General features: G+C 41.4%; 7 protein-coding genes and 1 long non-coding RNA gene across 13 annotated transcripts; 5 read left to right on the forward strand and 3 right to left on the reverse strand.

The window, feature by feature from the left end:
- Nucleotides 1-2,781: 2,781 nt before the first annotated feature.
- Nucleotides 2,782-19,625, forward strand: LOC101168908. The gene is made up of 12 exons (XM_023951954.1): nucleotides 2,782-5,264; nucleotides 6,024-6,084; nucleotides 6,287-6,352; nucleotides 6,409-6,574; nucleotides 7,747-10,595; nucleotides 11,515-11,751; nucleotides 11,870-12,207; nucleotides 13,805-13,978; nucleotides 15,795-15,968; nucleotides 16,547-16,717; nucleotides 16,938-17,111; nucleotides 19,214-19,625. The coding sequence occupies exons 1-12, from the start codon at nucleotides 3,337-3,339 to the stop codon at nucleotides 19,218-19,220; spliced, it is 6,345 nt and encodes a 2,114-aa protein (XP_023807722.1). The 5' UTR covers nucleotides 2,782-3,336; the 3' UTR covers nucleotides 19,221-19,625.
- On the forward strand, nucleotides 5,806-6,217 carry LOC105357004. The gene is made up of 2 exons (XR_911035.2): nucleotides 5,806-5,937; nucleotides 6,024-6,217. It is a non-coding gene; the product is annotated as an uncharacterized LOC105357004 (long non-coding RNA).
- Nucleotides 19,626-23,040: 3,415 nt separating the features above from the next.
- wdr35 (WD repeat domain 35) lies at nucleotides 23,041-43,541 on the forward strand. The gene is made up of 28 exons (XM_011490795.3): nucleotides 23,041-23,416; nucleotides 23,490-23,607; nucleotides 25,217-25,288; nucleotides 25,743-25,835; nucleotides 25,910-26,038; nucleotides 26,111-26,244; nucleotides 26,626-26,788; nucleotides 26,864-27,009; nucleotides 27,112-27,237; nucleotides 27,452-27,637; nucleotides 31,523-31,558; nucleotides 31,649-31,709; nucleotides 31,978-32,122; nucleotides 32,423-32,492; nucleotides 34,569-34,622; nucleotides 34,703-34,812; nucleotides 34,916-35,129; nucleotides 35,242-35,322; nucleotides 35,957-36,093; nucleotides 36,249-36,452; nucleotides 36,533-36,679; nucleotides 38,373-38,505; nucleotides 38,613-38,723; nucleotides 39,643-39,807; nucleotides 40,917-41,057; nucleotides 41,185-41,341; nucleotides 42,157-42,394; nucleotides 42,500-43,541. Exons 1-28 carry the CDS (start codon nucleotides 23,393-23,395, stop codon nucleotides 42,645-42,647), a joined length of 3,543 nt encoding a protein of 1,180 aa, XP_011489097.1. The 5' UTR covers nucleotides 23,041-23,392; the 3' UTR covers nucleotides 42,648-43,541.
- A 9,283-nt stretch (nucleotides 43,542-52,824) lies between these two features.
- On the reverse strand, nucleotides 52,825-58,910 carry fosl2 (FOS like 2, AP-1 transcription factor subunit). The gene is made up of 4 exons (XM_004082796.4): nucleotides 58,103-58,910; nucleotides 56,176-56,430; nucleotides 55,950-56,057; nucleotides 52,825-55,206 (listed from the first exon to the last, which is right to left on the reverse strand). Exons 1-4 carry the CDS (start codon nucleotides 58,229-58,231, stop codon nucleotides 54,667-54,669), a joined length of 1,032 nt encoding a protein of 343 aa, XP_004082844.1. The 5' UTR covers nucleotides 58,232-58,910; the 3' UTR covers nucleotides 52,825-54,666.
- Nucleotides 58,911-80,943: 22,033 nt separating this feature from the next.
- On the reverse strand, nucleotides 80,944-181,430 carry babam2 (BRISC and BRCA1 A complex member 2). Its single transcript, XM_004082797.4, has 12 exons — nucleotides 181,308-181,430; nucleotides 180,756-180,911; nucleotides 179,565-179,641; nucleotides 166,768-166,862; nucleotides 148,274-148,468; nucleotides 146,413-146,487; nucleotides 104,625-104,734; nucleotides 88,401-88,500; nucleotides 82,853-82,923; nucleotides 82,685-82,767; nucleotides 82,452-82,605; nucleotides 80,944-81,684 (listed from the first exon to the last, which is right to left on the reverse strand). Exons 2-12 carry the CDS (start codon nucleotides 180,890-180,892, stop codon nucleotides 81,621-81,623), a joined length of 1,161 nt encoding a protein of 386 aa, XP_004082845.1. The 5' UTR covers nucleotides 180,893-180,911; nucleotides 181,308-181,430; the 3' UTR covers nucleotides 80,944-81,620.
- LOC110017533 (mitogen-activated protein kinase kinase kinase A) lies at nucleotides 125,965-130,298 on the forward strand. Of its 4 annotated transcripts, none has more exons than XM_020713783.2 (9): nucleotides 125,966-126,131; nucleotides 127,220-127,402; nucleotides 127,701-127,775; nucleotides 127,870-127,967; nucleotides 128,118-128,162; nucleotides 128,253-128,390; nucleotides 128,742-128,952; nucleotides 129,729-129,899; nucleotides 129,976-130,298. In XM_020713783.2, the coding sequence occupies exons 1-9, from the start codon at nucleotides 126,092-126,094 to the stop codon at nucleotides 130,131-130,133; spliced, it is 1,119 nt and encodes a 372-aa protein (XP_020569442.1). In that variant the 5' UTR covers nucleotides 125,966-126,091; the 3' UTR covers nucleotides 130,134-130,298. The 4 variants fall into 4 exon arrangements, with proteins under 4 accessions (XP_020569444.1, XP_020569442.1, XP_020569441.1 ...); XM_020713782.2 differs by having other exon boundaries at nucleotides 125,967-126,131; nucleotides 127,698-127,775; XM_020713784.2 differs by having other exon boundaries at nucleotides 125,973-126,131; nucleotides 127,698-127,775; nucleotides 128,742-128,916.
- A 137-nt stretch (nucleotides 181,431-181,567) lies between the features above and the next one.
- On the forward strand, nucleotides 181,568-228,102 carry rbks (ribokinase). Of its 3 annotated transcripts, none has more exons than XM_011490797.3 (9): nucleotides 181,568-181,665; nucleotides 185,929-185,989; nucleotides 192,500-192,632; nucleotides 193,568-193,631; nucleotides 193,988-194,050; nucleotides 194,704-194,868; nucleotides 203,358-203,449; nucleotides 210,986-211,174; nucleotides 227,649-228,102. In XM_011490797.3, exons 2-9 carry the CDS (start codon nucleotides 185,931-185,933, stop codon nucleotides 227,820-227,822), a joined length of 939 nt encoding a protein of 312 aa, XP_011489099.1. In that variant the 5' UTR covers nucleotides 181,568-181,665; nucleotides 185,929-185,930; the 3' UTR covers nucleotides 227,823-228,102. The 3 variants fall into 3 exon arrangements, with proteins under 3 accessions (XP_011489099.1, XP_004082847.1, XP_020569445.1); XM_004082799.4 differs by lacking the exon at nucleotides 181,568-181,665 and adding an exon at nucleotides 184,769-184,971; XM_020713786.1 differs by lacking the exon at nucleotides 181,568-181,665 and adding an exon at nucleotides 185,292-185,310.
- Nucleotides 227,910-230,242, reverse strand: mrpl33 (mitochondrial ribosomal protein L33). Its single transcript, XM_004082800.4, has 4 exons — nucleotides 230,109-230,242; nucleotides 229,758-229,776; nucleotides 229,295-229,401; nucleotides 227,910-228,069 (listed from the first exon to the last, which is right to left on the reverse strand). Exons 1-4 carry the CDS (start codon nucleotides 230,128-230,130, stop codon nucleotides 228,020-228,022), a joined length of 198 nt encoding a protein of 65 aa, XP_004082848.1. The 5' UTR covers nucleotides 230,131-230,242; the 3' UTR covers nucleotides 227,910-228,019.
- Nucleotides 230,243-260,748: the final 30,506 nt, after the last annotated feature.

Here is a 260,748-nt window from a genome sequence, read left to right on the forward strand (position 1 = left end):
CGTACAGATTTTTCTTTTTCTCAACCCTCCCCGAACCCTTCAGAATGGGCAGGGAGACCGTTAGTGCGGTTCAAGGAATATGTGCGGCTCCTAATGAGCAGTGTCGTAGTTAAAAACGAGGAAATTAGATGATTAGAGCACAGTTTGTGTGGGAGTCCTACATCATCGCCTGCACAAACCATGCATGCTGCATGCGCATGGTCAGTAACGGGCCAGTACTCAAACCTTACTAACGACTAGAGTGTGGCATAAGAACACTGTATGACAGTACCTCCTGAACATCATGAGTACGTTTAACTTACATTATCCTTACAAGTACTTCATGATACACTTCCCACACGCATGACAATGGTACGATCCTTAAGGTGGCCCAAAGGAAACTGCCTTTGCTTGAGATGTGTCCGCTCCTCTCTGTGACCCTCCCCAACCACACAAACCTGAAGCACCCGCACTGGTCAACCTCCATGAGCGCGCATGTGACTAAGGCTTTCAAAGCAGCTGTGCATGAAGTCAAGTTTCTCTATTAACACAACACAGAGGAACAACCGAAGGCCAAAGAGATTCACAAAGAGCAATGAAACAGGAAACTCAAACACACAAAGTTTGACTGAACTTAAAAGGAGTTAAACACACAATCAAAAATGTTGAAAGACAGTGGGGCTTGAAAAAATATTTAAATACTGACCCTCTAACAGCAGGACTTAAATGTTTCAAACTTTTACACATGGACACCTGAAGAGTCGTTCCCCACCCCCCATCTATAAATAAAAATATATAATTTAAATAAAATCAAAAGAACACAGCAGTTTTTATAGAAGAAAGAACACTGGCCATCCTCAAAATACACAGTTTTTCTGAATAGGGAATCAAGCAAAACGTAATAAATAAACTTTTGTAACCAGACTGTCTGTCTATTTTTTCATCAAAAATCTAACATTCTAGTCAATGGAACCTCCCCCCCCCCCTTCAAAACCTTCCTGGAAGGGCTTACCTGGACGAAAAGCTGCAGTTGCTTTGAAGATGTTTGTGTTTGCAGGAGATGTCAGCTTGGACCAGAAGCCTGCTCTTCATCATCCAGCTGTGCGTCCATGAGGAGCGATCTATCCAAGGATAAAAACCCTCACTTCAGCCGTGAACCTTCAGACGGGAAGTAAGAGATCATCTCTGCCTAACTGAGATCAGAAATCCTCTTATCTCACTGTTCAAATCCACTGCTTCATTTCTAAAATTGTTTCCACGTTTATGCAACATTCATGAGGAACCAGAGAGGCGTTTCACCAGCAACCCATCTCTGAGATTTACTATTTATTATTATTGCTGACTTAAGAAAGAAAAAAAAACATACCCAGTTTTTATTTTCCAACCAAGATGCAGAACAAAGACTTTTCTTATGTTTCTTTGATTTTCTTTGCAGTAAGTTTGATTCCTAATGACCTGCTCAGATTACAAAGCATTTTAAGTAAAGTAAAGCATTTTAAGATCTGTCTAATGGATTCCTCTGTCCAAGATTCAGCCCAGAAAAACGACCACAGAAGCCGGGTGACTTTCCTTTAAGCTTTAGTCACAACTGTCCCTATGGCTGGATACGGGTGAAAAATGATCAAACCTGCACTGGGCAATCCGGTGGCTCGCAGAAAATATTAGGTTGTAGACCTGCGGGGGGCCTACAGGTACCTAAGTATCTAAGTATCACCTGCATCTGACTAATTACTAGAGTTTGGTGTTAGGACACCATACGACAGCATCACCTGTACATCATAAGTGGGTGCAACATCCGTTGTACAAATACTACAAATACTTCACAATACACTTACCACATACACAACAATGGTACGATCCATTTTCATGCCGTCCATTAACCCTTGTGCTATCTTAAATGACCCACCCCTTACATTGACGTGTTCTCCCTACCATGACAAAGGTGGATAAAGGTGGAAAGATTTCATGTAATCCATGGACACCAGTGAAGATCACAAATCATTGAAGAGAAAAGGTTCAGAGCACTGTCTAGTGGGTCTAGATGACCCAACTCCCAATGTTAAAGTGCCTAGGATAGCACAAGGGTCACAGGGGACCTATGGGAACAGCAAGACACACCTGCGCTCCCCTACAGATGCGGCCGCTCCTCTCTCTGACCCTCTATGGATCCGGATAGTCCAAAATCCACAGTACCCCTACGTGTCAACCCTCCGTCCAGCCGCATGTGACGGAGGCTTTGAAGATGCAGCGCCAGCACCAGGAGTCGGTTCAGTAACATAGTCATTTGTTTAAAGTCTGCAAAATACGTAGCTCAAAACCACAGAACATTTCTGTAGTTTCCTCTAGTGTTTCTGGACATCACCTGATCCACAAGAGTTTTCTCTTTGATGCCACCCCCAGGGCAGGAAATACAAAAAAATGAACCATGGACACGGACAGGATAGGGAAGGCTGATGCAGTTTTCTCATTCTGCTGAATGATGCTGTGGTGCAGAGGTAGAGCAGTCAGCCTCTGACTCGGTTTCCGCCTGACCTGCCCACGTGTTGAAGTGTCCATGGGCAGGACACAGAACCCCACATTGGTCCACATTTGTGGTTATAGGTTGGCTCCAGTGTAAGGCTTCAGTGTGTGTGTATGGAGCCAAATCTGAGCCAAACGTTTTGAAAACTGAAACACAACAACTTGAAACTGAAAGCTGAAAAACTGGTGTTGAAACTCAAAATAAATACAAAACAAAGACAGACTTTGAAAAAGTGAATGATGATTTCTACAAGCTGAATATTTCCTTTATTTGTTTCAGTTTCAATTTTTTTACATCTAAGTTTCAAAACTCCAATTTTCCCTTTAAAATATTTTTGTTCACTTTCAGTTTTTTTTTTATTTTTAATGCAAAGGATTGTCAACAATGCACCTATTTCCAACATCGGAGTCTTACCTGTCCTTCGGCAGACCATCGTCTTTTGGCCCCATATGTGTTTGCATGGGACTTACTGTAAAGCACTTTGGGCCTTAAACCAAGATAGAAAAGTGCGACATGAGTATATGCCAACTTTTCAAGCATAAAGTTAAACAAACTTGGTCTTTGAGTAAAAGTATGTAACTTCTATATTTCATGCCAAACCCCGACAATCTTTTTTAGCTTTAAAGCAGCAGAAAACTCGTCCTGTCAAGTCATAGCGTCAGTTTTCTCAAAACCTTTTCTTCTGTAACTTTTTTACAGAGAAACGAAGAACAGTGGAAGCTGTGCTGAGGAGCAGCTGTCTGGTGACATCATCACCTCCCTCTGTGGTCAGTCTGTTGACATCACGTGCCTCATGTGTGTCAACACAAATGTTTTAAGCACTTCCAACACACATAATGCAGTGTGTTTCTTGTTTTGCAGTTGTTGAAATGGAGGAGCTTTTAGAAGAACATCACACCAATCTAAAGAGGAGATACAAACATGTGACTGAAGGCACTGAAGAAGCAGGAAGAGGGACACTTTTCAATTTGGTCTACACTGAACTCATCATCACAGAAGGTCTGAGGGAAGAGGTTAACACCCAACATGAGGTGAAGCAGCTGGAGACAGCCTCCAAAACCATCATCTCCAGTGACGCTTCAATCAGGTGCCAGGACGTCTTCAAAGGTTTACATGACCAACATGGATCCATCAGAGTGGTTCTGACGAGCGGTGTCGCTGGAGCTGGAAAGAGTTTCTCAGTGCAGAAGTTCATTCTGGACTGGGCGGAGGGATTGGAGAACCAAGACATCAGTGTTGTGGTTCCTCTTTCCTTCAGGGAAGTGAATTTGATCAGAGATGAGCAGCACAGTCTTCTCACTATGATACAGCTTTTCCATCCGGCGCTGCAGAGGATTCCAGCAGAACAGCTGGATGTCTGTAAACTTTTGTTCATCTTTGATGGACTGGATGAAAGCAGACTTTCTCTGGACTTCAACAGTGGTCAGGTGGTGTCTAATGTGGCCCAGAAGACTTCAGTCAACGTGTTGCTGACTAACCTCATCCAGGGACATCTGCTTCCTTCAGCTCTGGTCTGGATCACTTCCAGACCTGCAGCAGCCAGTCAGATCCCTACGTCATGTGTGGATAGACTGACAGAAGTACAAGGTTTCAGTGATGCTCAGAAGGAGGAGTACTTCAGGAAGAGATTCCCAGATGAAGAACTGTCCCACAAGATGATCTCCCACATCAAGAGTTCCAGGAGCCTCTGCATCATGTGTGAAGTTCCAGTCTTCTGCTGGATCACTGCTGTGGTTCTGGAGAATGTGCTTTCCAAAAAGCGGAAAGGGGAACTTCCCACCACCCTGACTGACATGTACTCACACTTCTTAATGGTCCAAACACAACGGAAGAAGAACAAATACCAGAAGGAAGACGAGTCATGTCCACAGAATGTGACAGAAGCTGACAGGGACGTTTTCCTGAAACTGGGAAAATTGGCGTTTGAACATCTGGAGAACGGAAACATCATGTTCTACCAAGAGGACCTGCAGCAGTGTGGTCTGGATGTCACCGAGGCCTCTGTGTATTCAGGAGTTTGTACTGAGATCTTCAGAAGGGAGAGTGCTATCTTCCAGAAATCGATCTACAGCTTCATTCACCTGAGTGTTCAGGAGTTCCTGGCTGCAGTCTACATGTTCCACTGTTACTCCAACAACACAACAGAGGTGACAGAAAACTTTTTAACACATGATAGAAACTCCACAGACTCTGGACTAAATCTTTTACTGAGTAATGCTTTGAAAAAATCTAAAACTGACAAGAAAAAGGTCTTGACTTTGGACGAGTTTCTGAAAAGAGTGATGGAGAAATCCCTCCGAAGTGAAACTGGACATCTAGACCTGTTGGTGCGCTTCCTTCATGGCCTCTCTTTGGAATCCAACCAAAAACTCTTGGGAAGCGTCCTGGGAAAAACAAGAAAAAATCCAAAAGTGAATCAGAAAGCAATCAACAACCTTAGGCAGATGAACGCTGATGCAATCTCTCCTGACAGAAGTATCAACATTTTCCACTGCCTGGTGGAAATGAAGGACCTTTCTGTACACCAGGAGATCAACAAGTTCCTAAAGTCAGAGAAGAGCTCAGAGAAGAAGCTCTCAGAGATCCACTGCTCAGCGCTGGCCTACATGCTGCAGATGTCAGAGGAGGTTCTGGATGAGTTGGACCTGAAGAAGTACAACACAACAAGTGAGGGTCGATGGAGGCTCATCCCAGCAGTGAGGAACTGTAGAAAGGCTCGGTGGGTCTACAGGAGATACTCTTTGATAACTCAGATCAGATTTCAGTGTTTCAAACCCTCTTTAGAATCTTAAAAAACTTCCAGCTGTTCAGGCTCAGCATTTCAGCAGCAGAGGGAAAGCAAGTTTCTCCTAACCTCTTTTTTCAAAAATAACCAAGCGGTTCTTTATGCTTGACGTCATACACGACTCGCAATACATTAGGAATGTTATGTCCATGAGTGCTTTTCCTAATTAGTCTGGATTGTAATGAAATATTTAAAAGTTCCTTTATATATTATTAATAATGAATGAGAAGAAACACAATTTTTATTAGTTTGATATTTATTACAAATTATTGTTATTATTTGTTATTACAAATAAAGATCGCCCGAAATAACAAAAAGTTGACCATGTCAGTGGTGAGTATTTCCACCATTTGCTGCAATGACAGCGCTCTATATAGTTTGGTCATTGGACACACTGATGATGGGTTCTATAATGTCTCTGAGGTAAGAACCTGCAGAGAAGGACCATCTACAATAACCAAATTGATTATTCAGTCTTCAGACTGCTGCACCTCCTCTGCCAAAGCAAACCCATTGTCACGGTGCCCCCGGCCGGGTCCTCCTCATCAGCTCCACCTGATGCCTCCAGCTGCGCCTCCTCATCCTCATCAGCCAGCAGACTCTTAAGGAGACCACGGACCTGTAACCGACGCTAGTTCGTTGTACTCCTATGGTGCATCTCCTGGCCTCTCATAGATTCTGGCCCTTGCCTGTCTCTTGCTTACCACTAAACTGCTTTTGTCTCCACATTCATTCCAGGACCTCGCTTACCGGAGGAGCATACCTGATCACGGGTCACCTCTCGCCGTCTCGCTCGGACGTTCTCCAACCCCAGTCTCGGATCACGCGGTTGCTGCCAACAATACCCTCCAACCACTCCTTGGACAATCTGGAAGGATACTGGAGCTCAAGTCCATCCTGACCTTTTCTAATTAAAAACCTCATTATTCTCACCTCACTGCCTGCCGAGCCTCCTTCCGGGTTCCAGCACCTGAGTCGACCACGCTTGCTAATCATGACAGAACGAACTAGCCATTCCTCCGACTCAGCTGACCCGGAGGGACTCCGCCTTGCCATCGCTCAACAAGGTATGTTGCTCAGTCGTCAGTCTGATGCCCTCTCACAAATGTCCGCTGCTCAACAGGAGTTATTCCGCCGCCTGGACAGCATCACGCACACCCTAGCCGGATTTTCGGCCCAAGCTTCTAGCCCCATCGCCGCTGCTACACCTCCCGCTTCGGATGACATCACCACCGTCACTTCCGTCTCCCCGGAGGAAAACATCCGGTCGCAGCCGGAACCTTTTCACGGTGACGTAGAAGCATGCGGTGGTTTCCTATTACAGTGCCGACTGCTCTTTCAACAAGCACCCCGGTATTATCATTCAGATCAGAGCAAGATTTCCTTAGTTGTCAATTCCCTCCGCAGCAAAGCTCTTCAGTGGGCCCAGGCCTTTTTGGCCACCCATCCACTCTCACATCTCCCCTTTGACCGCTTCATAGGTGAATTTCAACTAGTTTTTGACCAACCACGCAAACAGGAGGAAGCGACCCGGCGGTTACTCAGCCTTAAGCAGCGTAACCGTCCGGTGAGCGACCACATTATAGACTTCCGGATTTTGGCGGTTGAAGCGGGCTGGCCGGACATTGCCCTCAAGGGTGTTTTCTATCAATCCCTGAATGACAAAATCAAAGATCACTTATGTACCCAACCCGAAGCGGATACTTTTGAGGAACTTGTGACCGCCGCGCTCCGCTCTGACATACGGCTCCGTGAGCGCCAGGCAGAACGGAGTTTAACCACACGCCGGCCTTCCTCTGACGTTCCTCACCGTTCCTTTCAGGTTCACCATCCTACGACCGCTGGCGCTGACGCCTCTAGCAGCTTCACTGACGAACCCATGCAGATAGGTCATTCGAAACTCTCTCCTGCTGAAAGGCATAAACGCCGCAACGAGGGATTATGTTTTTATTGCGGAGATGCCAGCCACACTCTTTCACATTGTCCCATCCGTTTAAACTCCCGAACCCCTCGCTAAGCGACAGGTCGCGAGGGGACCTGTCGGAAAAGACCACAGAGCCTTTCCTGTTCATGCCTGTCAAGTTTTCATGTCTGAATCATGTCCATGAATGTAATGCCTTAATTGACTCTGGAGCTGAACACAGCCTCATAGACTCTAATCTCGTTCGTCAACTTCAACTACCGGTTGAAGCTCTAATCACTCCCGTTAAGGCTGCCGGTTTGGGGGGTAAATTACTCTCAAAAATCACTCAACGTACGGAACCTATTCAGCTGATTTCGTCCGGTAATCACCGCGAGTACCATCAGTTCTTTATTACCGACTCTCCTCAAACCCCGGTTATCTTAGGGTTTTCCTGGTTGCGCCAACATAATCCCCAAATAGACTGGTCTAAATCCCGGGTAGTTAACTGGAGTACCTTCTGCATGGCTAATTGTTTACATTCTGCTCTTCCCACCTCAGGCGCTGCCAAATTCCCAGAACAGGAGGATGTTGACTTGTCTAAGGTTCCATCCTGTTATCATGACCTCAAGACCGTGTTCAGTAAGTCTAAGGCCTGTGCTTTACCACCTCATAGGCCTTATGACTGCGCCATTGAACTCCTCAGTGGAGCCCCCCTTCCCAAGGGTAGGTTATTTAATCTGTCTGGACCTGAGAAACTCTCCATGGAGAGTTACATTCAGGAGGCGCTCTCTCTCGGTCACATCCGCCCTTCCACGTCTCCTGTTGGAGCGGGATTTTTCTTCGTTGAGAAAAAGGATAAGACCCTCAGACCCTGTATTGACTACCGAGAGCTAAACCAAATAACGGTAAAGGATAAATACTCTCTTCCCCTTATTTCTTCCGTCTTCGACTCCGTCCAGGTAGCCAACATTTTCACGAAACTAGATCTGCGTAACGCATACCATCTCGTTAGGGTTCGAGAGGGGGACGAGTGGAAAACCGCCTTTAATACCCCTCTCGGACACTATGAATACTTAGTCATGCCCTTTGGTCTCACCAACGCCCCTGCCATCTTTCAACGGCTCGTAAACGACGTCCTGCGGGACTTTCTTAACCGCTTCGTCTTCATCTATCTGGATGATATCCTCATCTACTCCAATAACCCAGTTGAACATCGTCATCACGTCCGGCTTGTCCTCGAGCGTTTATTGGAGAACAAGCTTTTTGTTAAATCTGAAAAATGCGAGTTCCATGTCGATTCTGTAGCGTTTTTAGGTTACATTCTCGAGGCTGGCCAAATCAAACCAGACCCTTCAAAACTACGAGCCGTGTCTGAGTGGGAAGTTCCCCAGTCTCGCAAAAAACTACAACAGTTTCTGGGTTTCGCCAACTTTTATAGGAGATTCATAAGAAATTATAGTAGCATCGCAGCCCCACTCACTCAGCTTACCTCCATCAAGGTTCCCTATGTTTGGAACAACGCTGCTGACTCTGCCTTCCATGAACTTAAAGAACTGTTTACTTCAGCCCCCATCCTCATACAACCTGATCCTCACAAGCAATTTATTGTTGAAGTAGACGCCTCGGACTCTGGGGTAGGGGCTGTGTTATCCCAGCGTGAATCACCTTCCGGCAAACTCAAACCCTGTGCCTTTTTTTCAAGAAAACTCAATCCTGCTGAGCGTAATTACGACGTCGGCAACCGGGAGCTACTGGCCATCAAGCTGGCACTGGAGGAATGGAGACATTGGTTGGAGGGGGCAGAACAACCGTTTATTGTGTGGACTGACCACAAGAACCTGGCCTACCTCCGTTCAGCCAAGAGACTCAACTCCAGACAGGCCCGTTGGTGTCTGTTTTTCGACAGGTTTAATTTTACCATCACCTATCGTCCAGGCAGCAAAAACGGCAAACCCGATGCCCTGTCCCGAAAATACAGCACCACCGACGGATCTGCTACACCACCCATTATTCCGGACTCTCTATTTGTGGGCAACCTCACGTGGGACATAGAAGCGAGAGTGCAACAGGCCCAAGGTGAGAAACCCGATAATACTAACTGCCCGCCTGGTACCCTGTTTGTACCCGATAGGCTCAGGTCTGATGTCATCACCTGGGGCCATTCGTCTAAGATCGCTTGCCACGGTGGGGTTCGCCGCACCCTCATGCTCCTTAAACGCCGTTTCTTCTGGCCTTCCATGGAAAGCGACGTACGCGAATACGTCTCTGCCTGTACCACCTGTGCCAGGGCCAAGTCATCCAACTCACCTCCTGCTGGTCATCTCCATCCTCTGTCTACGCCCAGCCGACCCTGGTCACACATCGCCGTTGATTTTGTCACTGGACTGCCTCCTTCTCATGGTTACACGGTCATTTTTACCATCATTGATCGTTTTTCTAAATCTGCTCATTTCATTCCCCTCTCTCAACTGCCCACAGCCACCGAAACAGCCCAGATCCTGATTAATTTTGTTTTCCGTCATCATGGCATACCATCCGACATCGTGTCTGACCGGGGTCCACAGTTCACGTCCCAGGTCTGGAAGGCCTTTTGCTCCGCCCTCGGGGCCTCCGTCAGCCTCTCGTCGGGGTATCATCCCCAATCTAACGGCCAGGCCGAAAGGGCCAATCAAGAACTTGAGGCTTCCCTACGCTGCCTGGTGGCCCAGAATCAAGGGGATTGGTCGGATTACCTCGTATGGGTGGAGTACGCTCACAACAACCATCCTTCGGCAGCGACGGGTATGTCACCTTTCGAGGCATCGTTGGGTTACTCACCACCCTTGTTCCCTACCCAGGAGCTCGATCTGGCGGTGCCCTCCGTGCAGTTCCATCTCCAGCGCTGCCAGGAGGTTTGGCACCAGGCTCGGACTGCTCTCCTGCGTTCCAAAGAGAGTAACTGCCAGATCGCGAATCGTCACCGAGTGGTGAGTCCCTCTTACCAGCCGGGGCAACAGGTGTGGCTCTCTTCTAGGAACATTCCTCTCCAGGCAACCTCTCGTAAATTGGCTCCCCGCTACATCGGGCCTTTTCCCATCGACCGTGTAATCAACCCCAACTGTGTCCGCCTCAAGTTACCTGCTGCCCTCAAAATCCATCCTTCATTTCATGTGTCCCAAGTCAAGCCTGTCCACCAAAGCTCCCTTTGCCCGCCGTCCGCTTCCCCTCCACCCGCCCGGCTCATCGATGGCGCCCCGGCCTACACCGCCAGCCGGGTCTTGGACGTTCGGCGCCGGGGTCGTGGATACCAGTACCTGGTGGACTGGGAGGGTTATGGCCCGGAGGAGCGGTCGTGGGTCCCGCGCTCCTTCATCTTGGATCCCTCCCTCGTTGACGACTTCTTCCGGGCCAACCCCGATCGCCGCCCTGTTCCGCCTGGAGGCGGTCGTTGGAGGGGGGGTACTGTCACGGTGCCCCCGGCCGGGTCCTCCTCATCAGCTCCACCTGATGCCTCCAGCTGCGCCTCCTCATCCTCATCAGCCAGCAGACTCTTAAGGAGACCACGGACCTGTAACCGACGCTAGTTCGTTGTACTCCTATGGTGCATCTCCTGGCCTCTCATAGATTCTGGCCCTTGCCTGTCTCTTGCTTACCACTAAACTGCTTTTGTCTCCACATTCATTCCAGGACCTCGCTTACCGGAGGAGCATACCTGATCACGGGTCACCTCTCGCCGTCTCGCTCGGACGTTCTCCAACCCCAGTCTCGGATCACGCGGTTGCTGCCAACAATACCCTCCAACCACTCCTTGGACAATCTGGAAGGATACTGGAGCTCAAGTCCATCCTGACCTTTTCTAATTAAAAACCTCATTATTCTCACCTCACTGCCTGCCGAGCCTCCTTCCGGGTTCCAGCACCTGAGTCGACCACGCTTGCTAATCATGACACCCATGTTGGCCTCAACAAATGAGACACACTGTACATAGTGAGACTCTTATGTGGAAAACACTAAATGAGGTGAAACTATCACCCCAATACATTTGCCTCCCTATCCCAAAAACCTGTGAAGTCAAATAAACACTGTTTACGACCTCCACTGAGTTTTTTCCAAAATATCTCTAACTTATTGTGAGTAGTGTATATTTCACTGATTGTTTCCTTGAAGCTATTCTGCATAGTCTAACATAAGAACAGGTTGAACTGCTGGTATAGCCAGATATCTCTGAGCTGCGAAGGTCAGCAGAAAATGGATGAATTTTTTTTTTTCTCCAACTCTCTGAATGGCTTTACCAAAACTTTAAATTAGTGAACTTCAGCTGATAAAAAACAAACCAGATGAAAGCAGCTGGGTTCATTCCAACATCTCCCTGTCTCTGCCTTCAGACTTTCTGACTGTGGACTCTTAAATACTCACTGTGAGGTTGTGGCTTCCGCTCTGAAGTCCAGCCCATCCCATCTGACAGAGCTGGACCTGAGCGGGAACGCCCTTCAGGAATCTGCATTGAAGATTCTGTCTGCTGGACTGGGGAGTCCAAACTGCAAACTGGAGACTTTGAGGTTAGAAAAAGTGCTTGCTTCTCATGTTTTCAGTTTTTTAATGACTGTTTAAAGCTGTTCACACAGCAATTCAAACTGAGCTATAGGGTGATGTTCTGATAGACTCACAGAGGAAATCAGATGTCTGGCTTTAACAAACCATATTACAGTCAGCCGGTCAGGTTGAGGCTTTGTGTTGGAATCAGCTCAGGTTTTGCAGCAGAGGAGAGTTGTTCAGAAGAGCGTTGGGGTTCAAAGACAGAACCCATCAGAGAGATTCATTTGCAGATTTCCACAAAATTTGTCTTAGAATTTCTTTCCTCTTCAGGTTGGTGGACTGCAGTTTGTCAGAGATCAGCTTTGCTGCTCTTGGTTCGGCTCTCAAGTCCAACCCGTCCCACCTGACAGAACTGGACCTGAGCAGGAACAGGCAGCAGGGTTCTGGAGCCAAGCATCTGTCTGAGTTTCTGGAGAGTCCGGAATCCAAACTACAGATTCTGAGGTCAGACTGTATGATTTGGATGCACTGACATCTATGGGGTGGGGAGTGATTGAAAAAACAGATAAAAGTGCTCAACAACTTTATGGCCATAAATACGTTCTTCTGAATTCTTTTTGTTTTCAATATGTATATGATTCACTGTGATTTCTTAATGTGTTAATTTTTTATCTACACTTCTCTGCCGTGATTCCACCGTCTTCTCCCCATAACGCCATCTCTTCTCTTTATCCTCTTTACTCCTGTGCATCGTCCAATTCATTTAAGAATAACTAAAGTATATTCAGTCCTACTTCTTACCTGCAACAAAAATAATCTGGCAATTGTTCAATATTAAAAACAGTTTTTACTTGAAGTAAAGAACGACAAGAAGAGAAAAAACACATTGAGGTAACACCTATTATTTTCAAAGAGTTAAAAATCATATCAATGAGCTTTTATCTTTCGTTTTTAGAATATGAAGTTTAATGCTAAGTTTAACCGATGACAATCATTTCCCAGTAGCCAATAGGCTCAAAGCCCCACCTCCACGTAAAAGTTAGGGTGGACCCCAAAAAGGAAAATACTGAAAATTAGCTTTAATTGAGAACTGAAAGTGAAGAGGAAGAGAAACAGAAAAATTGAAAAAAAAACTATTTTTTTAATTTGATCTTTTGTTTGTTTGCTTTTTTGTTCAGTTTATCAATTTGAATTTGTTTATTCAAATTTACAATTATTTTTAAATGTTCTAAATTTCCTTCAAGTTTACAAAGAGTTCTATTAAGTTTCAAACAGTTTTCACAATTTTAATGTTCTTCATCTTTTAACTTTCTTATTTCTTCATTTTGTTGAGCTCAATCTTCTCCCAAAGAACAGACCAGGGCACAGCATATGTATATTAATCTCAGACTGATGATTAACATCAATGACAACATCTGAGAAACTATTCTTGTTTTTTTTTGTGAGTTATTTAACATAAAAATAGCACAGATGTTGGTGACTCGGTGTGGGTAAACCATGCATTGTTTTAGGTCATAACATAATACTAAATCTTTTTTGCTAGGTTTTTAAGTAAAAATAACTGTGGACTCCGTGGTGCCTTAACATCAGAATAACTCGACATTTATATAAAGTAGCTGGGAGGCCAGTTCTTTTCATCTTAATCCTGCTAACCAGTGTTCCTGCGCAGGTTCCCCATGACTCTTCTTCTTCACTTATCCTGTAAAAACCTGACAAAGCGGATTTGATTAGAAAACATTAACATGCTAAGGATTCTGTCATGATCAATTTGAAGATATGAAAAGTGTCCAAATCCTGATCAAATTTGGCATTTGCACGTCTGAGGGAGGAACCCTGTTTTTATGATCAACACAACAAAAAATATAGTTAGACCAAAATCAGCAGATGTTTAGTGATAAAGAAGAACATGTAAAATGTGTGATGAATGTACAAAGAGAGTTTACATTACTGACTGAGTTTTGCTTGATTTTCTCAAGTCATTTTTATTTGTTTCATTGGAGTCAGAATCCTGACACTGTCACTGACTACCAGAATTTTTTTATTTTTAAATGATCTGAATACTTCTCAGTTGAATTTTAAATCACCTTTTTGGTTTTTGCAGACTTTCTGAATGTGGACTTTCACCGACAGCCTCTGCAGCTGTGGCTTCAAGTATGAAGTCCAACCCATTCCATCTGACCAAACTGGACCTCAGCGGGACCCACCTGCATGACTCTGAAATGAAGATTCTGTGTGCGGTGCTGGAGAGCCCACACTGCAGACTGGGGACCCTGAGGTCAGAACTGTGGAGGTTGCTTTGTGCTTCAGACTTGAGGTTTGAAGTACCAGACGCATTCAGGTCTTTCTCTTTCAGCCAGCCTGCACTGAAAACAGACAAGACTGACAAAAAAGAATCACATCATGACATAGCAGTAATTCTTCTAACAAGGTCCAAAGACAGAAACAACATTGATCAGTTTGGTTCCAGTAGAACCCACTGGCTATGAGAAGCAAGGAGTTGATAGACATTGTAGATGAGACCAACATCTGGGAAATGTGGTGAAAGTATTCTCCCAGATGCCAGCAGGAGAGGATCGTCCCTTCCAGATCCCAGCTTGTTCACATGGAAAGATGGACTCTCGAGTGCAAAGGAAGACCCAGGTTGATTGCAATAGGGATGAGGATTCTTGTGATGTGAAAGGGTCCTATTTAGCAGCAAATCAGTTTTCTGGAGCCCCCTTGTGGGCTCATGTCTGTGCCACACTCTGTCACCCACCCTCAGAGGCAGAGACCCGTCAATAGCTGAGCACCACTGTGAAGCTCTGCAGGTTCTTCAGTAACCACGATGGGAACTTCTTCTTGTTGCCTCAGGACCAGATGGGGGATTCCAACTTATTTTGATGGGGAAAGAGTTGTGGCCAGTATCCATCGGCTGCCTGGAAAGGAAAAAAAACCTGTGGAGTTGACCAGCGTCTTATTGCAGTTTAAGGAATCTGGGCAGAACATGTGTTCCAGTTTTTGGGGCTCATAGCTCATGGTGTAATCTCTAAGTCTTGGTTGAGGTAAACTACCTGGTCATTGGTGTAAAGATCTAACACAGAGCTGACACTGACCTTGAGCCCTAGAACCTTGCAGTACTCTTGCCAGAAGGAGCTATAAACTGAGGTTCATGATGAGGGGCCATGTTTTCTGAGAGTCTATGCAGTCAAAACAAGAGCTGCAGAAAAGAAAGACTAACTCTTTGGCAGAAGATAGTTTTGGTCATGATAATGTCAAGAAGATAGCTTTGTCTTTAGAACAAGGGAAGAACCGTCATGGAAATTAGAGATTAAGAGGACTCAGGCAGAAGCAGTGCATCCACCTCAACATTGAACATTTAGGAAGCATTGGACTGAACCAGGATACATACTGAAGAGTGATTCAGAAAAAGGCCTCGCTGCCTCCCTGATCCCAGAGGCAGTCCCTCTTTACAGAAAGCTCAATTCCCACAGAGTAAGTAATAACTGTTCTGCCCCAAATGTGTCATAATCTTCCACTGGTAAAGACCACCAACCAGTCCCCTCTCTTTTCACCAGACTACTAACATCATGGTTCTGTCTGCTTCACTGTGCCAGGCGATGTAAAACATGGTAAATGACGTATACTTACATAGCGCTTTTCTACCTACAAGGCCCAAAGCGCTTTACAGTCACAACCCATTCTGGATCTGGGCACTCCTCTGGTCCCAACCTCCCACCAGAGGCAAGGTGGGGTTGAGTGTCGTGCCCAAGGACACATGACTCATTGGTGTGCAAGGCGGGAATTGAACCTGCAATATTACGATCATGTGTCGGCCGCCCTACCACAGCACCACGGCCGCCCCCAAGACATAGAGGGGGCAGAATTCCAGAGCAATGGCAACATCAGAGAAACCATATATAACCATATACAAGTGAGAGGAAGGCTGTATGGAGAAGCCAGGATGGAAATGTGTGGCTTCAATCATATCACAAGACAGACTGATGATACATGAGGGGGAAGAACCTCTCCTAAAGCCCATATGAGTGTCAGATGCACCTCACTTTAAAACGAATGATTGATTCTCAGAAAATTCATCTTTCTTTCTCCTTCAGATTGGAGAACTGCAATTTGTCAGAGATCAGCTTTGCTGCTCTGGGTTCGGCTCTCAAGTCCAACCCGTCCCACCTGACAGAACTGGACCTGAGTGGGAACAGGCTGCAGATTTCAGACGTGAAGCACCTGTCTGCGTTTCTGAAGAGTCCAGAGTGCAAACTTCAGATTCTAAGGTCAGACTCCATGATTTTGATGCACTGACAGCAGAAGATGTGGTGACATTAACCTTATTTCACCTTATGGGGCCAAGTAATGTGAGCATTTAATTTTTTTTTTTGGTGTGATTATAAGTAGTCCGGAGAGTTGTTGCTATGATAAGGCATACAACAGTCCTTAATGTCACGAAGAAACGTAAAAATGTTTCGTTTTTTTCTGAAGTACCAAGATAACATAACAGTTTTTTTGAGGAAGAAAGGTAACAAATAATGTAATTTATGTTAAATAAAAATTATAATATAATCAATATTATTTGTTGATCTGCAAACGTAGTTACAGTGGACAGTAATCATTTCAGCTAAAAGAAACAAAGCAAAACCAGCCAAAGAGGGAAATGTTCATCTCTTTAGGATTCATGAGAAGGCCAACTCCAGGGAGGTGTCGTTCCTTGTTGTTGTGCTGAAACATAAGTTGGAGTTGATGCAAGCTGCAGAGCTTCAGAGATGGTGTCTGGACGTCTTTGCTGAAGCAGATTCTGAAGACTAGCTTAATTTCTGTGAACCTGTTCTGCTCTGACCCGACACTCTCTGCTCAGACTGAAAGACTGTAGTTTGTCAGAGATCACCTGCACAGCTCTGGGCTCGGCATTGAGGTCCAACCCATCCCATCTGACAGAACTGGACCTGAGCAACAACTGTAACCTGCAGGACTCTGGAGTGAAGCAAGTGTTGGGGGTTCAGAGGAGAAGCAGACTGAGGACTCTGAGGTCAGTTCTGTTCCTGATGCTTATCTTCCAGATTCAATCCGCAGCTGAAAATCTTTGATGGCTGGACACAAACACCAAAGAATGCTTTAGTTTAGATCTTCTGTTTCTTCATGAAGCACAATTTCTGAACACAATAACAATGACTCTGCTCAACAATGCTAATGCCTATGAGATTTCAGCTGTACTCCTGTGTGGATCAGAACCCTCTGTTTGGGTCCAGGTTGTGGAACTGTGGCTTGTCAAAGATCAGCTGTGCAGCACTGGAATCAGTTTTGAAGTCCAGCTCATCCAATCTGACAGAGCTGGACCTGGCGGGAAACAAGCTCCACCATTCAGATGTTGTGCAGCTCCTGAGTATGATGAACAATTCCAAGTACAAACTGAGGACCTTCAGGTCAGTGAAGCGCAGCTACTTTCAGCAGCATTGCAGTCAACTCAACTTTAACTCTACTGTATCAGATCTGACCTTCAACCAAGCAGCTTTTCATCCCACTAGCCTTGGGTAATACGGTAATCATACGTAAATAAATAAATAAATACGGTAATCAGAGGTTTTGTCGTGTTTGACACGACAAAAGGTGCACCAGGTTTTTAAAGCAAGTTAAAACATCCCGGTAAAACCAGCATGCTAGTGTGTTTTCAAAAAGACAAAACTGAGTTGGTTGTGATTTATTTTTTATTTTTTCAGTCATCAATGAGCATCCAAAAATCCATCAAAGTCCTCATCTTCTGAATGTGAAATGAGCAGCCGTGCGGCTCCTCATGAATGATGCCGGTTTTTGTGAAAGCTCGAAGAACAGTGCAAGCAGACACGTCATTCCATCTACAATCCATTCGCAAATTGAGGCGTAACTCGCCCGGCGCCGCCTCACAGTCTTAGTGAAAGACTAGCACTTGGTAAAAGGAGCAAAAGATGGACAGATTTTCATTGTAATCAGCTGGAAGTTGCTGCACCGCCGTAGTTGTTGCCCGGATAGAAAGATGGCGCCGTTTCATAAAACGAAAGCACCAAAAGGGATCAGATTGAAAACTTTCTATTTTCATTTCCTCTGCCAGTATTACTGCCTTCAGTCAAATGGTGAGTGTAGAGAGGCTTCTCCCAGCTGTTCTCTGATTGTTAATCCATCGCTCGAGTCGGTTTTCCAACTCAGGCCACCTTAGCTTGTTTCCGCGGAAACTCAGCTCCGTCTTCTTCATCTGTCGGAGTTCGTTTTCCAGCTTCCTCCACTTGTGAACTATGGATTCATTCATCTGGAACCCCCCGCAGCTGCTCCCATGTTCCTCCACGTAGCTGATACCTTACAGTTTAAACTGTGTTTTCTTTCACGTCCACACTTCCCTCTGTACCGTTCTCATGCTGTCCTCTCCTACGTCCTCTTTACCAAAGTCGCACAACCACACAACACAGGGCGCACCGTACATTTTGGAAAAGACATCAAGTGCCTAAAGTCCCAGTCACAACTGCCCTTGAGGGTGGATAACGGCTGTCTGTGGGAGGTCCAGATCCTGCTGCAACATCTACTTTAACACTGGAGATGTCGCCAGCGACACCTAAATAAGACAGACTCTTTGACATACTAAAAGTCTTCAACCTTTTGGTGTTAGACTCCAGCCCTCGAGGGCCGACCTCCTGCACTTTTTTCAGAAACCCTGCCTCATCTGCAGGTGATTTCAGTTGTGTTTTGCCAAAAAGAATCTACAATAGCAGGTTAGTTGGAAAACATGTAGGACACCCTCCCTCAAGGCCTGAAGATTGCGGTTTACGTGATCAATGTGAATCAGCTGATTCTGATGTAAAGAAGAGCGACTTTTCACGTCGGCCGCCGTGGTGCCGACATTTACTACCTAAGAAGGTAGTAAAGCACTATTTACTCTAAGTGCGCACCCTTCACCATTTTCACCGATATGCAGCACATTACTAATGTAAAGTGTTACAGTGCATCACACTGTAAAGACGCTTTTCTCCATGACAGAATCAGCTGATTTGCATTGATTGCATTATCATTCATTATCCGCACAGGCTGTTTTTCTCTGCTTCAGAATCACCTGTCAGTCAAAAGAATGCCAACACTGGAGCTAAAGCTCCAATACAAAATTTTCTCTTTGCATTAAATCAAGTTTTTGGAAACTTGTCAGGTCACTTCACCAAATGCCCACAGGGTGGTTTGCTTCACAAGTTTCTTCCAGTCTGGTTCCAAAAAAGTTTTCTTCATTTCCGTAGCTCAATTTATTTTTGTCATGAAAACTGAACCAAGTGTAAAAAAATACTACATCGTCACTTTAATGAAACATGAAATCAAACAGACCACTGTGGAATCCTCAGCTTTAGAACTGCCCCACAGTGCAGGTCCCAGATACTCTCTGCAAAAGCCCAGGGCTTCATGAACTGCTGTTGTAAATCACTTCAATACAAACTGGTTTGCCCCTGTGTAAAGAGGAAATCTTCCTGCTGCTGATTTACTGATGGCTTCTTGGTCTCTCCTGTTTTCTCTGCAGATGGTAGTGGATGTGAGAGGCGGAGCTTCTCCTGATGATCCACAGAGGTGAAGATAAACCCAACTTCTCTTCTAGAAGGTGGGGGTAATGCATGAAGAAGAGCAACAGATGATATAAACAGATCTGGGATCAGGTTGGACTGCTGATGATGTTTGCATTAGCTTTGAAGTTCTAAAACCGTTTTAATTTCAACTATTGGTGAGCGCCATCTTTGTTCTGAATTGTTCCCGTTTCATAGAACTCTGTAGGTCTGAACTCAATGACCGTTTTGTAGTTGTTTGCATCAGTCAGTGGATCCATCTTTGCTGTGAGAAAACATCTAAACACGAATGCGACTCTGACCTGCTGTCATTGTCTGTTCCGTTTTCTTCTGTTGAAAACATGTTATTAAACCATTGAATCCTGTGTTTAATGTTTTGTCCAAAATGAAATCATTTAGAAAATGTGCGTGAAAGGAATATGTGTGGAATTATTGAAACTGTTTTATTATAAAAATATGAAAAAAATGAACAAAATCCGAAGAGCTGTGGGTGTTTTGTGTTGGCTAAGAAATGGAGACTTGCTGAACTAGTTGGATTGTCTGGTTTTTTCTTAAGATAGCTCTCTCCTGACCTCTCTGACAGAAGCTTTAATGTTTTTGCAAATCTGCACATGACTGTATATTAGAACTGTATGGAGTTAGTGTGACGTCTCCCACATGAATAACTTCCAGCTCCAATCAAAACACGTCAATTAAGCCGCCATTTTTTCAAAACACGGGCTTTGCCCTGTTGGAACCAGAAATCCTCAGTAAGCAGTGACTGAACCAAATTGATCGGAGTAAACATTTTTGTAACATCAACTCTCTCACCAATCAGGAGTGAAGTTGTTGGAAGTTTACACCCCTACCGCTTGAAAGCGAGCTACACAGAATGATATGAAACCACACACTTGTATTGAGGCATCTGATTGGTCAGTTTACAACTTGAAAAACTGGCAAATAAAAACCCATGAAAAAACAATTTTATCAAGAAGATGTTAAAAAGGAGCCTGAGCAAGAATACTTATTCTGAAATATAGTGACTGAGTAATAGCTGCTTATTTCTCAATAGAAGTCTCTTCAGAAGGGATTTTGGCTTCTTGAGACCAGTGGTCACTTCCTGTTAGTAACACCAGGGGGGGAGGGGTCACTCAGTCCAGTTCTTATGTACAGTCAATAGGGGTATGATATCTCAAGGTGCAGTTTTAGTACTAAATCATTGTATTGTTTATACACCCTATAGGAGAGCAAGCCTGACAGATCACAGACAATTACCAATCATTTCTATACTTATGACATCCAACTCTTCTGCTCATTTAATAATTCTGAGTTAACTGTTCTGTTTAACTGTTTAAGGTTAAGTACTATCTTTTTTTAGTTGAATTCAGAAAAGTCAGAGACATTAATATTTTCTTCTGATATAGAAGATCCCACTGCAGACACCATATTGGTTCCCTTTTTTCAATCCGTTCAGCCCTCAGAGCCTCACACATGTTTGACTCAGAGATGTCACTCAGTTGCCATGTCTAATATTTTTTTCAGCTGGCTGGGGAACATTTCCAAGTTAGTTTGTCCCACAGACTTTTTCTTTAGAGCTGCAGTTCTTATGTCTTCGTTTAGTTCTGTTATAAGGCGAGTAGCGGTTTTGGGCACGGGCCGTACGGGCGATTGCCTGGGGCACAAATTTAAAGGGGAAACAAACAAACAAACAAACAAAATCTACGCCACTAGAAGATTTTATATTATCTGTTTCAACACAGAGTTTGAGTTCTAAAATTGGCAAATTGGCGTCCCCTGAGCCCGACAGGCACTCCTGTTTTTGAGAAGTTGTCGCAAATATTTGTAAAGGAAAAGGGGAGGGGTGGAGGGGGCAAGCTGCGAGGGGAAACGGCGCATGGAGCGCAGCCTCGATTAGGCAATACCTGGATCATCATGTGCCTTTAGATCACTCAGATCATGCTAATGATGTCATTATTTATTAACTAATGCAGACATTTTTATTAATTGTCTTTATTTTCCATCTAAAATGTATGTTTTATGTAAGGCTGTCGTTTAGTTGGTGTTAGTAACCTTTATGAGTTAAAGACAGCAGGCAGTCCCGGTAGTAAGACAGCTGTGCTTTTTGAGATGATAAATACACAATGAATCATTTGTTTATGAATGTATTGAGGTTTTTGGAGGATTTCGAGTGTTGCACAAAATTAAGAAAATGCCATATTTTTTTTGAGTAATCCCACTGATGAGTTGTATGATTTAGTTTTTAATGTTTTATGAGACCAAAAAATGATATTCACAATAACCGTTTTTTTCTTTAGATCCAATCCCTCTGATTGCTAAAAATGTTGCCAGGAGTCCAGCTCTAAAAAATGAGAAAAGAGCAAAGAAAATGGCCTGATTTGATTTGTTATTTCTTATTATTGTTCCCAGGCTTTGTTTGTTTTGTTCTGCAGCTTTTTCACATTTGTATAATTTTGACAGAATATATTTTTATTATAAAAGATTATACGTTATTTAAGGTTTAACTTGATTACCCGCCCGGGGAGTAAGCTAGCGTGTAATTTTGTGTGAGTATTTAATGTGTCTGTTTTTTAACACTTAGCATTTTTTTTTGAGTACAGTATTTCATTTGCTTTTATGTAAAGTGCTTTGTGCTTCATAACAAATAAAAAGTGCTAAACAGACAAATAAAATTTGAAGCTTTACTTTCTCTGCTACTCAAGGTACTCAAGCTACTTTTTCTATCTAACAATCAACTCTGAGCCGCAGCTGCGCCTCCCGTCATGGAGATGGAGCCGCGTGTGTCAGAGGGAAGGGGAGGGGAGGGGTGGTGGGCGCAGACCATTTTTGTTCATGTTGGTGTTGCACAAATTTAGCGAAATGCCAAATATTTTTGGAGTAATCCCACTGATGAGTTCTATGATTTAGTTTTTAATGTTTTATAAGATCTAAACATATTAATCACAATAAGTTTTTTTTTAGATCTAATCCCTCTGATATGTTTCACAAAGACACACACAGGACGTCACACGTTAAGAAATTATTGCTAAAAATGATGCAGGAGTCCAGCTCTAAAAAAAGGCTCTAAAAAATGGTAAAAGAGCAAAGAAAACGGAATTAATTGATTTGTTATTTCTTCTTATTATTATTATTTCCAGGCTTTCTTTGTTTTGTTCTGCAGCATGTTCATATTTGTATCATTTTGACAGAATATATTTCTATGGAGAGCAAAATATTATAAGTTATTTAAGGTTTAACTTGAGTTACTCTGGATTAATGTTCCTGTTTTTATTCATATTTATGTTCAAAAAGTTCAGTTTAAAAGGTTTAAAAGTTTAGTTTTAGTGTGTTCAGTTAATGTTTCTCTTCTTCGGCCCAAAACCTTAAGCGTGTTTTTAACTTAGGCCCCTGTGTGACTGAGTGTGACCCCCCCCCCCCCCCCCCCGTAATACGAGTCTAGAAAAAGAAAATGCATTTTTTGAGTAAAATGGCTAAATAGAAGATAGGGAACACAACAGGATGTTGTCAAATTTTGTGTGTGTGGGGGGGGGGGGGGGGGGGTTGGGTACTCGCCCAGGGAGTAAGTTAGTGTAGAACCGCCACTGGCTAAACAGCAGAACTAGTGTCACCTTAATATAAAGCCCGTTTGCAAACATTCTACTTTTATAGTTTGAAGAACTAAACCCACAGACCTATGAGGATTTTCTTAATATTTATATTTTTTATTATTACAGTTTTTCTTCAAAACTTCAAAAACAACAGAGGATACAAACTAGCAACTTTTTCAGAGGAACAAAGCCTTCACTTCATGGCTCAATAAACTACAACTACCATCATCACCAGGGACTTCCGGTTTACGGTTGCTACTGGAGACCGCAGGAAAGCCATAAAACTCCACAAGCTTCAGTCTGACAACTGAAGTAACAAAACGTCAGATGTCGATGCTCTTTGAGCGTCAAATTCAAAATAAACATATGAACGTAAATGTTAAATCCTCGGAATTTCAATTTGTTGCTCAGTTTTGTAGTTTTGTTGACATGGTGAACGGGCTATGCTAGGAAGGCTAAGCTAACGCTCTGGGCTTTTTTCTAACAAACCGATTCATGCCGTTTTCCCTCTTTAAATCTGACTATAGACCGTGAATATTTCCTTTTACGGTCACCATGTTCATCTACCTCAGCAAGAAGGTAAGTTTTCAACGCCCTGATCAGTGAATTTGTCGTCAGAAGGAGCGTCCAGCCCGGCTTTGGGTCTGTGCAGATCGCGATTCCGAACAACATCCATCTGAAATGCGTGTCGTGGAACAAAGACCAGGGCTGCATCGCCTGTGGAGGTGACGACGGTCTGCTGAAGGTGCTGAAGCTGGAGACGCAGTCAGGTAAAGTCCTGCTGCTCCACATCATCCTGATCCTTTAGGGGGAGGAAGGGTCTGCAGTCCTCTGCACCAGAAGAGTGATTTCTCTGTGAACAGAACCCGAGATTGAAGCATCCCACACTCATATTCATCTAACTGTTATTTTTATGCATAAACATGTGGAATTTCTTTTCTTTGCATGAGTTTTTCTCCCTTTCATTTCCCCTGCAGAAGATGTCTTGTAGATTTTGTTGAAATGGATTCAAGAAACTGAAAAAAGGAGAAAAACCCCAGAAATATTAAGGAAAACTAAACATTTCTTTTAATTATCAGAATCATTGTTTAGTTTAGACAAAAGGTCATCTTAGTTCCCTTTAAAATTAGACACCCTTTATAACCTATAGGATCGTCCCACTGGAGCACATTTGCACCATTTTTAAACAACACAAATGTTATTAGGGATGAGTATCTAATCCTCTCACATGAATGGATACGCATCTACATATGTGGTCCACAAATCAATACGGAAAAGATTCAACTAACTTTGTGGCAACGCACTACAAGTCCAATTCTTTGAACCTTTAACTAATTGGACTTAATGTATATATTTAATATTCGTTTGGCATAATTCAGTTTGGGATTTGAACTAAAAGCTTCACACCGCACCACTGTGCAGCCCAGGACTCAAAAACCAAAACATAAATCCATCTTTCTACTGTTATCTGATCAAATGACATGGAGATAGTTCCTGTCCTCTGCTGCTGACTAGAATGAAAGTCTTAGACCAGAGGTGTCCAAACATGTAGCAAAGAGGTCAAAGTGTGTCAGGGCCAAACATGCGGCCTGACATTCTTTGAACTATTTTACTAACATTAAATGACAATTAAATGGAACCGGTTTAGCTCGTGCTGGTTTGCGGCGCCTTCCATCTGTGAAACCAGGGTTCGACTCCGGGCTGCTCCCTGTTCCCTTCTCTACTTCTGTGCCGGTCCCAAGCCCGGATGCTTTGAGAGGGTTGCGTCAGGAAGGGCATCCAGCACAAAACATTGCCAAGTTTACCATGCGATTTGTTCGCTGTGGTGAACCCTGATGGGAAAAGCTGAAAGAGAAAGAAGAAATGACAATTAAATATTTGTTTTCTTCACAAAAAATAGAAACACATCTAAAGATGTTTCCACCAAAATGACATCATCCTCCATCATCCGGTCCCAGGTATCGTGTCGTAGTTCTCACTTCTTGTCTGGTAGTGCGTCTAGTGCCTTTAGCATATCCGGCAGATGCAGTTGTTTTCAAATTCCACTGAAAAAATATGACAATTTCCACTTGTTCTTGAAGCGGTGGCCCTCGCTGTCAACTTTTCTTGTTTTTATGTGCAGTTGACATTTTAGAAGTGAGTGAAAAAGTGTCTCTGAAAGGTCGGACGGCAGTGTTGCCACAGGTTTACGAGTTAAAACATCATTTAGACAAGTGCAGTCAAGAAATCGTACCCACACTTTTTAAAGGTGCTCTGGGCAACAGGTTATTCATTTTCTGACAGGAGCCTGCGGAAAATTTGTCAGAGATGGGCCGGACTTTGGACATACCTGTGTTAGACTAACAATTGCAGCAACAATCATGTGTCCTTTCTCCACAGATGATGTCAGGTTCAAAGGTCTTGCTGCACCAAGTAATTTATCCATGAACCAGACTTTAGAGGGACACAGAGGTGAGTCTTTGGCAAAGCCGGGCGGGGATAAAACACGAGGAAAACCATTAAAAAACAAGTTTCCAAGTGCCCAGATATCACATGACGTCATGAGAGACGAAGGAAAGGAGAGCAGGGATTAGATGATGGGAGAGCATGCGGTGGGTGTAATGGGGTGTAATGGGGTGGTGTGACACAATTAGCTTAATAGTGAGTTGGTAAAGTTGCTTATTGTCGGATTTTCTCTATGAAAGGTCAGGTTTTCTGTTTGCTTTGGGAACAGAAAAAGGTTTCAATATCTAGCTTTCATTTTGCTGTGCAGATTCCTGCATGTCATTGGGCTTCAGTTTAGCCAGATGTTGTGTTTTTGAATGTATGGAATGGTTGTGTGAAACTTTTGATTTGCAGCAGTTTGTGCACAAATGTTTAGCGGGTCTCAAAGGTTCTTTTGCTTCATGGCGGAAAACACCAACAGGTGCAGTGCAAGTGGTGACATGGAATGAGCAGTATGAGAAGCTAACAACCAGTGACCAGAACGGACTCATCATCGTGTGGATGTTGTACAAAGGTAAGTCGCACTGTCCAAGTCAAACTCTGGGTTCTTTGTAAGGAAAAGTCTTTAGCCGCTTGTTCCCTCTTGAGGCGCCTGGTATGAGGAGATGATCAACAACAGGAACAAATCAGTGGTGAGAAGCATGAGCTGGAACGCCGATGGTCAGAAGATCTGCATTGTGTACGAAGACGGAGCTGTGATTGTCGGATCCGTGGATGGTACGGTCGATTTAAGAGAATCACAGCTTCCAGGGGATGGAATTTTCCATAAACCTGGTCTGACGCACACAGGAAACCGGATCTGGGGAAAAGAGCTGAAGGGGAGCCAGCTCGCTCATGTGGCATGGTCACCTGACAGCAAGATCCTCCTCTTTGGGATGGCCAGCGGGGAAGTACACATCTATGACAACCAGGGAAACTTCATAGTGAGTGTCTAACACCAACATAGCAGAAAGAGTCAAGGAAATTGTGATTGGTAGATCCATTTATGGTGTCAGGAAGCTTTTTAGAAAGGCTCTGTATCTTTCCCTCTCACATAAAATGAAACACATCCCCATTTATGGTCCACAATTTGATACATAAAAGATTCAACTAACTTTGTAGTGATGTGATACAGTCCCATTCTTTTACCTAAATGGATAGAATCTAAATATTTATTATTCATTTGGCATTTAAAACTATACATGAAAATGCCTTTTAGCAGAAAAACCACACATATCCGTCGCTGTGGTTCATCTACAGCCGACTGAAGTGATGCATATAATGCATAAATGACTACGCCTGTTTTGTTCTGTGTGGTGTTTCAGATGAAAATGGCCATCGGCTGTCTCGTAGCCGCTGGATCGGTGAGTATAGCTGGGATTCAGTGGTATGCAGGAACCAGGGGTTACGTCAGGCCAGACTGTCCGTGCCTCGCCATCTGCTTCGACAACGGGAGATGCCAGATCATGCGTTATGAGAATGATGACAGTGAGGCCTCTGAACGCTTCAGATCCTGACATGTTTGCTGATTTCATAGATGGGTGATCATGTCTTCCTTTGCAGATCCAGTCTGCATCGATACTTTGATGAACGTGGTGAGCATCCAGTGGAACCAGTGTGGCAGCGTGTTAGCGGTGGCCGGTTTCCTCAGAGCTTCAACCAAAGACAAAGAGTTCAACGTAGTCCAGTTCTACACACCTTTTGGGGAGGTGAGGTGCTCCACGTTTTTTATGTCATGCAGTCGGACACAATTTCGGACTCCAGCTCAGCTTTTGGAAAACGGTTGTTTCTGATTTCCTGTTTCTGCGCAGCATCTAAGAACTCTCAAGGTGCCTGGAAAGCAAATGTCTGGGGTTGCCTGGGAGGGGGGAGGACTGCGGATTGCCTTGGCTGTGGATTCCTATATTTACTTCGCCAACATAAGACCAGATTACAAGGTTAATACCATATTGCTCACACTGTAAAACATGGATAAAATAGTACTGAAGTATTCAAAAAGAGTTCATGTTTAAAACCAAGTACCAGTGTTAGAGTTGGTAAAAGGATAAAGTTTACAACGGTTTGGCTGAATTTGATAGCTTTGGAATCCCGTCTCTCATACTTCCTGGAAGTCTGGATGAGTTTCAGCAGCCTGTTCATGTGTGCTGACAGTGGGGATACTGCTGCAGCACGGTGGTGTACGCCTACACCAAGCCAGAGCGCCAGGAGTACTGCGTGGTCTTCTGGGAAACTAAAAACAACGAGAAGTTTGTCAAATACGTCAAGAGCTTGTTGTCTGTCACAACTTCTGGAGACTTCTGCATCCTGGCCAGCAAAGCAGATGAAACGCAGCTTCAGGTATGAAAAGAACCTGCAACAGCCTCATGGAAGCTCATCAAACTGGGATCCAGTGGGGCGCAGTAACATCCAGAATCCACTTCTATGCAGTCTCCTCTCCACGTACTGCTGACTGATTTATGACGGGATCCACATCAGTCCTAAAATCTTTCCAGTGTTTTTCAACTTTGGTAAAAGGCAACATTTCTGACAACTTTAAAAAGGTCCTCAGCACATCCCCGTCTACCACAGACACTCCAAAACATATAACACCTGTCTAAGTCTTAGATTTCTAAGCGTAAAAGGAGACACAAAGACCAAACCAAACCACAGCTCTGTTTAGCCACAAACACACTGAATGCATCAGAGCTCCATTCCTGTTTGCCTTCAGACGTCAGTCATGTGTTTGATGCTCTCAGAAAATGATTCACTGAGGAGTTCAGAAGCAAACCTGACAGGGTGTGCTGATTGGAGTTTCACAGGATTTACTGGCAGGATCACATCTCATCATTGACTGTATACAGAACTGGACTGAGTGAGTGTGACGTCACCCATAGAACACGGCTGACTTCCTGTTCCAATTACATGAAGTAAATTCCATTTTATCTCAATACGAACGTCGCCATGTTGGAGCCAGAAATGGTCAGCAAGCATTGATTGGTCCGAGTGGGGTCTGAATCATTGTTTCTGTGGCAACCACTCTAGCCAATCAGCAGCAAGCTAAACCAATGTCCATCCTGTTGTGAATGAACTTACACAAATGAATGAAAATAAAGAACATCAAAATAGAAACTAAAGTAAAGCAACACAAAATAATTTCTAGTCCCCTGGGCGATGATTTAGTCCACTTAGCTGCCTGCTGAATGTAAGGCCTCTGCTGACTGGCATGCATTGTTTCAGACCTGACTTGATGATTCCAGCAGCAGCAACAATGGTTCCCTCAGCACTGGTAACTCAGAGCACAACATCAAATGAATGAAGCCAATTATAATGAAGTAAACTGAAACGTGTTCATACATTTTATGTTCAAACGTGTGTTTGTGTTGTATCGGAGCAAGAATTAATATTCTGACAAATAGAATGACTGAGTCACAACTGTTTATTTCTTTATATAAGTCTATGGGATTCTGGCTTCTTGGAGCCAGTGGCTACTTCCTGTTTAAAATGCAAGGGGGGAGGAGTCACTCAGTCCAGTTCATTAATACAGTCAATAGATAAAGTGGACCTGATTTGACCTTTACGAAGCCCGTGTTAAGATATAAAAATATATCTTGTTCCCACAGATTAATATCTTGTTCCCACAGGTTATGTCGTTCGCACAAAATACTATTCCGTTCCCACAAGATACTATTCCATTCCCTCGAAATGATTAACTCGTGCGAACGCAATAATTATGTCGTTCAAACGCAATAATTAATCCGTTCGAACGCAATAATTATGTCGTTCAAACGCAATAATTAATCCGTTCGAACGCAATAATTATTCACGTCATAAGTCATTCAGGCAGATATGCTCTCTGTACGCCGGTGTGGGTACCGTATGTTCTCGGGTTGCCGGATGTTCTCGGGGTCCTTCGGGGTCCTTCGACCAATGATGACGTCACACTATTTGATTGGCTGTAAGTTGCCACGACCAATGAGTTAACGTCGCTAAGTTTTTTTAAAAACTTTATTGACAATTGTGGTATCATACATTAACAATGACATTAACGTTAACAACGAACAATAACGATGTAATCAATATTGCCTCGAAGATCAGTCACCATTGCCAAATATAACATATTGACATAGAAAATAAAGAATAGAGGGGAAAAAAAGAAACAATGAACATAACACACAAATAAATAAAAACATAAGTAAAATAAAATAAAGGAACATAGAAAAAATTTAAGTAGTCTAATACTAGTTAAGTTAGGGGTACTCGTGAAGTTTGTATTTCTGAACAAAACTAAGCAATTTCAAGCCATTCTTCTTTTTCATATAATGAAGTGATTGAAAGCAAAAACAGAGCTCTTTATTAAATGTTATAAATGTGGTTTGGTCTTCAAAACTTGACCTCACCAAGATGGCGGTGCTCTCCTCCCATGAGGAACCACGTGATGTCTCCTCTAGTGATATAACTCATTTGAAGGACCCCGAAGGACCCCGAGAACATCCGGCAACCCGAGAACATCCGGTACCTACAACGGCAAAACTAAGCCGCTTTCAGCGGTAACTTCCGTGTCTCTGTGACCCATATTCGTTCAAAAAAGGAACATGAAAAACAAAAATTATCACTTTAATACTGTCTCAATGAATATAAGAAAAATATCAAAAGATTTATGATAACTAGGCTGCTTTGTCATTGATAGCTCCTGTTAGGCTACTACTAGCTCCGCCGCAGAGCTCTCTGATGTATGCCGGCATTTGGGCAACTGGCTGGTCTATTGACAGACAGCTGATATTGTAGTTTAGGGTCGAATAGGAATAATAATATTCAGGACTTGTCTTTTATTAACTTTAGCAGTCAGTTGCTTTACATTCGAAGGCTATAAGGATACATGCTAACTGACTAGCCGATCATTGATCCTGTTATTCATTTACGTCATATATTTACAGCAGATACCTTCACATTTCTGTCTGTGTGTGTCTCATTACATTGCATTGAAGACACGGAGGATGTTTAGAGAACAGATTTATTTATTTTAAAAAGCACAAAAGCATCCATCGTATTCACGTTCATTCACATCCTGATGGTACGCCCTCCTCAGTCATCTTGCTGCAAAAGCCGCTTCCTGCCGCTACTTCCGTGTCTCTGTGAGCATTCAATAGGGGTAAAAATAAAAGCAAGAATGGTCGATCTGTTTTTTTCTCGATGAAAATCTGAAAAATATCATATTAAGCAGGCTGCTTCGCCTAAAGCACTTACCTTTAGCTCGTAGCATAACAACAAAAGCACTACGTCACGTTTCCCAGCGTGCTTTGCTGCCAATCACTGGCCAATCACCGTGTTCCTGTGACCAAATGCCGGCATACATCAAAGAGCTCTGCGGCGGCGCTAGTAGTAGCCTAGCAGGAGCTTTCGTATGACAAAGCAGCCTAGTTATCATAAATCTTTTGATATTTTTCTTATATTCATTGAGACAGTAACAAAGTGATCATTTTTGTTTTTCATGTTCCTTATTTGAACGAATATGGGTCACAGAGACACGGAAGTTACCGCTGAAAGCGGCTTAGTTTTGCCGGCGTACAGAGAGCATATCTGCCTGAATGACTTATGACGTGAATAATTATTGTGTTCGAACGGATTAATTATTGCGTTTGAACGACATAATTATTGCGTTCGCACGAGTTAATCATTTCGAGGGAACGGAATAGTATTTTGAGGGAACGCAATAGTATCTTGTGGGAACGGAATAGTATTTCGTGCGAACGACATAATAACCTGTGGGAACAAGATATTAATCTGTGGGAACAAGATATATTTTTATATCTTAATGTCAGGACACGGGTTCCGTAGACCTTCCTAAAAGAGAAAACCCGTAATCTGTGTTAAATGAATTTCCTCAAATTATTTCCATATATTGTCTACAACTTTCCAGAAAATCCTCCCGATAGTTTTAGTCTATGATTTGACTGCTGTTGGTGTGACCGCGGACACCTCCCTGCTGTGATCAGCATTTTCAGCCATAATTCATGAGGGACTAGCAGGACACCCTGGAGAATGTCTGCAGACAGTTTGCAGAGGCTCCTGGTATTGTCTCAAGAACGACACATTTATCCCTGTACGACCTGGAATGCATGGCCAAACGACAAACTTTGACCCTGCATGCCGGTTTAATGACAAACTTTGACCCTGCACGCCGGTTTCATGACAAACTTTGACCCTGCATGCCGGTTTAATCTTGTTGAACTTGCTGTCACACAGGAGGATGCTGGGTTAGAGACTGGGAGTTCTGCTCGGGTAATGTCCTACCTAAAGTCTCAAATCTTAAAACTGGAGCAATCTTGATGTGTGTTCTAAAGAGGCCCTGCTGTTTGTTGTTTTCTACAGTATGTTCTGATTCTGTGCAATTCCATTGGAACCCCCCTGGATTCAAAATACATCGACATTGGTGAGTCTCATTCTTCTATCATGTAAATGTAAATGTGGTGATTTTGGTGTGTATTTCAGAAAGAAGTGAGTGTGAGGGTGCACACCAGGGTCGCGAGGCCTCCTATAATATTAAAAACTTTGTTGTTTCGTTAAAGAAATGTGGGAAGAAACAGCTGTGTTTTTTTAAAGCGGATAGCTAACCGTTTATGACTGTCAAAGTGTTTTTTACCGCAGAACAGTAGTATTTGCCCCCCTATTCATTTTTGTTGTGTACTTTCTTTACTTAGAGCCTCTGTTTGTCACCATGACCAAAACACACGTCATTGCCGCGTCCAAAGAGGCCTTCTACTTGTGGCAGTACAGAGTGGCAAAGAAGCTGACCGCCATGGGAATTAACCAAGTGGCCAGAACAAAGAAGGGAGGAAAGGAGAAGTGAGTATTTTTAGAGCATTTGCATTTATTATCCAAAGTGAATCTCAAATGGACAAAAGAAAATGAAACTAAGAAAGAGATAAAACCAGGAGCCCGGCTCAGCTAAGTCAGCTGATGGCACCTTAAGCGTACGTCTGACCGTGAAAAGCAATTTCTCATCTGCTCTAGCCTTGTTGGATGTGGTCTCTTGCTCTGCCAGATCTTTTTTTGCGGTGGAATTATGGGTCGTATCTGTGGCTTTCTGTCTGTCCGGCTCGCTCTTTCTTGCTTCTCACGTGTTTTCTCTGGTCGTCTCCATAGTGTCTATCACATTGACATCCACCCATCTGGAACCGGTGACGCCATTTCCGATTTTTCAAAAGCCTTCACAGTAAGAGGAGCTTGAGTTTCTTCTCTGATAAAGTCTTTTAGGCACATTTAAAGACCCACTCTGATGAAAATGGGGATTTTAACAAGTTCTTGTGGATTTTTTCCCATGATATACAGTCAGGGAAAAGTATTGTCAGCCACCAATTGAGCAACTTCTCCCTTTTAAAAAGATGAAAAAGGCCTGTAATGTTCATCAGAGCTTTACCTTAACTATGACAGACAACATCAGACAACATGAGAGAACAAAATCTAGAAAGTCACATTGTATAATTTTTAAATAATTTATTAGTAAATTATTTGATCAACTACAAACAATCAAGATTTCTGTCTCTCACAGACCTGTAACTTCTTCCCTAGAGGATCCTCTGTCCTCCACTGCTTACCTGCATTAATAGCACCTGTTTGAACTGGTTATCTATATAAAGACACCTGTCCACAACCTCAAACAGTCACACTCCAAACTCCACTTTGGAGACCAAAGAGCTGTCTAAGGACACCAGAAACCAGATTGTTGACCTGCACCAGGCTGGAAGACTGAAACTGCAACAGGAAAGCTGCTTGGTGTGAAGAAATCAACTGAGGGAGTAAATATTAGGAAATGGAAGACATACAAGACCACTGAGAATCTCCCTCCATCTGGGGCTCCCTGCAAGATCTCACCCTGTGGGATCAAAATACCTACTGTAAAGCATGGGGGTGGAAACATCATGTTTTGGGGCTGTTTTTCAGCAAAGGGAGCAGGACGACTTAACGTGTAAAGTACAGAATGAATGGGGCCATGTATCGTCAGATTTTAAGTGAAAACCTCCTTCCATCAGCAAAGGCATTAGAGGGAACGAGGCTGGATCTTTCATCATGATAACCATCCTAAACACACTGCATGGGTAATGAAGACGGGCTTTGTTAGAAGCATTTCAAGGTTCTGGAGTGGCCTAGCCAGTCTCCAGATCTCAACCCCATAGAAAATCTTTGGAGGGAGTTGAAAGTCTGTGTTTCCCAGCGACAGCCCCAAAACATCACTGCTCTAGAGGAGATCTGCATGGAGGAATGGACCAAAACATCACTGCTCTAGAGGAGATCTGCATGGAGGAATGGACCAAAACATCACTGCTCTAGAGGAGATCCGCATGGAGGAATGGACCAAAACATCACTGCTCTAGAGGAGATCCGCATGGAGGAATGGACCAAAATACCAGCAACAGTTTGAAAACCTTGTGAAAACTTACAGGAAGCGTTTGACTGCTGTAATTGCCAACAAAGGCTATATAACAAAATATTGAGTTGAACCTTTGTTATTGACCAAATCGTTATTTTCCACCATAATTTATAAATGAATTCTCTAAAAATCAGACAATCTGATTTCTTGTGGGGGTTTTCTCATTGCGTCTCTCATGATTGTAAAATGGTTAACCTCTCACATTTTTTAAATGGAATAACCTGCACAATTGGTGGCTGACTAAATACTTTTTTGCCCCACTGTATAAAAAAATAACTTACCTCAAAATTGTTTTTTTGAGTATTTCTGTATTCAAAATGTTGTGAATCAGTAGACAATAAATGTTATTCATCTTTCAGCGTATCCCGTTAACAGTCGCCACAGCACAGGTAGTTTGGCAGAGAGTTTTTAGCCCAGATGACCTTTCTGACATGACCCTGAATTTTTGAGGCATATAGTTCCAAATAGGCTGTCCAGCAGTGGATTGCGTGTCCTAGGAATTGAACCTGGGTTTCCTGCGTGACAGTCCTCCACCCAGCGCTCATTGGTGAATTAGGAAATACGCTGGGTGGAGTGGGGTTCCTCTGCACCAGTAGTCCCACCCACAACTCTACTGAATGTCTACTGAACAGCTGTGTGCTCATGGGAACTCAAGTTCTAGTAAACGGCACAGTTTGTTTGTTTTTTGGCTCAAAACTGCATACTCGTAGTGAAAATAACCATTGAGAACATTTTTACCAAAAATCAAAAGATGATCAGAGTGGGACTTTAAACTCAGATGGTAAAAAATATTATTTCTGATATAATCAAATGAAATAATGTGTCTCTTTTGTCTATTTTCCTTTTTTTTTTAAAATCCAGTCAACTCAAGATCCCATCTGTTGCATTACAGCTACAGATAAAACACTCATTGTGGTACATGGCTTCCAATTTTACTGAAATTATTCATCTAACTGTGAAAATTATCGTATAAAAATGTTTTTTTGTGCTTCTAGGGCCGTGAGTCTGGCAGCATCCACAGATACAGTCTTCCAACTGTTGCGTTATTGCAAAAGTACACTTCCAGCAATCGAGCCTATTATTTATCTCTGAACTGCAACTCCAGGTTGGTCCAGCTTCATGTCAGTTAGGACGGATCTTCATTCTGCTAAATAAAAGAAGGTCAGACGTTTGTTACAGTTTCTATCGCAAACTGTGTTTCCTGGCAGCCGGCTGGCCATCATCGACATCGCGGGCGTGATGACGTTGTTGGACCTGGATGTCAGTGCTGCCTCAGACGGCGGCACGAACAGGGGGAGTGCAGATTCCTCCAAGTTTGAGCGCAAAGACGTTTGGGACATGAAGTGGGCGAATGACAACCCTGATCTGTTTGCCATGATGGAAAAAACAAGGATGTACGTCTTTAGGAACCTCGACCCAGAGGTGAAAACTCAAGTGTGGTTTTTAAGAGAGTAAAAAGCAAAAATGTTGAGAAAACCTTTCCTGCATGCTGTTTAAACTCTGGGATGTTTTTTGGCTGCTTCTGTCAAAACAGGAACCCATTCAAACTTCTGGATACATCTGCAACTTTGAAGACTTGGAAATCAAATCTGTCTTACTTGATGAAATCATGAAGGTAAACCTTTATTACTAAACATCTGGAATCCCTCACTTCTCCCAAAGCCCTAAAAGACGTTGGAGTGCAGGACTATCCAGTCCTCTGGATGTTAAGTAATTTGGACGCCGTGCTCACTCCTTTTTTTAACAGGATTTATCAGTATCATGTCACTGATTTCCCAAAGTAAGAATCTATAAATATGAACCTTTTACCTTCTGAAGATGAAAACTTAGATGACTTGTAAAAAATGTATTTAAATACTTTTTTTAAATGAAAAATCATTAAAACGCAATGCATTGTGGTCAGGGGCGGAGCTACAGGGAGGCAAGGGAGGGCAGCTGCCCCTTAGCAAAAAGCTTTGCCCCCCCCCACACACACATTTTTGAATCAATATTATTATTGACAAAGACTAAGAAATACAAGCTTCTTTAAGCACTGCAAAAATAACATAAGCGATATTTTTAAATGAAATAAAAATAATAACAATATTAAAACAATGTATTTTTTTGATCCGTTCATTTGTATCGGCCTCAGTTTCTGGTGTTATGCCACCCTTACAAAGTCTTCTAGTGATGCGAGCCAATTGCCATGTTTTTATTTGATTATGTGTGTAAAGGCAGCATGAGAGGATGATCAGAATGTTGCCTTGCAGAACCCAGAGAAGCCAAACAAAGACAATCTCATCAACTTTGAAATCCGCTCCCTGAGAGACAGCCGTGCTCTCATAGAAAACGTCGGCATCGAAGACGCGTCGCAGTTCATTGAAGACAATCCTCATCCGAGACTCTGGTAAATGCAGCCGTAAAACTGCTCCCATTCACATCAGGCCTGTTGCTTTGGGTGGCTATCATCTCTACGTTCACTCAGCTCTTGTTAAGTCTACACTTCCACATGTGGACGCTGTCAACCAAAGCTGAAGCTTTTTGGTCCGCTGTCGTTTGCAGGCGTCTGCTGGCGGAAGCAGCCCTTCAGAAGCTGGATCTGAAGACTGCTGAACAGGCTTTCGTCCACTGCAGAGACAATCAAGGCATTGAGTTTGTCAAGCGCCTGGGCAACCTGCACAGTGAACCCATGAAGAAGGCTGAAGTGGCAGCCTACTTTGGCAGGTTTGAGGAAGCCGACAGCATGTACCTGGAAATGGATCGCAGGTACGCCAAAGCAGATGATTCGGCTCTTATCTGCTAAGTTTGATTCCCGTCTTTGGAGATGATGCTCTGTGTCTCCGCAGTGACCTTGCCATTAACCTTCGGATCAAGCTGGGAGACTGGTTCAAGGTGATGCAGCTGCTGAAAAGTGGTTCCGGGGCTTGTGACGATGCTCTGCTGCAGCAGGCTTACAATGCCATCGGGGACTACTTCGCCGACAGACAGAAGTGGTATTTCATTACATTTGGCACATTTCTTTCTCTGGGAGTTGGAAGCAAACAGATGTTGTATGTTTGGCATAAAAACAATGTCTACCGTGATCATCCAACATGTTTAACCCTCTGAGACCCGGGATGTCGTCAACGTCGCCTAAACAGCACATGAACTTTGACCTACCGTGACTCTTCCACTGTTTAGGCGATCGGCGTGAGTCAGCTGATTCTGACGCGGCTTTGCGGCGTTACACAATACTGTAACACATGACTAACGTTAAGTTTTGCATAATGACACAAAGAGGCTTTTCTCTGCTTCAGGATACGATGGAATTATTTGTGTAAACGGTTGAAAAGTTACGCGATAGTGTAGTGCAGGGGTGTCACACTCATTTTCACTGAGGGCCACATCAGCATAGTGTCTGTCCTCAAAGGGCCAGATATAACTTATACATGTAACTAAATGTAATGAAATATAAATGTAACTAGTTAATGTTAAATAACTCATTACAGAAAACATGTGTTTGCTTGTTCCTCCAGCATAAATCCTTTTACATTAGATTCTGTCAGGTTAGGTTATGGACCGTGTTTAAGTCCTAAGTTGTCCAATCTGATATTTCAAGTCGGATTCTCCCTAGATATGAATAAATACACACCAAATTTTATTTTTATTTTAAGTAATTAAAAACTTATATGCTTTTGCGGGCCACATGAAATGACATGGGGGGGGGTGCATTTGGCCCGCGGGCCTTGAGTTTGACACATGTGGTCTAAAGAGTTTAAACACTGGAGCTGCAGTATTATGATGAATGATACAATGATTTTTAGCTTTCATCATAAGGACATATCAGCTGGTGTCAGTTTTATTTGCACATATTCACTACATAAGTGAGTTTCCTCCTCTGGTTCATAGTTTCATCAAAGACAATGAGATTATTTAAGGAGGCTGGAAAGTTTTGGCTTTCTTTTGTGAAATGACACATCAGCGTTTGACGTGTTGGCCTTCTGATGCCTCATGGTGGGACTGTTGCATCTACATGCCCCCTTCCACTGGGATCAAAGGCGGCATGAGCCAAGCTGCCCTGCTGATGGGCACGCTGGCCCTGCTTGAACCACCAACAGTGTGATTGTGTCACAGCCAGCTGTTTGTATTTGTTGTTGGGTGGATTTCTTTAAATGTTCACCAAACCTCATCTTATTTTAAAAAATGAAAGAGCAAAAGTCATTTTTAATTGAAATGTTTGAAGTTCTTCAATGTCAGCTTGATGAAGGCGTGTTTGGTTGATCAATCAGCTTTAGGTTGAGCTTTTAAAGATCTTTTAAACTATGTTTATATTTATTTTTCATGATTTAGTCTGTACTTTTTTCAAAATGGTCATCTCCAGAAAGAGTTTCCTCTTTTATTTCTCTGATTTTTACCTTTATTTTTGATTGATTTGCCTGTTTAGTTGTAAATAAAGGTCATCCAGTTCCCTGCCATGTCTTAGCAACTGTCTTGTAGCACAAGCTTTAGCCTTGAACTTTTTTCACAGCTTCATCTTTATCCTTATCTCAGTCTCTCAGCTTCTTTTCTCTTAAAAAAAATCTTAAATGAACAAATTTGCAGCATAAAAAACCGTGCAAGAGTTTCTGTGGGAATGTGACGGTGAATGATGAATATGTAGAATACCTGTTAACTATTTCCTCTTCATTGCCTTTCTTTTCCTCCCAGGGTGAATGCGGTGCAGTATTACCAGCAGGGCCTTAACCAGGAGAGGCTAGCCGAGTGTTACTACATGCTGGAGGACTATCCCGGCCTGGAGAGGCTGGCCACCGAGCTACCAGAGAATCACAGGCTTTTATCAGTGAGTCCGATGTTCTCTGGAGGAGCTTTCTGGATTCCGTCTAAGACGGAAAATGCTCCTTTATGCCCCTTCTTCCTTCACCAATAACACTTCATTTACTGAAACAGGACATTGGAGAAATGTATGCCACCGTGGGGATGTGTGAGCAGGCTGTGAATGCCTACCTGAACTGCAACCAGACCAGAGCTGCTATTGACACCTGCGTCCATCTGAACCAGGTGAGCCGGCAGAACACCTGTGTTTCTGAGAGATCCACAGTGTTCATCAGTCACACTGATCTGTGAACAATGCTCAGCAACAAGACGCTTCCAGGGAATAACTTTGATTCAAAAGAAAAGCTCTACCTGTGATTAACTCAGGAAGAGTTTATTTAAATGATTTTTAAGCCAAAAGCAGACATAAGCTAATAGCATTACACACTATAACATTTCTCTGCTATTTTTGTAGAGAAACTATTTGTTAATGACTAGTTACTCTGGAACACACAATAAATGCAAGTCTTGATGGACTCAGAGTGAAGAGATCAACATCAATGGCTGAAGCTGTAATCCTGAATGTCCTAAATAAAGACATGTCTTCCACATTTCCTCATAACGTCAAAGATTTAAAGTTAGCTGTTCAGCCCAGCGTAAAAAGGAGCATACATATCATAGTCCATAAGCATTACACGTGGTGTCCCACAGGGATCAGTATTGGGTTCTATACTATTTCATCTATAAACATATTCAATGTGACAAAATTATTCAAATGGATATTAAATGTTTAAAAATACATGTTGTTCAACAATAATACAAATTGATATATAATATGATTGTAAGAATAATATGTATTTATTCTTAATGTATAATTTAGTGTAGAGTTGTGTTTTAAATGATAAGCATAAAGTTTGTTTTATGTGTTTACAGGCATGTTTATGTTTTTTTTGTAGTTGTCCCCGACGCAAAACTCCAGCTGCCTCAGCATTTCTTTAAAACAGAAAGATCATTTGAAGTTTTTTTTAGCAAAAAGCCAACAGCCAGAAGCAAACGAAATCATGTCAAATGTCTATTCAATGTTATTTGGTCACATTGTAGTCTTGTAGTTTGCCTTTTTTCAAACCTTTGAAGGAAATTCCATGTTGGATTCTTTTCTCCTCAGTGGAACAAAGCTGTGGAACTGGCAAGAACTCACAACATGAAGGAGATTAAGTCTCTCCTTTCTAAATACGCCTCCCACCTTCTGGAGAAGAATAAAGTCCTTGAGGCGGTGGAGTTGTACCGGAAAGCGCATCACTTCCTGGATGCAGCAAAGCTGATGTTTAAAGTAAGTCTATCAACTTAAATTTAGCAGAAAACATTTTTTAATTGCATTTTAAATCCACTTTGACATTTTTCCAACTTTTCCATCTCTGTAAACCAAGAAAACGCTTCATATCAACATTTGCAATATACGATATATATTCAATATACAATATTGCTGCAGCTGTTTGACCCTGAAAAACAACTGAAACCAACTACGACCATTGATGTGTCTGAGAACGAGTGATTCATCCATAGGAAATAGTTTACTTCTGGTTCCAACGACATAAATCATTTTTTTTCGTGATACAGATATGGCCATGTTGGAGCCAGAAATCCTCAGTAAGCAGTGTTTGGTCCAAGTCTGAGTCCACATTTCTATTGCAACCACTCTAGCCAATCAGCTTGTTGGAAGTCCACACCCCTTTCCACTTGAAAGAAGAAGAATCTGTCCATCAAATGCTTGGACTGTTGGGTGTAGGGACCATCAGGCTCCACCCACTTTTATGGAGGCGTCTGTCAGTTTATTACTTGAATAACTTGGAATCAAATATCATGAAAATAATGAGGATTATCAAGAATTTGTTAATAAAATGTATCAGATCCAGAATGGTTCTTCTGACCAATAGAACGACTGAGGAACAGCTGTTTATTTCTCTATAGAAGTCTATAAGATTTTGGCCTCTTGGAACCAGTGAGTACTTCCTGTTTTGGAACGCCAGGGGGGAGGAGTCACTTAGTCCAGTTCTCAGATACCGTAAATGTTCACAACTAAAACTTACCCAAAATGTAAAATGGGACCTTTCCTCTGCTAGTCTTGCAATTGATCATTACAATATTTTCAAATGTCTTACAGTGGTAAAGTTAGAAGTATGGAAGGCAACTTTCTGCTTTATTTTAGCTGAAATTTTGCTTCATTTTAGCTAATAAGCCTTTTTGGAAAACTACAGTAAATCTGATGACCTGAACTTCTCATAAGCAAACTGGGATCATCAGGTTTATGTGTGCTTGTCTGTGAGGAACGGGAATGATCATCTGAAATGTATTAGTGAAGCTTCCAGAGAGACGTGGGATTCAACCCTGACAGCTGAAACTGTGCTGTGGCTTGTGCTGGAAGCGTAACTGTGTTTGTAGATTGCAGAAGATGAAGCCAAGAGGAAGAGTAACCCCCTGAGGGTGAAGAAGCTGTACGTGCTCGCAGCGCAGCTTGTTGAAAACTATCAGGAGCAGGTGAAGACGTCACAGCAGAGCAAGACCAAAGGAAGAAAGTCTGAGGTATTTCACTGCAGGGGCAGAGGGATCCTCCCTTTTCTGACTCCAGTAGACTTTAAAGTCTAGATAAGGTGGCAAACTGAATGTGGAAGCCCCTGTGTTCATGGTAGTTTTTGGTTTGGGGATGTAGGTATCATCAGCCCTTGCAGGCCTTCTTGAGGTGGACGCCTGCTCTTCAGAAACTGGCATTGTGGACAGCGCCTGGCGTGGAGCGGAGGCGTATCACTTCTTCCTGCTGGCTCAAAGGCAGCTTTATGCAGGCCTCATGGAGAACGCCATGCGCACAGGTACACAACAGCTCCACCCCCCAGCCTTCAGGGTTAGTTCAGACGCTGAATTGATCCAAAAAATGACCCGTGAAGACGATCGGCAATAAAACAGCTCCAGCACAAGATTCTTGTGACCAAATAGGGAAACGATATGTTTCATTACTGAAGCTGTGCTGCCTTCACTGTCTTTTCTGTCCATGACCGCCAGAAAGAAAGAAAGAAATCATTTGATCTTGTTTAAATCTCTAGGAAAGAAATATTATTACTATCATTGTTTAAATGTATTTGTTAAAATGCATTTTAATTTTTTTTTACCTTTTCAGAAACAGTTGTGTGTTTTTTCATCTGCTTCTCATCCCCAGCTAGGATGAGGGGGGGTTTACGACCCACTGTCCTTGATAAGGAATGCTGTTAGAACTGAAAACCCTCCCAAGTGGTTCATTATACGACACCCCCTAATGAACTGTTCAGTTTGTCTCTTTGTTGGGAACTTGTACCCTCCTACCTGTGTTCTTAATAAAAGGTGCATGAGAGAAGCAGACCTTTGAGAGCAGAAGGGTGGTGGACGTCTTCCGTCACGCTTGCTTTTCTCCCTCGTGCATAAGAAACGTGCTTCTTGTTGTGGTTTGTGGTTTCTTATTGTGTTTTTCTTTATTGTCTAGATGCATTTATCTGACACGCTCGGTTTCATTTTCTCTCTAAAGTCAAAATTCAGGAAAAGTTTGTCACATTTCCGGGTTTGGGATTTCTTAGCAGCATCAGGCGTTTGGCTTGAAACTGTCATATGAAAATGGTCCTAACCAAAAGTCAAATGCTTTGTTCCTGTTTCACAGCTCTTCACCTGCGCGAGTACGAGGACATCATTCCTGCCGTGGAGATCTACTCTCTTCTAGCCGTCTGCGCCGCTTCCAGCCGGGCCTTCGGCACCTGCTCGCGAGCCTTCATCAAGCTGGAATCTCTGGAAGGTCAAAGCCCCGAGCAGCAGCAGCTTTACAAAGATCTGGCCCTGGAGATCTTCACCAAGCATGCTCCCAAAGACAGCCGCATGGTGGGGGCGGACCTCTCAGACAGGTAAGAGGGCCACCGGGTCGAGTACCAGCGACAAACACCTGTGGAAGCTTCTAGCTTCTATGTGTGCAGATTTAAGGAGCTCACAGTGTGCTTCAATCTTTTTAGCTCAGAGGACAAACTGCCCACATGCATCGTGACGGGCCTGCCGATCCAGGAGTATCAGTTCTGGATGTGCGGCGTGTGCAAGCACTGCGCTCTGGAGCAGGAGATCAGTAAATACAACACCTGCCCGCTGTGCCACACGGTGCTGTGACGCGCCTCACCTGCAGTTTTCAGCAGCAGGAAGACAGACAGTCAGAACTTTGTGGTCTTAAAACATTCAGATGGAAATTTCTCAACAGGTAGTTTCATGGTTCTTATTTATTTACGCAGCTTTTCTTTGTGAAATGTCAGAAATTTTCTTTTTATAAATGTATTCTTTTGTACTGAATTTGTTAGTGACCGCATTAAAGTAGTTACTTTTTCTTTCATAAATGATAAAAAATGTGGTTTAATGGCAATTCTCTCCCATTGTTTCTTTTTGAAATTGATGCATGTTACAGCCTTTTTAAAAGAAGCACACTGTCCAGTCTGCAGGTGATAAAAATGTTAAAACAGCAAAACACCATTTTCATTGGAGTGGTCATTAAGTCCAGGCATACATTCACTGGCAACTTCATGAGGTCCACCTTGCTAGTACCGGGTTGGACCCCCTTTTTCCTCCAGAACTGCCTTAATCCTTGCTGGCAGAGATTCAACAAGGTTCTGGAAACATTCCTCAGAGAGTTTGGTCCATATTGACTTGACAGCATCACAGTTGCTGCAGATTTGTCGGCTGTAGATCCATGATGCCAATTTCTATCTATTGTGTATATTTATATCTTCTCAATCTATTGGGTTGAGATCTGGTGACTGAAGGCCATTTGAGTCCAGTGAACTTGTTGTCTTGTTCAGCAGCGATCAGAAGGTGGTACACTGTGATCATAAAGGGATTGACATGGTCATCGAGTCATCAAACTGGATCACAGAGACACGGCGGAAGCTGGCTGTCATTCAGACGCAGCTCCTGGTGCGGGAGTGAAGCTCACCGCACCGGAATAATCTCAAAATGATCTCATGAACCCAGTTTTTGTAGAGCTTTTTAAAATAAATCAACCTGATCTCTCAATATCCTCTGCGTCTTTCATGCATTGTGAATGAAGTAAACACAGACACCACTCCATGTAGCGATCAGGCAGAAATCATTTGGCAGAAGCTCCTCCCACATGTTGCTGGGGCGTCAAGCCTATGAACACATTTTGGACAGGTGTCAATCAGCGAATTTGCCACATGGCAAAGGAAAGAAAGGCAGCTGACACGAATTTGATGTGCGAATCCCGTTCGGAGGGAACGCAGCTTAAGACAGTTAAAAAAGACAGCTCTCAGGACGAAGTAGGCTCTCGTCATTTACTCCAGAGAGCCATCTCTAAGAGCCGTTTCATTCACGACCGACACATCACTAACGGGAGTGTAAACAGAGAGCTCTCAGTTGTAGGTGATGCGAATGGGGGCGGGGTTGCCCTCTGCAAACAGTCCTGCACACAACTCCAAGGTAAAGTTCTAATGAACTCCTGCAGCTATAACCCTTGTGCTCTCTTGTGGGGTCCAGATGACAAAGGTGGAAAGATTTGATGTAATCCATGGACACCAGTGAAGATCACAAATCATTGAAGAAAAAAGGTTCAGAGCACTGTCTAGTGGGTCTAGATGACCCAACTCCCAATGTTAAAGTGCCTAGGATAGCACAAGGGTTACAACATGAGTATCAGTGTCTACGAGGTGTTGTAGAGTCAATAGCTGACAAAAAGAAAGAAAGTGTTCCTTCCTGCAGAAAGGTGTGGGATCTGGTTTTTTTTTTGTTTTTTTTACATTTTCCTTGTGAAGTTATGTCATGGTCTTCAGCCATGTCATCTCTTTCTGAGCGATTCGATCCGATTCCCAGGCCTAAAATGGATCCAGAACATCTTTAGCCAAAATTTCAACCAGTGTGTTTCATAGATAAATATCTGGTACTGAACAGTGCAAGTGAAGTTTTCCACATTTCTTGGATTTCTTCAAGTCAATCAAGTGTAATGTAAATATGTGTCCAAACAAACAAGTAAACCAGAATGAATGTTAAATAAATTCACATTTTAGTTTCCTAAAGTTCAGCCCGCTGTTGTTTTTCCACATCTAAATAAATCAAATCAAATCAAACTTTATTTATAAAATAGCGCTTCTCATGCACTTTGTGCAGCTCGAAGCGCTTTAACACTAAAAACAGTAAACACACAACATTACAATAAAAACCCCAACCCACCCTTCACCCTTCCCACTCCCCTCCATTAAACCACATGACCCACGGCTCCCATGTACAATGAATTATGACTATGTAACTGTAAAATAAATAAATAAATAAACAAACAAACAAGTATGGCTTGGCTCTGCTGTGAGGAAACAGTATCTGGGAATCCTTTCATACCAGGAGCCAGCCTGGCCACCGGAACATCGCCACAGTGCCCACCCAGACTGGGACAACACCGGGGTCCCCCTCACAGCCAAAAGCTGTAAAATTAGACCCCAGCCGCCCCAGCAAGGGCAACAACTGCAGCAACAACCACCGACCAAGCCGGCAATCCCTGGAGGAAAAGATCCTCACAAGAAACACTGGAGCTAAAATCATAAGATGCTAAAATTAAAAAAAAAAAAAAAAAAAAAAAAAAAAACATAAAATTGAAAATAAGATGCGTAAAATTAAAATAAATACATAAAATACATAAATACATAAAATAGCCTATACTAAAACTAATAGAATAAATTAGAATAAATAATCCAAAGGTAACATTCTTAGAACATTCTAGACACTGGATGGTCACATGACTTACATTCAAAGTGTTTCCACACATTGGACTGGAATGATGGTTGATCATTTTGTGTGTGTTGTCTGCTGTGATGCATTTTTTACATTATAGTAAAATAAACCTAATGTACCTCAATCCAAATGGTATTTTACACTGTAGATTATAAATCGATTCATTTCATTTTGTAATGATTTTTAATGGTTTAGGTCGTTTCATTTTGATTTGATAACTTGCCTCAGACAGATCGATTTGGTCAGATAAATCGAATAATTGTTGAATCGTTACACACCATAACCTACCCATTAAAGCATTGCAAATTACATATACGTTTACATACAGAAAAGGAGGAAGGTTAAAGTTCCAAATGCTGAAAAATGTTGCAAATGTAGAGATTTACAGTAGACCAAAAGTTTGGACACAGCTTCTCATTCAAGGAGTTTTCTTTATTTTCATGACAATGAACATTGTAGATTCACACTGAAGGCATCAAAACTATGAATTAACACATGTGGAATTATATACATGACAAAAAAGTGTGAGACAACTAAAAATATGTCATATTGTAGGTTCTTCATAGTAGCCACCTTTTGCTTTGATTACTGCTTTGTTCACTCTTGGCATTCACTTGATGAGCTTCTAGAGGTAGTCACCTGAAATGTTTTTCACTTCACAGGTGTGCCCTGTCAGGTTTATTAAGTGTGATTTCTTACCTTATAAATGGGGCTGGGACCATCAGTTGTGCTGTGCAGAAGTCAGGTGGATCCACAGCTGATAGTCCTACTGAATAGAGCAGGGGTCGGGAACCTTTTTGGCCAAGAGAGCCATAAACGCCACATATTTTTAAATGTAATTTCGAAAGAGCCATACATTAATGTAGTGTCCCTTTACCACACTGAGACTTAACCTCTTTTAAGGTTCTTTATTCTGGTTACTGCAGACCCCTAACAAACGCCGTACAATTAATTCAGCAACTCCTAAGTCTCTCCCGCCGAGACGAGAGCGCTTCTCCCAACTTTATATTCCCCTGCTCCCGCTCCAGCCCTCCCATTTCTCTTATTCGGCCCATAGCTGAACCCCATTGGTCCAAACTACCTAACAACAGGCTGAGCGACATATCTGAGGGCCAATCAGATCTCTGCTTGATCGATGCGTTCCATGAACTCCAGAACTTTTAATGCGGCCCAACAGCCAAGTTAAACTCAGTCCGCGACAATATGTTTAAAACTAAATATACAAGTGAATGTGTGCATTTGATGTAATTCAACACTTTTAAAGTACAATAAGTCTGTGGATTCTTTTTAATGACATTGTTATGCTGTTGCTAATAAATGATGAGTATTTCTCGTAGTAGTTTTGCTGATAGTCTAGTCTGGTTGATACGTGGTGAGTTTCTGCTTCATGCAGGCGTTGAGACTTTGAACGGGATCTTAGGTCTGAATGTTCTGTAGATGTGAGAAAGACATGGCAGCAAACACACACTCACACGCTGCAGTGAGTGACGGGCAGCAGGTTTTACGTTTTTACAATCCCTGCGCGATTCACCTGCTGCCGGTCCCCCCCCCCCCCCCCCACCCCACCCTCTGCCTTCTTCCTCACACATCCCGTCTCCGCAACTGCGCGCTCTTTCTCAGAGACGGGAGCGCGCAGTTTTAGGCACGGCAGTTCACAGGTTTCCAGATGGTACAAACTCTGTGAAATAATAAATAATAGTAAACTGAGAGTGCTGGCGCAGATTTTTCTCTCCAAGCACCGCTACTACTGCGCGCCTCTGGGATCGCATCGCGCCCGAGAAGGACTGGTCTAATGAAAAAAAAAAGGATAATTAAACATTTGTCTGCGAGCCACATGTGACCATCAAAAGAGCCATATATGGCTCGCGAGCCACAGGTTCCCGACCCCTGGAATAGAGTGTTAGAATTTGGATTATGGCAAGAAAAAAAGCAGCTAAGTACAGAAAAACGAGTGACCATCATTACTTTAAGGAATGAAGGTCAGTCAGTCCCAAAAATTGTGAAAACTGTGAAAGTGTCCCCAAGTGCAGTCACAAAAACCATCAAGCGCCACAAAGAAACTGGCTCACATGTGGACCGCCCCAGGAAAGGAAGACCAAGAGTCACCTCTGCTGGGGAGGATAAGTTCATCCGAGTCAGCAGCCTCAGAAATGGCAGGTTAACAGCAGCTCAGATTAGAGAGCAGGTCAATGGCACACAGAGTTCTAGCAGCAGACACATCTCTACAACAACTGTTCAGAGGAGACTGTGTCAATCAGGCCTTCATGCTAGAATATCTGCTAGGAAACCACTGCTAAAGAAAAGCAACAAGCAGAAGAGACTTGTTTGGGCTAAAGAACACATGGAATGGACATTAGACTAGTGGAAATCTGTGATTTGGTCTGATGAGTCCAAATGTGAGATTTTTGCTTCCAACCACCGTGTCTTTGTGCAACGCAGAAAAGGTGGACGGATGGAAACTACATGCCCGGTTCCCACCGTGAAGCATGGAGGAGGAGGTGTGATGGTGTGGGGGTGCTTTGCTGGTGACCCTGTTGGGGATTTATTCCAAATTGAAGGTATACTGAACCAGCATGGCTACTACAGCATCTTGCAGCAGCGTGCTATTCGTTCCGGTTTATGTTTAGTTGGACCATCATTTATTTTTCAACAGGACAATGACCCCAAACACACCTCCAGGCTGTGTAAGGGCTATTTGACCAAGAAGGAGAGTGATGGGGGGCTGCACCAGATGACCTGGCCTCCACAGTCACCGACCTGAACCCAATCCAGATGGTTTGGATGAGCTGCACCGCAGGGTGAAGGCAAAAGGGCCAACAAGTGCTAAGCATTCTGGGAACTCCTTCAAGACTGTTGGAAGAACATTCAATTCAATTCAATGTTCTCTGTATAGCCCAGAATCCCAACAACAGTCGTCTCAATGGATTTAGTACCGGTAATTGTAAAGTAAACATAAAATCCTTCGTTCCTAATCCTCTCCATCCTGGTCTCCCCCTAAAGAGAACCTCAATATCTTCACCTCTGCTGCCTCTTCATCAGAGTCTCTAAACCAACAACATGCTGCTCTCACCACCACTTTCCACATGCCTCCTTCCAACACTCTCTGTTGTGGACCCTAAGAACTCAAAGTTCTCCACCTTCTCTCTCTTTGTTCCTCCACCTGCTCCCCGCTCTCACTACAGATCACAATGTCATCTGCAAACATCCTGATCCTCAACATCTGACCTCATATGTTACTCTGTCCATCACAATAGAAGCAAGAAGGAGGTCAGAGCTGATTGTTGGTGCAGTCCCACCTCCACCTTAACCTCCTCTTTCACATCTACAGAACATCTTACCCCCGTCTTCCAGCTCCAGTCCGTGTCCTGAACTACTCCAGCCTTCTTCTCTGCCACTCCAGACATCCTGATCCAAACCACAGCTCCTCTCTCTGGATCCTGTCATAGACACCTCCACCTTCACCTCCACCATCAACTGCATCTCTCTGTGCTCCTATCTGCTGTCTCATGTCCTCTCAGTGTCCCACTTTTTATCAGCCAGCGTTTTCTTCCGAAACCCCCAGAAATACACCAGTGCTAACCAATGTATAATTGTGTAATCAAATACTGTACTCTTGTTTTATTTTGATAATTGTTTCTCAAGATCCTAAACATATGTAGTCTGTTATATCTGTAACCATATGTTCAGGCATGTCTTTACTATACATCCTTACACATATAATTACTAACTCTTCTAAAATCTTGTTAGATCTAAGTTTAGCTCCGCAAAAAGAGGTTTTTCTTCGCCACAGCATTTATTGTCTTTTGTTAGTGTGAGTTTGTGAGTTTGTGTTTTTCCAAAGCCCCGTCCTCAGGGCAGACTGTCCTGCATGTTCTCTATCCTCCCCTGCTTAAACACAGCTGCTTTTAAAGGTCTCTGCTGAAGTTCATGATGATCAGAATCCTGTGTGTCTGAGCAGAGCAGCATTGAAAACCTGCAGGTCGGTGCGCCCCGAGGACGGGCGTTAGGAAACCACGCTCCAGAGGCCTCATCTGACCTGACAGTGGATCAGCAGCTGGCTGTGAGGAAGAACAAACTGGAGACTTCGATCTCTTCATCTCTTTATCTCTGTGCTGCATCGCCAAAACACTTTTTGTTGTTGTGCTGCACACGCGCACATGAACAAGTCAACACCACACATTTACTATTGAAATCTGATCATTGGGGCTTTCAAGCACCACCTCCTGCTCCTCACGTTGACCTCTGAGGCTGCTTTCACGCCGCCATCACCCAATAAAGAGAAGCACAGGTAAGGCTTCCTTTATTCCTTGTGTTATCCTAGGCACTTTAACATTGGGAGTTGGGTCATCTACACCCACTAGACCACATGTGTCAAACTCAAGGCCAGGGGGCCAAATGTGGCCCGCCATATCACTTTATGTGGCCCGCCACAGCATAAACGTTTTTAATTTCTTCAATTTTTTTTTTTAGTTGATTACATATTATTAATGTGTAGCTGCAGTTGTGATTATTCAATGTTTGCAGGTCTTGTGTGTATGCAGACAAATTGTTGTCATCAAACCATCAGTTGGATGCATGGCTGTGTGCAGCCTTGTTATGTTGTTATTTATTCACTTGGACAGTTTGATCATGGGTTTTAATAAGAGGACAACATTTAAAAGGATTAATGCTAAAGTAACAAGCAAACATGTTTTCTACGCAACTGTAATTGTCACTTTAAAAAGTTAGAATAAATAAATAAATGAGTTATTTAACATTAAGGAGTAGTTACGTTTCTTTTTCATTACATTTAGTTACATGTATTAGTTATATCTGGCCCTTTGAGAACAGACACTATGCTGATGTGGCCCTCAGTGAAAAGGAGTTTGACACCCCTGCACTGGCCAGTGCTCTGAACCTTTTTCTTCAATGATTTGTGATCTTCACTGGTGTCCATGGATTACATGAAATCTTTCCACCTTTATCCACCTTTGTCATGGTAGGGAGAACACCTCAATGGTCATCTTGACCCCATAGGATAGCACAAGGGCTAAACCCAATCTGCTTTTCACCTTTCAGTAGAGAAATCTGACCCAAGTGGGCCAATTTCTAAACAGAACCATGTGGTTTGGAGTCGGTAAGAGTCCTTGTAAGTCCTAACGTGGTGTACAAAGCCCAGTTTCATGTAGAAACCAGTGTGATTGGTGTCAGAGCTGCTCCAATTCACGCGTCCAGCGGCTTTGATCCCATGACGGCCAGAGAAATGTCCTTTTTTTTTAAATTCCCTGAGCCTCATCGCATCACATTTGGAAACATCAAAAGCCCCAAATGTCCTCTGTAACGGCAGGAATCCGTGTTTGCAGTATTCTGCTTTTTTTGACTCTGTAACCCTTGTGCGATCTTAGTTGACCCCCCCCCTTACATTGACGTGTTCTCCCTACCATGACAAAGGTGGATAAAGGTGGAAAGATTTCATGTAATCCATGGACACCAGTGAAGATCACAAATCATTGAAGAAAAAAGGTTCAGAGCACTGTCTAGTGGGTCTAGATGACCCAGCTCCCAATGTTAAAGTGCCTAGGATAGCACAAGGGTTAAAAAAATGAAGGTAAAAAAAATCTAACTAGAGTATTTTTTAAATAATTGTAGCGTTTGTTTTCATCTCAAAGCTTCTTCAGTTTCTTCTACGATAATTTTGAAGTATTTTTTTTTCTAACAACGACTCCTAAAATGAAACTGGGAGGATGAAACAGACGCAGACATCTAAACCACCTGTGTGATTTTTTTAAATTACTTTGTCAGAAGCAAAGTGTTGCTTATGAGTTTTATTTATGGGGGGGATCACAGGCAGTTGTTTATTTTTTTCTTGAGTGGATTTTTTACAGCAAATCTAAGAACGTTTACACCTGTTGATGAATGTTTCAATGAAAGTGTTCTAAACCACAAATTTCAACTGATGAAATGATGACCAAAAGTCCTGGATCAGCAGGTTCTCCCCCTATTCTGTATTCTTTGTTGGAAAACATGCGGCCCATCAGTTTCTGCGGCCTTCCAAGAGCCACTGAGCAACCTCACGGGTTGCAGGACGCATTCCTGCAGCTCACAAGAAAAGAGATATGCTTTCCAAACGCAAATCAACTGAAGACAACCGGCTTTTAGCAAGTGGCTGCATCTTTTCAGTTAATTTGTGTTTATGTGAACATATAAATGTTTAGAGGAGCATTAGTCGGCTCTGCATGACTTCTGAGAGACCCACTCCCATGAAAGTGGGTGTTTTTGGTGATTTTAACATGTTCCTGTGGCATTTATCTGATGGTGGGCATTTATAAAGAAATTTTGGATTAAAATAGCATTTCTGAGTATTTCTATGATGAAATTGTTGTGAATCAGGAGCAGACCGTTAGTGTTGGACTTTACAGGCCACCTGTGCTCCATATTTCAACTGTTCTTGTTCAACAGTCATTTTTGACATTTTGTTTAACCCTTGTACTATCTTAGATGACCCCCCCCCCCTTCCATTGACGTGTTCTCCCTACCATGAAAAAGGTGGATAAAGGTGGAAAGATTTCATGTAATCCATGGACACCAGTGAAGATCACAAATCATTGAAGAAAAAAGGTTCAGAGCACTGTCTAGTGGGTCTAGATGACCCAACTCCCAATGGTAAAGTGCCCAGGATAGCACAAGGGTTAAAAGATGCTTTCTATGTGTGGAAAAGGAAAGCCAGCACTGAAACCAAAGATCCAAGCCCCCCCAAAAAAGACAATGACGGATTGTCCTCTTCCACTCAGTGCTGCACTTTATGACTGCGACCACTAGAGGGCAGCAAACACCAAATAAATAGAGTGAAAAGAACCAGTTGTACAGTTGGCTGTAGACACAAAAGGGAACTGTCCTCTCGTTCCTTTACAAATCCATCCATCCATCTTCAGAACCCACTGAACCGCTTTGGGGTCACAGGGCTGCTGGGTCCACCCTGAACAGGTCACTAGTCTGTTGCAGGACCACGCACACCTGCACACCGAGGGGCAATTTACACTCAACAATGAACCCATGAAGCATGTTTTTGAACTATAGGAGGAAGCTGCATTGCCCAGAGAAAACCCACACGTGCACGCTGAGAGCAAGCAAACTCCACACAAAAAAAGGACCTACCTGGGATTTGAACCAGGACATCTTCACTGTGATGCAGAAGTGCTGACCACTACACCATTCTGCTGCCCTACCTTAGGCATTTACGCAGCTGAACCATCACATAGCAAAGCCTCCTGTCCATGAAAAAACTCCTCGTGTTAAAAACACTATAATGGACGACCTTCTAGCTGTCATTGATTCCCATCATCGACTCAGAAAGGCCTTTGATTGTCATTTTTTACAAATATTTTTACTTTTATTTGTGATTCTCTCCTGTGCAGCCTTTGAATTTATGCATTTACTACCTAAACCTATTTTCTATGATTCATCTAAATCAAAGTCAAGACAGCCGTTGAATATTTCTCTGAGTAAATCATCCAGATGAACTAGGAGGACGTGATTCCACCCGATGCCAGAACCACAAACCAACAAATAAGAAAAGAAACAATTCCAAGTTGAAAATTATTTTATTATCATTTATCTTTTAAATTAACAAACACTGCTTTACATATTGCTGTTTTTACTCATTTTGAATTATTTGAAACAGTTAAAGCATTTGAAAAAAAAAAATTAACAGTAGAACAGACAACAGGTGACATGTAGAGCAGAAGATCTACAGTCCATGGCTTTCCTATGTGTGTTGAAGGGCTCCATAGAATTCCAGCATGCAGACAGAGTGCTGCGTTGGGGCCGTCCTGCAGGCTGGGGGGCCCCGATAACAGCTAGTCACATTACACCCCAATAGAAACACCCAGCATGTGTGTGTCTGTGTTTCTCCCAAACAAGTAGCAGCTTGTGTTGAATTGCAAAAGAAATGCAGTTTCTGCATCCAGCGCAACTTTCTTCCCCGCTGATCACAGAAAGGGTTCAAGCAAACCTGACGGTAGATTCATTGAAATGTCTCAAGTAAACAAAAGGACAAGATTCAAATTTCACCGGTCTGCCCTTCGTAGTGCGTGGCGTTTAAACCTCTTTGAAAAGGTTGTTGGCTTCCACTCCTTGATGCAGTTTATGGTCTTCATCCTCTCTTGTGTTGGGTTCTGATCCAGCTGAGCTTTGTGTCGATGGCTGGACCCCCAAATCAGAACATCTAAAGGAGATTTTCCCACTCTTTTCTAAAAAAAAACAGACTGAAATACAAACACTGCAGAAGAGGGTTGACATCATTGGCGAGTGGCGACAGTCTGGACCACAGAGGCTTCTCCTGATTTGAGCAAAATCCTCCTTTTAGACACAGACACACAAATCACAGGATTTACAAGAATCTTATTTTTGGCTTCTTGAGACCTGCCTGGCCCCCAAGATGGAGCGCTGAACCAGAGTGAGATGTTTGGAAAACAAAGATGTTTTGCGCAGAAGGAAGGTTTTGTTCAAACGTACAGAACTGTCCGAGGTGGCGGCGGCGGCTGCTGCTGCTCGCCGCACCGCCTCTGGAACAGCCAGAAACTCTGCCGCGCTCTTCAAGACACACCAAACACCGTCCCTGACATCAATGTAAATCACGTACACTTTGTCAAAAAACAGGTCGTAAAGTTCAGATACAGAATCGCTGAGGAAAAGCACACAATACTACTGGAAAGTCAAGCCACTAAGGCGGAACAGGAAGTGCTGAAGGGTTTCTTTCCCCAACACTGAGGAGGGCTCGGCTCAAACTGCTTTTCTACAGGCGGATTGAAGAAGAGAACAACAAAACAGTTTTGAAACTCCATTAGCACAGGCCATAAATACACTGAAAGTCATGGAGAAAACAGCAGAAAAGTCTACACACTCTCAGAGCCTATAGTCTCAATATCGACAGGAAAAGACAAATCTCAATGAAAAAACAGCCAAGACGACGTCTTTGTTTCTCCATAAAACTCCAGCAAAAATGCCGGCCTCGCTTAGTGATTTATTCATTTATTCGTTTTGGCAGAGTGCAAGTGTCAACAACATGGCTTTTAGGATAAAGTCAATAAAAATCTAGGAAAGAGTTGTTCTGTGGTCCCGTCAGTCATGATTGCCGCGTACGTTCAGGCAGGTTTCTTCAGAATCGTCTGTAAACATGATGACCCCTGGAGTTGAAATGGTGACAGGATGATGCTTTAGGGTTGTTGCACACCTTGGGTGGGGGGGTTGTGGCGTGGTACTTATTGCCCCCCCCCTCCTTCAAACCCGGAGGGGAGACGGCTCACGCAGTCGACTTGGTCCAGACTTTTGAATGTGCTTCAAAAACACAGGAGGGGGGTAAAGGGGCAGTTGACCCTGGGGTTTGACCACAGTGTTACTTCCTGGCGTCGGCTGCCTCCTCCACTCAGAGGGCCAGGAGGGTGGGGGAGTTGAGGGAGTCGGAGGACTGATCCCCGCCGCTGCTGCTGCTCCGCCGGTGGGCCTTGGAGCAGGACTCGGAGGAGGGTGAGGGGCTCTCCGGCTCCAACATGTTGGGGTAGGTAAATATGAGGTTGGGGGCATTAGGTGTCGTGGCTGGGGTGGAGGCCACCACCACAGGCGTGTTCAGGCTGTCTCCGTCTGGACAGTACAAGCCGCCGCCACTGATGCAGATGGGCTTGATGACGGAGCGCTGCGGTTTGTTCAAACCTTCGTCTGCGTCGTCCGGCTCCTGCTTCACCACCACTTGGCTCATCTGAGCCCTGGAGCCCACGCCGGGGCGCATGGACAGCGGGAGCAGGTTGCACTGCTGCTGCTGCGCCGAGGGCTGGTGGCGCTCGGAGAGGGGCAGCTTGCACACAGGGTTGTGAGCGACGAGCATGAACTCCAGCTTGTCTTTCTCCTTCTGCAGGTTCTCGATCTCCTTCTGCAGGTCGGCCTTCTCCTCCTCCAGCTTCTCAGTCTCCTGAGGAAAGAGGAAACAGAAGTTGAGCTTTGAACGCTGTCAGCGGTGTTGACGTTTCTCTAAAGCCCCAGAAGAGGGCAGTGTTTACCTCTTCATGCAAAATCAACAAACCCAAACAAGGCTTCTAAACATTATCAAAGACATAAAATCTCAAGCATGATTTGAGCATTCAGCCATGGCTGTGATTGTGATTCATGTCTTAGAATAAAACAGATGTAGATAAAGGAGGCAGACCCTAAAAGTGCTGCTTTCATGCTCTCAGAGAACTTTGGCTGGTGTGCAAAGGTATGAGGAAGTTGTTAACAAGGAACTGAAGAAAGGTGGGGTGAAGCGAAGCTCTTCAGTGCTTTAAGGCAACACACACTGCAAACATTTAGACCGTTTTTCACTCTGAGTGAAAAAGGAACTTTAAGTTTCTGTGGAAGTGTTGCACGGGCTGCGGGGTCGAGCCGGTCGCCTCTTTACAGAACGTCCTGCCTTCCCGAGCCGGGTCTAAATTCCACACAGGGCTCATTTTTATGGTCTGTTAAGCTCCACCTCACTGGGATTTTACTCCATTTAGATGTTGTAGCTGTCTGTGAGGCATGAGCAGCGGGACGCTTCTCCTTCTGTCTGCAGCAGAAACGGCTTTTCATCTGTCAGTGATGCTAACAGGAGGCTCGTACAGGAGTTTAGTTTTTTCTTTAGAAGGAAGGCAAGAACCATAGATGGGCGCTAGAGCCAAAGGCGAATGTGGGACTCACCCCTTGCAGCATCTCGGTGAGCTCTCGCCTGCGATTGCGGCACTTAGCTGCGGCCAGTTTGTTCCTCTCGCGCCTTACCCTCCTCTTCTCCTCCTCCTCTGGGGTGAGCTGTAGCCAGGTTAAGAAAAAAACAGATGGATTTAGTTCACTGTAAAATTCCTCCTTTAAACTTGCTTCACATGTTACATTTCTCATCATCCCGTGCTGTTCTAACTCAATCACCCACCTGCTCGTCTCGCTTGCGTCGGCCTCTGGCGTCGCCGATGGAGCGTATGACTCCGGGTCGAGCCAGCGTGTTGTGACCCAGCAGCCCTGGTCCGTTGGTCAGATGATGGCCATACGGGTGGGAACGAGAGTAAGGGTTGGACATGGAGGTGATGACCGTGGGCTGCACCATCCACTGCAGGTCCTGGCTTGTTGTGATTGCATTGATTGTGGGGATGAAGGCACTATTGGAACCTGGCATGTCAGCCCTGTACTTCTACAGGAACAGAGGAGAGGAGGGGGACAGGTGAGCCAGAATCACAACAACGCCTCAATGGTCATCAATAAATCTTAAACTTTTAAACTTTTAATTCATCCATAGGATTTGTGGAATCATGCAAAATAATATTTTACAACATTTTGCATCAGGAATCTTTGGATGCTCCAAAGGTTTCCTGCAAACGCTGTTTTCAGAGATGGACATGCGTGTGCTGTTCACTCCACGCACCCCTAGGAAAGGTTTTGCATCTCTCTACTCTCAGAACCAACATTAAATTCGCTCTATATCATGTGTATGTACCCCTAAAAGGACGCGCCGCTGCGGGCCCCGTGCGTAATTTACGCACATGCCCACATTTCCCATTATTCCCGACTTTCCGTCGGATATCCCGGCAGTCTGTCTGTTCTGTGGTGAGTCAGTGTTTGGGGGATTTGCTAAGCACATGTGAAATTCTCTGGTTTCCAGTCAGGGGAAAGCAGTCAGTTGTGGCATGCCGGTTTTATTGTCCAGCATGAAATGAAGGATGTCTTGTTTTTTTTTTGTTTGTTCCAGGATAAGAGGAATGAAGCCCCCACGGAGGACAAAATCATATAAATAAAATATCTCTAAGGAAATTATGAAGGACACAAACATCCTCAAACGCTTGTTTGTGTTTTATTTCCAAACTAACTAAAAATAGGGAGAGAAAAAAGTGTTGTTTTCCTCTGACATACAGACGTGAAGTTTCAGCCCACGGCTGATGGAAAACACGCAACACAAGTGATAAGAGGGAAGTAGTGATCGTTTACTGTAATGTGGTTTGCACCGTTTTTTCCTGGAATGACAAAACCTCCCTCAGAAACAACAAGCCTCTTCCCGGATTCGGATCCTAGAATTTGGAGACGGGGCGGGAGCGCACGGCGCCACGCTTCTCCACAACGAGTGACCTTCCGTAAAATGGCGCAGATGAGCTGAAGGAGGGTTTGGCATTAAGCTGCGTCTCCGTCTGAGCACAGCAACCTGACAACTGCCATTTCACCGGCGCGGAAATGCGAGCCCGTGATCGCTCCGCGCTCCCGGCATGAGCGCCGCTTCCCGCCGCAGGAAACTTGTCGTGCGCATCCCGGATCCTGTCTGATCGCATTAGACGGCGCAGCGACACGGCGGTCTAATGGGAGGGGGGGCATTCTAACAGCAGAGATGCCTCCACGTCCATGTCTACGCGGAAGTAACCAGCAGTGTGCCTGTTGCTTTCCCCCCAGACAGCAGTGGAGCTCGCCTTTGGATCTGTGCATGCGCTCTAACAGTCTATCCATCGGCGCCATGAAATATAGAAAAATATGGAAGCAAACGCGCGCGCTCTGAAAATGTTGATCAACGTTTCACAAAGCGCAGGTGGAAAATGTGCGCGCAGGTCCGCGCGTCATTTTCCACCAACATTTTCATCCATTATGTTGTCAGATTTCGATCAAACGCTGCATCTGTTGAATCAACCGTGTTCGGCGGAACTGCGCGCATTCGTTCCCCGCTGAGCAGCCGCTCAGCTACGAGGCTTCATAAAATTATATGTTAAAAACACACACACACACAGAAAGCAGACAAATGACAGATTTGAACTAAAAGAGGACGAGCACGTTTTTTCTGTGCGCAGAGACGCGCGCGCGCAGCAGCTCGGAGCCTCGCGTCTTACCTGGTAGCTTGAGGTAGAGATCGGACTCCCGATCGTGCTGCTGCCGCTCGTGAAGGACTCTGGCTGGGCCGGAGAGGTGCTGCTGCCGCGGGACGAGGTGTCGTAGTTCCCGGAGTAGTCCTGGTACATGATCCAGGGAAGAGGAAGATTTTAGAGAACTGTTTGGAGCGCTGGGGCCTCTGTCACCAAAATCCTCGCGGAACGAAGGCACCAACAGGGAAAAAACAAAACAAAAAACGAGGAGCGAGCTGCCGAGGGGAAAAGTGCAACTGTGTTTCTGAGACCCGATCTAGAACATCCTACTGATGATCAAAGTTAAAGGTTACTTTGTTTGTTTTTTTTTTTTGCTTTATTCCTGCGGGTAAAATCGGATCTTATTAGCCTGAGTCGGAGGTGAATTTTTCTGTCAAAGGTCCTCTCAGGTGCGCAAACTTTAGCTTAAAGTCAGAAGCGCACCAACAGCAAACAGATCCGGCGGGGGCCAGAGAGCCTGAAGTGACTCACGCGCGCTAAGGTTGGCTTTAAAGCCCCGCGTGCCTGTTTTCAGTTTCTGCGTTTTTTCCGTCGCCTGGCCTACTGCTGAACGCGGAGCTGGCTGCTGTTCGCGGAACACCTCGAACTTGTTTCTTTTCCCTTTTAGCCCACTTCCTAGAGATGACTCACTTCAATGGCACTATGAAGAACTGCAACGGCTTTTCAACACCAACGACACAACCCACGTCACGCAGAGGCGTTGCAATTCCTGCCGGGGAGGGGAGGGGAGGGGTCTAGTCTGGATGAGTAGAGAGAGCTCATCCGCTGCTGTTAGGACCCAGCAGAACTCAGCCGAACGCTGGTTCGGACTTAGTTGTTATTTCTTAAAGTCGCATACTAGACTGACCTGAGAACCGCCGCGTGTCTTCGGACACTCCTTTTTTTTGACGAAAGCGCACGCGCTCCGAAGATCACAATTTCTCCGACTTGCTCGCTGGAGACCATTGACGCATGTTTCCTAAAATGGGCAGTTGCGTCAGCGAGCGCGTGTGGGTTTCCTTGGTAAAGGCAGCGTCAGGCACTGGAGGGATTCCCTCCCCTCGCGCGCCTCAGCGCAGATTCTGCGCGCGATCGAGCAATAATCAGACGTTTATGCGCACAACACTAATCAATTAATAATTTCCACACTTTTTTTGTTTGTTTTACAGTAAAATTCACTTCATGGTCGCACTGGAATGCTGTGTGTTCACGCGCTCATCACCCGAGTGCGTCTGCTGCAACAACACCCCTGCGCAATGTGGTTTCTGTGAACTTTGCCACGTTCTGTGCGTGAACGGGAAAAGTGACTCCACGCCCCGCACAACCTGAACGCTTGGATGAAAGACGCGCAGCTGATCACCAGAGTGAAGCTGCGGATTCGGACGCGCCACACAAAAGAAGGGCAACGCGCCCAGAATGTGACACGCCGCCACCGAAAACACCGCATTAGGTTTAATCCAATCTGCTATGGTTCCTGTTTTATCATCCACGGGCTCTGTGCTGGCTGGGGCGCGCGCCTCTGCCAGAAAGAGTCGCGCTGGAAGGAAAGTTTCATTTTCACATGGGGGGAAAGTTGTGTGGATGGGGAAAGCTCAGCGGGGGGGTTTCTGAGATGACCAGAGTGAGTAACGCGCCGAGCTTGCTCATAAAGCGAACCTGCGTCAGTTGGACTGCAGGTCTGGAATATGCCGCTAATATTATTTCCAGAAACAACGGCTGTGATTTTCGCTGCTGACCCGCGCGGGAGAAACGCAGAGCTCCAGGAATCATTTCCTCCACTCAGATCATTTCCCTCTCAAGGTGTTTGCCGGTGCCACAGCTCTTGGATGGCATGTTGCTAAGCGACACAGCTTCTGCTAAATTGCTTGAGGGTAATCTAATCATCCATAGTGCTATAATTAATGCCTTAATATAATTTAATATGTACCCATCGGCATCAATCTGGGTAAGCAAGATTTGGCACTCTGTGTTCCAACACGAGCCCATTTCTGTATTAGAGGATATGAAGCAAAAATACCCGGGATCAACATAAACACGAATGTGACGCCTGTCACTCATCCCATAATACTCGGATTTGACTCCCGGGCGTAAAAAGTGTCACTCCAACGCTGTTGGAGGAGTTTGAAAGCTGCTGCGGCTGCGCACCAGGTCAGGTGTAGGTCAGAGGCGAAAGCCTTGTGGGTCAATAGGGTCACCCGGTGCGCACGCCGCGCGCCACTGACGCGTCAGGCCTCTCCCATCATACATCACAACATGTCAGCTGCTCAGAACATCCTATGCAGGACAGGAGTCCGCAGGCCGTCTGCGCGCGAGAAGAGGCTTACCTTACTGTGGCGACAAGCTTTAATTGCACGTGACGCAAGAAGGCTGAGGCCCTAATGCTGCCTTCAGGTACCGACTGCTAAATCCAAATGAGGAGGGGGGAAATTGAGGTCAGCGGGGCTTTTATTTTGGAGGAGGAAAACACAGATAACAAATACAGTTGATCATGAAATGATCTGATTTGACAAAAGAGTTGACCTCACCGTGTGGTCTCTCCTTTTATCGCATGTCTTTCCAGGAAGTGAAATGACTAACCAGTATACTCTGTCTGCTCTCACTGTTTGTAGTCAAAAGAGCAGCTTTAGAGCAGAATCAGGCTCCAGATGTTCTCTTCAAAAACCTGATTTTCTTTTGATATCTGCTAACAGAGAAAAGATAAAAATGCTCCATTTCCCTCTGAGCCCTTAAAGTGCATAGAAAAGCATGCAGTTCATCCATCCGTACACAGCCTTCCCTCTGTATGGCGGCTCACGGTCTCGTTTTCTGTACAGACACTCACCTTCAGCTTGACAGTTACATAAATCCCTGATGATGATCAGATCTTTGTTTTCATTATATTCTTATTTTTGTATGAAGGTTAGAACTTGGATAGAGTTTAAACAAGAGAAAAGTGTGAAAATGTTCATGTTTGTCTGAGGAGTTTCACTGTTTGATAACATCTGTAAACCTTCTTATCAGTATTATATAATGTAACCCCTGTGATAAACGATGGATCACCCATCATAAGTTTGATGTAGAAAACACTTCTGATACTATCCTCTGCATTTACCGGGCTTTGGACAGGAACAAGCATGGCTTATGTCGTGCGTTTATCTTTTTTTTTCTTTTATGTCCATTTATCTGTCCACCAGTCTGTCTGTCCATCCTTAGATTTTGTTTCTTCTCCTTTATTTTTAATCTTTTTTTATGGCTTTTTATTTGTTTTATAATTTTTATTTCTTTTGTTAAATGTGGATTTTTGTGGGCCTTCACATTTACACGGGCAGTCAGAGTGTTTAGAGGGGTATCGCCCCCTTTTGCCTGTGCCCATCCATCATCCATCCATCCATTCATCCATCCATCCATCCATCCATCCATCCATCCATCTATCCATGCATCCATCCATCCATCCATCAATCCGTCCATCTGTCCATCCATCCATCCATCCATCCATCCATCCGTCCATCCATCAATCCGTCCATCCATACATTCATCCATCCATTCATCCATTCATCCATCCATCCATCCATCCATCCATCCATCCATCCATCCATCCATCCATCCATCCATCCATCATCCATCCATCCATTCATCCATCCATCCATTCATCCATCCATCCATCCATCCATCCATCCATCATCCATCCATCCATCCATCCATCATCCATCCATCCATCCATCCATCCATCATCCATCCATCCATCCATCATCATCCATCCATCCATCCATCCATCATCCATCCATCCATCCATCCATCATCCATCCATCCATCCATCCATCCATCCATCCATCATCCATCCATCCATCCATCCATCCATCCATCATCCATCCATCATCCATCCATCCATCCATCCATCCATCCATCCATCCATCATCCATCCATCCATCCATCCATCCATCATCCATCCATCCATCATCCATCCATCCATCCATCCATCATCCATCCATCCATCCATCCATCCATCCATCCATCCATCATCCATCCATCCATCATCCATCCATCCATTCATCCATCCATCCATCCATCCATCCATCCATCCATCCATCCATCCATCCATCCATCATCCATCCATCCATCCATCCATCCATCCATCCATCCATCATCCATCCATCCATCATCCATCCATCCATCCATCCATCCATCCATCCATCCATCCATTAATGGGCGAATTCTCCAACTAAAGTCACAAAAATCAAACATTAACTAAATTACAAAAACGCCAAAATGAGTCAGATTTAACTGTTGAAATATGAGCAAATGGACTAACATCTGAGGTTCTTCTATTATCAGACACGGCTGTGTTATTTCACATACCTAAAAAAATGATTAATTATTAACTAATATGAGCGCCCTGCGACAGACTGGCGACCTGTCCAGGATGTCCCCTGCCTTCGCCCATAAGTGGCCGGGATAGGCTCCAGCAGCCCTGTGACCCCGAAAGGGAAAAAACGGAGAAAGATGAATGAATGAATGAATGAATGAATGAATATGAGCAAATGCAGCATGGAATAAAACCGCTGGTTGTGTGGTTCGCTGTGGCATATGGGGTCCAAAGCAGCCCAACAGAAATGAGGAGTCAATAACAAAGGTCATGATGTTCCGCAAAAAAGTGAGATGATTCTAGAGTTGGCGTGTTATAATGTTGAACCTAAAAATTCTTTATAAATAGCTTCTATTTTTATTGAAAATTAGTTTGTTAAGAGCAAAACACAAAAATGTCCTCCGTTTAATAAATGACTTTCTGCTGTAAGGAAGTTCCCATCCAGACAACGAACTTGTGGTTTGAGAGAAACTCCTTCAGTTTAGTTCATCCTGCACAGTTTGTCTTCTTCAGGCCGACTGGTATTTGGTGATGTCACAGCCTGCTGGGAAAAAAATCAATAAAACCTGTTGAATGAGAAAACTAAAAGACACTGAAGACATGTATGGAAAGCAGGCATTCTGTGAGGAGCTCACACACCATCTGTGATGTCATCAGGGAAATCATGCTTTTGTCAATAGTGATGGATTTACCAGCCTCATTTGTCAACTAACATTCAATTCATCTTTTTTTCCCCAATAAAAAGAAATCTGGATACAGATCTGGAAGCTCTTCATACCTAAGTCACTTGCCCTCGTGTGGTCTGTAGGTTTTGGGGTTTTCCAGGTCCGTAGAGAGGAGCGGCTGCACCTTCAGGAGCGCAGGACTGTCTGATTTCTTAAGGTGTTTCCTTTTTTAACATTTTGTTTTGATTTTTGTTCATTCTTTTTGTTTTCTGAAACGTTTTGTTCTTTCTTACGGAACGCAGAAGAGGTAGGTACTATGGGATGTCGGTGACTGGATCATGACGTTTGTCTATCATTTAGGCAGAAAGTCATTTGGCGTGTAGTGATGCTGGATGTCATCATCCAATCAGTGCTGTCCCACAGTACCTTCCTTTCCCGGTTTCTCAATGTGTTGGGTTTTTAAACATTTCCTTTTTGGTTTCTGGAATTTTGTTTTGTTTTCTAAATTTGAATGCTGTTTTTTTAAACACTTGTTTTGCTTTGTTAATGGTCATTGTAATCTTTAAAACGCTTTTGAGTTCAGTGATTTGTTGATGTGATGTGCACTTCAGGGCCACCGTAGCTTCACTCTTACATGTTAACCCTTGTGCTTTCTTGTGGGGTCCAGATGACCCCACTCCCAACGTTAACGTTGGGAGTGGGGTCATCTGGACCCCACAAGATAGCACACGGGTTATATGAGCATTCACTACGACCTGTCACCCACAAGATGCCTTTGGAAAAAACAAGTGCATGAGCATGTTTACTCTGCAGGTTCATTAAGGGGTCCACAACCAGAAATGTCCTGCGGACCACCCGCCAAAGGTTTGCCCATTTTTACCCGCAGACAGCCCAGAAGCTCACCTGCCACTAAGGGCTAACCCTAAAACCAAAGGTATCAAGCCAAGAGTTTGTTGGTCTTTTCGTTTTTGTCCTTCTCTCTGGAGTTTGCTTTCCCTGCAGCTCCACTCTCCTCTCACGCTGTAATCCCTCAGCCTGGATAATAGCATGACATGATCAGCGCGGCTAATCTCTCAGCTCAGGTGCTGCCAGTAGGACACGCGTAGGTACCAAACTGCTGACTGGGAGTACACAGAGGTGGTTAAAGAGCAATCAGAGTGACTGACAGCTGGGTTTATTGTTGTTTTTGTTGCTCGCTAACTCATTTAGCCGCAGATTCACTTGGCTAGTGAGGGAACAGAAGCGTTTGCACTTCTACCCATGTCACAAAGTGGGACTATTTACCGATGAGGCCCCAAAGAGGTGCAGATATGCTGGTCTTTGCTGTTGAAAGTAGATTTCCTTTCTGCAGTCAAATGTAGGGAGGGGTCATTGATATGACTCTGTGTATCACTTATTTACATCATAACCTCACACTGAAATAGTAACAAAGACAGCAATTCTGTGTGAAATACAGAAAAATATTCAAGAAAGATTTTATTTTTTTCTCTGAGGAATGCACCAAAGCTTGCATCTCCTCTTGTGCTTGTAAAAACATGACAATGTAATTTCTATTAATGGTTAATTTGTAATGATGCCATCTGAGTCTGAGAGGCAAGGCATGTTTATTTGTAAAGCACAATTCAAAGTGCTTCACAAAACAGGAAAATGCATTAAAATCATGACACATAACAGTGCAAAGATTAAAAACATACATAATCATTATCAAATTTACTTTAAAAGAAAGGAAAGAGAAAAGAACATGAAAAGAGGTTTGGATAAGGACCCTTCAGTTATCTATACGGCTAAACAGGAATGTTTTGAGTCTAGATTTGAACCATAACACCGTAGAGGCCTGTCTCACAACCTCAGGGAGACTGTTGCAGCTTTTAACTGCATAAGACTGAAACGCTGATTCCACTTGCTTAGTCCTGACTCTGGACCCCCGCAGGAGGCCGGTCCCTGAGGTCCTTAGAGGCCCAGATGGTTCATACGGTGTTAACATGTCAGAGATGTACTTTGGTGCGCGGCCATGGAGAGACCTGTAAACCAGCAGAGCTGCAGACCTGATGTGATGGTACTTCCTGGTTCTAGTCAGGACTCGAGCAGCAGCGTTCTGGATGACCTGAAGCTGTTCTACAGCTGGTTTGGGGAGGCCAGTGAGAAGGCCATTACAGTTACTGGAGACAAATGGATGAAAAGTATCTCCAGGTCTGGCTTTGACTGTTTTTAGATGGTAAAATGCTGCAGATGTTACTGACTTGATGTGGCTGTTAAAGTTCAGCTCATGATGAGCCACAGGTTTCTGACGTGATTTGAAGCTTTTACAGACAGAAAGTGAAGCTGACACTTTCTCTTTGTTTCTGTGGACCAAAGACCATGACTTCAGTCTTGTCGTTTAGTGAGTCAGCGTTACTTTAGGACATCACTGGCAGATCCAAATGCTCCTATAAACAGTTTCTGATTTGCAGCTTTGTGCTAGTTCCAAACCCTGGTGTCCTGATTGCACGCTGCAGCGAAGGATCAGCAGGCTGCCGGGTTCTCCGCTGCTCGTGGCATGGCCTCCTCCCTGTCGGTTACCATTGCTGCAGAAATCACTGGTTTCCATCGTCTCTGTGTGTAAAATTAAAGCTTTTCAAGTACAAATCTAAGCTGCAGTTTCATCGTTGTGCCTACTGTGCAAGAGCATGGTTTAAAAAAAAAAACAGCAAACAGGCAGGCAGCTCTTGTGAATTAAAGAAACCGTCTATCAGTGATTTAATTTTCGCGTTGCCTTGGTGACGCATGCAAAGCACAGCAAACTTGACCTCCTAAGAGGCTGATTGTGGAGGGAATAATACCTGCTCCTTTTTCTGCCTGTTTTCCAGATAAACCTTGGTTGGTGTTTGTGTGTTCTGAAGGCAGAACTCATGGAAAGTTTTAGGTTGTCATGTAAAAAAACGGAGGTGGAAGAAGCGTGAAGGTTTTACGTTTGAAAGAACACGACTGTGGAAATGTCTCCGCTGGCCTGCAGCACCCAGACAGTCCGGTCATACATCTGAGGAAAATCTTCAGCTCTATTAGATGCTAGTAAGGCGTTGTGGCAAAAAAACAGCCATTTTTTAAAAACATAAAGCAAAAAAGAGCATGATATTATTCATTTGGACGGATGTTTTAGTCAAAATAAGCTTCATAATTGATTTTCAGGAAACCAAACCTTAGAATTTGTTTGCAGTCTTTGTAAAATCCAGCATCTTCAAAATATTAGCAAATCCAATGACTGGATCTCTCCACGGATGTTTGGAAGAATTTGCTGGAATGATTGAGGTTTTGCATCATTAAAATACTGATAAAATCTGAAGTTCAATGCATTGCAGCTATGTTAATGTATGACCTGCTGATTGTAGTTTCTGTATCACAACTACAAGTTTTTTTTCAAACTGCATTTTTTTGTCTGCTCCTGTTTCACTGTGATTTAAACTGGGAAATACTCAGAAATGTATTAATAAATGTCCTCCATCATCAGAAAAATGCTACAAGAACATTTTGAAAACACCAAGAACACCATCTTTAAAAGGCTTCATTATAGTAAACAAGACTCAACTCTAAGGCCGAAGCAAAAAGTACAAGTTTTAATGAAGTTTATTCCTGGCGTGGAGTCTGACTTTGCAATGTGGAAGCAACAGGAAGTCGACAGTGGTTTTTGGTGGAACTGCAACGTTTATGGTGGAATCACTGCTTCACAAACGTAGTTTGATTTCACAGAAATCCAAAACTGCAAAGTATTGTTGGGCTTCTAAAAACCAAACCTGCATTGAATTTTCTCCAATCTTCCAAACTCTAGCCATGTTATGGCCGTTGTCCCTGTTTGTCCCATACATTTCAACACATATCATGAGTTGAGAAATGTTTATTGTGGACCGCTGCTGCAGCGTCACACGAGTCATGGAGCTCAGCGCCGCTCATCCTGTCCATGCAGGTGGCGAACGGCCATGCGGGCGTCTTTAAGCGTTAACAGAAAAGTGACAGCAGGAAAAGTCTTTCCTGGAAGCTGAAGGTTTCCTCCACTCTGCTGCTGGAGGAGGCGGTGGCGCTCTTTACAATAAACAAACCCAATCCTTCATGATAAAGTCCAGCGCTGGCACAGGTGTTGGGTAAGAGCGGAATCTACAAACCAGTGGGACCTGCTTCCAAACCAAACCATAAATACCTGTTTCCAGTCTAAATACACTAAAAACAGGTACAGTGTTGAAGTCAATGGAATCATAACTATCTTTTTAATTTGCTATCTTTAAATGAAAAAGAGGTCATTGACGACAGTAGTCATTCAAGTTCACTTTGTTTTTCTATTTTCCTGTCTAAACAGCTGAGTTATAAAAATGAAACATTATTTTCTGCTCCTTTCCAAACAAAACACATTTTATGTTGATTTAACACATAGAGGCTGCATTTAAAGAGAAAACTCTGAAGGCAGAAAATATTCAGATTTACTGTGTTTCCCCCCCTATGAGGGGCAGTTAAAAGCCTTCACTTCTATCAATAGAAAACACTACGCCTTAACCCTTGTGCTACCCTGGGCACTTTACCATTGGGAGTTGGGTCATCTAGACCCACTAGACAGAGCTCTGAACCTTTTTTCTTCAATGATTTGTGATCTTCACTGGTGTCCATGGATTACATGAAATCTTTCCACCTTTATCCACCTTTGTCATGGTAGGAAGAACACGTCAATGTAAGGGGGGGTCATCTAAGATAGCACAAGGGTTAAGGAAGAACTGTTGTGTGTACTGACGTCAAACAGGTAAACGGCGCTCGGTCAAAATGTCAGTCGCATGTTTTAACAAGCTTGGGTGTTATTATAAATACGTTAATGTGGCTAACATGCAGCGGGGTCAAATCAGGTTAGGTTTGCCCCCGAATGCCTTCCCTACTCACTACACAGTGCACTATATATATATATATAGTTCGCCATTTTGTAGTGCTCTCCAAATCTACAATTCCAAAATCCATTGCACCTGTAATTTCTCAGAAGTCTCTGTGAAAAATCAGTGTGCATCAATGCTCACTAGATCAGCGGATATAGACCACAATGCATTGCGTCAGAACATGTTTTCCCCGAAAAAATGTATTTAAATGTATTTTTTGATAAACCATCAGAAGACAGTGGACTTACAAATAATCGTCGCAAAACGTTAATTTTAATTCCATTTTAACTTTGCTAAATCGATGACGTCATATCTGCCGTTTAAAAAAAAAAAGTAGTGAGCGTTGTGTCCGGATTGCTTTTAAAAGTCAGGGCACTACATAGAACAGCACTATATCGTTTTTTAGTGGTTAGGGTGGGAATCTGGACACAACCGTTGTCATCATGGTATCAATCTGTTTTTTACGTGTTACTGACAAGGTTGGGAGTAACAGACATTGTGAATAAGCTAACAAAGCTAATGATGCTAACGTGAAACGTGTTACAAACGATTTCTAGTTACTGTGAACACAGTTAAAGTCTGACTGACTAACAGAATCATCTGTGACTCTGTTGTAACGCCTAATGCGGCTTTTATGACATCATTTCTAAAATAGACCACTTTTTCATGCGCAAAAAAACCCTTTAAAGAAAAATGGTTTACAAAAAAGTTTATTTCAAGAAAATAATTGTTGTCACTAAGAGAAAATTTCTTAAATCAAAAAATTTTGCTATGAAAAACTTTCTTATTAAGATCAATTTTCTTGCAAGACAGCAAAGACCGTTTTTGCAGTTGTCAGAGTGGACCTCCAGCAGCCTTCAGGTCCTCGTAGCAGTGCATTATGGGACCAAACTTCATTCCAGTGCACGCTGACTTAAGTGGGCTAAAGGGCACAGCGGTGGCCCAAATCTGCCTCTTCTGTAGCTTCCAATCAACGCGCTCTTGACAGAAAGTGCACGTTTGTAGGTATCAGTTCCTGATACAATGGAAGGAAGTGCGTCACACAGACTCCTCGAGACAAAGAAGAGTGGAACGCTGCAGCAGCAGAGAGAGAGAAGGGAAACGCTGGAGCGTGTGGTGGAAGAAGTGAACAAACATGGGGGTTCGACAGGAGAAAAGTGGCCACCTGGTGCGGGACCCTGACGTGGCTTCCACTCCCACCCGCCCGGGCGAGCGAGTGAGCGAGCGCCTGCTCCAGTGGAAGACAAACAACAGCAGCTTCTGCTGCCCTGATGGCTTTGCTTTGGTTCATCTGTGAGATGTTTTCCTCGCTGTTGACCCAAACAGTCAAGTCAAAAATGCAGCAGCCGTTCTCACACAATGAGTGTGTTCATGTCGGCGTGGCCACAATGACGGCGTGTGTTGGTGATGCTCTGAGTGCCGGCAGCAGTCTGCAGGAATGTTAATGTCTGAGCTGTCCTGTTGTTGGAGCTCAGACCCCAGAACATGCAAAGGAAACCAGCTTTAAACCAGAAAAGATGGAACAGTTTCATGTTTGTGATGATGCGCTTTTTGTTTTGTTCAATGATGGTTTCCATTTTACTTGATTTCCTTAGTTTGAAAACCTCTGATTAAGTCAACATAACACAGTCTGGAAATATTACCTAAGTTTTTGCTCATCTGGGTTTTTTTTCTTTCTCAGGAAGTGGTAAAACTGTCATCACGCTCATGTTTTGAACGTAGATCCATCCACCCAACACCCTCATTTGTTGGTCTTTGTTGAGAAAAGCAGATTTATTTGGTTCTTTCCTCTCCTGCAGAATCATTTCTCCTCATCTGGATCATTGGGGGAAACTCTTTTGACCCCTTCCATCCCCTCAGAGTTTGTCAGATCTGCAGCAGCAGCTCAAATGTGTCCCTCATGATGTGATGTGAACAGAAATCAATCCTTCTAAAAGCTCAGAATGCTTCTCTGGTCCCTGAGAAGACATGAATACATCATTTAATCCAGATTACAGTGAGGAGATTCTGCTCCTCAGAGTGTTTTGGGTATTAATTACTAGCTAAAGGCAATAATCACTTCAGGATTCATGTTGCCTTAAATTATTATTATTAATTTTATTATGAAGTACATCTTTTCTCTTCAAAAATATCCCATTTTTCCCAGATACAACGAAGTATTTGGGCTCATTAAACCCTTGTGCTATCATAGATGACCCCCACCCCAACATTGATGTGTTCTCCCTACCATGACAAAGGTGGATAAAGGTGGAAAGATTTCATGTAATCCATGGACACCAGTGAAGATCACAAATCATTGAAGAAAAAAGGTTCAGAGCACTGTCTGGATCATCTGGTCAGGCCTCCATCATTGGTCACCATTTTTAGTTGCATTGCTGATGTTAGGCTGGGGGTGTGAGGGGCTGTAGGCTAGCAGGTGACAGTGTTAACAAAGGGATGATGGGAAATGAGTGTTGTTTTACTCTGCCCACAGCTCAGAGGTGAGTTTCTGATGAACTCCTGCCACTCTGCAGGATCTATGTCCTAGAAAACAATAGTTTTGTTCATTTGAGCTAAAACCAGCATGATCAGAACTAAAAGAGCTCAGGGAAGACTTTGAAAATAGATCAGAAGATGATCAGAGGGGGCTTGAAGTGACAGCAGAGGGTTCTCCGTTTGGCGATGATGGTATTAACTCTGTTCTGAAGTGACTGAACATTATTCTGTCAAATGTGATGAAGAAGTATTTCATCTTCTTCTTTCTTTTGTAGAGCATTAGCAGCAGGACGAGCTGCAGCCGTCAATCAGGAGCCTGAACTTTACTGGCAGGAGGTGCGGCAGACGTGCATGGGGAGGTCAGAGGGGTGAGGGAGCGGGTGGAGCGGCGCCTCCTTCCTGGTGTCCTCGTCTCTCCTTCTCTGCAGCCTCTTTCTCTTCCAGCTCAGTGGAGGCTTAATGTGAGTGTTGAAAAGTGGAAAATTTAATTAGGCCGCCAAAGGGGCTTGTGTCACTCGGCACGAGACGTCCCCCCACCCCCACCCATTAACACCCCCATCCCCCCCGACGCTCAAACCCCTTGATCTTTCCTAACGACCCCCCCTTCGTTCACACCGACTCTGCTACTCTCACTCGTCCTCGGAGACGTGACCTTGTGGGTCAAAGAGGCAGGCAGAGGTCAGCAGTAGACTGCAGCGGGTGAAGTGGGTGTGAAGGCGTGGGTAAACACTCAATGCGAGAGGTCGCTGCTCCTCTGTCTCTCTGCTCCGTGTGACGTGACATACTGCAGCACCTCCATGCCGCCGCTGCAGCTCCATGCCACTGCTGCAGCTCCATGCCGCTGCTGCCGCAGCTCCATATGCTGGAAGGAAGGAAACTGCTGGAAGGTGATGTGTTCTTCATCTCAAACAGATCCTAAAGATCCATGAAGTCTAACATCATCTGTGCTGTTGCTACAGGATCTGGGTTTATAGATGTCCTGCTGATTACTTGGATCAGGTGTGTTTTGCTAAAACGTAGCTGCAAAGTTTGTGTTACTTTGAAAACAAGCAGGGCAGCTGTTGGAGTCCAGAGGAAAGCTCCTGTGTTGGACTTCCTGCTCTGCTGACTCAGGGCTCTGTTGTGAGCTGATGACAGCCTTCATGTTGTGCAATCCTGTGATGACCAGAACAAGTCCACATCTTCCAAACTCCTTAAAGATTATCGTCCTCATAGTTCTGCCAGCGGTCCAGGCCAGAGCAGATGAAGGTTCTCTCAGCTCCAAAGCGAGGAGCTGCTGAAGGTCCTGAGGGGGTTTCTCTGCCGCAGGCAGCAGCAGACTTTGCAGGGTCTAGAGGTTGTTGGCATCAGGATGAGGCGGGGCTCTTCCGCAGCGCTGCTACCTTTTCCTAACTGCTTACAGCTCAAGTGCTGCTGAAGTTACAAAGACCTCTGCTGCTTGTGGACCTGGCATCATCTCAGCTTCTGGTAAGTTCCCCCACGGCTGTTCCTCCCGATTCTTCTAGTGGGAGGCAGGAGAAGGCAGAGGTTCAGAGAGGCTGGATAAGAACGATCTGGACCTTCTGGAGTCAGTGTTCAGTTCAGGCTTTAGAAACAGGTCACATGTTTGATAGAAGTCTAAGACTAAAGTGTTGTTTTTTCAACAACACTTTAGTCTTACCTCCTAATGCTACGTTCACGCCGGGCAGAGAAGGTGCGTTCAAGCCACCATTTCTAATGAAAAGTCTGACCCACTTAGACAAACTTTTTGGGCTCCGGCGTTCTAAACCGTCTCATTCACGCGTCGCTACATAACTTATGTCCGTTTTCTACGTACAAAACAGAGAATCATTGAACTGGTATTGAAGGTTGACCAATCAGGGACTCAGACTTGGTAGAGATATACGGAAGCACCGTTCAAACATTGATAATGAAGGATAAATAAAAATTGCGGTTTGTGCCCGGCCAGAATTACACAACACCAAGTCTTGAATCTGTAAGGGATAATGGCCGATAAACTGTCCATCATCAGAAACTAACGGGCTGGACTGTCCTCTCTGCGTTCATTGGTTGCTTCCATGAAGTTATAAATATTCCAAAAAACCTGTACTTTATTCCTGTTATTTTTTCAGTTTAAATCAAATATTTCATACGTGGTGCAGCCCGTTATCATGGTCACTGCTGAGGCGGCACCGACCTCGACTACAGCGGCAAAGGAAAGCGATGGATGCGTCACGATGGGTTGACTAAACCATCAGTTCAGAGAGAAAGTTCTCCTCTTCCCGCTTGATTTAGTTTTTTTTAGATGATGAAGCTGAAGTTCGTTTTAGAGAAGCCGGAGCAGTGATACAAAACATTTAAGCTAGCTGACCGGAACTTCTTTTTTCAGGTGTGGGGTCATCACTGTGGATTATGGTAAATCGCCTGTCCGTCCTGGGGGAGGATCCCTCCTTCATGTGGGCACCCCTGAGGTTTCTTCGTTTTTTCTGGAATCCAATTTTTTTTAGGAGTTTTTCCTTACCGCGAAGGGGGGGTCAAAGGGCAGGGATGCCAGTTTAGCTTAGTCAGTTTGTTAGTTCATTTTAGTATTTTTCTATTGAACTCTTTGTATTCATGATCCTTTTGAGTTCATGTTTTACTTTTTCAATTACCGGTACGAAGCCCATCAAGACGACTGTTGTTGTGAATTTGGGTTATACAAATAAAATTGAATTCTCACGTTTTCATCCACACCTAGCAGCCAATCAGAATCGAGTATTGGGCCATGGTAAAATTGGAATTCGGAGCAAGACTGGGCAGATTTGCACCCACTGTGAGTACAGTATACCAGCTTTATATCGGGTAGAGATAGTCCAGCGTGAACGCCGTTTGTTCAAAATGAGTTTGAGAATATGCATCACATGCCTGCTGTCAACGCAGCATTCAGGTCCACTTGTTTTCCTCAGGATCTCCTTCAGGCCTTCAGAGACAGACCCCGTCTGACACCGGATCCTCTGTGATCCACAGAGTTCTTCAGCTCCTTTCAGCGCCTCTTAGCACATTTCAGACTTTGAGAATGTCCAGGTGAGGAACTGGGATGCATCTCAGCTATTCCCATAGATCAGATCTGAGGTCACATTCATTCTGGTCGAACATCTGACCTGAAGGAACCTCCAGCCTGCAGGAGGCTTCAGGTCAGCTGGGTATGTGGGGGGTGCACTGAAGGTTTTGCACATTTCTAACATTCCATGCTTCCATTCAGGGACACCAACCATGCTGCTGCCTTGAACCTTGTATTGCCCCTGACCATGAAGTGACCTTGACCATGAAGTGACCTTGACCATGAAGTGACCTTGACCATGAAGTGACCTTGACACACAGCTTCTGCCGGTTTTCTGAACTGAATGTGAAAAACCTGAAGATCTTTTTTCCTCGTTTTTCCCCAACAGCAGCAGCAGCTGCAGCTCCAGGGCAGCAGAGGAAGAATGAAAATGCTTCTCTGATTGGGAAGTTTCTTTTCAGTGACTGCAGACCCCCCCTCCCCCATTCCATTTTTTTTCCAATTAAAAGTTGCCCCCACAAGACTTTAAGACTGAAACTTCACAGCATCACAAAGTTCAGAGAGATTCAAGTTCAAACTTGTGTTTTCTTTCATTTTTGATGAAAAAGAATCCATTTTCTTGAGTCCAAAGCCCAAAGTTTAGAGTAAATGCACCTTAAAGGCCAAAGCTCTGGCTGAGGGGCGTTTGAGACGTTTCATCCTTCAGTGTGAGGTTTGACGCTGCATGTTGTTCCTTTTTCATGTTATATTGCTTTTAATTCACGATGGAGTAGAACATTTTGTGCTTTCAGCAGGATCTGTTCAGATTTCTGCACTTTTCTGTTTGCCATGAATTCTGAGTTAATGACCTGCAATCATTTCAATAGATTGACAGCTCTAATGATGCAATCCAAACTCTTAAAGGTGAAACTTGGCTTCTGATGGTTTTTCACTTGATGCATCTGCAGATTTTGTGCAGACCAGGTGGAAAAGTATGTGGAAAAGCTTGGCTGACCAAAATAAAAAAACTTAAAGCCGCAAGCGGCGTTGTATGGCCCGCAGACACAACCCGCCTTCCACGCCCAACTCTACGCACCACCGCCTCCCTCACCGCCCTCACTGCCCACTTTTGATAAAGGCTAGTCAAAACAGCATTTGCTAATTATGCTAACTATGCTGATTTGGTTAAAAGTGCTGCCATTGAGATCAGCATCATCAACTGACTCAGGAAAACACATTACCTAAAATGCTAATTATGCTAACTATGCTAGCTATGCTAATGTGGCTAAAAGTGCTAGCATAGCGATCAGCATCATTAACTGACTCAGAAAAACACATTCCTGCATTGGTTAGAGCTATATGTCATAAGTTGATAAAAAAAAAAAACACTTTTTCCAAAATGGCGGCTTTTCTGTTGATTTTATCTCCATAGCAACCATTTTATGTTTTGGTCCCCTCGGGAGGACGAACAGATTGACGTCAGTTTCGGACAAATCGGTAAAAGTAAAGTTTTTGTCGTCCTTAGCAACAGTGGTTTTATGCTAACCACGCCCACATTCCTTATATGTCCATATCCAGTGTTTTTCAATGTATTCTGTTTCAGGCATGAATGCATGCATTCAATTTTCACTGTATTGTGTTGAAAGGCATGGGAGTTATAACAGTGCGCAACTTTGCTAGCTCGCCACGCGCACGCCGTTCCAATTCTACAACTTCTAATTCCAACATTTTGTCCAGAGTAGCTGGCCGTTGATGCCTGAAAAGTTACGAGACGATTGATGAAAATTCCAACGACGAGTTTTCGTTTGGATCTGGTGCTAAAGGTGCTTTTTGGAGAAAATTACAGATGGCGGCCTTTTCCCAAGGTCAAAGGTCAACGACACTTCTGTGGTGTTTGTAGACTGGAGCTGGCAGCAAGTGTGTTCAATTGCGTGAAAATCGCTCAAACAAAAGTGTCGTTTTCCCATATCGTGGGAAAACACGAAAATCGCCAATTCTCAGAGTTCGCCACAAAATGGCCGCCAAGCCGTAGGTCGTGTGGCCGTCCCATAATGCTTTCAAAACATCTTTGGGATATCCCCGACACGCGTGTTTTGGTTTCGCGACTGTATTTTAAAGTACATTTTGTTCGACCCCCATACGCGATTTTCGGCCCATTCATTTTTTTGACGGGATCGCTGGCCGTGATGTCATCGTCTTCGTGGGGGTGACGTTGACTTTGTGGAAAATTCATTTGCAATTTATCCCAGGTGTGTGCACGTTTTGGTGACTTTTCGAGCATGCGGAGGGGGTCACATTCTCGCTGAAAGGCGGCGAGGTCATCGTTCCAACTGCGAAAACAATATGGTCCTTGCAGTCAGTGACTGCTGCTGCGGGCCATAATAAAAGAAATCATGACTGCTCTTCAGAGTGTTGGCATCAAGTTTTCCTCTGAAATGAGAGATAACAGCACAGAAAATATTTTAAAGGGTCAATTGGACCCTTAAAGCTCTGAGGCCTCAGAGCTGAAAATTCATAAAGAAAAGACCCTTTTTTTTTCAAAATGGCAGCTTTTCTGTTGGTTTTATCTCTACAGCAAGCATTATATGCTTTTGTTGCCTGGGGATGACGAACAGGTCTATGTTATTTTTAGAAGAATCTGCAAAAGTAAGCTTTTGGTTTTTTTTGTTAACCACGCCCACATTCCTAATATAGTCATTTTGGGTGCCAAAAGTTTTCAGACACAATTCCAAATGGATGCTTCAGCTTCATTTCATCCCCAAAAGTTTCCCTGCTCTCATCCTTCACGCTCTCTTTTGCTTAATAGATATCCATGTTTCCAAGGTGGGAGGATGGAGACGGGGAGCGGCAGTGAGTGACAGCTGCGGAGGGAAGAGGGAGTCCTGTCACTTCCTGTCGGTACGTCAGGCTCTCATCTCACCTGACAGGTCTATCAGTGTCTGCAGCTGATCAGGAGGCTTCCCTCAGCCTGACAGGCTGAAAGCACAGCCCTGAAATCCAGAGTGACAGCTCCTCAGGTAGCTGGGGCTGCTGGGAGGGGGGAGGCTTCTTTATATCTTAACTTTATGATTTAAGAATGGAAGATTTCTGAAAGAGTTCCATGCAAAAGAAGGACAAACAGCAGTGGTCTCCAGCCTGTTTCAGGCCACGGACCGGCTTTATGTCAGACGATGTTTTTAACGGACTGGTCTGCGTGACGCTGACGTCACGTCTGTCTAAAAAACTGCACAGTGCGGAACTACGTCGGCAATTCGGACACCATGTTCACTACTTTTCTTTTAAAAGGCAAATATGATTATCAATTATTTTAATTAATAATTAAATAATGTGATAATTAAAAATCATTGGATTTTGGCCGAATTTCCAAGGTCCTGGATTTTGGTATTGTAGATTCGGAAACCCTGACAAAACAGCAAACGCCCTAAAACTGGTATTTTCTAAATATAATTGAACAAACTTTATTGGCAGCACACGCATAACATTACACATGATGGAATATTCTGCATTATTATTATGGTCTGTGGGAACAACTGCCACAATAATTCCACACATTCCTGCAGATGTCTTTCATTTTGAAGTCGAAGGCACTTCTTCGGTTTCGTTTCTTGCTCTTTTCTGCTGAAAAAAACTTCCAAACAAGTTTGTTTTTTGTTACCTTTGCTAGCTTGAGGGTTTAAATGTAGCTGTCAGCGCATTAACCCTTGTGCTATCTTAGATGACCCCCCCCCCCCCCCCTTCCACTGATGTGTTCTCCCTACCATGACAAAGGTGGATAAAGGTGGAAAGATTTCATGTAATCCATGGACATCAGTGAAGATCACAAATCATTGAAGAAAAAAGGTTCAGAGCTCTGTCTAGTGGGTCTAGATGACCCAACTCCCAATGGTAAAGTGTCTAGGATAGAACAAGGGTTAAGAAAGTAGCAGATGGATTTTCCACATGTGACTGAACCGAAGGTTGTGGAAAATCCAGGAGTTTTCCAAAATAAAACTTCCTTCAGAATCAGATTATCAATAAAATGTATGTCGTGTTTTTTCTCTGCGTCCCGATGAGCAACTCTTCCATGGGTCAGTGTCGGTCCACAGCCTGGAGGCTGGGCACCACCGCTGTAAGGAGCCTGATGGAGCGGCCACTCTGCAGCCCACGGAGAGCGATGTTCCACACAGGAACAGGAAGTCCTGCTTTAGCTGAGGTCGGATCACTAAAGAAGGCCCGTCTTCATTTTTGGCCACAGAGAAAGGGTTGACAGAAACTCTAACAACAAGCTCATCAGGGACATCATGAGGATAACATGGAAAAAGCTCCAGAGCGAGGGCTCATTTGATCAGCTTAGCGGCGCTCTCCTGGCTTCCACGCTCAAGGAGTAATTAGCAATTAGCAGGAAGCGACTTATCTGTTCAGGTGGGCAGGAGCTTTTTCGCTGTGGCTCAAGTCCTTTCAGCAAACTCTGAGTTTCTATGGAACCTGAGCAGTAATTCTGTCTTTTTCACATCTCTGGGCCATTTTTTTTTCAAAACTTCAAATTCCCAGATCAAACAGGCTGCAACCAAAAGCCCCAAATCCCCCCTCCGCTCTCCTCCTCCTGGTCTCTCTTTCCAAAATTAGTTAAGCCTCTCAGATCCATCATCCTCAACATGGCTCACATCAACAACCCGCCGCTCGCGAGGGAGGAATCTCCCTCCCCCTGAAGGTGAGACGGGGACAGAAATGTCACTTTGACACAACCGAAAGCATCTAACGGTCAGCGAGGAAACAGAAAAGAAGACGGACTGGGCCGACGGGCCGGTCCATCCGGACGTGAACAGAGTCCAACAAAGCGGCCGACTGCCTGCGCTGGCCGCTGACAGATCCAGGCCTTCATCCCTGCAATGACTGTTTGTCCTGTCAGCTCACATGATTCAGGGTTTTTAATCATTCCCTCCTTTTCTTCATCGCTCCTGCATGTTTCCCTCCATCTGCCTTCGCTCTCTTCAGAAGTTCCCGTGACGACTTTGACTTCTGGGTGAAGCCAGGAGCAAACTCTGGGTTGTGGCCCAATGAGGTGCTTGTGGCTAAGCTTTAAATGATCCTGTTTAGCACACTTGTCAGTTCTCCAGGCTGGCACGTTGAGATGGGGCTGCCTATGGGGCTGTCACCAGCGCTGGCAATGCTAATCTAATGCTAGTGTTGATGTTTGCGGAAAATTTGGATTAAATTGTGTTTGTGAGTATTTCTTTATTCAAATTGTTGTGAATCCGGAGGAGCAGTTTGTAGTTGTTACGTACAAACTACTATCAGCAGACAACAAGCAGCCTGCTCTGCTCCATTCTGATTCATCCACAAATACATCCGTGTCTGTCTTTGTTTTCCTCGTCTGAGCTGTCGTTTGTCCCAAAACTGTACGGCTGGATGGCTCCAACGTTGCTCCCTATTTTTGTTGAACCAGTAATGTTAGCTTGGAGGTGTGGGGGGGGCTGTGAGTCAGCAGGAGAGCGTGTAAACAAAGGGATCATGGGAAATCAGCACAGGCCTACTCTGCTCCTACAGTCCGCCCACAACTCAGAGATTTTTGGATTTTGGCTGAAAACATTAAAAGACCATTGGAGACACGTTTACCAAAGATGATCTTCTGAAAATGACATTTTTGGAAAATTGCGATTGACTCTCGTAGCACTCTGCTTTCTTGGACATTTCTTGATGTGTGGTCAGTCCGTTCTCGCTTCACGCAGACGTTAAAATGGCAACTAGCAAAGAGGAGCTTGTTCCGTGTTCTCAGTTCTACTGAACTGGTTCGGTTTTGCCACTTGGAGCGACAATCTCCAAATGTGTCTGAAGGCTGCGGCTACCAGAAGTGGGAGAACGACGGCTTCAAGGCCTGAAACGGAGGCCGATAAGAGACGCTAAAGCTAGCAGCAGCTCCCAAAACACACAAATGTTTTCACAGCTTGGGTTTAGCTGCACTTTGTGTTCAAGAAGAGTTTCTGTTAGATATATTGTCATTCGTGGTTTTTGTAAAATAAATAAATAAATACAATAAATGGAGGGAGAAAAAAATGGATTAAAATCAGAAATCACATGAGATTTGGGGTTCTGGCGTCCAGCCATCAGCAGGAGCAGCGGTCAGAGGAAAACGGCAGTCACACCTACAATGAGCGCTCATCCAATCAGAGTTCGGCGAGGCATGAAATCTAACGGGACAAAAAAGAAAACAGCCTCATCAATGTAATCATCCTACCTACGTCCGAAGCTCGTAAGCTAATTATTCCAGGCTGTAATTATTCCATCTGAGTGCTGCGGTGAGCTCTTAAAGGCAGCTGGATTAGTGGATTTGGAGCATTAGCTCTGAGGGTTGGCAGACCTCTGCACTTTGATTTCAGGGCTGAGAAGCGCATCTTCAAAAGGTGGCGTGCCGTGAGCAGCACCTCTGCAGGATGGATCATTAACAGTGGGTAAAGCCGCGTTAAGTTGCTTAAAAGCGTGTAAAGGTGCAGACACTTTCCACACGAGGCTAACTGGATGTGACTTGAGCATTGCGACGATGACACAGGAGGGAATTGTTTACAAATGACTTAAAGGTCTTATGCCAGCTTCAGTCAGCATCAGCCAGTGAGGAACCTTCCCAGTGAGAGTCTTCTCCTGCCGACAGTCTCAGGTGATCAACTTTACGCAGTCTGCCTTCAGTCACGGCAGCAGGTGGAGACTGCAGATCTCTGGACGTGGATCTGCAGGTTCAGCTCCAAAACCCCAATCGGAAGCGTGGCGCCCGGAACCAGCTGTCCGTCAGGTTAAAGACGCTACCCATCATGCCGCTGCCCCTCGTCTCCTATAACTATCTCCTTCTCAAACAAGCCCCGAGCCCCCAGAAACGAGAGCAGCAGTTCGTCCCGCAGCTGACAGCCGACATGTTTTGAAAGCAGGTCGGGAAAGGTTAGAGCCACAAACATGGAGCGGGGCGGCCAAAAGACAAAAAGAATCTTGCTTTTTAATTATTTTATTAAGATCCCTGATGCTATTAAATGCCCCAGATACATTCACCCTATAGTTCCCAATTAGAGTTGACAGTTGCTGCTTTACCGACAATAAATTTAGCAAAGGGCTGCGCCTGAGGCCAGCAAGGACCCCTAAGTCTGACCCTCATATTTAATGATGAAAACAAGCGGGCGCACATTCCGCCTCCCTCACACGAACACACGCCGCCGTCCGCCGGCGTGCTCCCAGCAGAGGTCTGCCGTTCGGATACATTGGAGGGAGATTTTCAGAGGTTTTTGATAACCACGGCTGTTCCGACGGGCGTATTTTTGAACTCAGCTTCATGAAATCCCATCCTGACAGCGTCACCGTCACAGATCCACATGGAGCTGCACTGCAAAAATAAGTCAATTCTTTTTCTTTCAATGAGCAATAAAGATTATTTTACTGTTGAAAAACTTTCTTGATTAGATTATTCGGGTTCGAGTGTGAAAATAAGCCAAAAAAAAAAAAGAGTCTTTCAGGAACAGGAGATGTTTTAATGACCCATCGAGCAAATAAATGTCATTTTGAACTAAATTCTGCTGAACATGTTTCCTGTGATTCAGTGATGAACACTTGACATGGCGGTCTGCTGCTGCTTCACATCTGTATGTTGCGTCCATGTCTGCTGTGTTAGAACTGGGAGGTTTGTGCCACACCCCCTTTTTTAATCTGCTCCACCCCTTTAAATAAACCTACTAATATTTTTATAGCAACAATGTTTCTTAAATATGAATCAAACAAAAACAACCATATGAATATTGATTTGTTATGCAAACCCACAAATGACTGCAGATCTTAAAGTGGAACAGCCACACTAGTCGGCTTTTCTTCACAGAGCTTCTCCAAAAGACTTTTTCACATTAAGGAAAAACAAGAATACAGGAAATATGTTGAGCTAGAAACCCTTTGTGACTAAACCCGTCTGTTTGTACAGTAACACGTCTGCAGACAGTTCAAGAAAAGAAAGGATGCAAAAAAGAAAAAACATTAAAAATCCAGTGAGGAAAAAAGAAAAGTCTGCATTTGTGGGCATCTTTGCTAAAGTGGAGGCAGGTTATTGCCTGTTTTTCTGACCAAGTCTCTCAGATAAAGCCAGAGTGGGCCGTGCACAAACCCTGTGGCCGGCCTCCAGGCGCCCAGCCACAGGGAACTACAGCTTCCCGTTAGCAAAGGCTCCCTCCTGGAACTGGGGAATGAAGTTCTTGAAGTGGACCCTGCAGGGGGAACACAGACGGGGGGAACGTCAGCATCCAAAAGTGTGGGTACGGTGTTCCCTCCCTATATTTGGGGTTCAACTTTCACAGATTTTTTGCAGGCTTTTGTTTTTTGCCAGCGTTCTGCTTCCTGATTGGCTCGTCAGTCAATCTCCTCTTCGTCCTGATCAGATCTTTGTTTTCATTCTGTAATAATGGACCTCATTTTCTATAAATGTTTCAATTCTTTCTGCTTCAGTGCTGGAAAAACAAAAGTCCATTGAGAAACGCTCAAACCTTTGAAATCAGAATTAGATATCTGTCTTTCAATTTAGGCTCAGAATCAAAACTGTTGGGAAGTTTATGCTTAAAAAAATATCAAAATGCAGAAAGAAAGTGTTTACGAAGTAGAAGAGTCACAGAGAGGAAAAAATGTACAGATAAAATTCAAAGAGTTTATCACGACTTAGGACAGAAAACTAAAGATCCCAGGACAACCGCAAAAAAGAAAGAAATAAAGTGAGGTTCCAGAGCCAGAAGGTCTAGTTTCTGCAGAGGAAACAGCCACAACAGAAAGCTGTTCTTTGGTCAGAGGAGGGTCCTACAGGTCTTTGCAGGTCCTCAACATCTTCAAATGTTTATGCTGATATCTAATAACAGATATTCAACAGGCAAACATTTGAAGATGTGGCGGACACAGACCCGTGTTCTGTAACCATCACCTGTCTGCTTCTTTCAGGGGAGAAAACTCAAAGCCTCATCCGTCTTTGGAGGTATCAGTGACATACTTTGCCCTCTTGGCCATCTCGTTGCCGTCCCACCGCGGGCTGTAGGGGTACGACGTCTGCACCTGGGAGTACAGCTGACCGCTGCTGGTGAAGTGGTAGACAGACTGGAAGGTGAGGGTGGGCTGGTCCCTGGGGAAGTACAGCGGCAGATCCACTGCAGGGCGCAGAGGGACAGGAAACATCAGAAACACCATTTTTAGAAGTATCCGTTTCTACGGGAGGAGGACTCGTACCGTGCACCAGAAAGCAGAAATCTTTCCACATGAGGAGAAGGGTGAGCTTAGTGAATCCCTCAGCATCGTACTCCACCACGCCCCTGCAACATCCACACGGATTACGTCCACGATTACATTAACGCTGAACTCACTGGCATTACTTCAGTGGACGCTTCGCTGACTTACATCCCAAAGTGGCTGAGAAAGGCGGCGATGTACTCCCTCCTCTTGTGGTAGCCTTGAATCACATACTGCACCTGCTCAGGACACAAGAAGGTGTTGGTACCAACAGAACCACTTCTAAAGTACACACAGAGAACCAGTACCATCCGTCAGCAAACGGTCCTGGATCCGCTGTGTTGGGACGAATGACAGCTGCATGTGCACCAAAGAGGATTCTGACATTAAAATATGTTTCAATATCAAACAACTTCCTGCGCATGAAGCAACAATAAAACTATGTTGTTTAAAAACGCTGTGCAATTTGTAACATTTCCAAGTTTTTCTTTTTTTAACCACAAATCCTTTTCTTCTCTTTTACCTTCAAACATAATTGAAATAAACGATATAAAACCCTAACAGAGCTGAGTTTAAAGTTGTAGCTAGTATAATGTGGTGGAGGTATTTGCCCAAAAGAAGTATTCGTGTCACAACAGGCTTCACTGCAGGACTAAGATGCTGCAGACTTCCTGCTCGTCACTGCTAAACCCAACCCTTGGGGTGAATGAGGAAGTCAGAAATCTGTGATACGCCTGACAGTAGGTTAGCTTGATTCAGAGCCTTAAGCCTTTGTCACAACTGCCCTTGAGGGTGGAAACGGGCCGTCTGTGGACGAAAAATGGGCAAATCTGTACGGGGCAGACAGGTGGCCGTAGCAATTATCAGGGTCGTAGACAGTGAACACCTATAGAGAAAATGTTCAAAGCACAATTTATTTTGGGCGGGCGACAGGTTGTAGCAAAGACTTAAGGCCCGTACACACCGGGACGAATATTCGCCAGGCGTTATTCGCCAGCGTTTTTCGCCACGTTTTTTGTGTTCACACCCAGGCGATTTTTTGCTGACGATGAGCCGAGCGAACATGCTATTTCATTCCCTGACACTAGATGGCGCTTAATGTAAACAGAAATACTCCTGTACACAAGGTGGCGCTGCGCAACTTTACGATTCTTAAAGTCGCTTTTCACTCAGAAGAAGAGAGCAAGTATTTACGCGCTTGTCAGAATCATACAAAGAAAACATGAATATTTCAAGCACCAGTAGCTCCAACTGGTACTTGGTTCGGGGATATTTAAGAATGTCCGTCATTATTTCTTCGCGGCAGTGTAGACGCTACTTGGCGTCTAACTTCTTCGCTGGTATGTGTGCTCAGCAAGGCAGTTTTGTGTTTGAGCGCCCCCAAGTTGTGTTTTACTGTAACTTCAGAAGCTCCAGACACGTGTGCAAAAGCGCCATTCTCATTGGTCGAATAGATTTCGACGCGACGCGTCGAAAAAAAAAAACGAACCCGAGGCGTTTTTTTTTTTTGACGCTTTGGCGCGTGGCGTTTTTTCGCCTCGGTGTGCACACTCACATTGGTGCCCTTTGTTTAGTCACGAGGCGTTAAACGTCGGCGAATATCGCCGGCGAAATTCGTCCCGGAGTGAACAGGCCTTTACAGTACAAGTAAGGGTGAAGTAGGTGAGACGCAGGTAAGTCGCACAGATTTTCCCTTTTTTCACACCCTCCTTGATTTCAGCCTGACCTTTAGAAATGAGGAAACCAGACTATCAGAGTGTAGTTTGTGTGGACGTCCTACGGGCGTCTTATGGGCACCTCTGCATCACCTTGACACTCCATGTTTGCAGCATTTGTGCGCGGTCATTAAGAAGTTGCACCTTCCTGTACGTGCAACGTCCATTACCCTTAAAAGTACCTCACGATACCTTACAACGTGCACAACAATGATACGTTTCTTTTTTCATGACATTCTTTAGGTGGCTTTATGAGCCTCAAGGGAACCGTAAGACACGCCTTAAGATGCGATTGCTCCTCTCTAGAACCCTCTATGGGCCCCAACAACCCAAAAACCTGCAGCACCCGTGCAGGTCAACCCCCGTCCGGGTGGGATGTGACCACGGCTTACACAGGAAGTACACCGTGTGTACCTCCCTGTGTGCATGTGTTTAAAGGGATCTCTGGATCACTGAACTTTCGCAAACATACTGGAACCGTTTTCCTGCCCCCATGTCAATAGTAATAAGAGCCAAGTCCTCTGATTGGTTGCCTGAAGTCATTGGTGATGCAAGACAGGTGATCTTGCTCTGCAGGCATCCAGAGCATGTCTGCGCCCACAACTGCCTCGCCTGTACATCCACTTATTGTTTCTACAGTACGTCTGAGTCAAAGTAATCACTGTAACACTTTAAGAGGATGTGAAGAGTTTGTTTGAACTCTTGGAGCCTTTAAAAAAACCCACATACATGCTGCAACACGTGTGTTTAAGGATCTGTTACAATTACGGCCGGTTGATCTAATATTTCATTTAATTTTAAGGTAATGACACTTGACTATCTGTACCCTTACCCAAAAAAGTACCAACACCTTTTGAATGACAACCATCACTGCTTAGTTTTCTCCCACTACAAATCTATTCTTTTTAACCAGTCCTCTGGAAAACAGCCTGATGAGTCATGTGTCCTCTCCTGAGAGTGATAGTGAAAGCCTCATGAAAGTCATTTTGTTAGATTGCGCCTCTGACAAAAGAACATTTTACAGCATGTTTCAGTTCTATTATTGACATTTGGTATTTCTCATTCTAATTACCTTTGAGGGATAAACCCACTTTTTTGTTTTAATTAAATAACTGACAAGTTTGTTCCAGATATTTAGCTGGTAACCATATTTAATTTACATAGGATTGCAAAACTGTATTGTTAGTCTTTTAAATTTTGAGTAACATAAAGTAGTTTTGTTCTGTTAGATATTTATCATCAAATCCTATATTTTCAGTTGAGTTAAATCAAAGGAACCAATCACACTGGACACTTGTGTTTTTTGTGGCGCATCTGTTAGAAGTAAAGATCCATTTTGACATGTTTCAGATTGGTAGTGGCTTAAAGTAATTAGAAAATAAAAAGAAAGAATTTTTCTCATTAAAACATTGCATCATCAATGTGTACATTAAAGCTGTTTCTCTTTGGTCCTTCCAGCATTGAGTCGTCTTTCTGATCTGAGATAAAACGACACGAGTGTATTTTCTGGATCAGCTCTTAGATCTGTTGCCACTTTCAAAGACTCGTTCTGCAATAAAGGAGACGGTAAAATTCCCAAGTTCCCCCCTATTTATGCCCGTTCATGTAGACCCCCTGGGAACCGTAAAAAGCCGGCTTAAGTGTGCCAGTTCCCGCTGTACTACAGAACCAAGAAGGGATTGAGCAGGTTAGACTTCCTGCACTCAAAACACGAACGACGTACGTATAAGAGGTGGAACACAAAGGAGGGAGAGGTGGATCTGTGCAGGTGAGGCAGAGGATGTGGGGCAGATTCTGATGATCAAGGACAGAGATGGAAACGTGTTGACAGGTTCTACTAATCAAATCAAACTTTATTTAGAAAATAAAAAATGCTTCTCAAACATTGCGCAACTCGAAGCGCTTCAACATTTAGAACAAAAAAAAAAGACACAATATTACAATAAAAACCCAACCCACCCTTCACCACTCCCACTCCCCTCCGTTAAAACATACGACCCATGACCCCACACACAATAAATACTGATAAAATTAACTACTAAAAGAAAGTGACTGACAGATGAGGTTAGACAGGAATCTCTGTGGATCAGGATGTTTGCAGATGACATTGTGATCTGTAGTGAGAGCATAGATCAGGTGGAGGAACACAGAGAAGTGGTTTGCTCTGGAAAATAGAAGAATGAAGGTCTGTGTTTAGATGAGAGGAACGTGGAACGGTGAAGTTACGGGGAGGTTACAGGGAGCCCGGGTGGAGGACTTCAAGAACTACAGAGTTTGGGGAAAGAGGTGGAGAGACGTGTGTAAACAGGTAGGAATGGGTGGAAGAAGGTTTCAGGTCACAATAGAGTATAATTAAGAATGAAAGTAAAGGTGTAGAAGATGGTGGTGAGAGCAGCATGTTGTTGGTTTAGACTCTGATGGAGAGACAGGAGGCAGCAGAGATGACGATGTGGAGGTTCAGGATGGAAAGGATCAGGGATGAATCCATCAGAGGAACAGATCATAGATGGTTTGGACATGTTGATAATGAACCTGGGAAATGAGGTCTAGAGAAGACCAAGGAGGAGCTTCATGGACGTAGTGAAGAAGGACACGAGGAGGCGACTCCTGAAGGGAGCAGTAGACAAAGAAGATGAACTAATACTGTAGACACTGATGTTGTGTGCTGCCTGCTCCACATTAACTGAACACTCATTTCGAATAAAGGACAGCACAGATCAGCGGTCTGGATTAATTTTAAAGACAGAGGGGAGACGAGTCGAGACTCCAGACGTGCAGACCAGAGCGTGTAGACATGAACATCAAAACGTCTGGAGGACAAACGCAAACTTCCTTTCAGTTTGCGTGCAACGATGCAGGAAAATGATATTATCTCTGATCTCTTTGATGTTTCTGATCACGCATGGCAGCGGGACCACTGCATCACCGATACATTAAAATGAGTAGGTGATACTCCTGTTTACTGTTTAAATGAGTATTTTTATGTGTCAGTGAGCTGTGTTAACGTGGAAATCAGTACAAATGCTAAATCCATTATATTTGCTGTTCAAAGTGTTTGTAAAGCAATTTCCTTTAATTGTTCTCACACACAGCATGAAAAGACATCAAAAAGAAAAGTTGCTTAATAATGGTCCTTAATCTTAAAGCATTTAAATATGATCACAAAATACCATGAAACATTTTTAAACAAAACCTCTTTTTATGGTTCATAATGGACTCTGTTTGCCCGTGTCGCCCATCAGACAACCTCTGGAGGCGGAACGAAATATGCCGTAATTGGTCTTTAGATAAATATCCGTAGAATCGTTTCTACAGGACGGTATGTCAGCGCCTCAAAGTACTTTTTGGCCCAGCTGTAATACGTCAGCAGAGTTTTCACAATCATCTCGTACTGCTTCTAAAAAAAAATGTGCTGACAGTTTGAACATCATTCCTTTTGTCAAATCCTCTTTATCTGCCGTTGACACAGTTCTACTCAATTAGGGCCTCCTCTAGGCAGGGTTAGCTTCCTCTGACAGAAAAACAAACTTGAAAAACCTGAACCATCCAGACCTGTTGGGTATTCTGCTAGTCAGATACCAGGTGAGCAGGAAGAAATGGAGGATTTTTGTGAGGATTATGAGCTGGCCTCCCTGTGAGGGCTTGGGGGATGGGAATTCTCCCTGAAGGAAATGGCATTACAGCGCATTCGCATTGCATCTACTTGTCAACCTGCAGAGGCCAAAAAACACTCAGACAGAATATGGAGGTCAGCCAGTACGCCCACGCTGGCAGACAACAGCCAAGCGCACTTAAATACACACACACACACACACACACACACACACACACACACACACACACACACACACACACATAGGACAGCTAAGCTTTCACTTCACAGAACAAGCAACAAATGAGTCGTACATCTGCCAATCACCCATATTAGGAATCTGGACACATTTATTATTAAAGAGCTGCACACAGTGCCAAAGGACTTGCTTTCCTTGGAATTCCTTTACCTTGTTGGTGAGTAATTGGCACACTTGAGGGACATAATCAATTAGGCATCCTCCACTGGGAAATGCTGGAATATGAAGTGCTGAAGAGCCTCCCAGAGCACTGGAGAAGGAAAAAACAGCCTGTCAGAGTGGAAAACATTCTCAGTAAATAAAGAAATAACAGACATTAGACGGTTTCTGTTTAGAAGTTGGGTCTACAACTCTGGAAGCAGTCCAAGAGTGCAGGACTAACTTCATTTATGATAAAGACTGCGCAAAAAGGATTTCACGAAGACGCAAAAATGAAGCTGAACCTAAAGAACAAAAAAAAAAAAATTTTAAAAAGAAAAACAAAGACTCAAAGATGCCACTGGCATCCTGCTCAATCTGCTGCCCTCGTTTGGTTATTTTTCTTGACGTCTATCTGATTTAATTCTGCAGAACAGCTCCATTAGTGATTAGTCTACGCTTATTTAATCAGGAAATATGCTGCTGCAGCTCTCCAGTGACTAACCAACCATAGTAGTCACTCCATTTCTCCTGATCTGGGGCAAAACAGAGGGAATACCCCCAGGATGGGTTAAAGGTCCCAGAAAACGGCTTTAATGCTTTAAATGCCCATTTTAAGAAACATAAAGGGAGGAGGAGGGGGGTGTCTTCTGCTACTTAGGACGTTATTGTTCATTATGGAAGCAGAAATATGACATTTTTAACCTTAAATCGACCGTTTACAATGCTAAACATGTACAGATTGTACAGATTTAGTTTACATCACGGAGAGGCGAAGATTTCAGCTGTTTTTCTTTTTTAAATTAAACAGAATTAGACCAAAATGCAGGATTTTGGTTTGATCAATCTTTTAACCTGACAATTCTTCCCTTCAGTCATGACAGAATCTTTCAAATGTTCCTAATGTTGAAAGGTTAAAAAATAACGCCACAGCTGAAGAGTTGCACAAGATCCCACAAAACTTTAGTTCCAAAGAAATGCTGTGGGAGAAGTGAGTAAGGTGGAGCAGAGGAGGGATTGCTTCACCCAACTGACATGAGCTGGAGTCACATTATTTTTCATAACAGAGGTCATAGATGGCCCAACTGGTTCTTTAGAAAGATGATGGAGTGCAGGAAAGGTTTGGCTGACAGGAAACCTGACTTAAAAAAAAAAAGTGAAGACAAATATTTGGATATGAATATAAATCCTTTACCGCCTTGTGCTCTGCTTAACAGTTAATTTGGCTCATTTCGAGGCATGGAATTGCACCATTTGCCCTGTCCAAATGCATTTTCCAAAAACCCCCAACCACCGTTTCCAGCAGGCCGTGTGAGGATAATTAGCATTAGTCGGCACCAACAAATGGTCGATTTAAAAAGGCTTACAGACGAGAGCACAGAAGCCTTTGGAAATGGAAGTCTAAATGATGCTCATCTACCCACCCACCAATCTAAAAATAGCCCTATATCATTCAGATGGAAATGCAGACAGAGGCACAAAATGCATGCTTGTGTGTTTGTCATTCATTTGTCAGTAGCAGGCATCTGAATATTGTAGATTTCAGTTTTATATTTATTTAATAAAACCCTATTAGGGCAAAAAGTGCAGGAAAAAAGACGCTTTGCTTTGCAGTTGAATCCATTTCTGTTGAATCTGAGCAGAAGTGATGCTTATCACAGATTTAGGCATAAATGTACTGATTTGTTTGCATATGACAGGCAGCATTTTGAAGTAGTTTTCCTATGAGCGCATAAATGAGGGCTTTTAATTCCTATTTATTTCAAGGATTCCGTGTCCAAAGTAGTCCAAAGTCATTTAAGGCACAAAAAAAGGAAATGTGCCCCCCCACCACAGCAAAAGGGCAGAATAATAGATCAAGACATCATGTATTTACAGTCTTTGAGCAAGGCATTGAGGTGCAGTTTGACAAACACACAAGCATCATTGGACTGCCTTTCCTCTTAGATCTGAGCAGAGCAGCCAGACACCGCCTGTCACACTCTAATGGTGCAAACAACCAAAGGATTTTAATTTACAACAGACAGAAATGTCTTCAAACCGTCTGGGTGATTTATCATCTCAGTTTTTCGGACAATTTGAACATTTGAACACTGTCAGCAGCTCTTAAAGACAATCAGCTCTTAAAGACATGTTGTTGTGGCATCTGTCTGATGATGGAGGGCATTTATACAGAAAATTAGGGTCAAAATAGCTATTCAGGGTATTTCTTTATTCAGATCATTGTGAATCAGGAGCAGAGGAAAAAAAAAAGAATGTATGTGTACGATAGATGATATGCTTCCTGCTCTGAGCTGTCAGCAACAGGAGGGGAAAGGGGGCGGGGTTGCTCCACGCCAACTGTCCTGCCCTCAACTCAGAGGTGAATTTCTGATGAAGCACTGCTGCTCTGTAGAAACTATGTTCTAGAAAACGACACGTTCTTTGATTTTGTGAGAGTGGGACTGTCAATACATTAGGAACAGAGTCAGCAAGACCATATATGGAGCTGAAAGAAAGAAACCTGTCTCAGCTCACTTCATGCAGAAAATTCAGCCTTTAACAATTCTATTATTATTTATCATTTCTGAAACTCTACTGTTTGAAAAGTTCCACTCCTACAGAGAGCAGCACACATTAGTCATCTTCATTCCCATTTATTTCTTAAAGTCCTTTCCTAAAACAAGAACATATTTACATTAATGTAATGGAGTATGTATATTTCCCTCTTAGTACCTGTCCTGGTTATGACTTACCATTATAAGGCCAAAGATATATTACGATAAACTTTGTTGATCACATTTAGTGCAGCATATCAAGTGTTTTTTGGCTTTAATCTGTGCATTTGGGTTCATCTCATAAGCTTATAGTGATGACTGTTCCTGCTAGTTAGAGCATCACAAAAGCCATGGTTCCATGTTTGCTTTTTCCTTCTTTTAGTTAATTGTTGGATTTTATAAAATGATCTTGATGTTCTATTGGGCTGTACCAATCAATAAAACAAACTTTTATAATTGATATCGCTGTGGCCATAGGAGCCGTTATAGTGTGGGAAGGCCAGAAGGTTCCAGGTTCAAATCCAAGCATTCTAGGAACTCACGCTTCCTTCCACTGCCCAAAAACACGCGTCACAGGTTAAACGCCGACTCCTCTTCTGAAATAAGTGTTGGCGTGTGTGGTTGTCTCTCTGCAATGTGAACTGTCAAGGTCGTCATCTACTGTCCCCCAAAGATAGATTGGAAAAGCTCCAGGGACGCAAAATAATAAGACAATAAAGGATGTATGGACGGTCGGAGTACTGTGGTAATCAAAGCTTATCTCTACTATATTTGGTCAATATTGAATACAAAATTAAGATTAAAGTCCAAACTCACAGTTATCAAATAACATCACAGATAAATGAAGATCAATTCCATTTTCACAGCTTTCAAATCAATGATGAAGGCAGAACAGTTTTATTTTCAAAAGAAAAACTACGAGTGGATTAGGAGTCTTTGGTTTGTAAGAGGATGCAGGTTCTCAAATGTGCTGAATATTTTTTTGTTGTTGTTAGAATAAAAACCTTAGTTATGATAAGAAAGAGACACAAAATACCTGCAGAGATTTTACAGCATCTACATCTCATTTGACCTCATTCTCTTCTGTGTGTCTGAGCTTTGGGCTTCACTAAATAAGAGAAAGAAATGTCCAGTTTAAACAGATCATGTCAGCTAACTGTGCGCTAATCTTGTGTGATGCAGTACAGTAAAGCCTAGTTTTGAAAAAAGCCCATTTCAAAAAGGTGTTGAAGTCCCTCTCAGATCCATCTCTTGATCTATTGTAAAAGCATTCCCAGTTTGTTTTAATTGTTTGATTATTCCATAGCTGAGAGCTCTCTGTTCACACATTCTACCGCTAGCTTACAGCCCCTCACAGGCCCAACCTGACAGTGGGCGGAGCAGGGAGCTTGTGGCCCGTCCACTGAGTTTTCTGTGTCACAGATAAGCTCTTTTTCAGTTTACATGCGTCTTTAGGCAGAAACGTGTTTAGACAAAGAACTTAGAGCTGACAGTTTTAGCCCGCCTGCTTCCATCCACCCGGGTCAAACTCCTCTCAACACCATCCACATGCACTGGCGTGGTCACACTGGCATACCGCTGCACACGACTGCTGTAAGTCAGGTGACTGACCATACGACTTCTTTACAAACACGGCATGCATGCACACATTTCAACGAGGTTCTGTGCAGAGACAGGGACTTCCTGAACAGGAGAGATTCTTTTCAGTGACTCAACTGGATGGTGACGAAGCTTGTTGATCTACATTTGAGGCCTGGAAGAGAAGGTTTGAAACTCAGCAGTAGTTACAAAAATGCAACAACTTTGTTTTGATTGCATTCATTATTGAATAAAGCCTGGAGGGCTCCAGAGTCTGCATGTAGCCGCTTTGGACCAAAACATCCTCTGTTTCCTCTGAGACTCAACAAGGTAACTTTGGCCTTTGGCGACAGGAGTCAGTGACCTCTCTCCCACATTATTAAGTGACCATTTCACTTTATTAGTGCTGGAATTACACGGATTCCTGGAGCATCAATCATTTAGAGAAAATCAGATTAACAAACACTTCTGGCAAAATGAGGCCATATTCTGTCCAGCTGGAGAGTGAAACGCGGTTCCTTCAGTCACCTTTTTATAACAAACAGCAGAAGCTGTTTTTCGGGGCCGTATTTTTAGACATCAGAACTTTCTTAGCTTCCCAAATGGGGCTGTGGTCTGTACTCTTGTCTCACAGCATTAGCCCTGGCTATAGGATCCTTTCTGCCTGGGTTTTCTCCGGGAACTGCGGCTCATTCTTATAAAATAAAACAAAGACTTAAAAAAAAAAATTAAAACAGGCTTGAATTTTGATTGAAAATAAATCCTTTTTTTTTTTAAACCAAACATTTTGGATGTTTTGTTTCAAAAATGCATTTTTTTTCTCGTTTTAGTGCCAAGTGCACCAGTGGGTTGATGTCTCTGCAGGGAAAAACCAGAACTTAGAGAAATGCTGCGTTCACGTGGTGTTGGAATGGTAGGAAAAATGACCGTCCAACTCCAAAAACACACGTGAACGTCAGAAAAGCAGCTAATTTTCCAACTCCATATGAATGGAATTGACAAATGTCAATTTTCTGTACAGCACCACCTATGTGTAGACACCAGAATTACAGGGAAAATAAAACATTCAGGATTATCAATATGATTTATTCCAGTTAGGAGGAACAAATTGGAATGCATTTGGACCAGAGTTGTAGTTTTCCACCCCTGGTCTTGGGTGTCCATCACCTTAAACCTGAAGTAGCTGGGATAAAATCCAGCAGGATGCTGCACTGTACAAATTGTACACAGGATGGAAATATTGCCCTATTTTGCTTTTATCCTATAATTTTTTTATTTATTGTTAATCTTTTGGACCTAATTCAGTTAGTGTAGTGTTTTTATTTCCTTGCTATAGCGGGTACTTTAGAGTCTTTTGTGATTTGCTGTAAAGTTTATGCTTGTAAAGTCAGATGAGTTGTTTTCCAATAGGACTTGTGAGGCAGCTCATCAATCACTGTGAGACCAATCAGCTGTCAAAACTACTATTTTTTGTTAAACTGTGCATTAGATGGATGTTAAAGCTCAAAGTTTCCATTTCAGTTTATTTGGTCTGTGTTTTTTGAATTCATGTTGGACTGAACAGGCTTAGTTTTAGAGGATTTCTGTTAACAAACATCTTCATTTATTGTTTAGCAATCATCAGGATGATTTTTTTATTTCCACGTATAATTCTCTGTTTTTGCCATTTAATTGTTAAAAATCCTCTGAGATATGTGTTGCCAGAATGTTTACTCTGCTACTAAAAACACAGCAGCGTAAGAAATGTAGTTTCACACGAAAAAGAGAGACACAAAAAGGAAAGAAATCTTCAAGAAGACAGCCGCAGTGCAAAGGGGGGGTGTCTGCACAGACATCTTCAAGTTCCATGTGGGTTTCCCGCTGAATTTGTTTCATCGCTCTGACAACAATCTGGAAAAATATGACTAAAATGCAAAGATTTACAAAAGCTGTAAAACACCTATACAGACCCTGGAGAAAGCACACAAAAACACAAAGTTTTACACCCACTCATAATGGCGTGCCCCCCCCCCCCCCACCCCACCTCACCTCACACACAAACACACACAGACGCACACACACCCAGCCCAGGCACCTAAAGGCAAATGCAGATTCATAAACATTAGCCCACTGCAGCCTAAAACTGTCTCTCTGTGTTGATTTTTCTGGGCTCTTAAATTTGCTTTGGGGGCAGAGATGGTGCCCACTCCATTCTTTTATGCAGTGCAGCAGGTTTGCTGGGGAAAGGAGAGATGCATCCATCCAGCTGCACGAGTAGATTAAGGTAGAAGTTACGAGTGAGCAGCAGATCAAAGTCTGCACATTCATGGGTTTTAATGATAATTAAAGACAGGAAGGCAGATCTTCTCTCCAACATCCACTTTGTAAAGGCTAATAGTCTCACTTAGAGGTGGGAAAAAAATGCAAGAAGCCAAGAAACCAGGACAGTTAGGGCTTCAAGAGCAGCTCTTTAGCTTTTATTTTCACAGTTTAAACATTGATCGATAAGTAGAGTAAAAAAATTAACTAATATGACGTTTCTTAATGTCTCAATATAAAAATGAATGTTTCAAATAATATTACAAGCTCTAATTTTACATGCCCAACAGATTCAAACATTAAGGCAAACTAAACCAGATTGATAAAGGAAACAGATGTTATTAAGCTTAGCAACAATGGGAGTGTTTGCGTGGAGCAAACCCTGCCCCCCTTCCCCTCCCTGTTACTGAGAGCTCTCTGTTTACACGCTCTCCTAGCTTACAGCACCAACCTAACATCAACAGTGCCACAAAAACGGTGAGCGATATTATCCAGCCATAAAGTCCTGATCCAGATTCCAGGAAAATGGATCTAAGTGTCTACAAGTGGATGCATCAGGATGTCCTCCAGCGTTAGAAAAATCTGGCAAAAATATGTTAAAGATTCACCAAAACCACAGTTTTCATCAGAGTGAGTCTTTAAATGTATAGTTTAGTCTTTTTTTTAGCATCTCTGTCCTCTCACCTCCCTGAACTGTTAATCTGCTGAAGAGTAAAGGCTGTTTTAGCTGCAAACTGCTGCCTGACAGGTTTTTGAACCCTTAGGATTAGGAATAAGATGTCACCTAAAATGTGCGTATGTGTGTAAATGCAGATGAGTGAATGCTCTTATCAAAATACATTTAGCTCCATGTATTATCATGTCCTCTTTCTTTTTTTTGGGGGGTACATCTTCACAGTAGTGGCACCAAAACTGTGGCATGAGGAGCCTCAGCTCAGCAGAGCAGCAGAAAAACATGGCCTGTTAAAGAGTGGCCTCTAATCACCGCCTCATGGCCTTCCACCTTTAATTGAGGCTTTAAATTCTGCCTAGATGTACTTATATATAGTAAATAGTTTTAAAGAGCTGTGACCCCCTGGAGATGCCCAATCTCTGTTGTCTAGCAGGGTCCGGCCCAGTTAGTCCTCGGATCAAGACTGGCCGCTCCGAAACACCATAAACCTGTCCTGAAACGCAAAACTGAAAGATTTCTGATGATGGACGTAAAGAAAGAAAATTAAACTTCCAATTGCATTTCTGAATATTCCTTTATTCAAATCGTGATGAGCAGACAACAAATGCTGTTTGAAAAACAACAATGCCTCAGAAAAGAACTGTTTTATTGTTTATTATCAGTGCGTGAATGGGTCTGTGACTGTAAAGCACTTTGGGCCTTAGAAGAAGGTAGAAAAGCGCTATATAAGTATAGGCCATTATTATTTTGATCAAAAACAGGATAATCCTAATGGAAACACCACTGGGAACACTTTGAAAATAGATCAAAAGAGGATCGGAGAGGGTCCTTTGGGCCTTATGCGCTTCCACGAGGCTAAAGAGTATGAGTGTTTGTCTCCTAATCAATCATAAAGACAGACGTGAAGATAAACCAGCCTGAGAGTGAGGAAGAGCAGCGTGGTCCTCTATGTCTATGTGTGTCATAAACAATATCAACAGACAATATCAACTGTTTTTAACATACTTCTGCATATTTTTTACCCTTTGCTGCTTTTAGAGGGCAAAAACATTGAACTGAGGATCTATTTGAAAACAGAAGAAGGCAAACAAAACAAAAAAAGTGAGGAAGACGCAATGAAAATAAAGGTAAAACTGTTCTGTAGCGGCTAAGCAGTTTGCGTTCAGAGCACTTGGATGCCGTGGAAAGACAGGGGAAGTGAGATATCAAACAACTCAGGAGTGATGGGAGAAAACAGTGGAGAGGTGGGAAAAAAAAAGATCACACAAAAGAGCAGGAAAAGCTCTCCTATTGCCTTCGCTGTGTGTGCTGCAATCTTTTTTCCTTCCTGCATTTGATTGGAGCAAGGGACGACCTTGTTGGGTAGAGCAGAACACTTCAGCCTTTCAAGTCCCACTCACTTTCCCTGTTCCCTTTGAGGATCAGCCAGAGGGATCAGCAGAGGATAGACACGGAGAGAAAAGCAGAGAAAGACAGAGGAGTAGAAACAATTGGCACACATGTGAGAAACAGCAAGGGTACGAGAGCTAACCCACACAGCAAAAGACTAATTAAAGCTGTTATTTCATTAGGCCGTGTGTGGACAGGACGACGATTGGAGCCAATGATGCACACGGAAAGAACCTTAAAAATGAAATGATGATTAGGATTAAAGGAGAAAAACTCTGGACAACATCCAACAGGGAAAAAGGCTGAACTGATGAGGTTCAGGCCAGTCTATGCCAATGCTTCTGTATTTGTTCAAAATAAAGCTATGACTAATAAAAAAGAACTTCTGCAACTGGTTACATCTTAAGCCTCAGTCAAATGCACCCGTAAGGCGGATTGACCCCTACAGGTGCAGGGGGTGCAGGTTTGTTGAGCTGAGGCCCATGGAGGGTTGTAGAGAGGAGCAGCTGCATCTTTAAGGGAGCGCAGAGGTATCTTGATGCTCTTACGGCCACCTTAAGGAACGTCATGAAAGTGGAACATGCAATTGTTGTGGGTGTGGTAAGTATATCTTGAAGTATTAGTAAAGGTGATATAAGTTACACATACTTAGGATTAATACTGTAGTACTGTGTCCCTAGGCCACACTCTAGTAATGAGTAAGGTGTGCATTGGACCCTTACTGACTGTACACAAATGTTTCACACACAGGATGTGAAGGTGACACCTACGTTCCCGTAGGATGAACACACAAACTACACTCTGACTGTCTAATTTCCACATTTCTAGCAGCCAGGCTCCAAGCGAAGAGCGCACGTTTGTCACCTGAGCAGCGCTAACAGGCTACTTGTGCAGGTTTTGAGAGGGGCTGAAAAAAGTGGAAAACCAGTACGATGTGCCTGCGCCTCACCTATTTCACTATTACGTGTTGTATAAGAGCTTGCTACTGCCCGTCTCCTGCAGCATGCCCATGGCAAAAGTGTGCATGAACATTCCCATGTATGTACCCGTAAGGCCAGTTGTGCTTTATCATTTGTGACTCTTAAAATTGAGGGGTACAGACATTGTAGGTGATGGGAAAAACTGTTCCAAGTTCCAGAATCCTCTGGACCAAATAAAAAAGCTCCTACAACCAGAGTTGATGTAAGTTCTATTATGTAAATTTTTATTAATCTGTTCTTAAAGCAAGTAAAGAAAGTAAAGAAAGTAAAGTCAGTGAAATTGATATTTAACACTACAGTCTTTGTAAATGACTTCTAATAGCTAGTACGGTTATTGGTTTTGATTTCTTTACAGTCTGAGTCATGCAGAGAAGTCAGACACTACAATAAAATAAACAGCAGAATAGCCCAGATATGTTATGAAGAAGATTCTGGAAGATGTAAATCTTCAGATTTCATTCTGTTTCTGAATGTTTCAATATTTGTTTAATGGATCTGCAGCTTTGGTGATGTAAACTGGACTTCCTCATGTCAGATTCATGTAAATTACTAAAATCCAAGAATCTTCTTCAATCTGAAGATGTTTTTTGATCTTTGGAGTTGACAATTTTACTGATTATATTTGTGTTTTTTAATTACAATGTCACGTTGTTTACTTTGCTTTAAATATACTGTCCTTAAAAAAATTCAGGATAATTGCTAATATCCTGTCAATTAGCATAAGACATGGGAAAAATGGGGCGGAGCATATATGTGATACATTTGCAGGTTCTGTCTTTATGTTTTTGACAAGCATTGAGTTACATCAGCAGCATTATTGACACCAATATTCAAACATTTACACACACCAATCCTACCAACTGGTTGTACATAGTCTTAACTTCCATAAGAATTTCAGGAAAACACCAAGATTGGTTGTACTTGGATAAAATTCCAGCATGTCAATCAAATGAAAACCGTGAAGGACCTTCTTGCAACAACTGCGATGTCCTCCTTAAAAAAGAGGCAACTTGACCAACACCATAGGCTAACTGCATCACCGGACTGTAACAATCAGGTCTACAAGAAAAAAATGTGCAGTTAAAATGTTTTTTTCAGGCCAGCGTTAATTATCCAAAGTTTTGGGTTGCTGGCAGCTAATAGTTTTTCTTATTTTATGAAGCAGATCACCTACATAGGTTAATTTTATTTATTGTTATGTAAAACTACTAAATGCATTTTGTAAGTAATTTCTTTCTGCCTTACTTTTTTGTACCGAAAAAATACAGAAAATAGATAAAACTTTGTTAATCTCTCAAGGGAGAAATTCAGGTGTCCGGCAGCAAAACACACAAACACACAATAAATAACAATAAAATAATAGTTCATAAAATAGCAGTTCATATCAGGCAGATTTGTTAAACAGCAGTACCAAACCGAAATGTACCGAACCGAGCCATGAAATTCTGAACCGAACCGAATTGAGATTTTAGCGGATCATTACACCCTTAGGAATTACGTTAATTGCGTACACGCTTGATGAGTTTCGGTAATCCAAACAATGTCAACACTCGAGCTCCAGCGTAAAAAGGTTAGATGACTTCTAATTTCCCCTTTATAAACCCAGATTAAATGGATATAGTTTTTTTGGGAGCTTCAGTGATTCATTTGTTAACTATACAACCACACTGAATAATTTGGTGTCCAGTCCAACTGTGGTGAACTGGGAGTAGCTTTTGACAAAAACAGATGTTACATCACTTAAATAAAGTGTCATGAACTGCCTTTTGTTTTAGTCCAAGTCATACACGTGTAAAATCAGAAACAGCTCGTCTTGGACCTACATGCAGAAATTAGCTTATGCATTGGATACTCAAGATACTATCAGGCTTTTCTAAAACCTCAAAAAAAAAAAGTGTCCGGATTATCCAAAATGCAAATTGGCAGAAGAATTTCTTGATCTCCAATTTCAGAACTTTAGCCTTTAGCCTTTAGTGATGCTGCCAGAGGTTCAGGCAGCAGGAGATCATTTAGAATCCACTAAACATTCATCAATTTTACTGTACAACCTTTTTATTGAGGTAAATATGTTCCAAAAAGGACGCACTTGTAGATTTGCTGTGAGAACTTGTAAAATAAAATGTGAGAACTTACACAGCAAAAACCTGCATCTGTGTGTAAAAATCTTCTGCTGTAAAGTTTGACAAACAAAATCACAACTGACAAATTCCCATTTGCATGTGTTCATGTAGAGTTCCAACGTCAAACCTGCGTTTACAACTGCTCAGCTCTGCTTCTGCGTGAATCTGCTGGTGCAAATCAAATCCTTGCGAGAAACTTGTGTCAAATCTGATCTGTGTCTGAAAATGGAACATGGGGGGGGGGGGGGGGGGGGGGTAGAGGAGGAGGGAGTCAACCAATCAGAGTGCGGCACTTAGAGGACTTGGTGAAGTTAGAAAGGTCTTCACAGATTCTGACTTCCTGCTTCAATAACTATTCTGATAGACGTGAGTATCTCAATCATTTTGTATTAACACAGAGAGTGAACTAAAAATGCATTTCTAAAGAAAAAAGAAAAATTTTTTCCTGCGTTTTAATGAGAAATGATCTCTTTGTGCTTTAAATGCAGACATGCAGCGAGACGGCTGCCAACGGACCGTCAACAGGAAAATCTTCTTTGTTGTAGCAGGACAACAGGGTCATGATAAGTCAGTACAAAAACATTTGGTGACATTAGCATCACTGTGCTCAGGGCTATTGAACACCTTTATTACAAAGCATATGTATTAACATTTGAAAAAAGATATTAGATTAGATCAACTTTATTAATCCCCGTTATCAGCGGGTCGTCTCGTCTGATCAGGGGTTGAAGTCAGAACTGCGCCACAGAGGCGGCGTGGCTCAAGGCCCACATGAGCATCCAGATGCAGCATGTCAAGTTTCTCGCAAGGAATGTGTCAGAAGTCCGAACGCAGTTGTAGCGCCAGCAGATTCACGCAGAAGCACATTTGAGCAGTTGTAATCACAGATTTGAGGTTGGAACTCTAAATGAACACAGTCAAATGGACATTTGTCAGTTGTGATTTTGTCAAACTTTACAGCATGGGGAGTATGGGGTCTTGGGAGTCTTACTGAGGGCTGTCCAGTCTCTGTATGACCGTAGCAGGAGCTTGGTTCGCATAGCCGGAAGTAAGTCAGACCTGTTCCCGGTCCACGTTGGACTCCGGCAGGGCTGCCCTTTATCACCGGTTCTGTTCATAGTTTTTATGGACAGAATTTCTAGGCGCAGACAGGGGCCGGAGGGGATCTGGTTTTGGGACCACAGGATTTCCTCTCTGCTTTTTGCAGATGATGTTGTCCTGTTGGCTTCATCGAGCCAGGACCTCCAGAGTGCATTGGAGCGGTTTGCGGCCGAGTGTGAAGCGGCTGGGAAGAGGGCAGCTAAATCTGAGGCCATGGTTCTTAACCGGAGAAAGGTAGTTTGCCATCTCTCGGTGGGTGGAGTGTCCTTGCCCCAGGTGGAGGAGTTTAAATATCTGGGGGTCTTGTTCAAGAGTGAGGGAAGACCGGAGCGTGAGATTGACAGGCGGATCGGAGCGGCGTCCGTAGTTATGCGGTCGCTGTATCGGTCCGTTGTGGTGAAGAGAGAGCTGAGCCGAAAAGCAAAGCTCTCAATTTACCGGTCGATCTTCGTTCCAATACTCACTTAAGGTCATGAGCTCTGGGTCATGACTGAAAGAACGAGGTCCCGAATACAAGCTGCTGAAATGAGCTTCCTCCTTAGGGTGGCGGGGCGCTCCCTTAGAGATAGGGTGAGAAGCTCGGTCACCCGCGGAGGGCTCAGAGTAGAACCGCTTCTCCTCCACATCAAAAGGATCCAGTTGAGGTGGCTCGGGCATCTAGTCTGGATGCCTCCTGGACGCCTCCATGGGGAGGTGTTCAGGGCATGTCCCACTGGGCGGAGGCCCCGGGGAAGACCCAGGACACGCTGGAGAGACTACGTCTCTCGGCTGGCCTGGGAACACCTCGGGGTTCCCCCAGAGGAGCTGGAGGAAGTGGCTGGGGCGAGGGAAGTCTGGGCATCTCTGCTCAGTCTGCTGCCCCCGCGACCCGGATAAGCGGAGGAAGATGGATGGATGGAACTTTACAGCAGAAGATTTTTACACACAGATGCAGGTTTTTGCTGTTTAAATTCTACAGGAAGTGCGTTCTTTTTGAAAAACCTTCATACCTTTTTTCTGTCTAGTCTCTTTCTTGCTCAATAATGTGTTTGACATTGTTGAATTCCCCAACGTGGGTCTCTTGTCTTCTAGCAGATGTTCCAGTGCCTTTTGCCTTTTGGTGTCCCTTTTTCCTCTCCAGTTGTTGCAGTTACTATTTCGTTTTTGCCATTTTGCCAAATTCCTTCAAAATCAGACAATGTTATTTTCTGGAGTTGAGGCATACCTATGAGGAAAATGACAGGCGTCTCTCATCTGTTTAAGTGGGAGAACTGACTAAATACTTTTCTGCTGTTATCAACAGACAGTCTCTCCTTTGTCTTTAACATATGTTCTGCTGATTTTACGTACGTCTTCAAACTGTTCGTTCATTGTTAAAGGTACAAACATTTCACTTTCATTTTGAGCTTTTCCTGCTCATCTTCCAACAGTTGTTTCAGTGCTTTTATGCTCCTTTGTCTCCTTTCTGGTTTTAGATGAAGCTATCCTCTCCACTGTTGACCATTTCTTGCTCAACACAGGGATTACACTGAAAATCCTTTGGTCATCTATATATGATAACAAATCATGGCGAGATGCACCATAAATCTATCAAACAATATCTTCAGATCTTAAAGACATCTTTTTTTCTAAATATTTGGTTAAGCTGAGGAATAAACGCACTACTGCCAGAAAATGGCACGAGGAGAAACTCACTTTGCTCCCACTGCCGTCTGGTTTACGTCCAGCGAGTATTGATTGTGTCACACCTTGGTAGAGTCTCCAACTTCATGGAGGTCATTGCATCTGGCTTAAGGATGTCTTTAACAGAAGCTGGTATTAACATTGACAGTTCAGAAAAGGGGGCAGTGCAGTGAAGTTAATGTATATCAAAACTTGGGGGGGGGAAAACAATGGAGCTGGGAAGAAATTAAGAAGGTAGAAGTAGCAAGAACTAAAAAGTCACTGAAGAACTGTCAATGATGCCAACAAGGAAACATGTTGAGACAAGAAAATTAAAAAGAGAATGAAAGATGCAGAAAGAGAAAAGGAACAGGGTCGGTGTGTGGAGAAGAGGCCCTTTAACCTGGTTTGACAGGGCGTGTGCTTGTAAATAAACATCAGCCTGAGATTATTCCGAGCACGAAAGCTCAGGCTGTACAGCCCTGAGGTCAGAGTGGGCCCATACCTGGCTCTCACTCACACACACACTCACACACACACACACACACACACACACCGACCCACAATCACACATATTTACATCCACACCTACAAAACATTTGGTGAGGGCAAGGCCATTGCAGCTTCTGGTGCGTCAAAAATGAACACATCAAATCATGCACCCTTGTTTGGGATAAGCAGAAAGAAAGCCACAGCCGTGCATGCATTCAAACACAACCTGCAGATGAAGACACAAATATAAACAACCGATGACTTCATCCATCAATCATTCCAGCAGGGCTGAAGCTAATTATTTATGCAGAGCAATGTGCACGCTGTTGCAATCTCTGCAGAGCGCCCAACATTCCACAGCACTTTGCACACACAAACACACAGTGTTGCCACGCCAGATGACTGCAGACATGCAGTCATTCTCTGCCCAGACACAGTTTGTCATCCCTATAGTTTTTTCTTCTTCTGCCGTTGTGTTCAAGAAAGCAGCTGATGATTCCAGACACTGGAATGTGGGATTACTATTTGTGACATAACACAATATTGAAACCACATCACTGCCTTTGCCCTAACGCTGTCCTGCATTCTGAAAACAGAACGCAAAACTGCACTCAGGACAGAACCTCACACTTACCTTTATATTTTATGTTGTGTATTTTTCAAAAGCATTTGGATTTTTAGGGAAGATCCTATTCAGAAGAGTAAATTACTTGATTCCAGACACTGTCTTCTATTAAAAGCTGCTGAGAGAAGCTCAGCTGAGACAATTACTGTCCCCTGAGATTTAAAAGGTTGATTTGGTATGAGGGGGTTTTGTCAGTGTGGTCCAAGTTTCTTTGCAGTCATTGATTTGATAGAGAAATAATAATGTCAATCAAAATGGGCTTTGTGAGAACATTGTGTGTGAGCCGTCTGGTGTCTGTGTTGACATATGTATGTGTGAAGGTCTTTTTAGGGGGCCAACAGGTATGTTTGTAATTGTGTGAACAGACTCCACCCTTTTAAATAACATCTACACCTGATAGTGTGATGATAAACCTCCAGCAACGTGTTGCTCTGTGATTCTACCCCCTTTACGTCTTTAACTTCCTTAACCCCCCTTTTTCCCCTCTCCTTTCTTTTGTACCCTCATCCCTCATCTCAAACGCCCCCACTCTCCTATCTACTCTTTTCCGTCCGGTCCAACAAGAAATGTATAAACGTAATCAACAAATACATTTTTGCCTCAAATAAAAAAGAAGTTTATACAAATGAACACCTCATGTGTCAGAAGATTAAAAGAAAAACTGTGTTTTGTTCTTGTGGCATTTTTCTGATGATGGAAGACGTATGTAAAGAAAATTAAGGTAAAAATTGATATTTTGGGGCATTTCTTAATTTAAATTGTTGTGAATCAGAAGAAGACGAAATGTGACGAGTGTACTTACTGCTCAATGCTGGGGGAGAGGTACAGTTTAGGGAAGACCTGGGTGGCTTCAGCATCTTCAAAGCTCACAGAAAGAAGGGCCACATCCTCTCCTGGGTCCAATGCTGTGTCCTTAGAGAGAAAAAAGGACTGGTTGGTCGTGTTTAACAGTAAATCCTGACCAACTACTTAAGCCACAAAGAGTTTCATGCTTTCAAAGCAAATTCCAAAGCAAAGTATTTATTTGCTTGGTCAAAACTCAACTCAAACTCAACACATGTACTCATGATCTCCCTTTAGGGTGTTGTGAAACCAGGTGGGACTAGAGTTGTGATAAAAGCATTTCCTGTTCATTGCTGTAAGAAGGTTAGAGTCCCACTGGGATCATTTTTTGATGTATTGTCAAATAAGATTAATGTATCATTTCTTTGACATAGTTTCTGCAGAGTGGCAGGAGTTGAAGTCTTCCATCGCTGGACAAAATGCCACAAAGACATAATTTTCATCAGAATGCGGTCTTTAGGATCTGCACTGCACTCAGCAAAATTGTCTGCAGCCTTCCATTTTTTAATTACAAGAAGCTTTTAATTTCCTACATTTAACATAACAAACGTGCTTCTATTTTCATCAAATACGAACGCTCTGCCAAACAGCTCAATCTATACACCACTGCATACAAATGAGTGGGATTCAAATCACTTTTGCTTCAGGCATTCTCCTCTCCTTTATAGGTTCTTAACGACAGCAGCCCCGTCTTTATTTGCCTGAGTGACGCCAACATGTTGATGCCCGACACTGATGTTTGCCTGAACACTGTCTATAGATGCTTCCACTGCTGCTTTGCGGCTTACATCAGCAGAAGCAAACACGGCATCCCTATAAAACCTCAACCCAATTGCACATGCAAAGTATTGACAGAGGTCTGAGGGATTCCCTTGATAACATGTCTTAGTGCACAAAACATACACAAAAGATCAGAAAGTCTACATCGGATGGAAGCATGAGGAGCAAAGACACCAGAAGAAACATCTGTTTCGTTTCATGCCACATTAGCTTCAACAGCTGCTCCGTGAGACTGAGCTGATGACTGGGAGCACCAATCAAGTCATGTGTGAGATGGATACAGAGGCCACCCGGAGCTGCTGCTGCCAGCCTTTTCCCTCTTTCTGAAGCTTTCATTTCTCATTCTGTGCGTTTTTTCCTAGAGCATGGCTACTTCGCAGAGGCTGTCATTAGTGCAAATATACGTCAAGGCCGTCCAGAACTCCTTTTGTCGACACAGTCTCAGCAGTGTTAATCAAATGTCTTACAGATGGTTTGAACTCATCCAATTGTTATAATCGCTGCTCGGCGTGCTGAGAGGAAATCTAACCACCAAACGTGATGGACAGAGTCACAGTGCAACCAGTCTGCAGCAATGCAACCTTTAATCTCATTGGTTATTAACGGATTACATAGGTCTGGTGATAGCAAAAAAAAATGTTTTTTAAGGAGAAAATATAAGAATGTGCAGAATAGAATACTATCCAATAAATATGTCTTCTATCATTCAAAATGTTTGATTGGATTTTTGATTTGAAATGGTTTATTTCAAGCAACCAAAGCAAGAATAATGCACAAAACAATACAATCAGCAGTATTACATTCATACAAAGACGTATTAAACTTAGAAGAATCAGACATTAAATCAAAGGTTGCTAGAAAGTGTGGAGGAAGTGAACTTAACATCATCCCTGTTCTATCGTACCATTTTTATGACATGCTTTATTATTATCCGGTTCATAACTGTGATTTAAGTATCAATAAATCACATGACAAAGAGGAATTACTTAATTATTATGTAAAGTCAAGGATTGTTTTATTGCTGTGGTTGTCACTGGTTGCTTGGTTTTTCTTTAAGGTCATGGTCGGCTCTCTTTTTTGGAGATCGTTGTTAGATCAGCCGACAGGCTCATGCGTTAACCCTGAACCGGAAGTCCAAAATGAAATGATAGACAATAAGTCGTATCTGCAACCACGATCTATGATATGAATCCAAGCTTTGTTAATACCAATCATTACAGTCCTACAAAAAAGATCAAATCCTCACCTGTTCGTTTTTAGACTGCAGACTGTGCCAAACAAAATAAAAACAAAGAACTCAGAAAGAATTGAATCAATTAAAAGGAGCTGCAGCCTCAAGTGTCTGGCCAAGGCCAAAGACAAACTGAAGCTGAATGGGCAAGAATTAAAATCTTATTGCAGTAAATGTAGACTTGAAATGAACAATGGCTGAAGCTCTGCAGACAGATCCACATCTGCCCCGCTGTGGCACTTCCACTACAGGCCGGGGGTGGGGGAATGAGATGTACAGGCGAGGCAGAAGAACAGGAGAGGCGTGGGGCATCCAAAAGTGTTGCCTGATGAAATCAGCTCACATCAATACTGTGTGCATCAGTAAACAAGAGCTGCTCTCCGCCCGCAGCGGCGCTCCAAGCTTCTGCCGCAGACAATGTGGGACAGATGAGAACAGGCGTGGGGATGTGGGGCAGAGGCGGGTAGTGGGGTTGGAACAAGATTGTTTGTAGCTGTCAAATCCCATTCTAATCTTCCGAGACGATTTAATGGATGCTTCCTTTGGACTGGAAGAAAAGTTAATGAATAGATGAGAATGAACAGGAAGGTGAGAGGGCCAGAAGAGCAGCATGGACAGCTTCAAATAGGCTGCAGCTGCACTTCCCTAGACAGACTAATGGCTATGGTGAAGGGAGAGCTTTTTTGCACAATAATTCTGACTAATCTTGTTAAGGAAGACAGCAAAAAGCTGTCAGAAGTTATACTGCATCAATGATCCAAGCACAGTAAAGTCAGTCTTTCTGTTTTAGAAAATGCCATCATGAATCAACATGCCCTGATGACAGCTGAAGCATACAGACAAAAACAGTTTGGGCTGTTTACTCAAAAGTTGGAAAACTTTGGACTTTGAAACTATCGTGTTACAAATCATAAAGCGTTGATGCTACCATTTTAACATGTTAGCATTATAACCTTCATATTTTAGCTGATGAACACCAATAACAAAGGTTAACTTTGCTTTGGGTAGAGCTTCAGAGTGATCAAATGTTCTTGTTTGGTTTGAGTTTGCTGTTGTGCTACTTCTACATGACTCGCATGTCTATAAACACTTTGCTTAGCTTAGCGCTCTGACTCACAGTGGTGAGCCCTGTTTGAATACCCACGAAGTCCTTCCTGTGTGCAGTTTGCATGCTGTCGTTTTGCATGTGTGGGTTTTCTACACTCTGTTTCTCTCCCACAACCCCGCCTTTGCCAACGAGTAGCTGGGATCGGCTCTGGCAGCACCATGACCCCAAAAGGGAATACTGCGGGGCTCAAAGACGGATGGATGGATGGATGTTGAGAGCACATGTTTGGAAGTATCCATCATCTTCTATTCCCGTTAAGTCTTGTAAAGGCTAAAAGGGTCACTGTCCTGGTTACATCAGGGTCCAGCTGAGTTACAACCTGGACACTTCACCAGTCTCCATCACAGAGACAGACACGTTAAAAAAATGGCTGCAGCATGTTTTTGGACTGTAGGAGGAAGCTGGAGGGCCTGGAGAAAACCCACACAAGAACATGCCAACTCCACAGAGAGAGGACCCAGATGGGATTCAAACCAGGTCCTTCTGGCTGAAGGGCGACGGTGCTGACCACTACACTATCAACCAGTCCTGCTCCCTACTTTGCTCTCCTAAAAGAAATTTTTATTTGGAAGCAAACAGAATCTCCCCCGTAACAAAATAAAAAAAACAAACGGCACTGAACTCTTTTCTTTTTATGCAGAGCAACATCTGCCTTTTGTTTATTTCGTTTAAACAAAAGGCCACACACAACCCCACATTGAAGAGACGTCAGTAAGTAATGACGACTGAAAAAGACTCAGAGTACTACAAACAGTCTGTCCTGCAAGGGTAGTGTTTGGAAGTTGAGGCCAGACTGGCGACATGACCCAGAGAAAGTGACTCAAATGCTCAAAGAGTTGCTTTGGGAGCACACGCCAAGAACACGTATATGTGTGTGGACATCAAGGTCAATCTCCAAGTCAGCCCCTTTCACGTGGCCAGCAGCCTGCATCCTACATCCCCTTGTGTTTTGTAAGCACTTGAGTTCCCATTTAAGCAGACACATTCCCCTGTGTCCGTCCTTGTGATTCCTGATGCTACGGCCTCTGGCATCTCTGCTGTGTGGCGTGTGACAGGCTGGAAATGTGACAGCTGTCCTTATGCTGGACTAAGTCTGTCCAAAGTCACAGAACACACAAAGACGCCTTCGCAAACCTTGTGCAGGCCTCTACTGCAGGGCTCAAAGCAGGAGGTAAGGGCATTCTGTCCGCCTTCTTTGCCCAACTTTAAATGTCATGCGTAGCGTAATGAAGTGACTTGACTGACAGGAAGGTTGCTGCACGGATGTGTCCGGCTTCTGGGCCAGAGGCTGTACACATGCTGGACACAGTGTTTTATTTCTGCACAGCCAGTAACTGAGGAGTTTTAAAAGGCAAAGGAGCCTCCCAAAACAGTACTTATAGGGTTAAGGTCTTCAGAATGTTTCTTGGTGTTCAGAAAAGCGTCAACTGTTCATGTATATGCTGAGGGGCAGATTTTCCCAAAGCTTTAACTCTACCTAGAAATGAAAGAAAATCCTTTTTGTTTAGAAAAAAAAAAACATTTACCGTAATTTATGGACTATAGAGCCAGCCTGGTTAAAAGCCGCATCCATAACATTTTTTTTTTTTTTTTTTTAACTTGTCCTGTCCAACAGCTAGGCAGACAGATGAGAGCTGAGGGCCTCTTGTGTTGGACATATTTTACTTTAACAAGAGGGGTTATTAATCTTCAGACAAACCAAAGGTATGTCTGGATAAACCCCTTTTGTAATTGAGGCCAAACTTTATTGATTTCAACCATGATTGAAAATCTTTGGTGTTGGACCGGACGGAAAAGGAAAGAGGGGAAGAAGAGGGAGGGATGTCAGAGGGGGGGGGGGGGGGGGGGGGGGTGATAGTGAGAGGGGGGGGGTAAGACCATGAAGCAGCATAAAGCAGACAGGTCCATTACATTTTTAAAGGATAAAACATTTTGTACACACATAAGCCGCACCTGTCTATAAGCCGCATGTGCCCACATTGAAACGTGTTGTAGAATGAGGATGTGTATGTGCCGACACCGCGCACCGCGTGTGTAAGAAAGAGGAGAGAACAGGTGCAGAGGAGGGAGCGCTCTCACTCACTCTTGTTCTGCTCGCACTCCTTCCTCTTACACACGCAGCGCGCTAACACACACATACACATACTACAACGCCTCTAGAGTTAGTTCATTAGTTAGATAGTTGGTAGTTAGTTGTTACTGTTATTTGTTAATATAGAATAATGCGTTGTAATTATTACTTGTACCGGTATTTATTCGTGATGCGGCCGCCGGGGGATTTTGTGTTGGGTGGGGGGCCGACACAGCAACTCCTGCTTCTTCATCACAGCGGTGATCAAAAATCCCTCACCATCACAGCTCTATTCCAAACAGTGCCTGTGACACGGCAGTAATATGGTAGTATCAGCACCAACAGGGTTGGTTTAAAAAACATACCGGTAAAAGTCACTGAGAGCAGCAGTGACTTATGGGCCTCTGCGCGGCACGCGCCTCCTGTGCACTGAATCCATGGAAGTCTTCCTCCTCAGTGTCAGATTGGAATAGCATCAGACATTCTTCACCACACACTCTCTGTCTCTCCTTCATTGTCACTGTCAGTCTCACTCTCATCCTGAGGCAGATTCACTCCTAAACTTGCGCTGTTCTCTCCGTCAAGCAGCAGACCGGCTTCTCCAAACCCGTTGGTGATGGTGGATTTTTTTCACACTGCTTTTAATGATTGCTTTTAACTTGAAAGCTGCATTTCTTTTTGCATTTTTCGTGATGAGGGTCTGTTCCTGCTATTCATTCACAAAGCAGGAATTTACATTAAACTTGCGTCTTCCTTGACACATAAACCGTATTCCCCCTGTCTCACTCTTGCCCTTTCTGCTCGAGCGCCCCTAGAGGTCGTTAGAAAACATGCATTAAAAAAAAGAAAAAAGGAAAAAATGCATGAATTAGCCGCATCATTGAATACGCCGTCGGGTTGAAAGCTTGTGACAAAAGTAGCGGTTTATAATTCGGAAATTACGTTAAATCAATTAAAAAATAATCTAACCAATGTTCCCAAACCAACTTAAGAACGGATATGCCACTACACCAATGACCTTCTCCAATTGAGTCGTGCCATCAAAAATGTTCACAGGTTTTAATCAAAGTTTTTTTTTTCAGTGATTGAGTTTTACAAAGTCAATATCTATCTCTATTGCTTTTAGGTTTACATTGTATTTTTATCCACGTTCAATGTTTAGCCATTACTAGTATTCTGTTGTACTTACATTGAGTTATGTAGTTTATATTGTTTATTTAAATGTACATTGTACTTTTACCCTTTAACAATGCTGATATATTCTTATTTATTTTTATATTGTATTTTTGTTGTAATTTCACATTGATTTCAGGGAGACACATTTACCACCTGTCCAGGAATTACAGATGAAAAAGCAGCTTTTTGGCTACCTGGTGCATTTGATTTGTTTAAGATCCCTGTTAAATAAACTAATAAAGTAAAACATAAAAAATCAATTAAAAAATACACAAAGTATTTAAAAAAACGCCAACATTTCAAAGGGGAGACCATGGGCCACCAGGAACTCATGCAGGTCATTTAAAAGTTAAAATCAGTAATATGTCAACTTAAACTACATATCAATTTTTTTTCCATCAGCAGCATATATTAATATTGTTAAAACAATGTCTTTGAAACCATGGTCGTTCTAAAAGAGGGTTTTTAGCACAGTAGTTTAAAGAAAGGTGATGGTTGAAAGATGTTATAAAAAGAAACAAAATCCATTGTAACAAGATTCCTTTAAGTAAAACATTGCTGTTTTTAGGTATTGACTGGTCTGAATTTTTGGGCATTTCTTCCTATCTCTGAGACCAACATTTCTCTGACTTCATGGATTTTCTCTAGGTAGGGTTTCCACCAAGTTCAGTCAAATTGACTAATATCTTTAATAAGGTGGTAAAAACCTTACATTTGTTCCTCTGGAGTCACTATTATTAATCTTAAATCATGACATTTACAAAACATTATCAAAATGCTCTCTTTGGGGACATTGTACCAACAGTTTAATTTGCTGTACTGAACTATCAAATAATGTAAATATGTTGACCAGCAGCTAGAGCTGTGATGGTGTGAGATTTTTGATCACTGCTGTGATGAACCAGCAGGGGGCGCTGAGTCGCGGTGAAACGCAGCCCCCGCCAACCACAAAATCCCCCGGCGGCCACTTCACAAATAAATACAATTACAACGCAGTATTCTTTATTAACAAATAACAGTAACAACTAACTACTACCTATCTAACTTATGACTATGTGTGTGTGGGTCTGCGTGGTGCGTGTGTAGGTAGGAAGGAGCGGACACAGGTGTAATGGAAATGAATACAATGGAAATAAATAATTATAACGCAGTAAATTTATCGTGCTTCTGAAACCGTGCGCATGCGTGTAAGAAGAGGGAGTGTGCAGCGTAGAGGGAGGGAGAGCGTGCACAGTGCAAGGAGACCAGTAATGAAAGGTTCCCCCCAGAAGCCCTTGAAGTCTGAACACAGGACTAACAGAAAAAGTAAATTATCAGCAAATATGAATGTGTTTAATGTGTTTATTATAGTTCCAATCATGCACCATATGCAGAACTTTCCAAAAAAAAAAAAAAAAAACGTGTGGTGATGCGGTTATCATTACACCCCTACCAGCAGCACACGTGAGTCAGCAGTTCAGGAGAATAAAATAAATAAAAGTTGTTAAGGTCATCAAAGGAAAATGGCAAAGAATCCAGGAGGATTCACTCAATAGGAGCTGCTGCATGGAATGCAGTGCCCTGGATGAAAATAAAACTGCTACAATTTTTGCTTTTAATGATAAAATTGCTTCTATTTGCAGAAATAGGATGATATATTTCCCCAAAGAAGTCACAATGATCCATTCATAACATGAAACAAAAAAAAAAAAAGAACACATAAACAAGGCACGTAAAAAAGGACCTAGGAAAAACTCTGATTCTCTCCATGATATTGTAGCACATAAACTGCAGCTTGGTAAATGATTAACCACACCTGTGTATGTCATTACCGGACTTGAGCACTATTGAAAAGAGATTAAATGCACAAATGCTCCACCTAACTGATCTGCCTGTCGGTAGACAATCATCGAAACATAAAAAAACAGCCATGTGGCTACAACGGCTTTGTTCAGAGGGTGTGTTAAACTGAAAAATGCCAGAATGCAGTTTGTTTGTTTTTGTTTTGGTGCACGTCTGTTGGCATGTCTATTATCCAGACAATTTTGCTAAAGATTGCGTCAATTTAAAGCCTTTGCTTCATGGTGTTATGGTCATGTTTTGTCTTTTGCCATTTTTCCGTCATTTGTGGTACAAAGGACGATTGTGAAGCAAAACTAATGCAAACGTTTTTCTAAGTGACCAGATGTGCTGTACTGTCACTCAAATCGAGGTGCAAATTTGTTTAGTTAAAGTCTTTGGTTTACTGTCCAACTCTAAACTGAGGATCATGGGTAAGGTAGGCTTAAAAGTTTTCCATTTGGCAATTACCTTTGCTAGTATTAAGGTCTTTCATTTTTAAGAATATAATATTTTCAACATCAATGGACAGCTAAACTTGTTTCTACGACCTTTTGTAATTCCTATAGTTTTTCATGGATGTCTAAGTATTGCACCAAGTCATTCTCAAATCCTTTGTCCTGAAGTAACAAATACATGGAATATAATCTGCCTTAAAATATTCACTTAAAACATATTATTGAATTAGATAGCTTTACTGAGTAGTACCATAGTAAAAGCTCTCAGTGTCTTACTTAATTAACGCTTCATTCCAGCACCTGTCCAGCAGCAGAGCAAGCCGGTAGGAGCTGAAGGACTCTTGCGTTGGATAAACGACCACATCTCATTGGTTATCGTGATATTACAGCATCACAGTTTCAAGACAGTCTCGTAGCTCGGCCCTTTCTTCCATTATTGGGCTGAATCTCCTTTTTTTGTGACCAGCATATGTGCCAATGATATAAATTAGGCAAGCTGGTAAAATTTCAATCTGAGACGAGTCATCCATGCTACCGTGGCCAAGTGTTGTATGGTAGTCACTAGTAACATGTCACTGCGATTGGCTTATTCAGTACAGCCTGTGCAGTGACTCAGCCTGATGCAGGGCCTCAAAGCCACAGGGGTGACTCAAGCATATGACTTTGGATGTTCATTATAAAGCAGTTAAAATATGCAGCGTATCTATATCATAACACAATAGAGGGTGGCCTCTTGGCCGTACTGATAGAGTGATGAACATTTGGCCCATGTAGTCCAGGGAATTTCAGCCGCCATGACTGTGTCCACATCCCTGCTTTTACTTCTGATTACAGGAGCGGTTTTCTCCACAACAGGAACGTTCAACCCTACTAAACGGTCTGTTGAATCATCGTTAAAAAATTATGCTGGCTTAAAAATGGATACATAATATTTTCATTTGCATTTAAAATATCAAAACACAAATCACACCAACGACAAACATAATCAGTATGTGGGAAAACTAACAAATAGCAACGTGTTGGGGTAAAAGGGGAACAAAATGTTTCTTTAGTGGAATTCTGCCATGTTAAGCAAATGCAGAAGATGATAGGGATGAACATCTAGAGACATTATAGGAAAACAACAGATACTGTACAACTTGTTAGAGAGCGAGGGCGGAAAGTAGGCCATATGGAAGTAATTCCATGGGGGCCTAGAGAACTGAGAGGAGGGGAGTTGAAGAGGGAAAAGGTGGAGGGTGGTGGTGGGTTTATTCTCCTGAGACTATATTGCTGAAAACCTCTGATGCTCAGCTGGGGGTACAGGCAGGTGGGTGGGTGGGAATGTTTGTTTAAAACTGCAGTGTAGGTGGTTACATGGAGGGTGTTGAGCTGAGGGTTCGCAGAGGGAGGTGTGGAGAGAGTGTGACATAGGGTTTTGAGGAGTCACGTTGGGGTGACTGGAGCATCGGGGAGTGAATCTGAGCCATGTGCGCTCTAACCCATCATCCTAAGGCTGTGATTTCTCCTTACCTCAGTTGCTTCACACAGAAAGCGGAATTTTTATTTCCTGTTTAGCTTTAGATCCTTCTAGGAGGCATTAGCTGTTTTAACATCTTCTACTGACATTTTCTGACTGCTTGCTGATACAAAAACAATTAAAAACAAACATTTTCAACTAGCAAAAACCACTCAGGAAACATGCAATCGCTGTGACGCTAATAACAAAAGCTGTACCCGCTGGATATACTTCATATAAGTTGCCAGCAGTGTCATTATCATCAAGGTGATGCATATTGAGAAAACATGTGCCCTGCATGCATATCTACATGACAACATGACACAACAGCTGATTCAGATACAGTGAGGAATACTGTGTTTAATCCAGCACAAACAATTATCAATTCATCAGCGTCAGAGGCACTCTGTGGCATTAGTCACAGCACATGTTCCCTCACCTAGATCATGATAGGATAAAGACTATGAGCTGAATGTGAGCAGAGAGTGCCAACCCCTGATAATGAATTCTCACTTCTGAAGAGGAACACCAAGCCACATTTAGAAGTGTAGCGCAAAGAGAAAATATTATGAAGTAAAATTCCAGAGCAAAATGGGGAAAAACAGAAAATCCCACAACACTATAGAATTAATAGAACATTTACATTTTGGGAATTTTTTCAAACGCTTAGATGAAATCCACAAAACTATAATATGATAGAATTACTTTCATTAGATACAGATAGCATGACTTAGGATACTTTGGGTGAGTTGGTAAGTTTTTACTCTCAGCAATGTTTGTTTAACAGGCAAAATTATTGACATGGTTGCAAAATGTTTTATAAAGAATTAATTATCACAGCAACATATTTTCCATTCTTTTAATACAGGAAGTAGTCCTTTAAAAAGTGAATAAAAATAGAGTTATTCTCTTCATGACGTTTAGAAAAAACAAAAAAACAGCAAAACTTCTCCCGCTATTAGTATTTTTGAGATTTCATGGAAGCAGCAATTTTGAAATGAGCAGGAAAAGCCCTTCTACTGCCTCTAGTGGAATGATGATAAACTACAGGGCAGAACACATTGTCCACATTTCAGGATATCCAATAGGTTTTTAAGGAATCTTCTCAGCATGGTAATGAGTTAGGGATCTCACAAATAAGTATATTAAATGATTATATGATACAAATGAAATTATAGAGTTAAGGGGTTTAAGCGATTAGGAACATGTTAATGAAACCATAAGGAAATGTCCAATTCTACCTCAGTGTACAACCTTTCTTACTGTGACATCTGCTATTGCAGCAGCAGGGTGGCTGAAAGGTCAGTACATAACAGTGGAACCATGATTCCCTGCTCTTAAAGAAATATTGATGTGTAAATAAAGTGTCTGTGTTTTTGAACAACATGGAAGCTGAAGCAAGATTATGGATGAAGGAATCCAGTCAATATGTGAGCAGTACTACAAAGAGAATATGCAGTGGTCCTTTGTTTATCCTGGGAGTTACAGTCTAAAAATAGCCATTGATAGGTGAAATCTACAAAGTAGGATTAAGGCTGTAAAACCCCTCGCTACACACTTAAGACACTTGCTCTGACAGACATTTTCACATATTTCTCTTGTATAAACTTCCCAATTGAATCCTTTATGGAAAAAGACGTCCAGTATTAGAGAATGAAAACAAAGATGCTGAACGCATTCTGTACAGGAGATGCGGTCCGCAGGAGATTGATTGTCAACAGTCTAGAGCCAATCAGGATGCAGAACACAATGGACTTTTAAAAAAACATGCCAAACTGCTCTAAAAACAATTCTGCGAAACAGTGAGACGGCAGAAGGTGAACTAGGTAATAGTGAAGGACCGCAATAGTCCTCAGATGACTGAGAAAGGCACAAAAGTTTCAAAAGTACTGGATAATACAGAAAAAAAAAAACTCAGGGGTTGTCTTAAGGTTAAGAGTTTCAGAAAAACAAAAAAGCTAGAAAAAATTAATTCTAGAGTAAACTATTTATTATTCGATAGCTGAGCCGGTTATGTTGATATTTCAGACAAAGCGTGCAATTTTGTGGTACAAGCACCAAATTTGGCATGGATGTACCGTAGGATCCCCTCTTTCAGAAAAGCTCATTAGCCACAGCAAAAATATAACATGCTTTTCTAAAAGAAGGGATCCTAAGGTATCCATGCTTAATTTGGTGCTTGTACCACAAATGCATTATGATTTTAATAACCAGCTCCACTACTGGAGCTGCTATTACCTTAGCAACGTGTTCTACCAAGATAGAAAGATACAAGTGTGAATACACTGCTGCATTCCAAGGCAAAGTCAAATATTCAGTAACTTACTGTACGGGAAAGTTGAAGTTAGCCCAGTAACCACACGCAATGTGTTGAGGTAACCTTAATGCATCATTTCACGTCATGCTGGTAATTCTTGTTGAACACGTTGGACTCAATGGGACATTGAAGATGATGCAGAAAAACCCACATCCGTTACATGGCTACACAATACCCACTTCCTGCTTATGGTGTGATACCACTATGCTGTTTTATTTTTAAGGCTTTTTTTTTTCAAGAATGGAATAATGGCTTAAAATCGGATTTTTCCAACTTGCACTAAATGGCTCTATGATCTATGATGAACAGATTTTACACAGATCCCCCCTCTTAGATTGTCAGATTTTGAAACAAGATGCACCATCCTCTAAAAACGTTTTAACCAGAAAAAACACCAATGATAATGTCATCAATTTCTAATATTTGTATTTGGTTTTAAGGGTGTGGGCAGAACAACCCACAGAGATATTTACAGGAACATGAATCAACTGCCTTTTGTGGCTTTTGTCATTAGATCTTTAGATAGAAGTTACAGAACACTCACAGTCATTCCAACTCCAGATGATATACAGTAATCCCAATGACATCACGAATAGCTTATGACCAGAGAAGAAATGCCTTCGCTGAGACTCAGAAATGACTACTTTTACTGTGTGGCTTGCAGTTCTGGGAACGGAATATGTGCTAACCTAGTTAATGGCAAGACATCGTTATTAATTTCGTGTTAATGGAAAAAAAAAACTAGAACTGAATTTTTGATAGAATAAATGAAATATTAATGTTGATAAAAACATTGAATATTAGGGTACTACAGGTTAAAAAAAACAACTAAATTTGTTTGTTTGTTTGCATTGTTTTCCTTTGAACTAGGTTTGAGAGAATCCCATTAAACTCGAGCTAAGAATGAGTCTAAAGCCTTCAACTAGAAAGTGCAGAGTTTGGAAAAAATGTTGTGAAGAGACTCGCGTGCACTATAAATACTATCCAAGTTAGCTCCAGACATCTTGCCCTTGCACGCTTCTACGCAGGTGTCCACGGATTTTCATGACTTGGACATAGTTTTCAGTTTGTTTATTGCTTTTCTTCCCCCATGACTGCCTGAAATAAATGCAGGATGAAAGAAAGTTATCATTATCAAAGACAGATCCATCCAGGCTTGCTTTAAGATGTTCACTGTTTGGCATTTTCTCGTAGGATTAAAAGCTGAAGAGGACCAGATGTAAAAGCACCTGGCAGGGAGCCCAGCTGGGTCCTCAGATCTACACAAGCTGAAAATACGACAAATCAGACATTCAAACCTGGATAAAAATTGATATTGAGTTTAAAAGAGCTGAAACATGAAGCATGATGTCAGGTGAAAAAACAAAGGGCTTTAAGTTAAGCTCTGAGGAATTTAAGGAGTTCAAGATAACAGCTGCAGCATTGCAGAAGCACTACAACAAACTGAATGTTGTGTCAAAAGCTGCATAGTCAGCAGTTGCCATGACCAAACTCTGTTGAGCCATTTAACATCGGAGCTTTACCTCCGGTGTTGACATTGTTTGGACTATCTGAACTCTTCAACCGTTTATGCAATTCTGCAGCGGAGAAGCAGCCTTGATTCAATATGCAACACTTTCCAGGAGTGACGTGCGAATCAACATGAAGCCCTTTCTGCTGCGGGGAAAAGTGGCTTTGAGCCGTTATGCAACACTTTGTGTTGCATATCGGTGCTACGCTGATATGAAAAGCTGCTTTTCCCACGTCAGAATCTGCTGATTCATGCTAATAGCGTAAAGGGTTTAAGAGTCACAGGAGGTTAAAGAGCAGGTGTTATTTAAAAGTCCCTGGTAACATCTCTGGTGTCAAAGGGTTAAAAAGGTTTTTATGAACTTTCCATATGATCAGGGGGCTGTAGTACTTTACAGGTTTGTGTAGCTAACTTCCAAATGGTTGATTGGAGTTCAAATCCTAGACACTGTTATCTTTAGCAGGACACTGTACTCCCCCCATGTATAATAATTCTGCAAGTCGCATGTAACAACGTGACATCTACATGAATAAAAGTCCTAAATAAAGTGAACTTGTAAAGTAATATCTGCCTTGTTTTGACACCTCATAAACGTAACATACCGTTTATAAGGTTAAAGAGCCTATATCATGCTTTTCTTAAGCCTTTCAGACTAAATAATATCCATAAATATGATTATATACTACCTTTTATGCAGCTAATTTACTACCTGGAAGTAAGACTGGTCAATCTCTAAGGCACCGCCTTTGGCTCCGTGTGGGCGTCGCCCACTTCATGACGTCAACATAGAGCCGACCTTGGTGACCTTTCCCATGGCTCAGTGCAGCATTTATGCAAATCCATGTCCTATTAGACATGTGTAAGCCTCAGTACCTCACATTTACATGTTTGTGTGTAAATACTCTTATTGATCTTTTAAAAAGATCTGGCTCCATTAAAGGCATTTATTACAACCGTCTGTCTGCGACATATGAAAGTCAATAAAACCTTCTAGAATTTTTTTTCTTACATCCAAACGTCAACATTAGCTACCTAAACAAGGACACTAGCAGTGCTGATTATTGTGGTAGTTTAAACTCAAACACAGCAGGGGGAAGAATTCCTTTCCTGCTGTCTCTCCAAGACAACAGCATTGGTTTGTCATACTACCTACAGTCAACGTGTTCTCCTTGTGTTTTGACTGCCGCCCTTAAGTCAAACAATAATTCTCCGGCTTCCCGACGAGCCAGAAAAGTCTGGAGCTTTCAAGTTCACTTTCAGTGAACTGGGTGTTTAGAGTCTTAATGGCAGAGTTCAGTTCAGGTTTGGAAAAGAAACAGTTAAAAGAAGATTGAAGCAAACGGCTAAACGCTCTATACAATAGGTCTGGCCAATCCTTGTCCTCGTGATCTGTCAGGTGTGTTCTGTTCACGAGAACGTGAAAACACCTGAGTCAGCTGCTCAACAGCAAGCAGGGCAGGGAGAGGTGGAAAACAGACCAAGGAGAAGCCCTCATCTACAGCCTTGTTTGGGAGTTTACTTATTACTTAATCAAATGAACTAAGGTCCTTTTTTGCATTTTTATTTTGCTGTGATAAAGGCTGTACACAGATCTGGTTCGTTGGTTAAGGTGTGCTGTAAATGTAGGCATCTTTCTGGAATTCTAAATTGAATGTAGAGTTCCTAAACATCTTTATAAACTTGACATTTCTATACCACAGCTGTTGAAACATAAGGTATTGCTGTGTATGTTTCCAACATATGTAAAATTTATAAATGAACAACATGTGCCAATGGACAAATACATGAATTTATATTTACAAAAATGATCTGCTGCTTAACCTTCCTTAAGCACACAATGACGTCACATATTTTCTGTAATCAGGTTTCAGGTTAATACATAAAAAAAGTGAACTCCATGTTTATGGTAAGTTGATAATATATCCTTTTGATTCAGTGAATAATTTATAAAAACTCTTTTAATTCACTGATGTTTTACAGAAAAGCTGAACTGACTGACCTCAAACTGGCAAGAGTTTATGTTAATTCAATTCTTTACATTATTATTCAGCAGAGCATTTTAAAGCAACTGACTTTTCTTTTAGCTCAGGACAATGCAGGGTTAAGTGTCATTTCCATCGAGGTTCCTATCAAGACAAACTATGTTTTATTTTTTCTCTAATCAACTGTATTTTCAGATAGATACAACTCAAATATTTGCTAAACTAGAAACGTGTCTGGATCAGTCCTCCAGCTCCACCTGGCTCATAGCAGTCACACAGAACAGACACAATGCTGGCTCTGAAACTCCTCCAGTTTTGGACTTTCCCTGATTTCAGAAGTCTACATTCCAACTACATTTTCTCCTAAAAAGTATTTTCTTAACCCAAATAATTATTGTTGCTGCTGCACATTTTCAGGTAAATAAATATCAGGCTAGGCGCATTATTTAAATAAAAAAGCAAATAAAAACCTTAAAGTAATATATTATATCATATATTATTGGATATCATGTTATGTTATTCCATTATGAAGCCAAAATCACAGGTTTGTAGATACGGTCTAAAATTTCACGTTAAGCACTTTATTTTACTGTCATCTAATTGCAGTTTTACACAATTTGCATTAAATCTACAACAAGCGCATAACAAGTATTGCTTATTATATTACATAAATCATTTCAACTGTGTACTAAACAATCACATAATATTCATTTCAGAATTTTAATTTATGTTTAAATGTTTGAGATTTTTTTTTTAACTTTTCTTCCCCTAAAGGTCAGAGGCCCCCCCTTCCTCCCTTCAATATGAGGCTAAACATTGATGTAACACTTGTGTTACCACAACCCACCAACGTGCTGCTTCTTCTTTTGCTGCTGCTTGCGACAGTCCTTCCAATCTGCTGTCTCTGCAATCTTAGAAAAGGAGGAAGCACTTCCTGCAGCCCGTACAAGCTCAAAGCTTTTATCCCTGTTTGCTCTTGTTTTCTTACATTTGGTACTGGAAATAAAGTTTTTTAAATGTGCAGTAATGCATAAGAAAAGCTGTGTTATAAAATAAAAACATTGTTCTCCACATCAACTATATACTTAAGTTTGGGACTTTTATGCCTGACATTTAAATCTATCTTTAAGAGCATCGCTAACTGTAAAACACCCACCATTAAAAAAGCTACAAAATTGTTTATCTGCATGGAAGCACTGGGTGGCCTTTTAAGATTTCTGCACACTACATTAGTGAAGCTCAAACTGGCAATTAGTTGACAATGTCTTTTAGGCAACTTGATTTTGAGGCATACATGCAACATCATTCAGCAACAGGACTCTCTAAGACCATAAAAAACACATCAGATGATGCCTTTTGCATTTTCTCTACTAGAACCAACTAATTAACAAGGAACTAAACAGTATACTCATACCAAAGCCAAACATTAATATGATTAATTGCCTCTTAAAAAAAGATTTTTTTTTGAAGGAGTATATGATGGAGGCCATCTGAGTGGAAATCATTGCATTTGTAGATAAAAGCCTCTCTTTTCTCTCTGATTGTTTATGTCATTTCTTTCTCTGTTGCTCCAAGTATTGCACTCATCTACAAGAAAAACCTTGATTGCTGAGTGGCAGTGGTTCTGAATACCTACAAATGCTTACATTTATAGGTATTTAATAAACTACATTAAACATACATTAGATATGTTTATTGAAAAAGGGTTTTTGTATCAAAATATGTAAGCATCTATTCTGAGAAGTAGTAACAATAATTACAAATAGCACTATTTTTAACAGGCCCCACGGGGACTCAACAAAACCAAAGATGAGACGGCGAGGAGGCAAAGGAGCAGCACAATCTTCAACATGATGGGAGTAACCTGCAATTATTTTATAGCTCTTAAGATTCCTGAGCTCTTAGTCAGTGTTTACCGTGTGAGGGCAAGGCAAGGCCACAAATTACAACCACTTGCTGTGGCACCAAATCTTCAAGAGTCACGCACAAGCCCAAGTTTGTTGGTTTTTAGTTTTTTTCATATTGGCAGACAGGCAGAAAACCTGAAGACGAAAAGATATTGTAGAAGAGCTTGTTCTTTGTCTTTCATTACTGTGATGTAATAGGCGTGTCCTAACACTCTTTAGGAGTCAAAAATGAATGAATGACGGTTTAATTGACAAGGAGAATTCAAGAAGATGTGATGCAACCGAATCTGTACTCAGGCAGACATCCTGCTGGCAGCAAGTTCATTTATTACCACGCACAAAAGAAGTTAAAGTTTATCAGTATGGGCTAGTGCCTTTATCAGTACACAAAATGTTTGCTTTCAAGTGACATTTCAAACAAGCTTTGGAGTCGTCTTTCAATTTGCATGTGCGGAACATTCAGAGATCACTAAAAATAAAGTGAATATACGGCCTCCTGACGACACTGCAGCCAAACTGTCCTTAGCCACATCCATTTGTCCGAATGGTAACAGTTATGTGTGAGTGGGTATTTATGGAAATGTGTGACTATGCAGTGTTTTTCCAGGTCTGTGCAGAAAATTGAGAAAGATCCAGCATGTGACACCGTGGGCTATCTTGAGCCGTGACTTCTGCAAAAGATCAACTGCCATGCAAAGAAAGGCAGAAAACCACAATGAAACACAACAGCTTCACGGGTTGCTGAGAAAAGGTGCAGATATTTTCCAACAGTAGTAAGAAGCCTAGAACCGCAACAGCCAGATAAGCCTTCTGGTTTATAAGCTCAGGAAGCTGAAAATGTCCCATGTATCCTTGGAAAAAAAACAAAACAGACAATCCTGCAGCTAGCATGTAGAAACCCATCAGAAACAAGCATCTGAGATATTTTTATTCTCATAGTCTCATGTGGAGGTTTGATGGGTCAGACGATCATATAGATGATGCTAGTCTCCCTCCAGTTTACTTAAACCAAATGTTTAAAGTCCAATCACCTTTTAACGTATCGTTAAAGTGTTCCCAGTGGTCTATTAGTGACAATTATGCCGTTTTTTGCCAAAAATGTAAAAACCTGTGTTGTTTTCTAGGACATAGTTTCTGCAGAGCGGCAAGAGCTCATCAGAAATTCTCCTCTGAGTTGTGGGCGAGCCCGTTGGCGTGGAGTAAGCATGCGCTCATAGCTTACAGCCCCTCTCAACTCCAAGCTAAAATCAGCGGTGCAACAAAAATGGCGAGAATATTGGAGCCAATATCCAGCCATACAGTTTTGAGCCAAATAATGGAGCGGAGCAGGGAGCTTGTGGCCTGCCAGTTGTAGTTTATAAGTAACAACTACAGGCTTTTTCAAACTGCATTTTTTCGTCAGCCCCTGATTCACCACAATTTGAATATAGAAATACTCAGAAAGACAGTTTTAATCGTAACTTTCTTTATATTTGTCCTCCATCATGAAAATGAATACTACAAGAACATTTTAAAAACACCAAAAACACAATTTTCATTGGAGTGTGTCTTTAAGGGGGAAACTCTTACTAAAAGAAAACAAATGAACAATATTTACATCATTTTGAAGAACAAACGCTCTTAATAATAGGTGGTTGTGCTTCCAAAGAAAAAACAAGTATACTGAAGGTTTACCCAGAAAAATAGGCATTATTTAAAAAAGTTTCACTAGAAAGTACCAAACACGGTCTCCTAAAAGCTCCTAACACTGAAAGAGGACCTTTCTGTGTGGTGAAAGTGCATCTTTCATATCATTATGTGGATTATAACAGAAGCTCTTCCATCTATTCAGTGTTGGAAGGAAGAGGACGGACAAATACTTCAACAGTATACAGGTATTTGTAATAAACTGCATTATAATAATGGTTATTTACACAAACACATACTCCTCCACTGGTACATTTTCAGTAACAAAATCATTCTCCATCTGAAACCATCATATTTAACATGTTCCCACATAAACAGCAACATCACAGCCTTCACCCTCAGGACTTCCTAACCTTTAGTGTCTCATCAGTATGTACAGAGCTTGGTTAAAAGATAAATAAATAAAAACAGAGGATCCAGTCTGGTCACAATCTGGGAAGAGTTTACTGAGAGGACGGAAAAATATAGGAACTTGGACTTGTTTTCCAAGAATACTTCGACATGTGATCTGTATAAATGATTCTTCCTGTTTAGTGAATCGTCAGTCTTTATAAATGTTATTATTTTGGTAAAACAGGTAATTGTGAGTGGTTATCCTGTATAATTAAAGCTTTGAATTGATTCAGCTTGGTTTGATGTTTCTTGATTGTTTTGTAGCATCATGTTGCAAAAACATAATTATTTGACAGTCATGTAAAGAATTGGTTGATAGAAGTTAGTCATTCTCAATCCAACACTATTCCCAACCAGGATCCTGATGCCAATTCTAACCTTTAATCCCCTTCATGTCTAGATTTTTCAAAAGAACAACAACTACAAGGGAAAATATTGTTTCCCTGGACTTAACATTTAAAACATGCAGAAGCAAAAAAACAGCTTTCCATGGAAGTTAGCGTTAGGGCCTCACAAGAAGGCGACGTCAATTCGCTGCCTATGAGTGAAGCAGTCACCGCTTACTGTTTGATGACAAACAAGTTTTCTTTAGCGCCAAATTAATGTTCACCAGATCTCCTTTTGGAGAATTTAATTTTCTTTTCTCCTCTACTGGCAACGCGTGCAAGATTTGATTTTGTGTAGGAAATGTGCTATAACCCATAGCTGTCTAAGTGAAATCAGAAAACCGGACGCCAACTTCAGCCTCATCCTACTTTTAAGGTGGAACGGCTAAATACAAAAATAAATAAATAAAACAATCACTAAAACGGATATTTTTCAAATATAATTATAAACATAAATCCACCAATTGAGCAACTTTATGAGCATCTTCCTCATAACTTGATTTTATTTATTGATTTATTTCAAGCATTGCAGTCAAAGCAATAAAGAATTTACACAGATTTAGCAAACTCATTACAGAAATGATAAAGAGCATAGATTAAAAAAAACAGAAAATGAAACAAAAAAGGTCACTTACATCAGATTTGTTTAATCAAAAACAGTGATCAATAACTAAAGTCAAGTAGAGCCTGATTTATTGCTTGAAAAGCCGTGGGAAGAAGCGGGCTTATATAATCCCACCCCTACTAACTTTAGGCATTACACTGAACTGGAAGCAAGTCATTTTCCTTGAGTGACATGGCTCTCACTTGGACCAGTTCTCATCTACAGTCTATGAGCACCACTCACACCCAGAAGCAACATAGCAACACTTGATCCAAATGTCAAATGTACACAAATATTACTATTCATTCCAGAACATAAAACTGTTTTAAGCTCAATAACTTAAAAGTGAATTTAAAAAAATACATTGGTTACCGTGTTACCTAGCAACTATAGCGTGATAACAAGACAAACCATAGAGTTTGAACTACAGACGTACGCTTCACAGCCGAGTCCAGATCTGTCCGTTTCCTTCAGTGTTTGTGGTCAAACAGAGGAAACCCAATGGAGAAAGACACTACAGAGAATAATTCAAGTCATACTGGTGAGTGACCATCCCAGAAAAAACTTGTAGCTTCGCTCTTAGCTCATAAGTTCAGCAGAGTTTGATATTTTTTTGTGATGATTTTAAGATTGATTTAACCTTTTAATTAAATCTGGCAAGTTTGAAATGTGTACTGTTTAAGCGATCCTAAAGCTTATTAGCCTGTGTAAATCTTTTAAAATAAGAAAAAACGTTACTTTTAAGGTTGAGAGGCAGATAAGTCTAAATGTGACGCTTTTAAAGGTGTAATTGTTGCAATATTTAAGGTTTATTCTGTCAACATAAACCAAGTTATGCAGAATCGTACGGTTTTGAAACGGAGGAAGTGGGTCTGAACATGCTCAGGAGAAATTAGGGACTTCTTTAATCAACAAAAAGTTTAAAGGAAGTTTTCTGATTTAATGATCAATATATCAGAAATAATATAATTATTTCATGTATGGTAACATCACATTTTGATGAATGAAAGGTTTCACAGTCACTTTCAAGAAATACTTATTTAAATACAAGATTACTTTTAAAACGCCTCTACGACGTCATGACAGCACAGATTGTGTAACCTAGTGACTAAAGCAAAGCAGTTTAAATTCCTGTCCTCCATCATGTGAAGAAATCCTGCAAGAACATTTTAAAAACACAAAAAACACCATTTTATTTGGAGTTAAGGGGAAACTCTTCCTAAAGAAAACAAATGAACATTATCTATATAGTTGGGACATTTTCCAACCATGTTACAAAATCATTGTTATAAAAAATATTTTCTAAACATCAATATTGGCTTTTACTTACTTATTTTCAAACATAACAATGTAAATTAAAATACAGACACAAAAAGGTGTCATTTATATTTTTTTATTTTGTTGAACAACAAAATGATGTAGAGAAAGACTATCTTATTTATTAACCTTTAAGAAAACATTTTGAATTGAAAATGTTGACAAAATGTCTGTTTTGAAATTAGCCTTATTTTATGTTTCTCTTTATAATAATTGGAATAAATATTTGAACTGTCTTAACTTATCTTTCACCTGTTCTGGTAAAATTGTTGTGAACAGCTTTTCTTGAAAACATTGTGTTGTCTGTCATAGAATCTAGCACGACTCTAACACAGCAGTCCCCCAAAAACACCAACTCACAGGTGACGGCTGACATGAAGAGTGCTGAGAGGCGGCAAGAAGAGACGGACGGAGCATCGGAGAACCCTAAGGTTAAGAAGATCAGGGTTTGTTCTGATGTTGGCGAGGACCCAGAGGTCTCCTCCGTAAACACAGGTAAGCTGCACATAGGAGTGGGGCTTAGACCCAACCCAAACGGAACATTTTCAGGACACGATTATCCATGATCAACACTGAAGGCACACTTCTTACATTTGTAATAATTTAACACAAGATGCCAGTTTTAAAAGTTGCTTTTTACATTTTAGGATTATCATTTGTTGATGACGATGCTTCCAGGTAGTTTCTGTTCTAAGGTTAAACCTGGTTCCTATTTGAGAAAAAACAGGCCGTTTTCTGCTGATTGTGCTTGAATGTGACCATCAGAATAATGTGGAGATTTTGTCATCAGCAGTAGAGACCCCTTCCCAGAAAGGAGAAACCCAAGACCGAGCCAAGAGTAGAGCAGACTTTTTTAAAACACAACATGGTCAGAGGATTTAGCAAAATGTTTCTTTTGTTATCATGAATTAGTTTATAGATTTGGGTAACAGAATAACTGCATTTGTTGTTTCTGTTTTCAGATGAGTTTAATGCCAAATATGCAGAGTTCTATCAGTACCGTCATGAAGGCTATGGGTCCATGTTTGCTCCCCGTTGCCATGGTGACTTTCCTAAACTAGTAAGTGTTTTGTATGCAGCTGCAGTAAATTGATAGTCAGACTTTTGGTGTTTGTGGTTCATATGGACTGAGTTGATGTAAAATATCTCCGTTTGTTTCCCAGCAGTCAGCTCAGATTCATGAACCCTAACTCCTGTTTGTGTCTTGCAGCCAGACGTCAAACATTTCCCCAAGACTTTTGTCCTGCATCTTCCGGCAAGTTCATTCATAAACATTAGCTGAATTCTTCTGAGTATCCTGTGTGCAACTCCTCTTCTTCATCCTTTCTTTGTTGTCATTCTGCAGAAGGAGAATGAGAAACCGTCCCCCTCTAAAGTGGACAATCTAATAGGAGCAGTGATCACACGTGAGAAAGAAGCACAACCTGTCGTGGGTTTGGAGGTGCAAAGCAAAGATGACACAGATCATGAAGAAGCCGCCAAGGTAGAAACTCTCTGAGGCTGAACTTTGGTTTATTTAATGCAACCTGGTTTCATGTAGTAGTTAAGTGTTTGCTGCTTAAGCAAAAGCAACAATCATCCAGCTTGAGAACATTAAGAAGTAGAGTAAAACAGCAGCTTTAGAATTCAATTCAATTCATTTCAGACAACTTTATTTATCCCCAAAGGGCATTTCTTTTTAAAGTGCTGACAGCAGTTTAAAAAAAAAAGTACATAACTATAAAAAAACAAAACAACACAATACTAAACACTACTTGAATTCCTCGATATGAGGAGAGAAAGAGGCTTGTTGTTGGCTGCCTAATCTCATGACTTCTTTTTTTATCTCTTTCAGCTCACAATTAAAGATCTGATTAAGGCAGTGATCAACTATGAGGAAAGAAACGTCTCCCTTCGAGACATTCATGTAAAAAAGATCAACGTGTGGACCGACTTTTCTGGTGCTTATCATTGTGAAACTGACCTCCAATGCACCATTGAGGAGCCCCACCCTAACAGAGTGTTTACAGGTAGCAGATCTGCATCTACCAACAAAAACATGAAAAGTGAGCATAAATTAGCAAAAGTAACCAACCACACACCATCATTCCTCCTGCACCAAAGTTCACACTCGGCACAATGTGGTCCAAAATGCACCGTCCTCCTGGTAACCTCCAAACACAGACTCCTTCATCAGACTGCCAGATGAAAAAAACGTGATTCATCACTCCAGAGAAGGCGTCTCCACTGCTCTAGAGTCCAGTGGTGAAGTGCTTTAACCTCTGCATTCAACGCTTTGCATTGCACTTGGTGATGTGTGGCTTGGATGCAGCTGCTCAGCCATGGAAACCCATTCCATGAAGCTCTCTGCGTGCTGTTCTAAGGCTAATCTGAAGGTCTCGTGAACTTTGGAGCCCTGCATCAGTTAACTATGCAGAGAGTCTGCAACCTCTTTGCACTGTGCCCTTCAGCATCTGCTGACCCCTCTCTGTCCATGTATGTGGTCTACCACTTGGTGGCTGAGTTGCTGTTGTTCCCAAATTCTTCCAGTTTGTTCTGATAGAGCTGACAGCTGACTGTGGAAGATTTAGGTGCAAGGAAATTTCACGACTGGATTTGTTGCACAGGTGGCTCCCCATGACAGCTCCTCACTGGAACTCACTGAGCTCCTGAGAGCGGAACATTCTCTTACAAATGTTTGTAAAAAAGGTCTGCATGCCAGAGCTTGGTGTTATACACCTGTGGCCAGGCCAAGTGATTAGGACATCTGATTTTGATCATTTGGATGGATGAGTGAATATTATTTGTAATACCGGTAGTGACTAATGTTCATTTTCTCCAGGCAATCCGGAAAAGGCCCCTCCAGAGACTTTCCTTGACTGCTACGACGCTAGAGCCACCACAGTGTGGCAGTTAGGGGTGGTTCTCTTTGAAATCCTAAGCAACAGACAGACTTTCAACACAATAGATTTCATAGACGGACATCTGACAATTAACCGTGTCTTATCAAAAGGTAAGAAAATCTCACACAATCTTTCTGTAAATGGAACGGGGGCTCACTCTCATCATTTCTCCTTCTCTTTCTTCAGAGTGCAAAGACTTTTACCAATCTTGTTTGGACTTTTTCCCTATGGAGCGCCCCCGGCTGCAGGACCTGCTCCAACATCCGTGGTTCCAGCCAAGCAGCCACTCCGGTTTGCCCCTATCCACCTCCACTTTAGCTTTTTCTTTCTACTCCTCTCACTGACACCAACGTCCCCACATTGGCCCTTCAGTGTGTGAGTAGGCTCCAGGTTCTTCTGCTTCACAGTGGTTTATTGATTCATTGAATTGGAGGCAAAATTGAATTTTGATGAGACATACAACCATAACAGTCTATTTTATTACGCAATAAATTTTGAAAACAGAAAGATTTTGTGTCTCGTTCTTTTGTTGTTGTTGATTGAGTACTTCAAAAAGGCGGGAATTTAAAAAACAAAGTATAGAATGATTTTAAAACGACCAGAGACATTAAAATGATAAAAAAAAATTATTTCAACAAATGCAAACAAACTGATTTGTAAATAGGTTTGAAATATTGTTCTAATAATATGTTGAGTAGTCAAACATGCAAGAGGTCAGTAGAGCTGCATCTAATGTCATTTCACTTCAGACCATTTAGGTGGAGTTGGTCCTTCATGGTCTAATCTTCAGTAGATGCAAAACAATTCTGTAAACATTATGAAGGTTTCGACGAACCGCAGTGCGTCCGCAGAAGGCGGAAATGCTGCTACGTAGTCCTGACAAGCTGTGTACAATCATCAGAAGTTCACAACCGTCACAAAGCCGTCTTCTCTGCCGCTAACACAAAGCTCCACTGCTCCTAGCATGAATGTGTCTGTTGGCAGCCGGACACAAGGAGATAGCACTGACGTCATCGCCCCGCCTCCACGCTGGAAATGCTTATTCGAATTTAATAATGAGACAATGTCCGCAGGGTGGATGTTAAAATGAAAATGCAATTCCCTCTTTGCATTTTCATTTTGTTTCATTTGGTTTTTAAGTAGAAAATGAAAAAGCATTTTGACGTATTGATTTTTCATTTTAATTTTGAGTCAATTGATGCAGTTACATTTAGAAAATTAAAAAGCATTTCTGTTAATCCAGTTTACTTGTCAAACTAGACATTTCTAAATGAATTTTGCTACACATTTACCAGGGACCTTTTTGAAAATGAAATGTCAAATACCATTTTCATTATCATTTTAATTAAGTGGAAGAATAAGCGATGTTGAAGAAGAAAATGAAAAAGCATTTTGTTGGATTCCTTTTCACTTTAATTTTGAGTCAAAAAATGCAGCTTCATTTACAAAATGAAAAAGCATTTCTGGTTTGACTTTTATTTTTACTTATGCTACACAATCGCTTCCATACAGAAGTGGCTGAAAAATATTCTGATAAGTTTAGGAAGATAATTGTGGAGAATAGTTATCATCCTGATGAATGAATGATGGATGAAACAGGCCTCTTCTGTTCCCTAAACCCTGAAAATATGGGGGGAACACCGTATGTCATCCAGTATTTCAGAAAAAAGGATGGGTTGGTGGTAGAATTTGATGGAATATTAACTTTGTCCCTATAAGCTAGAAGACTTTTCTCACCATGTTAGCTCAAGAACAATGGATTTTTACATTTCACTATTATATTAGTTAAATAATCATTCCATTCAAACACTTATCAAGCTGTTCTGATTCAATAATAGTTGGAATGTCCTCTGTCAAAATGATTCTTCTGAACAGTCAAGTCCACCAGCATCAGCAGAAACTGCAGCAGCAGCATTGGTCTGTTAACACTTCAGAATGACTCATTAAAGTTAATGAAGTTAATCATTTTTAACTGTTTTAAGAGTTTGAAAAAAATGATCCCTTTAATGTGTAATGAGAACGGTAGAGAACATCTGGTGTGTGCAGCAGATAAGGATGACTGCTATCAGTCCAGTCAGAGAAGTTTACAAGTTGGTGACTAAGCTATTACAAATAGATATATTCTAGCAAATACTATGAATTTCATGCAAGTCATGTACACTCTACAGTACCGGGTACAGAACCCTCCTCTGGTTTGTCAGGGAGGAATGTAACGGACGTTGAGGAAGAGACGGAACAGAAAGTGAGAGCCCAGAACCACAGATGACAGAGTGAGGACGAGGGGCCCTGGAAAAACTCTTTTCATGGGGCCCATTATACCTAGCGGCGTCCCTGGTGTTTGGAAAGGCTAACAACTGCAAAATGAGATTACATTTTGATCTTTAATGAACTAATTTATTTTAAAGACTTTTTATTTTTAAAGAGTAAGTTTTTAGTGAAGGAAATGGTATCATGCAAATATTGGAGCTGAGGTTTGTCCCAGAGTCCACACAGCAAAGAGTTTAGTTTTTAAGTCATTATTCTCAGGAAATATTGAAGATTTCTTGTTTTTAAAATGCAGTTTTTAGTTTAAATTTAGCAGTTTTCATGTTTTAAAACTTTAAATATTATGGTTAGATTTTAAAAATTAAATTCACCATTTCTTTTGCAGTTTTATCAGATTGTGTCAACTTTTTTTCATATTTGCCGCATTTATTAAATTTTAGTCAGAACCACAAAAGTGTCATGAGTTAGTAAAACTGATGTTTTAAAACATCCAATGAAAAGCGTGATTTTAACGTGCTCTTGTTGCATTTTTTTTCCCAATGGAAGTTAATATAAAAACTGCATTACTGGGCATTTCTTTGTTTAAATCATGATGGATCAGGAGCAGACACAAACCCGCCGTTTGGAAATGCTCAGGTTTGAGACGCAGGAACTGCAATTGGTGGGTCAAAGTCTCCCTGCTCTGCTGCAATTGAACACAAACAGGTACCTAAACATCTTCATGTTCATCTTCCTCGTCTGAGCTGCCATGGGGCTTAAAACTGTGCAGCTAGACAGCTCCGATTGCTCGCCGGTATAGTTTTTTGCTTCGGTAATGTTAGCTTGGGGTTGTGAGGGTCTGTAAGCTAGCGGGAGAAAGTTAAAGGCATGCTGGGATATCCACGTAGGGTTTCTTCTGCACCAACAGTTCCACCCGCAACCCAGAGGTGAATTTCTGATGAGCTAATGCCGCGCTGCAGAAACTATGTATTAAAAAACAACACAGTCTTTTCGATTTTGGTTAAGAAAACGGCATGATCATAATAAAAAAGGGCGTGGGGCTACTGACTATGCAGGGGCCTCAAAAGTGGCCATCGCTGCCTGTGAGTGAAGCAGTCGCCGTTTACTTTTTGATGACAAACAAAGGTGTCCTTTCGCGCCAAATCAGTCTTGTTGTTTCCTTCAGTGCTCCTCCCCTACTGTCAGCGTGCGAGGTACACAAGCGCACGGGATACGAGAATTTTCCTGGAGAAGGACCCCACCATGCACCCCCTGTGCCCGGTACTAGTAGCCTCCTACTGTGTACACTTTTGAGGCTCCTGAACCACACAACCACACATATATTAGTTTGAACAGTTTGGGGGAAGAGCTATATTGAATTTAGCTAAAGCATTTTTAACAACGCTTTAGTCAAACTTGATACACAAAGTAAAGTAAGTAAGTAAGTAGGTAAGTTTTATTTATATTGCGCCTTTCACAGTTAAAATCACAAAGCGCTGAACAATAAACAATATATAACCCAGTAAAAGCAGAAAAAGAATCAATTAAATATAATGTAAGCAAAACTAGATTGAAGAAAAATAAACATAGAATAAAAGTAACAATCAAGCCAGTCAGCTAAAAGCATTTTTGAATAAAAGTGTCTTCAGTTGACTTTTAAAAGAATCGACGGTGTCGGCCACACGAAGGGACAGAGGGAGGGCATTCCAGAGTCTGGGGGCTATTCCCTGGAACGACCGGTCACCTCTGGTTTTATACTTTGTCTTAAAAATCTTTAAAAGATTTTGATCGGAGGATCGGAGGGCACGGCTGGAAGCGTAGGGACAGAGCAAGTCTGATAAGTATTTTGGGGTCTGTCCATTTAAAGCTCTATAGCAGGGGTCGGGAACCTTTTTTGCCGAGAGAGCCATAAACGCCACATATTTTTAAATGTAATTTCAAAAGAGCCATACAATAATGTAGTGTCCCTCTCCCACAGTGAGGCACGGAGACTTAACCTCTTTTAAGGTTCTTTATTCTGGTGACTGCAGACCACAACAAACGCCGTTCAATTAATTCAGCAACTCCTGAATCTCTCCCACCGACACGAGAGCGCTTCTCCCAAATTTATATTCACCTGCTCCCGCTGCAGCCCTCCCATTTCCCTTAGTCGGCCCATAGCTGAACCCCATTGGTCCAAACTACCTAACAACAGGCTGAGTGACAGAACTGAGAGCCAATCAGATCTCTGCTTGATGCGTTCCAGAACTCCAGAACTTTTAACGCGGCCCAACAGCCAAGTTAAACTCAGTCCGCGAAAATATTTTTAAAACCAAATATACAAGTGAATGTGTGCATTTGATTTAATTTCAACATTTTTAAAGTACAATAAGTCTGTGGATTCTTTTTAATAACATTGTTATGCTGTTGCTAATAAATGATGAGTATTTCTCGTGGTAGTTTTGCTGATGGTCTAGTCTGGTTGATACGTGGTGAGTTTCTGCTTCATGCAGGCGTTGAGACTTTAAACGTGATCTTAGGTTAGTATGAATGTACTTTAGATGTGAGACAGACTGATCACATGCAGACGGGGAGCCATACACACACTCACACGCTGCAGTGAGTGACGGGCAGCGGGTTTTACGTTTTTACAATCCCTGCGCGATTCACCTGCTGCCTGTCCACACAACACCTCACCCCCACCCTCTGCTTTCTCCCTCACACACCCCGTCCCCGCATCTGCGCGCTCTTTCTCAGAGACTGGAGCGCGCAGTTTTAGGCACGTCAATTCACAGGTTTTCAGCTGGTACAAACTCTGTGTAATAATAGATAATAGTAACTGATAGCGCTGGCGCAGATTTCTCTCTCTAAGCACCGCTACTACTGCGCGCCTCTGGCATCGCATCGCGCCCGAGAAGGACTGGTCTAATGAAAAAATTAGTATAATTAAAGATTTGTCTGCGAGCCACATGTGACCATCAAAAGAGCCATATATGGCTCGCGAGCCATAGGTTCCCGACCCCTGCTCTATAGGTTAAAACTAGAATTTTAAAATCAATACGCCACTTGATTGGGAGCCAGTGCAAGGAGGATAAAATGGGGGGGGATTGTAAAGGGATTTACAAGGGGAAAAAATACAATTAAGCTTTATTCTTTTAATCAAAATATGTTGGAACATTTTATATGTGCATTCACACCTGTGCATCTTTGTGTGTGAGTGTGTGCGTGCACAAAGTACGGCACACATATTCATATTGTGCAGCAAGTGAAAGGAAAACCCCAGCGACAGCTCACGGCTCTGCTTCACCCTAACCCTCTTCTGTCAGCGGCTGCCTCTGGAGCTACAAAGGTTAGGCAAAGGCGTGTGGTGGGGGAGGGGTCACGAGCGGGAAAAAGCCAAAAAGACAACAACATTTGAGTACAGAGAATTACTCAACCGCTTTTGTTGAAAAATGTACAGCTTGTACAGACATAAAGGAGAAAAAAAGACTTCCTACCACTTAGTGCCACCATCTCTCTGAGTCCATTTTGAAGAAGACAAAAGTCCCTAAAACACTGAGGTTCCATTCTATCAATGAGGTTCCTTTACTGCGCCTCACTGTCCATGAAACAACCTGCTCTATAACACCAAAACAGTTTGCTACGCGTCTGTATTTATGGTGCGATTGTGTTTCCAACTAAACCAGTCTCTTACTCCTAAGTGTAAAACCAGAAGTGTATTTTAGCAATTATTGGAATGCTGTAAAGAGCACTGGCACTAAGCCGTATAATTAGCACTAAGCTAGCTTGTATTGTGAATTTTGCATTAACATCCTGGTAACTTCTTTACCCTTTAACACCGGAGACGTCGCCGGCATCACCTAAATAACAGATGCTTCTTTGACTGTTTACTCGATCAACGTGAATCAAAATCGTCTTTTCATATCAGTTTTGCACCATTATGCAATAAATTACTAATGCATAGTGTTGCATGATGCTGCAAAGCTGTTGTTCTCCGTGACAGAATCGGTTGATTTGCGCAGATTGTGTAACCACCTCAGAATTGTAAAGTGTTGCAAAACCCAATTTTTAATTGACTTGAGAATCTGCTGGAATTACGTTAATTGTGTAAAGAGTTATGTAGTAGAAAGACTGCAAAAATTTAAGGGTTAAACAGCATTTAATAGTAGTATTAAGCAAAACTCTGAGCTAACTATTTTTTTATCTAAACAGAAAATTTTATAGGGATTTTGCTGGATTGTTCATTGCAAATAAGAAATAATGAGTAACTCTTTTGGCCTCATATTTTGACCATAAGGACCCTCAGCATTTATTGATTTTGATTCATTTACACATATTCATCAAACTCATCAAAGTGAAATGCGTAGATTAAAAAGACAGAAAATAAAACAAAACAAAAAAGTCCCTTAAATCACATTTGCTTACCAGTAATTAAATACAGGGATCATTAATTAAAGTCATGCAGAGCTTGATTTATTGCTTGATGAGGAGTGGGAAGAAGTGATCTTATATAATCCCACCTCTACTGAGTTCATTCATTTGATAGTTTTACAGTTTTTGTAATCCGGTTCTGATCTAATAGATTCTCTTCACATTACAAAATCCAGCGCCCATTAATGATTGATTATCTTCAGTAAACATTCATTCATGATTTCAGTAAACAGTAACAGTAACCTATGTGTAATAATAATTGATTATCATTAAAACATATTATCACATTAAACCAGAAATTATTGCTACACATTGCAGATCAAGTAAACCAAATCAGTAGCTTATTGATTGTAATTTAAACATTTCACTCAAAAAACGTTCACTTTGAATGAACATAAAAAAATTATGGAAAGGATTTCCACATGATTAGATTGTGTTACTTGAACAAAAATGAATCATGTTGGTCCTACATAATTACCTACTTAATTTATTTAGGTTGGGTCAACTTAATGTATTTAGGTTCAAACTAATAAATTTAAGTTGATTCAATTTAAATAGAGCAGTTGCACCCAACTTTAAATTGATATTGTTGCTCACTCTAAAAAGAAAAAAGTTGATCCAATTTAATTGAATCACTTCAATTGGTCACACCTAAGTAAATTAAGTTTATTTAACTTGAATTTCTATTTATTTGTATAATTTTATTTATTCATCTGTAATTGATATGTTGTTCCAAAGTTACAACCAATGGGTCTTTTAATTTTCACATCAAAGACATGAATTACCCAGCAAAGTCCCACATCACAAGACAGGAGCTCAATTACTGCGAACTCTGTGTTAAGTATTGGAACATTGACAGTTTACCGCACAAGGGAGTTGGTCTTCATCCTCTACCAAACTTTAACTCATGGTGCAAAAAAAAATAAACATAACAGTTTAAATCACTAGTTAAAACAGAGTAAAACAGCTAGACAATAAAACCCATGGACAAAAACTCACACTTAGACCCCAATCTGCCCAGATAGACAAAGAAAATGGTATCCCACAATTCCTTGCGATTATTAATGCATCCAATTTAATGGTATCATGTTGGATCAACATGATTGAAATAAGTAACTTTTAAATGGATTATTTTTATGTACAATCGACATGATTCATTCACGTAAGATTTACAAACATAAAATTTTCTGGTTGAAATGACAAGTTACTTTTTTGTTAACTTAATTGGCTGGTAATTTCCTTTTTTTGAGTGTAATCATTAATGCACATTACAATGTAACACTCAGTCGGTTGTAATTAAAAGAGCTTTGATTATTTTACCACAGTCAAGTTCACACATGGATTTGGAATTATTCAAACACCTGTTGATCCTTAAATCCTCTTATCTTCATATCCTAAAATCAGAGTTTCTTTATCCATTTTCTAGAATATTTGAACATTGTTTGAGCTCATTACTGAACCTGTTCCAAAGTTTAGTGCCACACACCGACACACAGAAACTTTTCTTTGTGGTTCTCATCAGTTTGATCTTGAAGTTCCTACATCCCCTCAGTCTGTAGCCTCCTTCATTTTCTAACAACTGTTTTTGGATTTTGAATGGTAACGATTTCCAACTGGCTCTGTACAAAAGTTGCGCAGTGTAAAAATCAACAAGGTCATGCAGTTTTAAAAGTCTGGATTGATAAAATAAATATTTTGTATGATCAAGATATCCGGCTTTATGTACAATTCTGACGGCTCGTTTTTGAAGTGGAAAGAGAGGATGTAGTGAGCTCTTTTCCCCCCAAATTTCTATACAGTAGGTGAAATATGGTAATATTAAAGAACAGTACAATAAATATCTACTGTTGTATCCTAATATATGTTTAGATTTATTTACGATTGAAATACTTTTTGAGACTTTAGTTTGTATGTGTCTGATGTGTGGCTTCCAACTTAGTTTTTCATCGATAAAAACCCCTAAGAATTTGATTTCTGTAACACTTTGAATTAAGATATTATTTATTTCAATTGAGAGCTCTATGTTGTAGTTACCAAAAAACATCACTTTGGTTTTATCTAGGTTCAAAGATAATTTGTTGTAATCCATCCATAATTTTATTTTAACTCTGTGTTTACCACATTGATAAGTTCCATATGATTATCTGTAAAATAGAATATATTTGTGTCTTCAGCAAATAATATGAGTTTCATAAGCTTTGAAACATTGAATATATCATTTATGTAAATATTGAATAGCAGCGGGCCCAGAATTGATCCTTGTGCATTTGTGGTATGTCATACCTACAGCAATAAGATTGGATACGTCAGAAAAAAAAAACAGAAAAATGTCTAATAACCATTAATATTGAAAAGAAATACGTGTATGCTTTTGGCTTATTCATCTATTGTTACATTATGAGACTAACTACTTCTACTTATAACAGTCTGCCCCGCCAAAAACATGACCAAAATAAAGAGCTGTACAGTCATAAATGTATGCAGCACCTCGTGGATCACACTTTTCCCAGTCATGCATGCACTCAAGTTCCATCCACAGTTGCTGATGTCACCCCACCTGCCATCTCACCGGCAACAGTTTCAGGTCATTATTACAGGATTTTCATTTCACCGTGGCCATCGGTGAAATTAAGCCAAAGAAGCTGCTAATTTTTCTTTGGGGCGCATTAATTCAAATCACCCGTTCTTGAAGGCTGATGTGGAAAAGTGGAAGTGTTTACATAGGAGGACAGGGTCACAGTAAGAGCTCTGTGTGAATGGACCCTTCCCACATGACGCCTTTGGGGGGAAAAGGCTCATTGTGAGAAGAGAATTGTCACTCAAACCTGACTTTTTTGTTTGTTTTATACACAACAGATCAAGTACTTATTGCTGTCACACCCCCGAGTACGACTGTCGTTCCCTCCCCCTGCCAACTTTGCGACGCGTGCCCCAGGTTGCCGACCCCTGCTATAAACATTTGGAGATAATGTGGCTGTATTTATCCTGCAGTTACTCTGGAATCAAAAATGGAGCAAAAGAGTGAAAAAAAACAATATTTTTAGTTAAACCTGTGACTAAAGTGAAAATAATAAAGCTTCTAAAATGTAGGTTTCACAAAATATAGGCAGTATGCAAAAACCTCTTTCTTGAATAAGAGGTAAAAGACAGAAGATGAAAGAATTAAATAAGTGACAGGCAAGAGGTCAAGGTAAGATCAAAGAATGAGACACTAAAACGGTGCCCAAGAGGTCTACTTGGCCTTTAAAGGGGAAGAAAACTGCCAACATCCATCTGTATGCTTTTAATTTCCCTTCATCTCTGCTCTAAGCATCCTTCCCACTCTTTCACTTTGACTATGACAAGGTGCCCCCCTCCCTTTCTGTTAAAATAAAAAAAATAAATTAAAAAAAGCAGTTCTTCCTTCTCCCGCAGGCTGGATAGTCCGTGCAGGAAGGTAAACATGTCCACTGTCGTGAGTTCAGACCACGCGGATGCTTTGCTTCAGGTAACAGACGTCCTCCAAAGCTCTGTGCCCACCAGCAACATCTAGGCATTCACTAGCAGTGCACACTAGCCTATGTCTGAACACATTTCCGCTTAAATGCCAAACCTTCCCTCCTCAAGCAAGGACATACATGGATTTGATTGGAAGGTTGATTCAAATCAAGGTCAGCGGTCTGACTTCTACCTACAGCAGCTGATATTCTGCTTGAATAGAACTGCCTTCTTGACTTTGTAAAGATTGTACTCCTCTCCATGTGGCATTGACCAGACAAACATGATGCACACAACAGAGAACTTAAAGACAGGAAAGATCACCAGTTAAGCATGTTGATTATGGCATCAATCTGGTTTTAGATGGCTAAGAAAGCCAAATAGTCTGGAAAAATGAGAGGGAAACACAGATTTTAAATGCTATCAAGCACCAAATTATTCATACCCCAGACATATGTTAACCTAAAGTTACTTTCATTCAACCAGCAAGGTTTTTTCCTCCACAACTGACACAGGCATCTCCAAAAACATTATTGAAGGATTCACAGGAATATAACTCAGCTTCTATTTCAATTTAAACAAAAGGTGACATGTCCAGAAATATTTATAGCCTTTTCAAACTGTAAGTGTTCATGGAAAAAACACCACCGAGGCCATCTTTATGAATCTAGGCTCTACATGACATGACAAAGACTAAAAACACACATTAAAAGCGGTGAAGAATGGTTAGTAGAAAATCATATCAACATTGGCCTGGCCAGAGTCTTGATTTGAACTTTATTAAAAATCTACAGGGAGCAAAGCTTAGAAATAAAGGCAGGAAGATCCGCCAACCTGCAAAAATTATAGCTTATCGCAAAAGACAAATTGTGAAAAACACCTGTAGGGACATGCAAACAATTAGAGGATATGGTCATGTCATAACTTATTTATGCGGATGAGTGATTTTAGATTTGACAACAACAACAAAAACCATAACACTTATGTTATGATCCATAATGGTAGGAGCTGGAACCCCAGGGAAATCAGGATCTTTGCATTTTAACTATCCAAAAGCGCAACTCATTATTTAGACTTGCAACAGAAGTTAATTACAATAAATTCAGTCATTAGGACAGCCACTTTGTAGAGTGAAATTAAACAAGAAGGAACATTTAAACAGAGAATTTCCTATGGTGTCAATAGGTTCTTGGAGGTTAAAAACGTAAGTAAATTGAATCTATAAGACTAAGAGCTCTTCCAATGCCCCCTATGGAAACAATAAAAATATTGGTCAGCAACATTGACTGGATTGATGTCACCAAGGCCCCACCCTAGAGTCAAACCAATGCAAGTACCTGTTGGGCGAGCCTCTTTCCACTGCACCTGGCCAGGCTCAGCCCAAACACACCATGAGGCAGTGCCTTCACGTAGGCCTACGTCATGCAGAAACAGAGGCCTGTACTGTGTGATTTGGTGACCAGGAAGGGCAGGTGTCTTGATAAGCCTGATACACAGAAATGGGCTTTAACTATTAGGGCCGTAGAATTTCACCTCACTAAGATGGAAAGAGCCTGAGCCTGTGTGGCAGACTGATAGGTACTAACTAGATAAAGCTGTGCTTGCCAACATGTACAGTTTGGGTCCTGAAACCCCTTTGCTGGGGGCGGCAGTAGCTCAGGCAGTTGAGCAGGTTGGCCAATGATTGAAGGGCTGGCAGTTCGATCCTCACTCCCCCCCAAGTTAACTGTTGTTGTGTCTTTGGGTAAGACACTTGTGTCAAGGAGTGTGTGAATGCGTATGAATGTCCCGGCGATGGTTAGAGGGGCCGCAGGCGCGTACTAGCAGCCATGCCTCTGTCAGTCTGCCCCAGGACAGCTGTGGCTAAATAAGTAGATTACAATCACCAAGTTTGAATGAAGAGTGAATAAATAATGGATACACATTGTAACTGCTTCAAGCGTCTGGAAAAGCGCAGATAAATCCAATCCATTATTATTATAGTACCCCCAGGCTCAACTGCCATGTACTGAGGTTGAAAGGCTTGTGTCCTTGTCTCCCCGTGTCAGAAACAAGTATCCTATAGTGAATTTGGCTTACGGGCTGACAGCAGTACAGAGTACCTGGCCTACTTATTAGAAAGAGCTCCAACTGAAATACTTCTATTCCCACGGCAATGAGAGTGATACCTGAAAGGCAGGGATCGGGGAAAAAATACTCACCCCTTTGCATCCCCGGGAAAGTATACTTGACAATCAACGGTCGATAGGAGAACCTCTGACTGAGGAGGAACAATGTGGTTTTCATCCCAAATGTGAAGCAGATCAACTTTACACCCTGTTCAGAGTATTTGAGCGTGGGAGGTTCCCCATCCAATCCACATGTACTTAGTGAATTTCAAGAATGGGTTAACTATTGCCCCTTGCAGTATACTTTGGAAGCTACTCTAGTAATATGGGGTCTTGTACTCCCTTTTACAGGCCATCCATATTTGTACAACCAGCCCAGCAGCCTGGTTCAAATTGCTGGCAGTAAGTCAGCCTCCCTCAGTACACGTTGGACACAAGCAGGGATGCCATTTGTCCTGTTCTGCGCATTATTTTTATGGACACAATTTCTTCGTGCAAGAATTTCCTTTGGGTAGAATTTTGTGCCTGCTTTTTGCAGATGATCTTCTGTTGGATTTACTGAACCAGGTCCTTCAGTATGCACTGAGGCCCCACAGGATGCAGACATAAAAATAAAGGCAAAATGAAATGTAATGATATATAGGCTGGAAGCCTTTAGTTAAAATATTCTTTAGTACTCTATGTTTCTCTGTTTGATTTCAGGAAGGATTGTAGATCTTCACCATTCAGTGTGAGCATCAGCATGGACAAATAATTATTTGACTATAAAAAAAAATTAGCATTTTAAAAATAAAAATAATCAAAATAATCAAATGAATGTTATGTAAAGGAGTATCATTAAACTAACGGCAAAGGAATGTCAGCTATTTTTTTCTAACATTATTCGGGTTAAAATACAGAGAAATCTATTCAACTAGAATGAGGTGAGATGCTTTTTAAATAGGAAAAATATATACTGTTAAAGAATGTACAAAAGGAATGTGGTGGCTAAATGACAATATCTTATTTAAAGCAGAACTTTTTATCTGAGTACGCTTTCTTTGTCACTACTCTGCAATTATAATTATTTTTCAATTTTATTTTCAGTGTGTAGGTGACTAGTTAACATTAATCATCAGGGCCAACAGACTTTTATAATGTAATAAAACATTCTTTTAAAAAAGGAGAAACAAAGACATGACCTTTCAGGGAAAACATTTCTGACTGTAGTTGCATTTTTACTTATTTCTCTTGCTTTATCCCATGGTCAAGACTATCATCTGCAGTTCAAACCGAGCATCAGAATGAGGAAGAAAGGGGATTGAAGTGACTTTGAACGTGGCATGGTCATTGGTGCCAGACAGGCTTGTCTGAGTATTTCAGAACTGCTGATCATCCACAGCCATCTCAAGGGTTTACACAGAATCGTCAGAAAAAGAGAAAATATCCAGTGAGCAGCAGTTCTGTGGGCAGAAATGCCTTGTTAATGTCAGAGGTCAGAGGAGAATGGCCAGACTGGTTTCAGCTGATAGAAAGGCAACAGAAACTGAAGGAACCACTGGTTCCAACCGAGTTCTGCAGAAGGTATCTCATTTATTTGCTGCAACATTCTAATGGTCAGGTCAGAATTTGGAGTCAGCAACATGAAAGCATTGATCCATCCTGCCTTGTATCAATGGTTCAGGCTGGTGGTGGTTTAATGGTTGGGGGATCCTTTTTTGGCACACTTTGGGCCCCTTAGTACCAATTGATCATAGTTACAATGCCACAGTCTACCTTAGTGTTGTTGCTGACCACGTCCATCCCTTTCTGACTAATGTGTCATAAAGGGATGGCTACTTCTAACACGATAACGGTCATAAAGCTGGAATCATCTCAGACTGGTTTCTTGAACATGACAATGAGTTCACTGGACTCATACGACCTCCACAGTCACCAGATCTAGACCCAATAGATCACCTTTGGGATGTGGTAGAACAGGAGATCGGCATGATAGATGTACAGCCGACAAACCTGCAGCAACTGTGATGCTGTCACGTCACTATGGACCAAACTCTCTGAGGAATGTTTCCAGTACTAGCAAGGTGTGCCTAATATAGTGGTCAGTGTACATTAGTAATGTGTTGCATGTTGGTGCAAAGCCAATATGAAAAGCTGCTCATCTGTGCCCCAGATTTAGTTGATTTATGTTGATCCCCTAAACCAGGGGTGTCAAACTCAAATTCACAGTGGGCCTAAATCAAGCAGTGAAATTACGTCACTGGCCAAACGAAATATTTAACTGATATGTAACGTTTAACCTTTTGATATGGAAACAAACTTTAGTTTTGCTTAAACACAGAATCTGGATCAATTAAAGGCTGATATTACAAACACATGAGAAATTAAATTTGAAATAAATTGGTATTATCTTCTTATTTAAAAAAATAAAATATGTCTCTCTCCGTATCCTTTCAAGTTCCTTTTTAAAGTAAATCTTTTTCAAAGCCAACAACAAAAGAACCAAAAATAATGTCATTCAATAAAAATCCAACATTTTAACTATTAACAGACCAGGCCTTGCAGTGGAAAAGGTGCATAAAAAATAGAAATATTCAAGCTCAGTTTGTTACACTCTGATTTACTCTGCACTTTGGTCTAGGCATCTAAAGACCTGGTATCTTTTCTTAGATGCAAGTCCATCAATGTCTGGGGTCAGGCTCTGACCTGAGGAAAACCTCGTATTTTAGCAGAACCTGTCTTGAAAGATCCTGTTGTCCATCTTTGGTTTGGCTGTTTTTGTGGAGGGTGAAATTAATTTGTCTGATGTGACTGGAGCATGGCTGTCAATGACTGGCCACATAAAAAAGGAGCGATTACCGGTTTCGACTGAGCACCCACATACTAGCAAAGCATTGTGGGATTGGTAGTATTAGCGGTACAGTATATACCGCGGGCCAGCTCTGATGCACATTTGATATGATCTTGCGGGCCAATTATAATTACACTGCGGGTCAAATTTGGCCTGCAGGCCTGAGTTTGACACATGTGGCCTAAACAGTGGAGGAGTTGTGATATTTCAAAGAGCATGTGTTATTGTGGTGCCCCTCGCAACACCTCTGCTGCTAAAGGGTTAAATAAATTGAGAGCCTTATATTATGGTCTGCAGAATATGTTTTAAAGGCAGGACTATGATGTATAAAGTACAAAGTACCACGTGTTTTTGAACAGATCCTACCACAAAACAACTAGCCAGTGCTAGGATGTATAAAGTACAATGAATTCCATGGTATATGAATGGGTTGATACAAAAATACAAAAATCAAACTGACCTTCTTTTATTAATATTAAATGGTAAAAAATGCAACTGGTCATTCTAAATGCACTTCAGCAGCTCCACAGCATGGAATCACTGTTAAAGCAGAAATGTAAAATGCATGCAAACAATTCACGTGAGCATGAACGCACACTGACAGAGGCAACTGCATGACATGCATCAAAATGAAAATTCAGGTCATTTGTCTTGGCACACAGTCCAGTCCATCCTATATGCTCCACGGTCCTGTTCGCTGTGATGCGTAGGTGGACACGGTGTGGGCTGATGATGTTCATTACTTTCCACTCTGCAAGTCAATACAGTTTTGAAGCACTGCCTCGGTTTGTACCTTAACTGCCACATGCATCATTCTAAAAGATCTGTGGAGTATTTCAAACTGGTTTGTAAATATGATATTACTGGTTTGTGCAGCTATTGTCAACACAAAAAAGGTCAGTCATTGTGTGCTGTGTTTTCTACCAGTGACAGGCCATTTAAAGCCCCAACCCAAATGGGAAAAGCTGGAGACAAAAAGCCCAGCATGTGCTGATGTGTAGCTGTGGAGTTTGAGTGATTTGATGAGGTCTATCACAGCCTTCAAAAAGAGACGAGTCTGAGGGCCGCAGGTCTGATGGATAAGGACATCAAGACTGACAATGGCAGCTGCATCCCTTATGTTTAGCATCAGTTCTCCTTAGACAGAAAGAGGCCTGAAGTGTGCCGGCTACTCAGGGTAGGGGGTGAAGGAGCAAAGGGAGAAATAAATTATCAGTACAAGGCAGAGAAGGAAATGCATAGGAAGAAGAGTGAGGCTGCCTGCGAGTGCGCAGACTCAGACCGAGCTGCCTGCAGACACCACACGGCTCAGAGCAGATCGACAGTGACGGCGTGTTGATTAGTCAACTCACAGCCCCCCAAGATGGGAGTCTGTACGCACGCACAAACACACAGCTGCAGAAGAGTTCATTCAAAGAACCCCACTCCCCTGCTGCAGATTCAATCATTTAAGGCTCACATACATGTAGACAAACAACATGAATGTGATGAATATATTTTTAAGTGTAAAGAATGTGAGGATGCCTGTTGTATTTGCCAAAGGTTGTCAGGTACCTTAAGGAGATAAACAGGGATGTTGCTGAAGTCCACGGGCAGTTTCAGGAGAAAACGGGCCGAAAACTCTCCAGTCTGAAAGAAAGAAAACAGCAAAAGAAAAAAACCATTCAGAGAAGTTCTCATTTTCAGTTCAAGATTTAATCAGACATTGTTTTAGAGCATCATTCACAGTGGGGCTAAAAGTATTTAGTCAGCCACCAACTGTGCAAGTTCTCCCACTTACAAAGATGAGAGAGGCCTGTAATTTTCATCTTAGGTTTACCTGAACTATCAGAGACAAAATGAGAAAATAGTAAGAACTCATCGTATTTCTGAGAGAAAGAATGCTGAGCTGCACCCAAAGAACACCAAACCTACTGTAAAGCATGGGGGTGGAAACATCATGCTTTGCGGCTGTTTTTCAGCAAAGGGAGCAGCACGACTTAACGTGTAAAGGATGGAATGAATGGGGTATTGTCAGATTATGAGTAAAAAACTGTGACAACCATCCTAAACACACTGCATGGGTAATGAAGGAGTGTTTTCGTAAGAAGCATTTCAAGGTTCCAGATCTCAACCCCATAGAAAAGCTTTGGAAGGAGTCGAAAGTCTGTGTTGCCAAGCGACAGCCCCAAAACATCACTGCTCTAGAGGAGATCTGCATGGAGGAATGGGCCAAAATACCAGCAACAGTTTGAAAACCTTGTGAAAACTTACAGGAAGCGTTTGACTGCTGTCATTGCCAACAAAGGCTATATAACAAAATATTGAGTTGAACTTTTCTTATTGACCAAATACTTATTATTATGGGATTTTCTGGACGTTTTTTCTCATTTCTTCTCTCATAGTTGAAGTATACCTATAATTAAAATTACAGAACTCTCATCTTTTTTAGTGGGAGAACTTGTACAACTGGGGGCTGACTAAATACTTTTCTTACTCCACTGTATATCCATCCGACTTTATGCATATAGTTTATGCATATATAACAGTAGAAAAATATTAAAAGAATAACAATTTTGTATTTATTCTTAACATTGAAAACCCCACACAATCCTACAGCAAACCCTTACAATTCCCTTTAACCCCAGAGCTTTCAACCACCGTAACTATTTAGCTGTTCATGCATTTAACGTAATACCAGCGGATTTAATCTAAAAAAACAATTTGAAAGAAATGTTCTTTTCTTACAACATTATAAAACAAAGAATAGAAGTATGAGAGCTTTGGTGCTTTTAAACATGTTTTAAAAAGCAGCTGTGGTGACACATTTAAGTAAAAACCAAAGCAAAAAAAAAAATGGTAAACCAAAACCAATTGCATGACTCCATACGGGAGCAGCTTTTGTTAATTGGAAAACTGCAAACAACACAAAAGTATTTGCTTATGATTCAAACTTTAAGCAACCAAAACAATGTTTCCTCCCTTCATAGGTTCACTAAATTGGCTCGAATGTTTGCATTGTGGCCAGATTTTCAGGTACATCTGTTTTTTAAAATAGCAACTGACAAAATTGTAATAAAGCAAAACAAAATCTTGTTTTGTCATTTAAATATTTTATTTATTGTTCAGAAAGTAATACAATTAGATTAAAGGATTATATTTTTGTGGTCAACTTCAGTCTTTCTATAAAAAATAATCAGGTTATAAGACTTTTTTTAGACAAGTCTAGAGGTCACAATGGATAAATCAACTTAAAGAGACTTTTAACTATTTGGAAGTAAAACATATTCTGGCAAATATAATCTTTATACTCCTGCTTTTCCTTTTTTCCAGCAAGAGTGAATAAAGGTTCATTTCCTGTCATCCCACTGCTACCTGCTTTACAGGTAAATAACACAGGTTTAATCTCAGACATCAGAAGTAGTGATGTTGTTACCCAGCTGTTCTTGAGCCCAGCGTAGATTTCCATGTTGCGGCTGTAGCTTGGATCTTCTAGCAGGCTGTCGTACTCGAAAAGCAACCTGGAGCTCTCCCGCAGACGCTGGCACTGGTAGAGGTGGTACTGCTGGATGAGCTCCTTCACCAGTTGGAGTAAACTCTCTGGGTTCCCAGCATCCCACTGTACCAAGTGCTGCCATAGGAAGCACAGAAGAAGAGTACACATTACCCTAAAGCAAGCCAGTAAAATTATGAAATTGGTTCAAGTTAACAGAGGTCATAAGGTACACCTTGGCGATCAACATTGACTGTAGATAAGAAGTGGACCGAGATAAAAGTAGGTGGTCTAACGTTGAAGGTTTAAAAAGTTTGATTGACAGAGTTCGTGTCGTCCACCTTCCTTCCTGTTAGAGGTATGGCCTTCCCACAAGCTGGCGAGAGTGGTCGCCATAGAAACGATGACTCAGACCAACTCGAACCACTGTTTACCGAGAACGTCTGGCTCCAACATGGTGATGTCAGTATTGCAAAAAAAAAAAAGGCACCTGAACTAACTTGAGACAGAAGTTAACCATTATCTAATGGTGATGTCACACTCACTCGGTCCAGTTCTCGTTTACAGTCAATAGAGATATTGTTGCAAAAAACATGAGGAGTGGACTACTTTCCTATTAAAGAGGCATCAAATCAAGTACACAGAGTCCCGTCCCACACATGCGAGTGATAATATCACAGGATGTAAAAGGATCTAGCTTTTCCATTTTGTTACCAGCTTTCATGACAGTCAAATGAGCTGAAGGCACTGAAGACATGAACCCTAAAAACCAAACAAACAAATGAACTGCGAGTATAAATCAAACGTACAGTCAGTTTTTGCATCAGTTTTTAAGGCCCCACGAATATAAAACACACGAAAAATATGTATTTGTTTCCTCTGTTTTAAGCAATTTCTTCCTTGTAAAGTCCAGTCATGTAGCTGGAATTTGTTCTGAAAAAAGGTTTTTATAGACCCTTTGAAAACTCGCACAATACTGTAATATGCTAGAAAGCATGCAGCTATAATAAGCACACAATAGTGCTATTAGCAGAGTTTGGAAGTGACATTGTAATGGGGAAAAGTTGTTCACTGAAGAGAAAAAATGTAAAAGCAGGATTCTGACAAGCAGTCATTTCCATTAGAAGATCTGGAGAAAAAAGGCTTTTGCTGAAGGATGTTCTGATGCCACACAGCCATTGAAATGTGTCTGGAAAAGAGCTGCCGTTTCACTGAATGCTGCTTCTACTTCAACAACACATGGCAGTAGGAGCCAGGTTGTAAAGAAATTGTAATTAAAACATTTGTTTAATGTAGCAACTGTATTGTTCTTTTTTCCAGTGGTGCAATGTAGGAATTTAGAAAAAAAATTGTTGTGTTTTTTTTTTTGGGTGTTAGTAATTGAACACAGCATTTCACTTTCATGTGGGGACAGGAGAACACACAGATCCAAACTACAAGTACATGTGATGAATGAAAAGCAGAACTCTCACAGAGATGTACCAGCTTTCAAAGAAACAAGGTTTGTTTGATTGGAATTTGGCCAACTGCTACAAAAGGAAGTAAGACTGTTATGGTAAATAAAATTCCACTAGTCCCAGTGTGGTTGTGTGAAATCTGTTCTCCTCATTTGACTCCATCCCTGGGGGAGCAGTGAGCTGCAGTTGTCGCAGCGCTTGGGAACCATTTGGTGGTTTTACCCCCCAAACCAAGCCCTTCTTGAGCAGAGAGCAGCGAGTCAGTCCAGTCCCCTGTTGGAGTCTTTAGAAAATGACCCAACTGTGGATTGAACCCACAATCTCACAGTCTTATGGTGGACACTAATGCATTGTTTCCTGTGAGCCGTACATTATGTACGAGACTTCGACTTATTATTGATTTATTATTATTATTTATTATTATTATTGGCTTACTATTGATTTATTATTATTATAATTATTGACTTATTAATGACTTATTGTTGAGCTTTTCTCAATAATTTAAATTACATGTCAAAGAGGTCTAAAGCTACTAAATGTTTAGAAATTATTTTTAAAAATTCTTTGTAATCATTTTTTAATTTGTAAGAAGTCCTGCAACAATGCATGTTTCATTCAAGTTTGAGCCTTTAATGTTGACTGTTTCTCTTATTTAACAACAACAAATAATGTGTGTGTATAATATATAAAAAATATAATAAAAGCTACTTAGATGCCACCAAAGGCTATAGAAAGCATTGTCATGTGGGCGCCGACGACCTCACCAAGATGGCGTCGCGCTCCGCCACCGTAGGCAAGGCTTCCCAAGCGGGAATTAGCTGCACGAGAATACACAATTATTAGCAAAAAAATGATGAGTTTTTAGTTCAAATCACACACCATATGCAGTCCTGTAACTTTCGGATAAACAAAAAAAAATGTGCGGTGATAAGTCATCACCGTGGTGGTCATCTCATTAATGCAGTATTGCGGTGACGTGGTTATTGTCATACCCCTACTCACAATAACTCACAATATCAATACATCAGTAAAACCAGAACTAATCCATACATAAGAAAGTGTCATTTTTACTAAAATGTAAGGCTTTTTAGTGGTGCAGAAATTACAGTGAGTGTCAATAGGACACCAGTAGAATGTGGACAGAAACTACGCTCTGACTGTCTAATTTAGAAAACTCTAAATAGAAGTAAAACCTTCAGGTTCAGGAATGAAAAAAACAACAAGTGTTATCTTGTTTCAGCAGACAGGTCTGATCTATTTCCCTGCCCAGCCCTCAGTCCTCACACTGCCAGAGAGTCCTGTCCAAACTCATTCTGAAAGTGAAATAGTGCCGGCTGTCTTCATCTGCCAGAACACAAAAATCCTGTTTCCTGATGATGCAACTCCAAAACTAAGATGAGCATTGTTTTCTGTGGCATTAAAGTGCCAAGTGGCTGAAGGTAAACGGTGAGAAAAGAACAGTTTTAATTGCACCAATCAAATAACTTAAACAAGTGCCAGTATTGATACCATTTATCATCCTTTTGCTATGCACCAGATTGCCACCACAGCGGTCATGAAGCCCGGATCAGTCTTAAGGAAAAGGCTCTCATTGTTTTGGAGTGGAGCAGGGCGGGTTGGTGGATGGTAGAGGTACAGTGGGGAGGGGGGAGGGGGATTGAGTAGCAAGAACAAGTTAAAATGAGACAATGACTTCATCCACCAGTGGTTACCAGCAATGCTGGGATTCCCGAAATGAGCAGGAGATGCAAACAAAGACGGGCATTGTCCAAAAGTGGCAGTCACTGCTGCGGGACATGAGCCCACTGAAACCGCGGCGAGGCCGAGGAAGTGCCGTGTCAGGACTGTGACAAAGGATATCACACTGAGGGGACGAGAGCAGACGATAGAGGATTCACCGGGGGTGGGGGGAAACTCTGCAAAGAAAAGGCAAGTAGGCCAAGGCCGAATGGAGAGGAGACATAAACTCTGACTGTTTGCAGAGACTGACTGGGAAAAAGGAAAGCAGCCGTTCAAAACATGTGAGATGGTAGAGAGCAGAGACCATATCTTTGCTAACAATATTCAAATGCGTTCAGATCACACACCCTCAGAGCGAGACACGGTTGTTCAGAAATGTGGAGGAACAAGACCCGTGGGCGTGAGAGCAGCAGCGCCGGATAAACACAGCTTCGCTAATTACAGCCGAGGCATTCTGGAGGTGAGCAGTTAAACTCAGCTCCTCAAGTGAAAATATTAGGTGGCCAATGGCAAAAGAGCTGAGATGTGTGGGGTGGCTCCCAGGTGAAGGATCTGATTTCTGGTCAATTTCAAAAGATTTTTGGGTTTAGAGCTAACTGCTAGAACAGATCATACATTTGATTTAAAAAGCTATTCTGAAATTCCTGTTGTGAAACGATTTTCGCCGACCAAAGAGTGATGTTAGAGAGAGGTAGAATCAATGCGGTATTAGTTTAAATCATTGTTATTACCTCGCCAAATGGTACAAAGCTTCAACAGAACAGAAGGGCCGATAACATGCTTTCCTTAAGGCTTTTAGAGTAAACTATTTCCAAATATATGATAACGTTTTATGAAGTATAAGTTATTTTTGCAGCCCTTTCCCTACCCGGAGCTCCATCTCTGAGGCCGGCCTTTCGCTTCTTGTGGGTGCCGCCCCTTTCATGACGCCAACCGTCGGCAGCGTGTCTGCGTTTTCGCCCATGACAGTGTTTTAGCTGATTAAAGAAAGTGTGTGTGTGTGTTAGCCTGGGGGCGGGGCTGGGGCATAGACTCTTCCTGAAAGGGGCGGGTCCTCACTTTGTGACGTCACAATGTGAGAACCCGCTCGTTTTTGTGGACAGGAAGGGGCTGGTGCTCAGAGCGCAGGGTTTAAGAGGAATGCACAGAAATACGGGATTGGATGAAAATACGCCTTTGGGGTTGTTTTTTGTGGGCAACAAAACTTATAATAAACTTAACAGTTAAAAAAAAGGTTGATTTTGGAGGATAGAGGCTCTTTAATGCAGTTAAGTGAGCACAAGGGAGTGGAAAGCAGGGGATCCAGAGAAGCAACAAGCAAGCATTTTATAAATAAACTAAATGAACCCCTTCATGCCAATTCACAATGTACTATTTAACCCAGGACTCCACTTCATTTAGCATTACCTTGAAAGGAAAAAACATTTCTTTTTTTATAATAATTAGACATAAAAAAGGGGAAAAGGGGAGTTAACCCTTTAACACCAGAGATGTTGCAGGCAACACCTAAATAAGACACGCTATTTGACCCTTTTGATTAACATAATTCATCTGATTCGGTCTCGGAAGTGGCTTTGCACCATTATGTAACACTTTACGTTAGCAATGTGTTGCATATTGAAAAGAAGCATTTCTTTGTGTCAGAATGAGTTGACTCATGTTGATCCTGTAAACGGTCAAATAGTCCCGGCAGGTCAAAGAGCGTGTTTTATCAAAGTGTCTCCAGCAGCATCTACAATGTTAAAGGGTTCAGACAAAAGGAGTAAAAGGTTCAATGAAGCACAGGTTCCTGGAAACTAAACCAGATGGCTTCACAGAGTTAACAGTAGCTTAAAGGTAAAAACGGTTGTTTTAGGAATGCTTTTGTTCAGGTTTGATTTAAAATCAGAGCAAAAAGAGAGAAGTCAGCCCGTCAAATGAATCCAATCCTTGGAAATATCAGTTTTGGCTTTCTATCACTGATTGAAAACAATCGGATCATTTTGAAAGAACTTCTCTTCCAATAAAACCCAAGAAAACAACAAATTAAAGCACTTCCTTAGTCATTATGAAACAGATATTGACACTCTGTACTTCAGTTCTTGAGCACTTTGCTGCTACCAAGTACAAACGTTTTATGACCATGTGCTGAAACTACGATGGTGTAAACCGTGACATTTAGCTTCGAGTCCCTTTGCTGAATTCAAGTCTGTAAACGTCGCTGCAGAAAAGCTGGAACAAAGAAAGGTGAGAAAAATCCTTCCTAAGACTGGATTTGGTGAAGAAGAGGAAGCCATTTCATTCTCACATTAGCATGGATGTGTCACAGAAAATATGCAGAAGCAGGGTTGGCTTTTTCAGACTTCAAACTGAGGACGTCGAGCCCCGCTGTTGAAAGGACTCTGACCAGCAGCAGAAGACAGTTCCACTCTGCCTGTTCTGACTTTGAGTTAACAGGAAGTCAGTTGAACACTGAAACAAACACGGAGAAAGATGAAAAAGAGCAGTGTGGATGTGCTGTAGGGTGTGCGTGGTTGGGCTCCAGACATCTAAGTATGTAAAAACTCTGAATTGGTTTGGAATGTTCTGCTGAAGGCTGTGTGCGCCTAAACAAATCTTTTTTTCTCCCCTTTGTGAATAGGATAAGCCCTGTGAAAAATGTACAGATTTGATACATGAAGAACATAAAATGATGCTCTAGTCACAAATCTAGCCACTTTGAAAGCTGAGATTAAACATTTGATGAAATAACATCCATCTACCAGGCCTGTGCATTCATCCGTTCAGAGGGAATGTCTTTCTGCAGGCTTTAACCACGGGGGGTAAGGATCACAGCCTTTAAACAATAGACCGGGGCTTAATCTGGACCTTATAATCCTATTATTTTGTCACAACACAGTGGCTAAACCTGTGTCAGATGATTTAAGCCTTACCTTGGCTGAAGATAAAACCTGTCACTCAAATAAATGCATCACCAATACCTTCCATTTAAGAAAAAAAAGAGACTGTTTATCTATAAAGGCAATTAATAATCGTATTACCTTAAGATATTAGGTTTTGATTCAGTAACTCTGAAAACGGCATGTTACAAATATAGTGGATTAGCATTAGGTTTTGCATTTTTGATAGTCATGAAGAAGACAACAATAGATGCTGTGCCAACACAGCAAATGTCAAATCTTGAAAAATAAAACTATAACTTCTTTCTGCCTAATCATTTACATCTTTACAGATTAAATACATTTTAGTAGTAATTTATTAAAAACTGCAAAGAAATTATTAAAGATTTAGGGTAATAAAAATGAAAAAATGCACTCAGTATTAGAGTCACCTAATATTTAAATAATGCATAAATTTGACAAAAATGTAGTAAAATTATGAGGAAAAAAAGCTGTGATTTTATGAATCCATTGTCAAAAAGAGTTTAATTATTATTATTTTTATTTTTTATTTTTTTAATTATTTTTTATTTTTTATTACAAAAGGGGTTTATTCAGACATACCTTTGGTTTGTCTGAAGATTAATAACCCCTCTTGTTAAAGTAAAATATGTCCAACACAAGAGGCCCTCAGCTGTCATCTGCCTGCCCAGCTGTTGGACAGGACAAGTTAAAAAAAAAAAAAAGAGAGTTTAATTATTTGCTTGGAAAGGATTGGAAGCAGTTTTAGATAACCCCCCCTGTACAACGCTTTACTTACCATACTTTTTTTTCCAGTTATCATATTCATATCAAGAATTCCACCTTTTACATTTCTATGAGTGGCATTCATACGTTGAACATTTCTAAGTTATGTTGCAGTATTTCCACATGGGCCAGACTTTAGTTGTGCTTTTGAACTGCAGTTTCTGTCAGAGTACGATGCAAACGTTGTTTTGGAAGAGCTCAGTAAAGCCGCTGCTTTCCTTAAGGAGAAAAAAATCAAATTAATAAAAAATAAAAAAGAGTGCACCTAAATTGGGCATCTTCACACTGAAAAGACCCAAGTTGACAGAATTATGTCTTCCTTTGCCATCCGTCTGTATCATTCGATCCAATATTAAGGCCAATAAGAGAGAGACTGCCATCTGAAATGGCAAGATAATTATATAGGCCAAAAGATGATATTTGTTTTTACGTCTTCGATGTGATTTTTATAGATGCTGGCAGCCTGATCCAATAAATCGCTGTAGACTTGAAAGTGTGAGGCATTAAAAACTCCCAAGTATTAAATTAATCTCTGTTAGTCTCTAATTCAAGAGTGGGCTCACACCCTCTTTCGCCCCCCGAGAGTGCCAAGTGTAAGATCACGCTAAATTGCTCTTGTCATGTGTTTAAGACACTTGGCACTCTCAGCCCAGTGTTTGTTTTTTTATAGTAACTTGTGATTTTTATAGGCTTGTGTCCAACACGGAACAACTTCTTGACAGAAATAACACCGTTAAAGACTTTTAATGAAGGTATAAGCCCTGTAAGGGCTGACTGGTCCTGCTTAGGTTTAAATACTTCAATCCCCTTTTTTTCCCTCCCTTTCATTGGTTTTAATTGCTCAACTCTTTTTCTTATTTGCATGGCTGCAGACAATGCACTGACCATTAAAAGAAGGCCTAGAAAATCACTGAGCACTACCGATGGCAAACTCTAAAAAAGTGGAATGCATTATTCGCAAAGGCAGGAAGGAAACGGTTTGTAGCGGTTTGTACACTGTGGCCACAATGGCGTTTCTTGGTTTATGGGGCATCTGAGGCCCTTTGTTAGAACAGTAAGGGGACAAGCTGCTGATACAGATCGGAAATGCTCATTAATGCCTGGCATTCAAGGTTACCATGGGTAATGTGAGGTTGAGAACATTTCCTCTCATCTGATGGGAGAAGGGTAGAAACAAGGGGGACCAATCGCGGGCCTCAAGGGTGGAAGCGTGGCTTCTTCTTCATCTATCTTGGCGCTTCGGTAGAACACACCGGGTTAAAGAGTTAGTCACCCATTCGAGGGGTTGACCTGTACTTATGCTGCAGGTTTTTGTGTTGTTCTGGCTGCTGGAGGGTCGTAGATAAGAGCGTCTATGTCTTGCAGCTCCACTGAAGCTTGTGTGGCCACTTAAAGGGATGTCACTAAAAAGGAGCGTACACATTGTCGTGTGTGTGGCAAGTACCTTAAAGTATTGGAAGGATACTGTAAGTTACACACACTTATAAGTAAGGGTGATGCTGTAGCACAGTGAGCTTACGAAACACTTTAGTCAGTGAGGTGCATGTCTACAACCTTGACATTTTGTACCCCGTCCTAGTTTGCCCATATCCACCCACAAGGGCAGTCGGGACTAAAGTCCTTCTGGGAGGGACATGGAAATCCCTCAGGGACAGAGACTGGCCAGTGCTGGTTTAGATTCAGCCTATGACCTTGTTATTTAGCTATTTAGCTGTTTTAGTTAACACAAAAGATGTAAAAATAAATAATAATAATCAAATGTAACATATCAATCTAATCACATCCTATAATAAAAGCAGGAAGTGAAGTGATTGATCAGTTCAATGTTTTTAAAAGAGACAAATTAATGTCAAATGGCTAATATTAATATAATTCTGTTTTTCTATCTTTTCTGTTTGTGAATTATTTTGGTTTATGTTAATGTTTTTATTGGATTGAACAGTTTGCTTGGCTGCTTTTAAAAGCAATTCTAAATAAAATTATAAGACTTTTAAAAATTACTGAAGCAAGTTCATGAGTTTTGGTTGGTGGCTTCAAATTATGTAGGAATTAATTAATTGTTTAAAGCCTAATGAGTGTTAATAATAGTGGTGGTGGTGGTGGTGCCCCCCCCCCCCCCCCCCCTCTTACCCTAGACTGACAGTTTTCCAGCAACAGGAATCAACAAAATTAGAATAGTAATACTGTTCTGTAAACAATTGTAGATCCTCTTCTGCAATATGAAAAAAAGATATTTCATTGTTAAATGTCATGATAAAAAACTTTAGGTTAAGAACTTGAATGAGATCTAATATAAGTTTACATGGTTTTTCATATTATAAAAGCAAACTTCTACTAATTGAGTTTTACCTTTTTTTTTTATTTTTAAACCTTTCAAACACAGCAGTATTAGTGGTAGGCCACAGTCCAGACCAGGGATCACCAACCTTTTGGAGGATGAGGGCTTTTTATTTCCCAAAAAACAAAACCAAAGACTAGTATAGTACCTAATAGTAATGATAATAATAATATGCTGTAGTTATTTTAACACTATGAATTGATTGCTCACATATCCATAGTACTTATTTTCCACAATTCTAGTCAATGATTTACACAACAGTAATGACAAGAAAAACATGTATAAACACAAAACATTGATTTATTTCTGTTTGTCTTTTCAAACATTTCAAAATCAGAAGGGACACCAGTTGTATTGGTGGTACAACAGATCACTTCTTTTTTAAGCCAGGTAAATTATAGATCTTCTTGTCAGAACAAGTTTTTGAGTTTTCTGCACACTTAATATACAAAAATGTAACAGTTTGTGAAACATTTTCAGCTTAATACTGTTAGTATTATCAATTGTTTAGTGATCTGTCTGCTCTTTGCTATGTAGGTGTGAGGCTATAGAGGCCCAACTTACTTTCTTGTCCTTGATCATAAAATATGACACTTTAGTTGTTCTCTGAGATTTTTTTCACAGGCCTGGTGAAAAAAATCTGCAATGCAATGCCGTAAAAGCAATAGCATTACAAAATGAAACCTACGTTCACCACAAAAAAACAAAGCCAGATTTGTCTTGTATGACAAGGTCTGATCTGCTCAGTTAATAGTACAAGACTCTATGGGACCACTGCTGCAACAATGGCAAGTCGCACCAAATCTTACAGAACTGTGCAAAATACGCACCTAGCCTATTATTGATTTCAATGGAAACCACAAAGCAACCTGCTACAAGCAACTAATTGAGGCAGCAGTGAGCTCCACTGTTGGAGTCAGCATTTGAAAAGCTTTCTACAAGCAAGGCTGCAGTGTTTTGAATCAAACAAATATATACAGTCCCTGTGCTGTGTAGCAACCTTTAAACATGGTGGAAGACACAACATGTAAAAGAGGCTGTTAAACCAAATGAAGCAGACAGGTACAGACAAGGAAAGCTCACTGGTAAAACCATGGAAATGTGCTTTTCATGAGTTTAATGATGCAGTTAGAACCCTCAGGTGGTTAAGGTAGAGTTCCTCCAACACTCTGGATCCTTTGATTATGTTCTCAACCCTCCAAGAAGAGCAACACTTTAGGGTCTGTACTTTTTGTTTGTTGATTCACCTTTTTTGTCTGAACGATGACAATCAACTATTTTATTCTATGAGGCACTCTGTCGCGTTTCCATGTGCCGTTCCCAAGTCCAGGTAAATGCAGGAAGGTCAACCATCCTTGAACTGAACTCACATGTGCAATCACTGAAGCAACTCGTAAAAGGACGAGCTAAAAGAAGAAAAACACATGTTCTATTCTTCCACTGAGAGGCAAAAGGTTGTACACTTGGATAAAGTATTGCTGGATCTGATGGTGGACGGATGTCGGGCAACAGGCGGTGGAATTTGTGTGTACTTCAGCATGTGTGAAAACAGACGCAGCACCGCAGTGCAGACTAGCAGAAAAGACAAAATAAGGTATTTTAGGCACATTTTAGTGATCTTCTTTACTCTGTGACGCTGCTTCGTCACAAATGTTTATGGAAAAGAATATTATAATTTTTTAAAGCACCTGTTCAAGCACCACTTAGGCACCTGGACCGTTTTATTAAAAGTGTATGTCACTGTACTGTATGTCAGATACAGTTGCTTGAAGCTCTGATAGTTAAAGACAATGTCTTTGTACAATTTTATTTATGGGAAAGGTGTATTAGTTTACAGACAACGTTTTTTTTAAGTCATATTCTTTCAAATAAAGTGATATGTTGTCTCTGGCACAGTCTTGGGATCTATATTGTAATGTGACTAGTGTATCGTGATACCGATCATATCGCCAAAGTCTTGCTAATGCACAGTCCAACCGTTAATGCACTACAACTGTTTCAAAATTACCAGTTTGGCACCTGCGCAGAATAAAGTCTAGTACCGGTACCCATCCCTACGTTAGTATAATGGACAAGGGAGTCCAATTAATAGGAAATATAGAAAGTTAGGAAGAACAATGTGGGTTCTGTCTCGAACATTGCACATAGAAACACTTTTTAATTTTTAAACAAACTCAGGAGTTTGGACATCCAGTCCATGAGTTTTGTGGATTTTTAGAAGGCACTGGACTTTGTCCGTCTGGACATTTCGTGTGGATACTGTGGGATGGGATACATGCACCAAGGCAGGGTAAGGGGAGACAACTTAACTTGTACAGCGCCTTTCCTATGCAGAGGCATTTCAGACGCAGACGCAAAAGCTTCTGCAGTATACGGAAAAAACTGAAGAAATAAACAGAATAATCAAAATAATAACAAGGTGCATGAAATGGTAAGACTTTAGCAACTGAAACAACACCACCGAAATAGAACACTTGAGGTTTGAACATAGTTATCACTAAAGATGCTAAACGCCTGATCTCATCAAAAAAGGCTGGGTCCAGTGCAGCACACCGGCAAAAAGCAGCTCCAACCTGCTTAGTTCTGGCTCTTGGATTCTACCAGATGATTGCTTTTTGCAAATCTCAGATCTCTGCCGGGTCTGTGCTCTGGTAATATAAGTATTTTATCCCACACCATTAAGTGGTTCATAAACCAGCAGCAGTACTTTAAAATCTATGCCATACTGAGCTGGAAGCTCATGTAAGAACCAGAGAATGTGCTTAGCTCTCCTGGTTCTGGTCCAAATTCTTAGAGCACTGTTCTGACTGAACTTCTAAATGTGTGCACATTTAAAAGAGGAAAAGCAGACAGCCTACCACTACAGTAATGCAGCCTGCAGGAGATGAAGGCATGAGTCAACTTCTCTAAATCTTGCTTGGACATGAGACGTCTCACTATTTGATAAAAATGGAAAAAGGCTGATTTAGTTGTGAACTTAACTTAACTCAGGTTTGAGTTTCTTATTGAACAAAGATTTATCATTTGGATTTTGCATTAAAGTGGCTTCGCTTGTTCAGACGATGACCCTCCTCGTCCCAGACATGCACTCCGCCAGCCAGAACCAGAACCCCCCTCATCCAGCTCTGTGTGGATCTCAGCACAGAGCTGTCAAATCTAAACACAGTTTGGTTTTTATGTCTATAGATACGCTCTTTGATGGTAAACTCAAACTGACAACAGTTTAGCTGTTTTAAGGAGCAGCAGATGGTCCAATTGGACCCTGGTTTTGGTGAATTCAATTCTTTATGGCTTTTTTTATTCAGACTTTTGAACTGTGGCAAACATGCTTTATACAAGACATTATTCATGTCTTACATAACAATATAAACAAATAGATATAATAAAGTTCCTATGGCTACAGCTACATCTAAGAGAAATACAGATCACAGATTGTTTGAATAAAATCTCCAATTCCCTCATAACTAAAACAAAAGCAGAAATTTTTGGGACATGACAGAAGCTGAACTTTGAAAAATTCTAGATCTGCTGGAGGTTTTGCCCTTCTTTTTTTCCATCTAGAGGAAGTTTTTTTCCATTAGGCACCCTTTTTCTTAGGATCACATCAAAGATCTGTCATTGTGGTATAAGAACCATGTATATTTGTTGGATTATAACAATTTCCTTCTGCTTGGGATGAATTGCATTACAGCTTTTAATAATAGTCTATGAGCGTTAATTACAACAGTAAATTGACTTTTAAAACCTAATATTTGACTTTTTTGCTTTTTAAGCACTTCTCTAGAACTTTAGTTATAAACTGAGACTTCGTTTTCATCTGCTACTCTTACCAGCTTGAGGAATAATAAGCGGAAGGCAGTAAGGGCAGAGGTGCAGGGCTAAACCACGACAGAAGGAGATGAATGGCAAAAGCTTAGGAACTCCCCAAATACAAAGTCCATGCACATGTACATCAATAAGCAGGTCCAAACTGGAGAAACGATACATGAAACCAAATAAAAGAACACTAAGAGCAGCACAAACTGAAAAGAAATCTTTGGGTTTCTAAGTGATGGCTCTAATATTGATTACTAATAACTGTGCTGTTTGGGCTTTCTCCATATCAGGCTACTATACAGACTGGAGCTCTTGCGCTTTTTACATTATTGTTAGCGCTCCACTATTTTTATCATATAGTTGGTGATTCATACTTCCTTTTTAATCATATTGGTGTAATTCCTAGAAATCATTGCATAATTATAAGTTTGTTTTATCTGTAATAGTTCACTTTGGAAGATAACCAAGCATTACTAATTAACAAAAAACATAATTTAATAAACTAAACTTAAAGTAGACGTAAAAAAAATCTTCCTCAAAATAATCATGTTTATATTTAATGTATACAAACCTGTTAGTTTGTCTTTAGGAGCTGAAACTGTGTTGTGCAACACTATTTGTGTAATGAATTTTAAGAAACACTGAACCTTTCCTCCCTTCCTGCCTCCATCTGCATCACTTCCTCCTGGTTCCTCATTTTTCCCAGCAGCCCCGTGGGTAGACCTGCCCTGCTGTTTTCACTAGAACAGCACTCGTAACTAATTTCATTAAACAAACTAAAGCCTGTTCACTCAACAACTTTCCGTTTGATTTCCTGGCTGTGTGATATCGCTGATGACAAAAAACTAGAAAATACTAGGAGGAATCTTTTAACCCTGGAGAACCCAGGAACCCATTTCTTCTGGGATTTTAAGATTCATTTGACAATTCTTTTTCGTTTGTTCATCTAGGGTAGAACCAATTAACAGCAACTCAAAAAATAACTATAAAAAGACAAAATTATAAAAGGGTTAATTTAAAAAAAAACTCTTTTAGTACCTTTAGTACCTACAAGGCAGACAAGCAATAAACATCAAACTATTTGTGTTGCACTGACAGTAAATCTAGTCTTCCATGGTAGTGGTATGTTATTGGGTTTGCATGGTATGAAAAATTCAGGGGATTTCCTTTGGAGAATGGAAAAGCCAGGTGGCTGGAAAAAATAGCTGCAGTGATTTCTTGCTGCTAATTTAAATAGTCTGAGTACCTAAAATGCGTCAAAAAGAAAGATCACCAATTAGGACTGAAGTTAACTGAAAGGCTTTTCGGCGATTTGTCTGTCATTTCACTTTATTTGAGCAAACTGCTTCTTCCCAATACTAAATACATTACAGACACAGCCTGATGTACAGTTTGCATTAAAGTAGCTTTGGTTGTTTAGGAAAGTTCGTAGCATATGTTCAGAAGATGACCCTCCTCGTCCCAGACATGCTGACATAGTCCGTCCTCCACTCCCATCTGGAGAGAGGAGGCGGTCCATCAGAACCAGGCCCCCCATCATCAAGCTACGCCAGAATCTCAACAGAGTCTAGCGTACAGTCAAATCTAAACACAAGACGAGTAAGAACGTTTTCAGGCTTCTCCGTAGAAAACAGTCGGTCTTAATGAGAACAGGAAAAGCCCCCTTCTTCAGTCATAGGGCATGGAGGTGACGGTGTGTTATCATGCCGTCAGTGTTTGGCTAGAAACAAAGTATAAATAATGGTATTTATTATTTATGTTACTGTATATTACTATAAATACTTATAATGATAAAGTTAACACTTTATGTTAGTACATGTGTGGCATGACTTCCCTAGACTTTATTCTTTTCAAATATATACATATTTTTTCAGATTTCCACCTGGTTTACAGAAGGATTTCCCGCAGAGGTCTTCATAAATGAGGCCCCGGCCCCCGGGTCCCTATGTCACAGGAAAAGTTGTGTTCCTCCTGTGGTGAGGCTGCTCAAGACGACCACAGCACAACAATCTTTCCAGGAAAACAAGTATTTTCAACACCACTTGCTTCATTACAGCCCTTCAGCAGATGAAACCTCATTATAAACAGGAACAAACTCTTAAATAACTTCTAGGAGCAGCTTAATTCTCCAGTTTTTGTGTTTTAAGTGGTTTTCGTGTTTAGATATACGTTTTAAGATGTTGATTTTTACTTTTTAGTTTCAAAACTCGAGATCTTTCCAAAGAGCAGATTTTAGCCCCAGATAGAAGGAACGTTTTTGAGAGTAAAATGGCTTCAGCGACTCGGCTAATGATTAACCACGATCAAAAGAGAAAAAAAACAACGTTTAAACTAGAGTTTAGCAGGTCCAGAACGCAGTGATGTGCATCAATGTAGATTTCTAGAAGCAGCCTTCATTTTTCCCTGTTATTTTCAGTTTTTACTATTTATCTTTTCCTGACAAGAAACATATTTTATTGTTTCCTTTGTAATGTCAGAATTTCCGGATCCGTTTGTGAAATAACTGTAAACACAAAGTGATTTACTTGCTGGTGACAGATTCTGCCCCGCTTCACAACTTCATTCGGTATCGGGCCGAACAGCACCGAGCTTTACATGGTTTTGTCTTTACAAACAACTATTATGAGTCTATACAAAAAAGAAAAAAGCATTTGATAAACCTTTCCAGGGCCTGATGAAAGAGGAGAAAAACACAAGCCTGAATGGAGAAGGTAATGACAGCCCTTAACTGGCTGTAAAGAAGAACAACAGTGTTGCTAAAACATGAAGCATTCCACCAACACAAGATCTAAAATTAGACCAACTGTTACCTCCAAACTGTCTAAAACTTTGTGTGTTGAAGTTCTGCTTCTTAAGTATTAAGACTCAGTTAAGATGAGGTTTCACTTTACTCCTTCAAAACTCTTAATCTAATGGGTGGTTTGGCACATTTCAGACGTACGCAGGGCTGACAGTAAACGTTTCCTCTGAGAGTCGGCTTGAAATTGAAGGATTTGCTGAGAATCCTGAGGTTTTGGAGAAAGGGGGAAGTCCTTACTGAAAATTCACCAGAACACAGAGGGAGTGAGGGGGAGAGGGAGGATTTCAAAGGGGACTGAAGAGCGAGAAGTGAGACGAGGCACAACACGGTGGGGAAAAATAAACAATAAAAGCCCTGCAGAGCACTGGCTAAGCAGAGGTACTTCCCCGTATGTGCACAGCTGGATTTACCAGACAGTGAGCAATTCTCCGCTTTTTTTCTCCCAGACTCTGACACAAGTGGGGGAATTTAGCTTTAGTGAACTAAACGGTGTCAGAAATAGCTCTGGACAACTTTGTGGGGATTGAAGAAGCCAAATAGAACTGGATTTGCTTCATCAGCAAGCTGTAAAGGTGCTGGCACAGCTCTACACTGACATGAACTCATGAAAAACAAACAGCAATAATAAATGAATGGTAAAAGGACATGAAAGTAAAAAATGGAAATTAAAACAGCGCCCAGCTGTGCTCCATTCTGATGCATCCACACACAAATACACCCACGTACGTCTTTATGTTCTTTGTTCGAGCTGGCATCTGGATAGCTCCGATACTGCTCGCCATGTTGTTGCACCGCTAATGTTAGCTTGGCATTGTCGCTAGCGGGAGAGTGTTAACAGTTGGATGACGGGGAGCAGGGCAGGCTCACTCTGTGGGTATTAATGGCCATAAAACAAGGAAAATTGATTATTAGATGCATCAATTACGATCTGTAAATGATTTTGTCTTTGTAAATTTTACATAATCAGTAGTTAAAAATTTAACATGATTTGACTTAAAAGTATCAAGTGGAACTTAACAGCGCAGCACATTTTTCACTCTGACCATTTTAAAGAGCAAACAAACATGGCTGACCCAACAGACGGCGTGATCCTACCAGCTCTGTTCAAGGCTTAGAAGCATTTTGGCTTTTATAATGTCAAAGGTCAAAGAGTTTTGGACAAAAGTCATTCCATCTGTAAACTCATCGCACCAACATTAAGTATTTAGCAAACACAACAAAATCATATCACACAAGTAGCATTTTGTCACATGATGCACTGACGTCAAACCATGAGGTAAATCCTCTCCTCTATCAGTACGATGCAGACCAGAGATGCCCGGAAAATGCCTCAACATCCAAATCAGCTTGATTTTACCCCGGATAGTCCAGTGGACTCAGGTTGGATTGGCTGGTAACACATTTCATTTCCTCATTCATTTTAGTTTCTTTCACACACAACATTCTCAAAATCTGTCAGAAAATGATCAACAGGTAGCCGCTTGGGGGGGGGGGGTCAACCTCTGACCAGGAAGGAACATGTATTCATGGCGCTTGAACATCCATCCACACACTGACTGAAATTGCAAAGAGTGAGTGTGAAGTCACCTCATAGAAAATGGCTTCAGGTTCAAACTAACTGAAGTCGATTTAGTGGGCATTTTTTCCACAGTATGGACGATGAAATGTTGGAGCCAGACGACGTCAGTAAGCACGAAAGCTGTCAATCAAACGTTTTGAAGGATACTTTTATTGAGGCCTCCGATTTGTCAGTTAAACCTTCTCATGATTCCCACAAACATTTTTTGCTATATGCAGTTCTTTTCACTGCTCATACTGCACAGCACAACCATTATTTACTCTTTTTGGTTCACTTCTGCTCTTTGCTTTGTCTAGGTCAGAGGAGCACCCACTCTGAAGTAGAACGCATCAGAACACATGTGAAAGTGAGGACAGTCCCTCACTTTGCAGCGGACCAGGGATCATTTATTTGTTCTGCTCCAGAGTTTAGCTAAGCTTTTGTTCCTGACAGGAGAACCTGACAATCCAAGGAGGAGCTTGTCGGTGTGAATGGGCCCCCCAATGAGCCGCAATAGCTTGCAATTTGTTGCTATAACAAGTATTGTTTCTAATTATTCCAAAGGTTGTTCAGGGGGTCTAACTTTCCTTTGCAATGTATGAGCTGCAGCACTTTACTCTTGTAACCAACCTGTTTAACAAAGTCAAAAAAACAGAAAAGACTGTTAAATCCTCCTTTAAAAGTCTCAGAACAAACCCACTTGGGCACAAAGTGTTCCTGCAAACTCAACACAGAAAGTATGGAGCCAGACTGCTAAGCTGATGATAGTGAATTCATGGTGTCTATCATGCAGAGGGATTCACACCTCATTTGATGCAGTTTAGACTAGCTTCCCACGGAGTCCCAGCTTCAAAGAAATAACTGATTGTGCAGATAAAAAAAGAAGTCAAAACTGACCGAGGAACAAAAGCAGAGCAAAACTGAGGAAGTTTCTCTGGAAAACTGCCTCTGGGTTTGGAAAAATCTACTGTTTCAAGTCAGGTGGACCAGAAAATGTCAAAGATAAGAATTCACAATTCATACCGCAGCAAGTCAAGATTTGACCCCGTGCCCGGATACTCACAGGAAGCTCAGAGGGCTCGGGCAGAAACTCAGTGTCTTCTCCAAAAATGAAGTCAGGAGGCAGAGCTGGATACCGGGCGTTGAAAATGATGTCCCCTAAAAAAGAAAAGGAAAACCGGTCAACTATTGATCAAGGAAATTCACGTGGAGCGATAATAAAATCCCTACCTCATTATTGTAATCTGTAATATTCTCTAGAAGCAGCAGTAAACAGGTTTGAACAAATAATGAAGATTGATCGTTGAGCAGAAATCTGCTGTAAAATTTGAAAACAGTAGAGTTATTCTAATCCTATGAGGGATCTAATGCATGCATGCACAGGCTTGCTGAGGAAGGAGCTTCCACCAACAGCCCCATTAAATGAATACCGTGGTTATCCACAATCAAAACCAGTCCCACTATGCCAGGCAAGAGAAAAATATCAGTTTAGCTCCTAGAATTCATGGGAAAGTCTGCAGAGAGGAGTGAAGTCACATCTGCTGTCACTAGTAATACTGTCCATACGAAGAGATGTGTGGGATTTGATAGAAAAAACAATCACTAACAGACCAGGCAATGTTTGGGTTTTAACAATGTCTCAATCTCAGCATTTTCTTCCGGACTTTCCCCAGATAATTTCCCAACATGCACCAGGCTTAAGCCTCAGTCAAAACTGCCCTTACGGGAAGAAATGGGCTATTTGTGGGAGAAAAATGAGCAAACTGGTATAGTTGGCCCCCACAAAATATCAAGGTCGTAGATTGTTTGGTGAGCCTGTACAGTGAAAATCTTCATGCACAAAGAAAAAAGGTTGTAGTGAATACTAAACAACATCGGATGAGAAAGGTACAATGATACCAAAGGTAAGTATGGGTGAAATAGGGGAGACACAGGCGTGTCGTACAGACATTTGATCTTTTAAACACCAACAAGTCATTTGGACTGTAAAAGGGCTGTTAGTGCTGTTTAGGTGATAAGTGTGCCCTTCTCGTCTGCTTGACTGATTGAATTTAGGAAAATAGACAATCAGAGTGTAGTTTGTGTGGACGTCCTACAAGCACGTGTCCTGTACGATCAGTAAGGTCAGTCAGGCGCCATTATCCTTACAAATACTTACAACACACTCAACCACATGCACACCAACGCTACGTTCCAGTTTCATGACAGCCCCTTAGGTGGCCGTACAAGCCTCAAGGGATCTGCAAGACACACCTGAGCTCCCCTTAAAACACAGCCACTCAACTCTACTGCCCTCCACGAGCCCAGACAACCCGATTACCCACAACACCCGTACGGGTGCATGTTTAAAGCTTTAATGGACAAAGGGTATTGACAGGCAGGGATGAATTTGATATCTTCCTAAATTGGGTTTTCCCCATTTGGTCAGGAGAAAAATAACATCTAAAACATTCTGCATTTTTTTATATAGTATTTTTATTTATTTTTATCTACGCAAGGTTTAGGTAGAATTAAATACACTGACAAGTGCATGCACCTTATGTCTGATAGAAATGAATATGCTGATTTTAGATCAGCTTTATCCCATGGTAAATTTTGAACTGAGCACATTAAATTGCTAATTGTTGCTTTTTGTTTTGTCAAGAGGTTGGAGGTGAGACTCTTCAAACAAGGTCAGAAAAACTCACAATCAATAGAAAAACTCATTGTAATGGTTTCAGAACTAAGTCTATCTCTGCAACACAGCCATCTAAATTAATCAAAGAGACGATTGAGGGGTCGATATCATGAAAAATCAACTTTTTGAGCTTTTAAGTGTATTACAATGTTAATACCTCACAAAAAAACAACCCCAAAGCTATATTTTGATTCGTTCATGGATTTCTGAGCATTTCTCTAAAAACCTGCGCTCATGAACACCAGCCCCTCCCAATCCACGAAAACGAGTAGGTTCTCACATAGATAAGTGGGGAACCGCCCCTTCCAGGAAGAATCTGGCCTGTCAGCTCCGCCCCCAGGCTAACACACACACTTTTCCGCAGAGCTAGCGGTGATCTGCAAAAATGCGTTCCTTCTAAATGCACAATGTGCACATCCATCTTTGCAAACGTTTGGATGTTTGTTTTCGTGGGAGAAACGCAGACACACCTCCGATGACGGCTCTAGCTTGACGTCATGAAATGGGCGGCACCCACAAGGAGTGAAAGGCGGAGCCTCAGAGCTCAAGTCGTTTTACTTCCGGGTAGGAAATGAGTAGCAATAATAACTCATATTTCATGAAAATTCTGTTTTTAGTGTGCCAAAGGTAATATAATATCATATCATAGTTTACTCTGAAAGACCTTTCAAAAAAGCATGATATACAGTAGGTCCTTTAAAAACTGGTATTACAATCATGGCATCACATCAGGTCTTCAGGGTCTATTGATTATAGGCAAATGTCCATTGACATGTTCAATAGTGACACTGGCAATAGCATGTTTTTATAATACTTAGCAGGAAATAGTACAAAAGGAACAAGCTTGGTGGCACTGAGATAAATCAGATCCAACTTAAAACTTTCTTCAATTGGCTTCGTACAAAAATTCAGGAAAGTCCACTAAAAAAAAAAGAGAATTCTGAATGCAACGAATAAAAATAATGACAATGTTTGTCGGACCCTGGCACAGTAACTTCAACCAAGTAGCAGCTAAATGAAACTAAAGAAAAGTTCCTTTCTCTACAAGAAAATTTACCTAGAATATTACATTAGCGTCGCTATGGTTACTCTTCCAAAACTGTCAGTATTATAAAACTCTAAGCAGTGCTGGGGCTTTCTTTATTCCTGGAAACTCTCAGAAAATCTCCTTGCAGGTTTAAACTTCATCAAGGATTTATGCTGACAGCAACAAAACGCACAATCTGAACCAATTTAAACAAATAAAAAACCAACAACCCTTTGTGTGGTTCACTGTTCTCATAGTTTTCTATTTGTGTCTTACAAGCCAGACAAATGCACACATTAGGAGAGGATGACAGTGTGGAAACAAGAAGCGGTAACCACTGGAAAGCTCTCAGCAAACTCCTGGCATAACTCCAGAGGTCTTTAAAGCACAAAATCGACAGATTACAACCGATGCTTTCTTGTGCTGCCTTGTTCACACAAGACTGTAAGAGAAGCCTCACTTCAAAAGGCCTTTATTAACAAAACACTGCTCTCTTCAGCCAAGGATTATACTAAAAAGCCGTGGCCACAATGGGCTCAGAAGCAGAGGACAAAATGCCATTGACAGTCCTTGTGCTGAAATTTAAAGAGCTGTAATGTGCAGCAATAAAAGGCTGATTTTTGACACCATTACAAGCCAAGTATGAAGACTGAACCAAAAATCTGGCATCTTTCACAGCAGTGAAAGCCTTCATCACAACATTATGGGCTGTCAGCGGGGTAAATGGGCACCCCTAAAACGATGACGTCACAACAGCGGTAAACACAAATTTTTGACCTCCTCGTTAATTTTTTCTTTTTTTGGTTTTCTTTTTGTGTGTGTGTGTGGGGGGGGGGGTGATTTGACATGTGAAGCCCATATATGCGTCAGGCTTTTCTAAAGAGAAATGAAAGATTTTATGAAGTTGACTAGGCCTGCACAATATATCACACATGTATTGTTATCGCAACATCGAGCTGTGCAATATGCATATCGCAAAAGAGGGCGGAAATCGCAATAAATGGTTACTTTGAAAGTGTTAAAACAATCTTATGGCAGCTTGAAGTATTTGACGAATAAATCCATTTATGCATTTGACCAATTGGACAGAGCCCCTATTTTATGTTAGATGCTCCCCTCCCATGTAGATTAGTTTAATATGGAGTATTATTTAAGGCGCCTGTGTCAAACTCAGGCTTGGGGACCAAATTTGGCCCGCGAGATCATATCAAGTGTGCATTAGAGCTGGCCCGTGGTATATACTATACTGCAATTACTACAAATCCCACAATTCATTGCTAGTAAGTTGGCGTACAGTCGAAACCAGCACACGTGCCTTCTTTCTTTCAGACAGTCATTGACAACCATGCTCCAGTAGGGATGGGTACTGAGCCCCGGTATTGAACGAGCCCCGGTATTGAACGAGCCCCGGTGTGGGTACCATATGTTCTCGGGTTGCCAGATGTTCTCGGGGTCCTTCGGGGTCCTTCGACCAATGATGACGTCACACTATTTGATTGGCTGTAAGTTGCCACGACCAATGAGTTAACGTCGCTAAGTTTTTTTTAAAACTTTATTGACAATTGCGGTATAATAATAATAATAATGGATTGGATTTATCTGCGCTTTTCAAGACACCCAAAGCGCTTACATTGTGTCCATTATTCATTTACTCCTCATTCATACTTGGTGATGGTAAGCTATGGTTGTAGCCACAGCTGCCCTGGGGCAGACTGACAGAGGCGTGGCTGCCATTTCGCGCCTACGGCCCCTCTGACCATCACCGGGATCATTCATACACATCCACACACCAGTGGAGCCACACTGGAGGCAAGGAGGGTGAAGTGTCTTGCCCAAGGACACAACGACATTTTGGCTGGTGGGAGCGGGGATCGAACCGCCAACCCTTCGATCATTGGACGACCCGCTCAACCACCTGAGCCACTGTCGCCCTTTTGTATCATACATTAACAATGACATTAACGTTAACAATGAACAATAACGATGTAATCAATATTGCCTCGAAGATCAGTCACCATTGCCAAATATAACATATTGACATAGAAAATAAAGAATAGAGGGGAAAAAAAGAAACAATGAACATAACACACAAATAAATAAAAACATAGGTAAAATAAAATAAAGGAACATAGAAAAAATCTAAGTAGTCTAATACTAGTTAAGTTAGGGGTACTCGTGAAGTTTGTATTTCTGAACAAAACTAAGCAATTTCAAGCCATTCTTCTTTTTCATATAATGAAGTGATTGAAAACAAAAACAGAGCTCTTTATTAAATGTTATAAAAGTGGTTTGGTCTTCAAAACTTGACCTCACCAAGATGGCGGTTTTCACCTCCCATGAGGAACCACGTGATGTCTCCTCTAGTGATATAACTCATTTGAAGGACCCCGAAGGACCCCGAGAACATCCGGCAACCCGAGAACATCCGGTACCCACACCGGTATTGAACGCGCCCCGGGGCAACATTCTTCAAGACCGCAGTATCGTTAAGATCTGACCTCAACGGTTCTGCTATTGGTACTGGAGAATTCGCTTTTTGGTGTGTGTCCCACAAGATAAAAACGTTATCTGCCATATTTAACTCACAAGTCAGTCAATTTTCAGTTAATTAATGATAATATTAATTTTGCTATTCTCGCTAAAGAGGAGAGGTCTGTCTGACTATAAATGTCTCTCTCAAGGCCTGGGGCCTCATTTCTAAAACTTTGCGTAGGATTTGCGTCAGAAGTGGCGTATGGATGAAACATAGGACATGCGTACGCACAGAAATATTCAGATTTATAAAACCGTGCGCACGCACATCCTACGCATCTTTCCCTTAATAAATCACAACCGATTCTAAATGCAGCGCAGCTTTTGCGGCTACATGACACGCCCATAGTTGCCCATAAATAGTCCGTGAAACGCCCACAAATGAATATTCATTGATTGCGAAACCATGGCAAACACAGAGAGGAAATCAAAGAAACGTAACCTCACTCAATGTGAAGTAGAAGTTATCGTTGGCGAGGTGGAAAAGAGGAGAAAAGTGTTGTTTGGAGGGCACAGTGTGGGCATTACTAATGCCAAAAAGGCACGTGAGCGGCAAACGGTGGCAGACGCCGTAAATGCTGTAGCCTCACGACCTCGGACCGTAGCCGAAATAAAAAAGAATTGGTTGGACATCAAAGTCGAGGCAACTTAAGAAATGTTTTACTATGAAAACAACTTTCCCCATTGGACAATTAATGCATCTCTCTCTATCTATCCATCTGTCTGTCTGATTGCACCTATATCTGCTCCGCCAGACGGACACATTGAGGCCAATATCAGTTTTGTACATTATTTCGTTCTGTTAACTATATTATTTATGAGGATGAATTGCACAACATGCCAATATTGCAGAACATATTTCACTTTTCTTTTGGCAAATAAGTGTTCATTTGCCAAGTGTTCCTTTTGTTGTAATTTTTTTGTTGTAATTTTCGTTTGATTTTTTTGTTTGTTTCAGTGCTGATCGATCAAACGGGTGTTCGTGTAGCTGTTAACTGTAAGACTTGCTTTGTGAAGTCTTCATGTTATTTCTGAGAGGCAGTATTGTCATTTTCACTTTCACGTGTTTCTTCCATCTGCCGACGGCGTCGCCGTTTCTCATTTCACCCGTTTTTGTGCGTACGCCTGGGTCAGAGCTTGCGTGAAGGACCGCACATTTTCCCCTCAAGTTTGCTTTTTATAAATCTCAACTATTGCGTAGAGAGTGGCGTACGCCTTCTTTTGTGCGTACGCAACGTTTATAAATGAGGCCCCTGGTCTGTAAATAGTTCAAATGTTGGATTTTAATTGAATGACATTATTTTTGGTTCTTTTGGTGTTGGCTTTGAAAAAGATTTACTTTAAAAAGTAACTTGAAAGGATACGGGAAGAAACATACTTTATTTATTTATTTAAATTAAAAAAATAATATCAGTGATGTGTCTTTTATTTCAAATTTAATTTCTCATGGGTTTGTGATGTCAAGCTTTGGTTGTTCCAGATTCTGTGTTTAAGCAAAACTAAAGTTTGTTTCGACATGAAAAGGTTAAACATTACATATCAGTTGCAGTTAATTTTTCAGTAAATACTGAGTTTGGCCCCTGACCTTACTTCACTGCTTAATTTTGGCCCGCTGTGAATTTGAGTTAGACACCCCTGATTTAAAGTATGTTGACTCTTATTTAAATTAAACTGTTGCAGTTAAAATGGAAATGTTTTTGGTCGTTTTGCTATTTGTTCATATATCGCAAGCAATATCGTCATTGCAATATTGATCACTAATATCTCATATTGCGAGTTTTCCTCATATGGTGCAGCCCTAAAGTTGACCTTTGACCTACAGGGAGGGCACTGTTTGACTGTGAGCTGTGACATCACAGGTTTTTGAATGTTAAAGCAAAACATGACACCACACTGACACACAGATTGGGTGAGTTTTGATTTTTCCTTTTAGCTCCTCCCTTCAGGTATCCCCCCAGCAATCTGTACATGTGATGTCATTTCAGTTTTTATGGCAGATGCCCCTCCTGACCTGACTCTGCATTTATCCGGATTTGGCACATGGTAACGCTGAAAAGCGCCCCCATAAGGTTGCACTAAGTCACAATACCTGACATTTCCAGGCGGTCTCACATCCAAGGACCAACCAAACCCAACCCTGCTGTGCTTCCTAGACCAGACGAGACCGGGCGTGCCCAGGACGGAATGGCCACGCTGGAAACTCTAGGACTCTCCGAGAAGGCCATGAATGAACTTAAAGGGTTTGCTTGACCCTCAAACTTGCTGAAGTGCCCCATCGTGTGAGATCAGGAACTTTGACTTGACAGAGGGCAAAATACGTGCAGCTATTTTAACATTTTGTCTTTTTCCTTATTCTGATTTGTGTTTTGGAGCTTCACCTGCAGCAGTAAACTAACTTTAAAAAGGAGACTCTCTCTTCAGTCTCTTGACATATTTATGTCAACGTTTTTTACAGCCAAAACAACATGAGAGCATAAGACCCAGAAGCTAAATTCCTTGTATATGCAGTGGATTTGGCCAATAAAGCTGATTCTGATTCTGAACAAGTCTCAACAACTCAAAATAGTTACTCTCATTAAACCTTAACAAGAAATCCTTGACCTCCAAGCCAGCAAACACTTTACAATATCACGCAGAGTTAAGTAAGGTCCCTCAGAACCTCCCGCCAAAAAAGAACACACATACATTTTTGTTTCTAGGACTGTGTGAATGGGACACTCATAGGATTAGACAAGCATTCATCAACCCATAAAAAATACAAGTGTTTCTTTAGCGTTATGAATAGATTGCCATTATCCACTTGGATTGTGAACTAAGTCTTTTAAAATCATTTTAAAAGAGCTAATTTTACACTGTACTGTACACTGTTTTACATTGTCTCCATGTTACCATCATGCTAGCTAATCTGAAAAACAATTCTGATATTAACACCATGATAAGATGGCAATATTGGCTTTTCCTTTTTCTTTTTTCAAGGTTATTTAATTTTAGCTAAATGCCATGTATGAGCATCACAGTAGTTTAGCCAACTATGCTATTAAAAGCATCATGTACATTTATGTAGCTAATTTTGGATTTCCATTTAATATTAACACCAATATGACCCTTTGCATTCAATTAGTGGGAAAGACTTTGTGCTTTTAACAAGAGTTGGTGCTTTAAGTCAAATGTATTTTCACATTGGAGCATTTAACCAATCGCATTTCAGCTGTCCTTTGCTGCCAGGCAGCGTCAGAGCTAGAGAGGCCTTCACTATGAGTTCTGCAGGCCCTCTAATGTGAAATCAATTTCAGTCATTTATTTCTTTCAACCAATCAGATTTTGAGTTGTTGTCAGCAGGGCCTTCTAGCAGGCTTAGGCAACATAACAGTATTCCAACCTTCTGATTAGACAGAAGTTTCAGGAATACAGGAAACATTTTCCACATGCAGCCTTGACAGTTTGACACAGAGCCACGGAGCACTTTTCAATCTGTCTCAGTTAAAAACAGAGCTGACTGTAATGTGTGGTAAATCTCCCTTTGATCTCCTTGACTTCCTTCATCAGAAAAATCTGAGTGAATCCTGAAGCAGCTGCACAGATTTGTGTGTTTGGCGCTGACCGTCACCGTGTCCACTGTATCTGTCGAGCGGACATTTCCAGCTCTAAAGGGAATATGAAGAACTGGACAGACTGGACTCTCAGCACGGATGATGGAAAAGGACTTCTTGATGGAACTGAAGGGCGATAATCTACATGACAGGGTGGTCGAAGGAAATAGAGGAAGATGGGTTTGGTCTTCAGAAAATCGGATTTCTTGATGAGTGAAATGATAAAAATAATGAATAATATTCCAAGTAAATGTATGTGGTTGTTTTCCATGTTTTGTCCTGGCTGTAGTTACATAGCGAGATTTTTATACTGTTTTGTTTATTCAGTTTATTTAGAGGCATTTATTGTGGCTACAGGAATTTTCAATATTCAATGCAAAGCTCGTTTCTGCGTCATAAAATGGTTAATGAGGGGTTGAGTGATTCAGACGGAGCACTACTGAAGGTCCAGGTATGTAATGGTATATATACATTTACCAAATCATCACATATTATGGTCCATTTTTCTGAATGCATTGCTTCATACTGTATCATGTTATATAGTCGTGGCATGAGTAAGAGACATTGTTTCTGTGATTCTGACAACAGTCTACAGGGAAGTGGTAATTAAGTAAACGACGTTTGTAAGTCTATACAGAGCCGATTTACAGTTATAGTCAATTCTTTTGTGTTGTTCCAGTGCAAACAAAAGCAATGAACACGTGAACTTTTAAGTGCAGCATTGCATGACAGATTTGTATGAGTGCCAACATTTGTGGTTGTAACTAAACAAAAATCACACTTTGAAAGTGGCTTTGTCATTAGGTAGAAGTAAAAAAAAAAGGTTCAGGCAGAGCTGCACCCCAGTCTCAATGAAATTAAATCCATTTTTTAACATGTAAATTGAAACTTGATAGTGCCATGCCAGAAAACCACGGCACAGTGATCATGTAGCAGCGTAGCAGTGTGGCCTGTGGGACCAACCTGACCACTCGGTCATTTTCCTCACCGCTAAGTATTTGTCAAAAACACACTGGATGGACCGGGACTTTACTTTTATCCTAAGAAACAGCACATGTTTCAAGAGTAAACTCAACAAATACATTCAAGCTTACTAGTTTTTCAGTTTTCAGATCATTTTCTTCTTCTGTAGTGCTGGAGACTTTTTATCAAAAAAATTAGAAAATCTAATCCTGTCACAATATTTTACATTATTCATTTCTATCAAACCTAAAAACAAACCTGGAGTGAGGTGTTTAGTCTGCTCTTGTCAGGTTCCTAAAACCGTATTTTAAAGATTTTCTTTTCACTAGAATATAGACATCCTTAGGCTCTGACCACAGTTTCCTAAAACGGGTCACAATCCTCTCTGACTGGGACAACAGATCAAAATAAGCACAGCAGACTTCCTCTTGTTGCCATTGTTTTTTTTCCCCAAAAGCAAAAAACACATTTGATCACAGCCGCGAGACACAGAATGTAAAAAATACAATTGAGGAAATCACATTGCATGATTTCTTCTGAAGTATTTATTTGTATAATGGTAGAGTAAATAAGCATTTATTTCCTTTAAAAAAAGCAAGAATTGTGTCCCTCACAGACCTGCTACTTCTCCTTTTAGAAGTACTTCTATCCTCCACTGAGTCATGTATTAATGACACCTGTATGAACTGGTTATATGTATAAAGGACATTTGTCCACACCCTTAAGCAGTCACAATGTAACCTTTCCATTTCGACCCAGACCAAAGAGCTGTCGAAGGACACCAAGGACAAGATAGCTCCCCTGAACAAGACTGGACTGAACCAATTTTCAATACACAACCAGCTGGATGAGAAGAGACCAACTGTTGGATCAATTATTAAAAAGTGAAAGAAAAACAAGATCACTGACAATCCCCCTCCAGGTAGAGCTCCATACAAGATCTTACCTGACGGGGTACAACTGATCTAGAGATTTGTGAGGAGAGTTACATGGAGGAACTGGTCAACGGCCTGAAGAGAGCTGGGACCACAGTAACGCAGGTTAGTATAGTAACAGACTACATCATTGTGGATTCAAATCCTGCAGTCGTCCAAAGATCACCTGCTTAAACCTGCACATGTCCAGACCTGTCTTAAGTTCTCCAGAGCCCATCTGGATTAGGACTGTTAGAAAAAAATTGATTCTGCAAAATATCGCGATAGTTCATTTGGCGATTGATTCAAAATGCTGTCAGGACGATATTTATTTAATAATTTCTGAGCGTCCTTCAGTGTTTGACTCTTGTTTTCCACTTCAACCTCTGACCCCTAGTTGGCAGCAGAGCACACGGAGACTCTGAGCAGCTCTACTCCACACAAACAACAGGAAGACCTCAGCTAGAGGCAGCTTTTTTCATTGTTATGAGACATGAACTACTTAGTTTTTACTTGGGATGGATACCAAAGAGAAACTCTGAGCCACGTTGCTGCCAGCAACTTATAAAAACACAGATTGCTGTGCTTTTTAGCGGCTCAGATAAATACGAGTGAAGCACGGCAGCGGCTAATAGGCTAATGCACTTAGCATCGGCTAAAATGCTATCGGCAAAGCGGGCTAAAGTTCTGCAGAACCTCCCAGTATTAGATTCTAGTTTAGCGACCTGATGGATCAGAGTGACGTGTACAACCCTCTGAAAAGGCCAACATCGTAGCGATTAGCCTTGCTAGTTTAATTTCGTCAGTCACTCAGAAAGCGTGTCTGCAATGCTGCAGAGCAGACTGATGTGTAAACCAACGCATCTTTTCCACTTTAAAGCACCTTTCCTTCGTTCAGTCACGCTGCCTCATCATCACACTTTGTTTCTGGAAAGAATCAGTGTGTCCCCCCCACCAATTAATTTTTGAAGCACCATTCAGGCTCCTGAACTATTTAAAGGTACTGGAGAAGCTACATTAAGCAATATTGAAAATAAACAGCACTTTATTAACTTAATCATACTTTTATTAGTTAAGGCACATTCATTCTTTGTTTTTTCTTATACTGAAAAACATTTTGTTGTGGAAATCAGACAATGTTGACTGTTCCCTTCTATATTCTAACTTACCAAAATAAAAGCACTATGAATTTGCTTTGGTAAACGTAACTTAAATGTGAGATACAGTTGCAGTGCTTAGCATTGTGATTATAAAAAACTGAATTCTCAGTAAGATAACTGTTATCCTGTTCACATGATATGCATTTAAAAGTTTAAAGTGAGCATTTCATAGTGAATAATATGCAACATTTCATGTGAACTCAGGTTGTTGACAAAGTTTTGGTTTTTACCAGACAGACTTTTTCTTTATTTTATTTCTGGTCTTCAAATCAGAAATTCTGTTATTTTGTTAAAAATGAATTTGGATGCATTTCCCTTCTATGTGAGGAAATGAAAAGTATCCTATTGTAAACTAATTTTCATTAAATACTTAATTTGCGTTAATGTTATTATAAGGGTTAAAAGAACGCAGGCTGATTGGCTGGCCCTCAAATTTTCCCCTCTTGGCCCTCCGGTCCCCTTAACGGGGTCACGGGGTTGCCGGCTACTGTTAAGCGAAGGCAGGGCACACGCTTAACAGGTCGCTAGTTTGTCCCACGGCCACACACTCACACTTTCAAGTAACCAATGTCTATAAAGCATGTTTTTGGACGGTGGGATGAAGAAAACCGGAGAAAACCGACGTATTTACGGGGAAAACATGCAAATTTCACACAGAAAGGTCCCAGCCAGGATTTGAACCAGCGCCTTGTTGCTGTGAGGCGAGAGCACCAATCACTGTGCAGCCCCTGTACTACACTAAAACATCCCATCTCTTGAGAAGATCTGCATGGAGGAATGGACCAACATCAAACAATAGGATTTCCTGGATTCTTTTTCTGTCTCTCCAGTTGAACTGAATTTCTGATGAACATTTGAGACCAAACTTAGTTTTTTAACTAAGACAACTTGCAGACTTGTGACTTTTACTTTTTTTTTTCCCCACTGTGTGTGTGCTTGTATCATTATATATTAAATGCAACATCTAATCCATGTGTTTGTTTAGTAATGTACTTACATTTGAGGGTTTGTCCAGCAAAGGGGATGTGAAGTTTGAAGCGATCACAGCAAGGACCAGCAGTCAGAGATGTGCACCTTAACACCAAGGTAAAACCAAACAGTCGATATCACTGGCAAATCCTAATAAATAATGATGAATGTGGGCTATTATCACTACAAATAACAGCAATAAACCCAGTTACATTAGTCTGCTGGCTTTGAACAAGAACAGTTGACATTTAAAAACTAGCTAGGATGTGAAAAATGTGTTAACATCGTTTAAGAAAGCGATTGTCTTAAAAAAAAGGAACTGGACTTTATTTCCATCAAGGATTGAGAGGAAATGAGTCAAAAAAATTGTAATAGCTAAGAGACAAGAATCAACTTCCTCCTTCGAATGTTAATGACAGCCCACTCCAAAGACAATGATGCTTTTTTTTAACATGGTCTTGTGAGATTTATCTGCTGATGGAGATAAAGAAAATTATGCTCAACGTTTTTGAGTATTTCTTTATTCAAATCACTGTAAATGAGCAGCAGACAAAAATTGGCCATTTTAAAAAGCTTGTTGTTGTTACATCAAATCTACAATCACAGCCCAAAAGCTCTCTGCTCCGCTCCATTCTGATGCATCCACCGTCAGACAAATGGATCCATGAACAGCTTTGTTTTCCTCGTCTGAACTGGAATCTGGATCTAAACTGTTTGGGTGGATGTCTCGCATATTGCTCTCCATTTTTGTTGCACCGATAATGTTAAGTTGAGAGTGTGGGGGGGTGAGACTGTTATTAAAGGGATTTTGGGAAGTTAAGGCAGGCTCACTGCCGCTCTGCATGAACTATGTTCACTGTTTTGTTTTTATTTAGGCTAAAACCAGCATCCTCATAATTAAAAAAAACATTGGGAACACTGACAATTTAAAGGTTGATCAGAGTGGGACATTAAAGGAAATTAAAAATGATTTCAAGTATTTCAGCAACAGGTGCAAACAAAGATGAAGAGGTTGGATAACTGCACCTTCAGCTCAATCTATACTCTGATGCTGGTCTGACGAGTTAAAAAGAATGGCCCAGGTAATTAATTACCCATTTGTTGTTTAAAAAAAACAATCACAAACAGATCAATGAAGTATAGAAGTTTTGTTTGTATTAGTCTATCATCATTACATGTTTTCAGGAATACAATAGCAGGTCTACAGAGTTTTCCTCACCCGGTCTTGAGGTCCGTGACCCGCAGACAGTTGGTGGCGTCCAGCCCCACGCGGCCGTTCCTCACCAGGCTGCACAGCAAGGGTCGCAGCTCAGGTGAGATCCGGTGCAGGGCCACCTCAGGTGACACGTTGTTCATTCTACCCGCTCTGGTGGGCCTAATCAAGACAGAAATCAAGGTTTTATTAGGATAAACACATTCAATTCAAATCAAATCAAAGCACGTCAAGTTCTCCAGGAAGGAAGTAACCTGATTATTGGCTTATATAGCCTATATCTGCGTATAACTTAACTGTTTATTTGTAGTCTAAATTATTACCTAGGGTTTGGCGAAGAACTTTATTTTAAAATAAGACTCTTGACACTGTATTCCTACAAATCTGTATGTAAAATATAAGCCTTTAAGATATAAATACTGTTGTCAGAGGAATGTAAACGCTATCTGTTCATCGTTAGCTGTAGTTGGTTAGTCACATATTACAGAAACTGACAAGAAGATATGATTTCTAAATCAAAGTTTCTCTAAATATACAATCGTATGTGTGTCAAAATACCTGAAATAGTCTAAAACCTGTAATTTTCTTCGGCAATTCCAACGTTTACATTACACTCAAACTTTCCGGTGCATCTTATTCTTTGGGGTCCTTATATCGTCCTCCCGCATAGCTGACTGCAAAGCTGCCTGTTTTAAAAAAAGGCGTTTTTCAGCCCGGGATTTAAATTATGCTCTTAATTTAAAAATTTAAACAGATTCATGTTTTATGTGTATTTTTATTTAAATTTATGTTCAATAGTAAAGACGCATGATTGGAGTTAGTGAGGATATTTAGCCTGGCAGTATCTACAATCATGGGCAGTAGTTTTCTTGCACTTTCACCGGTCTGTAGCTGTTTACTTGTCCAGTCTGCAAAGGTACAGTAATTTTTAATCAAAGGTTCATTTAAAACTGCATCTCGATTAGAAAGCTAGTTTTAAGACACTTTTGTGGGATTTCATACGTTGTCTCATAAAGCTACGCTGTGCTTTTCCCCCACTTGAGTTTCTGGCGCTTTTTATTTAAAATCACAAACCAGGAGGATGTTTTCAGGAAGCATAGATAAATAGATTGACAGGCAGGCAGGCAGGCCGGCTGCACAACTACAGGACTGACTGCTCGAGTTTAGAAGCTGTACCAGTCTAACCAGTTGTTTATTGTAGAGGTTTGTGCAAATCAGTCAGTTAAACATGGGTATCCTTCTTTTTATTGGTGTGTCTATTCTAATTTTGTTTTTAAAAAGTCATTCTTGTTTGCCATGTGCACTGAGGAGTTCAGACAAACAGCAGTTGAAACAGAAACTGAGGTTCCTCTGAGATGCCTAACCAGATGCCGTGTAGGAGAGTTGCTGAAAGTGCAATGCAGCTCTTTGTTGATCAGCAAGTAACATTTATGCACAAATAAATAAAATAAATTTAAGATGAGATTAGATGATTATTAAGATAAGATTTTTCTTTTTTATTTATTTTTTTATGTTATCCCAGGGAGCTCAATCCAGTCCCCAGTCTGGGTAAATGTTGAGTCAGGGGGGCAACTGACATAAAACTGAGGCCAATATTTGAACCATGAACATGGTAGATGATGCGCTGTGGTGAAACTAAAAAGGAATAGTGAAAAGTTAAAAAACTACTCAGAAAAAACTTGTGTTTTTAACATAAACAGCATAATCATCAGAGTAGATCAAAAGATGATTGGAGTGGAAAGAAATCAAGAAAGTGTATTGCAAAGTGTTTTGTTATTACACATCTAAAAAAAAGCACCACAAAAGAAGAATTCCCTTTATAACAACTGACTGACTAATGAATAATGTCATTTTAATTTAATTTAAAAGATTAGTATCTCATGTATTTCTCTCATTTGTCTGTCCTGCTGCATTTCCAAATCAATTTTTGCAATAATCGGTCTCTATTTAGCTTTTTATTGACACTTTGGGGCCTGAAGCAGAGAGGAAAAGCAGCCAGCTCCTTAACAGCTGGACTGTCACACAGGTGTCATGATGTGAGGTTTTGATCTACAGTCCCTCCATGGTCTCTCGTGCATTTTTGTGATAATTGTGGCAGAAAAAGCTGGAAGTTGCAGCTGTTTTTTCTAAAAGATGTAATAAAAGTTAAGTTCGTTCTCAGTATTAATTTTTAACTAAATAATTTGAAATTTTACCCTGGAAGTAGTTTTTTCCTCCAGTTTATTAACATGTAATTTTATGTAACCTCACAAAAAAAAATATATTATTTCTAAATAGTGATTTATTTTTTTAAATATTTTTTAAATGTTGGTGCAAAGGCATCTTTAAGATTTGAACAATTATATGATCACAACATGTTTGATCAATTTTACACAAAAAGACTAATATTATATTTATGTTTTCTGTAGCTCCACAAAAAGTGAACATGTTGAAGTTTTATTAGTTTTTCTTTTGTCTAAATCAAAGATGAAGTCTTTGAAAAAAGTTTTATTTCTTTTTAGATGAATAAATTGTTATAATTTAGTTTAATTGTGTCTGTTGGCCACTTCACCTTAATCCTGTTTCTTAAATGTCGTTATTACTTCTTCTTAAGTTTAACATATAAAATAATCCAGACGTTATCTGAAATGTGTTTGAGTTAGAAAGATGACTTGGACCAAACTCTGGGATGTTTGGCTGTTAATAAACACAAACCTGGAAGGAGAACTAAACTGTTGAACCTCTGATTTCATCAAGAAGATTTCAAAACTGTTTGATGTGTGTTTGTTGTAGTTTAAGACGTTTAACTGGTAAGAATCATTGCAGCGCAGAGATGCTGTCACTCTCACCCGATGCATCATGGGAGATGTAGTGCGTAACTGCCGCCGATCGCAGACAAACTCTCGTCTCTGAACTTCGTGGTTTTGTTCACTTGTTCCACGGTCTGACAGCGGATTCTGTGGAAAGCTACACCGCTAAAGACGAGCTATAGCTGGTATTTCTGTTGGAACTGAGAGACTTTATGAGCAGAATGAGAACAAGGAAGTGAAGACTTTAACCACTTCTGATTGGTCAGACTGATGACATGTGATTAGGCCTCCAAGAATGATTGGTGGAGACAGTTTAAGGGGCGGGACTTTTCAGAAAACAGCTTTAGCTACAGCTAAATCGTACCGTCATTCTTATCAAAATGTCTCTAATAGAATCAAAAAAACACAAAGAAAAAAGTAATTTATGATCTTTCATATTCCAAACTACTCAGTGTTTTATCAGGACCTGTTTGGATGAACACAGAGCTGATATCCTGGAGATGGAAAATGTTTTTAGATCAGTGAAAATGGGTCATCCCCCGGCACACCGGTTGAAAAACACCGTGTTAGGCAATGCTATCTGCCTGGATGTTATGTTGAGTTCTGCACAGAGGGCGTGTGAACCTTTGCAGACAGATATCTGGCAGCATTTCACCAGCAGAAGAGCAGCAAAGCTTGCACTGGAGACATTTTTTAAAATTAATTATTGCATTTAACTATTATTAAAAAACTCTATTGCTGCCTTAAAGACACTCCTGGATCTCATTTTGAAAGAGAACATCATATAATTTGTGTAATTTTAAAGGATTTTAGGTGATGTGAAATGTCAAGCACCAAGAAGACTCTGTCACATAATAGATTTAGTTGTTATCATTGACTGTAAAAGAGAACTGGACTGACCTATAGAAAATGCCTTACTTCTGACTAAATGAAGTCAGTTGAGTTTCTTTTTTTTTTTTTTTTTTGCAATATAAATGCCACCATATTGGAGCCAGATGATGTTCATCATTTGTAAGGCAACCCCTCTCGCCAATCAGGAGTGAGCTTGTTGGAATCCACACCCCTACCACTTGAAAGCGAGCTAATCTGTCAATCAAAGGTTTCAAATGTTTGATGTGAAACCACCTACTTTTATTGAGGCACCTGATTGGCCCGTTTATAACTTGAATAACTCGCACTACAGAACAATTATGAATAAAACAGGGCTTCCGCTTCTTGGAACTGGCAGTTACTTCATGTTTGGAATGCCGGGGGAGGGGTCGCTCAGTCCAGGTCTCACATACAGAAAGTGGTTGTTACCAGGCACACCAGAACACGTGTGAAAGGTTTCAAAGAGTGGAAGGTGCAAAGGTTAGGAGCTGTGTGACAGCTGTTGTGAGGGCTGGACGCAGTCCACAGGTCTACTGCCACACCTGACGTCCCATTGATTCAAGGTCAGATGTCTGTGTTTGCGTATGACTTGATAGGATTCTTTTAATCCCCTCCTTTGTATATATTTATACGCACACACTGCTGTTGGATTGATTTATCAGTGGGAATGCCCGCGATTGTGGTCGTGGTTCATTGCTGTCAGAGTATCCAGTAATAACAGAGTGGAAAAGGTTCAGCCTGACATCGTCCAGAAGTCACTCAGAGGATTCTTTTCACACCGAGCAGCAGTTTTCTTCTCTGAGTAAATCAAATGCCGTTTAATCTTTTTATTCTTAAATTATCAGGGATTTTGAAATCGTCTGTCCTGAGCTGCTTTAGGAATTTCTTTGCAGGGTCAACAGGTGAGGGATAAACTGTTCCCTGTTCCTTCGGGAGCTCAGAGAAGCCAGTTCTCCTAACGTTCTCTTAGGGTTCTTGGTTGTCTGCAGATTGGAAGCGCTGTGCTGCGAAATGCAGGAGGGGGGAATTGAGCCATCTTACAGCCAGCGGCCAAGCTTTCCAAGTCTTCCTGTGCCTAGGAAGAGATTTGAGGAGATTAACACGCTAGCATTAGCTGCGATACAAGCAGAGGATTGAATTAATTAAAGACTTTCACTGGGCTGTGATGTGTTCACGTGGTGTGGCATTGAAGTAAACCCCCCACCACCACCACCACCACCACCATACACCCACAGGAAATGTTGAATTTATCCAACTCAGCCTGCCATGAATGCTCTATTTATACCTTCTTCCTTGTTCCAGTCAAGCTCATGCTAATGTGAGAGATAAGCAAAATGGAGCGCGTTTTGTTTAGGAGGCAGTTTGGAAAGTAGTTACAGACATCGTTTTGTCCTTAAATGCCCCCCACCGTGCTTCAAATCATGGCTGAAGTTTGGTTTATTTCACAAAAAACAATGAGTCAGAAGTTTCAAATCTCCTGGTCAGAATGAAGCAACTCAAACGTGTGTTTCGCTCTTCAGAAATGACGGAAAAGGCTCTTGATGTGGTGGTGGTTGGCTCCTGCATGACCGACTTGGTGAGGTGAGTAATGTGAGCGCGCCTTCGTCACCTGTGTCCTTCTGAAATGACCATTAGCCACACGCAAACCTGCACGGTTTGAGGGAACCCCCCCGCTTCCTTCCTCAGGTGGGCCCAACAGGAAGAGGAGACTTTTCATGACAGATTGAGAAAATGTATTTCTAAAAAGCTGAGGCTTTATTTATTTTCTTCTGCTGCACGATGTTATCCACTTTGTAAATGCATCTTTGTCACAAAAAACCCCACTCCGATCATCTTTTGATCTATTCGAAAATCGTTCCCAGTGCTCTTTTAATACTGATATGTGAAGGGAAGCAGATGTAAACAACCATCAGCTAATTTCATGTGTAGAATCCTATTTTCTTTGATTTTCAGTTTGAATCAATCCATCCGTCCATGTTCTAAATGTGCTGACCCCAGTCGGGGTCCCCAGGTTTGCTGGACCTACTGGCTACTGTCTGGCAAAGGTGGGGTACAGCAGGGACTGTTGTCCAATCCATCGCTGGGCTTTGAAGCAACATGTAGTAACTTTTTTATTTTTTTATTGAAATGGTTTATTTCAAGCAATCAAATAGAATTAATACACAAAACCAATACAATCATCAGTTATACAATCATACAATAACGAATCAAACTTAGGATAATTAGACATTTTAATAAATATTGCTTGAAAGGGAGTGGAAGGAAGCGAACTTCTATAATCCATCCCCCGTTATACTGTAACCATTTTATTACATGATTTATCAAAATCCGGTTCATAGCTTTTATCAGACAGAATTAAAAATCCTGAAGTATCAATAAAGCACATGACAAAGACAATTACTTAAATCATTTAAAAAAATAACTTTTAGTAATCAACATGGCAATGAAGTATCCAAAATATATGCAGATTATGTTACTTATAAAAGTCATTGATATGATTAAAAAACAATACTATATCTTAAACGTAAAGACCCACTCAATAAAAGTCATGTTTTTAGTGTTTTTAACTTTCTGAAGATGGAGGATATATAAAGAAAATTAAGCTTAAACTTTCATTTCTGAGGTTTTTTTAATTCAAATCATTGTAAATCAAGAGCGGATGAAAAAATCTTGTCTGGATCAGATTGTTTTGTGATGCAGAAGCTACAATCGGCAAACCACAAGCTTCCTGCTCTGCTCCATTCTAGCTGTCTCCACTGTCAGACAAATAGATCCATGTTTTTGTTTTTTTCCTCGTCTGAGCTGGAATCTGGATCTAAACTGTACGGCTGGATAGCTCCAGCATTGCTCCCCATTTTTGTTGTACCGCTAATGTTAGCTTGGGGTTGTGAGGTGCTGTAAGCTAGTAGGAGATTATGTAAACAGAGAACTCTCAGCAATAGGACGGATAGGCAAGGTGCCAACGGTCCCATCCACAACTTAAAGGCGAATTTCTGATGAACTCCTGCCGCTCTGCAGAAATTATGTCCTAGAAAATGACAGAGGTTTTTGGATTTTTGGCTAAAAATGGCAAAATCATAATTAAAAAACCTCTGAGAAGGCTTTTACAATAGATCAAAAGATGATTGAAATGGGTATGAAATGTAGATTTATTTTGTTTTTACTTTTCAAAAATGAAAAAACAACAATATTGTAGAAATATTTGTAGATAAAGGTCTCTACAGCTCATTGGGGGACATGGGACTTGGAAAACCCTGAGCTCTTTCATTGAATTTACAGCTGCTGTCCTTTCACAGACACCAACCAGTCCAGCCTTTCAGCCCACAGGGGTTACTTTACTGTTCTCATGGGGGTAGTCACCATCGCTGCATCAGGAATCACACCCCTACATGCCACTCATATCACAAACAGCTGTGGAAAAGAATGGGGAAAATTCCTCATTTAGCCATTCCAGACTAATCCGGGGAGGGAATTACTCACGCTTTTCCAGACGATTTGAGCCGCATGCCGTGTGCCACGCCATCGTTGATTACGGCAGTGATGGGATGAAAAGCAGTATATGCATAGAAATCCTTCAGCATGTGGTCTGCAAACACACGCACAGACCTAAAGGGGGAAGAGGAAGTTCTGATCCGTTGGGTTGTTGACACGGTGGATGTCATCTGGCTGTGTCGCTGCAACCCTGATGTTCACACCGCCATCATCTGCACATCATTTGAAACTCTTAGGAGAGCTGTCTCTGTTGAATGGTTCTTCTTAAAGCCAGACTGAAAAGAATCTGATATATTGTGTTCTTCCTGGTACATATTTAGTTGGACAGCGACCACTGTTTCTGAAATGTAAACACCATCAGTCGTTTAATTGAGTTCTACAGCTTGAAAGCAGCATCAGCTCTGAACTTGAACTCTTTTGAAGGATCTTCATGACTTGCTTTGACCTTAAACAGGACGCACCGCTCTGTTCCTCGGTTCAAATCCCCGTTCTTGCTGCAGGGCAAAAGCGAAAATGACGGTTCCAAAGGTAAAGCAGGTGAAAGCATCTCACTCTGAAGTGATCTCATAAGTCTGAAGACGGTAAGTGTGCAGAGAACCGCGTCTGATTGCATCGTACGAAAATGTCAGGGTTGCATCACTATCATATGTGGTGAGATTTGTCAAGCCAAGTGGAATCCATTCCCACAAATGGTTAGTCATCAGCTGCAGCACAATGTGTTAGCTGAAAACAGTTTGTCACTCTTTGTGAGCAATGACACAATCACAAAAGGCACCCAAGGCAGCTTTAATGTCACAGATCCTGACTGATCTGCAGCCAGCAAATGTCATGTTTGGGGCCGTGCTTGGGCCCGTGGCAGGCTGCGTCTGGATGCTAACCCGGGTTCCTGTTGGTGTCGATCTGACTAGACAACAGGGGAGTTTTGCTGCCACTCTGAAGAACTCTTAGCAGTTTTTGAATCATGTTTTGTGAGCGCACACAGGTTGTCAGTCTTAAGTTGTCGCTCAAACACATTTCCTCTCTTCCTTACACTTTGTTGCTCATTTGAAACCCAAACCACTTTGTATAGTGAAAGTTTCCAACCACTGCTGAGATGACAGAAGATGTCTGTTTTCCATGTAAAAGGTTTAAGGTGATCGGGGGAACAGAGGCGCTCGTACTCCATTCTGCTTGGACATGTGTCCACGTTAGGCAAAGTGTTGAGCACTGAGAGGTCATTTCTCCAGTCTACAGTGAGAAGGTGCAGAAACGCTCCTTCGTTTGCTGTCAAAGAAATACAGTGCCCCCTGCTGCTGCCATAGCTGCTGCTGCTGCTGCTGCTGCTGCTGCTGCTGCTGCTGCTGCTGCTGAGCCTGTATCCTGAAACCTAACCTTCTTCAATTCTGGAGCAGAACCAGGATCCCAAGCAAGATTCTTTTCGTGGAAGCAGTTTTATTTTTACTAAAGAACTCTTCATTTGTAGTTTTGTCATGTTCAGTAAAGGATTCTAAAAACAGGATGAGACGAGCAGATGTTGGATGTTTGGACTGTTTTTGTTGCTGCTATCTTGTACATTTATTTTATAAAAGTGAACTTCAACCTCCAGACAGGTTTTCAGCTTCAGGTTTGGTGCAAAAGCTGAGCAGGTTTGTTGCTCTTCTTCCTCTTTTAAAAGGATTGTCAGACGGTGACGGTAAACCTTTGTCAAAAGCTGTGCTTCAAAACTTAAAACCAAAGATCTTTTTTTCCAGAGCTTCTCTCTTTTTATAGTCCTTTATGAAGAATAAATCTGTTTTCTTTCCACACAGCCCCCTTTTTCAGAAAAAAAGAAAAAACTGACAATAAAACAGCTGTTTTACCTTCTGATAGAAAAAACAAATATTTTTAAATCATTTTCGTTATTTTTAGTTTTGTTTCAATGGCGTCATTTTTTTTATTGCATAATAATGTAGCTTTTTTTGGAAACCGTTTGGGTTTATATTCTTTAAATAAAACCATCCATGTATCTGTCCAGAACTCCTCTCATACTTAATTTGAATTGATTTATTGGTTTATTTCCAGAATAGAAAATGATGGAATAAAAGAATAAAAACACAGATAACAGATCATTATAATTGTAGTTACTCATAAATAGACTTTTTTGCAGTAATGCATACAGTACACATACATTAATTAGATTTTCTAAATATAATAACTATCAAATGAAGTCAAATAAAGTTTGATTTATTATTTAAAAAGGAGTCAGAAGAAGTGAACTTATCTAACAATAATCATCAAATTAAAGCAGTCTATTCAGTAATCCAATGTTATTATCAAATGTTGTTGGGGGGTTTAAAAAATGCATCACATTCATCATTACCTTGTTCCTAACTTATCAGAACTTTAAGGATTTTTCTGTTTTAAAAAGCTGGAAAATAACGGAACAAAATTCTGTAAAATAGTTGTCAAAGCCTTTTCTCAAGGATTGGTTCAGTTAAACGCGCTGTGAGGCAGCAACTGGCCGATCCTGAATAAAATACATTTAAATGAGCAGCAAATCCGACACGGAGCGGCTTCACTGGTGTCGTGTAAGCTGCTGTTTTTGACCGCTGTTGTCTGCACCCACACGTTCACCTTTTGTTGGTGAAACGGCGCTCCGTGTTCCTGTGCGGCACGGCGTCCTTGCCCCATCTGGGCTTTGTTCAGACCTCTTTGGATTTTCCAGGAAGAGCAGCGGCTGAAGCTGTGTTTGTATGGACAGAAAGACCGGACAAACCGAAATATTTCCGTCATCCACCTGGAAAAAAAGAGCTGTAGGTCAACAACCTGCCCTGTTGAGCTCCATCTCCAGCAAAACTCCATGTAAAAGATTCAAAATGCTCTCCACTTTGATGGTTCAGAGCTGAAATAAAAGGGTTGTATCATGGAGAAAACATTTCACTGTGGTTTTCTGTTGCTCACCAGAAGCTGAGCTGGACAGGAGGGAATGGAGACGCAGCCTGAAAGCCTGAAAGCAAACATGTGGCGTCACAGACCACCTGTTTGGGCCTTTTGGTTCTGTGGGAGAACACGCACTGATGCTGCACTTTCGCACAAATCTGCTCTGTTTGCTCTGAACACTTGCAACACACAACAATAGCCAAGTGTCTGTCAGGGCTTGATGAGGCGTGGGTGAAGTTTATTCAAGAATTTAGAAATCTGTTTATGCTACTTGTCAGTTATCCAGCTTCAGGTGGCCGTCAGCCAAATGTTTACCCTCCATGACTAACACTTTTGTTTAGTGTGTATTATAAATCTACTTCATGACAGTTGTTGTCTAGACGGCCAAAGTTGTTGACACGAAGCTTTCAAAAAAAAAATCATATTTGTCAAAAATTAACTACAGTTAAGCCTAAACATAGAAGAAAGGCTGCAAAATGTTATGGATTGGATTACATAGTCATAGTATTACATAGTATTGGATTTGAGTGTTTCCAGTTCTACTTGCACTTAATGTTTTGTGCATGAGGATGATGGGAATAGTTTTACCCTCACAAGACATACTCCTCCAAGCCGTTAAAATAGGTCAAATGTGTATTTTTCAGTAGAAACTCTTTCCGTTTGGCCCCTTCTTAGCCTCACTCAACCTAGTTTCAGTCTTTGCACATGCTGGTTTAAACACAGCAGCATTTTTAACAACACTATTGGGTTACTGGAAATCCTGGGATTGAGCAAACTTACTGTAATGGCACACCTGCCACAAGCACAGTAACACACAAGCCAGAGGAAGGCCAACAAAAGGGTAAAAACAACTTTATGACAACATTTTGCCACCCGCAGACTTCTGGCCTCAGGCCAGCGGGGCCCGGAGCCAAACCACAGAGTTCTGACATTTACCATGAGGCCGTCTGTCGTCTCTCCCTCCTGTTACTCACGCTCTGTTCCCGCTTTACAATTGGAGGCTACATAATTGCATCGCAGCCACCTGTGGCACATCAGCCTCTAGGCCTGGTAGGACTTGACGAGCCCTCATGAGTCAGACATTACCACCACAACGAGCGTTGAGACATCTGACTAACCAGTTGCATCATTTGAAAGTTTTAGGATTATTGGTCTGATGGATTATAAACTCTGTGGCTTTTGATTGTTTTAAACTTAAGTAAAAAAAATAAATACAGTAAGGACTTCAAGCATTTCTGTTTCTTGTTTTTGGGGAAATAGTTAACTTTTCTATAGAGTAAAAACCCGAAATTGACTGCTTGACAAAAAAGCTAACCTCTTTTTAATGTTTAGCACAATTCTTGACTAATGTAAGATGTTTGTTCTCATATAAAGTCAGTATTTAAGCTGTTACGGTCAAATATTTATACTTTCTTCTTTTTCTTTGTGAAGTGATAGAATCCTGAAGTGGGGGTCAAAGTTAAATTTATTCATTTATTCAAAACAAAATATTCAAAGTCCCCAGACAACAAAAATGCCATAGGATTAAAAATAGGATAAAAGATAAAAAGTAATCAAATTCAGGAAACACACATGTACATACATACATATGCATATGCTTTAGCATAGGTTCAAAGCCAGTTCATTGGGTGCATGTTTGAAGATTTCAAGGGCTCCTGGGCAAACATACAGTCTAAAAACTCTTGTTATTCTTTGTCTTAGCCAGGCACCCAGGCTGCCCAAGGCCGGCGAGACCATTCATGGCCATAAATTCTTCATTGGCTTTGGAGGAAAAGGAGCCAACCAGTGCATACAGGCTGCCCGGCTGGGGGTTAAAACTGCCATGATCTGCAAGGTATGAGCGGAGGTGGAGGTCCGTTTGGGTTGGTCCATCAGGATTTTTGTTAGAAGAAGGTTCTTGTCCGGTCTTTGACTTGTCCCACCATGGTTTTTCAACTAGTTGACAACTCTAAAACCTTTTTGCACTTCAGCTGTTTTACATCAACACTCTATGCATTATTTTTTTTCTTGATCAATACCATAGCACATGCATATGCCCACCCACGCTTTCATGCCTTCAAACAAACCTATTCCCATACGATACAACCCTGAGTCTCCAATCAGTACGCTCAGCATGGCCTTTAAGCCGAAGCACTAAAGCACCAAAGCCCCACCTCTCTCAGAACAAAGAGGCCTGATCGATAAGAACCTAGTGCAGGAAGAGCTCTTCGGGCATGGGGAAAACCCAAAAATAGACACCCGGGCTTGTCAAAAACATCCAAGACGAAAGGCCATTCTTCAAAGAGATTGGGGCCAAGCAGCCAATACCATCCAACCCGCTATCACACGCAGCGAGAAGTGCCCGCATTTTGGCACGTTTATTTTGGAAAGCGTGGGTTCGAAGTCGATGCCTCGGGGCAAGGTAGGGACCCCTTCCACAACCCAAAGTAGCTACAGATGTGGACATCCCAAAGCGTACAGGAAGAAGAGAGGAAGGTGGGAATAGAAACAATTGTGAGTTAGGCTTGAAGAGGCGTGAATGCGGGTTATTGTGTCTTCAAGGCTTGGCGCAGCTGGTCGTGTGTTTCCTCGTGTGTGCGTCTATTGGCTTTGTGTGTTCGTTCCTGCACATTTTTGACGGCGGCACCATGCCAGTATGCTGGCAGGGCACACGAAAATCCAACACTACTGAGATTTGAGAACACCACTTTTCAAAAGTTGCCGCTAACCAAGTCTGACCCCGCTTGACACTCTCTTTGCTGAAATTGTTTTGCCTTCGATATCTTCCAGGTTGGTAAAGACTTCTTTGGAAACAATTACATCCAGAATTTCAAGGACAATGAAGTACTCACAGGTAAGAAGGAGGGGTTCTGCACAACATGCTAAACCGCAGGCCATTTATTGGTGCAAGGTGAAAGCTACACATTTAGAGCATTGTTTTTTTTAGTTACTTCCAGCATTTGGACACACTGACAAGTAGTTCCTTTGTTTAAGCCAATTATTGCCAAACCTTTTGTTTAGTTGTTGCTTTTTAAAGGCTGGGAAAGGTAAGTGTACACAGACTAATGCACTCCACATGATAAATTGGAGTAAGTACATTGACATATTTATGGATATGTGACAAAATTTTGACCAAGTACAAAGGGATCCTTGTAGGTTGAAAATGAAATCTTTTTTAACTGTTTTTGTCTTGTTTTCTTCTTTCTTAAGACTTCGTCTCGCAGACCAGTGATGAAGCTACAGGAGCAGCTTCCATCATCGTAAATAAAGAAGGTAACAGCTGAACACTGACACTGACGAATGATGAGAACTCAAACCCTCAGAGATACAGAAAAACATCCAGGCGTGAACAAACAGTGCACCCAAACATTCAGATCCGCCCTTAGAGGGACGACAGGCTAAGTCAGACAGAGTACTGGATCCTGGCCCTGATTTCAAGGAAACCATTCAAACTATTCTTTTTTGTAATATTAGTCTAGTTTAGTGTTCAATTTAGTCATAAATAGCTACTCCATTTAAGTTCAGTAGTTTAACCCTTTAACACCTGAGATGTCACCGGTGACGCCTAAATTACACAAGCGTGTTTTGTGGACAAGCTCTTTTTCTCCGCTTCAGAATCTGCCGGAATTAAAACTCTGGTGTTACAGGGTTAAAAATCGTTTTTATTTTTGAAAACCTATACAAAAGTCACGCATTGTTAGAAAAGGGCTATCACTGTTTAATTTGCGTGATGACTTGATGTCTTTTATCACACCTAGTAAAAGAATAGTAAATGAAACATGTTTCATAACTTTTTAAACTAAAACTGGTGTCAAAGAACAACAGTGTCTTATGTTAAGTGTCAAAAATGTATAGTTTTTTGGAGTCTCCTTTTGATCAAGTACCTCTGTTTTGTCCTCAAATCCCCTTTGGGTGTCCATGGGAAGGTGAAAATGCAATTGTGATTGTGGCTGGTGCCAATATGCTGCTGGGAAAAGAAGAGCTACAGGAGGCGCTACCAGCCATCAGAAGAGCTAAAGTGTTGCTTTGTCAGCTGGAGATCAATCCACAGACATCCTTACAGGCTCTGCAAATGGCTCGGGAACACAAAGGTTAGTTGTTGATGGCTTACGTCTACAGGACATTTGTGGTTTTAGGCAGTGAAAGTATTTAATCCATCAATCCATACTATTTCTACACAATCTAAAGCCTATTTGAGTATCTGGGATGCTGGGTTATGGTTGCCTATGTCTTCCATCATTCAACACTATGCTCTGTAACTTTCTGACTCACCCGTATCCCAACTATCTTAATGTCCACTACTGCATCCATGCAGCTCCTCTTTGGTCTTCCTCTAGACGTCATTCCTGGCAGCTCCAACCTCAGCCTCAACCTTACCAACATCATCACTGTTCCTCCTCTCAAACAGTCTCAATACCGTTCCCTGCATTTATCTCCAAAACGTTTATCATGATCAGTTCCTTTGATGGATTCATTCCTGATCCTTTCCTTCCTGGTCTCTCCCAAAGAGACTCTCAACATCTTCATCTCTGCTACCTCCAGCTCTGCCTCCGGTCTCTGCATCAGAGTCTAAAGCAACAACATAGCTGCTCCCACCATCGTCTTCTACACTTTTCCTTTCATCTTTTAAACATGTGTCTCTTCCACACTGTTTTGGGGAAAAAAGATGTATTTACAAAGCTCCAGGCTTCTTCAAGTGGTGAACCCATCAGTCAGTCATTCGTTTTCTGTCTTCATCTCTACAACGTGTAATGTTAGCTGTCCGTCATATTACATACATTCGGGCATGTGTGGTTGATTCAAGAACACACTGAACGTAGGTTTTTCTACCCGCTTTTAGTGGGTACAAAAACCAGCAGTGTTCGCATAGGTCTAGTCCTTACCCGAAACCAGTGCATGTACCTGCAATTGGAAGATAAATGTCGAAGCGGTTGCGAATCTTGTGAATCTTGCTCCTGGCTTTTTCTTTCACTGCTCTATTCTGATCTATAAAGACTTGGTGTCATATAACTCCAGTCGGACACATTCACAATTCTAATTTTTGACATAAAAACTCGCGTAGCAACGCATGAACGCAATAGTTTTGAATGCGGAAGCCCGAAATACACATATACATGCGTTTACCTTGACTTTTCATTGGAAATGGTCATTTGAACCTCTTTTTCTGCGAATGTAGCATCAGATGTAGTCATTTCTGCTTGTTTCCTTCCTCAACACAACAAAAAAATGCTTCAACAGACTGACCTTATTCATCAGCCTGTCCAAACTGCCAGAGGTTGGTGGTATGGTGGAGAAAATTCATCCCACAAACAGGACCAAAAGGTCCAAAGACGTTTCTCCGCCCATTCTCTGCACTATTATTTCTTTCCTTGCACTCCATCTGTCTTCTCAGTCTGTTGCAAAACCCTCAAAACAAAATAGCAAGGCAGAAACTACATTTGCCCTCATTCTCATTCATATCCCAGTTGGCTATATTTGGATTGCAGAATCGATTGTGGAATAGATGGATGACGCAACTCACAGGTATTAAAGACAGTATGATATGAAGGCAACAGGGTTAGCTTAGAGAAAAACATGAAACCCAATTGGACAAAAACAATATATTTCAAATGTAAGGTCTGTTATATAATGGCGGGTGTTCTAAAATATATCCCCAATCCAACTAAAGACAGGTTTGAAGTTGACGCCTTAATAAACTTGTGAGAAACAGTTGTTGACTTTTTCCATTTAATTTGAATAAAGAAATACTCAGAAATGCAATTTTAAGCTTAATGTTCTTCATACATGTATAGTGCACAATATAGTGCGTTCGCAGTTGTGCAGACCTGTCCAAATCTACAATTCCAAAATTGAGTGCCCCAGAAATTTTCAAAAGTCTTTGCAAAAAACAAGGGTGCCGATGCACACTATATTGGCGAAAATAGACCACAATGCATTGCGTCTAGGCAATTTCTGCAAAGAAAACTTATGTAAATTAAAAAACGTTTTCAACTTCAGTGGTCATCGCAAAACACTCATATCAGTTTGATTTTCACTTCGTGAAACTATCTAGGGGTTAGTGTGGGAATTCAGACACAGCCTTTGATTATCCACCAGCTGATACTCCCTGTTTGAAACGCCAGGGGGGAGGAGTCAATTAGTCAATTGTTCCCTCCAGTTTTACTTTTAGCCGGTTTTACTTTTAGCCGGTTTTAGAGAACATTTATATTAAAATGTTGGATTTGGAGATATAGGCTAAGCGCTTGTTGTCTTTCTGTCTCTCTCACATATTGGTCAGAATGTCAAAGATTTTGTCCCATAGAGGACATGGACACAGTTTCACCAGCAAAATCTCCATTTAGAGACAACTGCCCTCCCCTTCCTTCCACTACCTTGATTTCAAAACTAGGTTAGTGAGATAATCATCCTATTATTAGCAGGCCTTCACGTCATTCCAGACGTCTGGGGAGCCTCTTGCTCATGTCTTCATGGCCTGTTGTCCACAATCACTCGCAACAGGCTGCCAGCGCGATCGTCACAGCCACAGTTCTGCTGCAGATGGGGTACCCAGATGGCCTCTCTGAGCACCATCCTACTTCCCTGAGCCCCCACTTCACGGGGTCGACCATGGGCTCCAGCTCGGCATGAAAAGAGATGGGGGGGGGGTTGGCAAAGATGAAACCTTGGCACTGCCGCACCAGAGCATTGCGTAAATGAAGTTGTGCAGAAGGATTGGGTGTTAATGGGTTTTAATGACGCGGGGGTGAAGCGCCACTTATATTGCGTAAATGTCACCATCTAGCAGCACACTCTGTGAATAGCACATCTCTTGCGGCCCCGATAACCTCGAAATAAAAGTTTGTTCTTTCCAAAGGCTTTTGTATGCAGAACTGCTTTAGTGTTGGGAAAGGATTGGACTTCTAGAAACATAGGAAACTGTTTAGCTTTTGCTTTCAGCCATCTTCCGTTATCACTTAATGATAACGGAAATAATTTGCTGTTAGATTTCTGACCAGATGCAATTAGAGCCTCTTAAAGCCATTTTACATATGCACTGGTGACTCATACCTTTGTGTGATGATGGAGGATTGTGTCTGCATGTAGAAGTGTGCATGTGGGTTTAGTTCACATCCATGTTTCCTTTAAAAAAAAAGACTCTGACACAGTTACCTTACTCATAACTAGACTATCAACCCTTGACCAGAAAAAGCCCAAAGTTCCAGATGAAGTTCATGTGGTTTTACACACCCCAAAAAATAAAGAGCCTAAAATAGTATACACAAGGTAAAGTTTAAAATATGCAGATTCCTGAGTGTCTCCCTTTAGCTGCTCTGCAGCTTCTGCCAGTTTCCACATAAAGCTGTTCTCACTGATCGTAAACTCACCATCGCTTGGTCTGTGTGTTTGACATTGGCTGTTAACTCAGTCATCAGTGGGCCTTTCAGCAATTAAAACTGACATTTTCAGACAACAGAGAAGGTTTTTAGGGAGTTCAACAAAAGATTAAAGTGGTAATTTTTTGAACCTTTCCTTCAGAGACACAAAAGGCCCCTCTCAACCCCCCACCCCCACCCCCACCAACCCAACCACCCCCATAGCTTAAAAACCAAACAAAAAGAAGTTGTTGTCGTAAACCAATCCAATCAGTTTATCAAGACACAAAAAAGAAGTTCAGAGTGTGCATCAGTTGCAACATTCTCCAAGTTTCTCAAATCAACACTCTCAAAACGACAGATGAGGGCTCTGAGAGTCAGGAAAACATCAGACAGAAAAGTCAATCTGAGTAGAATGTACACCAACACAGAGATAATACCAAATAAGTCTGTCATACACACATACCTTCTACGTATAGCCTCATTTGCAAGCACCCACACGGGGTGTTGACATATATTATATATATATACCGTAATTTCCGGACTACAAGCCGCTACTTTTTTCCTGCGCTCACAGCCCTGCGGCTTATTCTGTGACGCGGCTAGTTTATGGATTTGATTGGCGGCCGCCATGTACGTACATTCGGGCTCGGTGAATGGTTTTGTATGCGCCACCCACCACCAAGCACAAGTCATTTTTTTTAACACACCTCTGAGCAGCCAAACAGCATGGAGGTCACTTCAGGTCTTAGACACTTCAGTCATGGTTCAACAAAAAGAAACACGCATGCCCGGCCGCATCCCAGAATCCTTTGGTGCCATTAGACCCAACGTGCACTTGATCGCCGCTACAATATGATAAAGCTTTCAAGTTAAAAGCAATCGTTAAAAGCAGCGTGAAAAAATCCCCCATCAGTAAATGGAAATGCCGGTCAGCTGCGTGACGGAGAGAACAGCGCATGCTCAGAAGTGTATTTACCTCTGAGTCATAGTGACTCGGCTGGCTGCACGTAAATATGTGTGAATAACATCAGCCTTTATTTTGTCGGGACACGACTGGAAACACAAATCCATTTGGTCGTATTTACGGTTTCTGACTGAGCGGAATTTTGCATTGAAAAGCTCACAGCCGCCGTGTGAGCTTTTCGGATAGGAAGGGGAGACAAGGAGCCCGCTTGGCGAGCGCGGAGCGCAGAGGCGTCCGGGGAGCAACAAGTGTTTGTTGTGAAAGGAAGCTTCTGACGAACGCGCTGCGCTGAGGCGCGCGTATCGCGCTGAGGCGCGCGGTATTTTACTGATGTTTTTTAACCAGCCCCGTTAGTACCATAATGCTGCCGCGACACAAGTGGAAGGAGAGCTGTTCCTTTTCACCCCTCCATGCACTGCTGCTCCTTGCTCATTCTTAAACACGAACAACAGTGTGGCGAGCCGGGCGTTGGCCCCGCCTTTAGCCCCTAAGACTCATGGGAAATGGGGGATCGCGGATGTAAATTTCCTCATCATAACTGAGGGATGTAATGTTGATTATATGGTTACTGTTTGTAATTTTATGTATGATACCTAGTTTGTCAATAAGTTAAAAAAAATTAAAAAAAATCAAATAAAAAAACCCATAACTGAGGAACTTGTGAACAGAATAGAGGTCCATGCTGTTTCAGATGTGGGTGTAATTAGATACATGAGCTTGAGACAAGGCCAGTACCTGCCCACAGTGTGGTAATGAGCCATGCACACTCTGGTAGTCAGGATGCGCTTTGTCGAGGCAGCGGCTTGTATACTGATGCGGCTTGTGTATGTACAAAAATATTTAAGCACGTTAAAATAGGTGGGTGCGGCTTGTAATCGGGTGCGCTTTATAACCCGGAATTTACGGTATATATAATATATATATATTGATATAGGTGCTGCAGGTTTTTGGGTTCCCGGTGGAGGGTTGTATATCCATCTTCCTCCGCTTATCCGGGACTTGGTCAGGGGGGCAGCAGTCTAAGAAGAGATGCCCCGACTTCCCTCGCCCCAGCCACTTTCCTCTGGGGGGACCCCAAGGTGTTCCCAGGCCAGCCGACCAACATAGTCTCTCCAGCGTGTCCTGGGTCTTCCCCGGGGCCTCCGCCCAGTGGGACATGCCCTGAACACCTCCCCATGGAGGCGTCCAGGAGGCATCCGGACTAGATGCCCGAGCCACCTCAACTGGATCCTTTTGATGTGGAGGAGAAGCGGTTCTACTCCGAGCTCTCCGCGGGTGACCGAGCTTCTCCCCCTATCTCTAAAGGCCCGTACACACCGGGACGAATATTCGCCAGGCGTTATTCGCCAGCGTTTTTCGCCACGTCTTTTGTGTTCACACCCAGGCGATTTTCGCTGACGATGAGCCGAGCGAACATGCAATTTCCTTCCCTGACATTAGATGGCGCTTAATGTAAACAGAAATACTCCTGTACACAAGGTGGCGCTGCGCAACTTTACGATTGAGAGCAAGAGAGCAAGTATTTACGCGCTTTTCAGAATCATACAAAGAAAACATGAATATTTCAAGCACCAGTAGCTCCAACTGGTACTTGGTAAGGGGATATTTAAGAATGTCCGTCATTATTTCTTCGCGGCAGTGTAGACGCTACTTGGCGTCTAACTTCTTTGCTGGTATGTGTGCTCAGCAAGGCAGTTTTGTGTTTGAGCGCCCCCAAGTTGTGTTTTACTGTAACTTCAGAAGCTCCAGACACGTGTGCAAAAGCGCCATTCTCATTGGTCGAGTAGATTTCGACGCGACGCGTCGAAAAAAAAAAACGAACCCGAGGCGTTTTTTTTTTTTTGACGCTTTGGCGCTTGCCGTTTTTTCGCCTCGGTGTGCACACTCTCATTGGTGCCCTTTGTTTAGTCACGAGGCGTTAAACGTCGGCGAAAATCGCCGGCGAAATTCGTCCCGGTGTGAACAGGCCTTAAGGGAGCGCCCCGCCACCCTAAGGAGGAAGCTCATTTCAGCCGCTTGTATTCGGGACATCGTTCTTTCAGTCATGACCCATGGTCTTCACGATTGATCTTTAGACACATGTCAGTTGAAAGGTCACAAAGGAGATGATAATAAAATAAACCCCAAAAAATGTATTGTACTTTTTTTTATCCTAAAGAGAAGAAGCTGTATGGATGTGAAATACTGAACACTAATGTGATACGAGCAGCGATGTACTCTGGTTCACATGTCTGTGGCTGACTAGAAAACGTCCAGTAGATATACTGCAACAGTTTGAAAAAGAGAAATGGTTCTCGTGAGGAGCCAGCATCCACCTCAAAGCGCCAGGTGGCCCAAACCCTTCGCAAACCCGCCCAGCTGCTCCCTATCGTACTCACGCAAACACACGAAGCACAGGCTTTGATGTCACCAGCATGGATCTGTACATGTTTCCCTGGATGAGAGGCTTTACTTAGCACACAGAGAAATCAGAGTGGATGTGGGGCTGGTCTCATCCTCACATAAACATAACATCATGCTATTAAATGCATTAATGCTCTCTGCTCATTAATATGCATGAGGCAGGCATTTGCAACACACACACACACAGAGGTTTTCTTCTGACAAACTCCTGCTTTTTCTGTGCTCCTTCGTATATAGTGAGAGTTACAACACCCACACACGGATAGGGTACGGACTCTTTCACATAAAAAGAAAGAAAAAAATGCATAGGATTTGGTTTAGGCAACAACAGTCTATTGTTTATTTAGAGGAAGAAAATATATATTAAAAAAAAGTCTTGTGGCTTCCAAATGACCTGACCTAGGAAGTATATTAATGGCTAAACATATGTTTTTAAAAAAGGTTAAAAACAGAAAATAAAATGTACAAATAGCAATAAAAATAAACTCATCATCATAAACACAAGTAACAGCTACTGACTGCAAATGAGAACTGGACTGAGTGAGTGTGACGTCACTAGGACTGCTGGGTATCACCAATCATTTCCAGAATCAATTCAATTCGATGCACCAGAGTCTGTTTTTTTATTTTTTTGATCTAATTTACATGGATTACACATTTATGCATATTTGTATAGAAAAACATGAACAATATATATGTTTGAAGATAGTCACAACCATCTGATCCAAATAGATCCTTATGTTTTGCCTCTCCTGGAGGCGTTTCAGATTGGCCATTAGATGAAGCTCATTTTATAGCATTACACTTTATTCCAGAAGATTTACTGATAAAGAAAAAGGTGCTTTAAACCACAAATGGTTACTTTAAAATAAATGTTTCCTTAAAAGAGTTTGAAAAATTCATGTCTGAGAGGATATAAAGCTGTTCATTTAGTCAGCAATGTTTATTTAGGTCGACCTAGCGTTAGCATTCGCCGTCCTATAGGAAATTCAATTATACGTTAGCATAAAGCTAGCAGGCTTTGGCTCTACTGCTGTTTTGCGTTAGATCACCGGAAAAGGAAAGGCATGAAAGATTGATGTCTACCTTTATGGATCAATTATTGATCTATTAAACTTGGATCGATTCAGATCCATTAATCGATTTTATACAGCACCCATTAATATGGCTTACTTTTGGATCCAACCAAATGAAGTCAATTCAGTCAAAAATATATATATTTTTACTGGCACCAGCATATTGGAACCCCAGACGTCGGCAGTTGGCAGTGATTGAACCAATTTGGACTGAGTCAACGTTTCTATGGTAACCAATATGGTAACCACTTTCGCCAATCAAGGGTGAGCTTATTGGACGTGCAGACCCCTTACCGTCCACTGAAAGCGGCCTGGGGAGAATCTGTCAATCAAACTTTTTAAACATTGGACGCAAAATCTCACACTCCTGTTGAGGCATCAGATTAGTCAGTTCCTAACTTATATAACTTGCATTAAAACAATTACAATAAATATGTTTGGATTATTTTGTGTTCACTTGCAGATTTAAAAAGATCAATAATTGATTTAGAAAAGTGTAATTCAGTTGTTTAATTTTGGATCCAACACATCATGGTTTAATCCTCTTTTGCATCCTGTAATTTGAGTTTTTTTTTCCTCATTCTTGTCCCTTTCGGTTTTTTCAAACTTTTGCCTTTGCAAAAACAAAATTGGAGCATATTTTTCCATGCGAGTCCGTTTCAAGGCTCTGAGGGCTGACACCTTTACAATTCCATCTAAAAATGTGTGTTAATGTTTTTCTGTGTCCAGTACATTATGATTGCTGCTGTTTAAGATGAAGAAAAATGTTTTTTTTGTTGCAGTAAAGACGGTTTTCAACCCAGCACCCGCCATCTCTGATTTGGACTGCAATTTCTACACAGTCTCAGATGTGTTTTGCTGTAATGAGTCTGAGGTGATGAGTCACACACAGACACACACACAGTCACACACACACACACACACAATATAACTTTAACAGATTTTTTCATGAGTAGCCTCTAAGACCTTTAATAAATAGAGGGTAATGTGGGTTTTTGTTTCAGCCAACATTAGTGGAGTATTTGTAGAAATTCTGGGCAAGGTCGCTGTACAAGGTTAAAGATCAGAAAAACAGAATAAAACATCAATAAGAGATTATCAGAGTAAAACATGAGTAAACATAAAGACATAAAAACAGGATAAAAAACAGGATAGATCTAAAGCTACAAGTAGCATTTAGCGGGCCCGAGCACGTGCGACCGCCTGACACGGGCGACCGCCCCGCAAGCAACGCCCTGCTTAAGCTTTTTCATGCCGTTCTTCCTTCTGCATTCTGGAGCTGCAAGCTACTGTTAACATGACAGCAGCTAGAAGGTGGGGGGTGGGGGTGGGGGGCTATAATCTGTTGGCTTTAAGAACAAAGACTTTTACATGTAGCATGAAAAAAAATTTCAACAAATTTTCGTTTAGACCCGCTCATTTTCTCATCAAGAAGAAGGCATTTTCAGATTGAGAAGTTGTCAATCAAGCAATGATGAGTAAACATAAAGACATAAAAACAGGATAGAAAAACGGACAAATGAGGTTGTGTTAACTGAATGGATTAACTGTATGATTGTTTGAAGAGATAACTCTTGAGTTTGGATTTGAACAGTGGCAGCGTGGTCTCTACACTTTCACTAATCCAACTGAACTGAGTATACGTGTGCTGCCTGACACCTGTATGTGAAATGGTTCTGCCTAAAACATCTCACAGCTTTAAAATTGTTATTATCCTTACAGGAAATGTCAAAGAAATACTATGATAATTCTAAAGTTGACATTTATTTAGAAAATTCGAATATTTAAGTATTTTTTAGTTGCATTTATCACATTTTTTTTAACCTAAAGTGATTTTTGCTTTGCTGAAAGTGTCAACTTCCTGCCAATCCTGTTGTGGCGCTCTGACAGTTTGATGAAAATCACCTGTGCAGGTCAGAGAGGAGAGGCGTGCCCTCAGCCCTTTTTCCACAGCTGATGGAAGAGTCTTATTACAAAATGAGTTTCTGAGCTCAACACCCTCAGTGCATCTTTCATTCTTCATCGTGACTCCATGAAGAAGACGCCAAAAGCTGGAAGTCTTCCTCTTTTTACTGTAGGAGCTGCATCAGGCTTCCCCGAGTGCTGACTGTCAGGTAATGACAGATGAGCAGCATGGGGGAATGCAGAGGAGGGAATGGCATTAAACAACAACCCTGCAGATGTGCTTTTTAACTTAGTCAGCCACCCCCTCCACCCCGCCACCCCTCAGGGATGAAATGGATGAGTTTCAACAGGGGATCTTGTTTGATATGGTGATACAGGGTGTCAAAGTGGCATTACCAGGTGTGGCAACATGAAAGGGAGAGTCGACAAAAGCGCTGCACGTCTTCTCCTTTTTCCCTGAGCAGAAGGGATGCCGTAGCTGTGAGGGTATTCATGTTGCACCACAAATGCAGGCGCTTTAAAAAGCTCTAAAAATATTCCACCAGCGACAAAAAAAAGGTTAAAGGGATTCAAATGACAAAATATCTACAAATATGAAAGTCAAACACAGTACAGCTCTACACTCAATTTTTTTGATAAAAAATGGAAGAAATCTGTGACAGCATGAAAAGAACCATGCAGTACACTGCTCAAGAATTGCACTACTTTATCCATTTTTAGTAAATGTACAACTTTATTTTCATGAATTACCAACTTTATTTTCGCTAACGGATGACTTTTTTCTTGTCAAATTAAAACTATCATAAATTTATTACACTATACTCGTGAAATGTTGTTGTTTTTTTTCTCATAATTGCATGACTTTTTTCCTCATAGTTGAACAGCTGTTCTTTTTCTTATAAAATTATTGTTCAAATTATTTTTCTGATTGTGCAACTTTTTTCTCATATGACTTTTTTCCTCATAACTACACGACAATTGTCTCTTATAATTGTTCAACTTTTTTCTCATTATTGTACAACTATTTTGTCTTAGGGTTATTTTTAATTTTTAATTGCACGTTTTAACATAGTTTGACTTTTTTTTCTTATAATTGTGTGACTTTTTTTCTCATTTTACTACTTTTCTCTGAATTGCATGATTATTTTTTCTTATAATTGTACGACTTCCTTCATATATGATTACTTTTTATAATTGTATTTTTTTTCTCTTGAGATTGTATGAACTTTTTCCTATTGCATGACTTATTCCTCACAATTGTACAGCTATTTTGTCTTATAATTATAGCCCTTTTTCTCTGAATTTTGCTAGATTATTCTTGTATAGTTCTTTCTTTTTCTTTCATGGTGGCCGTAATGGTTCATCCCAGAAAGAAGATGAATTCCTCCTAAATTAGTTCCTGACAGTTTTGTTGACTGTCGTCTTTATGGTTTCTTACTGCATTTTTTTAAATTAACGATCCTCCTGTTCTATTGTTCTATTTATACATATTCCATATTTTAAGTGGACATTTTTCACAGCAGGATAAAAAAATGTCTAGATTCAATTTTTTTTTTTTTGTAGAATAGAACAAAAAAGACTTATACTGTTTTTGTTAAAAAAAATAAAAGGCCTCCTGTTTCTGTGTGGTAAGCATGCAGGAATCAGGGGAGCAGCGTTTTCCTCGCTGTGTTGAGGAAGTTAGACAGATTCCCTGCTCTGCCCTGGTGTGATGCTGATGACTAACAAAACGGCTCTTTTTCTTCTCTGGCGTCCGGGTGGCTGCGGGCTCCAAAAGCACAGATACTCTGTGAAATGTTATTTTGGAATTGTATCGTTCTGTTTAACACAAGCTGCGCCTCGGTTTTCCCTGGCAGAGCCGTCGCCGGCACACATTCCGACTGCAGGTGAGCGTGCGTGTTGGTGCGAGCCCTTGTGCTCCCACTCGGGGATGAAGGGGGTTAAAAGGAGGCTTAAGCGTGACGAAGTGCAGGTGCCCTTTGATCTTCAGCCCACGTCCTACGCTGAAATGCTTTACGGCAGTGGAGTTATCTTTGATGTCCAGCTAAGGACTACCAGTGCTACGAGCGGACAGCTCATGCACACTAACAAGAGCTGCTGAGGACAACAAGAGGTTGTCTTTTGTTTTAGCGTCTGCTGATAACTGCTGTTCCCCGTTTCATTTATTGTTTCATTGCAATTCATTTTAGGGTTTACTGAGGAATTCTATAAACCTTTTTTATTTTTACCAGAGCCAGGTTAACTTTATGTTAATGAACCTCACTTTTGTTCTTTGATCTTTTTTTGTTTTTACATTTCTGATTTGGTTTTGTGGAGTTAAGTTAGCTGTGGACCTCCGGTTCCTGGATCTGTACCTGTGGAGTCTTCCTGCTCCAATGTTCTGATTGAGGCTGGAGCTGCTTTTTATGCTGAAGATCATTAGCAGGACCAAACCACTTGGACAGAGGAAAAGGGGGGAACTGACATTTTTAATTTGTCTGTTTTATTGATTTATTGGGCGAATTGGTAATTAGTTTTTTAAAGTTAATTTATTTAGAATGCACATAGCTTTTATTGAGTTATTCATTCCCTTTTTTGTTGATCTAAGATGCAGTTTGTAGTGTGTAGCTGCCGCTGTTCATTTGTAGAGCCTGATCTGCATGTATGTAACCTCCCTGCTGAGCTGTCTGTTGTTTGTCTTGGGTTATTTGCCGTTCAGTGTTAGTTGTCTGAGCTATGGATCAGTGGTTTTGGACTCACTTGTATGCTCTGTACCAGAGTTTAAAAGACCTAAACCAGGCAGTGCTGTCCAAACCAACAGTCTGGTGGGAAAACACTTCCCCAACGGACACAGCTATATCGACTAAGAACTTCTTTGGAATCAAGTTGACATGACCTTTGACTGTATATGAGAACTGGACTGAGTAACTCCTCCCCCCCGGCATTCCAAACAGGAGGTGGGTCATTGGCTACGTTCACACTGCAGGCTGAAACGACCCAATTCCGAATTTTTTGCCCCTAAGCGGCCCAATTCCGATCTTTTCATGACAGTCTGAATGACACAGATCCGATCTTTTCAATTGCGACCCAGGCCCCGTGGGTTTGCCGTCCTGATTCCGAATTGTAGCCGTTCTTTTCAATTGCGACCGCCGTCTGACCGGCCAGGCGACTTGATTCCGAACCGTACGTCATCGACACGCAACAAACGTCATCATTTTGCGTTGAAGTAGGCGGGAACGAGAACGTAAACATCAACCATGGTGGACGATGCTGCTGAGACCAGTCAGTGGAAGGGAAGGGAGGTCACTGATTGGATTAATATTTGGGGTGATCGCTCTTTTCAGGCCAAACTCCAGGGCTCTTATCGCAACTGGGCGGTTTTTGAAAAAATTTCCAGCTAAATGGCAGAGCGTGGTGTTGAACCTTTACCGCGATAACTTTTTTTTCTTTCTCCCCTTTCCACCGTGCTCAGAAGCGCGGGGGACCAGAGGCGATCCTCCTCCTCCTCCCTGTTCTGACCCTTAGATTCTCAAGAAACGGGTTAATAAAGAGTCCATAGCATTTATTCTGGGAGAAACCTTCTTTTATTATCCTTTTTTATCCTCCTTCCTCCGTAACACACAACATGAATGCGCGCCCATGCTACCCCCCCCTATTCTCTATCGCGGCACGCGCTTGCACACACACACACACACACGCGGGGGCGCGGCCCCAACACATACACATTCCTCTTCCACTACAGTGGGTACAGACGATCCCGACTCCATTGCCTTCTTAAAATGAGAAGATTGTAATTGTGCTGCTCCTTCGTGAAAATAAATTTAATATTACAAAAAGAGCCCCGCTTTTGACAACACTGTTGTTGACATCCATTGTTAACGTTTGCTCCGCAAACAGCAAGTGACGTCGTTCACCGTTGAGTATTCTTCTGGCTTCTGCGCATGCGGGTCTCGTTTGGGTCGTGTCACAGTCACACTGGAGATCACAAAAGTTCGGATTTACTTGGAAATGTGAACGGTCTAGCAAACAAATCAGATTTTTTCAAAAAATCCGAATTGAGCATTAAGCCCTGCAGTGTGAACGTAGCCATTGTGTTTGTCAGAACAACCACTCTTACTCTGATACCTTTTCTTGACAATCCTCGTTTTTCACCATATTTTTCCTGTAGTGCAACTTATTTAAATTACAAACTGACCAATCAGATGTAAAAGTTCGTGGTTTCATGTCCACTATTCAAAATATTTAATTGACAGATTTCATGTATCCCACTTTCAAAGAGTAGGGGTGTGGCCTTCCAACCAGCCCACGCTTATGAGAGTGATTTCCACACAAACACGGACCGATCACTGCTTACTGATGTTGTCCGATTCTAACATGGTGACATTCGTATTGCAATTGTAAATGGACTATATTTGGTTGGATCTAGCAGTAAGCCATTTCCTATGGATGATGTCGGACTCACTCAGTCCAGTTCTCAAATACAGTCAATTAGGACTGGGTATCACCCATAATTTCCAGAATCGATTTGATTCAATTCACCAGAACCTGGATGGATTTGACTCACGGTATACAAAAATAACCTATATATGTATTGAAGATGTTCATATTAATCTGATACAGTTCACATACTTTAAAATCTATTAGGGAAATAATGAAGCAATGAGATTGGTAACACCATACAGTGTGACATGGTTTCTCTAACGGACAACCTTCTACAAAAATGTGCAGTTCATTATGTTCTGCCTATCCTGGAGGACGGGTCAGTTTGGCCACTAGGTGGAGCTTGCACTATAGCTTTACTCTTTTTTTCTAGAAGATTTGAGCAAAAACTGTGCTTTAGATCACAAATGGTTCATTTAAAAAAAACGTTTCCATAAAAGGGTTTGTAAAATGTCTGTGAATGTATAAACCTGTTCATTTAGTAAGCAATGCATATTTAGGTCAACCGGGCGTTAGCATTAGCCATCCAATTGGGAATTCCATTATACGTTAGCATCAAGCTAGCAGACCTTTGCTTTACTGCTGTTATGCGTTAGATCACCAGAAAAGGAAAGGCATAAAGGGTCGATCTCTACTTTTATAGATAAATTATTAGTTTATTAAGCTCTATTAATGGATTTAATCAACCCAGTCCTACAGTCAATGAACTTGACTAATGAACATATTACACAATGATCCAAGCTCTCGTGTAAAGTGTTTGATTTTGACACAAAAGAGTTTGACTCTCAAGCTGTCGTTCTCCGTCCATATCAAAGAAAACAGTACTTGCAGCAATTGTAGCATTTATCTACGTAAAATAAAAGATATACCAATATTCTTGGAAAGAAAAATCTGCTCATTCGTTTATTGTGAGTTTTAGAAACTGGATCAGTCAACTTAATGGTCCAGATATTTCTTCAACTGCCTGCCGTCAATCGTCTGTTCTGGCTCTTCAGACAGGCAGATATTATATTTTTTGGAGAGGGGGGATTTTAGGATTAGAGTGTTTCTCATCGTCATGCTGTAAACATACCGACAACCTTACTTTCTACTGTAGCTCCTCCTCTTACACTCCACCACTGCCGCGTCATCGTAACACCGCTGCCTGTTACGTCATGCCAATTTAAAACGTGCACCGCTTGTTGACAGGCCACAGTGTTGCTCGCTAGTGTCTTTAACAGCATATTACTCAGAAAATGCCCAAAAACGGATAAATAAAAACATTCCAGCTAAACCCAACATGTGTTTCTGCAGTATGTGGTGTGCATGTGAAGGTAGTCACTGTTGCATTTTTCAAAAAGTTCCACAAGTTCTGAGACACAGAAGGTAATGTCGTGAAAGAGGAGCCTGCATGACTTCCATCTTCTCTTCCTTGTAGTGTTATATTTTAAATCGGTAAATCATAGATTCTTAGGATTAATTATTAGTTTAAATTGTGTTATTGCCATCAAAAATGTATTTTTTTCAAAATCCAGGTGCTTTATTTCTTATGTTAGATCCAAATCTACAGCCTTTGAGTCTTTTCTTGATGAGTTGATGAGTAAACCTACTGCAAATGCATGCTGTAAAGAACCATCAGCAGAAAGACCCTTCTTTAAAAGAAAAAGAATCTCTCATCTTCATTGAAGTGGGTGTAAAAAAAGCATCACTGTGTGGAAATTCCTGAAGACCTTGTCCTTTTTGTGAAGCTGGCTGGAGCTTCTCTGTTATGCATTCACTTACTGTTTTATGAGGCACCCTGACCAAGATCAACGTTTAATAATTACTTACTGGTAACACAAAACAGCAAGAAGGCCCAGACTATGAAGTCAAGGTTTGTTCAATGAAATAACTAAGCATTTCTGTAAAGAAAACTATCAGAAAATGAAGCTTCAAGATGCCCTGTTTCCCACCATGTGATATGGGATCTGCCTCTGGAGTTTTCCGTTATTTACCCTCCTAGCATGCCACGCCAGTGTGGGGTTTTACGCCCCCTTTAATTAGAATTTCTAACCTTCCTAACCGATTGTTGTGGTTGCAAACGTAGCTGTTTGTGTCTTCTTTGCAGGCAGAATTGCTCACCGGCTGTTCTGTAGCTGATGTAGAAGATGCACATCGCGCAGCCCAGGAGCTCCAGAAGCGAGGCTGCAGTGCAGTCATCATCACTTTGGGATCCCAAGGCTGTGTGGTGCTCAAGGCACAGGAGTCGAAGTCGATACACGTCCCAGCTGCTGCAGTCACAGCAGTTGACACTACGGTAAGAACAACACATATGTTGTAATCTACTCTTGTTTTTGTTTGATTCATCAATTTACTTCATCACACCTGAACTCCAGGCAATCCTATTTAGAGATGACATCATCAGTAGTGTCATCAGACCTTATTAAGCTATTTATTATTATTATTATTGCCATATTTTTCATTATTTACATTTGGATAGTGTGGGTTTCTTTTTGCTGTTTTCATATTTCAGAATTTCATCTAAAACCTTCCAGTTTTCAGCGAAATGTGTTGCTTCAAATGTATTTACCGATATTTTTTTTTTATTTTTTTTTCCTGTTGGGCCTAAATAGATTATAAGCAACAATTCGAGCCACAGACACTCTATTTAGTTTTTTTTTTAAATCATGTAACAAAAACAGGATTTGTTTTAAAAATGTGCTGTTTTTTTTTTATTGTAAAAAATAATAATTTTGAAATTCAGGTGTTTAACTCCTTGACACCTGTATTTATTTTTGGTCAACAATGGCAAACAATTCTACTTCTGGTTTTGCTATCAAGTAGATGTTGTATTAAGGTAAGAGGCTTCAAGGGGTTAATTTATAGACATGACATGTTTTCTGTCTAAAAAAGTCCAAAAATGTAAAAAAGTTTTATTTAATTATGTCTATCAAGAAAAAATAGTTTCTAAATAAAAGAACTTCCAGTCAAAATTCTTACGTGAAAAAAAGCTATAGAAGCACTTCAAATGATCAAAAAGTGGCAGATTTCTAAAGATTTATTGAATAATTTTGTCTCAAAAAAATCTCAAAACTTTAAATAACAGAACATGGGTTGCTCTTTAGTTCTGCTTTCATTTGGATCCACAGAAAAAAGAACAATCAGCTTATTGACCAACACACAAAGGCTTTCAACAGTTTGTCAGTAAACAGACAAACAACTAGTTTCCACACAAAATTCCAACACAAAAGTAAATGCCTGTATGGTTAAATATTATTTAGTTTGGAGAGATTCATTCTGTTGAAGTAGAAATGAATTATTTTACTCCTTGAGCTTCTCCTATTGAGTTGCATTTAACAAGATGACTCGAATCTTTTACTCTAATAGTCTTAAATGTGATTAAATAAATAAAAAAAGAACTCAGACTCTTCCTGCTCGGGGAACATCCATCCGTCTTTGCCCCCCCTGAAGTGATGCATCAGGATGTTTCTAGAAGTCAAGGTAGAAAACATTAGAGAAAAACAAAGCATTTCCACAGCGCAGTAAATCAGAGGGTATTGATGAATATCCCCTAGTATTATTACAGTCAAGACAGTTACAGCTACATTTTGTGTTTATTTATTTATTTAGTGGTACGTGCAAAAAAATGACAGTTTCATGAAGATCAAATCAAGTTTTAGGGATGCAGTTAAAATTAGGCTAAAGTTCTGGTTAGTCATGCATATGTCAATAGAAAAGCTACGCAAAGATTCATCAAGTGGGAGAAAATGGTTATGAAATTACTGACTTATTTGAACAAATTCCTGGGGAATCACTGATCATACAGGAACCAATCAGCTCTTTGGGACTTTTTTAACGTGTTCTTGGGGCATTTTTTTCATGATGAAGGATGTTTACATTGTACAAAGAAAATTCATCTTAAAGGCCCGTACACACCGGGACGAATTTCGCGCGCGATATTCGCCGACGTTTAACGCCTCGTGACTAAACGAAGGGCACCAATGTGAGTGTGCACACCGACGCGAAAAACGCCACGCGCCAAAGCGTCACTTTTTAAAAAACGCCTCGGGTTCGTTTTTTTGGTTTGACGCGCCGCGTCCAAAACTATACGACCAATGAGAATGGCGCTTTTGCACACGTGTCTGGAGCTTCTGAAGTTACAGTAAAACACAACTTGGGGGCGCTCAAACACAAAACTGTCTTGCTGAGCACACATACGTCACAGCGAAGAAGATATCACTATAAACACACGGCCAAACGCTGTTCTGGGTCGATTGGTTTACGGTAGCGTGTCTGTTTTTTCGTCCGCGAGGGAGCCAGTTGTTGAAGTAAATTTTCGAACCCACTGACGGACATTCTAAAATATCCCCGAAAACGCTCATGATACATTTTCAGCTCTTGTACCAGTCGATAAAACTCCCCATGTTCTTCTCTTTTCGTAACTATGGGATGTACCCAAAATCGGCGTCTTTTCCGGCGTCTTTCATCATTCATTGGAACTGGAGCTAGAGCTACTGGTGCTGGAAATATTCATGTTTTCTTTGTATGATTCTGACAAGCGCGTAAATACTTGCTCTCTTCTTCTGAGTGAAAAGCGACTTTAAGAAGCGTAAAGTTGCGCAGCGCCACCTTGTGTACAGGAGTATTTCTGTTTACATTAAGCGCCATCTAATGTCAGGGAATGAAATTGCATGTTCGCTCGGCTCATCGTCGGCGAAAATCGCCTGGGTGTGAACACAAAAAACGTGGAGAAAAACGCTGGCGAATAACGTGCGCCGATATTCGTCCCGGTCGGAACGGCCCTTAAGATTGTATTTCTGAGTATTACTTTATTTAAATCGTTGTGATTCAGGAACAGAAAAAAAATCCGGTTTTAAAAAGATCGTATTTGAGATAGAAAAAAACACTGGGGTGGCCACAAGCTCGCCGCTCAGCTCCATTCTGATGCATCCACCTGCAGACGAATAAATCCGTGTTTGTCTTTGCTTTCCTCGTCTGAACTGGAATTTGGCTCCAAGCTGTTCAGCTGGATAGCTCCAATACCACTCGCCATTTTTGTTGCACCAGTAATGTCCGGTTGGGGGAATGTGGGGCTGTAAGCTAGCGGGAGAGAGTGAAAGGGATGATGGGAAATCAACAGTCCTGCCTACAACTCAGAGGAAATTTTTTAATGAACTGCTTTTGCTCTACAGAAACTATGTCCTACAAAAAACAACACATTTATTTTTGTAATTAAATAAAAACGGCATAATTAAAAGACCACTGGGAAGGCTTTATAAATAAATCGAAAAATGATCCGAGTGGGACTTTACCCACTCCAGATAAAGCAGGAGGTCATTTCCAGACTCCAAAAACGCAAGAGTTTTGAATGCATAAGCTTGAAACGTGTGTTTCCATGGGTGCTTGAACGCGCGTATCCGGGGGCGACTCTAATGTAGACCATTTATGTGATTACAGGAATCTGCTGGTTCTGATGCAGAGATTTTCATATCGGCTTTGCACCGATATGCAACACTTAACGTTAGTAACGGCATAACTGAGGCATAGCTAAAGCTCCCGTGTTTAAAGGTTTAACATACAATACTTCTGTTTATGCCATGGTCTGGGTGAATACTTGATTCTGATTGGTTGCTGGGTGTGCGTTAAAAAGTGATAAACCACAGGATAACCGCACAGTGAAAAAAGAAGTTCCGGTCAGCTAGCTTAAATGTTTTGTATCACTGCACCAGCTTCTTTAAAACAACTTTTAGCTTCATCATTTGGACAAAAACAAGCGGTAAGAAGTGAACTTTCTCTCTGAACTGAAAGATCAGATCGGAAAAATCAGCATATATATATATATATATATATATTTTTTTTTGCTTTATATCGCCGAGTCTTGACTGCAGCGGTGGTGCGGTGAAACGCCGACTATTTGTTACGTAGTTCGGCATGACCTGACAAATAGTCCGCTTTTTGTAAGAAAAGCGATCCAAATCATATAAAAAAACAACAATGAAGGACTAAAAAAGTTAAGGTTAATATTTATTTCTTTTGTAAGTGACCATGGTATAAGCGGGTTAATGTTCTTCGAAGAGTGCATTATCACTTTTTCATGCACTTTGCGGAAGCAGCCTTCCACGGCGTGCGTTAAAAAGTGATGATGCACACTTCGAAGACCATTAACTCTTACTTGTATTCATGGTACTTGAGTAAATATTTATTGTCTACTTCCTGTATTTATTTCATAGCAGGTGCTTTTAATGAGAAGAACAGTAAAAAAATAAAAATGGAAGAGGATTTATTTCAGCCCACATGTTGCTGTTGACACTCTGAAGGGTATTTTCCAGGTGCTGGTCCATTTTTAACCCATTCACCTCAAGTGTGTGAAGATCTGTTGTGAGTGGGGTAATCACCCAAACCCACAGTGATCTTCCAAGAGCCTGAGTGAGAGCTGACTCATTTCCACTGTCTTCTGTGGCTTGTTTTCATCCCACCAGACGCATCCTGGCTTTGGCTGCCACAAAGGGTTTTTTGGGGCTTGTGTTCTCCCAACCAAACACGTCATCCCACCGTCCTGTTTTCCAGCCGAACCTGCTGCAGTTTCTGTTGTTTCTCTAACCGTTTGAGCAATCATTAAATAAAATAAAAACACGGGAGTTGAACCATCCCAACCATGTGATCTGCACTGAATGTCGGGAAAGCAAAGAAAAGCTGCTCATCCTGAGGTTTCCGCTGCTGCAAACAGGAGTTTACATCAGCTGTTTCGGGTCATTTGCAACAACAAGGCGCGCTTCTTCTTGGCCACTGAGTGACCTCCTTCAGGCCCAACAAGAGACGCACACAGCTCCCCTTATTCACAACCTTTGCTCTTTCCCAGCAGCCCCCAGGAGAACTTAACCACCGCAGTTCTCCTCCCCTCTCGTGACTCACTTCTTGGACTTGCAACAGTCAGCAGAAAGCTGTGGTCGGGCCTGCTGCACCCCCCACCCCCCCTTACAGTCACTTTTCAACCCTTTGATGGGCTCATAAATTCAGCTGTGTTGAACTCTTTGGGACATTATAATCCTCTTTCCAGTTAGATGTTTTTTTTTACGGGTGGTGGGAGGCAAACAGGTTGTAATCACTGTGTCAGTTGGAGCCTGTGCTTGGTTATCATCACATCGTGTTAGCGTTGCCTCCAACAGAAGATTGTCTGTTTTTGCTCAAGATGGGAACCGACCGATTTGTTCTCAGACATCACATTGCTGACTCACCGGCGATCTTGACTACTGTTTGTGGCGACCGCTGTAGGAAGCCGCATTAGATTACCGTATTTTTCGTCACGTCCTTTTGCATAGTTTGACCAGGGTTCGACTTATATTTCAATGTCACTTATACAAAATTATTTTTTGATAAATAGTTTCATGTGTTTGTTATTTTCACACTTTCAACCACTTGGGGGCGCTGTAAGCCCTTATATCAGTATTTACCACTGACAGCATTGCAGAAGAAGAAGTGCCGGCTTCTGCAGAGTTGTTCGAAAGTGACACAGACGAAGAAGAATTCAATCCATTTAGTCATTTAAAGTGATATAAAGAATTTACTGGACTTGTTCTTCATGTTATGGTTATCTTAATAATCGTACAAATGTTGTGCTAGTTTACTAAATGTTTATTCCATTAGAGAAGTGAAGCTTACATTCAGTCTATTGTTATCCATTCCGATAATAGGACTTGGCTTTCAAGATGTAAATGTCCGCCTTTGTTCCCGTATTCTGCTAAATACATTTTTCCCAAAAGTGCGACTTGTTCTCCGGGGCGACTTCTGTATTATTTTTTTTTCTTCTTTGTTGTGCATTTTTTGGCATCTACAACTGCAACTCGTGCGGACGCCAAAAAGATATTATATTTGACTTCATTCCCCTGCTGACAAAGCTGTGATAAAGCAAGCATGTTGATAAAGCTTCAGCGTGGGGGCTCTGAAGATAACCATTTCATCATTTCCATCATCTGTAACCGACTGACTAACACACCTCACCCCGCAGCAGTGAGTCAAGTTTGAGTCAAGGATAAGATCTGTGAGCAAACCGTCCTTCTCTGCACCTTTGTCTTTTTTGTCTTAAGCGGAGGGCAGAGTGCCTCTCTGTGATCACAGCTGCTCCTCGTGTGGACAGAGATGAGACTTGAGCAGCTCAGCAGGGCCTGGGTGGCCTTCGTTTCCTCGTGTCTGGGAGGTCCAGAATGTAGACGGCACTGCCTAACCCAGACATTACAACGGCCCAGTTGGTCTGAATGGGCAAATTATTCCCAGTCTTCCTCAGTAAGAGGAGACATGTGATAAGTAATTACACGCTGTCTTTCTGGAAGTCTGAGGTAATGGAATAGCTCCTGAGCATAACCCCGCGAGCTCGTGGGTCAGCATGACTACAAGAGAAAAATGCCAAATCACCATGATTTAATGCACTGAATGTGATGCAGCTCCTGCTGTTTAGTATCCCAGATGTTCTGGCCAGACACGGACACGTCAATGACCAAAGAGGTGGCAGACGCTCAGGAGACGCCGCTGAAGAAACCACTTCAGCTAAACACGCTGGGATCTTTCTGCTCTGTTGTCCTCCAGGGCTGAGGATTACTGGAAGCTTCCAGGCAGGGAAGCCTCTGTGAATCATTGCTGCCCCTGGTTTGGGCTCCACTCTCCCCTGGGGGCCTGTTAATGACAGAGTCAATCAGCTCTGCTCCGTCTGTCGCATTAAAAAAGAATCAGGGCTGCAGGAGGCTAAAGGGCTGCCATCAAAGCAGAACCTGTTTTTTTTGTTGTCGTGTTGAATGGGGGGGGGGGGGGGGGTGCCGCTCTTATCTGCAAATTCTCTGTTGTTGGTTTTGCTTCGTCTTTGTTCATATGTTGCAATTTATCCCAGTCGCTAGTGCTAGCCTGGTGAAAAAAAGTCCCACCTCCCACCCCCTAAATGATGGGGAAGGACTATGAGAAAGAAGAAATAGGCTGAGCATGAAAACCAAATGTTTGGTGTTGGAAACACTAATAATAACTGGAACCATCCTCTGTGAACAGCTGCGTAACCAGCCAAATGCAGCATCACAGGTGGGGACCGCTCCACCACAGCTAAGTGGCGAAGCAGGCCCCCATCTAGGGCTGCAGTGGCTGAACACCAGAGGGCCCAGAGGGAGAGGATCCAACTGAGGAAGCACCGGAGATAAAAATGAGAATTAAAGAGTAAACATACTCATAAAGCAATAAACAATAAAACACTGAAATTCATAAAACAAGATCAAATTGATAAATAAATGAAGAAATAAAATAATAAAAGCAGTCAAATGAGCTAAAAGCCAGGTTATAAAGATGGGCCTTGAGCCTTTTCTTAAAAGCAACAATGCTCTCTGCGGCCCTCGGGTCGTCAGGCAGACTGTTTCACAAACATAGTGCTCTCTGTAGGTTTTGGTTTTTACAGCTGGAATGGTTAACAGACCAGTGCCAGAGGATCTCAGGTCCTACAAGGGTTCATATTTACGGTCCCCCCCCCTCCCCCCTCCCCAGGTCTTGGTGAGAACTCGTGCAGCAGAATTTTGGAGAAGCTGAAGGTTCCTAATGTTGGTTTTTGGAAGACCAGCTAGCAGTGGTCATGACCTAGCATGAGGATAGCATTGCTAGCTCTGTATTCAGGATCAACTTTCTCCGAAAAATGCTTTGCTAAAGATTTTGTGTGTAGTTGTGCAGCAAAAAAGGTCTGCAGTTGATTCTGTCCACTTGTAAAGTCACTTCAGCTTTTGTTTTACTGGAAAATTCACTTCAAAGGCCTCATCTGGAGTGAACACATGGAGTCTTTAGGAGGCTAATTCACACAGAACAGCAGTGCTCTGTTTAATTCTCAACCTGGAGACAAAACTTTGAAGAAGATTGCTGGAAGAAGTCCGGAGTGTGCGGCCGTGCAAACATGGAGAGAGTTCCAGGAATTCCCTCCAACCACTTCAACCGCTCTTTGCATGTCAGCCAGTGTCGGCCGTGTTTACTCATCTGAAGAGAAAACAGCTGATCTTTGATGTGACGCTGTTGTGCCTGGCAGAAAACTACACCCAAAATACATTCCCAACTATAAGAACAAGAAGATTCTTAATTAACAAGTTATAAACTTCTGATGCAATTTAAACCACAAATGTTCATTTTCCTGCATCGTCTGCATTCACAGACTCCATCAAAGCATCTTAATTATTACTAATTTTTTTTCTTTTTCTTATTAAATATATAGTAAAAAACGATGACCCCCCCATTTTAATAGATAGGAAATGTGAGGTATTAGCAGATCCCACAGCATCTCAGCATCTGGATTTATGTCTCGATCTTTGCATGAATTAAAGCAGTGTGTGTAAAACAACAGACACATGCTGTGTGGGTTCATGCCAGCTCCTTTTGCACTCCTTCCTGGAAATTCCCCACCATGAAACGGCTCCACACTGGAGATCCGCTGCCTTCCCACAGCAGCATAGACGTTCCTAGCTTCATTGTGAGCTCTGGCAGATGAGGCAGAGGAAAGACAGCACAGGTCAGTTTGCAGGAGCAGAACAGCTCATGCTTTCCAAGCACTTGTGTCACTTGATTGACAGGCTTCCAGATCTGACCTTCAGTGAAGTGTGTCGAGGCCAGGGACATGGAGCTGAAGGAAGAAGCACTTGTCAGCCTGGATGAGCTTCATTCACTCCATCGGAGAGCGTCACCAGCTCGACTTGGAGAAGAAGACATTTATGAGGATGGAGGTAGGTTGGAGGGTGGCTCATGCAGTCAAATGAGCCACCCTCCAACGAGACGCAGCAGTGAACTCCACTTTCATTAGTGTGGAAGCCTTACTTTGGTGTGGATGCAGTGTGACTCCGAGTGATGCTGGACAAAGGGAGGATTTTTGCTAAACTCTGTGTTGATTCATAAAGAAAGTCCAGTCAGACTGGAGATAAAAGGACTGTTTCATGTTCTGATTCTACCCAAATGTTCTGATGGGCTCATCTCACCAGTGGTTGATCATAAAACACATTGTTTATTGTGAAGATTCATACGCTGTAACAGCAGATGTCTCAAAGACCCATTCCAAGGAAAATGGTCTTTTTGGTGTTTTTAACATGTTCTTCTGACATTTTTCTCATACTGGAGGACAGATTTGAAGAAAAATGAATGTAACATTGAATTTCTGAGTATTTCTTTGTTCAAATTGTTGTGAATCATGAGCAGACGAAAAAATGCTGTTTGAAAAAGCTTGTAGTTATATCAAATCTACACTCATAAGCCCACAAGCTTCCTGCTCTGCTCCATTCTGATGCATCCACCTGTAGACTAATAGACTACACTATTGTCCGTCTTTGTTTTCCTCGTCTGAGCTGGAATCTGGCTCCAAACTGTACGGCTGGATAGATCAGATATTGGTCACCATTTGTTTTGCACCGCTAATGTTAGGTTGGGGGTGTGAGGGGCTGTAAGCTAGTGGGCGACGGTGTAAACAAAGGGATGATGGGACGTCAGGGCAGGCTTACTTCATGCCAGCAGACCTGCCCATAACTCAGAGGTGAATATTAATAAACTCTTGCTACTCTGCAGAAAAAACGACAGGTTCTTTGATTTGAAGTAAAAATGCATCATAATTAAGAGAAAGCTTTGACAACAGATGAGCAGAGTGGGACTTGAACACGATGACCGTCCGTCACCTATGACACCTATGACCCATTCACTCAAACATGAAGCAGCTGATTCTGACATGAAAAAGGAACTTTTCATATTGACGTTGTACTATTGTGAAACACGGAGCGCCTAATCCGGTACAGAATCAGCTAGAATGACGTTAATCGCATAAATGATTGAAGAGTTACGGCAGTCCAAAGAAAGTCAGGGGGGGGGGCTAAAGCTCTGGTGGTTAAAAGTCCAGCAGGTAAAAACTTGGCCCTCTTACATTACATTTTAGAAAGATTGAGTATGGAGGTGAGAAGTTATTTTAGTTGTTTATCGTTAAAAATGTCAAAGTATAATGTATGTAATTACGGAAAAAACATTAAAATACTCACAATTTAGCTCTTTTTGTACCTATTGTTACTTATTTCTTAGAAGTGTTGTTTAGTTGGAAACCTTTAACAGCAGATGTTTAGCTCCAGTACTTCCATTGTAACTCCTTTACCGTTTAGACAGTTGACCTAATCCCAGTGCATTCTGTGGCGGAGGAAAGCAACTTGACGTTGATAGTGTGTTGCATATCGGTGCAAAGCCGAAATGAAAAGCCATGTTCCTCTGCACCACAATCAGTTTATATGATGAGGGTTTGGTGAAGTGGATAACTGAACTTAAACAGGAGCCTTCATGTCGTGTGGAAGAAACCAAAGGCAACCACAACAGCCTGCCCCCCCCCCCTCCTCAAGCTGGTCAACCTGCTGGGAGATGGCATCCACCAGCATTTGGAGCATGTCAGCCAAACTGGTTATGTTGGTCAATCTGGCATGGGCAGCATCCCAGAGTTCAGTGGGGTCAAGGTCACGACGGCCTCTGGTCTCTGCTGGGGCGAGCACCGCCCTCCTTCACTCCTAAAGTCAGTAGCCTGTCTATCTCTGCGCTGAGAGTTTCTCCGGTGATGACTCGCCTTGATTCTCCACTAAGGGAGGTGCCGCTCCATACCATAATACCACCTCCACCGAAAGTTCTAGGCACTCAGGTGCAGCAATCAGCATGCTGTTGTCCATACTTTGAGGGTTGGAATACAGTGTTTCCTCGCTATATCACGGTTCACCTTTCATAGTCTCTCAGATTTTTTTCTGTGCAACATGGCGTTTTTGGTGTTCTGCATCCTGATTGGCTGTAGACCTTGTCAATCAATCTCCTCTGTGCTGTGTCTCCTGCACAGAATGTGTTCAGTTTACTAAATCTTCAAGAATCAGATCTTTGTTTCCATCTTAGACTTATTTTACTGTGAAGGTTTGAACTTTGAGAGTTTATATCAGGGGTCGGGAACCTATGGCTCGCGAGCCATATATGGCTCTTTTGATGGTCACATGTGGCTCGCAGACAAATCTTTAATTATACTAATTTTTTCATTAGACCAGTCCTTCTCGGGCGCGATGCGATGCCAGAGGCGCGCAGTAGTAGCGGTGCTTAGAGAGAGAAATCTGCGCTAGCATTATCACTTTACTATTATCTATTATTACACAGAGTTTGTACTGATACTGGAAACCTGTGAATTGACGTGCCTAAAACTGCGCGCTCCAGTCTCTGAGAAAGAGCGCGCAGATGCGGGGACGGGACGTGTGAGGGAGAAAGCAGAGGGTGGGGCTGAGGTGTTGTGGGGACAGGCAGCAGGTGAATCGCGCAGGGATTGTAAAAACGTAAAACCCGCTGCCCGTCACTCACTGCAGCGTGTGAGTGTGTGTTTGGTTCCATGTCTGTCTCACATCTAAAGAACATTCAGACCTACGATCACGTTTAAAGTCTCAACGCCTGCATGAAGCAGAAACTCACCACGTATCAACCAGACTAGACCATCAGCAAAACTACCACGAGAAATACTCATCATTTATTAGCAACAGCATAACAATGTTATTAAAAAAGAATCCACAGACTTATTGTACTTTAAAAGTGTTGAAATTACATCAAATGCACACATTCATTTGTATATTTAGTTTTAAACATATTGTTGCGGACTGAGTTGGATGGCTGTTGGGCCGCGTTAAAAGTTCTGGAGTTCATGAACGCATCAAGCAGAGATCTGATTGGCTCTCAGTTCTGTCGCTCAGCCTGTTGTTAGGTAGTTTGGACCAATGGGGTTCAGCTATGGGCCGAATAAGGGAAATGGGAGGGCTGACGGGGCAGGAGCGAATATAAAGTTGGGAGAAGCGCTCTCGTCTCAGCGGGAGAGACTTAGGAGTTGCTGAATTAATTGTACGGCGTTTGTTGCGGTCTGCAGTAACCAGAATAAAGAACCTTAAATGAGGTTAAGTCTCCGTGCCTCAGTGTGGGAAAGGGACACTACATTATTGTATGGCTCTTTCGAAATTACATTTAAAAATATGTGGCGTTTATGGCTCTCTTGGCCAAAAAGGTTCCCGACCCCTGGTTTATATGAAAGAGAAAAGTTTAAAAATGTTTGTTTCTGTTTGTAGCAGAAAATACTTCATTTTATTATTAAAGATTTTCATCTAAAGTAGAAAATGTCAGAAGTTATACATTTTTAAGCTTTTAAATAATTTAAAAACTTTCTCCCAAAACAATAAAATTCTAATTATTGATTATTTGTTTGAAGTTTTTTTCCAACTAATAAACGCTGCATTAATCGGTGACATAAAAAACATCTAAAATTTGCAACTAATAAATAAAAAGTTGCAACATTATGTAGTTAATACAGAAATTACAATTAAAAATGTGTGTTAATCACAATTAAAAAGACTATATTCAGTATTTTTTTTCATTGCATTAAATATAATGAAAATATTTAGTCTACATGCCAAACTCCAGTCCATGCCCATCCCTGCAGTAAAAAAAGATGGTTGGAGAGTCAGCAGCTGATTAATCACCAGCATGTGATGAGGGAGTGACAATGACCTTTCACCTTCTGTCATCACCACAAAACCTTCACTTTGGCTGTTTTATCACCTGTTCTTGTTTACAACTGTCACCGTGCTGCGCTGTCGTCACGGCCTCTCACCCCTACCGGGGTGGCATCATCCCTTCAGCTGAGGCCGAGTCACCAAAGACACTGGTCTGACCGCTGAACCACAGCCTGGTCTGACCGCTGAACCACAGCCTGGTCTGACCGCTGAACCACAGCCTGGTCTGACCGCTGAACCACAGCCTGGTCTGACCGCTGAACCACAGCCTGGTCTGACCGCTGAACCACAGCCTGGTCTGACCGCTGAACCACAGCCTGGTCTGACCGAAGAGTTGGGTCGGGGCAAATGTCAAAGTCACCTCCACGCAGTTCATACTGTTCATCTTTTCCCGAGTGTTACTGTGAGGCGCGGGGGGGGGGGCTCCAAGGGTGATGAACTCTCCTTCAAGCGGAGCTGATGAGTAATGGAGCAGGCTTGTGAAAACCCGCGTCAGGGCCTGTTTGATTTGAACGGGAGCGTGTCCCTACACACCACCGTTCCCTTTCCCATCAGCAGAACCCCCACCCCCACTCCTCTTCCCGGAGGCATAAACAGGACATTCTACCTTTATCAATTGGGGGGGGTGAAGATAAAAACCAAATGTAGCCCAGCTGAACTTCTTTGTTCTCGAAAACAAAAAACTTTATTTGTGTGTGAATTGGCAGCCATTAAAGTCCCCCCTTCCCGATCATCTTTTGATCTATGATTCCATAAAGTTCATTGTGTCTATAAATTATTATCATCAGACACTGATTTGTTTTTTGTTAAACGCACCGACATGTTTCATCTGTTTGTAACCCTTGTGCTATCCTAGGCACTTTAACATTTTGATAGTTGGGTCATCTAGACCCACTAGACAGAGCTCTGAACCTTTTTTCTTCAATGATTTGTGATCTTCACTGGTGTCCATGGATTACATGAAATCTTTCCACCTTTATCCACCTTTGTCATGGTAGGAAGAACACGTCAATGTAAGGGGGGGGTCATAGGACAGCACAAGGGTTAAAGACGTCACACACTACCACCTGGTGACGACCCTGACGGAGGCCGAAGGTATTCCACCGAAACACGTCGGTACGTTTAACCAAAACAAACCAGTGTCTGATGGAAAATAATAATTATTCAATTACTTAATCTTTTGATCTATTTTTAAGCGCTCCCAGCAGTCTTTTAATTACCATTGTGCTAAAAAAAAAAACGGTGTCGTTTTCTAGGACATAGTTGCTGCAGAGCCGCAGGAGTTCATCAGAAATTTACCTGAGTTGTGGGCGGGGCTTTTGACATTAGGCGCCCCCTTCCCCTCCCCCGCAGCCTTTGACTCAGTTGACCACTCTATCCTTTTAAACAGACTTCACAACATGGTTGGAATTACCGGGACAGCTTTTAATTGCTTTAAATCCTACCTCACAAACAGAGATTTATTGTTAATTTAAATGATTTCTCATCAGAAAGGTCAAACTGACATGTGGGGTGCCTCAAGGATCCATCCTGGGTCCCACACTTTTTAATCTTTACGTGCTTCCACTTGGTGATGTCATCAGGAGACATGGCATTAACTTTCATAGCTATGCTGACGACACTCAACTGTATGTAGTTGTGTCTCCTGATGACACTGGACCCCTGGATAACCTTTTAAACTGTATTTTAGACATTAAAATGTGGATGGGAGAGAACTTTTTGCAGCTCAATCAGGACAAGACTGAAGTCTTGGTAATCGGTTCTGAGGCTGAGAGAGATAGGGTCCAATTTTATCTGTCAACCCACTCTATGACTACACGTGACACAGTAAGGAACCTCAGTGTGATTTTAGATGCAGATTTTAGCTTTGACCAACATGTGAATCAACTAACTAAATCTGCATTTTACCATCTAAGGAATATCGCCCAAGTGAGACCTTTTCTCTCTGGAGCCAGTGCTGAAATCTTAATCCATGCTTTTATTACATCAATGATAAATTACTGTAATGCCCTCCTTTCTGGGGTAAAGAAAACAACTATTAACCGCCTGCAGATAGTCCAGAACTCTGCTGCTCGCCTTTTAACGAGAACCAGGAAGAGGGAGCACATGACACCGATCTTAAAATCTCTGCACTGGCTCCCTGTCAGCTTCAGGATTGATTTTAAGATTCTTTTAATAGTTTTTAAGTGTCCATGGCCTTGGTCCTTCCTTTATATCAGACTTGCTTTTAGCTTATGAACCCCCCAGAGCCCTTAGGTCCTCAGGTGCAGGCCTGCTGAAGGTCCCCAGGGTCAGGACAAAAAACCACAGCGAGGCCTCGTTCAGACACTACGGACCTCATCTGTGGAACAGTCTACCTGAGGATGTGAGAGCCTCATCCAATGTGGAGGTTTTTAAAAAGAAACTACAGACTCATCTATTTAACTCAGCTTTTAATTAGATCTTATATGTGGTATATTTACTCTTATATTTTATATGCTATTATTTATATTTTAGACTTTTTTATGCACCAAATCATCTTATTTTATTTTAATTGATATTTTCATATTTTACCTGTATTTATATTTTAACTTTCTTATTTTATTCCTTTTACATTTTAGACTGCTTAGGAGTGTTTTCTGGTGCTGGTGTTTAGGGTGCTGGGGATGAGTTGTGCTCGTTGTGCTTGTGCTGCATAGATGCTGACACCCCGGCCAACAGGAGGACAGGGCGGACGGCGCCTTCTGGGTTCTCTTCTCTTTAGCTCTGTCATCTCTCTTTTACTTGTGCTTGTTTTTGTGTATTTTACTATGAGGGGCTTATTTAATTATTTTATTACATGTGTGGGGATTGGTTTTATTGTATTCTTTTTTGTTTTTTATGGAAAGCACCTTGAGCTGTCTGTTTGACATGAAAGGTGCTTTATAAATAAAATTAATTTGAATTTGTTAAAAGATCTTTGTTCACCAGCTCTCCCACTAGCTTACAGCCCCCCATATGGCGAGCAGTGTTGGAGCCTTCCAGCCGTAGTTTTGAACTTAGGAAAAGGAAAACAAAGACGTACACAGATCTATTTGTCTGCATCAGAACGGAGCACAGCACCAAGCTTATTTTTTATATCACAAATTAATAAATACTCCAAAATGACATTTAACCCTTGTGCTATCTTAGATGACCCCCCCCCCCCTCCCCCTTGCATTGACGTGTTCTCCCTACCATGACAAAGGTGGATAAAGGTGGAAAGATTTCATGTAATCCATGGACATCAGTGAAGATCACAAATCATTGAAGAAAAAAGGTTCAGAGCACTGTCTAGTGGGTCTAGATGACCCAACTCCCAACGTTAAAGTGCCTAGGATAGCACAAGGGTTACATGGGTGTGTCCAAATTCCCTTGTTCACTATATAGTGATATATAGTGCCTCTGCCATTTTGTAGTGCTGTGCGAATCTACAATTCACAAATCGAGTGGCCTGGAAATTTCCCAAGATTGCATCGATGCTCACTAGATCGGCGAATAAAGACCACAATGCATCGGAACAGTTTTTACTAAAAAATGTTTTTAAATGTATTTATTTGATAAAACATTAAAGTTTTTATCTTCAGACGACAGTGGACTTATAAATAATCCCCACAAAAGCTCATTTTAATTCATATCTTCTGTTTTAAAAAACAAAAGTAGTGAGCATGGCGTCCAAAATGCTTTTAAAAGTCACAGCATTATATAGTTTATTAGTAGTTAGGGTGGAAATTCAGACAACACCTTAATTTTAATATTTGTCCTCCAACATCAGAAAAACAGGAACATCCTAAAAACCCCATTTTCATTGGAGTGGGTCTGTAAGGAATTGAGATGCTGTGGTCATTAAATACACAACAAATACAATTTACATTTTTAAATTGAATTAAATTTAATTTTAAATGTAATACTTACTCACAGCAATCAATTCCAAAAATTGGATCCCATGGAAAATTTATTGGAACATTTTTATTATTTTATTTATGTTAGATTTTCTTAAAATTAAGTTGTTTTTTTACATATTGCTGACTTTTTACACAAAGCTGATGAATTAATCTGCTTAATAATGGATTCAGACAGTTTTAGTGTAAAACTAAAATGCTTATTTGAGTCCTTCACATCCCATTTTGAAGCTGACATGAGTGGAAGAGATAAATGCCACAGCACCCCCTGCTGTTAAGGTGGACAGCGTCTTCTTCTGAAGGCGTTCCTGGCCTTTAAACCGCTCTAACGGCACACATCCTTTCTCCTCAGGGGGCTGGAGACAGCTTTATCGGAGCCCTGGCCTTCTACATGGCCGACCAGCCTGCCATGCCTCTGGAGGAGATGGCGCGCAGAGCCAATCAGGTGGCAGGAGTGAGCGTGCGGGCCGTCGGAACGCAGACGTCCTTCCCCTCCAAACGGAACCTCCCGGCAGAACTGTTCTGAGATCAGCTGATGGAGCTCTGCAGGACTGTGGTGTTCTCCTGTTTGCTGCTGACGATGAAGGGAAGCTTCACATGAACCACACCGACATGCAGGAGCACCACAGGAGGCTTTTAATTCACCATACGACAAAAAAAATCACAACAAATCAAACTCTGATCAACAATCTGAACATGGGTCTTTAGGCCGGAACAACACGCCTAAATGGATCGGATCTTCTTCTTCTCCAAGAACAGGACGTGCTTGTTCACTGCAAAGACAAAATTAAAAACCCTTTAAAAAATTGTTGCTTATTTGATTCACACAAAACTCAACTATCAGCAATTTTTATTATTTTAAGCAAAAAAGTGACAGTTTTTCAGATAAAAGAAGGAACTATAGATGAGTCTGGCTGGCGTGGGATTTTTTTATTAGCTACAACCATTCTGAGTTAAAGCTCCATTCTGATTATGCTGCTTTTTTAGTGGCTAAATCAAAAATCCTGTCGTTTTCTGCAGAACGGCAGGATTTCCTTAGAAATTCACCTCTTTGAGTTGTGGGCGGGACCACATGATAAGCCTGCCCCGTCCCAACACCAATTATTGAGAGGTCTCTGTTTACACTCTTCCACTAGCCTACAGCCCCTTACACCCACAGCTATGTTGGAGTTATCCAGCTGTGTGGATCCAGATTCCCGTCCAGACGGGGAAAACAGATGCAGTCCTCCGTTAGTGGATGATCAGAATGGAGCAGAGCAGGGAGCTCGTGGCTCGGCCAGCGTCTTTTCTATCACAAGTACAATCTTTTTCAAACGTCATTTTGATGGCTGCTCCTGATTCACAAGAGTTTGAATAAAGAAATACTCAGAAATACAATTATTAAGTAAAATTTTCTTTATATATTTCCTCCATTTGGAAAATACCACAAAAACAAGTTAAAAACACCAAAGCATGTTTGAAACAGTTCTAATCATGAGTGGGTCTTTTCTCATGAATAGTTATGGGGAACTCCCCATTTATTCTGTTGTAATCCTTTTCTAATCCAGTTATAAAGAGATGCATGGAGAACTTGCAGCTGTTATGCTAGAAAAATATTTGTGTTTGTTTGTTTTCAGCAGGTCTAATGACTAAAAGCTGAAGAAGGCTGGAATCTCCAGAAGCATGTCTGACTTTTATGCATTAGGAGGATTTATGCAGTGTTTGCTTTTTAGGGCATTAATTACAACTTTTAATAACATTTGATGACATTTCAGATGAGACAGACAAACATATGTTTATTACAAATGCACAGTGCACAACATTAAGTAAAATGTTTTTTTCCCAGCGATTTCTAATTATTAGTAATAGTTTGATGTCAGTTTCTGATCAATGGGCAGAAAATATTGCTGTTCAGGCTCAACTTGGACAAAATGAAAAGTGACTCGTGTGAATTCAGCTGAAGCCTCGGAGACGCCGCTGACCTGCAGGAGTGGAGGTCAGATTTGTGTGAAAGCTCACCGAACGGGTCGTGTTTCCGGAGCACCAGCTTCTCTCTGAGCCGGTTTCTCTTGGTGTTGAAGCAGTAGCCCGTCCCCGCGGCGCTCACCATCTGGACCAGGATGGTCCTGCGGGAGGACAAGGAGCAGAACGTTACCGTGACGACGGACTCTCACTTACTGAGATTTAGCAAGCTCTTACTGGTTGTTTTTTTTTTGCAAATGGCACATTCATAAATCCAAAGTTACAAGTCATACCCCTCAATTTTCTATTTTAAATCATGAGTTCAAACAAAACATGAACACAATAAGAAACTCTGACGATAAGAAAGCCATTAAAACATCCGATCTGTGCATCAGATTCAATGTCTTTTGTGTAAATTGTAATAATAACCCCCTGGTTTGTTCCATTCCAGTTGCTGTCTTGCACTGTTGTGTATTGATTTGTTCAATAAAGTTTGTTTTAAAAAATGTAAAAAACTTACTTCGATTTAGCCTTGGCCACTGAAAAAGAGCAGAGACAGATTAACTACGGGGTCATTTTAGGTCAAAATTCTTAACAGCTCAATGCTGTTGGTGCTGCTGTTTAGCATATTAGCATAAAACTCGAAGCTAGTTAAAAACATATAAATAAAAACCGAATGAATCAGAACACGAATACATTTTATACTTTCTATGTCACTATAGTCACACATCTTTAGCACTAAACTCTTAAAAAAACACCAGCGGGACCAAAATCGTATTTATATCTACCAAAGTATGTTAGCATCTCGATGCTAACAGATAGCTGGCTTTACATTAAGGACACAGCCGTGTCTGTTTACGTTCATACTCACAGTTTACGGTGGTTAAAAACATTTTTGTATAATCCGAAATGTTCCCTGAAGTCACGAATCAAACATTATTTGCTGAAAGCCGGTCACATTGAACTGATGCACATCCGGTGTCACAGGAAACTCTTTCCGGGTTCCAATTAAAGGCACAGTTCACCTCCTCAAAAAAGAATCCGATCTTATGCAACAAACGAGAAGAGTTCTGTAAAAATGTTATGCTTGTTCTTGTGGTTTTATTCTATGTCCGTTATATTGTGTTATCTGTGAGTAAAAAATGGTTTTTGTGTCGCTTCAAAAGTGACAAATTATTTGTGGCTCTCTGGGTCAGACTAATGTTTGTTCTGACAGAACCTTTTTTTAATTTTTTAATGCACTCCTTTTCGGGGGGAAAAATCTTTTTTTCAGACCAAATGAAAGAAATATAATAAATAGTAATTTATTTCTTATTATTTGCTTAAACACGTAATTCCCTTCCCCTTCTAGCCTTTGTTACAACTAACGTATGCCATCGTAACTCCTGTGCTATCTTAGATGACCCCCCCCCTTCCATTGACGTGTTATTCCTACCATGACAAAGGTGGATAAAGGTGGAAAGATTTCATGTAATCCATGGACACCAGTGAAGATCACAAATCATTGAAGAAAAAAGGTTCAGAGCACTGTCTAGTGGGTCTAGATGACCCAACTCCCAATGTTAAAGTGCCCAGGATAGCACAAGGGTTAAAGACCCACTCTGAAGAAAACAGTGGTTTTGGTGTTTTTAACATGCGCTTCTAGCATTTTACTGATGATGGAGGACATGTATAAAGAAAATTAAGCCTAAAATTGCATTTCTTTATCTAAATTGTTGTGAATCAGGAGCAGACGTGAATAAAAATGGCTTTGTCAAAAGTGTTCTGTTCTGTTCTGTTGGGATGCATCCACTTGTGGATTTCTTTCCTTTCCTCATCCAAGCTGTCAGTTTTGTAGCACCAATAATGTTTTGTCGGGTTGTGAGAGGGCGATATCAAGTCAAGTCAGCTTTATTTTTCAATAAACTGCATACACATGATAGACAGCACAGATTAAATTTCTTTCCTCTCAACCCACAGTGCAAGCAGCCTATAAAAATTTGTATTTTGTATTTGTATTTATTTATTTAAGGGACAATGCATACAACAAACAGTGTAGAATACTCTAAAGGTAATGAGACACTGTAAATATGCAGGATTGTAGCCTAGGGTAATTTCCATCCTCTGTCCCGTTCTGACCATGGCCAGCCACCTAGAGACTTAAAATAAAATGAGTAAAACAGAGTAAAAATGTACATATATAGCGTAAAATTGCATTAGAAAAATGACATAAAATTAACATAACTCGGATAACATTTAAAACAGTTTCAAATGCATAGTTCCCCAAAATATACATCAATAAAATCGCCAAAATCAGAACAATACTATGACAACTGTGACCACTTTTTTTCACCCCCCAATGGTTTATTTTTACTTTTGTTAGCAAACAGTTTTCTTGCCTTGTCCCTAAAATTAGCTATGAGTGCCAGTTTGGTTTTCCAGCAGCCAAGATCTTAATTGTTTTGAGAAAGATGGAAGTGTGGAGAACTGTCGAATGCTTTCTGGGATTGTGTTCCAGGTTTGAGAGGCTCGAAAGGAGAAAACAGTCTGTCCAAAGCTGCTTTTTCTGGAAGGAATGATGCAGTCGCCTCTTGAACTTGCTCTGGTGCTTCTGTTTTGTCTTTTTTTGACAAAGTCCTGAAGTGGGGGAGGAGCCAGACCGTGAAGGATTTTATAGACCAATATGCAATCTGTATGTTGAATCATATTATTGAAGCTCAATAGATTGTGTTTCTGAAGTATTTTACAATTATGGTGGCTTTTGGGCTTTTTGTCCAAAGTTTTCAGAGCTTGTTTGTGAACAGTTTGTAGAGGTTTCAGAATGGTTCTGCATGCTGATGCCCAGCTGGTCATACAGTAGGTCATTTGTGAAACAATCATTGCATTATAGTACAGCTTAGCAGCTTCCAGAGTTAAGTTGTTTCTTATGTGTCTAAAATTTGATAAATTGAATTTAATTGAGTTTACAACCTTTTTGATGTGTGATTTGAATGTTATTTGTGTGTCAATTGTTATTCTTAAATATTTATATTCAGAGACAGATTGTATAGCTGTTCCATTTATCAATACCGGAGGGGTGTCTTGGTTAGTTGAGCTTTTAGAAAAATACATGCACACGGTTTTAGATACATTGAGAATCAGCTGGGATTTTTGGAGCCACTCTGAGATCTTGTTCATGGCTGATGTGAGTTCTTGAGCTGCTTGGTATCTGTCCCTAGCATGAACATAGATGACAGCATCATCTGCATAAAGCTGGCACTGCACATTAGGTGGGCAGCAGCTAGGGAGGTCATTGATGTAAAGACTGAGCAGTAATGGGGATAATGATGAGCCTTGAGGTAACCCTAGTTGATTTTCTCCACATGATGATGTTGTATTATTGACTCTGACCTGTTGTTTCCTGCATGTCAGGTAAGATTCCAGCCAGAGTAGAGTTCTTGGTGAAAGATTAAAATGATGTAATTTTTCGATTAAGATGTCCCTGTTGACTGTGTCAAAAGCTTTCTTAAGGTCAAGGAACACAGCTCCCACAACTCCTCCTCTGTCAATCTTTAGTTTTAAGTTTTCGAGAAGAAAACAGACCGCTGTTTCCGTAGAGTGATGCTTTCTAAATCCAAATTGCATCACAATAATAATGATAATAACAGCAATCTAAATAGGTCAGTGCAAAAGTGGCAATGAGATGGTTTAAAGTGACAGTGCTAGTCTTAGGTAAAAAAAAGTTGTTCAGTTTAAGTTTGTAGCAGTGTGTGTGTGTGGGGGGGGGGGGGGGGGGGGGGTAGGGCAGGGAGGGAGTTGAGTTTCCTTATCGCCTGATGGAGGAAACTGTCCTTGAGTCTGCTGGTTCTGGCCTGGAGACTTTGCAGTCTCCCTCCCTGATGGCAGCAGGAGGAAGTGTCTCTGGGATGGGTGTGAGGGGTCCACTGCAATCCTGACGGCTTTGTGGGTGAGGCGGTAGTGATAAATGTCCGAGAGCCCAGTGAGAGGGACACTGATGATCTTCTCAGCTGTTTTCACAATGTGCTGCAGAGACTTCCGGCAGGATGTGGTGCAGGTTCTGTACCACACAGTGATGCAGCTGGTCAGGATGCTCTCCATGGCACCACTGTAGAAGGTCTGCATGATGGGGGGAGGAGCTCTGGCCCTCTTCAGTCTGCGGAGGAAGTACAGGCGTTGTTGGGTTTTCTTAGCCAGTGACACAGTGTTGTGGTTCCAAGACAGGTCATCGGAGATGTGCACCCCCAGGAACTTGGTGCAGCTCACCCTTTCCACAGCAGCACCATTGATGATCAGTGGAGCGTGCTGGGTGGGAGTTCTCCTGAAGTCCACAACCATCTCCTTTGTCTTCTCCACATTCAGGTGAAGATTGTTGTCTTTGCACCACAGAGCAGCCTGTTCACCTCACTCCTGTAGGTGGTCTCATCATTGTTGTTGATGAGACCCACCATTGTTGTGTCATCAGCAAACTAGATGAAGAGGTTGGAGCTTGATGTTGGGGTGCAGTGGTGAGTCAGCAGAGTGAAGAGAAGGGGGCCTGTGTTCATTGTCATGGTGCTGGAGGTGATATGGCCAACATGAACTGCCTGTGGTCTCCCTGTCAGAAAGTCCAGCAGGCACACAGGGGGGTGTCGAGTCCTAGCTGGTCCAGAAATACACGCTAGTGGGATAAGGTGTAAACAGAGAGCTCTCGTTAACGGACCCTGAAGAGCCCATCTGCTGGACTATTCAAACATGTAGTTGTGGAGTTGGATAAGCTAATTCTTCTCTAAGAGTTCTGGTACATTGCCTGTCTGTTCTGGGGGAGGATCCCTCCCTCACATGGACGCCCCCGGGGATTTTTTATTTTTTCCCCAGAATCAGTTTTTTTTAGGAGTTTTTCCTTACCAAGAAGGAGGGTCTGAGGGCAGGGATGCCCAGTTTAGTTTAGTCTGTTTAGTTTAGCCATTACTGAATGACTTCATGTTCTTTATGATTTCACGCTCATTAGAAAGCCCATGGAGACGACTATATTGGGCTATATAAATAAAATTGAATTGAATTGAATAACGGGGAAGGGAAGGGGGGTTGGGTTGCTCTGTGCCAACAGTCCCACCCAAAACTCAAAAGTGCATTTCTAATGAACTCCTGCCGCTCTGCAGAAACAATATCCTAGAAAGCAACACAGATTTTTTGATTTTGGCTGAAAATGGCATAATTATAATTCACAGAGCACTTGGAACACTTTTCCATGAGATCAAAAGATGATCGGAGTGTGTCTTTAACTATTTTTCCTCTTGTGCTCAGGAATTTATGCAGGACACCCTCACAGGCTTCCTGTATTTTCTTATGTTTGGATCACAGCTGCAGTGAGAGGAGGATAGGTCAGATTCTAAACTGAATTCCTGAAGCAGGTGGGGTCACTGGCAGAGACATAGAGATGTCTGATTCAGTCAGGAGGAGACAGAAGGTAGCAGAACAAGCAGCTCTACATGATGACCTTTCTTTACACTCAATTCAGCAGTCTGTGGAGGAGCAAACCACCTCTTTTTATATTAGACTTCTCTAACTTTGCTGCTACAGTGAATGAAAAGAGACTCCAAAAAGTCCTCCCACTATCCTAGATTCGTAAAGTGTTCATTTTATATATTTGTACTGGAATAAAACAACTAAGGTGACTGAGTAGTTTTACTGAGAGGTCATCAAGGTTCAGCGTCAGTCTTTCAGTTTTATTGTTCCTAAATTGTGGAACGGTTTTAGGATCCACGGGGTGGGGGTGGAAGGAGCAGGTTGGGGCGGGTGAGGGTCTATAGCCTCGTAATTATTTTACATTAGGATTTAAGTATCAAGAGTTCTAACTTTCTATTACCATCACTCTTCATCGGTTAAGTCTCTGCTCACAACAGCCTCTCTGAACTTATTACTGCAAAATCGAACACTGTTGCAAAGTGTTGTTTTTGTGTTGCTATCAAGGCATCCTCTACCAAGGACGCCTTGATTGAGGTGAGATTCCTCCTCAGGGTGGCCAGACGCTCCCATGAGGAGCTCAGGATATTTTCTCTAACTATAAGCTTTTTCAAACGGCCCTGATCAAAAAAAACACTCAGAAATGTAATTTTGAGCTTACTACAATAACATGATAAAAACTCCATTTTCATCAGAGGGGGTCTTTCATTTTTTCTGTTCAAAATGCTCCAGATTGTTGACATTTGGTTTGTTTGTTGGAAGAGTCCATCTATGTTTTCCACTGACGACTGTTTTACAGTTTCAATCTGCAGCGGAACAATTTCCTCATCAACTTGTTGCAAATTTCCTTAGAGATCATAAAATTAAACCTGATTGTGGCCCCCCCTGATCTTTTACTCAGGTTATCGAGACTTCACACAGCTCAATCAGTGTGTGATAGAGGAAGCTTTGGAAAATAAATACGCGTTTATTTCATTGCTGGTGGGTTATAATGAAAAATTGTTATGACGTGCATAATTACCATCCAAACTAGTACCCAGGGCTTTCTTGTGTCATCGAGGGTTAACACGTTGCTGTTTTATTGTCTTCACAGCTCAACTTGATTAAACTGTGAGTGAAGCTTCCAGGTGTACTCATTAGTCACAATAGGAACTAATAAATAAAAGAGCACTAAGTGAAAAAAAGCTGGAAGAATGGAGGGGAGGGGGACAGGCCGTGCTCTGAAGTGGAAACAGAATGGAAGTTATTGGACAGGGCGATCAGCGCTGTAACCAGGCAGGGAGCAGCTGTCAGGATGTGTGTGGAAGGACCTGCGTCACTGGGATCATTCTGAGAAGAAGGCCCAGACCACCAGCACCACCTTCAGCTCTCCTCCTCCACCATCACCCCTCCCACTCTGGACGTTCGCTCCTTTCTCCGTCTCCCACTTCACTGCACGGATGCTCAACACCATCTCATGCGCTCTTCCTTTTCATTTACAACCCACTAAGTCACAGCTTCCTCCCCTTTATTTTAGAGACACTTGAGGCACAGCTCTAATTCAGAAGACTCACAAATAAAAGCAGGTATGAGATAGATAGATAGATAGATAGATAGATAGATAGATAGATAGATAGATAGATAGATAGATAGATAGATAGATAGATAGATAGATAGATAGATAGATAGATAGATAGATAGATAGATAGATAGATAGATAGATAGATAGATAGATAGATAGAGATAGATAGATAGATAGATAGATAGATAGATAGATAGATAGATAGATAGATAGATAGATAGATAGATAGATAGATAGATAGATTTTATATGGAGTAAATACTTTCATGTTTGATTCTGATACAGACCTTGGTCACAGTAAACCTGCCAAACAAACAAAATGAATGAAATCCAAAGATGACGTCATGAAATGGGCGGCACCCTCAAGGAGCAAAAGCCGGAACCTCAGAGATCGAGTTGTCTTACTTGCACTAAAATTAGCTGTGAATATAACTAATATTTAATAAAACAATCATTCTTTAGTGTGCCAAAGGTAATAAGTTATCATATACATGGATAAAGTTTGCTCTGAAAGGCTTAAGAAAAGCATGTTAAAGGGCCTTTAAAAGGTCACCACAAAGACACTTATGTAGAACCTGGTGCCAAAACCTTTTTGAGGTTTATTGTTTTTTTTCTATTCATGTTTTGGTGGGTGTGGGTGTTAATCAGTCATTTTGATGTTAATAAAGTTTACATTTTTGCCTTGGGGCAATGTTTTTTTAAACGGGGGAGATCAACCAAACTCTCACTTTGTCCCCCCAGGTTGGTCCATTTTGGGTTGTTTTTTGGGTTTGATGAAGTAAAATTTGGTCATGTTGCCCTTCTACCTTTTTAAGGCTACATTTCCATTCAGAATTCTATAGATTACATAGTTATCCATCCATTGTCCATACAGTCAGGACCATACATATATGGACAGAGACACATTCTTTCTAATTGTGTTTCTGTACATTACCACATTGAATTTGAAATAAAACAACTCAGACTTGGGTTGAACAAAAAGATTGCATAAAAATGTGAAAAACTGAAGCATTTTTTAAACACAATCCCTTCATTTCATGGGCTCCTAAGTAATTGGACAAATGAAATAACTGTAAACCAAATGGTCATTACTAATATTTGGTTGAAAAGCCTTTGTTGGCAATGACAGCCTGAAGTCTTGAACTCATGGACATCACCAGATGCTGGGTTTTCTCCTTCTGAATGCTCTGCCAGGCCTTCACTGCAGCAGCTTTCAGTTGCTGTTTGTTTGTGGGCCTTTCTGTCTGAAGTTTAGTCTTCAACAAGTGAAATGCTGCTCAATTGGGTTTAGATCAGGTGACTGACTTGGCCATTCAAGAGTATTCCACTTCTTCGCTTTAATAAACTCCTGAGTTGCTTTGGCTGTATGTTTTGGGTCGTTGTCCATCTGGATTATGAAACGCGGTCCAATCAGTTTGGCTGCATTCACCTGGATCTGCGCAGACAGTCTGTCTCTGAACACCTCAGAATTCATTGGGCTGCTTCTGTCCTGTGTCACGTCATCAATAAACAGTAGTGTCCCAGTGCCACTAGCAGCCATGCACGCCCAGACCATCACACTGCCTCCACCGTGTTTTACTGATGATGTAGTGTGCTTTGGATCAGGAGCTTCTCCACGCCTTCTCCATACTTTTCTCTTGCCATCATTCTGGTAGAGGTTGATTTTGGTTTCATCTGTCCAAAGAATGTTTTTCCAGGACTTTTTTAGCTGCTTTTTAGTCCAATCTAGCCTTCCTATTCTTGAGGCTTATGAGTGGCTTGCATCTTGCAGTGTAACCTCTGAATCTACTTTCATGCAGTCTTCTTTTGATGGTAGACTTGGATATTGATCCTCCTACCTCCTGGAGAGTGTTGTTCACTTGGTTGGCTGTTGTGAGCGGCTTCCTCTTCACCATGGAAATGATTCTGCCATCATCCACCACTGTTGTCTTCCGTGGACGTCCAGGTCTTTTTGCGTTGCTGAGTTCACCAGTGCTTTCTTTCTTTCTAAGGATGGACCAGACTGTTGATTTAGCCTCTCCTAATACTGTAGCAATTTCTGGCATGTTTTTTTTTGTTTTCTCATCTTATTGATGGCTCCTTTCACCTGCATGGAGAGCTCCTTTGACCGCATGTTGTCTGTTCACAGCAAAATCTTCAAAATGCAGCACGAGTCCTCTAATCAACTCCAGGCCTTTTATCTACTTCACTCATAATGACATAACAAGGGAATTGCCCCCACCTGCCCATGCAATAGCATGGAAGTCATTTGTCCAATTACTTAGGAGCCCATGAAATGAAGGGATTATGTTTAAAAAATGCTTTAGTTTTTCACATTTTTATGCAATCTTTTTGTTCAACCCATGGAATAAAAACTGAAAGTCTGCACTTCAATGGCATCTGAGTTGTTTTATTTCAAATTCACTGTGGTAATGTACAGAAACTAAATTAGAAAGAATGTGTCTCTGTCCAAATATTTATGATCCTGACTTTATCCATGGAATAGAGGATAATGTAGCCATGAAGGGGCCCAAGAATGAATTCATGAGGGAGCCAAGCCAGGGTCTCATTGTGCCGGTCCCAAGCCTGGATAAATACAGAGGGTTGTGTCAGGAAGGACATCCAGCGTCAAATCTTTGCCAAACCCAATGAGCAAATGAGACGCTGAGTGGCTGTGGCGACCCCTGAAGGGAAAAGTCTAAATGAACAGAAGAAGGTGTAGGTGAGGAGGGTACTGAATTTGAAATGAGAGGTGATTCAGATGAGAAAAATGTCCCTGCAATACTTTGATTATTTAAGATGAAGCAGCAGTGGCAGATTGTGGCAGATTGTCTCTGTGCAGATGACACCAGATACAGTACAATAAATGTAGCTTTCTGTAGCGTTTTCATCAGATTAGAAAACACTCGTTGGAAACAACTTTCCTGTGGCACCACTCCATTCATTGACCTCAATGAGGCTTAATGTGGACATCGGAGGCTGAAGAGGTGTTCAACATAGTAAAAACCATGCTCACTTATGCTACTGTTTACTTTCTACCCTCATAAAATGCAACATTTCATCATCCAAGATGGACTACTTGGATCGAGGAGTTGATGTCATCCTCGCCTAAAGGTTTGATTCAGACAACAAGGTTACCTTGTGCCTTTTCGTACCATCAGTTGTCCTTGGCAGAACAAAACTGGGATATTGGAGATCTTCTGGCTATCGAGGTATCTTTTGAAGAGTGCCACCACCGGCTGAAGCATGCTCAGCATCCATTCATGGTTGACAGGGATCACAAGAACCTTGCAGATTTACCGTCTGCTGTGAGGCTGAATTCATGCTATGGCAGATGATTCGTCCTTTTTAACTGTTCAAGTTTCCACTCTCATACAACCAGGAAGTCAAAACATTAAGGCTGATGCTGTGTCTCATCACAACTGCAATGACCTTGACTTTCCTAAAGCTGGATTCATCTGATCTGGCACAGCTCACTGAAGCCTTAGTCACAACTGCCCAATATCAAGGTTGTAGACCATTAGCTGAGCCCGTAGGGCCAAAATGTTCATGAATGTGTTTTTATAGGCATGCTGCAAGCGTCAAGTCATAGTGAACTCTTACACAACACGTAAGTAAGGGGAAAGTAGACCAGATGCAGACGCATCTGCATCATTTCTTCAACCTTCCCGAATACTGCTGTTCAAGTGATAAGTGCAGCCTAGCTGTTAGAACTTAGGAAATTAGACAATCAGAGTGTAGTTTGAGCGGACATCCTACGGGCACTTACATGTCACATGCAAAACCTGTACCTCTACCCGCTTCAGTCTAGGGTTAAAGGTACAGGGGTAGTTTGCAGCACCAGTACGGGTCACCCCCTCATACAGCTGCATGTGACTAAGGCTTTAGCTGCTGCCGAAACAAACCTGGAGAGTGAGGAAGAAAAAAGGCGTCTCTAAACCTGCATTTCACCTGACTATCGTCTAGGTGGTTGTTTGGCTGCTGCCATGTGGTCCAAAGTAAACCTGATTTCATGCTTCACACCTCCACTGCTGTCTGAAATAATGGAGAAAGCAACTTTGCTAGTTATCCATAGAAGACTCATAGCCATATTTTCTTACTGATATCAAGCCCTCCACCCTCATTGTAAACTGGGTCTCAAAGGTCAGAGGTCATTTTAGTTAGGTTTAGTGAAGATTTTTATATTTGTTCGTTGTAAAAGCAATTTAAATAAAATAATACATCTGATCTGAACTGCAAACAACATAATATTCCACTTTATCTGATAACTCATAAAGAAAAGCATTGGCTTGGCTTTTTTGGCTTCCAAACTTGTTACATTTTTGGGGAGAAACAGTGCGACAGACAGCACCAGCAGCTGTAGTGCAAAACATTGTTCATCCTGGTGGTGAGTCTAAACACCTGGATACTCATAAAGTCAAAGTACTTAGTTTGATTGCGTAATGGTTCTGTTCTCTTCCATAGGTTTTTAAGTCTGCGCTTATTTTATGCATACTTCCTCCGATTTCTGCCATTCAAGCATCAAAGTGTTCTGCAAGTTACGGACAATATTGCTCTCTTCTACACTTTCTTCTCCAACTTATGGTTCTTCTGCAATTCAACAAAGTTGCTGCAATGTTTGCCAAAGAAATACATGTGGAAGGCTCTTCTGCAACCTCAAACCTTCTGCAATCTTAAAATCTGCATACTTTATGCCATTTCAAAAATTCAAACATGCATTTGTTTTGCTTTTTGTGGAATTTGAACCTGTCTTTAAATAATTTTCGAAAATATTTATGTTTTTAAAATAATTTAAGTACTTTAAATTTCAAATACAATAGAAGTCAAAGCGGAGTCCGTTTTTACTTCACTGTTTTAAAATGTATCTCCTCCCTTCCACAGTTTTTACACCATTGAAACTTTAAAATGTAGTGGATGCTTTGGGCTATACAGGTATTACTTTCCTTTTTGGATATGTCAAACAGTTTTTGAACTACAGCTGTTTGAAATTAGGCCATTTTCAACCCCTCGTCGGATTTTAACATTGGTGTGTATTGCGGAATCTGACAGAAATTTTTGATTTTTATTTGATTTGAAATGGTTTATTTCAAGCAATCAAATAAGAATAATACACACAAAAAACATTACAATCATCAGTTATACATTCATACAATGACGAATCAAACAGGATAATTAGACATTTGAATAAATATTGCTTTAAACGGAGTGGAAGGAAGCAAACTTCTATAATCCCACCCCGTTATACTATAACCATTTTATCACATGATTTATCATCATGCGGTTCATAACTTTTATCAGACAGAATTAAGAATCATTAAGTATCAATAAAGCACATGACAAAAATGAATTACTTAAATTATTATGTAAAAAAATAACATTTTTAGAAATTAACATTGCAAATGCAGATCATTTATCTACACTGACCAAAAATATAAACGCAACACTTTTGTTATTGCTCCCATTTTTTATGGTATGAACTCAGAGATGTGAAACATTTTCCACATACACAAAATAACCAGTTCTCTGAAATATTGTTCACAAATCTGTCTAAATCTGTGATAGTGAGCACTTCTCCTTTGCCAAGACAATCCAACCCACCTGACAGGTGTGCCATGTCAAGATGCTGATTAGACAGCATGATGTATATGATTAAAAAAATAATACTATATCAATAAAATAGACATAACACTGTTTCAAAAATCTTCATAGCAAAATTGATCAAGAATCAAACGTTAAAATATGTACAAAATTATGTTACATTATGAAAAATCAGGAATGAATCATTTTTGGGAGAGATGTTAGGAAATAAATGGGTTACTTAGCTCAGCAGAAGAGGAACTGTTTTCTGAGACTTCTGATTGAATTCGCAAAAAGCAAAAACAAAGAAAATGTAAATCAATGGATTCCTCTTTTTGTGAGCTTTTCAAAAGTGAAAGAATTGTTTTTGATCTGACCTATTGTTTAGATGCAACGTCAATTTGTTCCGGTTAAGATGTGTCAAGCTGAGATTCTACACTGTGTCACTAAGGAGATAACATGTAGCAGTGCTGCTGACTCTCCTGACTTTCTTAGAGACGCTCACAGCTGCCTGCAATTGTCTCATTTGTACTAATTATTTAAGGTGGGTCTATTCTGTGTTTGTTAAATCCTTTAAATGTCTTTGGATTTGTTCGAGTCTTCCTGCTCCTGGGTCCTATGGATGGATGGATGGATGGAGGGAGGGATGGAGGGATGGATGGATGGAGGGATGGATGGATGGAGGGATGGAGGGATGGATGGATGGATGGAGGGATAGAGGGATGGAATAGTACTATCACAGGCTAAGGTCAGACGGTGACTGATTCTGAATTTTAAAAAAATCTCTGTGGAACCAAAAGCTCTTGATCGTTCTGATGATTTAGCTGTGTTAGCATGCGTTTCTGAAGATTTTAGAGTTTGTTTTAAGAGACATGAATAAAACAACATTTATAATGTGACATCATGCAGGTGTGTTGACTCACAGAAGAGGGGTGTGGATGGTATTATGGATCTTTTCTGATAGTAGGTTGAAGAAACTGCTTTTTTCTATTATTTTTAAATATATATATTTACAAATGAGTCTGGTCCTTATAACTTGTTAAAAAATGTATTTTTATTTTCTTAAATTTAAATGTCCTCTCATTTTGCTACAGCATCTTGTGGACACATTTTTTATTGTAAGAGTTTTTCTAAACAAATTGAACTGGTATCTGCTGCTTTGATGCTATCGCTAACAGCTTTCTACGTTTCTTTCTGCAGTTGTATCTCTGTTTGTTTCCCTTCTTTTGTCAAAAGGATTTGGACATTTGCATTGAGGATCTTATTGCCTCTATATTGTTTCAATAACTGGTTTCCTGATGTTGTTCAGTAAAGATGTTCTTCTTTTCTTAACAAAAGCACAGTCCAGCCTCATATTCCATCCTCTGTGCATGTCAATCCCATCTTTTTGTAGAACGTTGTCATTCTAGCTGTTGATGTCATTGACAACATTTGAAATCTTTCACCCATGTGCTTTTTTTCCCTTTCAGCCAGAGACCATATTAAGCTACTGTAAAGCCAACACAGCAAATCTGGTGCTAGCATCATACGTACCTGAAAGCTGTCCTTTCATGATCTGTCTGTCTTAAAAAGGATTCCAACTGATCTTCTTCATTGTGATAATGACAGTTTGAAGTGACAGAAAGGAACAGTGAAAGGCAGAAACACGGAGCACATGTCCCTTCACTTGCGTAAATGGAAATGATTGAGTCAGTTGTGACGTCACACACAGTGTTGTGTGCTGGGTCACTATGGTGATACCAATCAGGTGGGAAGCAATTCCTTCTGGAAGGATTTTCTCACAGGCAATGAGGGAGATTTTTAGATTAAGGAGTTTTACTAATTGGCAACAAAATCCCTTCAATAGATGCTGGAGTTTTGTGTTATCCTGATAATGATGATCAGAGCGACAAACCTTCCATTTAATTTATCTCCAGGTTAGGGGCTAAATGTGGTTTTTTTTGTTCCTGTTAAAATATTTTTAGCCTGCTTCTAAAATTAGTCCACAGTAGCCTGCCGCCTTACAGTCGCACTGATGACCACTGTGTTGTCACTGGTAATGTTACACAACAGTGTGTTCTCCTCCCATCTGTTCTCCCTCCTCTGTCTCTATTTTGCTGTGTTCCATGACGCAAACCCTGAGTGGGAGTGGACAAACCTTCTGCTCCCTGAGAGGACTGAGTGGGCTGGCGCTATCCACCGTGAAAGTGCCAGTGATGCAGGCAGAGATGTATATGGGCTGCTGGAGAGGAAAGACAAGGGGGGACGCATTTGAAAACAGTTGCTGAAGCTCAAGACAACATCCGTGGTGAGAAGGACAAAATGGAGAAGCAGAAAAAGGCTTGAAGGACATCAGTTTCAAAAGTGAAAAAACATGTTTAAGCAAAAAATCAAAACATGGGGGGTGAGGAATGTCCGCTGCAGACGCTTCAAAAAGAAATAGTAGAAATAAAAAATGAAAGAAAGATCAATCATGTCACACCATAATGTGTATTTGAATAAAACTAATTACTAAAAATGCTAATATATTTTCTAAAACTAACAGAGTTATTTATCATAGAGAAAAAGCATGATTCTATGAAAGAATTCCAATTAAAATAGGAATGTTCCATCTTCTTGGATAAAAGTTTATGGTCTTTTTTTTTTAAATTTAGGTCTTCAAACTGCATTAATGCAGAGCATAAGGCTTTTTACTTCTGCACCAAGAAAGCATCTATTAATGGTAGGAAACCATTAAGTGTGCAGCTTTGAGACAAAGAAAGGTTTAATGTATCTGTCTTCATCATCAATACACACAGTCAACTGTCATCGCAAGGTTTAAAAAGTTGCACTGTAATATCATAGTAACATCTTACAAAATGACCTAAAAATGGCTAAATGTACTATTATTTTACTATCAACGCGTCATTTGAGATTTTCACGTCCTGAGATCCCTCTCCTGCATTTCCTGATGCAAGCTACTTTTCCACTTTTTAGCCAGCCTCGACTTCTTGCTGAACTCTTTCAGCAGCTCTGTGAGTCTGACTTTGTCACCTTGTAAAAAATAAAAAGCTATTATATTCTGTACCAAACAGGTTTTCATCTCCTTGGTGACCCACTTTTTGTTCCTTGAGTGGATAATTGCCCATTTGGCGAGACTGACAAGTTCTTTATAAAACACATGATGTAAGTACATCCGAAAGCTGAAAAAAATCCTCCCCACAGTCAATTAAAAAAATCTGTATCTGTCAGCTTAAAACAGCCTCTTGGTTTCAGATCCTGATGGGTTTTTTTTGTGATGGTACCTTCTGTCTTAAAACATCCCCTATGTTTTGCGGGGTGATATGGTCTGACAGATCTAGATTTGAAATGAAGGGCATTGTCTAAGCACAAGCCCAGTTTGACGTCTTGTTGGAGTTGTGACGTAATTGTCTAGAAGCTAAAAGATTTGTGATAATGTCACAACTTAAAATCTCTTAGCAGATTCACAGAAAGTCCCCACAAAACAGTTTTTCTGGATGCCCAAGATGGAAGGGGGTCTGTTTACAGAGTTCTTCTCTTTTCGTAGGAACTGGATAGTCAAAAGTGTGATGGCACGCTTTGCTTGTTCAGCATGTTTTGCATCTCTACTATGAAGCTTACATTCCATTTCTTTTTCTTTTTTCTAAAGCTTTGTTGTCATGATCTCCATAACGCTCCAATGGAACGCCGCTCCTCCAGTTGGAGGTTATGAGGGTGGGTAAGTCTACCTGGAGCAGCAGTAGATGACCATGTTGACAGAAAAGTCACAAGCTATGCTGTGCAAACAGGGGGGTATTCCAGGAAGCATGTTTAAACTAGCCTGACTTTGAGCCTGAACTCTGGCTGAAATCCGCCTGAACTTGCTTACTCTGGGTATGTCGGTTCCAAAAGACCGGATATGAGTTGGCGTAATTACGCTCGACTTGGTAACCCTGGGTTAACGCACGGTACATAAAGACATTCTCAATAGATCGCCGATTTCTGGAGTCACCATGGAAACGCGTGGAGAAAAAAAAAAAGCGCGACACTTGAGACAGAAGTGAGACGGAGTCTGAGATTTTAATGACGGCGGATAGAAATTATAAGTCCATCAAAAAAGTAACACGGCTGAAAAATAATTTAAATAATTTAGTTAAATTTATTCAAACTCAATAATTGTTTATACAACTCAAATTTACGTATTTATCTAACTAAATGTCACATTACTTCACTAATCTTTTTTCCATCTTAATTACTTATATTTCTTGAACTTTCATATGTCTAAGTTTGAGCCGGCAGATATGCTCATTTTTATAACAATAAAAAGAACGGAAAGTTTGAGCCGGCAGATATGCTCATTTTTATAACATTAAAAAGAATGGAAAAAAATGCACGGAGTGCAAAAATTCATCACAGAATATTCCATTACTGACATAACAGGTTTGGGTGGTAGAGGTGCTATATCTCTATAACTCATCATCCTCTACTTTACTCTCACTCATGGTGCAGAGACTTAAGCATAGTAGGACAAAATAGCTCGGCCAAACACGGTGAAACACAGTAAAACAGCTATACAACTAAACACATTTTGTAAAAAACCCACACTTAAACCCAAATCCGTCCAGACAGGCAAAGGGAATGATATCCCAGAATCCTTTGCGGTGCCGATCTAACAGCAGCATCAAAGTTACACCTACTTAATTGAATTAATTTGAACGAAAGGAAAATAATTGTCTGAAAACTACGTGTTATTTTTAAGGTGACCTAACAAAAAAAAAGATTTATCTTAACTGAAGCAAATAATTGAGTCAGATCAAAGAAAAAAAGTCTATCTTTCCAACATCCATATGTGGTCTCATCACCCTCTCATGGTGGAAAATGTATTATCTGAGCTTCTTCATCCACTAAATCATCTTCAAATGGACACGCCATGCTGCTTCACCTCTCTGTAAACAAACTAACCTTCAACTAAAACTGCTCCGGACCAGGTTATATTCAGAGCATGAGTTGCCATGGTAACTTGACCTACCCTGAAACAAACCTCCATTTCTGGAACCGAAAGCTGAGGTCATCAACTTCCTTAGCCTCAAACTTATCGTGGGAGCTAGCATAACCTGCTTTCTGGAATACCCCCCAGCACTGCAGGCACAGAAGTAAACAACCATTGCTTTGTCTGCTTTTTGTCGACAGTTAAGTAAACAACTGACCAACTGCAAGCTGTCTGGAGTGTCATTTTGGCTGTTAAGAAAGCCACCCTACCTTCTGTAGCACAAGTGTGGTACCATGGCCTCCAGTCGACACCATTAATGCTAGCAGTTTGCACAAAGCTAGCCTTCTTGTAGCCAATGTTTGTATGCTCAACCAGTGTGGTTTTCCACTTAGTGGCCTTAACAACACAAACTTTTGGTTAGTACTAGAATTTGCAGTCAGCCATTATTATATAAAAATGTGATTAAATAAAGCAACATAAGGTAGTTTAGACCTTATTTTGGAATAGATTTATAAGCTAAAAGAAAATACTCCCCAGTTGCATCAAATCAGTCAGATTTTCTCTAAAATTGTTCCTCTTTAACTAACTTTAATGTTAGTTTTACACATACAACCTAATATCTGGCTTTCATTTGCCCCATGTTCTATTCTTTCTTCTATTTTTGTCTCCAGGATATATTGTGGAATGTGCTGATTCATTTAATTCTAAAACTGCAGCAATGTAAGTGTGAGTGCTGCAGCTAATCGCTAAATGAGCTAACCAAGTTGAGGTGTCACCAAGTTAGGAAAATGGGGAAAAACGTGTCTTGAACCTTCAAGCAACTTGATAAAATTTAAGCCAAAACAGCTGAAGTGATGCAAATACTATTAAAAACTTTATGGTTATAAACAGTCAAGGTAAAGGATAAAAATTGGTTAGTAAACACATGCATAATTAACTAAGAATTAGCTAGCCTTTCCTACCTGCCTTGGAACAATAAATGAAAATGACCTAGTTAGCAAACCCGGCTCATTTATATTGTAGCACCTGGGGGTTAGCCCCGCCTTCAGCCCCTAAAGCTCATGGGAAGTGGGGAGTTTTGGGTGAAAACCTTGAGTGAGAAGGCTGGAAGCATAAGTCACTTCCATGCTGTTTGTGTGTGGTTGAATAGACGGCCTTGATGCTGCAAATGCTTATTGAGGTTGTTGTCTGCTTCTTCCAAGCTGGGACTGTTTGGATTCATGTGATGGACAGTTTTCCAATGAAGCCTCTTAATTTGCAGCTTGGCTTGTGTGCTATCCCACTAAAGTGAAGGTACAGCTGGATCGTCACAATTTTTATGCCCGCGATGACATGTTGTCTAATGTGTCCTGTCCTAATTCAAATAAATAAATACTGATAAAATGTGGTTTTGTTTATGCAATATTGTAAAAGGCCTGGGGTGTATTCCAGGAAGCATGTTTAAACTAGTCTGACTTTGAGCCTGAACTCTGGCTGAAATCCGCCTGAACTTGCTTACTCTGGGTATGTCGGTTCCAAAAGACCGGATATGAGTTGGCGTAATTACGCTCGACTTGGTAACCCTGGGTTAACGCACGGTACATAAAGACATTCTCAATAGATCGCCGATTTCTGGAGTCACCATGGAAACGCGTGGAGAAAAAAAAAAAAAGCGCGACACTTGAGACGGAAGTGAGACGGAGTGTGAGATTTTAATGACGGCGGATAGAAATTATAAGTCCATCAAAAAAGTAACACGGCTGAAAGATAATTTAAATAATTTAGTTAAATTAATTCAAACTCAATAATTGTTTATACAACTCAAATTTACGTATTTATCTGACTAAATGTCACATTACTCTATTAATCTTTTTTCCATCTTAATTACTTATATTTCTTGAACTTTCATATGTCTAAGTTTGAGCCGGCAGATATGCTCATTTTTACAACAATAAAAAGAACGGGAAAAAAAATGCACCGAGTGCAAAAACTCACTAAAGAATTTTCCATCACTGTGATAATAGAATGAAGGGGTAGAGGTGCTATATAAACTCATCATCCTCTACTTTACTCTCACTCATGGTACAGAGACGTAAGCATAGTAGGACAAAATAGCTCGGCCAAACACGGTGAAACACAGTAAAACAGCTAAACAACTAAACACATTTTGTAAAAAACCCACACTTAAACCCAAATCCGTCCAGACAGGCAAAGGGAATGATATCCCAGAATCCCTTGCAGTGCCGATCTAACAGCAGCATCAAAGTTACACCTACTTAATTGAATTAATTTGAACGAAAGGAAAATAATTGTATGAAAACTACGTGTTATTTTTAAGGTGACCTAACAAAAAAAAAGATTTATCTTAACTGAAGCAAATAATTGAGTCAGATCAAAGAAAAAAAGTCTATCTTTCCAACATCCATATGTGGTCTTATCACCCTCTCATGGTGGAAAAAGTATTATCTGAGCTTCTTCATCCACTAAATCATCTTCAAATGGACACGTCATGCTGCTTCACCTCTCTGTAAACAAACTAAGCTTCAACTAAACCTGATCCAGACCAGGTTATGTTCAGAGCATGAGTTGCCATGGCAACTTGACCTACCCTGAAACATACCTCCATTTCTGGAACCGAAAGCTGAGGTTATCAACTTCCTTAGCCTCAAACTTACCGTGGGAGCTAGCATAACCTGCTTTCTGGAATACCCCCCTGCTGTGCTCATAAACACTAACTTCCCTGCAATAAACAACAGAAGAAAAAAAAAATCAACAAATAAGTATAATTCCTCCTTGATTTGTCTCTGAAAGCTCTCTGAATGCTTCAAAAATGCAATAAGCAAAACTGAAATCCATCCTAAATTATTTTAAAAGTCAGAAAAAATACCAGAAATGCCCAAATACGTCTTCTTTTATTTTTGCATTGCTTTCATTTTTTAATTGTATTTATTGTTTAAATGATATTGTATCATATTGTCATTAGTAATTTTATCAAATTTTCATTTTATGTTCAGCACTTTGGTTGCCTCTGCCTTTACAAGTGCTCTACAAATAATGGATGGATTGATTGAGAAAGTGATGGAACGAATAGAAGCTTTCTTTAAAAACCTCCTTTCAAACCCCAGTTTTTAATTGCTCATGATCAAAAACAGGATCTCTTGACCTGATTATTTTATTCAAAAAGGATTTAATGCAGGATTTTTACTGATTAGGCATTTTTAATGATACAATGTAAAAATGCTACACTTTGTTCTGAAATGTTCTAAAAGAGGTTCAAAAATGTTTTTTTTAGTTTTATAAAGTAAATGCTTGAATGGGGTTACCTGTGATGTATTTGATAAGGAAAGAAACACGCAAAAAGATGTTCTCCTGATTTGTATAAAAACTGCTGAAAATGAGATTTTTTTTTTTTTTTGCTTTGAGTAAACATGTTATTTTTTTATTTTCTAGGTTTTACCACAGAAATCAGTCAATGAAATGGGGATTATGGGATGGACAGAAAACATTTGGTATCGCTGATCCAGACCATTGTGAAGCATATAGCAGCTAGAAAAAAGACATCCAGACAACATCAGTACATCTGCATCACAGCACACCATCTGCTGAAGATAGAATATCGAACTTGTGTTTAGAAATTCTTGTTCTTTGGGTTATTAAAAGGAAAAATACTCTTTTTCTGGATGAACTCCATAAAAAAGGATTTATCAAAAAAAAAACGTAAAATTTGAATGTACTGTATAGTGACATCCAATATCCAGTGTTTTTAAATGAACTATACCTAAAGCTTGTTATGTTTTATAAACTCTTTTTTGTTTTTTGCCCTTTTGATAATTTAATTGTTCCTAGAAATACCAACCAATCAGTGATCTTCACAGTGACCTCTGTCCGTTTCTCCCACCTTCTCTGTGTATCTTTAGCAACTCAGGCCCCCATGATCCATCGATGGCTATGTTACAATTTGGCTAAAAGCAGCTCTGATGTAACAAGTGACACCTTCTGTTTCCATGCTTCCGGTCGCTAGGCAACCTCAGCAATTACAGCACAGCCAAGAGAGCATAGAGAGGAAGTAGCAGCCAGTGGCCCCCCTGCCTTTGTTAATCTTGACTATGGCTGTTCAGACTTCATCCGTCATCTAAATGCAGCACTTTTCATACCAAGTCAGTGACGAGGGCCGCTGCAGCATGCTGTGCTTCCTACTGCTTTCATTATTTCATTTCTCCTTCCTGCATTCTTGTTGTCTGGTAAGGAAATCCGTTTGCAGCTTGCTGACTGCACCAAAGCTCTCTGCTGCCCTCTTTTGTTCTTTCAACTCCAGTAATGAACCTGGTGAACTGTAGAGCATTGAGGGACAACCTTTATTTATTTACAGAGGACATCTAAACATGTGGTTTGTCAGAAAGGAGGCGAGAAAACGTATTGACTTATTAAGCTAAGAGTAGAGTTCAACATGTCTCACCATAAAAAAAGCCGAATTTAAATTTGAAACAGACAAACAGATTTGGCAAATTAAAACCCATCAGCTATTTTTGAACTGACTGGATTTGAGCAAATAAGGAGACCCAAATCCTTTCTGTTAAAAACAAAGCAAGTGTTGTTTTTCCAGGTTTAGTGAGGTCATGTGACCTCCCTATGACACGGATTAGGCAAGGCCAGTTTGTGGTCAGCATGTCTATTATTAGCTAACATTACCAATAACATTTGCATCAGCTGCTAATCCTGGAAACATTTCCGTCCATATTCTGCAACTGTCATGAGAAATGTGTCCAAAATTAGCACTTTTGGTGTTTACATGATGCATCGTGCAGCTTTGTCATTTCTGCATCTGCTGGTTTTAAAGCATTAAGTCATTCGGTTGAGCAAGTTCCTTCCAAACTGTAGTACATTACCGATTGCTTTGCTGGGCAAGTAGATCCACATTTAATGCCCAGACTTAGTAGTCCCCATCCTGTCACTGGGCAGGACACCTAACCCCAAACGGGTCCCAACTGTAAATAATAAACTAAAAACTGTAAGTTGCTTTGGATGAAGGTGTTAGCCAAATGCAACGGAATGTTTGTGAAATCTGTTCAAACCAAAAGGGGAAGTTTGGAATCTTTATTTTTAGTCTCATTTAACTTCTGTCCCACTTTTAAAAGCACATTAAAAGATGATGTGATGTTCTGGGACCGACTGCAGTGTGTTTTTTATTTTCATTAGAGGGCAGATATCATGTAAAATCAACTTTTTGAGCTTTTAAGTGTGTTATAATGTTAAATCCTCACAAAGACAACCCCAAAGCGGTATTTTGATCCATTCACGCATCTGTGAGTATTCCTCTAAAAGCCGCGCTCTGAGCACCAGCCCCTCCCAATTACCGCTCAAGGTAATCTGTCAATCAGATGTTTTCTGATTCAGTTTAGAACTTGAATAACTAACAATAAAGAAAGAAATATCACAAAAACACAGGCAAGAAAATATTTTTCAAAAAAACAAGAATGGTTATTCTGACCCATAGGTTGATTGCTGAGTAATGGCTGTTTATTTCTGCGGGATTCTGGCGTTTTGGAACCAACAGGTACTTCTTTTTGGAACAAGGGGGGGAGGGGTCACTCAGTCCAATTCATTTATATAGTACAGTCAATGGGAGAGTTCCTCTATTTATTTAACTTTATTTCTTTCTTTTGTTGCTTTTTATTACATACGTACTCATTCTTAGAGATGTCACACATAAAAATGAATAAAAGAATAACTCATGCATGGTGGCGCAGTGGTTTGCGCTCTTGCCTCACAGCAAGAAGGCCCCTGGTTCAAGTCCCAGCTGGGGGATGTGAAAAAACAACAGCAATGGGGGACCTTTCTGTGTGGAGTTTGCATGTTCTCCCTGTGCATGCGTGGGTTTTCTCCAGGATCTCCGGCTTCCGCCGATAGGCTCCAGCAGCCCCGTGACCCCGGAAGGGGAAAATGAATGAATGAAAGAATAACTCAGAGGGAAACCTGTGGGACATATCAGTGTTCCAGTTAGCCAGCTAGTGCATCCACACACTCCATTCAGTTCTAGCCACGCAGGAATTCAAGATGAGGCCATCTGTTAGTGTTCAACTGTCTTATTGTAAAGATAATGATGTAAATGTCAATGCTGACCAAGGCTGAGGGTGGAAGTTTTTGAAACAGTTAAACTCGGATGAACTGTTCTTGGGTTCAGCATGACGACACAAACATAATGAAGGAATGAAAACACACAACAGGCGGATGTCACCGTTCTGTGTGCAGGCTGACCATGACAAAATTGATTTATAAACTACTATATGAAAAAGGGTGTGTGGCAGACTTTATGAAACATTTTCAAGATTACTTATGTGTATGATCCTGAATCTGCACTTTGTTTGTTTTTTAACAAGTTATTTCATTTCTGACAATCACTTGCATAATCTCAGGCTAAGATTACATGATTACAGGAATGAATTTCCTTTTGTCAGTGCAAGGTAAGTTTTTTAGTAGGAAGAACTGTAAAAGATCAACACTGTTTAATCAATTTGGATTTTCTCCACAGTCATGGTTAGGAGGCATTTGGTTAACTTCAGATCTTTAGACTTTTATCAATAATTGGACCTTATAAGTAATACAGCAGTCATTTAGTCTGCAGGTATGGCTGCTGTTCAGGCCTTTCCATATCAGTCAGTAGCATTGTTCAGACCTTTAAAAGCTTTGGTGACAAAACACATCATGTTTGGAAAAATCACCATTGACAAAAACATGCTCTTGTAGAACATTTTCAAAGCTTCTGTTGTGGATTTATGAATATTGATGCACACATGTTTGTTGTATGCTCAGTGCCTGTTTTTTTTGTAAGATCAGGTTTTGGTTTGATTTTTTATAATTTTGTTAATAAATGTAACATTTATCCATCAAAAGAAAGAAAGCTAGAAGGTTTTCACGGTTGGACAGTTATTTATATTTATTTTGTGTCACTGACCTTTAAACTCTTATGTAAGTGTTAGGAAAAACTGGAGTTTCTGTTTTTACTAGGAACTGCGAATTTGAATATTTAAAGTCCCACTCCGACCATCTTTTGATCTCTTTCCCAGAGGTCTTTTGAATTATGGTTAAGCAGTTTTCCGCCCAAGTAAAAATAAACCTGTGCTGTTTTTCAGTTTATAATTGCAGAGACCGTGTCCTGACATGGATAAAATTTTTGTTTTATCTCGTTCCCACAAAATAATTAATTTGTGCAAACGAAATAATTGTTCACGCCATAAGTTATTCATAAACACAGATTTGCTCTCCGTCCGGCCGCAAAAGCTGCTTTCAGCAGTAACTTCCTTGTCTCTGTGACCCACATTCGTTCAAGAAAGGTAAAAATAAAAACTAGAATGATCAATTTATTATTGTCTCAATGAAAATAAGAAAAAAATATCTTAAGAATTAGGATGCCCTAGCTTGCTGCTTTGCCATACCGCAGCATTTTTCCCGACATAGCTCCTAGCTCCGCCGCAGAGCACTTTTTTTTGTCATGCCGGCATTATGGCAGCTGGCTGGCCGTCTACCAGATAAGGTCGAATAGTAATATAATAGTAATAATTTTCGGGACTTTTCTTTTATTAACATACTCGTTAGCAGTCACTTTACATCCGAAGGCTAGTAGGCTACATGCTACGTAGGGCATGGGGGGGCAGGGCAGGGCCACGGTGATTGGTCGAGATGCATTATGGGATATGTGTGAAGCATGATGGGATACGTAGCATGTAGCCTTTGGATGTTAAGCGACTGCTAACGAGTATGTTAATCAAAGACAAGTCCTGAATATTAGTATTCCTATTCTACCCTAAACTACAATATCAGCTGGCTGTCCGTCTACCGGCCAGCCAGCTGCCCAAATGACAAGCAAAAGAGCTCCGCAGGCCGGAGCTCGTAGCACATTATAGCTCATTGCTCGAGCGAGCTATGCCTGAAGAATCGCTGCAGTAGGGGGAAGCAGCAAGCTTGGGCATCCTAAATATTATATATTATATATAATATTATATTATATTGAGACAATAATAGATCGATCATTCTTGTTTCTATTTTCCCCCTCTTGAACAAATGCGGCTCACAGAAACATGGAAGTAGCGACAGAAAGCGGCTTTTGCGGCAGGATGGACGGAGAGTGTACCTGGATTTGAATGAACCCAGACATGAAGACCTGATGCCTTTATGCTCTTTAAAATAAATACATTTGATCTCTAAACATCCTCCGTGTCTTCAATGCAATGTAATGAAAGACAGACAGAAATGTGAAGGTATCTGCTGTGAATCCAAGCATCGCTAACATCCGTATTTATGAATGACTAATCACGTCAATAATTATTTCGTTCGCACAAATTAATTATTTCGAGGGAAAGGAACATTATTTTGTGGGAACAAGATATTTTTTATTTTATCCATGTCAGGACACGGGCTCCGTACTTAATATCTGAAGAGCGGCAGGATTTAATTAGAAATTGGCCTCTGAGTTGTGGGTGGGACTGTTGGTGCAGAGCAACCACGCCCCACATCCCGTCACCCTTACCTGAGAGCTCTCTGTTTACATGCACTCCCGCTAGCTGACAGCCGCTCACACCCTCAAGCTAACATTACGACAAGAATGGCGATTTATTTTGGAGTTATCCAGCCGCGCCGTTGTTGAGATGTCAGCTCGGACAAGGAAAGCAAAGACGTCCTCTAAAAGTGGATGTGTGTGCCCTGGTTTTTGTTGCATCTTTGTTGATTCACAACAATTTGAATAAAGAAATACTCAGAAATGCAATTTTAAGCTTAATTTTGTTTATAAATGTCTTTCTTCGTCAGAAAAATACCACAAGAACACATTAACAACTCCAAAAACAACAGTTTCAGCTGAGTGGGTGTTCAACGCAAAGACTAAAGCTGTCTCATGTTTGATCTGCATCTTTCTGTAATAGTGTACTTTGCACAGCACTGTGTAATCCTGAGCTGTGAAGCAATGATAGAAAACCACAGGCTGAAGCCAGTGAGTAAGCCTGTACTTTTATGTAAAAGAAAATAATGACAACGAGGAGAAAATAGCAGCCTGGAAGTCTAAAAGTAGCTTCTCCACCACAGATGGCTTGTGTGCTGTCCGCCAGTGGGTCAGTGGGTGAGGTAGGAGTGGAAGCGGGAGGAGAGGCTGTGGCCGTATGTTGCTATCCAGGGGAGAGTGTGGGCGAAGCGGGCAGCAGGAAAGAGAAAGACAAGGACTTCCAAAGCCAAGTGGGCTGATGTTTGCCGTATACAGAGCTAAAAACAGACTCAATGACGCGCATAGGTCAGCTGGCTGATTTGTCATGATATTTCCGTGTTAAATAAGTGATGAGGGGAGAGAACAAACCTGCAAAATTGTGTTTGCACCCATTTTTGTCACTTTGTTTGGAGGGGAGTATGCAAATATTTGACCAAACTAAGTGGATGCGATTTTAAAGGATGTGTGTTTTTGCTGTTTAAGGGAACCAGTCTAAAGAAGTTGGTTCTGGTCTCACTGGGTCACTTTTGGGCCACGAAATTCTGCTGCAGGCACAAATGATTCCACAACATCCTCCTTCGCTTTCTGTCCTAAAGGAGTCGTATTTACAAATATAGTCATTAAAATTATCATCCATTGTATGTTCATTTGACTCTGATCAGGACTGCGGGGGCTGCTGGAGTCTACCCCCCCATAATAAAAACAACAACACTGAAACAACAGAGTTCATCTTGGATAGATGAGATTATTTAAAAGGGAGAAGGCTATTTCATTAAAAACATAATAGACATGAGTCAAAACCCAGATTTAACCAAAAGCTGATTTTTTTAGCTGGAGTCCCCTGACCTCCATGTTGAACGATGAGTAAAAGACATGGATTTGACGGCACAACAAACCAAACACCAATGGACATACATGCACTTACGAGCAATACATGCCATCAACCATCAAATAGATAAACACATGAAGAAATACAACATCCAAACAAGTCCAGCCTTAGTGTAGAAAGGTGTGTGTGCTGATGAGCCATTGCTTGAAATAAGTGAAGCTTTATATATTCGTAGAGGTTTCATTTGTTGAGGTTAAGTTCATCTCTGTGGGATCGCCGTAGCTTCTTTGTAGGTCAGTTTGCTGCAGGTTCCCACGGACAGACTTACAGTGACTCATACTTATGTTTGAAGACCCCTTCCGGTGTAAATCACGTGTTTGGTGTTTTTAACGTGTCCTTGTGGCATTTTTCTGATGATGGACGACATGTGTGAATAAAAAAAAAGGTCAAAATTGCTTTTTTGAGTATTTCTTTATTCAAATGGATGTGAATCAGGATCCGACGAAAAAAATGCTGTTTGAAAACATTCCATCTGTGACGTGGAAAATACACTGGACAGGCCACAAGCTCTCCTGCTCCGCTCCATTCTGATGCGTCAACCTGCAGACAAGCAGATCCATGGACGTCTGTTTTCCTCGTGGCGTCTGGCTCAAAACTGCTAGCTCAGATACTCCTCGCCCTTTTTGTTGCACTGCTAAGGTCAGTTTGGGGTTCTGAGGGGCAAGAAAACGACAAATTTTTGCTAAAAACGGCTTAATCATAAAGGCAAAATTTAGAAGACCACTGGGAACGCTTTCACAAAATACCAAAAGACGATGAGAGTGGAACTTTTAAACTGTGAAACAAGTCTTTGTTTCCAAAGATCTGTCATAACCTGCAGGCTCCAAACAGAAATTGGAACCAGGTTTATTTTTGTAAAACTCAAGTCGTTCTACAGATCAATTACTCTCAACTATGCTGGAGTTTACATGAACATATCTATTACACAGTACAGTAAGGGATACACATGCATTACACACAGAAAGGAAACGCTTTCATCAGTCACCAGCAGACAGTTCCCGGATTTTGTCAAGATTCTGTGCATTACTTTGACTTCATATCAGAGACGATACAATGCAGAGCTTTTAAAGGCTGATTTACAAACTGCTCAGCTCACTGCATGCTTTCTGAAATGTGTTCAGTAGCAGTGAGCCGCCAGCAGAGGGCAGACAAACGCCTGCATGTGTCTGCGGCTGCGCATGCTGCAGGTAAAAAGAGAATTATTAATCCCACAGACTGCCCACACAAATGACAACAAGAGCCGCCTTTCCTAATACAGTAAAATAGAAAAAATGTATTTTTGCTGCTCATGGCTTTCCATTCATTTATCAAAGTGACATTTACACTAAAGCAAGGGTGTCAGAATCCAGGCCTAAAGGGCCGGCTTTTCAGAAACTTCATCTGATGCTGATTACCTGGACCAGGTGTGCTTGGCCAATGAGAAACTACAGTTGCTACAGCCACAGCCCAGGAGGCCTGGTGTTTGACACCAGCGTCCATAATGGAGGCGCAGAAAACATGATCTGATTCTCATCTAGAACGTTTTTTTCTGATCACCAAACTGATGTCGCTGTAGTAAAAAAAGACCAAAAAAAAGCCTGACCAGAGCTTTAGGTAAAGCACAAAATTATTTTTGCCATGTGAAAGAAGAAAAAACATGCATCAGGATAAAAAAAAACATACAAATTGAGAGTATTTGCGTCTGAGGCTAGCAGATAGCTTAAACCTTTGTGGTCAGAAAGGTGCGCGATGAGCCGAGTGGACCACGGCGCCGTGAGATGCATCCCTGATGTGAGACAGAAGTCAAATTCTCTACAAACTGGCTTCACCCAGTGGGGGGGGACATTGCAGAATCATTGCTCCATCAGGGCTGTTCTGTCACACCATTATCAATTAGGCCTTCACTTTGAACCAAAAGCTAAACAGCCCGCCTTTCCTCCCCACCTGGAGCGATGCTTTTTCACGGTCTGGCCTCTAAACTCTGGGATTTATTCATCTATTGTCCGAGTTCATCCCAAGCATGCATAGAGTCAACGGCCCAGAGTCCAACCGCCAAACATGATTTCATGCACATGTTTCTGTGACACAAAGAAATCATTACTCACAAACACAAGCAGGCGATGAACCCAAACTCACTGTTCTGCCAGAGAAGACAATCTTCTGATATTCTTAACCCCTTTAACACTTTGCTTAATCTGCTATGTGTAACTTAATCAGTAACTTAATCCCACTTGCACACTTTATGAAGCAGACTTTTAAGGTTATTAGAAGAACCTGCTTTCAAGTAAATCTGGAGAATGAAGGAAATAAAAATAAAGGAAAATGACCTTCCTCACAAGCGCTCATCTTCAGCAGTCCTGACAGAAAGCTCTTTTGGAAGTTCCTGGTAGATTAAACACAATAAAGATTGGCTTTATGGTGTTTTTAACATGTTATTGGCCCCGCCCACAACTCAGAAGTGGCTTTCCGACGAATTCCTGCCACTCTGCAGAAACTATGTCCTAGAAAACGACATCGGAGGGGGACTTTAACACAAAATATCATTCTTAAACAAACAGCTTAAGTTCTGCTTGAAGCCCGAACCAAGAATGTGCTGAACCAATTTGCAACAATGTTTTTGCTTCAAAAATGAGCAGAAAACAAGGCTTACGAGGAAGTTTGTAAAATTTTCTCTTTGACTGCTGTTCTTCTTGACTTGAAGTGATGCTTTTTCATGGTCTCTAAAGTGAAATAGCATTTTACAGATTTGTGGCAGTGGACAGAGCAGCCTGAAAAGGTCAAATGTTATCTGAATGGCAGTTAAATCAGCTTCCCAATCTGTATTTGTGACACCCTGTTTTGGAAAAGTCTTTGCCAAACTTAGTGTTCCCTTTTTTGCAGCAGCAACACGCAGGTAAATGCTGCCCTCATGTGTCCAAAAGGTGCAACGCTCACTTTCCAGAGACCGTTGAGCCAACTGGAAAGTCTATTTAATGAAACAATAACATTTGTTCCATTTTTCTCTTAAATAATTCGTAGAGTTTGTGCTCAAAAAGGAAACCAAAGTTTCAGAGAGGCTGAACAGATCCTGCATGCAGATGACTGATGGACTATGTTCAGCAGCAAATTGGATTTGCATTGAGTTTGACCTGAAACCAAGCCACAGGTTGCTTGGAAGGTTTACTGGGTCATTGACCGAGGGAGTTAAGTAAGACTCTCTGTTTCCCTCTCTTGCAAACACACACACAAACTTTACAATAATCAAGTGAGACTAAGTGCATTTAGAGGAACAACAAGTTCTCCTCCTGCAAACTGAAGAGGTCAGTGGAATAAGCAACGCTCGAAGACATAAAGTAGCTCAAAACAAACTCAAATGATCAATAACACAGGTTTAAATGGGACTCTTGAAAAACAGGTCTGGAGTAGAACAAGCAGCTGTCGCTATGGTTAAATGTGCACAAAAGCAGCAACGTGCCGTTCAACAGTCTGTACTGCAGCTTTCTGGTTTTAAAATGCTTCTGTGCAGAACAGGAGTGCAGCATTTGCTACCTCCAACAAGCCCATGGTGTTTGCAAAAAGCATGACATCATTGAAACTGGACGCCCCATTTACAGCAATTACAGCTGACCTGCCCTCTCTCCTCACATCTCTGTCTGGTTCTGCATGTGAGCTCACTGTGAGCCTTACCACACAACCTGAAGGCTGTTCTCTTTGACTTCTTTACTGTTTTTTGTTCTGTTTGCTGCTCTTACATTAAAAAACTGTTCACCTGTACAATATGTTAGTCCTTCAATGGGACACCACTTGTGACTATCAGGTTCTGCAGCCAAATGGGGACACTTTCCAGTGTTTTCATGTGCCGGTCCCAAGTCCAGAGAAATGCAGGGAGCCGGGTCAGGAGGGGCATCTGCCATAAAACTGAAGCCAAATCGTCCAGACGGACCTGAAAAGCTACAGAGAAAACCATGCCATATCAGCATATACTGTTGAGAAAACAAAAGAAAGCCCACCTTGAGAATCTAAGATGATCGGTTAGAAAAATAATGTTTAAATCAAAATTTTGACATATGAAGCTCCTTAGCCAAGATCCTTCATGTTACCACCTACCTCATAACCCATGAGACACGTCGCACGGCCAAACAAGGTCTGCGTCAGGTGCTGTGGAGCTAGAGCACCCTGATGGAAATGGAGAACAATGGTCTGTCTGAATGCTACTACTCGAGTAATCC

Source organism: Oryzias latipes, chromosome 22 (genome assembly GCF_002234675.1).
Source record: "Oryzias latipes chromosome 22, ASM223467v1".
Taxonomy (NCBI): domain Eukaryota; kingdom Metazoa; phylum Chordata; class Actinopteri; order Beloniformes; family Adrianichthyidae; genus Oryzias; species Oryzias latipes.

Coding starts and splice junctions, on each gene's coding strand:
- LOC101168908 (XM_023951954.1), top strand. CDS start 3,337: ATGCAGTGTGTTTCTTGTTTTGCAGTTGTTGAAATGGAGGAGCTTTTA. Junction 13,979..15,794: donor TGCAGACTGGGGACCCTGAG/GTCAGAACTGTG, acceptor TTTCTCCTTCAG/ATTGGAGAACTGCAATTTGT. Junction 15,969..16,546: donor TGCAAACTTCAGATTCTAAG/GTCAGACTCCAT, acceptor CTCTCTGCTCAG/ACTGAAAGACTGTAGTTTGT.
- wdr35 (XM_011490795.3), top strand. CDS start 23,393: ATGTTCATCTACCTCAGCAAGAAG. Junction 27,638..31,522: donor CAGATGAAACGCAGCTTCAG/GTATGAAAAGAA, acceptor GCTGTCACACAG/GAGGATGCTGGGTTAGAGAC. Junction 35,323..35,956: donor TACTTGATGAAATCATGAAG/GTAAACCTTTAT, acceptor GTTGCCTTGCAG/AACCCAGAGAAGCCAAACAA.
- fosl2 (XM_004082796.4), bottom strand. CDS start 58,231: ATGTACCAGGACTACTCCGGGAACTACGACACCTCGTCCCGCGGCAGC. Junction 56,431..58,102: donor TCTCTACCTCAAGCTACCAG/GTAAGACGCGAG, acceptor CTGTTCCTGTAG/AAGTACAGGGCTGACATGCC. Junction 55,207..55,949: donor TCACCGAGATGCTGCAAGGG/GTGAGTCCCACA, acceptor CTCTTTCCTCAG/GAGACTGAGAAGCTGGAGGA.
- LOC110017533 (XM_020713782.2), top strand. CDS start 126,092: ATGGAGAAAGACACTACAGAGAATAATTCAAGTCATACTG. Junction 126,132..127,219: donor GAATAATTCAAGTCATACTG/GTGAGTGACCAT, acceptor TGTCTGTCATAG/AATCTAGCACGACTCTAACA. Junction 127,776..127,869: donor CTTTTTTAAAACACAACATG/GTCAGAGGATTT, acceptor TTCTGTTTTCAG/ATGAGTTTAATGCCAAATAT.
- babam2 (XM_004082797.4), bottom strand. CDS start 180,892: ATGAACAACGTGTCACCTGAGGTGGCCCTGCACCGGATCTCACCTGAG. Junction 104,735..146,412: donor TCCCTGTTTATCTCCTTAAG/GTACCTGACAAC, acceptor TTTCTCTCTAAG/GACACAGCATTGGACCCAGG. Junction 81,685..82,451: donor GAGATGGCCAAGAGGGCAAA/GTATGTCACTGA, acceptor TTCCCCCTGCAG/GGTCCACTTCAAGAACTTCA.
- rbks (XM_011490797.3), top strand. CDS start 185,931: ATGACGGAAAAGGCTCTTGATGTGGTGGTGGTTGGCTCCTGCATGACC. Junction 194,051..194,703: donor CATCATCGTAAATAAAGAAG/GTAACAGCTGAA, acceptor GTCCATGGGAAG/GTGAAAATGCAATTGTGATT. Junction 211,175..227,648: donor TCACAGCAGTTGACACTACG/GTAAGAACAACA, acceptor CTTTCTCCTCAG/GGGGCTGGAGACAGCTTTAT.
- mrpl33 (XM_004082800.4), bottom strand. CDS start 230,130: ATGTTTTTAACCACCGTAAACT. Junction 228,070..229,294: donor CCGGAAACACGACCCGTTCG/GTGAGCTTTCAC, acceptor TTGTCTTTGCAG/TGAACAAGCACGTCCTGTTC.